General features: G+C 45.9%; 1 protein-coding gene across 7 annotated transcripts; it reads right to left on the reverse strand.

Annotated features, from left to right (window-relative positions):
* Positions 1-378: 378 nt before the first annotated feature.
* On the reverse strand, positions 379-123,139 carry PCNX1 (pecanex 1). Of its 7 annotated transcripts, none has more exons than XM_069731501.1 (36): positions 122,772-123,112; positions 96,171-96,379; positions 95,129-95,234; positions 75,795-75,834; positions 73,791-73,877; positions 63,593-65,260; positions 56,403-56,532; positions 52,828-53,069; positions 48,431-48,524; positions 47,339-47,396; positions 46,526-46,728; positions 45,539-45,692; positions 44,426-44,458; positions 43,768-43,939; positions 43,439-43,549; positions 36,159-36,250; positions 34,008-34,117; positions 32,184-32,289; positions 30,043-30,135; positions 29,805-29,955; positions 29,580-29,721; positions 27,767-27,944; positions 26,193-26,301; positions 25,674-25,803; positions 25,297-25,355; positions 24,570-24,785; positions 22,627-22,880; positions 22,283-22,513; positions 15,205-15,305; positions 14,601-14,751; positions 13,483-13,713; positions 12,707-12,981; positions 10,955-11,166; positions 9,721-10,148; positions 6,597-6,737; positions 546-1,069 (listed from the first exon to the last, which is right to left on the reverse strand). In XM_069731501.1, exons 1-36 carry the CDS (start codon positions 122,922-122,924, stop codon positions 929-931), a joined length of 7,011 nt encoding a protein of 2,336 aa, XP_069587602.1. In that variant the 5' UTR covers positions 122,925-123,112; the 3' UTR covers positions 546-928. The 7 variants fall into 7 exon arrangements, with proteins under 7 accessions (XP_069587642.1, XP_069587602.1, XP_069587611.1 ...); XM_069731510.1 differs by having other exon boundaries at positions 547-1,069; positions 46,526-46,743; positions 52,885-53,069; positions 122,772-123,061; XM_069731494.1 differs by having other exon boundaries at positions 547-1,069; positions 46,526-46,743; positions 122,772-123,061.
* Positions 123,140-288,358: the final 165,219 nt, after the last annotated feature.

A 288,358-nucleotide genomic window follows, 5' to 3' on the forward strand; every position in this document is an offset into this window, starting at 1 on the left:
ACCCTGGATTTCAGTGAATATAAATTTAGACAGGATGTACATGTCTAGTGCTGAAGAAGTCCAATGTTTGCCCACTTTCATGAACGTAAGATATACACATACAAATGTGAGGCAGCCCATTGCAAGCAGGTATTAAACTTTCTGGAAATACTGCATTTTATTATTTTTAGGAAAACTGAATGAATGGCTACGATAAGCCACTGCTGTATAGACCAATGGCAAAAGCCGTGTTTAGGATGGATACTTAGAGCAGGGAAGAGGGGTGGTGGGGCTCTTCGGCAGGGGCTTCGACTCAATAAAAATCAATTTCATTAAAAATTTTAAATTATGTAATTTCTGTATATTTCTATATATTTCTATATTTATAAATAAACACTCTGACCAATAGCAGATTTATTCTCTTAGTGCACTGTCGTAGGAAAATGGTTTAGTGCAGTTTTGGTAAAATTAAAAAAAATAATAATTTGAGAAGAAGAAGAAAAAAAAAAAAAAGAAGAACTATGCAGTGTTTTGCAGTTTACAAAATAAGTGGACAAAAAAATTCTGCACATTTTAAAGAAATGTAATATGAAAAAAAAAAACCACAACATGCTACAGTATGAGAGGCAATTGTTTTTGGCAAATAAATTAGAAAAATATGAAGATCATATTCTGCATGGAGAAATTCAATAGGTTTCTGACTTAAAGCATATGAAATGCATAGCATTATTCCATTGTACATATAAGATAACGGTCTTATAGTTTTTTTCTCTGTTTATACTATTTATGCAGGTGAACATCTGCAGATAATTAAAACAAACGCAGAAAAAAAAATAATTTTACAGGTTTTGGGCTATGTCAGAGCTCTTCACCATCTTGAACTCTGTCCCCAAACAGTTAAAAGTTCATTCCTGTCTGAAAGCTTGAAAAGATGACTGAACCCGCAGAGTCACACTTCGGCCCCAAGCTCAAGCACCCCAGTCTCAATCACAGCAACATATTTGTCCTCAATCTTAATCAGCAGGATAGTTTTGTCAATGTGGGACCTATTACAAGGGTCTCTGCTGCAAGGCACCCAGCGGTGAATTACCTGTGGAAAGCGACACAAAAGAACAGAGCGAGACAGAAAGAGGGAAGGGAAGAGATCAAAAGAGAGACGAGCGTTAGATGTCTGTCTGGTCAAGTCACTTGCATTTCATTTGGCCATTTTTTTTGTTGGCAAAAAGAATAAAATTAAAATACATTTGTTTTTCTATACACGGTTTGTTATTCCCAGCCGTTAATGCATTGAAAACAAGAATAATTTTAATATTTTCACGCTCCTGGGCAGTCATTTTCTTATTTTTTTGACGATACAAGACAAAAATAAGCGTTAAAAATCTGCCTTCATCAGAGCCAGAGTCACAATGCCTGATCCACAAAGTTTACATTGCCTTTACTTTCCCTTTCCTGAGCTGCAATTTAAAACTGAGATTTTAGATTTGACGAAAAATCTAAAGGTACCGTCACATTTAGCGACGCTGTAGCGATCCAGGCAACGATGCCGGTCCCCTGGTAACCAGGGTAAACATCGGGTTACTAAGCGCAATGCCGCGCTTAGTAACCCGATGTTTACCCTGGTTACCAGCGTAAAAGTAAAAAAAAAAAAAAAAAAAACACTACATACTTACCTTCCGCTGTCTGTCCCCCGGCGCTGTGCTTTCCTGCACTGACTGAGCGCCGGCCGGAAAGCACAGTGGTGACGTCATTGCTGTGCTCTGCTTTCCGGCTGGCCGGCGCTCACAGTGCAGAGAAGCACAGCGCCGGAGGACAGACAGCGGAAGGTATGTAGTGTTTTTTTTTTTTTTACTTTTACGCTGGTAACCAGGGTAAACATCGGGTTACTAAGCGTGGCCCTGCGCTTAGTAACCCGATGTTTACCCTGGTTACCAGTGAAGACATCGCTGAATCGGCGTCACACACGCCGATTCAGCGATGTCTGCAGGGAGTCCAGCGACGAAATAAAGTTCTAGACTTTCTGCACCGACCAACGATGGCACAGCAGGATCCAGATCGCTGCTGCCTGTCAAACTGAACAATATCGCTAGCCAGGACGCTGGAACGTCACGGATCGCTAGCGATATCGTTCAGTGTGACGGTACCTTAAGTTTAAAGGGTTCGTCTCTTTCCTACACATCACCAAGATAATCGTCTAAGTAATCTGATCCTGCAGTTGTATTCCTTTCCATTATGCAGCTAGTTCTGTAATGAAAATATAAATATAAATATATATATATATATTCTATATATACACACACAGATTCACACGTGGTCAAAATTAATGGTCACAGAAATAACTTGAATCAGACAAAAGTAATGATAAATAAAAAAATCAACAAAAATGAACAAATGAAAGTCCAATAAGTGGCGCTATAGAGTTCAAGTCCTCTTTTTCTCTGAAGAGGCAATATGCATACCAAGTGAAAGTCAGACATTGCTTTTCCACCATGCTTCCACAGAATAAGAAAAAATAAATAAAACTCATGAAATAGTCCTGGACAGAAATGATGGTACCCCTGAAAATAATGTGACAAAAAGGACACATTAAATTGCGGTGTGTCCACTAACTGGCATCACAGGTGTCTACAATCTTGGAATCAGTGAGTGGCCTGTATATAGGGCTACAGATACTCACTGTGCTGTTTGGTCTCATGGTGTGTATCACACTCAACATGGACCAGGCGAAGGAAAGTGTTGTCTCAGGAGATTAGAAAGAAAATTATTGAAAACATGTTAAAGGTAAAAGTTATAAGACCATCTCCAAGCAGCTTTATGTTCCTATGACTACAGTTGCACATATTCAGAAATTTAAGATCCATGAGACTGTAGCCAATCTCCCTGGATGTGGCCGCAGGGGGAAAATTGATGACAAATCAAAGAGACGGATAACACGAATGGTAACAAAAGAGCCCAGAAAAACTTCTAAAAAGATTAAAGGTGAACTTCAAGCTCAAGGATCATCAAGTGTCAGATCCCACCATCCGTTGTTGTATGAGCCAAAGTGGACTTCATAGAAGACGACCAAGGAGGGCACCATTGTTGGAAAAAAAAAAAATCATAAAGCCAGACGGGAATTTGCCAAACTACATGTTGACAAGACACAAAGCTTCTGGGAGAATGTCTTATGGACAGATGAGACAAAAATTTAACTTTTTCGCAAGGTACATCAGCTCTATGTTCACAGAGAGAAAAATGAAGCACATCAAGAGAACACTGTCCCTACTGTGAAACATGGAGGAAGCTCTGTTATGTTCTGGGGCTGCTTTGTTGCATCTGGCACAGGGTGTCTAGAATATGTGCAGGGTACAATGAAATCTCAAGACTATCAAGGGATTCTAGAGAGAAATTGAAGACAAACAAAAAGTCGCAGGTCATGGGTCTTGCAACAGGATAATGACCTAAAAATCACAGCTAAGAACACCCAAGAATGGCTAAGAGGAAAACATTGGACTATTCTCTGAAACATGCCGTCTGGAAAAGGCAACCTTCAAACACGAGATAACTGGAGCAGTTTGCTCTTGAGGAGTGGGCCAAAATACCTGTCGGGAGGTGCAGAAGTCTCATTGACAGTTACAGGAATCATTTGATTGCAGTGATTGCCTCAAAAGGTTGTGCAACAAAATATTAAGTTAAGGGTACCATCATTTCTGTCCATGCCTTTATAATGAGTTATTTTTTTTTAATTTTGTGGAAGCATGGTTGAAAAGCAATGTCTGACTTTCATTTGTTCATTTTCATAGATCTTTTATTTATTATTACTTTTGTCAGATTCAAGTTAGTTAAACGAGGGGTACCAACAATTTTGACCATGTGTTTACCTACAGAGGCTGAATTAAGTATTGAACATGTCACAGGCAAAGAAATCAAACCATAGATGTCCATAAATTATGTGTAGTAATTGAAAAGAATACAGGGAGAAACTATTGAACACGCTTACTGAAATGTAGTGAATACTTCCTACAAAAGCCTTTGTTGGTGACGACCACTTCAGGACGCCTCCTGTATGGAGAAACTAGTCGCAGACATTGCTCAGGTGTGATTTTGGGTCATTCTTCCATACAAACACTTTTCACATCCTGAAGGTCCCATGGGCTCCTATGAACTCTGAGCTTTAGGTCCATCCATAAATTTTCTATTGGATTTAGGTCTGGAGTTTGGCCTAGCCATTCTATTAGCTTTATTTTCTCTCTCGGAAACCAGTTGAGAGATTCCTTGGCTGTGTGCTTGGGATCATTGTTTTGCTTAAATGTCCAGCCTCGTTTCATCTTCATCCTTCTAGTAGATGGCAGCCGATTTTTATCAAGAATGTTTTGGTACATTTGACCATTCATTCACCCTTCAATTACATGAATTTTGCCAATGCCGTATGCCCCAAACAATGATGTTCCCACCTCCAAACTTCATTGTTGGCATGGTGTTTTTGGGGGCGATATACAGTGCCTTTTGGCATCCAAATATGGTGTACATTAGGGCATCTAAAGAGTTCAATTTTGGTCTCATCTGACCCAGACTATACTCTCCTAGTATTTCACAGGCTTGTATAAGTGTTGCTGAGCAAACTTGAAACATGCTTGAACATGCTTTTTGTTCAGGAATGGAGTCCATCTTCAGCATGGAATGGTGAGCATGCATACAGGCAGTGGAAGTTGTGTGGTGAGCATACATGCAGGCCATAGAGGTTTAATGCATTATAGTTTTCTTTGAAATAATTGTACCTGTTGATTCCAGGTCTTTCTGTAGCTCTCCACAGGGGGTCCTTGGCTCCTGGACAAATCTTCTGATAATGCTTTTCACTCCGCCATCTGAAATTTTGCAGGGAGCATCCGGTCCTGGCTAGTTTATGGTGAAATAATGTTTTTTCGACTTTCCATATTATGGCCCTAACTATGCTCACTGGAACCTTCAGTAGTTTAGAATTTTTTTTTTTGTAACCAATGCCATCAGTATGTTTTGCAACAATAAGGATGTGAAGGTCTTTAGACAGCTCATTGGTTTTATCCATCATGAGCTATTTTTTGTGTGATACCTTGGTAATGAGACCCTTTTTTATAGGGCATCAGTTGAACCAGCTGATATTTTTCACCAAGTGGCAGGTTTGCTGTCTAATTACCAATATATTTCAGTGGGTATCATGACTTTCCACAGCTTTTAGCATCTCTCTTAATGTGTTCAATACATTTTCTCTATCTTTTTTCAATATTACACATATCTTAATTTTTAGACATCAAGGTTTTGACTTCTCTACTTGTGTTGTTTGGATAGGTTGTTACTGACATCTGGTGAGAATTTCATGTCAATCGCACCTTTCAAAACACATTTACTTAGAAAAATGATGACGTGTTCAAAATTTATTTCACCAATGTACATATAAATACACACACACGCAGCAATATATTTATTTAGTAGGATGGATGAGACAAATGGAAGGAGGCAACTGCAGGATAAGACTACCAAAAGTTTGTCCAAGTTGCTTCATTTTTTAGGGTATGTGACATCTTCAGGATATATTTACACAGGGTAGGATTGAGAGGTAGACCGTCACATGAAAGCAAATGATTTACTGTGGTAATGCTTTTAGTAAACTGCAATAGTGATAACAGTCCCCATTCACATTAGATAAAAGTTGGACAAACCTTCCAATTTCACATGACTATTATGTGGGGTCTCCTGACATTATATTCGGGAACAAAACGATTGGACATTTGAAATTCAATTGCTCTTTTATGTCAGGCAGGGAAATAAGCCGTTGTTAAATGGTTAGGGCAGTGGCTCTCTCGTAGCGAGCACAGAAGAAACTGGCCGAACAGAACATTCCTGTGTATGACGGAGTCCGGTGGGATAGACTGCCGAATCACTGTTTGACCAGCAGCTATCTAATGTGCATGGTCATTTTAAGATGGCAGCAATAGAAATGTTGGTATTAATGTAGCTTGTCAGAGAAAATGCACCTAAAGATATGTGACCATGGAGGTTTTGCACCATTTTTGGTGCAGAACTGGGAGCAATCTCTACAAATCTCAAAACCATTTAATTTGTGCTCAGTTTCGATCCACAAAAAAAAAAAAAAAAAAAAAAAGACTGTGCTCATTGCCTAAAAGTAGCATAGGTGTATGACTTTCAGGCATGTTTATTCTGTGTACTAAGACCTAAACCTAGGTGTATGTAAGGTGCGAGGTAGCCTGTAAATATGAATAGTTTACAAACCCTAAAAGGCGACTCTTCTTCAATTGTGAATCCAGACCACAACATGTGGCAAAATAACGAAGGCCTGAAAACCTAGATTTACCAGAAAGCCCGGTTTATTAAAAAGCATCAGTGCAACAATCTGTCCCACCCGAGACAAAGCTGAGCGATATCCAAGATATGTGCAACAGGAATTAGATTCTGATTAAAAAGGGAAAAAAATAACACTTGGGTCCTTCGCAATTACCATTAACAAACAAAATAAACATACTTTATTAATTTAAGGTATCCTGACAGATGGAACAATATCAATTTGTCATCAAGGATAAAAAAAAAAAAAAAAAGTTTCTCCCTTGGAGATATTAATAGTAATCATCATAACTGTAGCAACCTACATGGCCTTCCATGCCTTCCTGAGGGATCCAGTCTTTCCAGCTATTTTTCCCAGCTTTTAGCCGCACTAGCTCATCTGGCCATTGCAGCTCTTTTCTTTTGGATATATTAACTCCTTCAAGCACCTGGCTTGGATCCACAATCTAAAACAAATTACAAAAATTTTTTATAAAGATTAAGCTTAATTAATTCACATTTACAAGTATGGAGTAAGAAGGGTTAATAGAGTTTTGCCACAATAGGTGATATACGTCTGACTGCAGGGTGGGGGTCTTCAAGTGGTTTCCGAGAGCTCTGCGGTCTCTGTTGTCAGATGCCCCTGCTTGATCGACAGTTCTGCTAGTACACATTAATGGTCTGTCAGAGCTGTTCTGAGTGTACATTTGACACTATATTTACATAAAGTTATTAAAAAAAGAGCATTTCCACGAGCACACCACTCAGGAAAGTTAGAGCTGTGATTAGAACTGCTCTGGAAGCTGCCAATGGTAGGGATCAGGAGGCTGGTGATTTTACAAGACTGGTAGTTGCTTGCCTCCCTCCCAGTCAACTCCTCAGATGTTATCTACAGCATAGAAATCAATGGGCTGAAGAGAACTGACTGGGATATCAGGAGTTAACTCTACTCCTGGAATGTAGCTACTGTGCATACTAGTTCCTTGAAAACAAGCTGTATGTAAGATAAAACCTGTTCCAGCAGGAGAATGACAGATAGAAAAAGAGAAAAAGCAAGTCAATTGTAAACAGTCTTAAGGTACCATCACATTAAGCGACGCTGCAGCGATCTAGACAACGAGCCGATCGCTGCAGCATTGCTGTTTGGTCGCTGGAGAGCTGTCACACAGACAGCTCTCCAGCGACCAACGATGCCGAAGTCCCCAGGTAACCAGGGTAAACATCGGGTAACTAAGTGCAGGGCCGCGCTTAGTAACTCGATGTTTACCCTGGTTACCATTGTAAATGTAAAAAAAAACAAACACTACATACTTACATTCCTGTCACGTCCCCGACGTCCGCTTCCCTGCACTGTGAAAGCGCTGGCCAGAAAGCAGAGCGGTGACGTCACCGCTGTGCTCTGCTTTACGGCCGGCGCCGACACTGGGGGACGCAGGGAAGCTGACGCTGAGGAACGTGACAGGAATGTAAGTATGTAGTGTTTTTTTTTCACTTTTACAATGGTAACCAGGGTAAACATCGGGTTACTAAGCGCGACCCTGCGATGTTTACCCTGGTTACCAGTGACGACATCGCTGAATCGGCGTCACACACGCCGATTCAGCGATGTCAGCGGGTGATCCAGCGACAAAATAAAGTTCTGGACTTTCCCCAGCGACCAACGATCTCCCAGCAGGGGCCTGATCGTTGGTCACTGTCACGCATAACGATTTCGTTAATGATATCGTTGCTACGTCACAAAAAGCAACAATATCGTTAACGATATCATTATGTGTGACGGTACCTTTAATTTCATGCTGTCTAACTGAAGCAATAAAATGAGAATACACCTTAAAGTGACCACTCTATTATACAACAGGAAGGTTAAGGCTATGTGCACACGTCCGGAATTGCCACGGAAATTTCCGCGGCAATTCCGGAACTCCCTGCCGTGGGAAAAACGCATGCGGAATTGGCATGCGTTTTCCCGCTAAACAATAGCGTTTTACAAGCGTAATTAGCTTACAGAATGCTAAAGTTTTCCAACCGATCTGTAGCATCGCTTGGAAACTGGTTTGACTGGTGTTTGACAAGTGTGACCAAGATCTAATGTTAAAAATAATTAAAAAATAAAAAATCGTGATATTCTCACCTTCCAGAGGCCCCCGCAGCCTTCCCGCTCCTCGCGATGCTCCCGGCAACTCCCGTTCCCAATAATGCCTAGCGGCAATGACCCCAGATGACGTAGCGGTCTCACGAGACTGCTACGTCATCACAGGTAATTCTCGCAATGCATTATTGGGAACGGCAGCGTCGCGAGGAGCAGGAAGACTGTGGAGGCCTCTGGAAGGTGAGAATATCATGATTTTTTTTATTTTAATTCTTTTTTTTTTTTTTACAATTATATGGTTCCCAGGGCCTAGAGGAGAGTCTCCTCTCCTCCACCCTGGGTACCACCGCACATGATCTGCTTATTTCCCTCATGGTGGGCATAGCCCCATGCGGAAAGTAAGCGGATCAATGCATTCCTATGTGTGCGGAATCCCAGCGATTCCGCACAAAGAATGAACATGCTGTGTTTTTTTCCGGAAAGCGATTCCGCCGCAGAAAAAACGCAGGATGTGCACAAAACATGCGGATTGCATTCTAATAAATCGGATGCTTAATCTATGCTTTTTTTCGCTGTTTTATTGCGTTTTTATAGCGAAAAAACGTGAAAAAAAACGCAAAAATTCCTGAATGTGTGCACATAGCCTTAAGGGTAAGTTCCCATTAAAAAAACAAAAAAAAACAAAACAAAAACAAAACAAAAAAAAAGCAAATCATTTATGGTTTACACTGCTACAGATTTTCCTGTGGAGAGACTGCAGGCTTTCTGCACATTTCACCCTTTACATTGCAATAAGCAATTACATCAGCAGAATAAATGGATTTGCTGTAGATTTAAAACCTGCACTGTGGATGGAGTTTTTTTTTTATGCCAAGTAGTAACAAGATTTCGCTAACGCTCGTTAACAATGCTGGTAATTTAATAGGCAGCAACAAACAAGTCAGCAGCGGAAAACCGGCAGCATTTATGGCATATGGAAACTTATATATTACTTGCATAAAGAAAACCATACCATAAAGGATTATTCCACTGTATCAGCTATGGTCTTTGCCAATGGCTGTCCTTATTGATACACTACTTTGTCTGCCTAGTAAAAATCCGTTTTCTATCATTTCTGGGAGTTACAAAAAAAAAAAAAAAAGGAGAACAGAAGTTTTATCCTTCCACTGCCAGTAAGGCCCCAATTCATGAGCACGGATCACAGCTAGTGCTGCTCATTATTTTACATTGCCTGCACCATACTAGTGTTTCTCATTAAGCAGAGGTACATTACAGTACTTAACCAACATAAGAGACATACATTCTATACCAAGGCACGTGCCATACAAGACAGGACAGTACTACACAAGATGCGTCCTAACCTGCACTCTGTACATGACGTCTTCCTTTTTGGCTCTTGAATGTGTTGCTGGACTTGAATTGCCACATGACTGTGTTTCAATAAGATTATTTCCCCCTTCAGTTCCCAAAAACCCCACTAAAGTGTGCCGCTTGCATGCAGGTATACTCTGGCTGGAGCTGCTAGAGGAAGGAAGGCCGATCACAACTGACTGGCTTGTGGGGTCTGCTTGGTTTGCCATAGACAAACGTGACTGGATGGATGTCGGGAGGTTACGGAGAGAGATCTGGCTGGTAGAGGATCGCCTGCAAGGCACAAATCCTGTGTTGGACGTCCGGAGGGATGAGTGTCGGCTATTGTAGCAGTAGGATGATTGACTGGCCACGGAGCCACGAGCAGGGGAATGTCGGACAAGGCTTGATTGCATGGAGTGAGAACTGTGGCTGGTTCCTACAAACAAGACAACAAGAAGACGGTCAATAGCTCATTTGCAGTCATTTTCAGTATTTTTAACATATAAACATACCCTTATTTCTTCTATGTATTCCCCTCGGTGCTGCTAACAAATACCGCTAGGAATAGGCTTGTAACTAGGAATAAGCAAAATGGTGGAAGTTCGGGTTCTGGTACCCCAACCAAACTTTATTACAAAGTTTGATTCACGCGCCAGAACTTTACCCGAACTTAAACTAGAACCCATTTAAAACAGTAATCTCACGATATCCACTCAGTTTCTGTCTTTTTGTTACTTTGTGTCGGGGTCGTCAATCTGTGCTGGGTCTGTGCTGAAATCACCGGTGTTCATTTTCCTTAATCAGGCTCAGTCTCGTAGCACAGGGGTCCCCAACTCCAGTCCTCAAGGCCCACCAACATGTCATGTTTTCAGGATTTCCTTAGTCTTGCCCAGGTAATAATTGCATCACCTGTGCAATGCAAAGGAAATCCTGAAAACATGACCTGTTGGTGGGCCTTGAGGACTGGAGTTGGGGACCTCTGTCGTAGCAGACACCGGAAAATCCTGACACCGTGCACTGAGTGACTACAGACTTAAGCCCCAAACCAGAACAACCCCTTTAACGGCATTTAAAGGTCAGATATTGTTAATTTGATAACGCCGGTATAATTATTCAGATTTTAAACAGGAAAAGCCCTTAAGAAAATTCAAAAATGAATATATCAAGAAACTCTTGCGGCCTCTTTCCCAAATGCATGAAAATATCTAGAGTGTAACAAACGGAATTTCTGTCCCTCCTTACCTAGTGTTGATAGATGAGGGACTCCTGGAGGTTGGAGGCGTGAAGTCGCCTGTACATGTCCTGTACCCCCAGGAACGCCCCCTTGTGATACACTTATTTGAGCATCATTTGCATTAGAAGGGATGTTACTGTTTATGGAGGTCCCGCCTCCAGCGTCAGAGTCCTCTATGTTTCCACCACTATTACATCCTGCTCCGCAGCCCTTCCTTAACCTAGGAGGCAAGAAAAATAAAAGTAGATTAACTGTAGATTATATACTCAGGATAGGTTCACATGCAGTGGTTTTGTTGTGTTGTTTTTCTGCAGGAATATAGAGGCTGGAAAACGACAGTGATAATTCTGTGTTTTTTTCCTTGGTAATGAGCCTTGTATCTAAATTGGGAAAATTGAATTAAATTGAAAATAAATCCCTGCATCACATGACAAATCGCATTGTGCGAATAAGAATTGACAAATCTCAGTCATCTTGCTGCCATAGTTCATATACCAGTCTTGAGGGGCATAGAGGAATAAGGTGCATCAAATTCATTAAGAGGGGTTATCCAGGCTTGGAGCTCAAGTCTGCTGTCGCTCTGTGACTGCAGACATGCGAATCCTCACAGTGATCCAGGACTTTCTGCTATTGGGAGAAAGGTCATCTGACTGCAAATATATGATTTGCTTACTTCCAGCCACATTCTGACTAGATGTGTTTGGCCTTGTCAATTCACTTGTATTGAACAACGCTGCGCAAGTCTAGTTCGAATGCGATATGTATGCAAATTGTAAACTTGTGGTCACCGGAGAATCCTGACAGCATTCACACTGTGCACCGTAAGGATTCACAAGCCTGCACTTATAGAGTGACTGCAGAACTGAACTCCAAGCCTGGAATACCCCTGTAATGAAATCAGTGCATCTTCTCAGTGGCGTGTAGCTCCATGGACTGGAGTAACATTTCTGGAGTTAGAAGCGCCAATCTATATGAAGGGTGGGTATAGCCGTACGATGCCCCACCTACTCCAGTTTTGGCTAAAGCTGCTCAAAACTGTTGTGATAATGTCAAAAGTTGCAAGATTTTTGAGCAACTTCCTGTTGAGCATAAGTTTGTCTGACTTTTCAAAGTGTTTTAATCCAGTTTTCTGGCATAAACGCTTTGATAAATCGGGGTTTATGTTTTCTCCGCCGCCAAGAACTAAATGGGAAAAACGGCAATACAAAATAATCATCTTTTCTGACATGTTTGTGCTACCCTATATTTGTATTACCTATTAATGAGCTTTTGGGAAGTGTTTAAGAACTGCAGTTCTTCTGTTATTCCTCCTGGAAATCTATAATTAGACAATAGATTTATCATGCATGCCAACACGGTCAGCACGGATTAGTCCGCATCAGTGTGAAGGAAAATGGTAAGACTTCACTTTCTTCATAATTTCCAAGGAGGAATAATAGAGGAACAGTGTAATTAATCTCACCTACTGTATTGTCACCCATCCCTTGTAGATTGTGAGCCCTCACGGGCAGGGTCCCCTCTCCTCCTGTACCACTCAGTGACTTGTATTGTTCAAGATTATGGTACCTGTTTTTATTATGTATACCCCTCCTCACATGTAAAGCGCCATGGAATAAATGGCGCTATAATAATAAATAATAATAATAATAATGAATAGTCCTAAACTGGAGCACTGTTATCTTCTGAGGAATGTTAAGTATTTACAGACATGTCGGGAGAGCGGATAGGGTCTCTAGAATAATCGACGCGTTCCCCTTTACCTGTGCCAGGTAGACACAATAAAATTCCTGATATTTGCCACACTTATAGGTCCTCCAACAATTTCCTTGAGCTGATCGTGGCTGTCAGAGTAGGAAGTTGTTAGTGGGGACACGTAGATGGGATATCCAATAGGCTGGTCGCATGAAGAGTTGATCATGTTCCTGAGAGCCTGTTTAGCATTTTGGATGCTTCCTCTCTCTGGGTTGCGATTCCGAAGAAAAACTAGCTCCTGCTGTTGGCCGGCCCATAGTCCGCGAACGCATTCCTTGTTTACCTGGTAGAATGGGAAAATTGGATTTTGTTAAGGACATAATAAAAGGTGTGCGAGACTAATAAAAGCAAAAAATATATGATTTAAAAAAAAAAAAAACGTTTCTTACATAGGAGAAGCATGCAAGCTAATAAAATAAGCAAATAAATAATTTTCTTATTGCATAGAGGATTCTGCAATTAAAGATCAGCAGAGCGCGGCTTGTAGACGTCCTGCTCGGTCTTATATACTCCAGCATTCAGTAGGCACCCAGTGCTATAGGATTTCATTACATCCTACAATTCCGTGGCTCGTACTGGACCGAGGATGCTCGGTCTTCTCGTGCATAGATATGTAGATCCCACAGCAGGGAACACAATAGCCTTGCACAGCTGTTAAGACACAGAGTCTGCTATGCACGTTAGTCAGAAAGACAACTGCCCTTTATATCCAAGTTATTCATAACATATCCTCTCTGACAGCAGAACGTCAAACGATTTAAATAAAAAAAAAAAAATGAGTCACCTTGATAACTCGGAAGCTGAGATAGCGTTTATTTAACATGATAATCTTGTACTCGTTGGTTCCGTCGTCCATGACATGGCGCAGGGCTAGTAGTGAAGGAGAGTTGGAGAGAACAGCGCTTCTCCATGCTGGATCTCCCTCATGGGCAATTACTAAATTTTGCTCATGAGACATGATGGCTTCATACAACACTGCAGGGTCATCGTACTCGTCTGGAGAGGTAAAGTGATCCTAAAGTGGAGAATTATAAAGCAGATAATGTGTATCACTGATTGTCAGTTTGAGAAAAGCAAGATGCGTCTCTACCTTATATCTGCACACCATCATTACTAATCGTAGACATACAAGTAGAGTGTTGTCCTCTTAACCATCTAAAAGGAACAACCTGATGTTGCCCAAAAATGTGATCTTGAGACAGCTAACCCTCATGAGCTCTCCACCATAACATGCAAGTTCCGTTGAGCATGCAGGTGAAATAAAGCGGGGATAGAAAGCCGCTGCCAGAAATCTACCTGTCTGGGCCACACCCTGAGGATGGTTTTGCGGCCGCACCGAGGTCCCGTTGCTTACTGACCATGAGGTCACATCAGACAAGCCCTCTGCTTGGGCTGCAATCTAGCAGCAGAGCTTCTAGCAGGAGCATGTCTCCATTTAAACATCTCTGACAGCAAGAGGGGAATCTACGGGAGGACATACCCGCAACAGACCTTTTGCTCAAACAGGACCTTCCCGCCAGCACAGTGCTAAGATGGGAGAAGCATGATTATTACCAGTAAGTACCCCAACTCACAGCAGTCACCCACCACAACTAATCTTATGGTGTATATTGTAAATAACATTTGCAGCAAGTCCCCAAGCGACAGGTCAGGGGATACCTTTGTTTTTTTTTACTGATACACTGCAATCATTAAAAACCAGAAGCCAAAAGGATGTCAGACAGATGTAACAAAACAGAAGACTTTTTTTTTAACTTCAGGAAAAATTGATGATTTTTCCTTCTCTACTCTAAGCATGGCCTATGAGAAAATCGTCATAGTCCTATACTTTATATTAGATGTTTGGTGGATTTTGGTGAACTAATGTGTACAGACAAAAACAAAAAAAAAATTTACACAAACCTGGTGAAGTTTTAATGACATGCGGATTCCAGGGACTACTACTTTTCTGAGTAATTCCATATCTGCAAAAATCCACTCATCACGAATAGAGGAGATGCGGAAATCTCCCTTGAACAAGGCATGTAGACCATAGAGAAAAGACTCCAGGTTACTAAAAGGGAAAAAATAAATATATCAAACTCATCTAGCGCATTTGCAGCAAAACATACCACCTCTGTAGGCATACGGGACCTCGTCCTTTCCACTTATATTTTCCGAGCGCTCGGTGACTGTCTACAGTGGTGATGTTAACTGTTGACATGACATCACCATTGCAGCTAAAACACAGACCGGAGTGCTGGAAGAGAGTCAGGGAGTGCCAGTACTATCAGATTTTGGCATTTTACAATAAAAGAAACCATTTGGGGTGTACTTTTATAAAATGAAATAAAAAAAAATATTTAATTTTACAGTGTGCTTCAGTATTAGCATTTTTATGTAGCACCATGGAGGTATGGATTATACAATAATTTTTAACAGTAACAACACAAACATTTTTAATTAAGAATTTAACTGCAGCTCGGTAAAAAATGTCAAAATATGATTCAGGAAAAAGAAGGTCTACCTGGACATATGATGAGAAGCTGTTCCAAGTGCTCTTCTCCCCAAAATACAAAGCCCATAACAAAGGGTAACCAGAGGGGAATCTTTTTCGGCTTCAATAGGCTGAAAAAAAAAAAAAAAAAAAAACATGAATGCAAAAATATAAATAAAAGAGGTATTTTGGATACTCATTGTAAAATCTCTTTCTTGGAGTCTTCATTGAGGGACACAAGTAACCATGGGTGTATGCTGCTGTCGCTAGGAGGTTGACAATAGTCAAAAAAGGAAAATCGTTCCTCCTCAGCAGTATACACCCGCACAAAGTACCTCAGTTAGTGTTACAGCAGTAGGAGAAGCAACCAAAACTCAACATATGTACCAACCCAATAACAAACGCACGTAGGCCCAATAGAGCCAACAGTTAGGGAGGGTGCTGTGTCCCCCAATGAAGACTCCAAGAAAGATTTTACGGTGAGTACCAAAAATCCCACTTTACCGCTTCATGGGAGGACACAGGTAACCATGGGATGTCGCAAAGCAGTCACTAAGGTGAGACCCAGAAAAAAGCAAAGAAAACAGACTTAGGCTTGCCAGTACGTAGCCGCTGCCTGCAGCACCTTCCTTCCCAGGCCTGCATCAGACGAGGCATGGGTATGAACCCTGTAAAACCTCGCAAAGGTGTGCAAAGATGACCAGGTTGCAGCCTTACAAATCTGTAAAGCCGAGGCCTGGTAATCAACTGCCCAGGAAGCCCCCACTGCCTGAGTGGAGTGAGCCTTCACCCCCGGAGGAGGCTGTGTGTCCTGAACACGGTATGCCCCTAATATTGCCGAACGAATCCAACAGGCAATAGTGGACTTAGAAGCAGGGAGCCCCTTACTACGAACTTCAGAGATGACAAATAAGAGTGGTGAAAGGAAACAGTCCTTGAAAGGTAGACTCGCATAGCTCTTACCAGATCCAACTTGTGGAGGAACTTCTCCAGGGGAAGGACCGGAGAGGGACACAGAGAAGGAAGGACAATGTCTTCAATAATGTGAAATGAAGAGACCACCTTAGGTAGGAAGGAAGGAACAGGTCTGAGAACTACCTTGTCCTGATGTAGAATCAGGAACGGGGAACGGCAGGGTAATGCCGCTAACTCAAACTCTCCTGATGGCAACTAAGAAGGCAACTTTCCATGACATGGATCTATTGGAGGACTATAAGGAGTTACCAGGTGAGCGACCCCTTGAAGATTTCCTTGGAAAAGAAATGACAGAGCGGAAACTTGCCCCTTAAGAGTACTGAGTGATAAACGCGAGTCAAGATCCGCTAAGAGAAAAGGACATAGGGACCAAATTGTTGTCTTCACACCACCAGAAAATGGCCCTCCAGTATCTGTGGTAGATACGTGATGATGCTGGGTTTCTTGCCCTAATCATGGTCTGAATGACATGATGGGAAAAACCAGCCTCCCTCAGGACTGCGGCCTCAACGGACCTGCCATTAAACCCAGAGACTGTTAACTCTGGTGGTAGAGGAGGGCTTGCGAAAGAAGATCTGGACGGTCTGGAAGCCTCCAGGGAGTGTCCATGAGCATGTTCACCAGCTCCGTGTACCAGTCCCGTCTTGGCCAGTCTGGAGCTATCAGGATTACGGGAATCCCTTTTGCCCTTATCTTTTTCACGACCCTCAGAATCAAGGGGAGAGGCTGAAAAAATAAGGCAGTTGGAATTGTGACTAGAGCATCGCAACCGATGGCTAGCGGATCCTGGGACCTGGCTTCGTACTGAGGAGCCTTGTGGTCCATTCGAGACGCCATCAGGTCGACATCTGGTGTGCCCCATTTCTGGCGTATCTGGTTGAAAATGGCAGGGCTGAGAGACCACTCGCCCGATGCGAGACCCTGACAGCTCAGAAAATTGGCTGCCCAATTTTCTACCCCGGAATGTGTATGGTTGATCTGGCGGGAACGTGACATTCTGCCCATCGCATAATCCTTGTCACCTCTACCATAACCGGTTTGCTGGGAGTCCCGCCTTGATTGTTTATGTAAGCCACAGCCGCTGCATTGTCCGACTGCATGCGGCCGGCTGGCCTGTGAGGAGGATCTGCCAGCGGAAAAGGGCAAAGAAAATTACCCTGATCTTCAAGAGACTGATGGTAAGAGCGGCTTCTTGTGTGTTCAAGCGACCCTGCACTGTGTAATGAAGAAAGACAACTCCCCAACTGAAGAACTGGCTGTGGTGATGACCTGCCATCGGAGAGGAAGGAAGGACTTCCCTTGTAGGACTGATGTTGATAGCGTCCATCAGATCAGGTAGTGCCTCACCTTGAGATGCAGAAGCTTGGGCCGGTCCAGGGAGACGGTTCTCTTGTCCGAAGCCAACAAGAGAGCCAGCTGAAGAGGGCGGGTATGGAACTGGGCAAAAGCTACGGCTTCCATGGCGGCAATCCTCTTCCCCAGAACTCAAGTAAGACAGCAGGGAGAGAGGGGCTGGTCGCTTGAGAGTACGGATCTCCTGGCAGAGGGATGAGAACTTCGCCTTTGGAAGGAAGACACGGGCTTGGGCCATGTCGAACCTCATACCCAGAAACACCAAGTGCTGAGCTGGACTTCTTTCTGTTGATAATCCTGCCGAGACAGACCAGAGTGATCTGAAGACTCTGGTCGCAGTATCGGTGGGACGGCCCCTTGATATGAAGATATAATCCAAGTAAGGAATTATGAGAATCCCCTTGGAGCGAAGGATGGCCATGACCGCTCCCATGACCTTCGTGAATATTCTGGGGGCAAAAGCCAGGCCGAATGGAAGGTCTGTGAACGGATAATGATCCTTCTGGATCGCAAACTGTAGGAATCTGATGCTAAACACAAACAGGAATGTGACCATCTCACTGACCCAGGCATCGTCGACCACCGACAACCATACTTCCCCGTAAGAGAAGCCGGCCTCCCACCCTGGAGCGATTCCCGGGTCGGGGTGACCAGTCATACCGAGGAGAACCTGTTGGCGTGGAACCCTGAAGACTTGGAAGAGCGACCCTTGGGTCGCCAGTGAGGGGCCGCTTTGAAAGACGGCTTCTTCCTTTCCCCTTGGGCGGAAGAGCGGTCCTGCTGGGCGGAAGTCCCTAAAGCAAAGAAGGGCCGAAAGGAACGAAATTGAAGTGACCCCTTCTTAAACGTTTAGACTTTGACTGGGGAAGCGAGGTGCTTTTTCCGCCGGTAACATCAGAAATTTGATCCAGTTTGGATCCAAAAGGTCTAGAGCCTTGGAAGGCTAGGTCAGTGAGGAACTTTTTTTGAAGGTGGATCTATTTAACACTTTCAACCTGAGAATGAGGCCTATAGCAACAATGTTGCTGGTAGCCCTGGTGGAACAACCGGCCGCATCTAAGGAAGCGGTCAAAAGATAATTGCCGGCATGGGCAATCTGATCTGCCATCTCATCTGGAGGAGCTGCTAGAATACCCTGATAAAGCAATTCTTGTCCAGGCAGACATGGACTTTGCCACCCAGGTGGAGGCAAAAATGGGACAAAGGGAGGCGCCAGCTGCTTCAAAGGCTGACTTAGCCAAGGATTCAATCTGTCTATCCGAAGAATCCTTAAGAGGTGCACCGTCCAGTAGAGACAAGACTGTCTTGGAAGACGTGCGAGAAATAGGCAGATCCACATTAAGGCTGCCGTCACACTAGCAGTATTTGGTCATTATTTTACATCAGTATTTGTAAGCCAAAATCAGGAGTGGGTGATAAATACAGAAGTGGTGCATATGTTTCTGTTATACTTTTCCTCTAATTGTTCCACTCCTGGTTTTGGCTTACAAATACTGATGTAAAATACTGACCAAATACTTCTAGTGTGACGGCAGCCTTAGGGTATGTTCACACGTTCAGGATTTCCATCCTTTTTTTTTCAGGACAGTTTTTTTAAAAAACTGCAGCTCTTGGCAGAAAACGCAGGTCCTTTTTTTGTCCTTTTTTGATGCGTTTTTTGATGCTTTTTTTATCCTTTTTTTACTGTGTGTTTCCTAGGAAGCTTTTTAGGGCTAAAATGGCTGAAAATACCCTAACCCTACCCCTACCCCTAACCCTACCCCTAACCCTACCCCTAACCTTAGTGAAAAAAAAAAAAAAAAAATTCTTAATTTTTTTATTGTCCCTACCAATGGGGGTGACAAAGTGGGGGGGGTGTCATTTACTATTTTTTTATTTTGATCACTGAGATAGGTTATATCTCAGTGATCAAAATGCACTTTGGAGCGAATCTGCCGGCCGGCAGATTCGGCGGGCGCACTGCGCATGCGCCCGCCATTTTGCAAGATGGCGGCGCCCAGGGAGAAGACGGCCGGACGGACACCGGGACGCCGGGTAAGTATAAGGGGGGGAGATTAGGGCACGGGGGGGGCATCGGAGCACTGGGGGGGGGGGCATCGGAGCACGGGGGGGGGGGCATCGGAGCACGGGGGGGCGGGATCGGAGCACGGGGGGGCAGCCACACTCCGCCCACGCACTTCCGCCCGCTCCCCCGCACTTCCTGCTGCAGCGGTTCTGCACATCAAATCGCAGTAAAACCCGCAGATATATTTTTGATCTGCGGGTTTTACTGCGATTTTGACCTCACAATGGAGGTCTATGGGTGCAGAACCGCTGCGGTTCAGGAAGAAGAATTGACATGCTCCTTCTTTTTTCCGGGAGCTATTCAGCGCGGCTTTTTTTTTACAATTTCCGGACCATGTGCACAGTGTGTCCTGTTTTCCATAGGGTACAGTGTACTGTACCCTGCATGGAAAACAGCTGCGGAACCGCAGCGGCAAAACCGCCGCGGTTCCGCGGTAAAAAACGCACTGTGTGAACATGGCCTAAGGGTTTCTGCACATTTACTAACAAGGTCTGGGCTAAAGGGATAGAGAATATCTAGCCGCTTCCTTCCTTGGAAGTGCTTTTCAGGGTGTTCCAAGGGTTTAGACATAAATCGCTTCAAATTCCCTGTGACTAGGGAAATTCCGGGAAAGAAGTTTTACCCATTTGAAGGAAACGCAGTGCTCCTGAGCAGGTGCCTCATCCTCCTTTAGGTTCAGTTTGGGTAATTGATAAGAAAAGGCTATTAACCATATTCTGCATCTTTGAGGTCTGGTCCGTATTGGACTCAGACTGGGAATCCACAGCCGACCCAAAAGCTGCCTCGGAGGAAGGGGCATGGGGTGAGGAATGCATCCAGGAGGATGCAGAGAGACAAGGAAAACTAGAGGAAGAACTAGAAAGAGCCCGCTTCCTTTGCTTTGCACCAGATTGTCCCTGTGAAGGTCGCGGTCAGGTGCGTGCGAATCACCAAGAGAGGCGGTCGGAGCACTGGTGGCAGTGTACATACGTGGAAGTCGCTCCAGGACCTGGACCAGGGATTGTGATACTTTTGTCAGGTCGGAGACCGACTGACATGGCAACAGCCCACTCCGAAGGGAGGGGAGTGCTCTCATCCTGGGTGTTTGAGGGCTTCTGTGTGGCAGACATGGTGGAGGGGCTGCAGGACAGGCAAAAATGGGAGGGTTGGCCCGAAGACCACTTCATTTTGCAGAGGGCACAGGCGTAGTAAATTACAGTGGGCTTAGAGGGGCAAGAAGAAGCCTGTCCTCTAGGGTTGGACGTAAGTTAAGCCTTTGGGATACGGCTGTGGAGGAGCCAAGACAAAAAGAATAGAGCCTACCCGATGCCAGTGACAACCAGCAGAAAGAACTGTGGAAGCTGTATCCCCCTGTGTGCAGAGCATCTGCAGATCTGCAGAGAGTGCAGGATATAGCTGTCTTCCCTGTGTGCAGAGTGTCCACAGGTCTGCAAGCTCATGGAGTCTCGGCTGTGTCACCTCACCCTGAAGTCTGCCGGCCGGTGAAAGAGAAAGCTAGCATCCTATTGGCTGACACGCCAGGGACGTGAATAGCCAGGAAGATCTGACACCCAGCGAAAACCGAAGTCCCCCTCCAATTGGCTGACACGCCGGGAAGTGAACAGCCAGGAAGGTGAAGCTCCGTGATAGGAGCAGAAAAACGAGCTGAAAAAGTGCGCGCTGCAGGGGGCGTGGCTAGACAGAAGAGGAGGAAGAAGCCTCCTATTGGATAAAAAGAGCGCGCTATTTGGGGAGTGGCTAAAGAGTACAGGGAAAGGATGCGGCCAGCAATGGGAGAAATGGCCGTGGCTGTGTAGAATGTTCCCTTCCACTAATGCCGTCCTGTCCAGTTGCAATGTAGGGACACTGTTCCCAGGGATGACGCCTGCGGCTGTGGAAGGAAAGGAGGGAGACATACCTACGGTGAGTCCTGTTCCCTTTGCAGCGATGAGGATAGCATCAGAAGCCCTTGGGTGGATGAGGGTCACTGGAATAGGGATCCTCCTTCCCGAACAGTCTCCAGACGGTGCAGAAGTCAGCGTCAACCCCTTACAAGAAAGGCAAAGGACACCGCTGGTGACCACTGTCTTCCAACCACACCTCTCCGAGGAGAAGTGTGGGGTGGGGAAAAGGCAAAGGACCTGCCACTGGGAAATGGGAAACACCAGTAAAGGTGACAGGGGATTAGGTCCTGCCTTGCGGGCCAGAGAGTGGGCGATGTGGGTGACACCACACTGCTCTCTCAGTCGCATAAGTACGGGAAAACAGGGTGAGAAATTACACCCCGTTACCCTAAGAAAAAGGAACCTGAAAGAAAAAGAGAAAAAAGTTAGCACAAGAAGGGAACCGGAAAAGGAAAATGTGGATCTGATAGCAGATCCAGGTCCACCTCCTACAGACACTAAGCTTAAGCTGAGGTACTTTGTGCCTGTCGGTGGGTGTATATTGCTGAGGAGGAGCTATTTTCCTTTTTTGCCTAGTGTCAGCCTCCTAGCGACAGCAGCATATACCCCTAGGGTTACCTGTGTCCCCCAATGAAGCGATAAAGAAATGCAGTTGCTCATAATAGTGGATCAGAAATAGAAATACACAAGAGGATCATTCAGCTTTAGAAATATAGGCTTGTGTTATCCCCCAAAGATTTGCGATTATGGTAAAAGGGCTTCAAAGGCAAAAAGAATATTAAAACAAGTGATATCCAAGCTGATCATAACACAGATTTTTCCCCACATTCACCTTCTCTCTGCGAGAGGAACAGTACTTTATCCAGTTTAGATAGCTGGCACAGAAGCTCTCTCTTGAAATGCCAGCCAAGCGAAGGTCATAGTCTTCATCAATGTTTGGGTTAAATGTTGGGTCCACGTCCACGTAGCAGTGATCAGCACATGGTCGGAGTCCTTCCTGCATAGTTTCATTGGCCAACCACTCCTCCAGTTTTGCAGAAGCAGTCACATAGTAGATAATGCCCTTGAAGAATATACAGACAGCCGTTAGCATGTCACTGTGGGCATTAGTAAAGCCAATATCCACTTTCGAGCAATAAACTCATCTCTGGAATTTCTACTGTTCTCTTTTCGTACCTTAACATAGTAGGTAGTCAGAATCCGACGAAGGTCAAAAACCTGAAGCATAGAGGCTGCACTGTTATCTGTAATGCTGTAACCCTCTAAAACGTATTTTGTCACCAAGACTTCCCATGCAAGCCACCGCTGTCCAAAGGCCGCATTGAACGAGAGCATGTGGGGAACATGTCCAGGCTCGCAACAGCAAAATCCCTCATCTTCTTCTACCCCTTCTGTGATGGCCTCCACCTCACGTTGCTGGCAATAAGTCCCTAAAAATATTGAAAAGGAAGGAAAAAATGTAAATGTTTGCACAAGATGTAGAACAGCCCCACTGATCAATGTCAACCCTGATGTGCCACCATAATGCAATGCTCAGAAAACCATCAAAGACATTACAATGATGACTTGGTCTTCTGTTATATGTGATGTCTATGAGTTCAATTCCAAGACATCCGCCCATTACCAAAATGAACACGACAGTACCTTTAGACACAACGCCGTCCAAATTTATTACTGGAACGGAAATCCATTCAAGTGAATTTGGTTTAATTTGCAGTACCACAGTTAGCCACGCTGATATATCAGGCACAGTCCCTTCTTTATGCTAGTGGTAGTCCATTAATCCCCCCAATCACACATCTGTACACTTTTTAAAGGCTTATTTCACAAATGTAACCCTCTTAAAAATTCTTAAGACAAACCCTTTAAAAGATGGTCATCACCTTGGTGAATAAAATAATGTGGTAAAGCGCAGGCCTGACCACAGCTCCATTCATTACCTATGGGACTGTCGATACACTGCTTTTTCCAGAAGCCCCCAGAGAATGAATGGAGGGACAGGCATGCGCACTTCAGCTCCAACCTAAATGGGGATTAAAAAGTCTGATCGCCACGGGTCCAAGCAATAAGACCCCCACATATTTTGACGTCATCTTAGGCTAGTTTCACACATCAGTTTTTTTGTTTTCAGGCTACATCCGGCTTATTTTTTAAAAAACAGATCCAGCGTAAATTGTGAAAAAATGATGCGCCGGATCCTGTCTTTAATGCGCATGGATTTTTTTTTTACCTCTCGGTTCCGGGGCAAAAAAAAGAGAAAGAGAGAATGAGAAAGAGGTTGTCTTCTTTTTTGACCTCTCGGTCCCGGGGAAAAAAAATAAAAAAAGAGAGAGAGAAAATCTGCATGAAAAATGCTTTGAAAACCGGATCCGGATCATTGTTTCATGTGTTTTTGGCCGATTCCGTCACTGTGCGTTTTTTTCCGCCGGACAAAAAAAAAGTTGCAGTGGATGTTTTCTCTGTCTGCCGGAAACCACTATTTGGACGGATCCGGAAATAAAACGGATGAAACATCCGGCCATCAGGCACAATCCGGCGCAAATACAACTCTATGGGGAAAAACATGGATCTGGCGTAAAAAAAACAAAAAAAAACCGGATCCGTTTTTTCCAAATGCCAGAATGTGCCTGAAACAAAAAGCCTGATGTGTGAAAGTAGCCTTAGGGTAGGTGAGGAGATGGGATAACTTCTCTTCACTGGATAACCCCTTTAAAGCTATGTCAACAATGTTATATTAAACAATACCCCTTTAACACAACTGATCCGTATAACAGTTCACAATAACTCATCTACTAGCTGTTTTGGAGGTTGCAATTAGCTAGTACAACTGGTGAAAAGTGGGTGCCATCGTAACCAGGCAAGAATAAGTACTGACAATGGAGGAAAAGAATACTGCCCAGTTTTTATTATGGCATGATATGTGATCTAGTTGAAAAAGGGGTTAAAAAAATAAATCTATGAGGTCTCTGGGGTTGGGCGGGGTGGGGGGCTCTGGATCGGGGGGAAAAAGTTATCTGTAAATGTTTAATGAAACATTGTCATGAGAAATATTCTGATTGTTTATTCTTTGCGGATAATAAAAATTTATCTGATAAAAATAAATAAATAAATCTACGCACCTCTGAACTCTAAACCTCGAAGCTGAAAGGTAACAAGTCCATTACCAATCTCTATGAGGTGAACAAGAGCATTGAGATAATCAGAGGCGAGGATGAAACAGTCTCCGGTGTTGTAATTGCCCCAGCGGCCGAGCAGAAGGTCCCCGCAGAGGCTGTGCTGCAAGGAGCGGGTCAGGTGCTCGTAAAATATAGAATTCAGATTGTTGTCATCTGACCCTATAAAAGGGCGAGAGAAAATGACATTTACATATAGTTTCAACAGAAGATGTAGGGCGTTCCAAGTTATTTGATGAATTCCCAAGAAATCGCCTTTCAAGGCAGAAACAAAGGAAATCCACGCTACATCTGCCACCTGGCATTAGAGGACTTTATTCTGCCTCCTTTTAAACTTTTCTTTACAGACTGCATATTTTGTGTGGATATCTCCACACTGTATCTACTGCGAAAAATGATATTTTCAGCATTTCTACTGCAGAAGAAGTGAAACCCGCACAAAGAACTGACGTACTACAGATGCAAACACTAGCACCACAGCTTAATTTCCATACTGACAATGCCCACAATGAGTAGAGAAGACTTGCTGACATCTTGTCAACTTAGCTGGTTTACGTTTTACACTGCACATTTTCTACATGAAAAATCCACACCAAATTATTGCACTGTGGGAACTTTGCTTTACTGGATTATATTCGCTTGTTTGGTACGCAGTCAAGAAGTCTTTGCTCACCTGGATTACGGTCGAGTTGTGAGGCCAGCCTTGTATTCGAGTGATCGACGCGTTTTGTGCTGCAAAACAATACACCATTTTCAAGCCATAAAACATTTAACAATCTCTGAAGAACAATGGATTATAGTTCTCTTAACCTTTTACCGACACGTGTTGTACTGATGCTCGCTGCGGTTATCCTATTAAATGCTGTTGTCAATCTGTTTGAATCAGCATTTACAGAGCGTGGCCCCGGGGTCAAAGCCCATCAATGCAATAGTTTTGCGCCGATAAGTTGTCATCACAGTCGGAAACGTAAGCAACACTGGACGGACATAAAGTGAAATAACGGCACAAACCTGTAACGGAGCAAAATACCTTGTTTTCCAATTACTTACTTGTAGTCTCTTTCCCAGAACTTTACGGGCCGCACATATGAAGTGATGAATATTGCACTCCCAAGGAAAGGGTTCAAAGGGGTAGAGAATAAAGCAGACACAAGTGCCTGGACAAATAGCATAGCAGAATCTGAAAAAGTGAGCTAAGGAATCAAAACCTTAAATCAATACGGAGCCCCATAGAAGACACAGATGTGTGGAGGCGCCCACCGCCCGGGTAGAGTGAGCCCAGGAAGAGGCACTCTGTTCTTGACCCAGTAAGCCTCCAAGATTGCTGTTCTGCACACTGAGGTAGATATGGGTCTAGTGAAAGACTGCATCCACCTCCTACTGACACTAAGCTAAACTGAAGAGTATAATGCCAGTCGGTGGGGTGTACACTGCAGAGGAGGAGCTATTTTTTTGTGCACAGTGTCAGCCTCCTAGTGGCAGCAGCATACACCCATGGTTCATGTGTCCCCCAATGAAGCGATGGAGAAAAAGGAATGTTTTAAGAACTGTTAAATTCATAAAGGATACGAGGTACGGCAAACGGTTGGGCGAAGGCATGGAACGCTGATCCCCACGTAATCTGCCATGGAGCAATGTATGTGTAGACAAAGCGCAACTTGTAAAACAGCTCCCAAAGCTGAAACACAAGGAAGAGCCATTATATTTTTTCATCATTACCATCTATGCTGCTTTTGTACCAAATTGTAAGTTACCCCTCCCTAACCATTGTTAGCTTACTGATCAATTGGGGCCCAACCAAATTATCCCAAGAATGGGGAACTGCAAAGCACAGCGTGAACAAAGTAGATGTAGGGCATGTGCACCTCATATCTGGTCATTCATTACATTACAGACCAGCGTTTTGTTTGCCAGTACTAATGTACAGTATGCACTAAATTCATTAACAGGCACATGCCACTTAATGAATTCGGTACAGGTTACCAGTGTTGTGCTCCCAAAAATATTATACCAATCAGGGACTAGAGTAACAATTATGGAGTAATGTATTCCACCCCTTTCGATGAATTAGACGGGCAAGTGAGGCTGCAACCTACACCCTTCCCCAGCTCTGCCCATTTAGCAGAGGCTGCTCGAAACCGATGCAAAAATGCAAAAAGTCACACAATTTTGGTGCTACTCCCAATTGCACACTTGACTTTTAAAGAGTTTAAGTTAGTTTTTGTCAAAAACACTTGAGGACTCACTCCCATGAGACTGTGCTCACTCCCATGTGCTTTACTTGGGTATCTCAGTTACTTGTTCAATAAATGTAGCCGAGGCGCACGTCATCAGCACCATCAGGTAAGGTGGTAATTGTAAGGTATCCCTGATTTTCTTTATATGGGGAGAATTGATAATTTGGTACAACATGTTTTACAGAATAATACAGTAAAACATTAAAGAGTTATTCTAATCTTAGCAAGTTGTCATTTGCTGGGGTCCTAGCATTGGGAATGTTAGGACCACCACGGATCCGAGAATAGGGATTGCCTACACTGCCTCTTTGGTATAAAGGGCGAACACCACCACTTCATTCATTGTCTATGAGGCAGCCGTGAAGCGGAGGTTTGCACACACAAGTTCTCAAAATCTGGGTGAGGTCCAAAAGCTAGGACATAAAAGTCAGCAAGTTATCACCTTCCCATAGTTATCAACTCCTAAGGCTAGGGTCACATTGCGTTATGTGACTGCGTTTAACGGACTACGTTACACCGCGGCATAACGCGGTGTAACGTAGTCCATTAACGTCACCATTGCCTGTAATGGCAAACACATCGCTAGTGCACGCCCACATTGGGCGTGCGCTAGCCGTATGCCGACATTTGAGTGATGGACCGCGAACGCTGCTTGCAGTGTTAGCAGTCCGTTCCTCGCTAGCGCAGATCGGGGATCTGCGCTAGCGGGATCGGCTAACGCGATCCCTTTTGTGACATTGCGTTATCGCAGTCCGTAGCGCTATGCGCTAAACGGACTGCCCTAACGCAATGTGACCCTAGCCTTAGATGGGGAAAGCTCTTAAAATGGTATGATCATCCTCCGCTAATGTAACTATGGCTTGGTGAAGTGACTAAGATCAGCTATTGTAAAGGTGGCGTACGTACCTTGCTGAAGAGGATGGACATGAAGAACAAGTCTAGTAGTAGTTTCTCTGAGCAATCCTTATAATCGAATGTGAAGAAGAGTACAGTGAAGATGAATGTGGCGTACTGACAGGTAGGGCTACTGTAAGACGACCTTAGCAGCTTCATTCCAGCAATGGTGATCAACAATGCACCAACCCTGTGGGAAGAAACGCCGACATGACAAAAGCTACAGAAAATAATAGAAGTATTAGGAAGTAATAGAAGAGGTAACATAATACAGATTCACTGCCAGTCAAATCTAGCCTAAAAGAAAAAGAGAACATTTAGCTGGTAACAGTGCGTGGCCCATGAGGGTTAGAGGCTTTATAGGGCAGCTTGGTTAATGCTTTGACCATCTTCTTATGGTCTCATTTTTCAGGTTTATATGAAACCTTTTTATACTATAGTTGAAGCCTTAAAACTTCCCATCTGCAAGATCCTATCCCAATATGTAGTAGGTGTAACAATAATAATCGCAAATTGGAAATACCTTCAATTAGAAATGTAGTATAAGTTCTTCTGATTTGCTGTGTCACTTACCTTATGTGCAGGTCATTGTAGTAGCTTCATGGTTACGACCACTAATAACTGTCACTATATGACTGGTCGTAACTAGGGTTGAGCGACCTTCACTTTTATAGGATCGGGTCGGGTTTCACGAAACCCGACTTTTGGAAAAGTCGGGTCGAGTGAAATCGGCCGATCCTATAAAAAAGTCGGGGTCGGGGTCGGCCGAAACTCGAAACCCAATGCAGTGCATTGGGTTTCCATGGTTCCCAGGGTCTGAAGGAGCGGAAACTCTCCTTCAGGCCCTGGGATCCATATTTAAGTGTAAAATATAGAATTAAAATAAAAAATATCCTTATACTTACCCTCTGACGCGCCCTGGTACTAACCGGGAACCTTCCTTCCTTAGAATCAGCCTTCCAGGACCTTCGGTGACGTCGCGGGTGACGTCGCGGCTTGTGATTGGCCGCGCGGCCGCCCATGTGACCGCTCGCGCGGCCAATCACAAGCCGCGACGTCACCCGCGACGTCACCGAAGGTCCTGGAAGGGCTGATTCTTAGGAAGGAAGGCTGTCGGAAGGAAGCAGGGCGCTTCCGAGGGTGAGTATATTCCTATTAGGTATATACTCACCCTCGGAAGCGCCCTGCTTCCTTCCGACAGCCTTCCTTCCTAAGAATCAGCCCTTCCAGGACCTTCGGTGACGTCGCGGGTGACGTCGCGGCTTGTGATTGGCCGCGCGAGCGGTCACATGGGCGGCCGCGCGGCCAATCACAAGCCGCGACGTCACCGCGACGTCACGGCAAGGTCCTAGAAGCGCGGATTCAAAGGAGGAAGGCTGCCGGTTAGTACCAGGGCGCGTCAGAGGGTAAGTATTGCAATATTTTTTATTTTAATTCTATATTTTACACTTTAATCTGAATTCCGAAACTAATTCCCGATATCTTAAACATATCGGGAATCGGGATCGGAATTCCGATTCCAGATTCAAAAGATCGCCGACTTCATGGCCGACCCACCACTGGGGTCGGGTCGGGTTTCATGAAACCCGACCTTGCCAAAAGTCGGCGACTTTTGAACAATTTCGACCCGTTTCGCTCAACCCTAGTCGTAACCATGGATATCTAAGCTACTGCAATGCCCTGCACATGGAGTAAGCAACATATCTAAACAGAAGAACTACACTACATAATTGGAAGTATTTGCTAATATTATTATTACACCTACTACATATTGGGATAGGATCTTGGAGATGGGAATACGCCTTCAATGATGAGAGATACTCACTCTGCACCAAGTTTCTTAGGGCTACCGATCTCCTTGGCACCATTGCTGAGTTCATTGAGAACTATAAGTGGGTAAATAACATTCTTTTCCACAAAGAGCAGCCAGACGTGAGCCTTTTCAAACCACATCATGTGAGCAGCATCTTGGGGGAAAAAAAAGGAAGATAAATGTCACAGAAACCTTCAGGGCGACGGTACGCTATGTAATAACCCCTGAATCACTTACTTCGAACTTCAAACTGATAATATTCCTTTGTTTTTAGCAGCGGGTGTGAGAAGCAGTGCCAGGGGAGCTGTTTGCGGACTTGTGGTAAAACGTAGTGAGTAAGGAAACCGACTGAACCGACTACTGCATAGAGAACGTAACTCAAAACGGGCTGCAAAACAGCAAGACGAAGGCATCAGCAGAGACCCAAGCTATAGTGCTTATCACATTTACACAAAAAGCGGCAAAACACAAGTACCTGTAATGCTGTAAACACAGTGCTGACGTGAATGGCAAAATAGAGAACCGCGATGACCACACAGACGACCAAGTCAGACTGAAGACGTTCATTCTATGTAGTAGTAAAACAAAACCTTTAGAATTAGCAAGCACATACAAAATTAAAGGAGAGAATATGTTAATTACAGCCACAGGTGTGTGATGAAAGGGAATCAGTCAGCAGTTTTTGTTATGTAATCTGACAGCAGGATGATACAGGGACTGAATGATTTCAGTGATGTGTCACTTATTGAGCTGCCCGCTGTCATTTTGATACAATCACAGTTCTCTCTTCTGCAGATCCAGCAGAGCTCAGAATGCAGAGCTGTATATAACCACACCCAAAGCACTGATTGGTTACTTTCATAGAGCCTAGTCCTGTATTTATTTATTTTACTCCTTTATATAGCACCATTAATTCCACAGCGTTTTACAGACATTATTGGCACTGTCCCCGATGGAGCTCACAATCTAAACACCCTATCTGTAGGTCTTTGGAATGTGAGAGGACACCGGGGAACCCGGAGGCAACCCACACAAACACGGAGAGAACATACAAACTCCTTGCAGATGTTGTCCTTGCAGATGTTGTCCTTGGTGGGATTTGAACCCAGGACTCCAGTGCTGCAAGGCTGATCCATCGTGCCACCCCTGTAGTGATAATCTTCTGCTCATAAAACAATGATTTTAATAAATCAGCAACACACAGCCCAACCTGTTATCAGGCTCCGTGACCCTACATCATGTTGCTCTCAGATTACATAGCAAAAACTGCTGACATCCGTGTGCAGGATTGCTTTAAACAATAGTGACAGCCCAGTGCAGATGCAATTTCAGCTGTCAGATTGCCACACATCACTGAAATGTGTAGAGGACGCCGAAGCCAAAAAAGGTCCCATCTGAATCGATTTCCTTTTCAATAAGCGGTCACTAGTCACCTTTTTTTTTTTTAACCCCTTTCTGACCTCGGACGGGATAGTACGTTTGAGGTCAGATCCCCCGCTTTGATGCAGGGCTCCGGCAGTGAGCCCGCATCAAAGCTAGGACATGTCAGCTGTTCACCCGCCGCTATTAACTAGTTAAATGCCGCTGTCAAACACTGACAGCAGCATTTAACCGGCACTTCCGGCCGGAAATGAGTGCATCGCCGACCCCAGTCACATGATCAGGGGTCAGCGATGCATCAGAATGGTAACCATAGAGGTCCTTGAGACCTCTATGGTTACTGATGCTGGCCTGCTGTGAGCGCCACCATGTGGTCAGCGCGCATAGCAAGCCTGCAATTCAGCTACATAGCAGCGATCATCAGATCGCTGCTATGTACCTGAGCTGATCGAGTTGTGCCAGCTTCTAGCCTCCCATGGAGACTATTGAAGCATGGCAAAAGTTAAAAAAAAGTTAAAAAAAATGTGAAAAAAAAATATATATAAAAGTTTAAATCACCTCCCTTTCGCCCCATTCAAAATAAATCAATAATAAAAAAATTAAAAAATCAAACCTACACATATTTGGTATCGCTGCGTTCAGAATCGCCCGATCAATAAAAAAAAAAAAAAAAAAAAAGGATTAACTCGATCGCTAAACGGCGTAGCGAGAAAAAAAAATTGAAATGCCAGAATTACGGTTTTTTAAAAAAATGCAATAACGGGTGATCAAAAGAACATATCTGCACCAAAGTGGCATAGTTAAAAACGCCAGCTCTGCACGCAAAAAATAAGCCCTCACCTGACCCCAGATCATGAAAAATGGAGACGCTACGGGTATTGGAAAACAGCGCGATTTTTTTTTCTATGAACTCGTAATGACCTGGAGAATCATAATGGCAGGTCAGTTTTAGCATTTAGTGAACCTAGCAAAAAAGCCAAACAAAAAACAAGTGTGGGATTGCACTTTTTTTGCAATTTCACCGCACTTGGAATATTTCCCCCGTTTTCTATGACATGCTAAAACCAATGATGTCGTTCAAAAGTACAACTTGGCCATATTGACGGAAAAATAATAAAAGTTATGGCTCTGGGAAGGAGGGGAGCGAGAAACGAACACGGAAAAACGAAAAATCCCAAGGTCATGAAGGGGTTAATCATGAAGAGCGAGATTTTGTCAAACATAAAGTCTACTTACAACAGAATTTCTCAGCTTCTCGGGAAGAGGGTCTTTCACCTCAGACAGAGGGTCCTCTGGATTTTTATCCTCATTGTTTGGAAAGAGTTTTGATTGCACCAAAGAGCTAAAAAACAAAACAAGAGGAATACAACATTGACATAAGAGAGAATGCAGTAGAGACTTAAGGTACCTTCTCACACAACGATTTTGTTAACGATATCGTTGCAACGTCACGCTTTTTGTGACGTAACAACGATCCCGCTAACGATCTCGTTATGTGTGACAGCGACCAACAATCAGGCCCCTGCTGGGAGATCGTTGGTCGCTGGGGAATGATCAGAACCTTTTTTTGGTCGCTGATCACTCGCGGTCATCGCTGGATCGGCGTGTGTGACGCCGATCCAGCGATGTGTTCACTGTTAGCCAGGGTAAATATCGGGTTACTAAGCGCAGGGCCACGCTTAGTAACCCGATGTTTACCCTGGTTACCATTGTAAAAGTGAAAAAAAAAAACAAAAAAAACACTACATACTTACATTCCGATGTCTGTCACATCCCTCGCCGTCAGCTTCCCGCACTGACTGAGTCACCGCTGTGCTCTGCTTTACGGCCGGCGCTGACACAGTCAGTGCGGGAAGCTGACGGCGGGGACGTGACAGACATCGGAATGTAAGTATGTAGTGTTTTTTTTTTTTTACTTTTACAATGGTAACCAGGGTAAATATCGGGTTACTAAGCGCGGCCCTGCACTTAGTAACCCGATGTTTACCCTGGTTACCCGGGTGCTGCAGGGGGACTTCGGCATCGTTGAAGACAGTTTCAATGATGCCGAAGTGGTTCCCCTGATCGTTGGTCGCTGGAGAGAGCGGTCTGTGTGACAGCTCCCCAGCGACCACACAACGACTTACCAACAATCACGGCCAGGTCGTATCGCTGGTCGTGATCGTTGGCAAGTCGTTTAGTGTAACGGTACCTTAACAAACGTAGCAAATAATCATTATCAAGTAGACGAGCCAGTGTTAAGTACACTGGAACTAGTGATGAGTCGTTCGCTAACAATCCGAGTCAAAGAAGCGGCTCCCTGGTGTGAATGATGGGAGCCGGCACCTCAGTGAGAGCCACTAAAATCCCTGAATGGCTCTCACTAAGTGTAAAATCCTTGTGTTCGGCAGATTTAACTCCGCCCACCCGAACAAAACTCTGACATAGGTGGGTGGGGTTTCGGACGCCTTACATCAGCATAAATGTGTGTTCACATATTGTCAACACATATTTACTAGGGATCCATTTAGGATCTAAAAGGAGCCGGCTCTTTTTGGTGAGCGGAGCCATGAGAGCCAGATAACCAAAAAGAGCCGGACTGCCCATCACCAGTCTGGAACCAATTATTAAAAGGGGAGTCTAATTTATTATTTTTTTTCAAAGCTTACTCAATGGACTTGGGGTGCTTTAAAAAACAGAAAAAAATATATATATAAAAAAATTATATCCCATTTATATATTAAACACAACTGCTACTTGACTGTACCCGCAACTCTGTCCCATTGCTGGCATTTCCTGCAGGGAGTCGTCATGCGACGATCAGCAGCTGCCACTGGTAGAAGAATAATTAACTACTCGTTTAACTGTGATCACTATATCTATACATCATTCCCCCCACATAAGTCATCTTTGGGTTTACTTTGCTTTCCATATAGCTTTTTATCATCTTCAACACTACCCCAGATACTTGTTCTCTTGCATTTCATATTAATAGTATGGTATAGTTTTCTGAGTACACACAGAGTGGGAAATAGGTCTTCTCATCAGTAACCCTTGCAAATGTCATGTTAATTAACTTACATGAGGACGGAAGGATCGCTGCTCTGTCTGCTGAGATGGTAAGAAACGGCCACTAGCACTCCACAGAAGATGGAGAACAGCACAGGAACATGCGGGGCGTCCCAGGGATCCTGAAGAAGAAGAAAACAGTAGTCACAGTCCTCTCTGTGCTAGTGATGTCACAGCCTAAATATGTGTAATGTGGCTGCCTGTACTTGACACTTATGACCCACACTGGTAACCAGAAAAATATGTGCAAGTACCAGCATGTTTTAGAGGCAGAGTAAAAAGATACCCAATACGACGTGATAAACGAAGGCCAAAAAGTAAGAGTTACCGTTAGTAAAATGTTACAATAACCGGCAAGGCACAGAAATCTGAAGCACAACAGCTGCATTATATTTAATAAAGGGGTAGTCCACTGCTACAACAAACCATTCTGAATCCCTGTTTTACCCCAGCAAAACAATTGCAGCTATACTAGGAGTGAAAGTCGCAGCCACTCTCTCACCATCTCCGGATGTTTTAATTTGTCCGAAATAACGAGGAGGGAAAAGGTCAAAGGAAGGACGGGGGGGGGAGAAAAGGGGGAGAGAAGGGCAAAGGGGGGTGGTGAGAATGGCAAAGGGGGGGGAGAGAAGCGCAAAGGGGGGGGAGAGAAGGGCAAGGGGGGGGAGAGAGGGGCAAAGGGGGGGAGAGAAGGGCAAAGGGGGGGAGAGAAGGGCAAAGGGGGGGAGAGAAGGGCAAAGGGGGGGAGAGAAGGGCAAAGGGGGGAGAGAAGGGCAAAGGGGGGGAGAGAAGGGCAAAGGGGGGAGAGAAGGGCAAAGGGGGGGGGGGGAGAGGGGGAGAAGGGCACACTGGCTTTATTTCTTGCTATTATCATGTGAACTGACAGCAAATCTATGACTATCATTATTCCAGAAACCATTTTGCACTGATACACTAGAAGCCAGCATGGGTTAAACCGGATTTAATTTTAAGGGTGTGCCTCCCACAGAACATAACTTATCTGGAAATCTAAATCTACACGTCATTTTTACCAATCCGCAGTGTGTATATTGCTATACACAATTCAGCAGGTGCTGAACTTCCTGTCACTGACTGAATACCATCTTCACCAGGGGTGTCAAACTACATTCCTCGAGGGCCGCAAACAGGTCATGTTTTCAGGATTTCCTTGCATTGCACAGGTGATAATTTAATCACCTGCAGAGAATGATTCCAGCACGTTGTGCAATGCTAAGGAAATCTTGAAAACACGCATGGTTTGAGGCCCTCGAGGAATGCAGTTTGACACCCCTGGTCTTCATCGTAACGGTGGCCTTCACCGGCTGAATGCATTACAGCCTGTAAGGCTAGGTTCTCATTGCGTTAGGGCGATCCGTTTAACGGATCCATTACTAAGCGGCACTAACACAATGTGACGGATCTGTTAATGCGCCCATAGACTTACATTATCATAACGCATCCTAATGCATGTCAAAATCGGCATGCGTTAGCAATGATGGGTTACTTTGTGATGCACCTTCGAATGCAGTTTACCATGTTTTCGAGTACGTTAGGTCTAACGTACAGCAAACGGATGCGTTCGTTGTGCATAGACCTCTATTGCTAAAGCATGCCAACACAATGGTACCATGCGTTAGTGCATGCATTAGCGCGATTGTAGCAAGAAAGCGATTTTGGGCACCAGCGATCGCGCATCCGTTAAACGGATGGCACTAACGCAATGTGAACCTAGCCTAAGAGTGGCACTGATAACACCTCCCACAGTCAGCTACAGTGCCTCTCCTAGTTATATACAGGCCATGCGCACACAAGTTTCTATTCTTTTGCCGACTCCCTCTGGTAAGAGAATGAGAAAGTGCCATTATACACAAGCACACCCACATCCAAAGAAGTGTGCCCTTTATGTGTATTAGGGCTCATGCACAAGTCATAGATTTTCGTTTGGAGTTTTGTCACTTATTTACTTTGATCACAGTGTCACCAGAGATTGGTTTGGGTTTTAGCAGATTTTTCTCTGATAAAAAGAAACAAAAATATGTCTTCACTTTCTTTTATCAGATGTGTGTGATCACAGGAGCCCCATATCCCATTGCATGTGATAAGACAATATGAGCACTCTGTCTAGGAGATGCATCAATATAAATCCGCTTTATAATGACTTACCTTAAGAGCACCATAACACAGTCCATAAAGTAAAGCTACTGCCACAATGCTACGAATAAAGCTGTAAAGTGCTGCAAGCAGGCTGGTGGTAGCTGAGGATTACAAAACAAAAAACTGATAAAAACGAAAACAAAAAATTACCTGTATATGTAAAGTAATAAACCTTTTCTGTATTACTTTATCATAGCTTTCACATTCTCTGTAGTTATTCAGTAGGAACCATTAAGATTCAGGTCCAGTGGATATAAACCTGTCATTTGGCTTATGATGACCTGTGTACATGTGTCCATGTGACAGGACAGATTTTCGTTGCCACAGATTGTCAATGAGATTTAGGTCTGGACTGTGACTGGGTCAGTCACACATGAACATGCTTTGATCTAAACCATTACACTGCAGCTATGGCAGGAGGTTTATTAGGGCCGTTGTCCTGCTGGAAGATGAACTTACGCCCCAGTCTCAAGTCTTGACCTGTATTTAGCTCCATCTGCCAATCAACTCTGACCATCTTCCCTGTCCCTGCTCAAGAAAAGCCTCCCCACAGCATGAAGCTGCCACCACCACATGTGACAATGGGGATGGTTTTTCAGGGTGATGTGAAGTGTTCATTTACTGCCACAAAACAGGATTTTTGGTTGCTTACCATAAAATCTGTTTTTCGGAGCCTTCATAGGGGGACACAGAAACCATGGGTGTATGCTGCTGCCACTAGGGGGCTGACACTATGCAAATAAATTAGCTCCTCCTCTGCAGTATACACCCCACCGACAGGAAGTAGGATATTCAGTTAGTGAGAAAGCAGTAGGAGAAGCAACATGTAAAGGAGATAGAAAACTCAAACTTTAATATAACACAATAAACAGAGCTGTTCAACTTGGGAGGGCGCTGTGTCCCCCATAAAGGCTCCGAGAAACAGATTTTAGGGTAAATAACGAAAAATCCTGTTTTGTCTATTGCTTTACAGGGGGACACAGGAACCATGGGACGTCCCAAAGCAGTCCTTGGGGTGGGAAAAATAGCAGAAAACTCCATGCAGGTCGGGGAACTCACACTGCCACCTTCAAGATCCTTCTGCCTAGGCTTGCATTCGTCGAAGCGTAAGTATGGACCTTATAAAATTTGGCAAATTTGTGAATGGAAGATCAGGTTGCCGCTTTGCCAAGTTGTCGGGCGGGAGCCCCATGGTGTACCGCCCAGAAGGTGCCCACTGCCCGGGTAGAGTGCGCCTTAATCCCAGGAGGAGGCACTCTGTTCTTGACCCGGTTTGCCTCCAGCATAGCAGTTCTGATCCAGCGAGCAATCATAGCCTTGGAGGCCGGCAGGCCTCTTCACGCACCATCTGGAATGACAAATCGACGATCCGTCTTCCTAAGGAGGTGGTGCTAGACAAATAGATCCTCACCGCCCTGACCAGGTCTAGCCTGTTCAGCAAACGCTCCAGAGGATGAGCTGGAGCAGGACAAAAGGAGGGAAGGACTCTCTCTTTCAAGTGAAAGGAGGACGCCACCTTGGAAAGAAAAGAAGGCGGAGGCCGCAAAATCACCTTATCCTGGTGAAGAACCAAGAAATGGGGGCGACAGGAAAGCGCCGCCAACTCCGAGACGCGCCTAATGGAGGTGATGGCCACCAGAAACGCCACCTTCCAAGACAGAACAGACAGCGAGACCTCATGGAGAGGTTCAAAGAGAGAACCACTCTGAGCCTCCAGAACAAGATTGAGGTCCCAGGGATCCACGGGTGTCCGGTACGGGGGTGACACATGCGCCACTTCTTGAAGAAAAGTTCTGACCTGAGAACGGGAAGCTAACGACTTCTGAAAGAGAATGGAAAGGGCTGATACCTGACCCTTTAGAGAACTAAGGGTAATGCCAGCATCAAGTCCCACCTGGAGAAAGGTCAAAATGGAAGGAAGAGACAAGGTCATCAATGGAAATGTTATTGGACTCACACCAGCCAAAATAGGCTTTCCAGCCGGTAATAGATCCTGGAAGACGACGGCTTCCTAGCCTGGATCATGGTGCGTATCACCCGATCAGAGAAACCGGACGCTCTCAGAACCGTGGTTTCAACAGCAACGCTGTTAAATTGAGCGACCGAGAACTCTGGTGGCAGATTGGTCCTTGGGACAGAAGATCTGGCCTGTCTGGGAGCCTCCAGGGGGCGTCCGTGAAAAGATTAACGATCTCTGCGAACCAGAACTTTCTGGGCCAATTCCGATGCGATCAGAATGACTGGCACCCCCTCCGCATTGATGTTCTTCAACAGTCTGGGAAGGGGAAGGGGAGGAAACAGATCGGGAAGAACAAATTGCGACCAGGGAATGGCCAGAGCATCGGTGTCGACCGCGGTAGGATTGTGGGACCTGGAGACAAACAGTGGAACCATCCTGATCAGTCCGGATGCCATGAGGTCCACATCCGGAGTTCCCCATCAATGGAAAATTTGAAGGAAGACCTCCTGATTCAGGGACCCTCTGCTGCCGCGAGACACTCGCGGCTGACAAAATCGGCGGCCCAGTTGTCCACACTGGGAATATGCACTGCGGATATGGCCGGAACCGTCGCCTCTGCTCGGAGGAGGATCTTTGCTACCTCCGCCATTGCCAAGACTCAGAGCCCTCCCTGGTGATTGACATATGCCACTGCAGTGGTATTGTACGTTTGGATTCTGACTGGCAGACCTCGGAGAAGCCTTTCCCAGTGATGGAGAAACAGAAGGATGGCCCTTATCTCAAGGATGTTGATCGGCAGAGAGGACTCTTGCTCCGACCAACGCCCTTGGACAGTCAGATGGCGAAAAACCGCGACCCAGCCGGGAAGGCTGGTGTTCGTCGTCACCACCTGCCAATGGGCGGGAAGGAAGGACCTGCCCTGGAGTATGAGAGGGGATGACAGCCACCAGCTGAGAGACCATTTGACTCGGGCGGAGAGCCGAAATGGACGAACCAGAGACCGCACAATCCTGTCCCACCAAGAAAGGATGGCCTGCTGAAGTGGTCTCGAGTGGAACTGCGCAAAAGGGATAGCTTACGACACTGCCACCATTTGCCCCAGGACCTTCTTTGCTGAACAGAAGGAAGCCGAGGGCGTTGCAGAGAGCGAACTCCGTCCGGGGAGAATTGCTCGCTTCTCCTCGGGAAGAAAAAAAACCCTTGACTGACAAGTGTCGAACAGCATGCCTAAGAAGACAAGGCGCCGAGTTGGGACAATGCAAGACTTTGTTCTGTTGACCAGCCACCCGAAATGGGACAGGAAGCCGAGGACGATGGTCAGACTCTCCAGGGCCCGAGAGGGACGGACCCTTGATGAGGATGTCTTCGAGGTACGGAATGAGCACTAGGCCCCTGATCCTCAGAAAGGCCATCAATGTCACCATGATCTTTGTGAAGACCCTGGGAGCTGTCGCGAGACTGAACGGCAGGGCGACAAACTGGAAATGATTCTTCTGCGAAACGCATGAACCTCTGGTGTGCTGGGAAAAACAAAACATGGAGATAGGCATCTTGGATATCTATGAAGCACAGGAATTCCTGCGCTTACATGGAAGCGATTACTGAATGGAGGGGACTACATCCTGAAATGCCGCAGGTGGAATCTTCTGTTCACTAAATTCACAGCCAGGATGGGTCAAACTTCGCCGCCCTTCTCCGGCACTACAAGCAGGTTTGAATAGAAACCTGTGAAGCGTTCCCGCTCTGGGACGGAAACGTTAACCCCCAAACTGAGAAGAGAGGTGATGGACACAAAGAAACCTAGGATCCGAGCAGGATCTTTTGGAGGGCGGGATTCGAAGAAGCGATCCCGATCCCGGGGTCGCAATGCAAACCTTAACTTGCATCCTGAGGATACCACCTCCCTGACCCATGCGTCCTCCACCGAGGCAAGCCAAACGTCCTTGAAAAACAGGAGACGCCCGCTCAACCTGGGAGAAACGCTGGGCCCTTGACACGAGTCATGCCAAGGAAGATCTGCCAGGTCTGGCTCTGGTGGACCTACCATGGGAGTTTGGGAACACCAGGAAGGGGTGGGCTTGAAGGAAGACTTTTTTCCTAACCTGGCCAGAAGAATCTTCCGTCGCTGCGAAACGGCAAACGGACCAAAAGGAGCAGAAAAGCCTTTTCAGGGGAGGCCAGCGAGGCTTGGACTGAGGAAGGAGGGAACTTAATAATTTGATCCAGCATGAAACAGACACGTCCTCTGGAAGTGGAGGCTGGTAAGGGGACTTCTTTGAAGACAAATCCACCTGCCATGTCTTGAGCCACATATTTCGCCAGATGGCCACCATATTACTGGACGCCTGAACTGCACAAGACACGGCATCTAGGGAGGCAGATACCAAATATTTCCCTGCGCAGGAAATCTGGTCCACGAGGTCGGCTAGCTCCCTTGGAGGAGTTCTGGCCAGGATGCCCATATGTACCTGTTTGGCCCATCTAGCTCTGGCCCTTGAGACCCAGGTAGAGGCAAAGGCCGGGCACAATGCAGAAGCAGCCGCTTCAAAGGCTGACTTTGCCAGCGATTCTATAATTCTATCATTGGAATCCTTGAGGGATGCTGCATTAGAAAGCGGAAGGACCGTGTTGGTGGACAGTTTGGAGACTGGAGGGTCCACCGCCGAGAGAGCAGTCCAGTTAGCGGTGAGCTCAGGGGAGGAGGGATATAGGATGCAGAGACGCTTCCCTCTCTGAAAGGGTCTGGTAGGGTTCTCCCTTTTCCTGGCAAGTACCTCCACAAATTCACTGTGTGGGGCAAAGACCCTGGAAGTTGGTTTTGACCGTCTAAACGAAACCGCCTAATCTGTGGATTCCGTAGAGGTATCGGTGATGCATAAGGTCTGGTTGACCGCAAGAATAAGGCTCTGTACCATATCTCTCATGCTAGAGGCCTGTACTGAATCCAAGTCTAAATCATCCTCTGAAAACTCGTCTGAGGACGCCTCGCCTGAGTCAGGAGAGGGGGATCTGGAAGTGGGATCTCGCCGTGCCAGACCGGAGGGCGAGATGGAGCGGGAAGAGGACCTAGAATGGCGCTCCTGTCTGGATCTCTTGTGGCCTGTGTTGAAGGGGCCGGACAGAGAATCGTGTGACCCACTGGCAACTGCGAGAGCTGGAAGGGGCAATCTGTCAAGCACGGACACCAGGGCTGGCGACACCCTGGTGAGTTCCGCCACAGACTGCGACAGAAAGGAAAGCCCACCCAGGGATAGAGTTCTCAGTCTCACCCAGGGTAGGAAGGGACTCGTGGGCGATGGGTACAGTGGAGTTGCTGTAGCCCTGACAGAGGAAAGAGGACTGACTTAAAGGGAGTCTGCAATAGAGGAAGCAGGAGGACATGAACGCTCTCCTTTAGGGGTTGGCATGGTGAGCAGACAAACTAACTTATGCCAGAAGGTTAGGGGAACAGGAGAAATGCAGAGGAGAGTGTTAGACTGCTAAGCAGAGCTACTCACAGTAGGTGTAGTTTCCTGTAGTCTGCTCCCAAACTGTAGCTGCGACAAGTATCAGGGCACAGGTCCAGGGCACCAGCAGGAAGAAGGCGACCGTAAGGAAAATGCAGGGGACCCAGCCGGTGAAAGCGCGCGCTGCTGGAAAGGTTCCGCTCTTAGAGGTCGGAAGGGGGGGGGGGGTGGGATTAGCCACCGGATCTGGAGGAGCACGATGGCGGCAATCCCAAGCCAACTGGGGAGGACGGGAGTAGTGGGCGGAGCTAGCCGCCCTGCGCAGGAAGAGGCAGAGAGTGTGACGGTCGGGAGAAAGGCCCGCCCGGACGTTGAGAGGATGGGGGCGGAGCCAGCGCCGTAACTAGGCCCGAGAAAAGCCGCGACCTAGATTTACAGCAAGTGACTGCTGAAACATGGGGCGGAGGCCTCAAAACGCCGCGCTGGAATGCCCAGTGCCCCCACTTCCATTGGGATTGACAGGAAAAGCTCCCGCAGCTAAAAACCTCTATAAAAATTACAGCGCGGAGGGGTGAAGGGCGCCGCAATGGTATGAAAGGAATTTTTTTTTTAAATCTTCCTGAACTTTTCTTATTTTCTCATCTTCTTTTCTTCTTCGCCAGAACCTGGAGGGAAAAGAGAGAAAGGTACCTCTCTGCCCAGGATAGATCGGACATCTGAAAACCTGCGATGTGGGACGTCCGCGTCTCCCCAGACCTACAGGCTCTGGTGGGCAAGTGGGTAGGGAGACACAGGCAGGACCGGGTCCGGATCTCCTGAACACGCTTGTGTTAGGGTACTGCCAAACTGACGTATGAGGATACGGGGTGGCAGTACACGCCGTACTCACAGTCTGTGCGTGGGAGTACAGTAGTGACCGTTCACACTGTATCCTTCCGGAAACCAGAAAAGGAAAGACACATATTAGGTAGATATGGGTCTAGTAAAAGATCTGTGTCCACCTCCTACTGACACTAAGCTAAACTGAATATCCTAATTCCTGTCGGTGGGGTGTACACTGTGGAGGAAGAGCTAACTTCTTTTATTTGCATAGTGTCAGCAGCATACACCCATGGTTCCCGTCATCCCCAATGAAGTGACAGAGAAATAACGTTTTTCCATTTTCACCAAAATGTTCTACTTAGGTCTCATCTGACCAGTGCATATTCTTCCACATGCTCACGGTGCCCCTATGTGTGTTTGCAAACTGCAAATGGACCTCTTACAGCTTGCTTTCAAAAATGGCTTTCTTCTTACCACTTTAACATAAAGGCCAGATTTGTGGAGCAGGAGACTCAAACTTGCCCTAATGACTGATTGTCCCAATTGTGCTGTGGATCTGTGCAGCTCATTTTAGAGCGACCATATCTTGGGCTTTTATTTTATTTTTTTTATAACCTAACCCCCACTTTACTCTTCTCCACAACTTTATCCCTGACCTGTCTGGTGTGTTCCTTGGTTTTCCTGATGCTGTTTGATCCTTAATGTTCTCAATTAAACCTTCGAGGCCTTGTGGAGGTAATTTGTGACTCTGGACTTTATTTAAAGATGGCAGAATACAAATGCCCGTCACAATTTTCCAATACTTTACAAATACTTGCTACTTTGTGTTAGTATATCACATTCAGACATAATTAAGCACATAAACCATGTTTATGATGAAGTATAATTTAATACTAACCTTTACATACCCACACATGCATACACTTAGGTGACTTCAAAATCGCATCCCAATTTAAAAGGCGAGTTACAGGAATTACTAACATACATCGCACCGCTGCCTATGTAGCTTTTAATACTATAAAGAACACATGATGGTAACTTTCACAAGAAGAAACACTTACCATTTCCACCAAATACATGTATATCCACTTGTTCACATAGGTACATAACGAATGTGTTCACCTGAGGCAGAAGACCAATAAAAAACACAACTGGGAAACAGAGAGTGAACACTGGAGATAGAAAAAAAGAAAAAAAAGAAAACATGAGTAAAATCACATATGTATGCTTGTTATGAGGGAGAGAATATAATATGAAAGGAAACCTATATTGGGAGGCTGCACGTGGGTGATAAATAATGCATGCAAAACCTGAACCATACCCGCAATATGTGAACAGTGTTAAAGCTCTGATCATCCACTGACCGGAGTAGAGCAGAAGACACACTTACCAATGACTAAGTCCCTTGCTGAGATGAGGAGCACAGGATTGGTGAAGGCCATTCCATACAATTTGTATTTGGTGGTAGACAGGTTTTTGCTTCCATAGTCCAGTAACCAAATAAGGCCACAACAGGCACAGAAGTAAACAGGCCTACTATAGGCTATGATACGGTTATGGCCCTGGAATGAAAGTTTAGATACTGAGTGAGCACAAAATGCTTTTATTTCCATTATTCTATGAGAATTAGAACCATATTGGCCTGAAACAGTGATGTGTAGGTTTACAATTAGGTTTGTAAAATGGATTGAACAGTGCTCTGTGAGATGTTCAGAGAGCTTGGGCTATTCTTTATAATCTAACCCTGCTTTACTCTTCTCTAAAACTTTATCCCTGACCTGTCTGGTGTGTTCCTTGGTTTTCCTGATGCTGTTTGATCCCTACTGTTCTCAAACAAACCTCTGAGGCCTTCACAGAACAGTTGTAGTGATACAGAGACTAAATTACACATAGGTGGACTCAATTTACTAATATGACTTGTGGAGGTTATTGGTCACTCTGGATTTTATTTAGGGATATGAGACTACAGGGGGCTGAATAGAAATGCACGTGTCAATTTTCAGATTTATATTATTATATTTATGATGTTTTGAGAACTGAACACTTACATGTCTAGGGGAAGAAGAATCAGGTTGAACACTCTGAAATAAAAAAAAAAAAAAAAATCAAGATTTTTTTTACCAAACAGAGTAATAATTATTGCCCGGTACAGATTTCACAGTTTTGTGTACTAATTGTAGACCAGAAGACAAAGAATCACTTCCGGCTCCAAGGTCGTAGCATAATATTTGCAGACTATACTGTAGTAAGAGCCATCACTAAATCATATCTTAAAGGATTTTCCTATTTAAATATTCAGTGTAACTCAATATAGCTGGCAAAGTTGGAAAGTGTCTGGCGTCCTACAAAAGGATTGTGTGCCCTTTGATTAGAATGAGCACTTTGGGGGAAAGTACGTTATGTCTGGAGCAAAGCCTGAAAGGCAATGCTCGACAGTTTGCTTTTTTTGGAGGTTTAAAATGCGTCAAGCTCCTCTCAATCCAAGAGGGAGGCATACCACTGTGCAAACGAAGTGATCCTTAAAGGGCTTATATGGGACTAGATGTATATATATATATATTTTTTTTTAATACAGGCCTAAGAACAGGTAGGTAGTTGATACCTACTTGCCTGTTGTTCCCGGCACCATTTTTTGCTGGCAGAGAGCATTCACAGATCGCTTGTGCTGGCGATCCAGCAATTTCCGCAGAAGTCATATCCACACAGTAGCTGCTGCTCTTACACTCTGTGGGTTGTGACTGCTGATGTTATGCTCATTGACAACCAGCCCCCCACTGCTAATCAGCATGACACTTGCAGTCACGCCCCATTGATAGAGCAGCCCAGAAGAGGTAGAGCTGCAATGCTGAGCAGCTGAATCACTGGCAGGAGCAGTCAATGACCGCTCTGTCCTGGAGCTGGGTAGAAAAGGCAAGTAGTTAGCAACTAGGTACATGGAAAAAAAAAAATTAGAAATCTGGCATCAAAAAAGGAAAAAAAAATCTATTTAAATCCATTAAAATAAAAACAGCACTAAAAAAATAAATAAATAAATAAATAAAGAGGGGAATAAAAAAACAACCTTGCGCATTTCAGACATCTATGTCCTTAGTCATAGGTACCTAAAATATTACATTCATCCTTCAATGATACAGAAACCAAAATGTAGGAATGTGGCTCACCTTAAGGAGAGAGTACTGACAGCTGGCAATAACAAGACAAAACTGGAAGACCCAGATATCTTTGAAGAAGCCTCCCGTTAGAAGAATGGAGCCCAAAAAGGCAACTAGAATGGCAAGGATGATAGACAGGACGTTTTCTAGGATCTCTCGATTCCTGAAAGAAAAATTGTGGAGCATAAATGCCTGCAGAAATACCTGAACAGAAGTATTCGATAACGAGCTGTAAGCGGTCATCAGCAGGAAGAAAACATGACCTGGACAGAGATTTACAAGAGCAGTCCTTGTGCAGGACAACCTTGTAGATATTGGTTAGGTGTGCACGCTGTTAGCATGAGGTGTAAAGAGCGACTCCCGTTCTGGAGAAATAGGGATCACCAAGTATTTCACAGCCATCTGTCCACTTCAATAAGGGCCAGATAACATTTACTATAAAAAGGGTGGCAGTAGCTTTCCATTGGAAAAGCATTTTAAGCGAAACGGGTTATTCTTGTAACTTATAAACCTTTGGGGCAAACAGGACAAAATGTGCAAATATTTTTAGCGCTAAAGCAAATCCATCAATGCACCCTGTCCAATCTTAGTCAATGTTGGCTATTCTTTAGGATAAGTCAGTGAGTTGTAGTACTTTGATGAGGTCTGACTGTGAGAATGAAGGGACCACAGCACCGATAGTGCTATACCCCTGCAAGTAGCCAGGGATAAATACAGCACGTCTGTTTTTCTCCGTGTCCTCTACTGTGCAGTCCCATTCACATGAGTACGAGCACAAAGGGAACACTTAAAAAAAGGGATGTAGCTCTACAAATGACCTATTGAGCCTTCATTCTCAGGATCGGAGGGCATATCAGAGGTCAAACCTTTTTGTTGTTTGATATAAACACTGGTTATAGCTGTAGAAATAGAATAGAAGTACTGCTCACTTCAGAGTTATCGTCTTATAAAAGGAAAGATACAGACACGTCCACAAGCACCACTTGTCTCACTCACCTGTCAAACAAGGCCAAGAGTGTCAACCTGTCAAAGTTGATGCCAACCCAGAGTTTGGGTAGAATCCAGAAGCGGTAGTAGTGTTTCACTTTGTGGGATGCCTGCTCCTGTGGCTGCATCTGGTCCTGAAGGTCAGGGCTTAGGTCAATATCTGGCTGCTCCAGCAGGTCTGTGTCTATGGTCAGCAGCCGATTTAATCGAATCTGAGGAAGAGAGAGCTACCAGAGCGTTAGAGGGAAGACACCTTAAAGGGGTTGTCCGGCCTGAGGATTCACAAGTCTGCAGTCACAGAGTGATTGCAGACTTGTAGCCCAAGTCAGGACAACCCCTTAAAGTTTCAACACAAATATCTAGACAGAAAGGCAAAATATTGTTTTGTGACCAAGTAGCTAGAGAGGCCAGAAGAAATTCCTTTTGAGTTGATAATCTTTTGCTTAGTGAGGAAAGTGCATGTTACCAACTAGTACTAAAACAATCACAAATAATTCATGCACTTCTTGTTTGCTCCAGTTTACACTCAGAGCAAACCATGTTTGCAATCATAAATCATGTTTTTTGGCTCCTGAAAGAGTCACTCACCCCAGGAGAAGCAGACGTTATAAACATATAGGGTCGGAGAACAAAGGTCACTGCTGCCTTGTACCGTGCATGGCCGCCGGACAACACGACACGGTGACAACATATTGCGCCACAACTACTGTAAAACCGGGAACCTTTTTTCTTTTTTTTTTTTTTTTACAGCCGGTATAATAATATATAAAAGGAAGGAAAGTAATATATATAAAAATAAAAAAAAACTGAGAATAATCTTACTAGATCATGTGGGTAAAATCGAACTGAGGTAGAACTTGATACATGGGAATCTGTGTCGCTGTAAGAAAATTAAATAAAAAAATGCCGTTAATTTACACAATTTATTGCAAGTTAGGACAAATCGTCCTAATTAAGCGCACCAAAACAAATCAAATGCTACATAAAGTATTGGTCATTGGGGACATGGCAAATAACTGTCGGCTGCAGCCTATCATGTGCATAAAATCATAATTATAACATAGTTGTTGCATTATTTATCCTCATGTGCAGGAAGAAAGCCGCAGCACTAATTGGGTCCGAAACAGCTTCTATTTCTTCCAGTGCACAGGAAGCGACAGGGGGGAAATTTAGTCAGTTTCTGGCCTACGAGCGATTTCACGCTGCTGCTAACGCTTCCTCAGGAGCCCGATTTTTATTATGCGTCTTATGTATCAGTTTGGTAACTCTATAGTGGTCAAAGCTCCGGTTTTCTGAAACAAACATAATTCTGTGACAAGCATTGGGAACCGTTAGCGATCCCAATCTGTCATGGTGGGCTCCAACCTCTTAGTGATATGCCATCAGTTTATAAAATAGGAATATCTCTTTAAAATATCTGCAGGTGCATTACACATTAATGGGGACATGGAGAACTTTGCCCTCCTGCAATCAACCATACTGCGATAAAGCCAATAAACTGCGAGAAACGACAGATCTGGTTACTGACAAGTGTGGGCATTCTCGCAGCATTTCCAGCGGCCGTACAGTCAGTAAGGCTTGATCTGTCGCCTTTACACCATATGCCGTACAGTATTGTTTCTCGTTTCTTTAAGTGGTTGTTTTGTTGACATTTTTAGCCACCAACACATCGATAGGGGTCCAAATAACATGACCCGCACTGATCTCTACAGCAAAAAAAAAAAAATGCTTTGTCTGCTGTTTCTACAGGTGGCAGACTGTAGTTTTTATAGTCAATGGCGACCATGTAGGGGGACAAACATGGTGATATGTCACCAATATCTGACATAAACCTGACAAATGTATGATAAAATATTTTACAAATTGCATTTCACCCACCCAGGAAACAATCTATCCAGTAATGATAATACGCACCATAGGTTATTGGACGTTCTTCGTGCAGCTGGCTCAAAGTTCACCAATGACATGTCACAGCCACCAGTTTCATAGAGGGATGGGGTGAATTTACCTGGAAGTAATGGGAGAAAACGAGAGTGCACAGAACTGGTTAAATAACGTCACACAAGTAATCGGAGGATTTATGATGCTAATGATGACCACTATTCACATGCTTTTCCCACCATATATGAACAGAGAAAGGTGCCCAGACGTCCAGAAGCTTAAATCCCACAGGCTTCTTAAATGCGCTCATTTAGGCTCAGTCACAAAGACATATGTGGCCGATTGTCCTACAAAGGATGCAATCAGTGACTGGTAATAAGGTCTGTTCCGGCCACTTTTGATAGATTTTACATGCCATGTAATTTTTATCTTGGTGTCAAAAAGACAAATTGCCACCTAATCTGACAGCAGCATAATGGTGAGACAGACTCAAATTCCAGCGATGTGTCACTTACTGTGCTGCTTGCTGTAGCTTTGATAAAATCACTGTTTTATCCGCAGGAGAATTAGTAAACCCGCTGCCATGTAGTATGTCCCCGCAATCCACCAGAGATTTGACGTTTTCTGACAGGGCACACAAAAAGCTGCCAATCAGTGATGTGGGCAGGTTTATACAGAGCGCATTGGTCAGAGAACTGATGGATCTCCAGCAGATAAAACAGGGATTTTATAGAAATTGCAGCAAGCAACACATTGCTTGAATTAGGGTCTTTATCCCTACATCAGATGGGGTAGCAAAAACCCAGCGACAGGATCCCTTTAATTAAATCAAGGTAGACCTTTGCAGGCGTCAGTCACTGCTTGGATTAGTCCTATGTAGGACAAGCTGTGGAGACATAGCGCCATTATAAATTATTCCATAGGAAATCCTTAAGAGTTTGTAATTTCTATTGGGAGTGTGGGCACCTTTACATATATTTCATCAATAAGGAATACTAGCAATACTAAGCAATGAACACCAAAGTGAGGAAAGGAACAGAGTCATTCTTAAGCTTTCCAGGGCATACATCAAAAACACAGCAAACGTCACACACAACGCAACAAAGCACAAGATACAGGAAGAAACAGAAAAGCTGCTAGGACCGTGACAACACCCTGTAGACTGGTCTGGATCACACGGTACGGCCGGGGTCGCACTTGCGAGAAACTCGCGAGAGTCTCTGGCATCAATACCCGGCACTGCCGCCGGCACTAGGACCGGAGTGTTCAGCTGCATGCATTTCTCGCATCACACTCGAAAGTGTGACCCGGCCTAAAGAAGGGGATCATTCGGAGGACAGTTCAGATCACTAGGAAATTGCTACAAACTAGTAGCAATGATAGGCTTTTTTCAATGCAGGCGAACAGACCTGCGGTGCATTTTTTTCTGCATAATGTCAATTTGGTCTTCCAGTAAAAATGCATTTTATTTGTTGATATTCACTACTAACTAACATGATGAAGAAAATCCACCGGTAAAACATGTTTTTAGTGCGTTTCCGCAGCAGGAAATTTGTAAAAACGCAAGTAATCCGAACATGATAGTCTTAAAGGAAAGTAAGGGCTTGCATATTTGCCAATAAAAAAAATTCTCATGTATACGCTGCTTATTTTTTCCTTGCAGATTTGAAGCAGTTTCATATCTGCTGAATGTCCATTTTTCATCTAATGAAAGGCAAAATAAAATAAATAAAAAAATCACGCAAAAACGTACACATGCATTTTTCCTGCCAAAACTACAGTATTTGCATTGTGTCTTTCTGAATAGGTGTACATCCCGTTCCTAAAATACAACATACAAAAAAAAAATATATAAATCAGAGCTGAAAAAACGCAATGAAAACACTTGTTAAAATAAAAAATACGAAATTAAAAACCACAAGAAATCCGCATTTAGCCAGTCGGTGCCAAAATGCTGTCGAAAACCTACAACATCAAAAACTCACCAATTACTCATCCCGGAACCTTGGCCTAAAAACCTCGAGGAATTTAAGGGCTTGTCAAAATGTGAACAAAGACAGGGAATGTTGGAAGCTAATAAAAAGTGCTGCTCGAACGTCCCCCGCTGCAGCAGTCTTGTGCCATGTTCTTCTCGGGCCAGTGACTGTAACGTGTGGCATACGGCACATCACTCCCATTTTCGCTCAGGCTACATAGCGCCATGATCTGCACAAAGTCCTGTGTGATACTTGCATTGCCCATCTTCATAAATGGTATTATTGGAGTTATTGTGCTTTGCAATTTACGGCTCATTCACATTTTCAGCTGTTAATGAGATATATTAACGATTGTCTTTTTATTTGTTTACAGCGCATTGCCTTGGAGACTGACCACCGCTGATAGACAGCAAAACATGCGCAGGGGTTACAAACCTTTTCTTGTAAGCATTGTTTTGAAGCTGCTCAGGATCTCTGTTACCTCTTAATCATGGCTAGGTGCAGCACTTACAAGCTAGACAGCGGTGGTGGTCGCTCTCCTAGGCAACGAAATGCCCACAAAAGAAAAGTGCCAATATTTCAAAAACGGCAGCAAATTTTAAGAAAGCAGTAAAAATGGCAAAAGTGCTTGTTTTTACAAGTACCAAAAATATCGATCTATGAAGGAGGGAATAAACCTACAGAAGGTTATTCACAGCAGCTACCATCTTCATCCAATAGAGAATGAATGGAGCGGTGGCCACTGCTCATTACCCAATGGGGCATTTTAGCGCACCGTTCTCAGGACCAGTGGGAATCCCGCCAGTTATCATCTACCCTGTGGACATATGTGTTCCCTCCCTACCGTAACCTCATCTTTCCTAACTGCTGTAATGTGCTGTGCTTGCAATGAAAGGTGAAAGGCATACAGAGTTAGTAGAAGTGATTTTGCAGCAGAAAGAGCATGGATTATAGAAATATAGGATTAGAGGAATTATCAGATTACAAGCCATTTGCATTAATTTCCTCCACCAAGGAGATTTGTCCATTCATGAAAGTGACACAGATTATAGTACACACATTCAGCAAACATGTTTATATGGCACCAACATAGTTAGGAAGACATGAAATGAGCCAAAAAGAGACAGTCATGTATTGTTCACATGTACATTCATTATATTATCATACACTTTAGAGATTAGGAGAACCAACAAATTACAAACAATAGAAAACATAAAAAGTACTAAAAACGGTTAGAAGATGTAACACGGTGAGATGAACCTGTAAAAAAAAAGTCTAAGAATAAGGTTTGTGATATAGAGCTGTTAGCAAAACAACAAAACATCAATTATAATTCTATTAAAGCACGCGGGGGAGGCCAACCAGTCAGCAAACTAAACGCTGTAAGGAGAGAAATATAAGTCAGCAATTGATTTAATAACTCAGCTGTAAGGACTAAGTTTACATGACACAGCAATAAAGACTGGAAAAGACTATTAGTATAGCACGTTAAAGTGTGAAACTAAAACAGGGGTCAAGTACACATATATATATATATATATGACCCAGCGCAGAGAGCAGAAGCATCCATTACGGTGTTGGACCTGGTCCACCCAGTCCTTGCAGAAATGACCGTTAATGGCATGTCCAGGACATGCATATAATTGCATGGCAACTTCACTTAAAATGATGCGCGTTTCGCGTCTCTCGCTTCCTCAGTGGGCGTCAATCCTTAAACCATAAACATATCATGCCGATCATGGTTTCTAATCAATTTAAATACAATTTGATAAAACACCTATGACTCCAATTTCTCTTGTTTGCAACATAAATTATGCTCTAGGCAGTTCCAGCGGTGGTTGGAATAAATCAGTGTACAGAGCTGGAACAGCAGAGTGCCATGCATGGTGTAGTGGCCATTTTGGGTATTGTAGCGCAGTTTGTTTTTAAATGAATGGGAGATGAGCTTGAGTACCAGAGAATGGCAATGACATTGTACAACCCCGGAGAATGGCCACTACACAATGTGCGGAGCTGTGCTGTTCCAGCTCCATACGTGGTTTACTTCCAGTCTACATTTCAAGGTTGAGTGTCCATATACTAATGACTTATCCAAGATCATCTATATCAAAGTCAGGGACAACCGTTGAAATTGAAAGTTCACATGAAATAGTACATTCCCAGAAACGCATTTTTTAGCTGGGGGTCTTCAAGGCAATCACAGTTCTCAGATTACAGGGGCTGTTAATGATGAAGGAACCCTTTTTTATATTTATATATAGCATGCAAGTATCATATTACTCTTGATACACGAGCCCCATGAGGTGTGTTTTTATAGGTACTTATGTTCACTGCGCTGTCAGAAGAGAGATCATCGGTACACGTAAAAATAAAATAAAAAGTCATCAGCCAGAAAATCTCCACATTCACACAGGGTTCTGGAATGGAAAAAGTAGAAGTGAACGGCATCATTACCCAAAATGTGCTGCATTAAAACTTCCATGTCCCCAAGGTTACATAAGGCCTGCATACCAAGTTCATCGTGCAAACCGCTATTGCCTAGGGCAGATGCATTGTCATGTGATGCCTCTAAGTGGACACTCCCATTTCTCACCAGCAAGGAGGCGCTAGCGCTGAGCACTGCAGCCTGGGAAGGGGGGCGGGACTGGATTTTGACCTGGGTTGATGGCTGCTGGCCTTGATGACCATCTTGAAGGCTACAAGAAAACAGTTATTGGGTAGATGTTAACAGGGGGTAGTGAAACAAAAACCTATGTGAACAATTACCTAAGTAGATCCTAAAAATATCAAGAAAACATATGTACTATGTCATATCAGAATGGATTTGGGTACTAAAAGATAAGATTTTTAAATCAGGTTTTTGTGATCATTTCTTGTCATTTTTATTATTACAATCTGTATTAAGGAATAAAAAAAGAAAAAAGTGCAATTTTCACATTGGCCACTGGGGCTTTTTGAGATTCTAACTTCCTGTTTCAGGAAACAACACATGTACATAGCTACAAATAACAGGATATTGAAGCCATATTTGAACTAAAGCATCTAATGAGCATGTGCAAAGGTCGTTGTGAAAGGAAAGGGAGCAGGGTAGCTGTGATATCATTTATGGTGATTGGTGGATCCTGTTTAATGTGTATAGAGGTGTTACCTGTCACTGTAATCCTGTCTGTGATAAAAAGGATGTAAACGCTTCCTGAAATGACAGGGGTTGGAGTCTTTAAAATAAAAAGACCCAGTGGCTAGTGTGAAAATTGCAGAATTATTAATTTTGCTTGAAATGGTGATTTAAAAAAAAACAAAAAAAAAAAACTCAATTTTTTGTTAAATACTAGTAATGAGCGAGTATACTCGTTGGTTGCTCGGGTTTTCCTGAGCAAGCTCGGGTGATCTCCGAGTATTTGTTAGTGTTCGGAGATTAAGTTTTCATCGCAGCAGCTGAATGATTTACAGCTATTAGCCAGGCTAGTACATGTGGGGGTTGCCTGGTTGCTAGGGAATCCCCACACGTCATCAAGCTGGCTAGTAGCTGTAAATCATGCAGCTGTGGCAATGAAAACTTAATCTCCGAGCACTAAAATACTCGGAGGACCCCCGAGTGTGCTCTGGAAAACCCGAGCAATGAGTACACTCGCTCATCACTATTAAATACATGTAACTAAAAGCTGATTTAACCAGTAAGTTATTTTCTCATGAAATTCCTTTTAACAGATGTTGAAAATGTAATACTTCTAAGACACTAGGGGCTGTCAAGGTGTAGTGTTCAGGTATAGGAAAGGTTTCTTGGATTTTATCACATCCACTTACTTATCAGAAAATAAAAGCACGTTACCTGACTGACCCAATGGCTCACCATTTTCAAAATCCCCGCTTGGTGTTAGTGGATGGAATCTCTGGTTACATCTAGATGTGAAAACCCTGTCACTGCATATAACGGTACCCACTTAATCTAGTGGGTTTGCTACAATGTACCAGTGAATATACAATCAGTGTTTTATCAGCAGGAGATTATCACTGCAGGACTAGGTGTCTTGCGTCATGCAGTCCAGCTACTCTGTGTGACCCTGCCCCCACCTCTGATTGGCAGTATTCTGACAGTGTACACAGGAAGCTGCCAATCAGTGGTGTGGGCGGGGTTACACAGAGCTCTTCATTCTGAGCACTGCTACATCTAAAGCAGGGAAAACTAGGATTCTATCAAAACTGCACTAAGCAGCCCAGCAAGTGACACATTGCTGGAATCAGTGTTTATGCCTCTATACCATGCTGCTCTAAAGTTTCCATAGCAAAAATCTGCTGACCGATTCATTTTAACAATGTATTGGTTTAAGTAGTAGCAGTCGATATAAATCTGCCAGAAGGGGATGCTGCAAGTAAAGTCTATGTCTAGATACATGAGCTGCAGGTGAAACGGGCTGCAATTAATTTCTTGTTCTGAGAGCTCACTGCAGATACGGTGTAAAATCTAGGCATAAACGTTATTTCTAAATGCAAGATGTTAGCACATGTAACTGGAGACCCATCTACTGTGACCGCCACCTATGGAAAGGAGGGACGTGTACCTGCTGGATAGGCCGGCCATTGACTAGAATGGGCCTCTGGAAAAATCCATGTGAGTAGAGCAGACAGTGTTGTGACACTACCCCTGTTAGCACAGTTAAAATAGGTTCTTGTTATTGGCGGGGGTCTCAGCAGTCAGACAAGTTACTGGGGTTTTTCGGGCTTCAGCTAAACCTCTGCAGCCACCCAGATTGGCGAATCCTGTATGCATTATGTACACTGTCAGGATTCCACATTATTGCAATATGAAGAGGTCGTCATGTGACTATCAGCATGAGACTTGCATGTGCCAACTAGATTCTCATCTGCGTCCCTCAATAGAAGAGAAAAGCGGAGGAGATATAGTCAGTATGTGACCACCTTGATAGAGGGGAATCTGGACTCCTGACAGTGTACATAACACACAGTCAAGATTCACTAATACGCATTTACATAGGGAGTACAATAATGTAGTGAAAGCCCAGAAAACCCCTTTAATGGCATATTCTAGAAATACGTCTCAACGTCTGTAGTAAGATAGCAATTTAAAGTAGATCTGTCACCAGGTCACACAATACAAACTGCATACATTGTTAAATAGCCCTCTTAGACCTGGTGAGTCTGATGCATTTACTTTGATAGAACAACTCAGAAAGCCTGTATGGATCCTGATATTAAAGATGGGCATTTTAGAAGTCTGGATAAAGAATGGGAGAGCCAAATCTATTCGGTTTCCACTCATCCAGCCTGACTTGCAGCTTGAAGTGAGCAGCATGAGATATCCGCAGCAGCAGAGGGCCAGGATTCAGTGTAAAGTTTCAAAAAGGATTCTGCAGCCATTCTGACTGGTTTTTTTTTTCTTTTAAAGTAAGCATACGAGCCTCATCAGGTCCAGGATCTACTTAAAATCTGGGGACTGATTCGCTTTAGCAAAAAAAAAAAAAAAAAAACCCACAATAATGAAAAAATAAAACTTATACAAGATTTATTTCTTTACTTGTCATATGTGACCAGTTCTTACAACATTTTACTCAATTTAAGCAGATTCTATGAAAAATAATCTCCTTAATCCCTGTACCATCCACTCTTAACTTGCTCCACTACTGGGCCGAGAGGTTTGATCTACTAGTAAAGCCGCCATAAGTGGAATTAGGAAAGTGCTGAACAGGATCAGCTTGACAGAGAGAGGATAGCGGAAAGATTGACAGTGATTGGCGGTTTAATTCTGACATTTTCAGAAGGCTGCCTTAATAGTGTACTATACAGGTTACTGGTAGTCAATGACAGCATTGCAACAGAGGCATGCAGATCACATGCTAATGGTGTCATGCAGAGAAAGCCGATAGATAAAAGGGGAAAAAGATCAAAGCAAGAAGTATGTATTTTAGGGTATTAGCGTGACAGGTGCAGGGGGTGGGGGGGAGTGGAGCAAGCTCAGGGTCATGGCAAGAAGCCTGTAGCATGCCGTATCATGGAAGGTGGAAATACCATACCTGAGGGGTGATCCAATGAGCGATGCGGGAGGAGTGGGATTACTCCCTGCATTGTGCCTGCGCCGTACGGCCTGGCGTCTAAATGTGCTGCGTTCACGGCGAAATGTTACTGTCTCCTCACTGGTGTGTGCTGCAGCAGCAAGACAGAGACTTCAGGTGAAAAACAAAAACAACTACCGGTAACTCTGATATTAAAAACTATCCATTATAATTTGCTGATACCGGAGACCATACAGCCCCCTTTTGTGTGTCAATCCCCCTTGTTTTCAGATGTTACATAAACATAATAATACACAAGAAATAAAAATGGACATGAGGCAAAAAAAAAAAAAAAAGCTAACAAAACATGAATGTCGCCAAACCCCCGGACATCATCTGTGGTCAGACATGCAGCGATATAATAAGACACGTTACCATTGGCACTGGTATGCGCTGAGCGAGCAGGAGGTGGAAATGGAGCGACTCATTGTAAGGCTCGCTCATGATCGGCAAATGTATGGCAAATACATAGTTTGTTCTGCAAATTACTGCCACAAAAATGCCTAATGCTGGGATGTAGGGAGGCAAGCTCAAAACATTACCGGATGCTCACCAACACCAGCTGCAGATCAAACCTATATAGACCCGCCAGAAATGGGATATAGTGCCGACACGGGCCAGGAATAAATGGGAAAGTATACATTTATTTCAGATGCACCAGCCTGATTTAAATTATTTTGGACAATCCCTTTAATGTTGGGTAAATCAGCCAATGGGAAAGATCATGCATGCTGGCATTGGCTCCTCTCACTCGCCCCACTCTTGGATGACCTAACAAAGAACCTTTTAACACAGTTTCAAATTTCTGTGCTAACACCTTCAGCTCCCACTAGAGGGAGCTTGGGAGATACAACCCGTGGCAAAAATTATGGAATCACCGGCCTTGGAGGATGTTCTTTCAGTTGTTTAATTTTGTAGAAAAAAAAGCAGATCACAGACATGGCACAAAACTAAAGTCATTTCAAATGGCAACTTTCTGGCTTTAAGAAACACTAAAAGAAATCAAGAACAAAATATGTGGTAGTCAGTAATGGTTACTTTTTTAACCAAGCATAGGGAAAAATTATGGCATCACCCTGTAAATTTTTATGCCCAAAACTAACACCTGCATCAGATTAGATCTGCTTGTTAGTCTGCATCTAAAAAGGAATGATCACACCTTGGAGAGCTGTTGCACCAAGTGGACTCACATGAATCATGGCTACAACACAAGAGATGTCAATTGAAACAAAGGAGAGTATTATCAAACTCTTAAAAGAGGGTAAATCATCACGCAATGTTGCATAAGATGTTGGTTGTTCACAGTCAGCTGGGTCTAAAATCTGCACCAAATACAAACAACATGGGAAGGTTGTTAAAGGCAAACATACTGGAGACCAAGGAAGACATCAAAGCGTCAAGACCAGAAACTTAAAGCAATATGTCTCCAAAACAAGTAATGTACAACAAAACAAATGAGGAACGAATGGGTGGAAACTGGAGTCAACGTCTGTGACCGAACTGTAAGAAACCGCCTAAAGGAAATGGGATTTACATACAGAAAAGCTAAACGAAAGCCATCATTAACACCTAAACAGAAAAAACAAGGTTACAATGGGCTAAGGAAAAGCAATCGTGGACTGTGGATGACTGGATGAAAGTCATATTCAGTGATTAATCGCAAATCTGCATTGGGCAAGGTGATGATGCTGGAATTTCTGTTTGATGCCGTTCCAATGAGATTTATAAAGATGACTGCCTGAAGAGAACATGCAAATTTCCACAGTCATTGATGATATGGGGCTGCATGTCAGGTAAAGGCACTGGGGAGATGGCTGTCATTACATCTTCAATAAATGCACAAGTTTATGTTGATATTTTGGGCACTTTTCTTATCCCATCAATTGAAAGGATGTTTGGGGATGATGAAATCATTTTTCAAGATGATAATGGATCCTGCCATAGAGCAAAAACTGTGAAAACGTTCCTTGAAAAAAGACACATAATGTCAATGTCATGGCCTGCAAATAGTCCGCATCTCAATCCAATTGAAAATCTTTGGTGGAAGTTGAAGAAAATGGTCCATGACAAGGCTCCAACCTGCAAAGCTGATCTGGGAAAAGCAATCAGAGAAAGTTGGAGCCAGAATGATGAAGAGTACTGTTTGACACTCAATAAGTCCATGCCTCAAAATACTAGTGATGTTTTGGAGGGGTTTTTTTTTGTCTGTTTTTCATGATTCCATAATTTTTTTCCTCAGAATTGAGTGATTCCATAATTTTTCCCCTATGCTTGGTTAAAAAAGTAACCATTACTGACTACCACATTTTTTGTTCTTGATTTCTTTTAGTGTTTCTTATAGCCAGAAAGTTGCCATTTGAAATGACTTCAGTTTTGTGCCATGTCTGATCTGCTTTTTTTTTACAAAATTAAACAACTGAATGAACATTCTTCAAGGCCGGTGATTCCATAATTTTTGCCACCGGTTCTAAGTGTAGTCCTCAGAGCTCCCTCTAGTGGTGGCTGAAGGTTCAAGGAAGTTTTGATCCCTGCTTTCTGATGGTAGGATCCAATTGTGACGATGGCACAAAGCATATACAACTAACATGGGAGTCAAAAAAGTACAGACACAAAACGAGGAGACAATAAATAGAGAACACCGTTATGGGTCGCATTACATCTCCCTACAATGAATATACCGCTCTGCAGAAGAACTTGCCTAGTCCATTTACAGTAAGTGGCTGCCTGTGACAAAGCCGGCCCTGACTACAAGAACTTCAGAGACAAAGCAGTATCTGCTCTGATGACGCAAATTCCACAAAACAAGGGCTAATTAACAAGAAAGCAGCAAATCCGTCACATGGGGACATAAATAAATGACAAAGCCACAGCTGTTAGTTGCCTGCACTTCATTCACTAACAGAAGGAAAATAAAAATTAAGACTTGAAAAAAATAACGATTTTCTGAAACCAGAGTAAAGAAGGAAAATATAAACCGCATATTACCTGAAAAGTGACAATGTTTTCCTTGATTATTATGAACAGGGTCACAACGTAATGTTATTTTGTGGCACAAGTTATTCTACGTCAAATCAAAGAAAGCGTAAAATCAAAAGGGAAAATAATGTGTTGGATATTAATGGGATGTTCCCGCTAAACACATTTATAATCTATTACAGGAGACCGATTAAAAGTGTAAATGCTGGGACCCGCACAGATTCTGCTAGCAAGTCTGCGTAAAAAAATAAATAGTGATAGATGCTTGTGGCTCATTTTTCAATGGTGACTAAGTGTTACCCTCAGTCCCCAACACTAGTCACGTTGGCTCAAAAAGTGATCAGGATAGGACAAATACATTGCCATATTATTGCGGAAGTAGGACTATATATACATACAGAATCAGCAGTTTCCATAGCCCAAACTTTAAAAAAAAATACTCTTTTTTAAGTTTGGCATGGGGAAACTGTGCCGATTGATAAAAACACAAATATATATCTCTAAAGATAGAGACTAAAGAGACTAAAGCGAGACAACAAGAGACTAAACAACAATAAGAGACTAAAGCGAGCAGAATTTCTGAGACATCCGATGGAGGACTGGACAAAGCTGTACAGATATGCACCTATATGTGCTACATTGTCTGACTAAGGCTACTTTCACACTAGCGTCGGAATCTCCCCGTCGCAATGCGTCGGGCAGAGATTCCGACGCTAGCGTTTAACGCACTGCACAACGGAGGCAGCGGATGCATTTCTCCGGCGCATCCGCTGCCCCATTGGGAGGTGGGGGCGGAGTTCCGGCCACGCATGCGCGGTTGGAAAAAGCGGTCCGTCGGGAGCAAAAACGTTACATGTAGCGTTTTTTGCTCCCGACGGTCCGCCAAAGCACGACGCATCCGTCGCACGACGCATGTGACGTGTGGCAATCCGTCGCAATGCGTCGTCAATACAAGTCTATGGGGAAAAAACGCATCCTGCAAGCACTTTTGCAGGATGCGTTTTTTCTACAAAACGACGCATTGTGACGGATTGCAGTTAACGCTAGTGTGAAAGTACCCTTAGGGTTCCTAATGGAGATTGAGGTCTGTACAACGACTTAATACCCAATTTTAAAAAAAAACAAAACCTTACATGTTCCTGCTGTAGTCTAACAGCTAAGGAAAGAACACAATGTACAGATTTGCAGCAGAAAATTTCAGTTGAAAAATGGCAAAGATCAGCAGGGAAATCAGTAGCAGAAATTCTGTACCAAATGTTGCAGATTTTAGTGCAGATTCTGATAAATTGATGAAGAAGAAAAAGTCAGAATACTGCAATCCACAACACTACATATCAGTGCAATTTATTACTAATTTTTAGTTACAGAATGAAATCTAAGTGGAGAATCTGCAGCACACCAGAATCTAAACTGACATTTCTGCAGAAGATCCAAGTTTTCTGGCAGTCATAACATAAGAGTATTTAGAAGAACACTTCCCGCAAAAAATGTTATCCCCTTATGGCTTCTAAATATGGCTGCAATGTACAGCAGGTGGGTTAAATCACTTTGCAATCAGAGTCTTCCCCTCCGGCCACTTGACCTCACAGTAGCCAGGTCAGACAGTAGTTTACAGCATACGTGGACCGGAGGGGATGTCGTTGTCCCAACCTTAGTCTATGGACTCTTGTTCTGAGGACACACAAGATTATGTGGAAGTAGCATCGCCCCACGCCACGGTCTGTGTGGGGAAAGCAAAGATGAGGAGCACTCACATGATCCAGTAGAGGACCAGAGCTGCGCTGGAAACCAGGGAAGACAGCGATCTGTGAGTATTTCCATGCACCTACACTATAGACAGATTTAGAAGGGATTAATGGGATACAAATTTTGCAGAGAGTGCTTTTTTAATTGTCCAAATAATGTCTCATCGCCCTGACCTTACACAGTGATAAAAAACAGGACTACGGATCTATTCACACCAGACAGGTGTGCATGCAGGTCTATACACCATGCATGCATAGGCTATAAGTTTACACTCGGTGCACACATCAGGGAATGTTTTCGGAGAATACACCAAATGCAAACATCTAACATGGCGGTAATACACCCTCAGCTCAGCAGTAGAACCAAAGGGAGATCCAATTTTTGATTAAGAGGTTGTCCATCCCCTTAAGATACTTCACAAAAAAAAGCTTAGCAGGGTATAAAATACCAAAAGGAGCCATTCTCATCTTGCCAAACTCATGTTCCTGGGTGGTCTTTGTATCCTGGCATTTAGTGTTCAAGTTTCAAACAGAGACAGGTGGTAGCTGCAGCTAATCACCGGCTGCAGTGGTCACATTCCAGGGATAAAATGGGTCATCGCCAGAGGTTGGGATACAGAGAACGACGGGGTATCAGTAAGGTGAATATTACCCAGTTTGCTATTTTATACCATTTTAAAAAGGCAGGGACAAGCTCTGCAAGCAAAATCTAAGGCAATCCTGGTAAAAAGCTAAAAAAAATATGAACATTAAAATTAACTTATATCAAGATTGTCAGAAAGCTGCCTAAATAATCTATAAAAAAAATGTGCAAAAATACATAGAAAATCTAACAAACTGACAGAAAAACGCTGATTTATAGAATCAATTGGCTAACCACATAGAAAGCATATGAAGGTTAAAAGAGGACTGAGGAGGGACACCCATCTACGTAGGCCAAGCATGCGACCATCAGCGACACAGGGAAAGAAAAGTCACATGTAGTAAGTCTATGCTGGTGCCATATAAACAGATTACACAAATAGAACATATGATTGACCTCAGACATGTGTCACTTCCCCGTCCCAATGTGATGCAGGTTTGTCAGAAGAGCACAGTGCGGTTAACACATTGTACGGGACAGACTACGTTCACACTTGATCACTTACACAGGACTAGGGCAGAGGAATGAAAAGATTTTCAGAATTTTAGTAAGGACAAACCTGCAGCACATCATTGCATTACGATTAAAGGTACAGGCCAGAACTAAGCGGATACCAGCCTTTAGCAAGTTAACACATCACATCAGGTGAACCACACTTAAACCTTAAAGGGATTGTTGTACAATGGACATTTATTACCTATCCAAAGTGGTGGCGATAACTGTCCACTGGGGCCCCCACCAATCACTAGAACGGGGGTCTCCAGCACCCCATTTTACTGCGTGTTGAACTGCACAATGGTCAAGCGAGCACAGTACCATTCCACTTATTCTACGGGACTGACGGAAACTGTGCTGGACTCTTTCCATCCACCTCAGACACTGGAACGACCACTGCTCCATACAAGCTTCTGCCCACTGTGCTGGGGAAGGGCCAAGGTGAGGAGGGCTGGGGGGGCTTGGGACCCTAGTAACTGTGAGAGTCCTGGCAATCACAGATTTATGCCATGTCTTATGGATGGATGATAAATGCCCAATGTGTGACAATCCATTAGCAACTTTGCTTTTTGTTTCACAGCAACAATAGAACAGTGAAGTGCACCTTGTACTTTATTGCACCAGGCCATAGATTAGGTCAGTCCTGAAAGGGAGCCTGTTCGCTGTTATACTGCCTGAATTAAGACCCTGACTGTTATTGCAGACATGTACATTTACTCTGAAACGCTGCAATGTTTAATAATAATCATACTTTACAACGGCGTTCGGGAACCACTAGCCATATCCCTGACTATTGCTTCCTGCATCCAGGACTGATTCTCTCTTACCACACACACAGGGTGAATCTAGCTGAGTGGGGCAGGGAGAAGTCTGCATGGACACCTCATCAGCTATCTTACTAACCTCGCTCCCGTCACCATTTTAAAATATGTGCTCTATTAAAAGCCAAAGTGCTTCAGCATAAAACATACATGTCTGTAATAATGGAATGTGTTGGGTTCATGCCAATCATATAATATTATGGACTACACTGGACTGTTCCCCGTCAGTCTGCAGATCCGAAGATACATGACCAACATCTATAACTAGCAATCAAGTTTGTTGATCATGTTCTGAGGACCTCACTCTCCCCGCAGTTGGAGTTCGGACCATGCATAAACTACTAAATATAATCAGCTTTGCATTCATCCACATGCGCAATTTATACAATTTCTATGTTATTCCATATCCACATGCAATTCATAGATTCCAGGCCTAGAATATGAATCCACTGTACATTCAGTAACACATACCTGCAACTGCAGATTCTCGCTCTTCCACATCCTGAAACGTAACCTGACTGGGCAAACTATTTCTTGACCGAGTTACAGACTCTAACTGTGACGCGCGACCTAGCAACGACAGCTGATCTAGAACTTCCCCCTCTTTGGCCTCTAGATCGGATTTTGAAGTGGTTAATGGTTTGATGCTTTCTGGGGCTGCCAGTCTGTTTGGGTCACCCAAGCTAACTACAGTGCCACTGTCCAAGCTCAATACCCTGGCACGACTTTTTGTACCACTTGCGCTTGAAGTCCTGCGGTTGGAGCGCTTTTTGCCGCTTCCTTCGCAACTTAAGTGAGTTCGATGGGAGTCTACGCCTTTCTCTTTGATGTGATACTTTGTCCTTAGAGCAGTGTATCTGGCCTCAGGAGACTGGCATGAGTGCGAAGTGGTGCTGGAAGAGCTATCACTGCTAAAACGATGGGCCGACTGCACGCTTGAGGTCCTGCTCAAGTCGCTTTGGTCGCTAGAGTCCTCATCGTGACAAAAACCGGTGCTGTGAGGTTTGGTATCAGCTATGCCTTGAAATGAGACGTATTCTTTGTGTCTACTGGCATCAAAACTGCTGGCTCTTTTTTTCCCTGTCCGCCTCCTGCACGATTTATGAGAGGAGGACGTCCTGTGTATTAAGCTGGATGATTTGGGTCGCACATCGCTATCCCGATGTTTAATACCCGTTTCCTTAAAGGATCTTAAGTCTACTAAAATGACTGGTTTCTCGCCCAGGTCATCGTGATTACCAGAAAGCTTCCCAGGGAGCCAGTCAACTTGTGCCGTCAGTTCATTTGCATGGGGGTTCTTGTTTGCTTCTTCAGATGCTGACGAGCTGAGACCCCTTGGACTTTGCACATCGTCAGACGTGTTGGCATCCTTGGCTTCCTGAGCGGAGTTTCTTTCTACTGCCGTCCTTACGCTACTAGTCCTTCTATCGGTAGCTGAGCTATGCTCCTCCTCAGGATCACTACAAAGGCCTCTCTTTACAGCACTTGCCTCCTCATGTTCGGATAAAATGCTCTCGACATGAGTGGAGCTCGTCTGTTCACTTTTATAGCTGCTAATGGTGCTATTCGTGTCCCTGTCTGTCCCGCTACAGTAACTTTCCGTAGATCCACTACTCCTGGTGCTAAGACTCCTTAAACTATCCATGCTTTTGTCAGACTTCATGTGTTTCACACTACCATTCCTGGAAAGCTGTTGGGCTCCTTTGCTTTTGAGACAGTCTAATTGAAAAATCCCTGAAGCACAAGCATTTTCTACGAGAGAATCTTTGGACCCAGAATGTGGTTTCGAAGCTTCAAGTTCACTAACAGGATCCAGCCCGCGCCTTTGTTGGTAGAGAGGAAAGTCTGTGAGGGAAGTGTCTGGAAAAGCAACGGCGGAGCTCGAAGTCCTCGGGACACCTCTTGGTCTGTGTTCTTTTCTGTATGAATGTGAATGCAATGGAACAAGTGAAGCCATCTCTGTGTCACACGCGTTAGACAAGGACAGATCCACATGGTGATGGTGACTGTGTGCTGCGATTGACCCTTTGTCGCTGAACTCCCTAGTTAGGTCTTTGCCTCCCGATGATATTGAAGGTTGGATGGAGACAAAGGAGTCATTGGAGACCAGACGAAAAAGTTTCTGATCCACAGTTAAATCTGCAAGAGAATAGAGGAACATTTAGCAAAACCTAGGAGATTTTTATATATCTGTCTGTATAAGATACTGTTGTGGTATAAATAATATCCTCCAATGGCAGATAAATGGGATAGGAATCAGGCCCATTAGGTTACAGACAACAGGCTCAATCATGTGTTCCCATAGGAAACATGCAAGTCTTTTATTTCCTCTCGGGTTATTACACCACGATTGTGGGTAGAAGTCTCTCTGTTATATGTGAACCACGTCCTTCCCAAATAATTCATTCATTTCTGTATTTCTTACACAAGCAGGGTGCTGGCTGTATGGCCAAACTCATAAGCTAAACCAGCCCTCTTCATAACAGCTAACAGACAAGAGGCTATAACACTTGTGTTATATAGACCGTTGATATATATCTTCTGTGTTGGAGGGGGCATCTGTTCATGCGGCACATATAAGATTCTACATATAGATCCATTGTTGCCGGCCTCTCTCTCCCTTTACCACTTGGAAGTCCCTATTTTGTGTCTTTTTTATTCTCTTTTTTTTTTGGTCCTCTTCCCCTTCCCCCTTGCCTTTTTAATATGTATTAATAAACAGTTATTTTAACTTTACCCATTGTTCATTTCACTTCTTATCCTCTGCGTGGTATACCCCTTAGAGGATTATTGCTATGTAGACAAGAGGCTGGCCTAGCAAATAAACTACAGTAAGCCAAACCCCTTTCTCCATCACAGCTAATAGACAAGAGGATGGCCTAGTAAATAAACTGAGCCAGACAGCTCCCTTCTCCATCACAGCTAATACACAGGAGGCTGGCCTAGCAAATAAACTACAGTAAGCCAAACCCCTTTCTCCATCACAGCTAATACACAGGAGGCTGGCCTAGCAAATAAACTACAGTAAGCCAAACCCCTTTCTCCATCACAGCTAATACACAAGAGGATGGCCTAGTAAATAAACTGAGCCAGACAGCTCCCTTCTCCATCACAGCTAATACACAGGAGGCTGGCCTAGCAAATAAACTACAGTAAGCCAAACCCCTTTCTCCATCACAGCTAATACACAGGAGGCTGGCCTAGCAAATAAACTACAGTAAGCCAAACCCCTTTCTCCATCACAGCTAATACACAAGAGGATGGCCTAGCAAATAAACTACAGTAAGCCAAACCCCTTTCTCCATCACACCTAATAGACAAGAGGCTGGCCTAGTAAATAAACTGAGCCAGACAGCTCCCTTCTCCATCACAGCTAATACACAGGAGGCTGGCCTAGCAAATAAACTACAGTAAGCCAAACCCCTTTCTCCATCACAGCTAATACACAAGAGGATGGCCTAGTAAATAAACTACAGTAAGCCAAACCCCTTTCTCCATCACAGCTAATACACAAGAGGATGGCCTAGTAAATTGCCAGACAGCTCCCTTCTCCATCACAGCTAATACACAGGAGGCTGGCCTAGTAAATTGCCAGACAGACAGCTCCCTTGTCCATCACAGCTAATACACAGGAGGCTGGCCTAGTAAATTGCCAGACAGACAGCTCCCTTCTCCATCACAGCTAATACACAGGAGGCTGGCCTAGTAAATAACCTGAGCCAGGGAGGCAGCCCCCTTTTTCCGAGCCAGACAGCCAGTCCCCCTCATCACAGCTAGTGATGAGTGAGGGTACTCGTTGCTCGGGTTTTCCCTAGCACGCTCGGGTGGTCTCCGAGTATTTGTAAGTGCTCGGAGATAAAGTTTTCATTGCCTCAGCTGCATGATTTACAGCTGCTAGACAGCTTTAATACATATGAGGATTCCCTAGCAACCAGGCAACCCCCTAATCAGCCTGGCTAGTAGCTGTAAATCATTCAGCTGCCGCAATGAAAACTAAATAACCGAGCACTAAAAAATACTCGGAGGTCACCCGAGCGTGCTCAGGAAAACCCGAGCAACAAGTACACTCACTCATCACTAATCACAGCTAATACAAAGGAGGCTGGCCTAGTAAACAACCTGAGCCAGCCCCCATCTCCATCATAGCTAATACACAAGAGCCTGGCCGAGTAAATAACCTGAGCCAGACAGCCAGCCCGCCCCTTCTCCATCACCGTTAATACACAGGAGGCTGACCTAGAAAATTGCCAGACAGCCAGCCCCCTTCTCCGTCACACTCAATACACCGGACTAGTAAATAAACTAAGCCAGACATCCAGCCCACTTTGAGCAGGTCGCTGGCACAGAGGGTCTCCCTTTGCTGTGGGACCTAATACAGAAGTAAAGCTTCCTCACTTCTGTACTGAAATAAGTACAATGTTGCAGTTTACACTATTAAAGTATATTAGTAAGATTTATATTCAATTATATAACAGACAAAAGATACTTTCTGCTCCTGGATACCAGTTACTGTGCTTGTGTGTGATAGAGCATGATGCGTCTGTGCTTTTCTGCTTTCTGTGAAAAGCGGATTGGAGTAACTCAGTGGGAAAATGCAGCGTGACATTTACAGTTTTATGAAGAACTAGCTGAAGAGCCAGTCTTTGCCTGGGCATAGTAGCTAACTGTTGTCCCGCTCTCTCCCTCTGCAGCCCTGCTCTCCACTGGCCGTCCCGCTCTCTCCCTCTGAAGCCCAGCTCGCCGTCCGTTCCGCATTCTCCCTCAGCAGCCCCTCTCTCCATCCACCGTCCCGCTGTCTCCCTCCGCAGTCCCCCCATCTCCACTGGCCGTCCCGCTCTCTCCCTCCGAAGCCCAGCTCGCCGTCTGTTCCGCATTCTCCCTCAGCAGCCCCTCTCTCCATCCACCGTCCCGCTGTCTCCCTCCGCAGCCCCCCCATCTCCACTGGCCGTCCCGCTCTCTCCCTCCGAAGCCCAGCTCGCCATCCGTTCCGCATTCTCCCTCAGCAGCCCCTCTCTCCATCCACCGTCCCGCTGTCTCCCTCCACAGCCCCCCCCCCAATCTCCACTGGACGTCCCGCTCTCTCCCTCCGAAGCCCAGCTCGCCGTCCGTTCCGCATTCTCCCTCAGCAGCCCCTCTCTCCATCCACCGTCCCACTGTCTCCCTCCACAGACCCCCCCACCCCCATCTCCACTGGCCGTCCCGCTCTCTCCCTCCCAAGCCCAGCTCGCCGTCCGTTATGCATTCTCCCTCAGCAGCCCCTTTCTCCATCCACCGGCCCGCTGTCTCCCTCCCCAGCCCCCCCAAACCCTCCACCCATCTCCACTGGCCGTCCCGCTCTCTCCCTCCGAAGCCCAGCTCGCCGTCCGTTCCGCATTCTCCCTCAGCAGCCCCTTTCTCCATCCACCGGCCCGCTGTCTCCCTCCCCAGCCCCCCCAAACCCTCCACCCATCTCCACTGGCCGTCCCGCTCTCTCCCTCCGAAGCCCAGCTCGCCGTCCGTTCCGCATTCTCCCTCAGCAGCCTCTTTCTCCATCCACCATCCCGCTGTCTCCCTCCACAGCCCCCCCCCCCCCCCCCCCATCTCCACTGGCCGTCCCGTTGTCTCCCTCCGAAACCCAGCTCGCCGTCCGTTCCGCATTCTCCCTCAGCAGCCCCTCTCTCCATCCATCACCAAGCGCCATATCGCGATACAGGGTGGGGAGTGCCAGCCGAGTGTTAGGTTAAGGATCCAAGGTCTGTCTGTGTCACAATAAGGATGCGAGCTGTGATATCGGAGAGAATGGTTTTGTATCGTGCTAGAGGCAGGGCCGCCATCAGGGCATTACAGCCCTTACTGCTGTATGGGGCCCGGTCAGCAGCAGTACACAGAGGGGCCCGCAGATCCGGGGCCCCACTGTTGTGCTTCTACTGATCGGGCCCCATCGTGCACTAAAATACTGTGCACTGCACACGTCGGGGCTGGGGCCCAGGAGCCTTCTTGGAGCTGTGCACGGCCGTCTCACCAAGTTGGCTGCGCAGCTCCTGCTCGGCTGTAGCTAGAATGTATGGGCTCCCTGCAGGTCCTGACTACAGCCCATACATTCTAGCAATCTCAGTAGTGAATGTGCTAGAATGTATGGGCTCCCTGCAGGTCCTGACTACAGCCCATATGTGCTAGAATGTAGGGGCTCCTGTCAGGTCCTCTCAGCAGCCCATACATTCTAGCTGCTTCACTGCTGACAACACTAGCCAGCCAGGGAACGACTGAGGTAAGTATAAAAAACATTTTTGTTTTTTTAAATGGGTGAGGTGGGGGGGAGGGAGACTGCAGATCATGGAGTGTGTTTGAGGGGGTACTGCACATGGTGAAATGATAGGGGGCTGCAGATGATGAAATGATAGGGGGCTGCAGATGATGAAGTAAGGGGGACTGCAGATAAAGTGAAGGGGGGATAGGGGACTAGATGATGAAGTAAGGTGGACTGCAAATGATGAAGTGGGGGTGATGGGGACTGTACATCAAGTGAGTGTGAGGGACGGTGGACCAGAGAACAGCAATTGAATTGAAGGTGGGGAGAGCAAATGGTGTATTGAAGGTGGGAGAGCAAATAATGAATTTTGAGGGTGGGGAAGAGCAGTCGATAATGAATAGAGGGTGGGAGAGAGAGAAGACATGACAATAAATTGAGGCAGAAGGGGCATGTAACTATAATGAATCGGGGTAAGGGTTAGAGCGGGAGGTACATAGTGGGGTCGTTGAGGATAAAGTGACTGGTAATAAATTGGGGGAAAGAATACAGGTGCTAATTAATTTATATATTAAATAGGGAAAGTGGTTATATACAGATAGTGGGCGCACAGTGAAGGATTATAATTTATATTTGGAATGGTGGGTTGCATAATAACCAATCATATTAATGGTGGGTGAACGTCTGTGTTGAGATGTGTAGTGTAGAAGAAAGGTAAAAAGTGGGGAATGTGCTCTGGAAGTGGTGCTCTAGATAACTGTGTTATTTTATGCAGAGACGAGTCCTGGCTGAAAGAAGTGATAGTGGTCTGCGCTGGCTTAAAAAGAAACGCAAAGATGAAGGACTTCAGCTAGAGACATCACGGGTGAGTCAGTATGTTACCTGTACACTGACACCATACACTGTATACTGTATACAGAGCTCCTGTGTATAATGTCACTGGTGATCACTATATTATCTGTACACTATACACTATATACAGAGCTCCTGTGTATAATGTCACTAGTGATCACTGTATTACATGTACACTGTACCCTATGTACAGCGCTCCTGTGTATAATGTCACTGGTGATTCCTGTATTACCTGAACACTGACACTATATATAGAGCTCCTGTGTATAATGGCACCTGTGACCACTATTACCTGTACACAGGCACTGCATACTAAGTACAGATCTCCTATGTATAATGGCACTTATGGTGATAGTATTTTTTTTTTTTATTAATGATCAGTATTGTACTATTCAGTCACAATGTGGTGGTAATATGTTGTCTAGTCATGGTGTGACTGTATTTGTTCCTTGTATGTGCTATTATTTGGTCACTATGTGGTGGTAATATGTGGTCTGGTCATGGTGTGGTGGTATTTGTTCTTTGTATATGCTATTATTCGATCACTGTTTGTGGTAATATGTGGTTTGTACATGCTGCGGTGATATTTGTCCCTTGTATGTGATATTGTTCGGTCACTGTGGTGGTAATATGTGGTCTGTACATGGTGTGGCTATAATTGTTCCTTGTAGATAGTATTATAGGCAGGGCCGTATTTAGAGTTTCTGCTGCCCTAAGCACTTTTAGTGCTGCCTCCCCCATTGGTGACTATGACACTATCCGCAGTGACTTTGGCAAGAATCGCTGATGTGAAAGTCGCCTTTTGCAGCAGATCGGGCAGTTTTTCTGCATCTGCCGCGTAATGGATCACTTACGGCAACACTGCGTTTGGTTTCATTCATTCCCTATGGGATTTGCGGTACTTGCTGTGATCTGGGAAATGCGGTACCACACCTCCCAACTTTTGAAGAAGGGAAAAAGGTGTAAAGGTTGTGGCGCACTACGTGCGCCGCGGCAAATTTTGGGCCACGCCTCTGGCCACACCCATTTCACAACTAATCACACCCATATCCAAGTCCCAACCACACCCATTCAGCACTGCTGATCACACTGTTTCATATACAATAATTAAAACCAAAAAAATATGGCCACGCAGTGCTCCATACTGTATAATGGCTACGCAGTGCTCCACATACTGTATAATGGCCGCACATGATGCTCAATACTGTATAATGGCCCTACATGATGCTCAATACTGTATAATGGCCGCACATGATGATCCATACTGTATAATGACCGCACATGATGCTCCATACTGTATAATGGCCATACATGATGCTCCATACTGTATAATGACCTCACATGATGCTCCATACTGTATAATGGCCACACATGATGCTCCATACTGTATAATGGCCACACATGATGCTCCATACTGTATAATAGCCGCACATGATGCTCCATACTGTATAATGGGCACACATGATGCTCCATACTGTATAATAGCCAGCCACACATGATGCTCAATACTGTATAATGGCCACATATGATGCTCCATACTGTATAATGGCCACACATGATGCTCCATACTGTATAATAACCGCACATGATGCTCCATACTGTATAATGGCCACACATGATGCTCAATACTGTATGATGGCCACACAGTGCTCCATACTGTATAAAGGCCACACATGATGCTTCATACTGTATAATGGCCACATATGATGCTCAATACTGTATAATGGCCACATATGATGCTCCATGCATACTGTATAATGGCCACACATGATGCTCCATACTGTATGATGGCCACACATGATGCTCCATACTGTATGATGGCCACATATGATGCTCAATACTGTATAATGACCACATATGATGCTCCATGCATACTGTATAATGGCCAACCCCCCTCCCATCATGTATGCATGGCTCATCTCCCCCTCCCTGTATGCATAGGTGGCTCATCTTCCCCTCCCCTGTATGCGTGGCTCATCTCCCCCTCCCTGTATGCATGGGTGGCTCAGGCACTGGCTCATCTCCCATCCCCCCCCCCCTTGTATGCGTGGCCCATCTCCCCCTCCCTGTATGCATGGGTGGCTCAGCACTGGCTCATCCCCCCCCTATGCGTGGCTCATCTCCCCCCTTCCCTATGCGTGGCTCATCTCCCCCTCCCTGCTGTATGTATGCAGCATGGGTGGCGCATGAGTGGCTCAGCACTGGCTCATCCCCCCCCCCCCTATGCGTGCACTGGCTCATCTCCCATCCCATCCCCCCCGGGCCCCGCCGTATGCTTGGCTGGCTCGTCATCACCCCCCCTGGCCCCTGCCCTGGGCCTGGCCGCGTGGGGGTGGCTCCATCATCGGCTCCCCGACGCGACGCTCCCATCTTGTATAGCTCGTCGGCTCCCCGTCCACCACGGTCCTCCTTCATCCTCCCTGGCTCCCCCCGTCCTCCCTGGCGCTGTCATCATTAAGTTACCTCACTGTACACCGCGGACCGCGGCCGCGCAGAAGAACGGAATCCAGGCTCCACCACCTCTGTGCTCTGTCCCACTCCCTGCGCAGCAATGTCCCTATTTTGCCCCGCCCCCTTATCCCCCCCGGCGCCACCGCTGATGCCTCCTTGCTGGCCCAGCCCCCCCCATGAAGACATGCGGGTATAAGGGGGCGGGGCCAAACCGGACTTTATAATAATAATAATAATAATAATAATAATAAATGAAAAAAAAACCTGCTCAGGTGCCGCCCCCCCTGCATTGCCCCGCCCTAGGCACGTGCCCTCGAGTGCCTAGTGGCAAATACGGCCCTGATTATAGGTCACTATGTGGTGATAATATGGTGTCTGGTCATGGTGTTGTGGTATTTGTCCCTTGTATGTGGTATTATTGGTCATTTGAAAAATTGAAAATGAAATAAAAATATACCTAAATTGTATTGCATATTTTAACAAATGTTAAATAAGTTAGAGTAGAGTAGGGCCCAGCCAAAAGAGTCTACCTTGTCGTCGTGGCAGATTAAAAAAATCTTTTGGCCAAAACAAAATCTGCTGTCTGTGTGTGTGATCTGGTGATGAGAACTGTTAATGTGTGATTGGTGAGACAGCTGTGGGGCTGTGGACAGTTCGAGGGGTGGACGCGGCGCTGGGGTGGAGCCTGGGCGGAGTCTTAAGGGGGCCCCGAAAATTTTGCCAGTATGGGGCCCCAAAATTCCTAGTGGCAGCCCTGGCTAGAGGCGCAGGTAATGTGAGGTAAGTGTGTGCGCCTGGGGGCTGGAAGTGTTAATGAAGGGCTAGGCGTGGCTTGATATACACAGCTATATATATATCCCGTGACAGGGTTTTTTTTAATGCAATAAGCAAGCACGGCCAGGTAAAGAACATTTCTTTCTGCTCTACAAAGGCTTGATAACTACTGCAAGTAAGGGGTGATTACTGCGCAAGCCTGGTGACAAAAACACACAAACCCCCTACAGAAAACCCAAACAGTGGCATTTGTCTAGCCATGACACATCCAGATTGCCACAAGTGTATTAAGTACGAGGATGCATGCTACAGACAACTGGCGGAGGAAGAAACCGGAGCCTATCGCATCCACGGATCTGAATTTACCTTGGTCTTCACTTCCGTCTTTGCACAAACTATAGCTCTGTCCGAGGCTCAGACTGATGTCATCTGAAGTCTTTGCATCTGTATCCCCTGCAGAGGCAAGAAGCGTCTTACTGATGTATCCGGAGTGAGTGCTCACCAGATACACTACACATCAATGACAGTTATGCTCTGCGGTTGCTGCGCAGATCTAGCCTAGTCACCTGAATGGGCTTTGAAAAACACTGTGTTCACAAGTTCAAAGCAATGGGATTATTCAGGTCTAAAGATTTCTACAAAAAAATTTGCATGTGTGAAGAAATCATAATAGACAACTAATTTCTATGAATAGAATACACAAATAAATGGTTAGCAAATTAATAAAAGTGAAGGTGCAGTACCCGACACCCGGCTGTGTACGGGGCTGCTGTGCTCCACTCCGTCCATTGCTTGTAACCAGCAATGGCCTGAGCAGGTAGGCGCTGATCATGGGGGGGGGGGGAAAGGAGGGCATGGGTGCTGGCTATCGAACTTCATCAGATGGGATACTGATGACCTATCCAATGGTTACACCATCAATATCCAAACCCTGGAAAACCTCTTTAAACATTTCTCTATGAGGAGGTAACAATTGATTGCTGCAAGTTGATGGCAATCCCCATCTTTCACTGTCTGAATTGCCCCCTTTATTTCCCCACACGGCGATATTTTGCCTACTTTACACCTTACTCCAAACCCAGCTATCTTCTCACCTTCCCTAACCTTAATTACTAACTGAGCTATTCCCCAGGAGCAAGGGGAAAAGGACAATCTTTGTCTACTCCCACACACTCCAGGTAAAATAAAAGCAACCCTCCCTGATGGACACATATTAGGGCCATTTTTGCACTCTCCAATCCACAATAGTGAATATTGTGACTGCATCTATACACTATAAACTTACTCATATACCAACAGACATATTAACCAACATGCAGGCTGCATTTGCTGTATATTTCCTTTGTAACAAATCCGCATTGATCTCCATCAGTGACTAAGCGGGGATCACCCCACTTTACTGAATAGATCCCCTCTAAGATATTGGGGCATCTGTCGACTTGTGAAAACATTTTAGAGGTCCAACATGGGCACCGGAGGAGTTCCTCTTTAATAGATCATATTAAGCACACTTCCTCAACATGTTCTCTTATAAACTTCGTTAGGTGGACCATATGGTCTGGAGTTTCCTCCTTTCTAGGGTCTTTAATAACTTAATTTCCGCTACTGTTCTAGTAGCACTTTCTTAAGTCTATCATGAAGATTTCAATTTTTGCTGCGTATTTGTCAAGATCTCTCTCTTCCTAACTTGCTTGACCCACGTGCTTTACAGGAGAGTATTCCAGCAAGTCCTTGGTTGCACTAAGGGTAAGTTGTTCACACTAGGCGTTTTTTAATGCAAATTTTCAGCTGCATTTTACAGTACCAGCTATATCTTATAGCTGAAATATTTCTTATGTCAGAAATATCATGCACACACTGTTTTTTGTCACCAAGATTTTGTGCTCAGCATGTTTTTTTGCACAATAGAGCATGTCGCTCATGTTTTTTTTCCAGAGTTTTTAACCCATTCACTTGAATGGGTGGTGAAAAAGACACTGAACATCCGCAGCAAAAATGCAAGCACCAGGTTTTGCAGCGTTTTTTGTGCCAAAAACGGATTCTGTAGAATAGGACTTTTTTTTTTTTTTGCACTAAACGTAATCAGCATGCACAAGAGAGACCTAGCATGCCAAAAATGCAAGAAAAGCATATTTTTTTCTACAGCTTCTTTGTTGCCAAGAGATCAGGTTTTGCTGCAGAAAAAAAAACCGCAAAAAATGCCTAGTATGAACATACCCTAACACTACTTATTTGTGGTCTTCTGATGGTGTCACTGAATGTCATGTTCAAAACTGGAATGTTTTTCCTCAAGTGTAGAGAGTTAAACAAGTTATTAATCAAACTGGAAAATATTATGAGCCAATCCAAACTAAAGTTAATAACTCTTACCTTTACTTGTAGACGCAGCTCCATATCTAGACATCCCAACCTGTGGAGTGGGGAAACAAAGAAATAATGTAATCAATGTGGTAAAGCTTGGTTGTAAAAACCTACATTTATTAAAAGAGTTGTCCACAACTTTTATATTGATCACCTATCCTTATTAATGGGGTGGAATAAGCACCGATCAGCAGTTTCCAGTGCCGACAGCAGCCCATTGTGATTAGCTGCAGCACAGAACAGCTCCGCCAACTATATAGTGGCCACAGCAGGGTACTGCAGACCAGACCCATTCATTCGAATAGAGATCAGTCTGCGGTAGCAGGCTGCAGCCACTCGACAGCTGATGGGAACTATGCAGCTGCACAAGTGATAGCAACATCTGGCTGTTATCGGGAACTGCACCCCCACCAATCTGGTATTGATGACCTAGCCTAAGGATAGGTCATCAATATATAAAAGTATTTGACAACCCCTTTGTCACTCACAGCAATCAGCAGATATTACATTTGTGGCTGGGACTTTGGTAAAGGGGTTTGGCCTTACATTTATGGTCTTTATAGCAGACAGTAATTGCGAAGATCTGTGGGCCTTGTTGTGCTTTTCCATATATTTTATGTCCCTGCAGGAAGGCAATTCAGTAGCTAACGATGTACGAGTTGCATCTGGCAGCTAATAGCCATGGCTCAGCTTGGATTTCTGCTACAGAGATTCTCAGCTTCAAAGTAAGGTCAAAGTAGCCGTTCTAGTCACGACCTAGCACAATCTAACAGAGGTTATAGTGAGGGCTGCATATGTGTCTCACAGTAACCTGTGATATTTAGGAATCTTTGGTGACTACAGTGGCAGTTCTGGTCCCAATTTCAAGCTGAGGCTGGAGTCACACTTGCCAGATGAAAAACCGGTCCGATTCTATCGGCCGAGAATCGCACCAATGTCCTCCATATGGTGATCCGTATGTAATCTGTTGGCAATGCGATCATGTAATTTCCTTGCGTCTATGTATCCGTATGATATCCGTATGGCTTTACATTTATCACTGCTTTTCCTCATTGAATTTAATGGCTCAATGGGTTGAAATGAGGAAAACGTGTGCGTATTTCTCACAAGTCACACGGAAGGTCCGTGTGGTGTTTGTTTTTTTACTCGCAACCATAGACTTGTATTGGCGAGACTCGGCCTATATACACTGCAAATCGCAGCAAGCATATATCGTCCGAGTCTCGCCAATATAGCCGAGAAAAAAAAAAATGGTGAAGTGAGCTGCCCCATAGGTTAACAGTGGTCCGAGTGCTGTGCGATGTTTTCTCGCATAGCACTTGTCCGTATTCCTCTAGTGTGACTCCGGCCTTAGAATCATGGCTGGATGACTCTTGTAGCCACAATCCATGTTGAGATACAGGTTAATTAAATAACCCTCACTGAAGTCAAAGGTGTGGGAGAGCCGACCCGGCTGCAGGGACAGGACAGAGAGGATTGGGTGATCTCCTGCAGTCCTTGTTAAAAGAGTCAAAGTAAATCACACTACCAAACAAAAAAAACAAAAAAAGGTTTAGAAAAATAAAACAAAACCCTACACGTTTATTATGGTCGAGACTATAAAACTAGCCTGTCACTTAGTATTCTTTCGCACGTCAGTTTCTCTTGTACAAGTAATATCCGCATTTTCCTAGATAGCAGTTGTACATATGATAAGTCTATAGGATATTTAATGTGTCAGATTTTTTCTTTAGACCAAGGGGTGTGTACAAAAGCACAGAGTTGTCAGACATTGACAATGCAATTCTATGCATCCTAGGGAAATATTGTAAAAAAAAAAATAAAATTGGTCAGCATTACGATGCCATCCGTGAGTTATCCAGTTTTCACGGACTGTGATAGGCGGAGTGAGAAACCTCCATCAGTTTATTTTTTTTCAACCAAGAAAAAAAATGGATGAAAATGACCAAACTGATAGCAAAAACTGAAGCACTGATTAATCTCTGATGGTACTGCTAAAAAAAAAAAAAACTGATGAATCGCGGTCTAATTACTAAATCAAGTGAATGCCATAAAAAAGGAAAAAAAGCCAGAATTGCTCATTTTTGGTCACTTTGCCTAAAAACATAGAATAAGAAACAAGTCAAAAAGTTATGAGCCCCAAAATTAAATAAACTAAAATTAGTAGGTCCTGGAAAACAGCAAGCTCTGATGCACTCGGTCACTGAAAAAAATATATAAAAAAGTAAATAGTTGTGGTTTGAGAATAGATCAACAAAAAAAACAAACAAAAAAAAATTATATAATTTTTTTTTGAAGACACATTCTAAATAGTTACTACACTGCTTGATAAATGCATTGAGGAGTATTTTTTTTTTTATTAACTGAGGTGACTTTTGGGGAGAAAGGTTGTTTCCTCCAAGCCATTACCTCAGGGGCTCTGCAAGTGAGGTAAGGTGCTAGGAAACCGTTCCAGCACAATTAACACACATTCCTTTTAACCCCTTAAAGGGAGCCTGTCACCCCCAAAATGGAAGTTGAGCTAAAGGTACCGTCACACTAGACGATATCGCTAGCGATCCGTGACGTTGCAGCGTCCTCGCTAGCGATATCGTCCAGTGTGACAGGCAGCAGCGATCAGGCCCCTGCTGTGCTGTCGCTGGTCGGGGAAGAAAGTCCAGAACTTTATTTGGTCGCTGGACTCCCCGCAGACATCGCTGAATCGGCGTGTGTGACACCGATTCAGCGATGTCTTCACTGGTAACCAGGGTAAACATCGGGTAACTAAGCGCAGGGCCGCGCTTAGTAACCCGATGTTTACCCTGGTTACCATCCTAAAAGTAAAAAAAAACAAACACTACATACTTACCTACAGCCGTCTGTCCCCGGCGCTGTGCTCTGCACTCCTCCTGTACTGGCTGTGAGTGTCGGTCAGCCGGAAAGCAGAGCGGTGACGTCACCGCTCTGCTTTCCGGCCGCTGTGCTCACACAGACAGTACAGGAGGAGTGCAGAGCACAGCGCTGGAGGACAGACGGCTGTAGGTAAGTATGTAATGTTTGGTTTTTTTTACTTTTAGGATGGTAACCAGGGTAAACATCGGGTTACTAAGCGCGGCCCTGCGCTTAGTTACCCGATGTTTACCCTGGTTACCGGGATCGTTGGTCGCTGGAGAGCTGTCTGTGTGACAGCTCTCCAGCGACCAAACAGCGGCGCTGCAGCGATCCGGATCGTCGTCGGTATCGCTGCAGCGTCGCTAAGTGTGACGGTACCTTAAGGCCACCGGCATCAGGGGCTTATCTACAGCATTCTGTAATGGTGTAGATAAGCCCCCGATGTATCCTAAAAGATGAGAAAAAGAGGTTAGATTATACTCGCCCAGGGGTGGTCCCGCTGCGGTCCGGGGCCTCCCATCTTCTTACGATGACGTCCTCTTCTTGTCTTCACGCTGCGGCTCCGGCGCAGGCGTACTTTGTCTGCCCTGGTGAGGGCAAAGTACTGCAGTGCGGAGGCGGTGGGCCTCTCTGACCTTTCCCGGCGCCTGCACACTGCAGTACTTTGCAGACAAAGTACGCCTACGCCGGAGCCGCAGCGTGAAGACAAGAAGAGGACGTCATCGTAAGAAGATAGGAGGCACCGGACCGCAATGCCCATCGGATCGGAGCGCCCCTGGGTGAGTATAATCTAACCTCTTTCTCATCTTTCAGGTTACATCGGGGGCTTATCTACAGCATTACAGAATGCTGTAGATATGCCCCTGATGGTGGTGGGCTTAGCTCAACTTACATTTTGGGGGTGACCGGTTCCCTTTAACGTCCAATGACTAACCGAGTCCGTCATTAGACGCCTCCACCTGTCTGGTGCGGGCTCCTTGCCGGAGCCCGCACCTTTTCCGGCACATGACAGCTGATCTGATCAGCTTACATGTGCCCCTAACAGCCACGGGTAGAAGCGCGATCTACCTGCAGCTGTTAACATGTTAAATGCCACTGTCAAACTGACAGTGGCATTTCACATGCATTCGCAGGAAGCACGTCATTACCTCCTCCCATCAGCGCCTATGTCACATGACCGCTGGTCGATGATGGGTTGGCATGACAACCCAGGGTCAGGAGACCCTTATGGTTGTCATTGCAGCTGTCGGCGCTCATAGCAAGTGAGCATATCTGCTACATAGAGCAGGGCACAAGCAATCGGACAACTGCAACTGTAAAAACAGGATTTTTGGTAGCTTACCGTAAAATCTGTTTCTCGGAGCCTTCATTGGGGGACACAGGAACCATGGGTGTATGCTGCTGCCACTAGGAGGCTGACACTATGCAAATAAAAAAAGTTAGCTCCTCCTCTGCAGTGTACACCCTACCGACAGGAAGTAGGATATTCAGTTAGTGAGAAAGCAGTAGGAGAAGCAACATGTAAAAGAGAAAGAATAATAATATACTTTATCTACATAGCGCCAACAAATTCCACGGCGCTCCATAGATTAACAGTTTCAAACACTCAAAGAGTGTTCAAAGAACTCAAACGTATACAGTAAACAGAGCTGTTCAACTTGGGAGGGTGCTGTGTCCCCCAATGAAGGCTCCGAGAAACAGATTTTACGGTAAGCAACCAAAAATCCTGTTTTCTCTATCGCCTTTCATTGGGGAACACAGGAACCATGGGACGTCCCAAAGCAGTCCCTGGGGTGGGAAACACCAAGGTTACTTACTGGTAGACGGTTTTTCCGGAACCCATGACGGCACACCTGAGAGAGGGGATCCGCCCAGCCAGGACAGGAAACCCTACTGAAAATAAAAGGGCAGTACCTGTCGGTCGCTTCAGTTGGTTTTCAGAGCATGAGAGGCCCCCCTGGTTAGTACACATGGCAATCCAACACCACATCATATTAACTAAAAAAGCACCCAAAACAATAGTGCACACCGAAAGGGTGATAAAGGGGGGGAATATACGGGTGCCGTCATGGGTTCCGGAAAAACCGGCTACCAGTAAGTAACCTTGGTGTTTTCCCTTCCCCCATGACGGCACACCTGAGAGACTTTTGTAGAATGAAACCTTAGGGAGGGACCACCGCTTGTAGTACCCTTCTACCAAAGGTTAGGTCAGCAGAGGAGGAAAGGTCTAGCCGGTAGTGCTTGAAAAAAGTTGAGGGTGAGGACCAGGTAGCAGCCTTGCAAATTTGATCAATTGATACCTCAGCCTTTTCCGCCCAGGAGGTAGCCACGGCTCTGGTAGAGTGAGCCTTGATGCCTTCAGGAACCGGAGTGCCACCCGCAGAGTAGGATAAACTAATGGCCTCCCTAATCCATCTAGCAATAGTACTTTTAGCTACCCCACACCCTCTTTTGCTACCCTGAAAGGCTATGAATAGGGTTTGGTCTTTCCTCCACTGACTAGTCATAGATATGTATTGTAACATAGATCTTCTCACATCTAGCATGTGGAACTTTTGTTCCCCTGGATTTCTAGGATTACTACAGAAAGATGGTAAGGTAATCTCTTGACTCCTATGGAACTTTTGAACCACCTTGGGGAGATAAGCCGAGTCTGGTCTTAGAACGATCCTGTCATCAAAAACCTGAGTATAAGGAGGGGATATTGACAGGGCTTGTAAATCACTTACCCTACGTGCCGATGTTAAGGCTACTAGAAGAACTGTTTTAAGGGTAAGTAACTTAGGTGATAACTCCTGTAAGGGCTCAAAAGGGTGTTTAGTTAGAGCTTCTAACACCAAAGTTAGATCCCAAGGAGGGATTTTTGGGATAACGACCGGCCGAGATCTACTACAAGATTTTATAAATCGTGAAACCCATCTATTCAAGGCAAGATTACAGTTATATAGTGCCCCCAAGGCTGAAACCTGAACTTTAAGGGTGCTGGTTGCTAACCCAAGATGTAATCCTGCTTGCAGAAATTCCAGGATAGGACCCACTGGAGCCACCTCCCCCAGTGGTTCACCCAGGAAGTCAAGAAATTTTTTCCATGTCCTACCATAGATTCTAGAAGTTATGGGTTTTCTGCTTTTCAACAGGGTGGAGATTAAACCTGGTGAGAATCCTTGGCGACTTAGTAACGCCCTCTCAAATTCCAGGCTGCCAGATGGAAGCCCTTCACCTGAGAGTGGGTTACTGGGCCCTGGGTTAGTAGGTCCGGAATTTCTGGCAAAATCCATGGATCTGTTACCGACATCTGCCTTAGAAGGGAGAACCATGGTCTCCTTGGCCAAAATGGAGCTATGAGGATAATTTTTGCTTGATCCTCTCTGATCTTCCGGATCACAGCTGGGATCATCACTATCGGGGGGAATGCGTAGGCCAGAGAAAACTTCCAAGGTATTAGTAGGGCATCTACTGTGAAGGGATGTTCTCTTGGATTCAAGGAGCAGAATTTTCTGACTTTTTTGTTGTGTGAGTTGGCAAACAAGTCTATTTCTGGTGAGCCCCAGGCTTGGACTATTTGTTGAAATATCTGGGGGTTTAAGGACCATTCCCCCTGTCTTAAGCCTCTGCGACTCAGGAAGTCTGCTTGAGTGTTTTCTATGCCCCTGATGTGTAGTGCCGACAGAGATAACAGGTGTTGTTCTGCTAATTGGAAGAGTAGTTTTGACGCATTCATGAGGCCTTTGGACCTCGTCCCCCCCTGATGATTGACATACGCCACCACTGCTCGATTGTCTGTCAGGATTCGAGTATGGCGACCCTGGAGTAAAGGAAGAAAATGTCTTAGGGCTTTCTCCACTGCCCATAGCTCTTTTTCGTTTGACCCATAGTTTTTTTCTCGTATGGACCAGGTACCTTGTACAGAGTGAGACCTCAGATGAGCTCCCCAACCTGTACCGCTTGCGTCGGTCGTGATGATGTCTTTGACCGGATTTTTCCACCGGACCCCCATTGTCAGGTGGTGTTCTACAGTCCACCAAACTAGGGAATCCCTTACGCCCAGGGAGAGACATAGATTTCCTTCTAAATGGCCTCTTAATAGTCTTTGAGCTGAGAGAACTTCCCACTGTAGTTGTCTTAGGTGGAATTGTGCCCATTCTACTGCCGGAATACACGATGTTAACGAGCCTAGAAGGGACATCGCCTTTCTGAGAGTCATTGCGGGTTGACGTATTGCTGTACTGGCCAGGTTTATTATCTTGTCCACTTTGTTTTCTGGAAGGAGGCAGAGCTGACGCTCGGAGTCCAGTACTAACCCCAGGAAGGACTGTATTTTTACTGGCAGTAGTCTGGACTTGGGGATGTTTATTATCCAACCCAGCTCCATTAGAGTTGATGTTACCACAAACTTGATGAGTGCAGTGGGACTCTGACCTCCCTATTATCTGGAAATCGTCCAGATATGGGACAACTACTACATCCCGGGACCGGAGGTATGACATTACTTCCACCATCACTTTGGTGAAAACTCTGGGGGCTGTAGACAGGCCGAATGGAAGGGCTGTATATTGATAATGCTTTACCTGATTCTGAATATAGAGAGCTACTCTCAAGTATTTCCGATATTCCTGATGTATTGGTATATGGTAGTATGCATCCTTTAAGTCTATTACTGCCATGAAGCAGTGTTGGAAAAGAAGTTTTATGGTCGTGTTTATAGACTCCATCTTGAAAGTGTAGTTCTCTATAGATTGGTTGAGCTTCCTTAGATTTATAATAGTTCTCCAAGAACCATCCGGTTTTTGGATCAAGAAGAGGGGGGAGTAAAACCCGTCTCCCTCCTCCTGAACCGGGACTTCTTGAAGAACCTTTTTGTGGCTAAGTCCCAAGATCTCGGTTTCTAGGGCAGATTGTTCCTGCTGGGACTTCCGTCGGGGAGTTATTATAAAGTTTCGTCTGGGTGGACAGGCGAATTTTATTTTTAGGCCGTCTTTGATGATGTTCATGACCCAGATACTGGGGGAGATATTTACCCAGGCCGGAAAGAAGAGGGAGAGTCTTCCTCCCACTTCTGGCATAATGTCATTGGGGGGATTTTTTTGCCGATGTGGAGGGCCCTTTAAACATATAGCCCGATCCTCTCTTATCTCTAAAGTCCCAATTTTTTCTCTCCCCTGGGGGGCGACCTCTATTATATCTTCTCCTCTGAAAAAAAGTTTTTTTAGGATCTTTAGGGATGTTGGGAAAAACCTTTTTATCTCCTGCATGTTCCAGGATGTCTTCAAGTTTTTTCCCGAAGAGAAGTTGGCCGTCACATGGAATAGAACACAGCTTGTGTTTAGATGGCAAATCCCCCGGGCAACCTTTGAGCCAAAGGGCTCTTCTTGCCGCGTTGGACAAGCCCGCTGCTCTTGCCGTTAGTCTTGCGGAATCCGCAGAAGAGTCTGCCAAAAAAGCTGCTGCTCCTTGCACTAAAGATATATTTGCAAGGATGTCAGTTCTGGGTACTTTGTTTCTTAGCTGATCCTCTATCTGTTGTAGCCAGACTATTAGAACACGGGCCGTACATGTTCCAGCAATTGCCGGCTTTAGGCCCCCCGCTGAGGCTTCCCAGATGTGTCTCAGAAAACTATCTGCTTTTTTGTCAAGCGGGTCTTTGAGAACACCAGAGTCTTCTAACGGAAGGGATGATCTTTTTAAACATTTGGCTACTGCCCCGTCAATCTTAGGGATCTTCTCCCAGGACTCAGAGTCTTTATCCTCAAAAGGATATCTCCTTTTGGATGAAGAGGGCAAAGAACCCATTTTTTCAGGCTTTTTCCACTCTTTCTCAATTAACGCTTTTATTTTTGCATTAACCGGAAACGTGCGTTTCCTTTTCTCTTCTAGGCCACCAAACATGACATCTTTTAGTGACCTAGGTGTCTTCTCCTCTTTAAGCCCCATTGCAGATCTAACCGCTTTAACCAATTTATCTACGTCCTCAGTTGGGAAACATGGACGACCTCCTGAATCACTGTCCGAGGAGGAATCTGAAGACTGGACAGAGGCCGAGGAGGTAGAGGGAGACCGGGATGTTTTATGACTTCCCTGTCTCTGAGTGGCATCTGACTCTGTGGACGCCTTACGGCTTCTTCTTGGTTCGCTAAGGGCCAATTTCAAGGAGTCTTTTATTTCAGCCTGTATTATGGCTTTTAGGCTAGTGGCAAAATTAGGGGTCTCTTCTTGTATAGTTTTACTAATGCAGTCAGCACAGAGATCCTTCTGCCACTGAACTGCAAGCGGGTTTTTACAAAGGGCACACTCTCGGTTCTTTGTTTTAACACCAGCTTTCCTGGACCCCTAGTGATCAAAACAGACAAAAATGGACCCTGTTACCATAAGTGTGACATTCACGTAGATCACTCACCACCACCGACAATCAAGGGTACCGATTTTGGAGGCTGGACAGATGCACGTGAAGCGTCCCTCCTGGACGCCGACGAATCTTGCCGGACAGGACGACTGCTGTTCCTACCACTTGAGCGGCTGCTCCTGGTATGCTGGTGGCTCGGCAAGGCATCTGGTGAGAGCTCCATTTGCTGCTGCTGCTGTGAAGGCGGCTGCTGCTGCTGCTCCTGTTGTCCTACTTCCATGGTGAAGTTTTTGGACATGAGCGCGTCTTCTGTGATCCAACCCCCTTTTATGGGGGAACCACTGCACTCCCCGCCTTCTTCGGTGCCCAGTAATGACCCCTCCCACTCTCTGCCGTGCCGCCGGAGTTCCCTCTAACCGGCCGGCGTTTTCTTCATGGGCGCCGCCATCTTGGATCCGGCGCCCGCCCCCGACGTCACGCGGGCACGCCCATTCCCAGCGTGCCTTGCGCGTGACGTCAGACGAGCGACCCGGAAGCGGCCACCGCACCTGGACGCCGGCAGAGAGGGGAGGGCGGCGTGGCAGCCATGGAAGGGAACCCGGCCCTCTGACCATGCTGCCCAATGCCCGCTCGGACGCAGAGACCCGGGGGACCCGCGGACGGCGCATCCAGGACCCGAACTCAGACGCACAGGCGCTGCCTGTTCTTACACGCCGGGACGGGACCTGGGTAAGTGAAACCGCCGTGTTCAGCACAAGGGTCCCTGTCAGGACAGGAAACCCAACTGAAGCGACCGAGAGGTACCGCCCTTTTATTTTCAGTAGGGTTTCCTGTCCTGGCTGGGCGGATCCCCTCTCTCAGGTGTGCCGTCATGGGGGAAGGGAAAAAAAAAGACTTCCATCAGGTCCGAGGACTCACCACTGCTGCCTGCAGGATCCTTCTGCCCAGGCTGGAGTCCGCCGTAGTTCGGCGAAACGTGTGGATGGAAGACCAGGTTGCCACTTTGCAAAGCCGTCGGCAAAAGCCCCGTGACGTACCACACTGGAAGCGCCGACTGCCCGGGTAGAGTGAGCCTTATCTCAGGAGGGGCACTCTTGTTCTTGACCCGGTAAGCTTCCAAAGTTGCCGTTCTGATAGAGCGAGCAATAGTCGCCTTGGAAACCGGCAGGCCTCTACGCACGCCATCAGGGATGGCGAAAAGAGAATCCATCTTTCGGAAAGCGGCTGTGCTAGCCAGGGAGATCCTCACTGCCCTGACGAGGTCCAGCCTGTTCAACGATCACTCCAGAGGATGAGTCGGAGCTGGACAAAGGAAAGGTAGAACGATGTCCTCGTTGAGGTGGAAAGATGAAAACCACCTCAAGAAAGGAAGGAAGGAAGGAAGGCGGAGGCCTGGGACCACCTTGTCCTGGTGGAAAATCAAGAAAGGAGGTTGGCAAGAAATGGCCGCCAACTCGAAAAAACTCCCTGAGAGGCTCAAAGGGGGAACCCCTAAGAACAACCAACACAACCTTTAAATCCCATGAATCCACAGAGGCCCTGTACGGAGGGACAGTGTGGGCTACTTCTTGAAGGAAGGTCGTAACCTGTGGCTGAGAAGATAACGCCTTCTTAAAGGGAAGAAGAGCGCAGGAACCTGGCCCTTTAGGGAACTGAGAGCGAAGCCCGAATCCAGTCCTGCCTGAAGGAAAACCAAATGGAAGGCAGGGAAAAAAGACATAGGAGAAAAGCGGTTGGACTCGCATCAACGAAAGTATGCCCTCCAGGTAGGATAGTAAATCCTACAAGAAGACGAAGGCTTCCCAGCCTGGATTATAGAGTGGCTCATCTGGTCCGAAAGGCCGGACGCTCTTAGAACTGTGGAGTCCACAGCCACACCGTTAAACTGAGCGACCGATAATTCGGGTGGCAGATCGGACCCTGAGACAGCAGATCGGGTCCGTTTGGAAGGCACCAGGGGTGTCCGCGAGAAGATTGACGATGTCTGCAGACCAAGACCTCCTGGGCCAATCCAGGACGATAAGAATGACCGGCACCCATCCCGCCTTGATCTTTTTCGACAGCTTGGAAAGCAAGGGAAGGCGTGGGAACCGATAGGGGAGCACGAACTGTGACCAAGGAATGGCCAGAGTGACAACACCACTGTGAGAGGATCACGGGACCCTGGGCCGACCCGAGGGACCTTCCTGTTTAATCGGGACGCCATGAGGTCCACCTCTGGAGTCCCCCATCGAAGGGCAATCCGATAGGAAACCTCCTGAAGTACCATTCCCCAGCCGCGAGGCCCTCGCGGCCGAGGAAGTCGGCGGCCTAAAAGTCCATGCCGGGGAAATGCACTGCGGAGCTCACCAGGACCGTTGCCTCTGTCCAAAGGAGGATCCTGGAATCTCGGCCGAGGCCAGGGAACGCCGAGTCCACCCCTGGTGGTAGACATATGCCACTGCTGTGTCATTGTCTGTCTGGATTCGAATTGGCAGGCTGCTGAGAATCCTTACCCAGTGAAGGAAAAACAAAGATGATCCGGAACTCGAGGACATTGATCGGCCAAGGACTCCTGCGCCGACCAACAACCCTGAAAGAACAGGAAACAAAGCCCCGCGCCTCCGCCGAGCGGGCTGGCGTCCGTCGTCACCACCTGCCAGGGAACTGGAAGGAAGGATATGCTGTGAAGGATCTACTCTGGGATAAGAGAAGAGACCTCGGCCTCCAGTCGAGGAACCGTTTGACCCGGGAGAAAGCCGGATCGTACGATGCAGGGAAAAGACAGACCTGTCCCCTGTGATAGAATAGCCTGCCGAAGAAGTCTTGAATGAAACGGGCGAAGGGAAAATTGCTTCCGATGTTGCAACCAACCTCCTTAGGGCCTTCAAGGCCCGTCGGAAAGGAGGGGAGCCGAAAACCCTGGAGCAAGCGAACTTCCTGACAAAGGAGGGATATCCTGTCTTCGGGAAGGAAGACTCTGGTCCGACAAGTATCGAAGAACATGCCCGGAGATACGAGGTGCTGAACAAGATGGAACTTCTTCCTGTTGACAAGCCACCCGCAACGGCTAGAATGTCGGGAAAGATGGATAGACTTTCGGGAGCCTGAAACCGAAATTCCTGAGCCTCCATGATAGCGATTACTGAACGAGGGAATATCATCCTGAAGTGTCTCCGACAAAACTTCCTGTTCAGCAGATTGAGATCCGGACTGGGACGAACCTTGTCGTCCTCTGTCAGCACAAAAAGATTCGAAGAGAAGCCTGTGAACCGTTGAACCGTTCCAGTTCTGGGACGGGAACGATTACCCCGGATTAAGGAGGGAAAAAAATGGCTGTAAAGAAACCCGGGACTAGAGTGGGGTCTCTTGGAGGTTGGGATTCGAAGAAAACGATCCCAGGACCGTGAAATGAAGATTTTGTATCTAGAGGATACAAGTGCCCTTGCCCATGCGTCCTCTACTGAGGAGACCCAGACGTCCCTGAGGAACAGGAGATGGTTGCCCAGCCTGAGAAACGGGCTGGGGTCTAGTCGTGGGTCATGCCTAGGTGGAACTTCCAGTCCTGGACCTGGATAATCCGCCTTAGGAGTAGCGGGCACGCCAGGAAAGAGTGAGACGAAGAATACCTTCTTCTCTTAACGTGCCTGTGTGTGAAGAGGAATCTGATGCCGCGAAACTACGAAAAAGGTCGAAAAGACCGAAGTAGCCGCCTAAGGGGAAGTGGGCGAGGTCTGGAGAATGGGACTGGTGCCGCCAGTGGCGTCCTTAATAATTTGGTCCAGCTTGGAACCGAAAGGACGTGAACCTTGAAAAGGCAGGCTCGTAAGGGACTTCTTTGATGACTCTTGAGCCAAAGAGTGCGACGGCTGGCAACAACATCACTGGGCGCCTGTGCGGCAGAAGACGCGACGTCCAGGGAACAAATTATTCCCCTGCGTGAGTAATCTGGGTGGCAAGTTCCACCAGCCGGCCTGATGGAGCTCCAGCTTGAATGCCCCAACGGAGTTGTTTAGCCCCTCAGATACAGACTTTGAAGCCCAAGTGGAAGCCAAAGTCGGGCATTGGGATGATGCGGCAGTTTCGAAAGCCGACTTCACGAAGGATTCCATGATCCAATCAATGGAATCTTTCAGAGCCGCCCCACCGGACAACATAAGGACTGTGTTAGTGGCAAGTCTAGCAGCCGACGGATCCACAGGGGGAGAGGTCGTTCTCCAACGCCTCTCAATCCGGTTGGCAAAGAGATCCGGAGGAAAGAGATTATGAGACTCCAAGACGCTTGGTCTCTTTGAGAACGTCTGGTCGAATTCGCTCTTTCTCTGGCCAGAAGCTCCTCGAATTCAGGATGAGGAGCAAATACCTTGGGAGGTAGTTTAGACCGTCTAAACGAAACCGCCTGATCTGCGGGTTTCGTAGAGGAATCTTTGATGCCACAGGTCTGATTGGTCGCTCCAATGAGGCTTTGAACCATATCCCTCATGTTAGCGATTTGGTTCGAATCCGGCCCCAAATTATCCTCCGAAGGCGCATCAGAGAAAGCCTTGCCTGACTCCGGGGGGAAAGGCCAGGGGGAAGTCGACCACAGAGAAGGACCGTGGGGCGAAGTGGACCGAGAAGAGAACTCAGACCAGCGTTCCTGTCTGGATCTTTTGCGGCCTGTATTAGAAGTCTCGGACGGAGCTTCTTGCGACCCGCTGGCTACTACGGAAGTCTGCAGGGGCAACCGATCTAGCACGGACACAAGGGTCTGGGACACCCGTGTGAGATCCGCTACTGATAGAGACAGAGAGGCATAATGTGGGTTGCTGCAGGCCTGCCTGAGAAAAGGTAGGAGGCCGGAAGCGACCTCCCGTAAAAATAGACCGAACGGGTCCGAGGAAAAATTCAGAAGGGAAGAGTATCAGTCACGCAAAGTGTTAGACTAAGGCAGAAGAGGGAGGACAAAAGCGATGAAGCCAGAAGGTTAGTACTCACGACAGGTGATGGATGGAAAGCTGCACCTCATGATGTGGATGGTCTTTAGGTGCAGGCAGACAGAGCAGACTTCTGGGACACTCTTCTGTCCGGGACCGGCTGCAATGCTGAGCCGCAAGGGATGAGGACGCCAGGCTATGCGCTTTGAGGAGCCAGCGCAAAGCGGTCCTGGTGCCGAAACACCACTTCAGGGGCGCAGGAGAAAGTGGGCAGGGCTAACCGCCAGGATGGCGCTGGTGGGCAGAGCTCACCGACTTGAACCAGTCGGGCGGGAGAAAAGCCCGCCTGATGTAAGGAGGAAGTGGCGGAGTCGCGGCCGGAAGTAGGCCCCGGGATAAGCCGGGGCCTAAATTAGAGGCCGGCGTCCACTGGTGCAAGACCGCGGCGCCGGAGCTGTGCGCCACGGGTAGGAAGCGGCGCGGCAGCCTGGGACAAAGGCATCGCGGCCGCAGAGAGCGGCCGGAGAAGCGCGGCTGCAGGGGCCCGAAGCGGCGCGGCGGCCTGCAAACGCCGCCGCGCTGGCACAGATGGCAGGGGAGCCACCGCGCTGGCACAGATGGCGCTAAGGGCGGCCGGAATCGTACGGTCGCAGGGGTCAGAACAGGAGGCAGAACGGCCGCAGCTATGGAAGCGGCGCGGCAGACAGAAAAGCACGGCTGCCGCGCGGTAAAGGGATCTCGGCCCGTGCGCGCAGATAAAAAGGCCCCTGCAACTGCGTGCGACGACCAGTGGGATCCCCCCCCTTAGAAGATCTGTATGGGGTGGGATGGAATGGGGAAAATACTCACCTTAAATATCCCACGTCGTTACTAACCTGAAGAGGAATGAGACGTCCAGGGAGCTGATGGACGTCCTCGTCTCCGCAACCGACAGGCTCTGGTGGGCGAGTGGGTGGGGGACGGAGCCAGGACCGGACTTCTGAGCACGCTTGTGTGCTAGGCTCTTGGTCCTGGAGAGGGATCTATGAGGATACGGGGTGGCAGTACATGCCGTACTCATAGTCCGCACTGTGGGACTACAGGTGTGACTGTTCACCCTGTATCCCTCCGGAAAAACCTGAAAGAAAACGACGCACATTGAGGTAGATAAGGGTCTAATGAAAGACCCGTCTCCACCTCCTACTGACACTAAGCTAAATTGAATATCCTACTTCCTGTCGGTAGGGTGTACACTGCAGAGGAGGAGCTAACTTTTTTATTTGCATAGTGTCAGCCTCCTAGTGGCAGCAGCATACACCCATGGTTCCTGTGTCCCCCAATGAAAGGCGATAGAGAAATCAATGGTGCCATTCAAAATTACAACTCATCCCGCAAAAAACAAGCTCTCACATGGCCATATTGACGGAAAAATAAAACAAAAGCTATGGCCTTGGGAAGAAGGGGAGCAAAAAATGAAAACGCAAAAACGAGACTTGTGGGGTGTTTTTTTTCATCTATTTCTCCTTTTGATAATGAAAACTTGGGAGCTAAAATTATATATTTTTAAGAAAAAAGAAAAAAATTATTTATTCCACTTTTCAATTGATTATGTGAAGCAGCTGTAGGGTCAGGGCCGTATTTGCCACTAGGCACTTGAGGGCACGTGCCTAGGGCGGCAGGATGCGGGGGGCGGCACCCGAACAAGGTATGTTTGTTTTTTGTTTTGTTTTTGTTTGTTTTTTTAAAGTCCTTTTTGCAATGGAAAGAGCGGTCCCGGAAGCAGGACGCTCCGCCCTCATCTCAGATTGCTGGAGGATTGGGCGCCTCTCGCTGGTGGCTGCAGGGATAGTGCAGCTGTGCCAGGGGGGGCGCTCTCTGCTGCTTGGAGGACTGCCATAACGAGAGGAGCGGGCAGAGGAGGAAGAGAAAATGGTGGTGTGCCAGCATCTGCCGCCTCTCCCACTGCTAGTAAGTACCTTGGATCAGTACTTGCTCCTTCCATCCCTCCGGGTTGCTAGAGAAACGCCCCCTCCATGGCCGCCACTTACTTGTTGCAACTTGCTATGGCAACATCATAGTTTCTCCTTCTCCCGAATGGCTCAAGTACAGAAATGTGCAGCTCTTCTGGTATCTCCCTGTCAGCTCTGGTCACCGGCCGTACAAAGGAACCAGACACTGAGGAGGGGGAGGCGGCACCTTTAGTATCGAGTGTCCTGCTCTGATCTGTGTAGTAACCAGGGGGCAAGTGCTACTGTACCTTGTGCTGCTGTGCCCCTACATAACTGTACTCTGCTAATATGCCCCATGTGCTGCTGTGCCCCGTTACACTACTGTACTCTGTGCCCCCTACTGTACTGTACTCTGCTAATATGCCCCATGTGCTGCTGTGCCCTGCTACACTACTGTACTCTGTGCCCCTACTGTACTGTACTCTGCTAATATGCCCCATGTGCTGCTGTGCCCTGCTACACTACTGTACTCTGTGCCCCTACTGTACTGTACTCTGCTAATATGCCCCATGTGCTGCTGTGCCCTGCTACACTACTGTACCTTGTGCCCCCTACATAACTGTACTCTGCTAATATGCCCCATGTGCTGCTGTGCCCTGCTACACTACTGTACCCTGTGCCCCTACTGTACTCTGCTAATATGCCCCATGTGCTGCTGTGCCCCCTACACTACTGTACCCTGTGCCCCTACATAACTGTACTCTGCTAATATGCCCCATGTGCTGCTGTGCCCTGCTACACTACTGTACCCTGTGCCCCTACATAACTGTACTCTGCTAATATGCCCCATGTGCTACTGTGCCCCCTACACTACTGTACCCTGTGCCCCATGTTCTGCTGTGCCCCCTACACTACTGTACCCTGTGCCCCATGTGCTGCTGTGCCACCTACACTACTGTACCCTGTGCCCCCTACACTACTGTACCCCATGTTCTGCTGTGCCCTCTGCAATACTGTACTTTGTGCCCCATGTGCTGCTGTGCCCCCTACACTACTGTACCCTGTGCCCCTACATAACTGTACTCTGCTAATATGCCCCATGTGCTGCTGTGCCCTGCTACACTACTGTACCCTGTGCCCCTACATAACTGTACTCTGCTAATATGCCCCATGTGCTACTGTGCCCCCTACACTACTGTACCCTGTGCCCCATGTTCTGCTGTGCCCCCTACACTACTGTACCCTGTGCCCCATGTGCTGCTGTGCCACCTACACTACTGTACCCTGTGCCCCCTACACTACTGTACCCCATGTTCTGCTGTGCCCTCTGCAATACTGTACTTTGTGCCCCATGTGCTGCTGGGCCCCCTACACTACTGTACCCTATGCCCCCTACACTACTCTACTCTTTGCTGCTGTGCCCCTATAGTACTGAGCTCCATGTGCTGCTGTATCCTCTCCCCCATGCACCTTTTTGCCTTCTGCTTCATGCACTACTGTGTCCCATTATTGTTGTGCCCTGTGTATTATGGTGCCTTGTGCCTCCTGTACTGCTATGCCCCACGTGTTGTGGTGCGCTATGCCTCCTGTACTCCATGTGTTGTGGTGCCCTGTGCCTCCTGTACTGCTGTGCACCATGTATTTTGGTGCCCTGTGCCTCCTGCACTGGTGTGCCCCGTGTGTTGTGCCCTGTGCAACCTGCACTGCTGTGCCCAGTGTGTTGTGGGGCCCAGTGCCTCCTGCACTGCTGTGTCCAGTGTATTGTGGCTGGAGGGTCCAATGTTACTTGTCCCTGCCCCAATGGTCAAGCAACCCATTGCTCCCAGGGGTCTGTGGCCCTCTAAGCGCCACATACTTGCTGAGTGTAACCTGGCAGCAGTGCCGTATTTGTCTCTAGTCTGTTGAGGGCACCAGGATGCGGGGGGGGGGGGCACCTGAGCAAGGTTTTTTTTTCTTTTTATGTGGATGTGGAAAAGATGCCGGATCTGCCGCGAATAGCAAAAATCGCTGATGTGAAAGTAGCCTAAGGCTAGGGTCACAATGCGTTAGCGCAATCCGCTAGCGCTAAACGGATTGCACTAACGCAATTTTTTTTAAGGGGCCGCGTCTTGGGGTCGCGGTAACGTCCCCGCTCTCGCAGATCCCCGACGCTGCAAACAGCGTCCGCAGCGTGCCACAAAACACCGGCGCGTCGCTAGCGCGTGCCGAAAATGGCACACGCTAGTGATGCGCGTTCCCATTGCCGTGAATGGGTGCGCTAACGGACGCGTTGCACGGCGTTAATTTCGCTGTGCAACGCTGTCCGTTAGCGTGGTCCCATTAACGCAATGGGAACCTAGCCTTAGTCACTGCCGATAGTGTCATACTCACCAATGGGGGAGGCAGCACGAAAAGTGCCTAGGGCAGCAGAAACTCTAAATACGGCCCTGTGTAGGGTTAAAACTTACTGAACACCATATGAAATATAATAAAGGTGTTCAAGTATTTTTTTTTTTTTTTTTTTTAATGACCGAATTTGTAGAGGGTGGTTGAGAGATTCATTTATAGGCCCCTCAAACTGTGTGCTGGAAGGATGCTCCGGTGTCGGGCTCGTGAACCTAAGTATGTTTTTGATTTGCATTCACGAGGTCACATGATGGCTAGTCATGCCTTGCTTGGCGCAATGCGAGCATATTGAGACCAAGTCTAGTCGGAATGTGGCTGGAAGTGTTCAAATAGCAAACTTGAAGTCACAAGACCGCCCGCTGCCGGCACCGGAGAATCATTTTGAAGTAAAATTCTATGAAGGTGCCTGCGTTTATTAAGTGCAGTGAAGCATTTTGACCATGGGGCAAGTATCTACTTTAAGAAAGTATCTAGGTATTATCGCTTAGTAATTTTAGTTTTATTTGTACACGTCAAAAGTGCAAAAATTGTCCTGGTTACTCAGGAGAAGTCCATCAGCAGAGCCCTTACTGGGGCATGCAACATCAGCTGCTGTGCTAATGGAAATCCACACCTTATTTTAGCATGACATAAAATAACATAATAAAATGAATGTATAATTGCATTTATAAAGCTTTATCGTTTATTTGCACAGCATATGTTTGGGTTTTAAGCTTGCATATCAAAACTTTATTTGATAGATCCACTTTAGGCTACATTCACACAATTAGCTTTTACGTTGCAGATTTTCTGCACCGATTAAGTAAAATTGATTACTTGAATTTTTTCTAAAATATGCAGCGTAAAATACTCACCAAAAATCCATAGTGGGAACCTAACCTAAAATTTATTAGTACTAAGTTTTTTGGTGAGTGTGGTTTATACCTGGTTACTTGGGTCCAACCCGGAATAGGAATTACGTGAGCTGCATCCAACAGGAGGGGTGGCTTCTCTTACAAACTCTGACATCTCAATCCCTCCACCGGGGTCGCTGACAGAGGAAACAAAAGAGGTTTATTATAAGAATGTTGTTAACAGTGATGAAAACTGATTTACAAGGTAAAAAGATATTAAAGGAGAGCTAGCATAAATGCTAAATAAAATGTAAAACACAGCTAAATATCTAAACCCTTGTCATTAAGGGGAGTTCATAAGTTACCCATGGGCCCCTATAATAACACTTCTTGCCTGTGCACTCGTCTCATTTTTTCCTAGTTGCAAAAAAAAAAAAAAAAAAAAAATCACATTACAACACAAAATATCCACTCATATCAACCAACGACACACTGGTGTACCCCAAGTTCCCACTAAGATTGATTTCTTGCTTTTCAGCAGTTCTGTAAATTTCAGTATGATCTGAAACCCTGGGACTAAATTTAGGCTCTTTTACGGTATGTGCACACGTATTCCTGATGTCTGCGGATTTTTCCGCAACGGATTTGTGAAAACACTGCTTTTTATCTGCGATTTCCTGTGGAATTACCGTGGTTTTTGTGCGGATTCCACTGCGATTTTCTATTATGGAGCAGGTGTAAAACCGCTGCGGAATCCGCACAAAGAATTGACATGCTGCAGAATGTAAACCGCTGCGTTTGCATTTTTTTCCGCAGCATGTGCCCTGCGGATTGCGTTTCCCATAGGTTTACATTGTACTGTAAACTCATGGAAAACCGCTGCGGACCCACAGCTGCGGATCCACCGCAAAATCTGCAGCGTGTGAACATAGCCTTACACAGCATTTCAGCACCACTTTTGCAGTACATATTAGTGTAGGAAAACACCTGATTAATAGAGGTGCTGTGTGTCAGACCCCTCACCCCAATAATCTTATAATGTTGACATATCCTAAGGGTATGACCAGAAAACTCCATTAAATGCGCCTTTGCAATATACAGAGCATGCAGCATCAGAACAGATGCCCCTTTACCCAGGTCCATTGCTGTCTTCTCTTCTGGCTGAGCTGTCACTACGTTCTGCCTTTGCGACCCTCTCCGTCAACTCGCTGGCGCTCCTCTCCACAATTTCTCCTTCATCCAGGGCCCTGTGTAGTCGGTAGTTCACAAGCTTTAACACTATGAAAACAGCTGCAACCACGGGGCAGTACACAGCTACAATCACCAGAGAAGATGTAAGTGCCTGTAGGGGAACAAAAAAAAGCGTAAGATATAAATTAACAATTGCAAAAAGAAAAAAAAGCTGCAAATCAAATTTGTAGAAAGTAGTTGGAAATCTGTAGACTTTAAAGGGACCCATAGAAGTATTATTTTAGGCTTCGGTGCACACCCAAAAAGAATATCTGTCAATTTAATTTCCACTGGAAACTAAATCCTAAACGTCAAAAGGTAAAATTTTCTTTTCTTTTTTTTTTTTTTCTTCACAGTCTGATCCAGGCCAGGCTAAAGGTAACGTCACATTTAGCGACGCTGCAGCGATCCAGACAACGATCCCGATCGCTGCAGCGTCACTGTTTGGTCGCTGGAGAGCTGTCACACAGACAGCTCTCCAGCGACCAACGATGCCGGTCCCCTGGTAACCACGGTAAACATCGGGTTACTAAGCGCAGGGCCGCGCTTAGTAACCCGATGTTTACCCTGGTTACCAGCGTAAACGTAAAAAAAAAAAAACACTACATACTTATCTTCCGGTGTCTGTCCTCCAGCGCTGTGCTTCCTGCACTGACTGTGAGCGCCAGCCGGAAAGCGCAGCTTTCCGGCTGGCCGGCGTTCACAGTGCAGAGAAGCACAGCGCCGGGGGACAGACACAGGAAGGTAAGTATGTAGTGTTTGCTTTTTTTACGTTTACGCTGGTAACCAGGGTAAAAATCGGGTTACTAAGCGCGGCCCTGCGCTTAGTAACCCAATGTTTACCCTGGTTACCAGTGAAGACATCGCTGAATCGGCGTCACACACGCCAATTCAGAGATGTCTGCGGGAGTCCAGCGACAAAATAAAGTTCTGGACTTTCTGCTCCGACCAACGATGTCACAGCAGGATCCAGATCGCTGCTGCCTGTCAAACTCAACGATATCACTATCCAGAACGCTGCAACGTCACGGATCGCTAGCGATATCGTTGAATGTGAAGGTACCTTAAGTCTTCTATGCCACTGCATATGAGGGGTGACAGACTCCCTTTTAAGAGAACCTGTCACCCCCCTACCCCCACCCTGGCGTTTTTATATCAAAAAGAGCCAACTTGTGAAGCACTAATGCTGCATTCTGTCAAGGTTTTAGTTCTGGTCCCTGCCAACGCTGCAATAATCACTTTTATAATGTGCCCCCTCATACCTTGAATTAGACCTGGGGGCAGGTCTTTCCCCCCTAACAGACACACCATAGCCGTCACCAGGGTCTCTGCGCGCTGACTCCTCTTCCTTCATTAGCGTCTCCGGCGCCTGCGCTGTAAGTTTGAAGGGCAGCGCAACTGCGCATGCCCAAAAAAAAAAAAAAAAAAAAAAACAGCACAAGCGCCGGGAACGCTAATGAAGGAAGAGTAGGCGGCGCCCGGCGCAGGCGTACTTTGTCAGCCTTGTTGAGGGCAGAGCAAAGTACTGCAGTGCGCAGGTGCCGGGCCTCTATGACCTTTCCCGGTGCCTGCACACTGCAGTACTTTGCTCTGCCCTCAACAGGGCAGACAAAGTACGCCTGCGCCTCAGCATGAATACAAAAAGAGGACGTCATCGTAAGAAGATGGGAGGCCCCGGACCGGACCGCGATGCCCATCGGACCAGGACCGCCCCTGGGTGAGTATAATCTAACCTCTTTTTCTCATCTTTCAGGATATATCGGGGGCTTATCTACAGCATTCCAGAATGCTGTAGATAAGCCCCTGATGCTGGTGGGCTTAGCTCACCTTCGATTTTGGGGGTGACAGGTTCCCTTTATTTTCTTCTTGCTTTGTTAGCACACACGCAGTGCTCACTACTGAACATTGAAGGGCATGCAATAGTACGTCCTGACACCAGTGCCAGAGTCAGGATGCACTTTGTGGGCAAAGTTTGTACGGCCCCCGAAGGATGGTATAAATATCCAACTGGCCCTTGGCAGAAAAAAAAAAAAACCCATCCCTTGCTTTAAAGGATATTAGATGGAAGTCACGGAATTCACATAAACCAAGGTTATCTCCCAGTTATTTATTGGGGGAAGGCTGGTAACATACATAGTAACATAGTAACATAGTTAGTAAGGCCGAAAAAAGACATTTGTCCATCCAGTTCAGCCTATATTCCATCATAATAAATCCCCAGATCTACGTCCTTCTACAGAACCTAATAATTGTATGATACAATATTGTTCTGCTCCAGGAAGACATCCAGGTCTCTCTTGAACCCCTCGACTGAGTTCGCCATCACCACCTCCTCAGGCAAGCAATTCCAGATTCTCACTGCCCTAACAGTAAAGAATCCTCTTCTATGTTGGTGGAAAAACCTTCTCTCCTCCAGACGCAAAGAATGCCCCCTTGTGCCCGTCACCTTCCTTGGTATAAACAGATCCTCAGCGAGATATTTGTATTGTCCCCTTATATACTTATACATGGTTATTAGATCGCCCCTCAGTCGTCTTTTTTCTAGACTAAATAATCCTAATTTCGCTAATCTATCTGGGTATTGTAGTTCTCCCATCCCCTTTATTAATTTTGTTGCCCTCCTTTGTACTCTCTCTAGTTCCATTATATCCTTCCTGAGCACCGGTGCCCAAAACTGGACACAGTACTCCATGTGCGGTCTAACTAGGGATTTGTACAGAGGCAGTATAATGCTCTCATCATGTGTATCCAGACCTCTTTTAATGCACCCCATGATCCTGTTTGCCTTGGCAGCTGCTGCCTGGCACTGGCTGCTCCAGGTAAGTTTATCATTAACTAGGATCCCCAAGTCCTTCTCCCTGTCAGATTTACCCAGTGGTTTCCCATTCAGTGTGTAATGGTGACATTGATTCCTTCTTCCCATGTGTATAACCTTACATTTATCATTGTTAAACCTCATCTGCCACCTTTCAGCCCAAGTTTCCAATTTATCCAGATCCATCTGTAGCAGAATACTATCTTCTATTGTATTAACTGCTTTACATAGTTTTGTATCATCTGCAAATATCGATATTTTACTGTGTAAACCTTCTACCAGATCATTAATGAATATGTTGAAGAGAACAGGTCCCAATACTGACCCCTGCGGTACCCCACTGGTCACAGCGACCCAGTTAGAGACTATACCATTTATAACCACCCTCTGCTTTCTATCACTAAGCCAGTTACTAACCCATTTACACACATTTTCCCCCAGACCAAGCATTCTCATTTTGTGTACCAACCTCTTGTGCGGCACGGTATCAAACGCTTTGGAAAAATCGAGATATACCACGTCCAATGACTCACCGTGGTCCAGTCTATAGCTTACCTCTTCATAAAAACTGATTAGATTGGTTTGACAGGAGCGATTTCTCATAAACCCATGCTGATATGGAGTTAAACAGTTATTCTCATTGAGATAATCCAGAATAACATCCCTCAGAAACCCTTCAAATATTTTACCAACAATAGAGGTTAGACTTACTGGCCTATAATTTCCAGGTTCACTTTTAGAGCCCTTTTTGAATATTGGCACCACATTTGCTATGCGCCAGTCCTGCGGAACAGACCCTGTCGCTATAGAGTCACTAAAAATAAGAAATAATGGTTTATCTATTACATTACTTAGTTCTCTTAGTACTCGTGGGTGTATGCCATCCGGACCCGGAGATTTATCTATTTTAATCTTATTTAGCCGGTTTCGCACCTCTTCTTGGGTTAGATTGGTGACCCTTAATATAGGGTTTTCATTGTTTCTTGGGATTTCACCTAGCATTTCATTTTCCACCGTGAATACCGTGGAGAAGAAGGTGTTTAATATGTTAGCTTTTTCCTCGTCATCTACAACCATTCTTTCCTCACTATTTTTTAAGGGGCCTACATTTTCAGTTTTTATTCTTTTACTATTGATATAGTTGAAGAACAGTTTGGGATTAGTTTTACTCTCCTTAGCAATGTGCTTCTCTGTTTCCTTTTTGCCAGCTTTAATTAGTTTTTTAGATAAAGTATTTTTCTCCCTATAGTTTTTTAGAGCTTCAATGGTGCCATCCTGCTTTAGTAGTGCAAATGCTTTCTTTTTACTGTTAATTGCCTGTCTTACTTCTTTGTTTAGCCACATTGGGTTTTTCCTATTTCTAGTCCTTTTATTCCCACAAGGTATAAACCGCTTACACTGCCTATTTAGGATGTTCTTAAACATTTCCCATTTATTATCTGTATTCTCATTTCTGAGGATATTGTCCCAGTCTACCAGATTAAGGGCATCTCTAAGCTGTTCAAACTTTGCCTTCCTAAAGTTCAATGTTTTTGTGACTCCCTGACAAGTCCCCCTAGTGAAAGACAGGTGAAACTGCACAATATTGTGGTCGCTATTTCCTAAATGCCCAACCACCTGCAGATTTGTTATTCTGTCAGGTCTATTAGATAGTATTAGGTCTAAAAGTGCTGCTCCTCTGGTTGGATTCTGCACCAATTGTGAAAGATAATTTTTCTTGGTTATTAGCAGAAACCTGTTGCCTTTATGGGTTTCACAGGTTTCTGTTTCCCAGTTAATATCCGGGTAGTTAAAGTCCCGGATTTTGTTGTCTTTCAGATGACCATAACATGTTCTGTGAACCATATTTAAAGCTACAAATTCTGAATACCCCCCTCCCCCAACCCCATGAGCAAATACACTCAGAAAATCTTATTCTATCCCTTAAAAGGAATTGCCCCATCCTCTGAAGCAGGAGCAACCACATATAAAATTTATACTTGCTATATAGGTTGGAGCTTTGCCTCTGCAGCGTCAGAAAAGCACTGAAGCAGGCCGGGATTGGAAATAAGCATTGCGCCCCAGCCAATTCATTTGGAAAAAGCTTGTAAACACTTCTCATGTTCGGCAGCTAGATCGCGGGAGTGGTATGTAACCTAGGCAACGAGAAGTAAATCTGAAAATTAAAAACGACTCAGTTCTTGAAGTGGTTGTCCGGACTTAAGGTACCGTCACACTAGACGATATCGCTAGCGATCCGTGACGTTGCAGCGTCCTCGCTAGCGATATCGTCCAGTGTGACAGGCAGCAGCGATCAGGCCCCTGCTGTGCTGTCGCTGGTCGGGGAAGAAAGTCCAGAACTTTATTTGGTCGCTGGACTCCCCGCAGACATCGCTGAATCGGCGTGTGTGACACCGATTCAGCGATGTCTTCACTGGTAACCAGGGTAAACATCGGGTAACTAAGCGCAGGGCCGCGCTTAGTAACCCGATGTTTACCCTGGTTACCATCCTAAAAGTAAAAAAAAACAAACACTACATACTTACCTACAGCCGTCTGTCCCCGGCGCTGTGCTCTGCACTCCTCCTGTACTGGCTGTGAGCGTCGGTCAGCCGGAAAGCAGAGCGGTGACGTCACCGCTCTGCTTTCCGGCCGCTGTGCTCACACAGACAGTACAGGAGGAGTGCAGAGCACAGCGCTGGAGGACAGACGGCTGTAGGTAAGTATGTAGTGTTTGTTTTTTTTTACTTTTAGGATGGTAACCAGGGTAAACATCGGGTTACTAAGCGCGGCCCTGCTTCTTATTGATGCAATCTAACTTTGCTACTCGGGGCTTCTCTAAGCATACTCGTATATTAGCACACTGATGAAGGTCCAGTAACGACCGAAACGTTTGTGAATACTGTATGTAAATAAAACCCCCACTTTGCATCACAACACTTTTGGAGTGTGCTAGTCACTTGTATTTTACATAAAGGCTTGGGAACCTATGACCGTGCACCTCCTCCTTTTGGCTGTGCTGAACATTTTCTATATAACTACTGTCCTCGCTTAATACACTTGAATTGAGCGTGGTTATGCTTATCTAGTCGATACGCATCTGCATGTCTGCAAAAAGTAAGATGCACTGAAAAACCACAAAAAAGGAATTTTAACCCATCCCCTGGCCTGCAGACACTTACCCATTAATTGTTCACTGTCACACATCGACCGTCTCTCGACATTATGGGATATGTGGACAGATGAAGATTTTCTATACTTCTATTTGTTCCTTTCTCTGTAAACTCCCCACTGCAATCTATGAAGTATAGGTGTTATGGGAAGTTTGCCAACTGTGTTTGCGGAATGTAACGCAGGCCGAGCTGCGAGAACGGCCGGGCGCGTGTGTACTGCAGCGTCACTGCCTCCAGTACAAGGAAGAGACTGAAAATTACTCTTATGCTTTCACAAGACAAAAGTTGTGCAAAACCACACATTCATTTCTAAGAATGACCGCTGCTAACTACATCGTTCTGTTATGACTGACTCATTTCCTTCCCAGGCAAAGAAGAACAGTGTGTCACATACTCCAGGAGTAAATCATAACTCCCCACCTAAAAAACAATCTGATTTCACCATTTGAATCACATGATTATCACAATGTAGCCTGCAAAAACACACTGCAAGTAGAAGAGGCATAGAAAATGACAGCTTTAGGCCACTACTAAGTGTAGGGCCAGACAAACTCCACCCGCCACCACGGCCCAATCAGTAATAACACAGACTCCCCTCTCGCGCTGGTGGCGGCACTCATGTCAAATTGCTAGGTCACGCAAGCCCTGCAGCCAATCACTAGTCTTGCTTTCACACTAATCAAACGTTAAGTAGTGAGCGGCTAGCCACTGCTCTGACTTCCTGTTGATTTTGGTGGTGAGAGTGGAGTAACTGGCTGCAGGGCTCATGCTAGCTCAAGGAGAGAGTGCAGACAGTGCTGGGGCGGCGATGGAACTGAGAACTACTTGGATAACCCCATTTAAGGCACGGAAATACAGTGGCTTGCAAAAGTATTCACCTCCTTGGCAATTGCCAATTCACAACCTGGAATGTCATTTTTTAGCGTTTGCATCAGTTCATGTAAAGAACATGCCTACAACTGTGAACCTTTGGTTTTTACTTTTTATTGTGAAGCAAACAAATAGGACAAAATGACTGATAACTTCAGTGCATAACTATTCACCACCCCCGTAAAGTCAGGACTTTTTAAAGCCTCCTTTAGCAGCAATTACAGCTGCAAGCTGCTTTGGATAAGTCCTTATGAGCTTTCTTGCTGCTGGGATTTTTGCCCACTCATCAAGGCTACAGCTCTTTCAGGTTAGAAGGTTTCCTCCGATAAAGAGCAATCTTCAAGTCTGACCCCAGATTCTCAATCGGACTGAGGTCTGGGCTGTGACTAGGCCACTCCAAAACATTTACACGTTTCACCTTAGACCACTCGAGTGTTGCTTCAGCAGTATGCTTTGGGTCATTGTCTTGTTCGCAGGTGAACCTTCGTCTCAGTCTCAAATCACTGATAGACGGAAACAGGTTTTGCTCTAGGATATCCCTGTATGTAGCACCATCCATCTTCCCCTCGGGACAATTTTTTCTGTACTAGAAAAAAACCAAACACAGCATGATGCTGACACCACCATGTTTTTACTGGGAGTATGGTGTTCTTGAGGTGATGAGCCGTGTTGGTTTTGGCGCCAGATGACAGCGTTTACCTTGGTGGCCAAAAAGTTTATATTTGGTCTCACCTGACCACAGTACCTTTCCTCCATACATTTGGGGAGTATCCCACATGTCTTGGCAAACTTAAAATAAGCCTTACACTTTTTGTGTGTAAGTAAAGGCTTTTTTCTTCTCACTGCTCCATAAAGGCCATCTCTATGGAATGTATGGCTTTTTATGGTCAAATGGACATATACTCCAGTCTCTGCTTGGGAACTCTGTAGCTCCTTCCGGGTTATCTTTCGTCTCTGTGCTGCCTCTCTGATTAATGTCATCCTTGGCCGAACTGACAGCTTTGGTGGGCAGCCCTCTCTTGGCAGGTTTGTTGTGGAGGGACTGCCCGTTAGGCAATCCCTGCACTGTTGTGGCTATCGAGACAGCCGCGAGTCATGCAGCCACGGAGACTCGAACATACTTTTCGAGTACGCCGAAGACACTGTTAGTACACGAGCATGCTCAGATAACACCTTATCCCAGCACGTTCACTCATCATTATTCCCAGTCAGTGTGCCTTGGGAGTATGGCAGGAAACCCACACAAAAAAAGGAGAACAAACTCCTTGCAGAGGTCTGTCTCTGTTATACAAGATGTGCATCTTTCTTTAGATCAGATTTCCCCTTTTTTTCTGAAAATCAAAGTAATACAGTATCCAAATTTGCATCACAGGGAAGCATGATAGAAAATAATTTTTCTACTGCATGGAACTTAGAGAATAATCTATTCCTTTCAAGAAACAAGATGCAGCTCACAAGCAGAGACTGGTTTCTGAAAGGCTTCCTGGCGACTACATGTAACAATGGCTTGTTATGAATGGAGCCCAGACACAATGGCTGCAGCTGTTCAGACTGCAAGGAAACCTACCACTATTATCACCTGAGTTGTGTTCCAGAAAAGGGAGGAAAAACATGCCACTTGGCTTGTTTCAAAGATGCCCTAAGGAAGCTGTAAGACCACAAATGCCAGACAACACAACCCCCATCATTCCATGCTACGTCACAGAAGGTGGCAGTGAATCATATATACTTGCATGTGTTACACAAATAGGCTGCAAACTTGCCTTCCAGATACAAATGAGAAAACTAAAAAGCCCAGAACTGAATAAGTTACATTTTTGCACATTGTTCACCACTTCCCTACATATGACACAGTGTGAAGGAATAGTCGCCTGGTGGGGCAGATCCAGATGCAGGAGTGTGGTTCTATTTCCACACTCCCCTTAAGGGATGATGCTAGCAGTTTCCTACAGAGGACTCAAGGGTGAAGACAGAAGTGGTTGGCAGACCAGATTGTATATGCCACCATACAGCACCCTACAGGAAAGACTTCCTATACATGTTCACACAATGGGGTTTTTTCAGGGGGGCAAAAATGTCTGGTTTTTCAAGCAGACACTCCAGAAAACTTTTTTTGTTTCCTGAGTTCACTAGCTTTCCCCAGATTTTTCAGCATTTTTTTAGTATCTTGTACGTTTTTTTTTGTTGATTTTTTTTAACTCCATTCAACAGTGAAGAATCTGCTAGCGGTTCATGAAGCAGAAAACACTTACCAAATAAATCAAAATCACAACCAGCCATGTTCCGGGACACTATTGAGCCTTCATATTGACATGTATTGTTAAGTATTGGGAAAACACCTTTATTGTCAGGTCACTTCTTTTAACTGCAGTAAAAAATACAAGTGATATGTTTTCTTTGAGACTTGAGACAGATGCCAGTGTGGTGTCCATCTACAACTTTTGCAGCAAGAGATGTTCATCCAGTCGAGCAGCCTATTTCAAATAGTTTTTTATTCTTTGGGTGAATTTTACCTGGGGGGGGGGGGGGGGGGGGGAATCTCCTCCGCCTCCAAGGCAGCAGTAGTTGGATTTGAGGACGAGGATCTTCCATGCAACGCCTTAGGTGAGTGATACCAACTTATTTTTCTTTTCCTCCTCTTTCATGGGTTACCCTATTTTGTGCACCATTTCCCTCCAAAGCTTTTTTCGCAAAATGGAAAGCTTGTCTTATATATGCTGTACCTTTCAATGCAAACGATGATTTCTAGACGGAAAGGATTGCATGCGGAAAAGTCTGTTACCTGTGGTTCCATGTATATACAGACAGCAAAAATGATCCTCGAACATACAATAAACCGAGTGTGACCACAGAAGGTTGTAGGATGCTGATCAACATGCGGAGAGCCTTCAAACTGCAAGTTTGGACCAGACTCTCGACGCTGCTTAGGAAAAAAGTTTGCTATTTTTTTTTTAATTAATCATAGTCCATCAAAGATTTAGAATGTGACTGCCTATTTTCTTTAAAAAAAAAAAAAAAAAGGTCTGGCACAAGCAGGTGATGGGTACACTATACCCGAACACAACACACCACACAATTGCCAACTCTTTTACAGATTAAAGCATTTAAACAGCTTAAAATTCCTCTGGTCATGAATGACCCCAGCTTGTAATTCTCACCTTTATGTCTTTACATACGCCAAAAAAAAAAAAAAAAAAATGTATGCAAAAGCACGCAAAAAAGGCAGCTAAGTAAGGCACTGCTTACACTGGCCAAAAATATCATGATGGATCCACAGAGAATATATTTTTGTTATCGATTTCTTTCAGTTATAACAGATATTAGGTTTCTTACGTCACTGTACAATAGGGCAGCAAGTCAGCTCTACCTCCTGATCCATCCCCTACCTCTTTCTCCACTTCACCCCAGTGGTTCCTTCAGAATGGACAACCTGATCTGCAAGCCTAACTGCACCGCGGTATCATTTCTCCACTTTGATGGTAACTATCCAACATTGATTGGTGCTTAAAGGGGTTTTATCATAATGGACATTGTTCAGCTAAACACGATAGGTGATATGGAAAATGAATAAGAGCCTCAACTAGTCCCTCCTGGATTGATTGGTCCCCAATTGCTGGGTGCCTCATCACAAGTTGCCTACAGCGATTCACATCCTGAGCACCCACTGATCCTGACAGCAGGAGGACCACAGCACCAGCTTTGCAGGACCACTGGCCTGTGCAGGGAACTTTAGTTGGCCTTGTTCACTTACTTGTTACACCATAGAGAACATGATATATTATTGACAGAGGGTGCAGGAATACTCAACTAGATGGAATTTTCAATATCTAAGGAGCCCAGCCCATTGATTATTGGCTCAATGAGCTCAGATCCTCTAAAGATGGAATTCATTACCATCAGAGAGGACTAGCAGTGTATAAAGAAATAAAAGCTCTAGCAGCAGAATCTATATTGTAACTATAGCTGGAAATGTATACAGAATATATTTATAGCAAGTAATAAGTACAGATCATGAGGCACATCACCCCAACTCACAAAATCTGGGTTAGGTTACTAAACATACCAGAGAGGTGACATGCTCAAGAAAGTGCATTCCTGGAGTTATCAGGCCTTCAGATATCTAGTCAGTATGATTATATAGAGCTTATCTACTTTTATTTTTAAAGGGGTCTCGGTCCAACGATCTCCGCAGCAGTCCAGGGTTCAAAAGATCCCCTTCCGGTCCAGTGCTCGACAATGGGGAGTTTACATTATCAGTGCTTTGAGTGGAAGAGACTTGCGAGATGGCTCGCTTCAATATCTAAAGGTACCTTCACACTGAGCAACTTTAGAACAATAACGATCCGTGACGTTGCAGCGTCCTGGATAGCGGTCTCGTTGTGTTTGACACGCAGCAGCGATCAGGGTCCTGCTGTGACATCGCTGGTCGGAGCTAGAAGGCCAGAACTTTATTTTGTCGCTGGAACACCCGCTGTCATCGTTGGATCGGCGTGTGTGACGCAGATCCAGCGATGAGTCCCCGGGTAACCAGGGTAAACATCGGGTTACTAAGCGCAGGGCCGCGCTTAGTAACCCGATGTTTACCCTGGTTACCTTTTGTAAAAGTAAAAAAAAAAAAACACTACATACTTACATTCCGGTGTCTGTCACGTCCCTCGTCGTCAGCTTCCCGCACTGACTGTCAGCGCCGGCCATAAAGCACAGCAGTGACGTCACCGCTGTGCTCTGCTTTACGGCCGGCGCTCACAGTCAGTGCGGGAAGCTGACGACGAGGGACGTGACAGACACCGGAATGTAAGTATGTAGTGTTTTTTTTTTTTTTTTTTTTTACTTTTACAAAAGGTAACCAGGGTAAACATCGGGTTACTAAGCGCGGCCCTGCGCTTAGTAACCCGATGTTTACCCTGGTTACCCGGGGACTTCGGCATCGTTGGTCGCTGGAGAGCTGTCTGTGTGACAGCTCCCCAGCAACCAGACAAGGACTTTCCAACGATCACGGGCAGGTCGTATCGCTGGTCGTGATCGTTGGAAAGTTGCTCAGTGTGACGGTACCTTAAGCCAGCCCCCTCATCTCATAGCAGATGGACAGACAAAGGGACTGGTTGAGTCACAAATGATCTGTCAACAGGTAGCCCATACAGACTTGCACCATAAAGCACTCTTGCTTCAAGCCCAAGATAGAAGTGGAGCTGCCAAACTAAGACTGCTGCCGGAAACTTATGAATCGGTGATACTTGGAAGAATAGTAAGCTCTAACAATCAGATTAGAAAAATAGCTAGATTTATTTTTAAGCTGACAAAAGGTTAGGAGCCTCAACATAACGTGGAGAAGAACACCACCTACTGCACACGGTTACAACACTTACAAGCTGACACATGCTCCTTTTGTATAAATACCAAGAATTGGATCCAGCTTTCTCACACAAATGAATGACCTTTTCTTCCAATATTCACAATGGCTTCTAATAGCGTCATAACATATCTCAAATGGTGCAATATATATTACAGGCCTATGTTGCCATCTGATGGATTCAGGACAAAGCCGGAAAACATTCCTTTATCACCCGTGTCCTGAACTATCCCATGATGATCTTTGCAATTTGCTCTTTGGCTTGGCTCTCCAATTAGCAGTATGCTGCAGGCAATGTTGGCAGACAATAACTGTATGTGACAGCGATAGCACATAGGTCAAGCAGAGGTGAGATTGTTATCAGGAACATGAGCAAGTTATGGGACGTGGCCGGCCAATGTGTATGGTGCTGCCTTACTATTCGTCTTCTCCCCTAACCTCCAGATAAACATGCACACATCACTGCAAGACCATTTTGGCAGCAGCTTATATCTCCCCACAGATGAGACAGGCATGTTAAAATTCAACATACCGCAATCTCATCCGCCTTCCCAAACATCTACCACTGTAAAAGCCCCAAATCTGCTAACTTATCCAATGTATGGGAGCTTAGCAGGTTATTTGCCACGTAATCCATCAGAAGCATGATGAAGAGGCAGAGACCACGATTATAGCGATGTGTCACTTACTGGGTGCTGTAGTTGAGATAGAACCCCTGTTTTCACTGCTGCAGATCTAGCAGAGCTCTGAATGATGAGCTGTGTATTACCATCCTCAGGACAGATAAATGGGTTCTGACCACTGGTGATGACAAGAACGATGACCCCTCAGTGGTAACATGCATCAACATTAGCTGTCAATTGGAGTGCTGGTCGAATATTTATACCCTTCCCTCTGGATGTTTATGGGAGAGCCCCGCTTTTAGTTACTATATTACACTTCCAACCCATTGGAATTGTGAGGCAGCATAACACAGATGACTGCTGGGGAAAAAAAACAAAAACAGTCGCCATCACGGTCTTGCTACACGACAACCAGCAAACCGCCTCAAACAACTCAACAAAAATTCTTCGGACAGTTAAGAAGGATATTCGCTTCTAAACAAGTAAAAAATAAATAAAATAATTTAAAAAAAATCGTTAGGATATGCCATAGCTAGGGTTGCAATCTCCAATCCTAAGAATAAAGGGGCCACAGTGCTACTTCAGCAATGCATACCCTCGGCAGTCCGTCCTACATCATGACTGCCAGCCCTCCATTCAAGCGACTAGGGCCAGCTGTAATCTAGTCAGGTGGCCAAGGAAACACCGACTGGAACAAAGTGCTGCAGCCCCGTCAATTTCAGGATCAGTGGGTGTTCTAGAAGCAAGAACACCAATGATCATTTTGAGATGGCATAGCCTAGTGCCATATGCCATCATCTGCTAAGATGGGAAAAACCCCTTACAACTGGAGTTTGGCCCTACAAAAAGTTTCTAAGTAGCCCCAAGTGAAAAAGTCCACAATCTCCTTTAATTCTCACCACTCTAGAACCATCAGTCCATGATCACTAGCTCGCCTTCATTTGTACTGGTTGCGGCAATCATGTGCCTACTTAGATGGGCACAGCAGAATGACCATGTACTTATTAATTTTGCTTGTGCAACCAAGCAGATGCAGGCTGTGTTGGCATGCTGAGAGTTGCAGTTGCACAACACCTGGAGAGAAGATCAATGATGTGGAGAGCAGAGGCTGAACGTCACTGCCCTGCAGCTCACAGCCATATTCACACTAGCAGGTAGCATATGTCTCTATGTGATGAGTTAGGAGGAAAACTGCCGCTTAGAACGGACCACTAACCAGCAGTGCTGACCTGACAAATTATCCTGGCTGGATAGATCCTCACAGCCATGATCCAACATCTAGTAAGATGTGACTAGTACAACACTACACAAGAGTGCAGAACAGACATTACACCAGCTCTGCATGCAGCACAAACTATGGTAATAAGCTTCACGCTTGTTCCTTTACTGGAAAAAGAACAAAGTTGTATAACATCATCTTCTTGTAGATGTTAACACCCTGCATTAGCCCTAGCTTGAACAGGCTAGTCTTCAAAGCGGTCATCCTGTGAAAAAGATGAAAATCTGCCGATTGTTGGGGGTCCGATCGATGGGACCCAAAGATCAGCAGAATGGGGATTTTCTTTTTTATCTCATTTACAAAATGGAGCAGCAAGTTGGACGCCTGACCACTGCTCCATTCATCCTCTATGTGGCTGCCAGAAAAAGCTGAGCACGGCCCCACAGAGTGAATGGGGCTGCTCCAGGCTGAAGGGCAGAACGGCTTACAACACCAGAGGAACCATTTCATCTGTGGCTGCCTGCAGTATCAGATTTCTTTGCTGCTGTAGATGTTACCACAGATTTATTTATATATTAGTGTTCCATACATCCAGTCATGCATTATAGGACTATGCTGTATTGTCAGTGTCCTACATTTACTTTATGTCTTTGCTGTGTACCACTGTGTTATAAATTCACCTTCCCGTATCATATCTATGGTATCAAACATCACAGGACCGAGGATTAAGAAATGATCGTTCCTATTTGCGGTCTAATAGGATAGAAATATTTTTTTTCCTTGTAAATAACATGGTATATATTTACCCTCCTGTATCCCATCCCCACACTGTATGTCCCAGTCCTACATTTACCACCAAGTGGTGTATTCCATGCCTGTTACACCAACTGTGCACATTACATAAGGTCTAGATTTACCTTCCTGAGTTACACTGTCATATATAGCTCTTCTCCCGTATTACACTACATGCCCTTGTTATAGCTATACAGTATGTTACAAAATGTCATTAAGGCTATGTGCACACTTTGCAGATTCCACTGCGGATTTTTCCGCAGCGGAATTGCAAAATCCGCAGTGAAAATCCATCGCGGTTTTTACTGCGGATTTATTGCAGTTTTTACTGCGTTTTCTTCTGCGGATTTTCAACTGCAGTTTTCTATTGGAGCAGGTGAAAATCCGCAGAAAAGAAGTGACATGCTGCGGAATGTAATCCGCAGCATTTCCGCACGGATTTTTCTGCAGCATGTGCACAGCGTTTTTTGTTTCCCATAGGTTTACATTGTAATGTAAACTCATGGGAAACTGCTGCGGATCCGCAGCGGTCAAATCCGCTGCGGATCCGCAGCAAAATCCGCAAAGTGTGAATATAGCCTTACTCTCCTGTATTTGATCCCTCCTATTCAGATACAGTATCATTGTCATTTACCTTCTTGCATCATGATATGCCTAGGCTATTCATATATTACATAATGTTCTATATTTACACTTGTGCAATATATATACAATATTGCCCTCTTGTACTACTATATATATATATATATATTACACAGACACGAAAAGTGATCCAGTGAGGGAAGAAGCTTGTAGTCTGGAAGGTAAAACATTTAAAATCAGTATTTTTGGGGCACCACGGTGGCGCGGTGGTTAGCACAGCAGCCTTGCAGCACTGGAGTCCTGGGTTCTAATCCCACCTTGGACAACATCTGTAAGGAGTTTGTATGTTCTCTCCGTGTTTGCGTGGGTTTCCTCCCACATTCCAAAGACATACTGATAGGGAATTTAGATTGTGAGCCCCATCGGGGACAGTGATGATAATGTGTGCAAAATGTAAAGCGCTGCGTAATATGTTAGCGCTATATAAAAATAAAGATTATTATATAAACTTAATCCATAGACATGGTGACCATGAGTAAGACATGGAGTCGAAATGTGTAGGTCTTATTAACCCTGAGATGCACTCATTGTCGCACGACGGTTGCGATATGTGGCAATGCGTCGCTAATGTTACTCTATGGGGAAAAAAAACGCATCCTGCAGCCAACTTTGCAGGATGCGTTTTTTCACCAAAACGACGCATTGCGTCATGCGTCGTACAACGCTAGTGTGAAAGAAGCCTTACCTTCAAGACTAGAAGCCTCATCCCTCGCTGGATCACTTAGCTCTTCAAGTGTTCATGCTGCAGCTGCTCTGGCTTAGATCCGAGCGGGGTGGTGGAAGCCTAAAACACTCATTACGCCGATCGAGGTGAGCAGACTTTGTCCCATATATATTACAGTGGTATACATTTTACTCTCCTGTATTACGGTATATTCCTATGTCATACCCATGTTGTACCATACAGTTATACATTGTGCCCTCATGCATTATACCCATATAGTGGAGAACATCGTGCCCTCCTGTTATACCCATGTTGTATTTTACACATGTCCAGCTCCTTATACACTGCTCAAAAAAATAAAGGGAACACTAATATACCACATCCTAGATATCACTGAATGAAATATTCCAGTTGTGAATCTTTATTCATGACATAGTGTAATGTGTTGAGAACAACAAAAACCTAAAAATTATCAACGTAAATCACAACTAATATCCCACGGAGGTCTGGAGTTGGAATGATGCTCAAAATCAAAGAGGAAAATGAAGTTACAGGTTGATCCAACTTCAGTGGAAATGCCTCAAGACAAGGAGATGATGCTCAGTAGTATGTGTGGCCTCCACGTGCCTGTATGACCTCCCTACAATGCCTGGGCATGCTCCTGATGAGGCGGCGGATGGCTCCTGAGAGATCTCCTCCCAGACCTGGACTAAAGCATCCACCAACTACTGGACAGTCTGTGGTGCAATGTGATGTTGGTGGATGGTGCGAGACATGATGTCCCAGATATGTTCAATCAAACGGGTGGGCCAGTCCATAGCTTCAATGCCTTCATCTTGCAGGAACTGCTGACACACAAGCCACATGAGGTCTGGCATTGTCCTGCATTGGGAGGAACCCAGGGCCAACCGCACTAGCATATGGTCTCACAAGGGGTCTGAGGATCTCATCTCGGTACCTAATGGCAGTCTCCCCTAGCGAGCACATGGAGGGCTGTGTGGCCCTGCAAAATAATGCCACCCCACACCATTACTGACCCACTGCCAAACCGGTCATGCTGAAGGATGTTCCAGGCAGCAGATCGCTCTCCACGGCATCTCCAGACTGTCATGTCTGTCACATGTAATCAGTGTGAACCTGCTTTCATCTGAAGAGCACAGGGCGCCAGTGGCGAATTTGCCAATCCTGGTGTTCTGTGGCAAATGCCAAGCATCCGGCACGGTGTTGGGCTGTGAGCCCAACCCCCATCTGTGGACATTGGGCACTCAGACCAGCCTCATGGAGTCGGTTTCAAACCGTTTGTGCAGACACATGCACATTTGTGGCTTGGTGGAAGTCATTTTGCAGGGCTCATTTTGCAGGGCTCCTCCTGTTCCTCCTTGCACAAAGGCTGAGATAGCGGTCCTGCTGGTGGGTTGTTGCCCTTCTAAGGCCCCCTCCACATCTCTCGGTGTACTGGCCTGTCTCCTGTTAGCGCCTCCAGACACAGCAAACCTTCTTGCCACAGCTCACATTGATGTGCCATCCTGGATGAGCTGCACTACCTGAGCCACTTGTGTGGGTTGTAGAGTCCATCTCATGCTACAAGGAGTGTGAAAGCACAACCAACATTCAAAAGTGACCAAAACATCAGCCAGAAAGCATTGATACCGAGATCTGGTCTGTGGCCCCAACCTGCAGAACCACTCCTTTATTGAGTGTGTCTTGATAATTGCCAATAATTTCCATCTGTTGTCTATTCCATTTGCACAACAGCATGTGAAATTGATTGTCAGTGTTGCTTCCTAAGTGGACAGTTTGATTTCACAGAAGTTTGATTTACTTGGAGTTATATTCTGTTGTTTAAGTTTTCCTTTTATTTTTTTTTTGATTAGTGTATATATTGAACTCCTGTATTATATCCCTATGCTATACATTAGTGTTGTACATCTTGAAATCCTGTATACCAGTTATATCTGTTATAACCATGCTTTATCTTACAAATCTTGTCCTCCTGTAATATGTATATTGCCCTCTGTATTATACCCTTATGTTAAACATTAGTGTTGTACATCTTGCCCTCATGTAACATTCATATTTACAGTCCTATATTATACACTAGATGGTGGCCCGATTCTAACGTATCAGGTATTCAAGAATATGTAGGTAGTATACAGCACAGGCTACGTACTATATTGCACAGTGACGTAGTATCTAACAGAACTGATGTACTATCTAACATAGCTACGTCGTATATAACCGCTACGTAGTATGTAACACAGCGTATGTAGTATATAGCAGAGCTTAACACAGCCACGTAGTATATAACATAGCCGCGTAGTGTATTGCTACGTAGTATATAGCAGAGCCACGTGGTATATAGCAGAGCCACGTAGTAATATAGCAGAGCCACGTAGTATATTGCACAGTCAACGTAGTATATTGCACAGTCAACGTAGTATATTGCACAGTCAACGTAGTATATAACAGAACAGACAGCCACAAAGTATATTGCACAGCTACGTAGTATATAACAGAGCACATAGTATATTGCAAAGTCACGTTGTATATAGCAGAGATGTAGTATATAACAGAGCCCACGCAGTATGTAACAGCCCACATAGTATATAGCAATGTGGGCACTATATGCATGTTTAAAAAAGATTTAAAATAAAAAATAAACATTTACTCACCTTCCAAGGGCCCCTTGTAGCCCTGTCGCCTGTGTGCTGTGCACGCGGCAGCTTCCGGTCCCAGGGTTGGTATGAGCGCAGGACCTGTGATGACGTCGCGGTCACATGACCGTAATGTCATGGCAGGTCCTTCTCGCATAGCATCCTTGGCACCGGAACCTGCTGCTTGCACTGCCGAGGACAGGGCGCCACATCGGAGGGTGAGAATAACCTTTTTTTTATTATTATTAGTAACATTAGATCTGTTTACTATTGATGCTGCATACGCAGCATCAATAGTAAAAAGTTGGTCACACAGGGTAAATAGCTGTGTTAACGGAGTGCGTTACACCGCCGTCCGTTAACACTAGCATTAACCCTGTGTGAGCGCTCAGCGCTGACTGCAGGGCAGTAGAGCAGCGGCCATTTTGCTGCCAGACTATGGCTGTCAATGATTGGTCGTGGGCGTTTTGCCACGACCAATCAGCGACTTGGATTTCCATGACAGACAGAGGCCTAGACCAATGAATATCCGTGACAGACAGACAGAAAGATGGAAGTGACCCTTAGACATTTATATAGTAGACTAGCTGAAGAGCCCGGCGTTGCCTGGGCATAGTAAATACCTGTGGTTAGTTATAGCACGTCACTTCTCTTATTTTCCCATCACGCCTCTCATTTTCCCAATCACATCTCTCATTTTCTCCCTCACACCTCTCATTCCTGCCTAACACTTGTCATTTCGACCTCACATCTGTCATTTTCCGATCACTACACTATTTTCCCTCACTCCTCATTTTGCACTCACACCTTTTCATTTTCACCTCACACCTCTCATTTTCACCTCAGTATATACATGTTTGTCATCTCCGTTATATATAGTATACACCTGTATGTCATCTCCTGTATATAGTATATACCTGTATGTCATCTCCCCTGTATATAGTATATACCTGCCGTGTGTCATCTCCCCTGTATATAGTATATACCTGTATGTCATCTCCTATATATAGTATATACCTGTATGTCATCTCCTCCTATATATAGTATATACCTGTATGTCATCTCCTTCTATATATAGTATATACCTGTATGTCATCTCCTCCTGTATATAGTATATACCTGTGTGTCATCTCCCCTGTATATAGTATATATCTGTGTGTCATCTCCTCCTGTATAAGTATATACCTGTATGTCATCTTCTATATATAGCATATACCTGTATGTCATCTCCTCCTGTATATAGTATATGCCTGTAGGTAATCTGCTCCTGTATCTATATATATAATTGTCTAAGGGTTTTTCCGTCTGTCTGTCCTGGAAATCCCACGTCTCTGATTGGTTGAGGCCGTCAGGCCTCGACCAATCAGCGACGAGCACAGTATCGACGTAGAAATCCCGCGTCTCTGATTGGTCGAGGCCGCCAGGCCTCGACCAATCAGCAACGGGCACAGCGACGATGATGTCATAAAGGACGTAGAAATCCCACGTTTCTGATTCAGCGACGGGCACAGCGACGATGATGTCATAATGGTTGCCATGGCGACGATGATGTCATAAAGGTTGCCTCGACCAATCAGCGACGGGCACAGTCTGCCGCGAATTCTGGAATCGTCATTGTCCATATACTACGGGGACATGCATATTCTAGAATACCCGATGCGTTAGAATCGGGCCACAATCTAGTATAGTATATACCTGTGTGTCATCTCCTCCTGTATATAGTATATACCTGTATGTCATCTCCTCCTGTATATAGTATGTACCTGTATGTCATCTCCTCCTTTATATAGTATATACCTGTGTGTCATCTCTCCTGTATATAGTATATATCTGTGTGTCATCTCCCCTGTATATAGTATATACCTGTGTGATCTCCTGTATTAGACCTCGTTAACACGTTATTTGCTCAGTATTTTTACCTCAGTATTTGTAAGCTAAATTGGCAGCCTGATAAATCCCCAGCCAACAGGAAGCCCTCCCCCTGGCAGTATATATTAGCTCACACATACACATAATAGACAGGTCATGTGACTGACAGCTGCCGTATTTCCTATATGGTACATTTGTTGCTCTTGTAGTTTGTCTGCTTATTAATCAGATTTTTATTTTTGAAGGCTAATACCAGACTTGTGTGTGTTTTAGGGCGAGTTTCGTTTGTCAAGTTGTGTGTGTTGAGTTGTGTGTGGCGACATGCATGTAGCGAGTTTTGTGAGATGAGTTTTGTGTGGCAACATGCGTGTAGCAACTTTTTGTGTGTCGAGTTGCATGTGACAGGTTAGTGTAGCAAGTTGTGTGCAGCAAGTTTTGCGCATGGCGAGTTTTGCGCGTGGTGAGTTTTATGTCTGGTGCCTTTTGAGTATGTGCAAGTTTTGTGTGAGGCAACTTTTGCATGTGTTGCAAATTTTGTGCATGTGGCAATTTTTCCGCATGTGCAAGTTTTGCGTGTGGCGAGTTTTCCATGAGGTGAGTTTTGCACTTGTGGCGAGTTTTGCGTGAGCCTATTTTTTGCATGTGGCAAGTTTTGCGCGTGGTGAGTTTTGAGCGGCGACTTTTGTGTTTCGACTTTTATGTGGCGAGGTTGGTGTATGTATGGTGAAATGTGTGCAGAGGGTGGTATATGTGTTCAAGCACGTGGTAGTGTGTGGCGCATTTTGTGTGTGTGTGTTCATATCCCCGTGTGTGGTGAGTATCCCATGTCGGGGTCCCACCTTAGCAACTGTACGGTATATACCCTTTGACGCCATCGCTCTCACTCTTTAAGTCCCCCTTGTTCACATCTGGCAGCTGTCAATTTGCCTCCAACACTTTTCCTTTCACTTTTCCCCATTATGTAGATAGGGGAAAAATAGTTTGGTGAATTGGAAAGCGCGGAGTTAAAATTTCACCTCACAACATAGCCTATGACGCTCTCAAGGTCCAGACGTGTGACTGTGCAAAATTTTGTGGCTGTAGCTGCGATGCCTCCAACACTTTTCCTTTCACTTTTTCCCCATTATGTAGATAGGGGCAAAATTGTTTGGTGAATTGGAACGCGCGGGGTTAAAATTTCGCCTCACAATATAGCCTATGATGCTCTCGGGGGTCCAGACGTGTGACTGTGCAAAATTTTGTGGCTGTAGCTGCGACGGTGCAGATGCCAATCCCGGACACACACACACACATACAGCTTTATATAGTAGACTAGCTGAAGAGCCCGGCGTTGCCTGGGCATAGTAAATATCTGTGGTTAGTTATAGCACCTCACTTGTCTTATTTTCCCATCACGCCTCTCATTTTCCCAATCACATCTTTCATTTTCCCCCTCACACTTGTCATTTCAACCTCACATCTGTCATTTTCTGATCACTCCACTATTTTTCCTCACTCCTCATTTTGCACTCACCTTTTCATTTTCACCTCACACCTCTCATTTTCACCTCATCACCTCAGAATATACATGTTTTTCATCTCCCTTATATATAGTATACATCTGTATGTCATCTCCTGTATATAGTATATACCTGTATGTCATCTCCCCTGTATATAGTATATACCTGCTTTGTGTCATCTCCCCTATATATAGTATATACCTGAATGTCATCTCCTTCTATATATAGTATATACCTGTATGTCATCTCTTCCTGTATATAGTATATACCTGTGTGTCATCTCCCCTGTATATAGTATATATCTGTGTGTCATCTCCTCCTATATATAGTATATACCTGCATGTCATCTTCTATATATAGCATATACCTGTATGTCATCTCCTCCTGTATATAGTATATACCTGTAGGTCATCTGCTCCTGTATATAGTATATACCTGTGTGTCATCTCCTCCTGTATATAGTATATACCTGTATGTCATCTCCTCCTGTATATATATATGTACCTGTATGTCATCTCCTCCTCTATATATATATGTACCTGTATGTCATCTCCTCCTCTATATAGTATATACCTGTGTGTCATCTCTCCTGTATATAGTATATATCTGTGTGTCATCTCCCCTGTATATAGTATATACCTGTGTGTCATCTCCTCCTGTATTAGACCTCGTTCACACGTTATTTGCTCAGTATTTTTACCTCAGTATTTGTAAGCTAAATTGGCAGCCTGATAAATCCCCAGCCAACAGGAAGCCCTCCCCCTGGCAGTATATATTAGCTCACACATACACATAATAGACAGGTCATGTGACTGACAGCTGCCGTATTTTCTATATGGTACATTTGTTGTAGTTTGTCTGCTTATTAATTAGATTTTTATTTTTGAAGGATAATACCAGACTTGTGTGTGTTTTAGGGCGAGTTTCGTTTGTCAAGTTGTGTGTGTTGAGTTGCGTGTGGCGACATGCATGTAGCGACTTTTGTGAGATGAGTTTTGTGTGGCAACATGCGTGTAGCAACTTTTTGTGTGTCGAGTTGCATGTGACAGGTTAGTGTAGCAAGTTGTGTGCAGCAAGTTTTGCGCATGGCGAGTTTTGCGCGTGGCGAGTTTTATGTGTGGTGCCTTTTGAGTATGTGAAAGTTTTGTGTGAGGCAACTTTTGCATGTGTTGCAACTTTTGTGCATGTGACAATTTTTCCGCGTGTGCAAGTTTTGCGTGTGGCGAGTTTTCCATGAGGTGAGTTTTGCACTTGTGGCGAGTTTTGCAAGAGCCAATTTTTTGCATGTGGCGAGTTCTGCGCGTGGCGAGTTTTGAGTGGCGACTTTTGTGTTTCGACTTATGTGGCGAGGTTGGTGTATTTGTGGTGAAATGTGTGCTAAGGGTAATATGTGTTCAAGCATGTGGTAGTGTGTGGCGCATTTTGTGTGTGTGTTCATATCCCCGTGTGTGGTGAGTATCCCATGTCGGGGCCCCACCTTAGCAACTGTACGGTATATACTCTTTGGCGCCATCGCTCTCATTCTTTAAGTCCCCCTTGTTCACATCTGGCAGCTGTCAATTTGCCTCCTACACTTTTCCTTTCACTTTTTTCCCCATTATGTAGATAGGGGCAAAATTGTTTGGTGAATTGGAACGCGCGGGGTTAAAATTTCGCCTCACAACATAGCCTATGACGCTCTCGGGGTCCAGACGTGTGACTGTGCAAAATTTTGTGGCTATAGCTGCGATGGTGCAGATGCCAGTCCAGTAAGATGCCTTACTACTGAGCATGTACATGAAGAGCAGCACAGATTCATCTCATCTACAACTCCCCAGCACTGGTCACTACTGAGCATGTACATGAAGAGCAGCACAGATTCATCTCATCTACAACTCCACAGCACTGGTCACTACTGAGCATGTACATAAAGTGCAGCACAGATTCATCTCATCTATGACTCCACAGCACAGGTCACTACTGAGCATGTATATAAAGTGCAGCACAGATTCATCTCATCTACAACTCCCCAGCACTGGTCACTACTGAGCATGTACATGAAGAGCAGCACAGATTCATCTCATCTACGACTCCCCAGCACTGGTCACTACTGAGCATGTACATAAAGTGCAGCACAGATTCATCTCATCTACGACTCCACAGCACTGGTCACTACTGAGCATGTACATAAAGTGCAGTACAGATTCAGCTCATCTATGACTCCCCAGCACTGGTCACTACTGAGCATGTACATAAAGTGCAGCACAGATTCATCTCATCTACGACTCCCCAGCACTGGTCACTACTGAGCATGTACATAAAGTGCAGCACAGATTCATCTCATCTACGACTCCCCAGCACTGGTCACTACTGAGCATGTACATGAAGAGCAGCACAGATTCATCTCATCTACGACTCCAAAGTACTGGTCACTACTGATCATGTACATAAAGTGCAGTACAGATTCAGCTCATCTATGACTCCAGAGCACTGGTCACTACTGAGCATGTACATAAAGTGCAGCACAGATTCATCTCATCTACAACCCTACGGCACTGGTCACTACTGAGAATGTACATAAAGTGCAGCACAGATTCATCTCATCTATGACTCCACAGCACTGGTCACTACTGAGCATGTACATAAAGTACAGCACAGATTCATCTCATCTATGACTCCACAGCACTGGTCACTACTGAGCATGTACATAAAGTGCAGCACAGATTCATCTCATCTACAACCCTACGGCACTGGTCACTACTGAGAATGTACATAAAGTGCAGCACAGATTCATCTCATCTATGACTCCACAGCACTGGTCACTACTGAGCATGTACATAAAGTGCAGCACAGATTCATCTCATATACGACTCCACAGCACTGGTCACTACTGAGCATGTACATAAAGTGCAGCACAGATTCATCTCATCTACGACTCCACAGCACTGGTCACTACTGAGCATATACATAAAGTACAGCACAGATTCATCTCATCTACGACTCCACAGCACTGGTCACTACTGAGCATGTACAAAGTGCAGCAAAGATTCATCTCATCTACGACTCCACAGCACTGGTCACTACTGAGCATGTACATAAAGTGCAGCACAGATTCATTTTATCTAAAAGCCGAGCTCCTTACATCAGGAACAGAACAGACATTTATAGGACATTTCATAACTTTCCCAAATTATTATGAAAACATTTACAGCACATCCTACATGCTACTACTGTAACCAATGTATTATATATTTTAGGAGTCGGTCCATTTTATATCAACTCCACAGTCTTGGCTATACTCCTATGTTATACATCTTGTCCTTCTGTATTATATATATCACACTGCTCACTTGGCAGCACAGGATCATAGCAATGTCCACCACCACCCACACCAACAAACCGTGCCCATCCCAGCAGTGCCCTCCACCTCCCCCCCATCAGTGTCCTCCACCACAACTTAGCAGTGCTCACCGCTGCCACCAGTTCCTAGCAGTGCCCGTCCCTAGCAGTGCCCGTCCCCCAGTGCCCACTCCTCCACCTGTGCCCTCCATAACCCCCAGCAGCGCCCTCCACCGCCACAACTCAGCAGTTCTCGCCGCCATCACCACTCCCTAGCAGTGCCCACCCCCAGCAGTGTCCACCCCCCCCACCACCACCCTCCATAATCCCCCAGCAGCGCCCTCCACCGCCACAACTCAGCGGTTCTCACCGCCATCACGACTCCCTAGCAGTGCCCACCCCCAGCAGTGTCCCCGCCACCACCTAGTGCCCACTCCCACACCTGTGCCCTCTATAAACCCCCAGTAGCGCCCTCCACTGCCACAACTCAGCAGTTCTCACCGCCACCACTCCCTAGCAGTGCCCACCACCAGCAGTGTCCACCACCCCCCCTTCCCAGCAATGCCTCCACCACCACCCAACAGTGCCCACTTCCGCACCTGTGCCCTCCATAACCCACCAGCATCGCCCTCCACCGCCACTCCCTAGCAGTGCCCACCACCCCCCTTCCCAGCAATGCCACCCACCATCACCCAGTGCCCACTCCCCCACCTGTGCCCTCCATAACCCACCAGCATCGCCCTCCAACGCCACCACCATTCCCTAGCAGTGCCCACCCCAGCAGTGTCCATCACCCCCCTTCCCAGCAATGCCACCCACCATCACCCAGTGCCCACTCCCCCACCTATGACCCACCAGCAGTGCCCTCCACCGCCACTCCCTAGAAGTGCCCACCCCCAGCAGCGTCCACCTAACCCCCCCCTCACCCCCCCTTCCCAGCAGTGCCCTCCACCACCACCCCCCAGTGCCCGGATCAGGGCTGACAGCTCCAGTATGAGGCCTGTACACACAAGATGGAGGGGGCAGGACACACTCACCATGTACAGGGTGAAGGGGAAGCAGAGCAGGAAGAGCCATATGTAGAGGTGCAGGGTGTTGACAAAGGTGCTCTGGTGTGGGTCGTAGTACCAGCCCCCGGTGATGGAAGCCCACACTCCCTGCCGGAGGATTTGCAGCGTCTGAGACCCCATGTTCCTCCGTCACCCCGTCCTCCGGGCCGACGCCTTCACCTTCCCGTCCGTAAAAGGAGAGGGACACAACGACGGGAGACGGGCCCGGGTGGCCTCACGGCGGCCATTTTATCTCCTCTCACCCCCGGAGGAAGCTGGGGTCCTCCAGCGACGAGCGGCCTTAGCCTTCAGCGCTCGTTCTCCCCTCTGTACAACCATCGAGTGGGGTGTAGAACGTCTCCTACGGCCAGTGGCGCATCTAAGCTCGCCACCTAGCGTCTGCTCCTAGCAGTGCACACGGCACATCTGGATCATACGGTCACTGCAGTGTTCACCTGAGGTCCTAGCCTGCGTCTCTGCTGTCCCCACACCTGACAGTCTGCAGCATCACAAACGCACCAAACACGCATGGTGGGAACGTGGCCTTAGACAGATTTTTTTTTTATGACCCCACTCCCCCCATTTACTCTACCATATAATGCTCTGAAAAAATCCAACTGCAGTGAAATTGTGAAAAAATGCAATTCTGTCGTAGTTTTTCCAGGATTAAAATGACCTGGAAACACGATTCTCCAGCTCAGTGCGATTAATGTGATGCAGATAACACCGAACTACAGCTGCAATCCGGACAATGCCAAAAAAGGAGCGATGGTGTCCGGATGAGTCAATCCTCAAAACCCTCAACAAAGTGCAATAATTCCCCCCCAAAAAATACTGTTTCCACCCTTTTATTAACAGAGGAAAATCAAGTGCAAAAGATCCTCTTGTTATCATCAGTAATGGAGGCCGGTTCTCAGTTTCATCCTCCAGTCCGATGTTGAACCCCTGCAAAATAAGAAAATAGCTCAGGTCGGCCAGACTTTAGGGAATTAAAGGGAACCTGTCACCCCCAAAATTGAAGATGGGCTAAGCCCACCGGCATCAGGGGCTTATCTACAGCATTCTGTAATGCTGTAGATAAGTCCCCGATGTTACCTGAAAGATGAGAAAAAGAGGTTAGATTATACTCACCCAGGGGTGGTCTGGTCCGATGGGCGTCGCGGTCCGGTCCTGGGCCTCCCATCTTCTTACGATGACGTCCTCTTCTTGTATTCACGCTGCGGCTGTTGAGGGCAGAGCAAAGTACTGCAGTGCGCAAGCGCCGGGCCTCTCTGACCTTTCCCTGCGCACTGCAGTACTTTGCTCTGCCCTCAACAGTCGCAGCGTGAATACAAGAAGAGGACGTCATCGTAAGAAGATGGGAGGCACCGGACCGCAGCGGGACCGCCCCTGGGTGAGTATAATCTAACCTCTTTTCTCATATTTCAGGATATATCAGGGGGCTTATCTACAGCATTACAGAATGCTGTAGATAAGCCCCTGATGCTGGTGGGCTGAGCTCACCTTCGATTTTAGGGGTGACAGGTTCCCTTTAAGAATACTCTTAGACATGAATTAAAAGCGCTTGTCCCATAAAAATCCTGTGCAAACAAAAGCCATCACATACCATGACGATCGACAAGCCCGACCTTGGGTTTCACCTCTTCCTCAGGCTTCTTCTGGGGACATGATCAGTTTTATGCAACACATATATTATAATGTTATCATCACAGTCTTCTTTTGGATATATCACCCACTCATAGTTTGGTTTACAAATATAGCCCCTGGCAAAAATTATGGAATCACCGGCCTTGGAGAATGTTCATTCAGTTGTTTAAGTTTGTAGAAAAAAAGCAGATCACAGACATGGCACAAAACTGAAGTCATTTCAAATGGCAACTTTCTGGCTTTAAGAAACACTAAAAGAAATCGAGAACAAAAAATGTGGTAGTCAGTAATGGTTACTTTTTTAACCAAGCATAGGGAAAAATTATGGAGTCACTCAGTTCTGAGGAAAAAATTATGGAATCATGAAAAACAAACAAGAAAACACTCCAACACATCACTAGTATTTTGTTGCACCACCTCTGGCTTTTATTATAGCTTGCAGTCTCTGAGGCATGGACTTATTGAGTGCCAAACAGTATTCTTCATCATTCTGGCTCCAACTTTCTCTGATTGCTGTTGCCACATCAGCTTTGCAGGTTGGAGCAGAGGCAGAAATTGCTGAAAAGGTATGCTGTAAAGGTCAGAGAGTATAGCAAGCAGTAGGAGGGGGCAGTTCATTTTCTCATAAGTCTGAGAAAAGCTCATAGAAAAAAATTCTAGGGCTTCTATTCCCTGATTAGATTGCTGCACCTTAAAAAGGAGTTTGGGCCAAAGCCTGAATTGGAAAGAAAATGTTTGTGTTTATTTTTTTTACACCTTGCTTTGCTGGAGCAGGCCAAGTGAAGCCAGCCAGGGTCTATGGGTTCTCCTTCTGAAAACATTCTTTAAAGGAGTGTTCCAGGAGAAAATGTACCTAAGGCCTGTCCCACACGTCCAGATAATTCCGGTACCGGAAAAATCGGTACGAGAGTTATCCGTGTCCGTGTGTCCGTGTGCTCACGTGGGACATCAGTGTGGCACACGTGCGGCAGCCGTGTGCTGTCCGTGTGCCGACTGGGTACCACACGCACCATGCAGGAGACAGCGCTACAGTAAGCGCTGTCCCCTGCTTTGGGTGCTGAATCCAGAATTCATTCCTTCTTCCCAGCAGCGTTCGCTGGAGCGAAGGAATGAAAAATCTTTTTTTTGTTGTTGTTAAAATAAAGTTCCCGGTATTTTCCCCCTCCCTCCCCCTGTGCGCCCACCCGCTGGCATTAAAATACTTACCCAGCTCCGTCGATGCTTCCTCTCAGCGTCGCAGCTCTTCCTGTATGAGCGGTCACGTGGTGCCGCTTATTACAGTGATGAATATGTGGCTCCACCCCTATGGGAGGTGGAGCCGCATATTCATCACTGTAATGTGCGGCACCACGTGACCGCTCATACAGGAAGAGCGAGGACGCTGGAGGAAGCATCGAGGGAGCCGGGTAAGTATTTTAATGCCAGCGGGTGGGCGCACAGGGGGTGGGAGGGGGGAGATTACCGGGAACTTTATTTTAACAACAAAAAAATAAAAGATTTTTCATTCCTTCGCTCCAGCGAACGCTGCTGGAGAGAAGAAATGAATGGGGTTTCTGCACCACACGTGGGGGGACAGAGCTTACTGTAGCGCTGTCTCCTGCACGGCACACGGACTGCACACGGACAACATCCGTGTGCGGTACGTGTTTTACATGGACCCATTGACTTTAATGGGTCCGTGTAATCCGTGCGTTCCCACAAACACTGACATGTCTCTGTGTTTTTCAAACGGACACAAGGTCCGTGAAAACACGCTGACATGTGCAGAGACACATTGATTTTAATGTGTCTACGTGAGTCAGTGTCTCCGGTACGTGAGGAAACTGTCACCTGACGTACCGGAGCCACTGACGTGTGAAACCGGCCTAAATCAGCGTAAATAGTAAGTTCCAGGCTCGGACTGGCCCACAGGGGAACAGGGGAACCCCTGGTGGACCACAGTTTAGATCTGGGCCTCCAACCCCACTGTATGGGCAATACTTGTCATAACTCACTTGATTCACTCTGTACAGAAAAAAACAGCATCTCATTCATTAACCAAACTACCCAGTGTATTATTATATAGAGACATAGGTACATTTGTGAACTAGGGTAATGTTATATTTGTGTGCAGGTGAAAAAGTGGGCCCCCTAATGTTACTGGTGGGACCTTATCTCCCCAGTCCGACACTGGTAAGTTCTATAACTTATTGATTTAATTTTATTTTCCAAGGTGCTCCAATCCTCCAGTAGTGGCCCATACCGGCGACTCGACCATGCAGCCCATTTTTCTTCAAGTGCCTCCTTATTGTGCATCTTGAAACAGCCACACCACTAGTTTTCAGAGAGTCCAGTATTTCAGCTGATGTTATTTGTGGGTTTTTCTTTGCTTCCTGAACAATTTTCCTGACATTTGTCACAGCTGAGGAAGTTACCATTAGTAGCCATTCAAACCCATTTGTGTGAATTTCTGTGCATGTTACCAGGCCAAAATCACCAGGGTATGTAAACTTTTGATCAGGGTTATTTGTACTTTTTGGGCTGTCGTTATAATTTAAAAAGAGAAAACACAGTAGTTTGACAATAAATGGCTTCACCCAACCACTAACCATGAGTGGAGAAAAAGGCCAAGAAAGCAAAAATTCTGCTGGGGTATGTAAACTTTTGAGCACAACTATATGTAGCAAAAACTATCTGCTTTTTGAATGAATAATGTATATCTGCAAAAAATGTATAGAAACATGTCAATATGCTAAGCGACTAAGCTAAAAAATTCTAAAACTGTATACCTTACACAGAGAGCATTTATGAAAGTAAGTGATGGAACTGTAATTAGAATTACGTCATTGGAGTTGAGTTGGCGATTTTTGATTGGTCACCCGAAGATGATGAATATCGAAGGTTCAATAGTCTAAATAGATGATGTAATAGACTAGCTACCAGCAATGCAGTAATGATAATAAAATCATAAAGATGCAATTTTTTTTAACCCCTTCCCGACCTTTGACGCATACGCTGCGTCATGAAAGTCGGTGCCATTCCGACCCATGACGCAGCATATGCGTCATGGAAAGATCGCGTCCCTGCAGGCCGGGTGAAAGGGTTAACTCCCATTTCACCCGATCTGCAGGGACAGGGGGAGTGGTAGTTTAGCCCAGGGGGGGTGGCTTCACCCCCTCGTGGCTACGATCGCTCTGATTGGCTGTTGAAAGTGAAACTGCCAATCAGAGCGATTTGTAATATTTCACCTAAAAAACTGGTGAAATATTACAATCCAGCCATGGCCGATGCTGAAATATCATCGGCCATGGCTGGAAACACTTATGTGCACCCACCCCACCCCTCCGATCGCCCCCCCAGCCCCCCGATCTGTGGTCCGCTCCCCTCCGTCCTGTGCTCCGCTCCCCCGTCCTCCTGTCCGCTTCCCCGTGCACCAATCACACCCCCTGTGCTGCAATCAAACCCCCCCGCACTCCGATCCCCCCCCCGCACACAGCGACCCCCCCCCCCCGTGCTCCGATCCACCCCCCCCGCACAGCGATCCCTCACCCCGTGCTCCAATCCTTCCCCGTGCTCCAATCCTCCCTCCCGTGTTCCGATCCACCACCCCCCATGATCCGATCCACCCCCCCGTGCTCCGACGCCCCCCCCGTGCCCTGATCTCCCCCCCCTTATACTTACCTGGCCGCCCGAGGTCCGTCCGTCTTCTTTCCTGGGCGCCGCCATCTTCCAAAATGGCGGGCGCATGTGCAGTGCGCCCGCCGAATCTGCCGGCCGGCAGATTCGTTCCAGAGTGAATTTTGATCACTGAGATATATCCTATCTCAGTGATCAAAATAAAAAAAATAGTAAATGACCCCCCCCCTTTGTCACCCCCATAGATAGGGACAATAAAAAAAATAAAGAATTTTTTTTTTTTTCACTAAGGTTGGGGTAAGAACTAGGGTTAGGGTTAGGGGTAGGGTTAGGGGTAGGGTTAGGGTTAGGGGTAGGGTTAGGGGTAGGGTTAGGGCTAGGGCTAGGGCTAGGGTTAGGGTTAGGGTTAGGGCTAGGGTTAGGGTTTCGGTATGTGCACACGTATTCTGGTCCTATGCGGATTTTTCCGCAGCGGATTTGAAAAATCCACAGTGCTAAACCGCTGCCGATTTATCGTGGATTTACCGCGGTTTTTCTGCGCATTTCACTGCGGTTTTACAACTGCGATTTTCTATTGGAGCAGTTGTAAAACCGCTGCGGAATCCGCAGAAAGAAGTGACATGCTGCGGAATGTAAACCGCTGCGTTTCCGTGCAGTTTTTCCGCAGCATGTGTACAGCGATTTTTGGTTCCCATAGGTTCACATTGAACTGTAAACTCATGGGAAACTGCTGCGGATCCGCAGCGTTTTCCGCAGCGTGTGCACATACCTTTAGAATTAGGCTATGTGCACACGGTGCGGATTGGCCGCTGCGGATCCGCAGCAGTGTTCCATCGGGTTTACAGTACCATGTAAACATATGGAAAACCAAATCCGCTGTGCCCATGGTGCAGAAAATACCGCGCGGGAACGCTGCGTTGTATTTTCCGCAGCATGCCAATTCTTTGTGCGGATTCCGCAGCGTTTTACACCTGTTCCTCAATAGGAATCCACAGGTGAAATCCGCACAAAAAACACTGGAAATCCACGGTAAATCCACAGGTAAAACGCAGTGCCTTTTACCCGCGGATTTTTCAAAAATGATGCTGAAAAATCTCATACGAATCCGCAACGTTGGCACATAGCCTTAGAGTTGGGTTGGAATTAGGGTTGTGGTTAGGGTTAGGGGTGTGTTGGGGTTAGGGTTGTGGTTAGGGGTGTGTTGGGGTTAGGGTTGTGATTAGGGTTACGGCTACAGTTGGGATAAGGGTTAGGGGTGTGTTGGAGGTAGAATTGAGGGGTTTCCACTGTTTAGGCACTTCAGGGGGTCTCCAAACGCAACATGGCGCCACCATTGATTCCAGCCAATCTTGTATTCAAAAATTCAAATGGTGCTCCCTCACTTCCGAACCCCGACGTGTGCCCAAACAGTGGTTTACCCCCACATATGGGGTACCAGCATACTCAGGACAAACTGCGCAACAATTACTGGGGTCCAATTTCTCCTGTTACCCTTGAGAAAATAAAAAATTGCTTGCTAAAACATCATTTTTGAGGAAAGAAAAATGATTTTTTATTTTCACGGCTCTGCGTTGTAAACGTCTGTGAAGCACTTGGGGGTTCAAAGTGCTCACCACATATCTAGATAAGTTCTTTGGGGGGTCTAGTTTCCAAAATGGGGTCACTTGTGGGGGGTTTCTACTGTTTAGGCACACCAGGGGCTCTGCAAACGCAACGTGACGCCCGCAGACCATTCCATCAAAGTCTGCATTTCAAAAGTCACTACTTCCCTTCTGAGCCCCCACGTGTGCCCAAACAGTGGTTTACCCCCACACATGGGGCATCAGCGTACTCAGGAGAAACTGGACAACAACTTTTGTGGTCCAATTTCTCCTGTAACCCTTGGGAAAATAAAAAATTCTGGGCTAAAAAATTATTTTTGAGGAAAGAAAACGTATTTATTATTTTCACGGCTCTGCGTTATAAACTTCTGTAAAGCACTTGGGGGTTGAAAGTGCTCACCACACATCTAGATAAGTTCCTTTGGGGGTCTAGTTTCCAAAATGAGGTCACTTGTGGGGGGTTTCTACTGTTTAGGCACACCAGGGGCTCTGCAAACGCAATGTGACGCCCGCAGACCATTCCATCAAAGTCTGCATTTCAAAAGTCACTACTTCCCTTCTGAGCCCCCACGTGTGCCCAAACAGTGGTTTACCCCCACACATGGGGTATCAGCGTACTCAGGAGAAACTGGACAACAACTTTTGTGGTCCAATTTCTCCTGTAACCCTTGGGAAAATAAAAAATTCTGGGCTAAAAAATTATTTTTGAGGAAAGAAAACGTATTTATTATTTTCACTGCTCTGTGTTATGAACTTCTGTGAAGCACTTGGGGGTTCAAAGTGCTCACCTCACATCTAGATAAGTTCCTTTCGGGGTCTAGTTTCCAAAATGGGGTCACTTGTGGGGGGTTTCTACTGTTTAGCCACATCAGGGGCTCTGCAAACGCAACGTGACGCCCGCAGAGCATTCCATCAAAGTCTGCATTTCAAAACGTCACTACTTCACTTCCGAGCCCCAGCATGTGCCTAAACAGTGGTTTACCCCCACATATGGGGTATCAGCGTACTCAGGAGAAACTGGACAACAACTTTTGGGGTCAAATTTCTCCTGTTACCCTTGGGAAAATAAAAAATTGCGGGCTAAAATTCATTTTTGAGAAAATAATTTTTTTTTTTTATTTTCATGGCTCTGCGTTATAAACTTCTGTGAAGCACTTGAGGGTTCAAAGTGCTCACTACACATCTAGATTAGTTCCTTTGGGGGTCTAGTTTCCAAAATGGGGTAATTTGTGGGGGATCTCCAATGTTTAGGCACACAGGGGCTCTCCAAACGCGACATGGTGTCCGCTAATGATTGGAGATAATTTTCCATTTAAAAAGCCAAATGGCGTGCCTTCCCTTCTGAGCCCTGCCGTGCGCCCAAACAGTGGTTTACCCCCACATATGGGGTATCTGCATACTCAGGACAAACTGGACAACAACATTTGTGGTCCAATTTCTCCTATTACCATTGGCAAAATAGGAAATTCCAGGCTAAAAAATCATTTTTGAGAAAAGAAAAATTATTTTTTATTTTCATGGCTCTGCATTATAAACTTCTGTGAAGCACCTGGGGGTTTAAAGTGCTCAGTATGCATCTAGATAAGTTCCTTGGGGGGTCTAGTTTCCAAAATGGGGTCACTTGTGGGGGAGCTCCATTGCATAGGCACACAGGGGCTCTCCAAATGCGACATGGTGTCCGCTAACAATTGGAGCTAATTTTCCATTCAAAAAGTTAAAAGGCGCGCCTTCCCTTCCGAGCCCTGCCGTGTGCCCAAACAGTGGTTTACCCCCACATATGAGGTATCGGCGTACTCGGGAGAAATTGCTCAACAAATTTTAGGATCCATTTTATCCTATTGCCCATGTGAAAATGAAAAAATTGAGGCGAAAATAAATTTTTTGTGAAAAAAAAGTACTTTTTCATTTTTACGGATCAATTTGTGAAGCACCTGAGGGTTTAAAGTGCTCACTAGGCATCTAGATAAGTTCCTTGGGGGGTCCAGTTTCCAAAATGGGGTCACTTGTGGGGGAGCTCCAATGTTTAAGCACACAGGGTCTCTCCAAATGCGACATGGTGTCCGCTATCGATGGAGATAATTTTTCATTCAAAAAGTCAAATGGCGCTCCTTCCCTTCCGAGCCTTACCATGTGCCCAAACAGTGGTTTACCCCCACATGTGAAGTATCGGTGTACTCAGGAGAAATTGCCAAACAAATTTTAGGATCCATTTTATCCTGTTGCCCATGTGAAAATGAAAAAATTGAGGCTAAAAGAATTTTTTTGTGAAAAAAAAGTACTTTTTCATTTTTACGGATCAATTTGTGAAGCACCTGGGGGTTTAAAGGGCTCACTATGCATCTAGATAAGTTCCTTGGGGTGTCTAGTTTCCAAAATGGGGTCACTTGTGGGGGAGCTCCAATTTTTAGGCACACGGGGGCTCTCCAAATGTGACATGGTGTCCGCTAAAGAGTGCAGCCAATTTTTCATTCAAAAAGTCAAATGGCGCTCCTTCCCTTCCAAGCCCTGCCGTGCGCCCAAACAGTGGTTTACCCCCACATATGAGGTATCAGCGTACTCAGGACAAATTGGACAACAACGTACGTGGTTCAGTTTCTCCTTTTACCATTGGGAAAATAAAAAAATTGTTGCTGAAAAATCATTTTTGTGACTAAAAAGTTAAATGTTCATTTTTTCCTTCCATGTTGCTTCTGCTGCTGTGAAGCACCTGAAGGGTTAATAAACTTCTTGAATGTGGTTTTGTGCACCTTGAGGGGTGCAGTTTTTAGAATGGTGTCACTTTTGGGTATTTTCAGCCATATAGACCCCTCAAACTGACTTCAAATGTGAGGTGGTCCCTAAAAAAAATGGTTTTGTAAATTTCGTTGTAAAAATGAGAAATCGCTGGTCAAATTTTAACCCTTATAACTTCCTAGCAAAAAAAAATTTTGTTTCCAAAATTGTGCTGATGTAAAGTAGACGTGTGGGAAATGTTATTTATTAACTATTTTGTGTCACATAACTCTCTGGTTTAACAGAATAAAAATTCAAAATGTGAAAATTGCGAAATTTTCAAAATTTTCGCCAAATTTCCGTTTTTATCACAAATAAACACAGAATTTATTGACCTAAATTTACCACTAACATGAAGCCCAATATGTCACGAAAAAACAATCTCAGAACCGCTAGGATCCATTGAAGCGTTCCTGAGTTATTACCTCATGAAGGGACACTGGTCAGAATTGCAAAAAACGGCAAGGTCTTTAAGGTCAAAATAGGCTGGGTCATGAAGGGGTTAAAGCCTGCATGAAAGGTGTCATAAGTAGTGATGAGTGAGTGTATTCGTTGCTCTGGCTTTCCAGAGCATGCTCGGGGGTCCTCCGAGTATTTTTTAGTGCACGGAGATTAAGTTTTCATCACCGCATCTGAATGATTTACAGCTACTAGCCAGCTTGATTACATGTGGGGGTTCCCTATCAACCAGGCAACCCCCACATGTACTTATGCTGGCTAACAGATGTAAATCATTCAGCTGCGGCAATGAAGACTAAATCTCCGAACACTAAAAAATACTTGGAGGACACCCGAGTGTGCTCAGGAAGACCCGAGCAATGAGTATACTCGCTCATCACTAGTACTAAGTAATAACACTAGAGATGAGTGAATTTGTTGGTAAAATGATCACCAAACATAAATTCTGCACGAATATGGCACATTCGGATTCGTGATCGTAAATCCAAGCAAAATTCCATAAAATCGGTAACATTCGGTAAAGTGCGGGAAATCATTTGCGTTGCCACAAAAATATTTTCCGCACTTTAGCAATGATAATGGTGGTGTATCTTGAGCGTTTGGCACGTGTTTGATGAGGAAAGGGGGTTTGTAGAGCTCAGAGGCTCCATGTTCTTGTAAGCACAGCACAGCACAGCATAGCAGTCATTTTTTTTCTAACTTTATGTGTGCACATTGTGGCTAGCCAATCAGGGTGCAGGAAACACCCACAATGTCCTGACACAACAGCTTGTGTCATTGGCTGCTGAAATCACATGTCCCTCTCCATATAAATAGCCGACATTTTGTCCCAGCACCATTTTGACACTGTAACGGCACAGAGAGGCTGCGCCTGACGCTGCCACTGTTTGCATCAAAATATTTGGCCATCGGTGCAGATGATTTCCTAAACTTGACTCTGTGAATGTTTAGAGCAGACCACTGATACCCATGGAATAGAATGTGTGAACAGCTCTGCAGAATGGCCCATCTGTAGTTCCCCACAGTCAGTTGGGCGCTCGGAGAGTTGTGATGTGGGGGGGAGGATAATTGGGGTGCCACCACTGAGGACTGTACTGTGTGTGATGTTAAGGTGGTGGAAGAGGAACAGAGTCCACTTGGTGCAGCACTTGCCATCTACTGGAGCACATGTTCTTTCCGGCCCTCATCTACAAAGCATACCGTTGTACGGCTGCTAAAGAAAGGGAGCAGAGTGCCCATCCAGTAACAGCTATTCACGCTTTCAATTATTTCCTGCGTCCACCAGTTCCCCCTCCCTCTCCTCTCATCTGAATACTTTGCCTCCCCACAATAACGTCTCACCTCATTCCAGACTTTACCACAGTCTTCATCACAAGCATAACCCTCCTCTTCAACCTGTCACTAACAACTGGTGTCTTCCATCCTGATTGAGACATACCTCAATCATACCCATCCTCAAAAAGCCCACCCTTGACCCATCCTCTGTCTCTACCTATTGCCCCATCTGCGGATGATGGGAGCTGCCCCATAGATTAACATTAGTGCGAATGCTGTACGATTTTTTTTTTCTCGCATAGCACTTGTCCGTATTCCTCTCTAGTGTGACTCCAGCCTTACTCCAAAAATGAACCGATTTTCATTCGTGTGGTGGATGAGATTTTTAGCAGTGTTAGGCCCACATGTCCGTTTCTACCATCAGAGTTTCATCAGTTTTGTTTTTTTATTTGCATTGAAGTCGACATGATGGCTACAGTGGTACCTGAATTTTCAATGACCCATAGGCTTACATTGGTGTTTGATCATAGACCCGGAGCAAAAATGGCCAAACAATTCAGCATTGTTGAGGAATGTCCCCTCAGATCTTATACTGGTGACAACAATGATTTCTACACTGGAAATGACAATGTTATTGCATACATAGAACACCTCCATATCCGACTCTGATTTCTGTTCCTTTGTTATTTTCAGTCACTGTTTATTGTTTGTTATTTATTCTTATATGATGTTAAAATATATGTTCATATGATTAAAGTAAAAAAATGGACAAGTCCTGATTTTTTTTTTGTGTGTGTGTGTGGACCGCAAAAATGTGAAAATCCCCTTATACTAATGAGTGCAAATTCTATCTATGGAGCTCGCACGAGAATAACGACGGTCTAAGGCTGCCATCACACTAGCAGTATTTGGTCAGTATTTTACATCAGTATTTGTAAGCCAAAACCAGGAATGGAACTGCAGCGCCCCAGAGTCCTGGTCGTTGCAGTAATGTTATTCTTCCACCAGGAGGAGTGATGTTACATCTGAAGAAGATCTTCTGTCCAGGTATCACAACCACAAAACACACTTCACACTCCAGTCCGCCAGGGGGAGCTAAGCTTCTATCTATTTGGGCACTCCTCACACTTAGGTAAAACTGGTGGGTTGGTTAGGAAGTGAGACAGAAGCTGACTGGAGGGAGTAGGAGATAGTCAGTGAGTCCCGACCGAGTTTGGCAGAGGCTGGTTGGAGTGGGTTCCAGCCAGCTCCAGACTGCGGTCTGCGGAAGACGAAGGTACACGGAGCTGCACCTGCATCCCATGCGGCAGCATCCTAAGAAAGGACACAAAAGGAATTGTGTTGCAGTGAGTGAGCAACGATCTCATAGCAACAGGAGAGGAACATCAGAGGGAGACCAGCTAGAAGCAGGCTGCCTCCTTCTGAAGCACACTACCGGTAGCAAGAACACCGAGGGAGTAAGGATCTCTATGCCGTTACTTCAGAGACTGGCAGGACGGTTGATTCCACGTTGACTGCCCGACCATATACCCAGGAGGCAGGGTGGCAACTTGTGGGAGCCGGGGCATCTCTAGGGACCCTATAAAAAGCCTCAGGCCACCAGTCACACGGGTTTGTCCTATCCGTCAGGGGGACAGAGAGAAAGAGACTTAACATCTACAATAGTTGTGAGGACCTCACCGAGTTGCTCAGCAGGGAGGTACTACAACGCCCAGGCGCTAGAGGAAGGCTATTGAATTCCACCTGGATAATGGGACTCTGGATTTGCCTTCAGACCGGCCGGACTCTGCCTACCCTGTGGTCCCTACCCTGGACTGTGGATGCTCAAGCCTTCAGTAAAGGTAAAGAGACTGCAACCTTGTGTCCTCGTTCTTCTCTGCGCCTTACATCATCCACCATCTACACTCTGGGAAGCCCTGGGGACATACTTCACCTGTGGGAAGGTATACCATCTAGCTGCTATAACATCACCCCAGTGGACCCCTAAGCGGCGTCGGTCACCCTTACCGAATACCACAGGTGGCGTCACGAACATTATCCCTTTAAAGACCTTTCCCCCCTCATTTTCAACGGACATCCCCTAGGGCCACAGACCAAGTCAGCCACCGTGACATCCCCACTGAGAACAGAAGGGCCCGGCTCTGAGTGCCCCACAGCCCTTGGGGGCGCTGCAGAACAACTAGAGGAAAAGTATAATAGAAACATATGCACCACTTCTGTATTTATCACCCACTCCTGGTGTTGATTACAAATACTGATGTAAAACACTGACCAAATACTGCTAGTGTGACAGCAGCCTTAGGCCATGTTCACACAGTGCGTTTTTTACTGCGGAACCGCAGCGGTATTGCCGCTGCGGTTCCGCAGCTGTTTTCCATGCAGGGTACATAACAATGTAACCCTATGGAAAACAGTCACTGCTGTGCACATGATCCGGAATTTAGTGTAAAAAGCCGCGCTGAATAGCCGCGGTAAAAAAGAAGGAGCATGTCAATTCTTTTTCCTGAACCGCAGCGGTTCTGCACCCATAGACCTCCATTGTGAGGTCAAAATCGCAGTAAAACCCGCAGATCAAAAATATATCTGCGGGTTTTACTGCGATTTGATGTGCAGAACCGCTGCAGCAGGAAGTGCGGGGGAGCGGGCGGAAGTGCGTGGGCGGAGTGTGGCTGCCCCCCCGTGCTCCGATCCCGCCCCCCCGTGCTCCGATGCCCCCCCCCCCGTGCTCCGATGCCCCCCCCCAGTGCTCCGATGCCCCCCCCCGTGCCCTAATCTCCCCCCCTTATACTTACCCGGCGTCCCGGTGTCCGTCCGGCCGTCTTCTCCCTGGGCGCCGCCATCTTGCAAAATGGCGGGCGCATGCGCAGTGCGCCCGCCGAATCTGCCGGCCGGCAGATTCGCTCCAAAGTGCATTTTGATCACTGAGATATAACCTATCTCAGTGATCAAAATAAAAAAATAGTAAATGACACCCCCCCCCCACTTTGTCACCCCCATTGGTAGGGACAATAAAAAAATTAAGAATTTTTTTTTTTTTTTCACTAAGGTTAGAATAGGGTTAGGGTTAGGGGTAGGGTTAGGGGTAGGGTTAGGGGTAGGGTTAGGGGTAGGGTTAGGGTTAGGGGTAGGGTTAGGGGTAGGGGTAGGGGTAGGGGTAGGGTTAGGGGTAGGGGTAGGGTTAGGGGTAGGGTTAGGGGTAGGGTTAGGGGTAGGGGTAGGGGTAGGGGTAGGGTTAGGGTTAGGGGTAGGGTTAGGGTATTTTCAGCCATTTTAGCCCTAAAAAGCTTCCTAGGAAACACACAGTAAAAAAAGGATAAAAAAACGCATCAAAAAACGCATCAAAAACGCATCAAAAAAGGACAAAAAAAGGACCTGCGTTTTCTGCCAAGAGCTGCAGTTTTTTAAAAAAACTGTCCTGAAAAAAAAAGGATGGAAATCCTGAACGTGTGAACATACCCTTAGTGTGATGGCAGCCTAATACTAATTGTAAAAAAGACAAAATAATGCATTTCTTCCCACTCCCTATGGATGTATTACATATTTTCCTAAGTTCACATAAGCACATGAAAAAAAAAACATCCATTTTTCATCCATAAAAAAATGTGGATGATGTTTGTTCCAGATCATCACTTATGAGCAATCCATATTCCTATGTTAATAATTGTAATGGATCCATTAAAAATGGATGCCATGTGCATGGTATATGTATTGCATTCATTTTTTTTTATTTTTTTTAGCGCACCCATTGAAATATATCAGTAAGTTTCATCCAATATATGCATGAGACTAGCTCACTGCGATTTTTCATGTGTTCTAACACATTGATTGATATTTGTCTGCGTGTGATCCATTTTATATACGGACAATACGTGGACCAAAAATTTGGTTGCCCTTTGATTTAAGGTGCAACCAGGCAAAAAGTTAAAATTCAGCTTTTCCGAGAGTTCTACACATCCAAACGGTTAAAGGGAACCTGTCACTTTAATTTGGCGGGACCGGTTTTTGGTCATATGGGCGGAGTTTTTGGGTGTTTGTTTCACCCTTTCCTTACCCACTGGCTGCATGCTGGCCGCAATATTGGATTGAAGTTCATTCTGTCTGAAAACTCCGCCCATATGACCAAAAACTGGTCCCGCCAAATTCAGGTGACAGGTTCCCTTTAATGGCCTGGCCACTGCCTCGGTTACAGGCAGACTTCCTCTGAGCCTCAGATAAAGCTTTCACATGGCAAGGCTACAGACTATTGTCATGGAACAGCGTCAGTTTAGTAAAAATGAGCTGTCATCCTGATATTCCAGGTCAGTAAGATTATAACGATACAAAACTTGTTGGATGTTTTCCTTTATTGGATGCTGCCCTTCCCTTGGTTGTTCCTTCCCGGGGAAAGGCCTGGCTATTCACTGCCTGCGTTGAGAAACACGTGATGGTGTCTCCACGGCGTTGGATGTTTTGGTCTCCACGAGGTCAATCATCCATGCCTTTATATATTGTCATGGGACCGGCACTGGCATCAGTAGTATCTCTGGACTCCAAAAAAGGCAAATGTTCAAAGCACACTGGACTTCTTAACCCCATCTGGGTTTACTTTAGGAGCATACTGTGTGTTTGCTAGATGGAGACATAGAAAAATAATTGGGGCTGTGCAAATTTATGTACATGAAATAAATTGGCTCCATTTTTGCAAATAGATTGAACAGATCAGATATCTCTTACTTGCAACTTAAGTATAATTTTATCAGGTAATGGTGGGCACTCTATTGGGCTCATTTGCATCGATGCTTTAGAACATTATCTTTCTGCATGAGACTGTATAGCAAAGGGTCTATTGCAATAATCTATATAACATATTATCACAACCCCTTTTAACCCCTTCCCGACCTTTGACGCACCGTATGCGTCATGAAAGTCGGTGCCATTCCGACCCATGACGCAGCGTATGCGTCATGGCGGAATCGCGTTCCTGCAGGCCGGGTGAAAGGGTTAACTGTAATTTCACCCGGCGTGCAGGGACAGGAGGAGTTGTACTTTAGCCCAGGGGGGGTGGCTTCACCCCCCCGGTGGCTACGATCGCTCTGATTGGCTGTTGAAAGTGAAACTGCCAATCAGAGCGATTTGTAATATTTCACCTAAAAAACTGGTGAAATATTACAATCCAGCCATGGCCGATGCTGCAATATCATCGGCCATGGCTGGAAACACTAATGTGCCCCCACCTCACCGATCGCCCCCCCCCAGCCCCCCGATCCGTGGTCCGCTCCCCTCCGTCCTGTGCTCCGCTCCCCCGTCCTCCTGTCCGCTCCCCCCGTGCTCCAATCCCACCCCCCGTGCTCCAATCCCACCCCCCTGCACTCCGATCCACCCCCCCGCACTGCGATCCACCCCCCTGCACTCCGATCCACCCCCCCCGTTCTCCGATCCACCCCCCGTGTTACGATCCCCCCCCATGCTCCGATCCACCCCCCTGTGCTCCGACGCCCCCCCGTGCCCTGATCTCCCCCCCCCCTTATACTTACCGAGCCTCCCGGGGTCCGTCCGTCTTCTTTCCTGGGCGCCGCCATCTTCCAAAATGGCGGGCGCATGCGGAGTGCGCCCGCCGAATCTGCCGACCGGCAGATTCGTTCCAGAGTGAATTTTGATCACTGTGATAAAACCTCACAGTGATCAAAATAAAAAAAAAAACAGTAAATGACCCCCCCCCCTTTGTCACCCCCATAGGTAGGGACAATAATAAAATAAAGATTTTTTTTTTTTCCCCCACTAAGGTTGGAGTTAGAACTAGGGTTAGGGTTAGGGGTAGGGTTAGGGGTAGGGTTAGGGTTAGGGGTAGGGTTAGGGGTAGGGTTAGGGGTAGGGTTAGGGGTAGGGTTAGGGGTAGGGTTAGGGGTAGGGTTAGGGGTAGGGGTAGGGTTAGGGGTAGGGTTAGGAATGTGCACACGTATTCTGGTCCTCTGCGGATTTTTCCGCAGCGGATTTCATAAATCCGCAGTGCTAAACCGCTGTGGATTTATTGCGGATTTACAGCGGTTTTTCTGCGCATTTCACTGCGGTTTTACAACTGCGATTTTCTATTGGAGCAGTTGTAAAACCGCTGCGGAATCCGCAGAAAGAAGTGACATGCTGCGGAATGTAAACCGCTGCGTTTCCGTGCAGTTTTTCTGCAGCATGTGTACAGCGATTTTTGTTTCCCATAGGTTTACATTGAACTGTAAATTCATGGGAAACTGCTGCGGATCCGCAGCGTTTTCCGCAGCGTGTGCACATACCTTTAGAATTAGGCTATGTGCACACGGTGCGGATTTGGCTGCGGATCCGCAGCGGATTGGCCACTGCAGATTCGCAGCAGTGTTCCATCAAGTTTACAGTACCATGTAAACATATGGAAAACCAAATCCGCTGTGCCCATGGTGCGGAAAATACCACGCGGAAACGCTGCGTTGTATTTTCCGCAGCATGTCAATTCTTTGTGCGGATTCCGCAGCGTTTTACACCTGTTCCTCAATAGGAATCCGCAGGTGAAATCCGCACAAAAAACACTGGCAATCCGCGGTAAATCCGCAGGTAAAACGCAGGGCCTTTTACCCGCGGATTTTTGAAAAATGATGCTGAAAAATCTCACACAAATCCGCAACGTGGGCACATAGCCTTAGGGTTAGGGTTGGGTTGGAATTAGGGTTGTGGTTAGGGTTAGGGGTGTGTTGGGGTTAGGGTTGTGGTTAGGGGTGTGTTGGGGTTAGGGTTGTGATTAGGGTTATGGCTACAGTTGGGATAAGGGTTAGGGGTGTGTTGGGGTTAGTGTTGGAGGTAGAATTGAGGGGTTTCCACTGTTTAGGCACATCAGGGGGTCTCCAAACGCAACATGGCGCCACCATTGATTCCAGCCAATCTTGTATTCAAAAAGTCAAATGGTGCTCCCTCACTTCCGAGCCCCGACGTGTGCCCAAACAGTGGTTTACCCCCACATATGCGGTACCAGCATAGTCAGGACAAACTGCGCAACAATTACTGGGGTCCAATTTCTCCTGTTACCCTTGAGAAAATAAAAAATTGCTTGCTAAAATATCATTTTTGAGGAAAGAAAAATTATTTTTTATTTTCACGGCTCTGCGTTATAAACGTCTGTGAAGCATTTGGGGGTTCAAAGTGCTCAACACATATCTAGATAAGTTCCTTGGGGGGTCTAGTTTACAAAATGGGGTCACTTGTGGGGGGTTTCTACTGTTTAGGCACACCAGGGGCCCTGCAAACGCAACGTGATGTCCGCAGACCATTCCATCAAAGTCTGCATTTCAAAAGTCACTACTTCCCTTCTGAGCCCCAACGTGTGCTCAAACAGTGGTTTACCCCCACACATGGGGTATCAGCGTACTCAGGAGAAACTGGACAACAACTTTTGGGGTCAAATTTCTCCTGTTACCCTTGGGAAAATAAAAAAAAAATTGCGGGCTAAAAAATCATTTTTGAGAAAAGAAAATTTTTTTTTTATTTTCTTGGCTCTGCGTTATAAACTTCTGTGAAGCACTTGAGGGTTCAAAGTGCTCACCACACATCTAGATTAGTTCCTTTGGGGGTCTAGTTTCCAAAATGGGGTCATTTGTGGGGGATCTCCAATGTTTAGGCACACAGGGGCTCTCCAAACGCGACATGGTGGCCGCTAATGATTGGAACTAATTATCTATTTAAAAAGCCAAATGGCGTGCCTTCCCTTCTGAGCCCTGCCGTGTGCCCAAACAGTGGTTTACCCCCACATATGGGGTATCTGCGTACTCAGAACAAACTAGACAACAAAATTTGTGGTCCAATTTCTCCTATTACCGTTGGCAAAATAGGAAATTCCAGGCTAAAAATCATTTTTGAGGAAAGAAAAATTATTTTTTATTTTCATGGCTCTGCGTTATAAACTTCTGTGAAGCACCTGGGGGTTTAAAGTGCTCAGTATGTATCTAGATAAGTTCCTTGGGGGGTCTAGTTTCCAAAATGGGGTCACTTGTGGGGGAGCTCCAATGTTTAGGCACACAGGGGCTCTCCAAACGCGACCTGGTGTCCGCTAACAATTGGAGCTAATTTTCCATTCAAAAAGTCAAAAGGCGCGCCTTCCCTTCCGAGCCCTGCCGTGTGCCCAAACAGTGGTTTACCCCCACATATGAGGTATCGGCATACTCGGGAGAAATTGCCCAACAAATTTTAGGATCTATTTAATCCTATTGCCCATGTGAAAATGAAAAAATTGAGGCGAAAAGAAATTTTTTGTGAAATGAAGTACTTTTTCATTTTTACGGATCAATTTGTGAAGCACCTGAGGGTTTAAAGTGCTCACTAGGCATCTAGATAAGTTCCTTGGGGGGTCCAGTTTCCAAAATGGGGTCACTTGTGGGGGAGCTCCAATGTTTAGGCACACAGGGTCTCTCCAAACGCGACATGGTGTCCGCTAACGATGGAGATAATTTTTCATTCAAAAAGTCAAATGGCGCTCCTTCCCTCCCGAGCCTTACCATGTGCCCAAACAGTGGTTTACCCCCACATGTGAGGTATCGGTGTACTCAGGAGAAATTGCCCAATACATTTTAGGATCCATTTTATCCTGTTGCCCATGTGAAAATGAAAAAATTGAGGCTAAAAGAATTTTTTTGTGAAAAAAAAGTACTTTTTCATTTTTACGGATCAATTTGTGAAGCACCAGGGGGTTCAAAGTGCTCACTATGCATCTAGATAAGTTCCTTGGGGCGTCTAGTTTCCAAAATGGGGTCACTTGTGGGGGAGCTCCAATTTTTAGGCACACGGGGGCTCTCTAAATGTGACATGGTGTCCGCTAAAGAGTGCAGCCAATTTTTCATTCAAAAAGTCAAATGGCGCTCCTTCCCTTCCAAGCCCTGCCGTGTGCCCAAACAGTGGTTTACCCCCACATATGAGGTATCAGCGTACTCAGGACAAATTGAACAACAACTTTTGTGGTTCAGTTTCTCCTTTTACCATTGGGAAAATAAAAAAATTGTTGCTGAAAGATCATTTTTGTGACTAAAAAGTTAAATGTTCATTTTTTCCTTCCATGTTGCTTCTGCTGCTGTGAAGCACCTGAAGGGTTAATAAACTTCTGGAATGTGGTTTTGTGCACCTTGAGGGGTGCAGTTTTTAGAATGGTGTCACTTTTGGGTATTTTCAGCCATATAGACCCCACAAACTGACTTCAAATGTGAGGTGGTCCCTTAAAAAAATGGTTTTGTAAATTTCGTTGTAAAAATGAGAAATCGCTGGTCAAATTTTAACCCTTATAACTTCCTAGCAAAAAAAAATTTTGTTTACAAAATTGTGCTGATGTAAATTAGACGTGTGGGAAATGTTATTTATTAACTATTTTGTGTCACATAACTCTCTGGTTTAACAGAATAAAAATTCAAAATGTGAAAATTGCAAAATTTTCGCCAAATTTCCGTTTTTATCACAAATAAACACAGAATTTATTGACCTAAATTTACCACTAACATGAAGCCCAATATGTCACGAGAAAACAATCTCAGAATCGCTAGAATCCATTGAAGCGTTCCCGAGTTATTACCTCATAAAGGGACACTGGTCAGAATTGCAAAAAATGGCAAGGTCTTTAAGGTCAAAATAGGCTGGGTCATGAAGGGGTTAAGGCCTTTTTTTGGTGCTCCATCTAAGAGCAGCATGGTGTAGGGGCATAGACCCTGATTCCAGCGGTGTATCACTTACTGGGCTACTTAGAGCAGTTTGGTAACATCAGATGCAGATCTACCAGTTCTCTGCTGAGCTGTGTATAACCCTGCCCACACCACTGATGCAGCCAATCAGTGGTGGTGGCGGGGTTATATAAAGCTCATAAATATAGTCCTCTAATGATGATCTACTGCTAATAAAACTGTGATTTTATCAAATCTACAGCAAGCAGCCAAGTAAGTGACACATCACTGGAATCAAGGTCTTTATCTCTACATCATGCTGCTCTCAGATTAGACAAACGCAGAGAAACCCATGCCAGACACACATATGAATAAAAGTTTATACTTTATTAGTGGTAGTAATAGAAATCAAAATAGTTAAAAACAGTGGGGGAAGAAATACAAACATAACTGACATAGGAAAATACACAGACTATATGTATGCATGGAGAGTGGCCTGTTGTGAATTCTGTAGTCGAGCTCCCTCCTGTGGTCACAAGTGGTACTTCGGCTGATTCTGTCTATGGGCTTCCGTTGGTGGATGTGAGTGGTACTGCGGCTTCTGAGTTTCCTTCCTCAGGTGATGAGGTTAAGTCGTTAGGTGCTGCTCTATTTAACTCCACCTAGTGCTTTGATCCTGGCCTCCAGTCAATGTTCTAGTATTGGTCTTGCTTCCTCCTGGATCGTTCCTGTGGCCTGTCTTCCTGCATAAGCTAAGTTTTGCTTGTGTTTTTTTTGTTTGCTATTTTTTCTGTCCAGCTTGCTATATTGGTTTTTCTTGCTTGCTGGAAGCTCTGGGACGCAGAGGGAGCACCTCCGTACCGTTAGTCGGTGCGGAGGGTCTTTTTGCCCCCTCTGCGTGGTTGTTTGTAGGGTTTTGTGTTGACCGCAAAGCTATCTTTCCTATCCTCGGTCTGTTCAGTAAGTCGGGCCTCACTTTGCTAAAATCTATTTAATCTCTGTGTTTGTATTTTCATCTTAACTCACAGTCATTATATGTGGGGGGCTGCCTTTTCCTTTGGGGAATTTCTCTGAGGCAAGGTAGGCTTATTTTTCTATCTTCAGGGCTAGCTAGTTTCTCAGGCTGTGCCGAGTTGCATAGGGAGCGTTAGGCGCAATCCACGGCTACCTCTAGTGTGGTATGATAAGATTAGGGATTGCGGTCAGCAGAGTTCCCACGTCTCAGAGCTCGCTCTATGTTAGTAACTATCAGGTCACTTTGTGTGCTCTTACCACTAGGTCCATTGTGGTTCTGAATTACCTATTCATAACAGTGGCCATTACATTACAAGGGTGATGCCTTGACTGTGTAGTCACAATCAGACCATAAATAGGCTGAAATAGCTAAGTAGATAAAGGTAAGCGTATACAGACAGTATAAAAAGCAAAGCCATTCTACAATAAATATGTGTGTTTCGCGAAGGCTTCATCTGGGGCATCTCAGATAAGATGGCAATGATCTGGTGACAGATTCCCTTTGAGCTGCAATCACTTAGGACTTGAGTTCCTCGCTCTACCTGTACTAGGGAAGTGGACATATTGCAATTCCCTAATACATATGGTTATATGGCCCTTGATGTGGAACGTATATGTATCAGTGACCCTGCGTAAGGTTCACTGATCCAGAAAGAGAAGGTAAATCTGATTTCATACCATGGTGATCTCTGCTGATTGTCAGAGAGAAACATTTTCCAATACTTGTAAATTACACAGAGCAGTGTCCGTAGATTTTCTTCCTTAGAAGCAGAGGTTACAGCGGTCAGTGATTTATGACGTTCATTTTGTCTGTTATGTACAGTTATGTGCAGCTATAATTCTCCCAGACACCGAAAGATAATAAACCCAGTGATTTGTGCTTCACCAGGAACATTAAAGAACAAGAACTGCAATGAAAACTGCACATGAAAACTTGTTTTGGGATATAAAATACCAAGACCATGAATAAAATGTTAATATAAACTTAACCCCTTTAGAACAGAGCAATTTTTCATTTTTTTTTTTTCCTGTTTATGTCTTTTTTTTTTTTCCCAGCGACACAGCTGCATAAGGGCTCGCCTTTTTGCCAGCCAGTTTTTAACTTTTAATGGCACCATTCTTTTTTGGTTTTGTTTTTATAGCGTCATAGTTTGGTAAAAATTAGCTGTCATCCTGATATTCCAGGTCAGTAAAAGATTATAACGATACAAAACTTGCTTAGTGTTTTTTTTTTTGTAAACTGATGAAAAAAAAATCAGAGGTTTGTAAAAAAAAAAACAAATAAATTTGAATTGTGTCGCTATTTTTCTAGACTTTACATTTTTATTTTTCTGGAGCTACAGTACAGACCAAAAGTTTGGACACACCTTCTCATTTAAAGATTTTTCTGTATTTTCATGACTATGAAAATTGTAAATTCACACTGAAGGCATCAAAACTATGAATTAACACATGTGGAATTATATACTTAACAAAAAAGTGTGAAACAACTGAAAATATGTCTTATATTCTAGGTTCTTCAAAGTAGCCACCTTTTGCTTTGATGACTGCTTTGCACACTCTTGGCATTCTCTTGATGAGCTTCAAGAGGTCGTCACCGAGAATGGTTTTCATTTCACAGGTGTGCCCTGTCAAGTTTAATAAGTGGGATTTCTTGCCTTATAAATGGGGTTGAGACCATCAGTTGTGTTGAGCAGAAGTCTGGTGGATACACAGCTGATAGTCCTACTGAATAGACTGTTAGAATTTGTATTATGGCAAGAAAAAAGCAGCTAAGTAAAGAAAAACGAGTGGCCATCATTACTTTAAGAAATGAAGGTCAGTCAGTCCGAAAAATTGGGAAAACTTTGAAAGTGTCCCCAAGTGCATTTGCAAAAACCATCAAGCGCTACAAAGACACTGGCTCACATGAGGACCGCCCCAGGAAAGGAAAACCAAGAGTCACCTCTGCTTCCGAGGATAAGTTTATCCGAGTCACCAGCCTCAGAAATCGCAGGTTAACAGCAGCTCAGATCAGAGACCAGGTCAATGCCACACAGAGTTCTAGCAGCAGACACATCTCTACAACAACTGTTAAGAGGAGACTTTGTGCAGCAGGCCTTCATGCTAAAATAGCTGTTAGGAAACCACTGCTAAGGACAGGCAACAAGCAGAAGAGACTTGTTTGGGCTAAAGAACACAAGGAATGGACATTAGACCAGTGGAAATCTGTGCTTTGGTCTGATGAGTCCAAATTTGAGATCTTTGTTTCTAACCACTGTATCTTTATGCAATGCAGAAAATGTGAACGGATGGACTCTACATGCCTGGTTCCCACCAAGAAGCATGGAGGAGGAGGCGTGATGGTGTGGGGGTGCTTTCCTGGTGACACTGTTGGGGATTTATTCAAAATTGAAGGCATACTGTACCAGCATGGCTACCACAGCATCTTGCAGCGGCATGCTATTACATCCGGTTTGCGTTTAGTTGGACCATCATTTATTTTTCAACAGGAAAATGACCCCAAACACACCTCCAGGCTGTGTAAGGGCTATTTGACCAAGAAGGAGAGTGATGGCGTGCTACGCCAGGTGACCTGGCCTCCACAGTCACCAGACCTGAACCCAATCGAGATGGTTTGGGGTGAGCTGGACAGCAGAGTGAAGGCAAAAGGGCCAACAAGTGCTAAGCATCTCTGGGAACTCCTTCAAGATTGTTGGAAGACCATTCCCAGTGACTACCTCTTGAAGTTCATCAAGAGAATGTAAGTATATAATTGCACATGTGTTAATTCATAGTTTTGATGCATTCAGTGTGAATTTAAAATTTTCATAGTCATGAAAATACAGAAAAATCTTTAAATGAGGTGTGTCCAAACTTTTGGCCTGTACTGTATATGAAGGCTCTTTTTTTGCATGTGAAGCTGAAATTTTCATTGATACCATTTTGTCGTCTGTATGATGTTGTTATTGCTTTCATTCTAATTTTTAGGAAGGTGTTGCAACTGCAAAAAAACTAATGGTAGATTTTGATAGACCAGACGTTAAGAACATTTCAATACCAGATATTTTTTTTTTTTATTTGCGTACATGTGGTCACGTGCCTACTAGACGTGCGTGAATTGAGCGAAACTAGACACGTCTAGTCGGAATGTGACAGCATGCACTCTGAGGATTTATAAGTCTGCAGACTTGAGCCCCAAACATGGACAACCCCTTTAATCCATATCTGCAGGTTAATAATGTTATCCGACCTGACAGGTTATCGTTAATGATCCAGACTGTAACGTTGTTTTCTTATACAGGACAATGTGCTGCCCAGAACATTGATTTTTAAACTTGACAAACGAGCATTTTGCTCATTTGTGAGGTGATTGGCAACCTGTTTAGACTTCATGATAATTGGGAAACAAACGAAAGCTCAGGATAATCGTGCAGTGTAAATTCAGCATTTACTGTAACTATTCTTTGGCTCGGTGGCTCTCTTAATTTATGGCATGAAAAATTTTATATTTCACAAATGTCTGTGGTAGTAAATCCCAGGTGTTACTGTTCTAATCAAACCCATATACCATTTACAGCAGCATGTGATCATGCATTAAAAGTGCTAAATATACAGACTGACAAGAAGAAAAATACATTTGTCAACACTTTTTCCATGAAGCAACATATTACAGACGCGACATACTGGAAAAACAAATTGGAAAAATATGTTAAATAATAAAAACAGCTAAAAAGAAATGAAGATATGTCATACAGGTGGTAGATCTGCTCATAATTATAGTGAAAATCTATCAAAAATTGAGCATTACAGTAATTTTTTACTGTCTAAATCAGGCAGGTTACAATCCCATTTGTCATGAGTGAGTCACGTCCTCCTGGGAGATCTGGAGTTAGAAGATCGCTACGTATTGAGAATCACAGATCTTCCATTTAGCCTCTGTGTTTGCGTCTCATATCAAATGGATTTGGTTTCCTTTGGTGCTGAAGAAGTTAATGACCCTTTCTATGCTGGTTAGAAACTTGCAGCTACATTTTCAGCTGCTTCTGATCTGGTTATTACCTCTTCCTATAAAACCTGGCCAGACCTTCTGTGTATTGCTAGTGAAAGCTTTGCTTTCTTGCTCATTGGAGACATGCTAAATTTGAGATTATTGTTACTATTGGAGTTTGTTGAATGCTGTTTTTGGGTGTATGCTTTCCTTATTGTCCTATTTCCATTTGGTTGGTACATTCCTATCCTTCCCTATATACCACTCTACCTTTGGTAAGTGTTTGTATGTTTATTGCTTTCTGTTATCCCTGTTTTGTGTATGTGTGTGTGTGTGTGTGTGTGTGTGTGTGTGTGTGTGTGTGTGTGTGTGTGTGTGTGTCTTGTTTACCTTACATTTCTGTCCCAGGCCTCATAAGGTGGGGGAGAGGAGCAATCAGGGTTTAACAGGAGCATAATAAGGTCAGAGACTTGGGCCTCTCTACTTTCAAGAGAACCTCCGGGACAGGGATAGCTAGGGTCTCTGTTCCAGGGACAGTTTGAGGTCCCCCTTCTTGAAGACCGTCACAAAATAACATAGAGTTTGTTTATTTTATCCATTAGAAAAGTGAAGAACTAAGACCTATTGTATTAAACCAAAAGGAAAACCTCACCCAAAGAATAAGCAGTTTGAATAGAAGCATAAAGGACAAATATGTACTTTTTCCATGGATTGAGTTTAGTCTGTATTAGGTGAGGCAATGCTTTGATACAGGCACAAAATAGGGTCAAATACACATTTAACAACAATTATGGCATATTTGGAAATGACAAGTGGAAGACTTTAGGGCAATGATGAGTTTGGTTCTCTGCTATATTAATTCTGCGAGTATTAGACAGGACAGGGACAAGCTTTTTTGGTGCCACAGACATTCCCAAACTTTGGTCCTAAGGCAGACAAAGATTCGGGAGGCAGCTAGTAAGTAGGTTTGAAGATATATTACCCCACACTTATAAGCGGCTGCCTACTCTGCCTCCTACTTGTCCCATCTTGGATACCAAATTACTAGTATAATAGTAAGTAGGGTTGAGCGACTTTTACTTTTTCAGGATCGAGTCGGGTTTTGCGAAACCCGACTTTGTCAAAAGTCGGGTCGTGTGAAATCGGCCGATCATTGCGAAAAGTCGGGGGGCCGACTGAAACACGAAACCCAATGCAAGTCAATGGGGAATAAAAGTCGGCAGTGAGTGGAGGACAGAAAAACACCTACAGAGCCCATTTTAATGTCAAAATCATCAATTCTTGTTACTTAAGCTTGTCAATCTTACTTAACCTTATAATAATAGTTAGGTATTGAAAATTGGGGGTCATTTGGTTAAAGTTGTGGGGGGGGGGGGCTGGCTCAATTTTTTCTTGGGCCCAGGAAATGTGGAATACGTCACGGCGGTGGAGCAGGGAGAGGTAAGTATTTCAGCTTTGCAAGTGCTGTGATCCTGAGCAAGCAGGGGAGGCACACTCGTTCGCATTGCCACTGGCACAGGGCCCCTCAAAGTACGGCGATGTGATTGACGGCGGGGGCGCCTCCCACCGGCAGAGACACTTTTGCGTACTATGAGGGGCCCTGTGCCAGTGACGTCGCCAACGAGTATGCCCCCCATCTGTTGAAGGAACCTGCACTTTCATCTGCACCTTCCTCTTTGTCCCCATGTAAGGTGGTATAGTATGCGGGAAGGGGAACCTGAGTTTCAGCAGGGTCAGATTTAGGCTGTGTAGAGTGCAAGGGGAATGTAGTGGTCTGTGTCAATGTACCAGCAGACTCATCTAGCAGTGGCTGGGCAATGGGCAGGAACGAGGAGGAAACACAGATATAGGCCCAAAATAAAAAAAAGTAGGCTAAAAGCTGTTAAAAATTGGTAACAGGAGTAAACAGGCAGCATTGGTTTGTTCAGTGGAGGAGAACAACAATCAGCGGCAGACACCGTTAGAAGGCCCAACCAAACAAGTAGGCCAAATGCAGTTTCATATTCTAAATATAGGCCGAAAGCCTGTAGATTGAAGCTCAGCTTTGTGTAGTAGAGGAAAACAAGAGGCAGCAGCAGACAATGTTACTAGGCCCAAACCAAGAACTAGGCCAAATGTAGTTTCATATTGTTGTTACAGGCCGAAAGCCTGAAGCTTCAAGCTCAGCTTTGTTTAGTAGAGGAAAACAAGAGGCGGCAGCAGACAATGTTAATAGGCCCAACCCAACAAGTAGGCCAAATGCAGTTTAATATAAAAAATATTTAAACGAAAGCCTGAAGATTGAAGCGCAAGAAAAATAAACCAGGAGAACACCAAGGAGCGGCAGACACCGTTAGTAGGCCCCAACCCAACAAGTAGGGCAAATGCAGTTTAATATTTGAAACGGGACAACAGTTGAAGTTCAGCTTTGTTCAGTGAAGGAAAAAAAAGATGCAGCGGCAGACACCGTTATTACGCCCAAATAATAAAGACAGTGGTAGTAGGCGCAAAGTATTAAATGGAGTCCAGGGCCCCTGTATATTTTAACTATCATCTATCATTTCAAATAATTCGTATTGGCAGTGCCATTTCAGGTTTTACCCGCACAGACTACACAGTGGTGGAGCTAGGAGAGGTAGTATTGCAAGTGGTAGAGCACAGTTCAATCTGGGGGGGGAAACACTCTCTCGTGGGCGGCGGTACTGGCACAGGGCCCCTCATATTACGACGGTGTAATATGAGTTTTGGTTCAGTGTCTCCCCCCCCAAAAATGAGGAAGTCTGGTGGAAGAGGCCGTGGGCGGGAGTTGCCAGCTGGTACTGATGGTGCTGGTGGTGTTTCATCTCGTGGTAGTGGCAAAAGCACAGTAGCACCTAAGGCTGGAGGTGTTCAGCCTGCGTCATCGTCTGGCTACATAAGGCCTCGAAGGCTCCCTTACCTGGGAGTAGGAAAACAGCTTTTAAAGCCGGAGAAGCAGGAAAAAGTGTTGTCTTTCCTTGCTGACTCACCCTCTAGCTCTTTCGCCTCCTCTTCCCAAAGTTCTAAATGTAAGAGCAGCCAGTCGTCAGTGGATGCTCCCGGTCAGGAAAAAGACGTTTCCTTGTGTCCTTCTCCCAAACCAAAAAAGTGAAGGATGCAGCAGACGACACTACAGGTTACTCCATGAAGCTCTTTACACATACCGTGCCTGGGTTCGAAAGGGAAATTGTACGCTGCCAATTACAAGAAGAATAGGACATGGAGTGCACTGATGCACAGCCACAGCTAGATTGTGATGCTGTTCCAATGCACTACATTGCCCTCGCAGTTTACTGAGCCAGAATGTGACCCTGATGAGACTATGGTGCCCTGTCCCGAACGCTATAGCACCTTACACGGTGACACTGAGGAAGGTGCACATGACATTGAGGAGGAGGTGATAGATGACCCAGTTGTTGACCCAGATTGGCAGCCATTGGGGGAAGAGGGTGCCGCTGCCACTAGCTCAGAAGTGGAGGAGGATAATCCACATCAGCCATCTACATTGCAACAGCTGTCATCTGGCAGGCCCGTATCAGGCCAAAAATGTTTCTGAAAAACAAAAACAGTGTTAGGAGAGCGTGGTCATTCGGTGAAAGTAGCACAGCGCACAATGCCTGAAAAGGTTTTCGATAGTAGGAAGAGTGTAGTGTAACAATTTTTTCACCAAGATCAGAATGATCAGTCAAAAGTTATCTGTAAGAAATGCTCCAAGACCTTTAGCAGAGAGAAGAATCTTCAAAATTTAAATACAACGTGCATGCTTAGACATTTAACCACCATGCACTTGCAAGCCTGGACTAACTACGAAACGTTCCGTACCGTTGGTTCACCTGCTCGGAGTGAAGGTAGTCAGCAATGCTACATTGCTTCCCTCACTGTAAGCCCACCGGTTAGGACACCACCAGCAACAAATGTGGAGGTATCATCGTAAGGCCAAAGCAGTCAGGGAATCACAAGGTTATTGGTAGGAAAGACTCTATGTTGGGCAACAAAAAGAATACCATAACAAACTCTCAATCCACCATGTCCACCACCACCACCACCGCTAGTTCCGCCATATGCAGCTCTCCAGTCCAGCTCACCCTACAAGAGACTCTCGTTAGGAAAAGAAAGTACTCATCCTCTCATCCGCGTATACAGGATTTGAATGCCCACATTGCTATACTAATCTCATTACAGATAATGCCCTACCGTTTGGTTGAAAGCAAAGCTTTCAAAGACCTGATGGCCCACGCAGTACCACGCTATGACCTACCCAGTCGACATTTCTTTGCGAGAAAAGCCATCCCGGCCCTCCACCAGCATGTCAAAGACCGCATTGTCCATGCCTTGAGGCAATCAGTCAGTGGAAAGGTGCACCTCACAACAGATGCATGGACCAGTAGGCATGGCCGGGGACGTTACGTGTCCATCACGGCGCACTGGGTTAATGTGTAGGATGCAGGGTCCACAGGGGGCAGCCATAATGCGACAGTTCAGCCTATCCCACAGTCTCAGGAAAAAGTTGGCATACGGCCAGGGCCGCCATCAGGGCATTACAGCCGTGACTGGCGTAAGGGGCCCGGTGAGCAGAGGGGGCCCGCATCGGGCCCCCTCTTACCTGCTCACCGGGCCCCTACCGGCAGCCGCAGGCTGAACCGGGCCCTTAGCGGCGGCCGGCGCTGCAGCTGTACGCTATTGACATGCGGGCCCGCGCCCGCACGTCAATAGTTAACAGCCGCCAGCCGCAGCGTGCAGGTCGCCGGCGTCTGACGTCATTGTCAGTCGCCGGCGAGTGCACAGTGCAGCTGCGTGGAGAGATCAGGAGCGCGGCAGGTAAGTAGAACTTTTTTTTTTTCTATTAAGAGCGGAGAGCGGAGAGCGGAGAGCGGCGATCGGGGGGGGGGGTAGGTTTGGGCAGAAGGCTGGACACAGAGGGGGCAGAAGGCAGCTGGACACAGAGGGGGCAGAAGGCAGCTGGACACAGGGGGGCAGAAGGCAGCTGGACACAGGGGGGCAGAAGGCAGCTGGACACAGAGGGGGCAGAAGGCAGCTGGACACAGGGGGGCAGAAGGCAGCTGGACACAGAGGGGGCAGAAGGCAGCTGGACACAGGGGGGCAGTAAAGCTGGACACAGAGGGGGCAGAAGGCAGCTGGACACAGGGGGGCAGTAAAGCTGGACACAGAGGGGGCAGAAGGCAGCTGGACACAGGGGGGCAGAAGGCAGCTGGACACAGAGGGGGCAGAAGGCAGCTGGACACAGGGGGGCAGTAAAGCTGGACACGGGGGCAGAAGGCAGCTGGACACAGAGGGGGCAGAAGGCAGCTGGACACAGAGGGGGCAGAAGGCAGCTGGACACAGAGGGGGCAGAAGGCAGCTGGACACAGAGGGGGCAGAAGGCAGCTGGACACAGGGGGGCAGAAGGCAGCTGGACACAGGGGGGCAGAAGGCAGCTGGACACAGAGGGGGCAGAAGGCAGCTGGACACAGGGGGGCAGAAGGCAGCTGGACACAGAGGGGGCAGAAGGCAGCTGGACACAGGGGGGCAGAAGGCAGCTGGACACAGAGGGGGCAGAAGGCAGCTGGACACGGGGGGCAGAAGGCTGGACACAGGGGGGCAGTAAAGCTGGACACAGGGGGGGCAGAAGGCTGGACACAGAGGGGGCAGTAAAGCTGGACACAGGGGGCAGTAAAGCTGGACACGGGGCAGTAAATCTGGACACAGAGGGGGCAGTAAATCTGGACACAGAGGGGGCAGTAAATCTGGACACAGAGGGGGCAGTAAATCTGGACACAGAGGGGGCAGTAAATCTGGACACAGAGGGGGCAGTAAATCTGGACACAGAGGGGGCAGTAAAGCTGGACACAGAGGCGGCAGTAAAGCTGGACACGGGGGGGGGGGCAGAAAGCTGGACACGGGGGGGGCAGAAAGCTGGACACGGGGGGGGCAGAAAGCTGGACACGGGGGGGGGGGCAGAAAGCTGGACAGGGGGGGCGGGGCAGAAAGCTGGACACGGGGGGGGGCAGAAAGCTGGACACGGGGGGGGCAGAAAGCTGGACACATGGGGGGCAGAAAGCTGGACACGGGGCAGAGTGCTGGACAGAGATGGGGCAGAGTGCTGGACAGAGATGGGGCAGAGTGCTGGACAGAGATGGGGCAGAGTGCTGGACAGAGATGGGGCAGAGTGCTGGGCAGAGTGCTGGACAGAGATGGGGCAGAGTGCTGGACAGAGATGGGGCAGAGTGCTGGACAGAGATGGGGCAGAGTGCTGGACAGAGATGGGGCAGAGTGCTGGACAGAGATAGGGCAGAGTGCTGGACAGAGATGGGGCAGAGTGCTGGACAGAGATGGGGCAGAGTGCTGGACAGAGATGGGGCAGAGTGCTGGACAGAGATGGGGCAGAGTGCTGGACAGAGATGGGGCAGAGTGCTGGACAGAGATGGTGCAGGATTGGAAACAGATGGGGCAGGATGGATACGATGGAGACAGATGGGGCAGGATGGGGAGATCATATGGGGTAGAATGGATACTCATGAGGGCAGGATGAGAGAACATATGGCTGGAGCCTGAAATGAGACACACGGTGGCCAGGATGGCGAATATTACCATAGGGGCTAATTAAGGGATATTATTATTGCAGTGATGTATTTATTTTATTTTTTGAGTATACTGTTTTAAATGGGGGGGCGGTCCTGTTACTGTGTAGAGTGATACTATGTTGCCTTCTTCATGTGGTGTAATGTAGAAGTTGGGAAAATTAAGTAATGTGTTCTACAAGCGGAACTCGAGATAACTGTTTTATTTCCTGCAGAGACGAGTCCTGGCTGGATAAAGTGATGGCGGTCTGTGCTGGATGAAAGATGAAGGACTTCACCTAGAGACGTCACTGGTGAGTCAGTGTTACCTATACACTTACACTATACACTGTATACTATATACAGAGGTCCTGTGTACAATGTCACCAGTGATCACTGTATTATCTATACATTATATACAGAGCTCCTGTGTGTAATGTCACCAGTGATCACTGTATTACCTGTACACAGACACTGCTTACTAATTACAGATCTCCTGTGCATAATGGCACTGATGGTGATAGTATTGTGGGTTTTTTTTGTATTACTGATCAGTATTGTAGTATTCAGTCATTGTTGGTAATATGTGGTCTGGTCATGATGTGGTGGTAATATGTGGTCTGGTCATGGTGTAGCGGTATTTGTTCCTTGTATTTTATATTATTCGATCACTGTGGTGGTAATATGTCATCTGGTCATAGTGCTGTGGTATTTGTTCCTTGTATGTAGTATTATAGGTCATTTTAAAAATTGAAAAATAAATAAAAATATACCTAAATTGTATTGCATATTTTAACAAATATTTAGTAGGTTACAGTAGAGTAGGGCCCGGCCAAAAGTGTCTACCTTGTTGTGGTGGCGGCTTAAAAAATCTTTTGGCCAAAACAAAAGCTGCCGGCTATATGTGTGATCTGGTGATGGGAACTGTTAATGTGTGATAGGTGAGAAGTGGAGATTTTCCAAGAGAGAGTGGTGGGACTGTGGACAGTTCGTGGGGTGGAGCCTGGAGGCGGGGCTGGGGTGGAGCCTGGGCGGAGTTTCAAGGGGGCCCCGAAAATTTTGCCAGTATGGGGCCCCGAAATTTCTAGTGGCAGCCTTGCATACGGCGTTCGCAACTCCTCCTCCTCCAGAAGCGAAAGCTCGTGCACAGAGCGCAGTCGCCCTACCACTCCATCCGCAGCTGCCAGTGTTGCACACGGGGTGTCCCATTATCGAACAGCTAGTGGTAAGCGTCAGCAGGCTGTGTTGCAAATGAAGTGTTTGGGCGACAACAGACACACCGCGGAAGTACTGGTGGAGTACTTGCAGCAACAAACTCAGTCATGGCTGGGCAGTGTACATCTTGAGGCAGGCAAGGTATTCAGTGATAACGGAAGGAATTTTATGGCTGCCATAGCCCTTTCAGAACTGAAACACATACCTTGCCTGGCTCACACCTTTAACCTGGTGGTGCAGGGCTTCCTCAAAAATTATCCAAAGTTACCAGCCCTGCTCCTGAAGGTGCGAAGACTTTGCTCGCACATCCGCTGGGTGCCCATACACTCCAGCCGTATGCTGAACCATCAGCGATTGCTGAATCTTCCCCAGCACCGCCTAATAATCGACATTGCAACAAGGTGGAACTCCACACTGCACATGATTCAGAGGCTGTGCGAACAGAGGCATGCTGTTATAAATTTGTGGGAGGATACACGGGCAGGCACTTGGATGGCAGACATGGAGTTGCCTGGTGTGCAGTGGTCGACGCCATCATAAGCATTAACATCCCACTTATGCGTCTGCTGATGCAAAGTTTGACGCACATTAAGGAGCAGGCGTCTGCAGCCGAGGAGGGAAGCCTTGATGACAGTCAGCCATTGTCTGCTCAGTGAACTGTACAGGACGAATTGGCGGACGAAGAGGATGAGGAGGAGGATGATCGGGATGAATATGTATGGGAGGAGGATGATTCTCTGGTGGCAATAGAAACTGGTGGCATTGCAAGGTCTGGTACAGGTTTATTGCGGGACACTTGTGATGTTGATTTGCAAGAAAGTGGGCCTCAACCCAGCAGAAACAGTTAATTCACACCTGGAACATTGGCCCACATGGCTGAGTATGCCTTACGTATCCTAAAAAGGGACCCCCGCATTTTTAAAATGATGACCGATGACGACAACCGGTTGGCCTGCCTCCTGGATACAAGATATAAAGGAAAACTGCAAAATATCATGCCACATGAGAACCTAGGTCAAATATTGGCTACCAAACAAGCAACTCTTGTAGACCGTTTGGCTCAGGCATTCACAGCACACCGCGCCGGTGATGGTTCTCACACGAGCTGCAGGGGGCAACATGGCAGAGGTGCTAGAGGTGCAGAAATCCGAAGTGGCGTTGGACAGAGGGGTTTTACGACAAGGTTGTGGAATGATTTCGCAATGACCGCTGACACGACAGGGACAGCTGCATCGATTCAAAGTGACAGGAGACAGCATTTGTGCAGTATGGTTACAAACTACTTTTCCGCCCTTATCGATGTTCTCCCTCTCAGGTCATTCCCCTTTGATTACTGGGCATCTAAACTAGACACCTGGCCTGAATTGCCAGAATATGGATTACAGAACCTCGATTGCCCTGCTGTTAGTGTGCTTTCAGAAAGAGTGTTCAGTGCTGCTGGTTCAATACTGACCGAAAAAAGGACACTTCTGGCTACCAAAAATGTTGATGATCTAACCTTCATTTAAATTACCCAATCATGGATTTCACATTCTTTTGCCCCACCTTCCCCTGCTCACACGTAGCTTGCCTGAAACATGACTTGCTTTTGGGGGGAGACACAGAACCCCAACTCTGGCCCAGTGGTATAACACAACACTATGAACGTGGAAGAAAGTGTCTGCCTGATATACGACGCACTAGCAGTACAGATGAATATACACTGTGTGAGAATTTGAATCTCCATTTTTGGGGGGGAGACACAGAAGCACAACTCTGGCCCAGTGGTATAACAGTAAACTATGAACGTGCCAGAAAGTGGCTGCCTGATATATACGACACACTAGCAGTACAGCAGAATGTACACTGTGTGCGAATTTTAATCTCCCTTTTTTTTGGGGGGGAGACACAGAAGCACAACTCTGGCCCAGTGGTATAACAGTAAACTATGAACGTGGCAGAAAGTGGCTGCCTGATATATACGACACACTAGCAGTACAGCAGAATGTACACTGTGTGCGAATTTTAATCTCCCTTTTTTTGGGGGGGAGACACAGAAGCACAACTCTGGCTCAGTGGTATAACAGTAAACTATGAACGTGGCAGAAAGTGGCTGCCTGATATATACAACACACTAGCAGTACAGCAGAATATACACTGTGTGCAAATTTTAATCTCCCTTTTTTTGGGGGGGAGACACAGAAGCACAACTATGGCCCAGTGGTATAACAGTAAACTATGAAGGTGGCAGAAAGTGGCTGCCTGATATATATGACACACTAGCAGTACAGCAGAATATACACTGTGTGCGAATTTTAATCTCCCTTTTTTTGGGGGGGAGACACAGAAGCACAACTCTGGCCCAGTGGTATAAGACAACACTATGAACGTGCCAGAAAGTGGCTGCAATTATTATTTAAAAAAAATAAATAAATTTAAAAAAAAACAAGCTCCCTACAATGAGCTCAGGACAAGTATGGCAGCAATAAAAAGGACTGCTTAACACAAAAATGTGGACAAATAAACAAGATAGGTAACTGTGCAGAAAGGAGCAACAGGAATTTTGCTTTAAAAAAAGCAGTTGGTTTGCACAGCACCGTGCACACAGCTATGCAGCTGCTGCACTAAAATACGACCTCCACTGTCCCTGCACAAAAAGGTGGTGTGGGACAGTGAAAATCGCTCCAGCACAAGCGGTTTGGGGGTTTATATTTCCTCCCTAACTCTGTCCCTGCTTCTGACTAACTGCAGCAACACCTATCCCTATGCTCAGATCGGCAGAAGTAAGATGGCGGTCGGCGTGCACGCCCTTTATACCCCCTGTGACGCCACAGACAGCAAGCCAATCACTCCCATGCCCTTCTCAAAGATGGTGGGGACCGAGACCTATGTCATCACTCTGCCCACACTCTGCGTCCTCCTTCATTGGATGAAAAACGGCGGTGACAGCGTCATATGAAACGCGACTTTGGCGCTCTGATCGTGTACCGCATGGCCGATCCCACTGTAGGATCGGTTCGGGTTTCATGAAACCCGACTTTGCCTAAAAGTCGCCGATTTATGAAAATGACCGATCCGTTTCGCTCAACCCTAATAGTAAGAGTTGAGTCGCTTTGCTTTGTTTCCATGTTGAAAGTATGGCTTTTGGTGCAATTCTTCTGTGAAGACCACTTCTGCCTTGTCTTCTCAGTAGATAGTAGAGAACAGTAGATGGGTGTAGCTGGGTCCCACTAGTTGCTGCCAGTTCTGAGCTAATGTCACTGCTGGACACCTTCCGTTTTTGACAAGAAGTAAGCATGATGTGATGTTTTCTTGGCCAATCACTGAGTCAACCATTCTTAACATAGCCTTTTCTGTGGTGTCCTCAATGCTGAAAAGTAAAGGCAGATACTTATCCATCATGCAATACCATCAGAAGGTATCTTCTGATTGGCTCCAAATTTATTCTGCAGCAGGACAATGACCCTGAAACTACAGCCAATATCAATAAGAATATCTTCAGTGTAAAGAAGAACACGGAGTCCTGGAAGTGATGATCTGGCCCCACAGAGCCCTGATCTCATCACAGAGTCTGACTGAGATTACATGAAGAGACAGAAGGATCTACATCCACAGAAGATCTGACATTAGTTCTCCAAGATGTTTGGAACATCTTACCTGCCAGGAGAAGTGATACTGTTGTGAAGGCGAAGGGCGATCACACCAAATATTGATTTGATTTAGTTTTCTCCTTTGCTCATTCATTTTGTATTTTGCTCATTAATAAAATATGCTTTAACAAGCCGGCGTAAGGAGACAGTGATAAGCCGTGAAATGCTCCTTTTGGAAATTAAATATGCAAATTGCCTCTTCAGAGAAGAAAAGCAATTGAACTCTAGTCACACCTATTGGAAGTAGCAATCCTGTTTTCTGCCTCCAATTAACCTCTTCCCACCACAGCTATTTTTTTCCCACTTTTTGCTTTTATTCCCATTCAATATACCATTTAAAGTACTGGCAAATGGGGTAAAAAAAATCAAACTACAGTGAAATTGCCAAAAATACCCTCAATTCCGGCATTGTATTTTTGGTTTGCTTTTTTACAATGGATACTGATTCATTGTCAAGTCAGTACAATTAGGCCGGCGTCACACTTGCGAGATTTACGGACGTAAGAGCGCAGAAACTACGTCCGTAAAACTCGCCAAACATACGGCACAATGATTCTCAATGGGTCTCGTCCTATCAGGCGTATATTACAGATCCGTAATATACGTCGTTCTACGGCCGTACAAAATCGCAGCATGCAGCGTTTGTCAGCGTATTGCGCAAAAAATGCGCCAATGCAAGTCTATGGGAGAGCGTATAATACGGAATGCATACGGACCATGCGTGTGTCTTGCGAGAAATACGCTACTCACTGGCAGATGTCCTGAACTGTCCAAAGCCCTCAATCAGGCCGGTGAGACATGCAAATTAGCTGAAAAAGCCAGACAGTGAACCCGGAAGTCTGCTGCACGCCTCCACGGAGTGAGAGATTCAGCATGGCCCGCATAATTAATGTAGACATGCTGATCATTTTGATACAGGAGAGGCCAGAATTATGGGACCAAAGAGACCCCAACTACACCAACAGGGCAGTCAAACAAGCAGCATGGAGGAGCGTGTGTGGGTCCCTCTTCCCACAGTATGACCAGCAGCCACGTGCGGCCCAGCGACAAATAAGCAAGTACACCCATGTTTGCAATGTAATTTTCTTTGTAAACAGCAGGCCCTTACTACTTTGAATTGCTAAACCTTAATTTATTAATTTATCCTGAAAGTATTAGAAATCCCAGCAGTAAATACATGGTGCTGGACATGATAAATGTATTTCATGAAGTTTTTGACCAGGTGTGCCCTTACTAACATTGTTTTCCAGTAATTGTGTTTTCTGGGATAGAGGGTAGCTGTCCTTGTGGCCTTGCTTCATAAATTTTTTTTTTAGTTAAATTTCTTGCTTAATGTGAGCCACAAATGCCTCTTTCTATGCTACCCGTAAATCTGTGTCCTCCATTACACCTTGTGTGAGCACTCTGCATATAATGGTCTAAGCAATGTGTGTATTTTTGTTGTTTCAGTGGATGATGTTACAACAAGGTGGCGGAGTATACGTGACCAATACAGGAGGGAGAGGCAGCAGCGGGAGAAAAGTGGAGCAGGGGCACCTCCAAAAAAGAAGAAATATATTTATTTTGACCGCCTAACGTTTCTCAACCCCAGCATGGACCTCAGGCCGTAAGTTAAAAAATCTCAAACTGGGTTAATTTTTTAATGGGGAGAGATGATTCCAAAAAACATATTAAATGTAAAAATTTATCTTTTGCAGAACTCAGTCTAACCTCACTGACAGGGAGACAGGGTCTGACTCAGAACAGGTCATTGACCCAGTTGGAGACGGTGAAGAGGTGGCTGGTCCATCTGCTGCTCCCTCAATACCTCCAGGATGTTTCTCATCGGGCCACCCAGCTCCAGCTGCAGCAGAAGAAAACACAGAGGCCCCACAGTTCTCATCTTCAGCAGCAGCACCAGCACCTAGCCAGGATGACCCTGGAAATAGCAGCAGCCCAACTGTTGCCCTTGACCGATCCCCACAGGCTGCAGTCAGACCACAGCGTGCACGACGCAGGAGAGAGCTTCTCCAAAGCAGGAGAAACGTGGATGCTGGGGTCATGAACTATTTGGCCCGGGTTCGAGAGGATGATGGGGAGGAGGGATTTACACGTAGCCTTGCACAGTATTTACGCTCCATAGAGCGGGAGTTGAGGCTGCGTTTGAGAGGGTGTTTTCAGATCCTTATTGACGCATGCACCCCCCCAAATAACCCATACAATCTGTTGCAGATGATTGAACAGTGGCAGATGTCACCTGAAAATATTCTGCGGCCTCAGAGATTACAAGGCCTGCATGCGCAACAAGGATCTGAAGCACCCCCTCCACGTCAGCCAACACCTCCACCCCAACCCACAAATAACCAACAATGGCAACCTCAGCACCATATTGCAGGATATCAGCACCCATCCCAATATGGCCACTTGTCCACACCCAGTGCTGGAGGCTGGACCCAACCTGGGTTTGGACAATATGGTCATTTTGGTTTGGGGTATGATTCCCGCACATATGGGCAGCAACATCTGGGTTATCTCCCAAATCCTGGCCCCACTCATCAAAGTGGCCAGCATCAGAGCCGGCAGAATTTCCCTCAGGCCACTATAACATCCACACAGGCTGCTGGACAATTGGGCCTACAAAGGCCACCTGATGCAGACCCAGACCAATCCACTTCTCCACTTCCTACCTACCAGGACTTGTAATTTGTTTGGCTACATTTGGTTTTATTTTGGTTTTCCAAAATTAGGTTTTGATTGTGCTGAAAAAGCAAGCTGTAATGTTTATTTTTGTGTTTGTTTGATTTCCAAAAAAAAAAGGGGCACTTAATTTGTCCAGATTTGTTATGCTAAAAAATAACTAAATCTACAAACAAGTTTCAAAAGTAAATTTGCCGTTAGTAAGAAACAAACTCTGGATGCACTCTGTTCATTCTTATTAACTCACACACACATGATATGATCATAAACATATGTGAACAAGTTAAAATCAGCAGACATATTGTCACATTTGGTAATGCAAAAATTTATATAAAAAAAAAAAAACATTACACATGCAAAATTGCATAGTCTTGCCAGGGAGTGGCACCCTGAGGACTCAAAAAATAATTGGTGAACACATCACGAACTTTGAGGCCAGAAAGGGGACGTCGCGGAGGAGGGACATATGGGGTAGGCCTACTATGATTGGTCATGACGTGATCTTCCAAATTTGTAGACGAACAATGATGTATTCTGGTAAAATTATGTAGAATTACACAGGCTTTGATAACTTCATTGATTGAAGCCTCACTCAGCTGAATGGCAGACTGAAGAACCCGCCATTTGGCTACAAGAATACCAAAGGCGCACTCAACCAGTCTCCGTGCCCTGGAAAGTCTCAAATTAAAGACCCTCCGCCGGTGGTCAAGGTTGCGCCTGGGGTAAGGCCTCATGACGTGCCTCGTCAGTTGGAAGGCCTCATCTCCAACCAAAACAAAAGGCACTGCTTCCGCATTGGAGCCTGGGAGTTGTTGTGGTGGTGGGAGGTTCAACTGGTTGTCACGTAGTCGCCGACCCATTATGGACGAATTGAAGACCCTAGAGTCTCCAGTTCGCCCATAGGCCCCAATGTCTACAATTATAAACCTGTAGTTGCTGTCAGCAACTGCTAACAGAACTACAGAGAAAAACTGCTTATAATTGTAGAATTGGGAACCAGAGTTCGGCGGCTTACGCACCCTGATATGTTTCCCATCAACAGCTCCAATGCAGTTAGGGAAGTCACAATTATTTTTGAAACCAGTGGCGATTTTGAGCCAATCCTCCATTTTTGGCTCAGGCATCACAACTTCATTAAGTTGCAGCCATATTTGGGAACAGGTTGTCCTAACAATGCATGAAATTGTCGAACGCCTAATGAGAAACTCCAGGTGTAGACCCGCATAGGACAAGCCTGTGGACAGGAAGCTGCAAAACAAGAACAAAAAGCACAAACAAAACATGAGGAATATGAAAACAGGAATAAGCACAAGTGTCTATTTAATTTTCTCAGTCATTATTGACTAAGCAAAAAGGGTCATTTCACATTATTACGATACTCTAATATGACCCCCATTTTTAGAACGGTGCTTGTGGCTTCATGCCTAAGTAAAGTACCTGAAACATATTAGGACAAAACACATTTGCAAACCAAAAAAAATATAAAAGGTAAAAAGACATACCGTAAGGTTAGGAGCAGACGCTCCTCAGCAGAGATGGATTTTCTCATCCAGGTGTCCTGATAGGTGAGCCCAGGACGTAACATCTCCATCAACATGTCAAAAGTCCTGATGGACATGCGAGTATACAGGTAAAATTTGTCTGGATGGGCCCTCAAAGCTGAATATAGTCTCTGGAAATGTCCTTTACTCTGGCGTTGGGTCAATAGAGGATGCACCCACAATCTTCGTCTCCTCCTTCGCGGATCTACATTGACCGGATATGGCTGGCCAAAGCGACGAGACAACACCCAGTGAAGCAACACCCGCTGAGTTGTGCTTAAATACACATGGTTAGACATGTTTGTAAGGTCAAAGTAACACAGCCAAAATATGCTAGAGAACATATAGGGCAGATGGGAGGGGTACACCTGTTGTCGAGGGCTTAAATAGGGTTGTTAATGATGGTTTAAATGATTTGCAGGCCTGAAAACCGTTAAATGTCCATTTTGTGATGGTGCGTGTCAAAAACGCAATACGGATCACATACGGATTACACACGGACCAGTACATGCGCAAAATACGCGACCACACCTAGGCTACGCAAGAACTACGGAAAGAGATTACGGAGACATTTTGGCGTATTACGCGCGTATTACGGACGTATAATACGTTCCGTAATGTCTTACGCCGAGTGTGACGCCGGCCTTATAGAGATAGGAAATATTTTTTTTTTTTATTTAGTCATGAAAAAAAATTCAGATTTGTTCTATGTTTTCATTGACTGAGCTGTGTGATTATTCCTTCACATGTTGAGCTGAAATTTTCATTGAAAAACAATTGGGGTAAATTTGATCACATTTTATTGCATTTTTTTTTTAGGGAAAGCGCAAGGAAATAAAAACATCAATTCTGGCATTTCTACTTATTTTTAGCTTATGACTTCTACTGTATGGTTTAAATAATTTTATATTTTAATATATTAACAGATGAGCATTCAACACAGATCATAATTGTTTAATATTTCTGGGATCCAAGGGGCAACGTTTCTTCTTATGGAGAGTGACATACCACCTGTGGCTTGTCAAGGTAAGGAGGCTTATTTGCCATGCAATGCTCATCTGGGAAATTTAATATGCAAATTGCCTCTTCAGAGAAAAAGAGGACTTAAACTATGTGGCGCCACCTGTTGGAATTGATTGTGACTTGTAGGATCGCTACTTCCAACAGGTGGCGCTATAGAGTTTAAGTCCTCTTTTTCTCTGAAGAGGCAATTTGCATATTAATATTTCTGAGAATTTTAAATGTTTTCTGCTAATCCATCTCTTGCAACTAGTCTGTCCTCTAGTGGCCTAAATGCATAGCCAGGAAATTTAAAGGGAACCTGTCACCTTGGAAAACGTTATTTACCTACAGATATGTGCCTAAACTTCAAGTAAATAGAAATGAGTGAATCGATTGTCAGAGCATCAAGTGAAAGTTGAAATTGATGAAAGTAACCATTCCACACGAATTCAAACATTTTGAGATTTGATTTGCAGGTGTAAACAAAAAAGAAATGCACCGGCATCAAATCCCACACTGCTAAAGCACCACAGAGCTGGCTAACATCATTCTCGCAATATCATTTGCTCTTATGGTCAGTGGTGTCCTCTCCTGTAGAGTGTAAGCTCTTATCGTCAGTGGGGTCCTCTCTCCCCTGCAGTGGCGTAGGAAGGGGGGTGCGGGGGGGGCGGGCCGCCCCGGGCGGCACAATGCGGGGGGCGGGCATCTAGCCCTGCTGGCACAAGCATCTCTTCAGTCAGTGCAGGGCCAGGCAGTGCAGGCACATCGGGGTTAACAAGGCAGCCAGCGTGACATTGTTTTGTGGGCGGAGAGTTCTCCTGCTCTGCTCCTCCGCCCGCCCCTCGCTGACTGCTGAACTTACATCAGGACAGGCAGATTCTGGAGGAACTCCTTGGCAAGCCTTGCCGCCCTGAGTGAGTGCGATGTATCCCTGTATTCTGACAGTCTGGGTGACCTGGGGCGGCCACAGCTGATATACTGTATATTATATACTTCAGCAGCCGCCCAGGTCCCCAGCACCTGTCCTGTATATGTATATACTGTATCTATACAGCCTGCATGACAGTATATATAATATATATACAGGACAAGTGCTGGGGGCCTGGGCTGGGCGGCTGCTGAAATATATACACTGCACAGTACCATCACTCCCCTGTATATATACACTGCACAGTACCACTGCCCTGTATATATACAATGCACAGTACCACTGCCCTGTATATATACAATGCACAGTACCACTGCCCTGTATATATACACTGCACAGTACCACTGCCCTGTATATATACAATGCACAGTACCACTCCTCCTGTATATATACACTGCACCGTACCACTGCCCTGTATATATACACTGCACAGTACCACTGCCCTGTATATATACAATGCACAGTACCACTGCCCTGTATATATACAATGCACAGTACCACTGCCCTGTATATATACAATGCACAGTACCACTGCCCTGTATATATACAATGCACAGTACCACTGCCCTGTATATATACAATGCACAGTACCACTGCCCTGTATATATACAATGCACAGTACCACTGCCCTGTATATATACACTGCACAGTACCACTGCCCTGTATATATACAATGCACAGTACCACTGCCCTGTATATATACAATGCACAGTACCACTGCCCCTGTATATATACACTGCACCGTACCACTGCCCTGTATATATACACTGCACCGTACCACTGCCCTGTATATATACAATGCACAGTACCACTGCCCCTGTATATATACACTGCACCGTACCACTGCCCTGTATATATACACTGCACCGTACCACTGCCCTGTATATATACAATGCACAGTACCACTGCCCCTGTATATATACACTGCACCGTACCACTGCCCTGTATATATACACTGCACCGTACCACTGCCCTGTATATATACAATGCACAGTACCACTGCCCCTGTATATATACAATGCACAGTACCACTGCCCTGTATATATACAATGCACAGTACCACTGCCCCTGTATATATACACCGCACAGTACCACTCCTCCTGTATATATACACCGCACAGTACCACTCCTCCTGTATATATACACCGCACAGTACCACTCCTCCTGTATATATACACCGCACAGTACCACTCCTCCTGTATATATACACCGCACAGTACCACTGTCCTGTATATATACACCACACAGTACCACTCCTCCTGTATATATACACTGCACAGTACCACTCCTCCTGTATATATACACTGCACAGTACCACTCCTCCTGTATATATACACTGCACAGTACCACTCCTCCTGTATATATACACTGCACAGTACCACTCCTCCTGTATATATACACTGCACAGTACCACTCCTCCTGTATATATACACTGCACAGTACCACTCCTCCTGTATATATACACTGCACAGTACCACTCCTCCTGTATATATACACTGCACAGTACCACTCCTCCTGTATATATACACTGCACAGTACCACTCCTCCTGTATATATACACTGCACAGTACCACTCCTCCTGTCCTGTATATATACACTGCACAGTACCACTCCTCCTGTATATATACACTGCACAGTACCACTCCTCCTGTATATATACACTGCACAGTACCACTCCTCCTGTCCTGTATATATACACTGTAGAATTTACAATAGCTGTCACTCATATAAGAAGTGAAATCTGGCATTGGACTATACCTAGATTTCTCTGCCGTATCTGGGCATCATGAATCGTGGTATGTGTTAAAGGGGGGGGGGGGGACCCACTGAGACTCTTTTGCCCGGGGCCCTCAAAAACCTGGAGCCGGCCCTGGGGGTGGGTCACCGGACTGCGGCCGGCGCTGCAGCTGTTTAACGCTATTGACGTGTGGGCCCGCGCCCGCACGTCAATAGTTAACAGCCGCCAGCCAATCTGAGGCTGGCAGCTGACGTCAGTCCCAGTGTGCATGTCGCCGGCGTCTGACATCATTGTCAGTCGCCGGCGAGTGCACGTTTCAGCTGCGTGGAGAGAGCAGGAGCGCGGTCAGGTAAGCAGAACTTGGTTATTTTTGCAGTCCCGATCATGTGATGGTAACATTCACCGGCGAAACAATTAAAGTTCTACATCTGAGGTCTTATTCCTGCTGGGGGGGGGGGGGGGGGGCGCCAAGCTCGGGACCAGCCCCGGGCGGCAAAAGCTCTAGCTACGCCTCTGCTCCCCTGTAAAGTGCAAGCAATAGTGGTAAGAAGGCTCCCCTCTCTCTATCCTGTAGAGTGTAAGCTCTTATGGTCAGTGGTGTCCTCTCTCTTCTGTAGAGTGTAAGCTCTTATGGCCAGTGGGGTCCTCTCTCTTCTGTAGAGTGTAAGCTCTTATGGTCAGTGGGGTCCTCTCTCTTCTGTAGAGTGTAAGCTCTTATGGTCAGTGGGGTCCTCTCTCCCCTGTAGAGTGTAAGCTCTTATGGTCAGTGGTGTCCCCTCTCTCTTCTGTAGAGTGTAAGCTCTTATGGTCAGTGGTGTCCCCTCTCTCTTCTGTAGAGTGTAAGCTCTTATGGTCAGTGGGGTCCTCTCTCTATCCTGTAGAGTGTAAGCTCTTATGGTCAGTGGGGTCCTCTCTCTTCTGTAGAGTGTAAGCTCTTATGGTCAGCGGGGTCCTCTCTCTATCCTGTAGAGTGTAAGCTCTTATGGTCAGTGGGGTCCTCTCTCTTCTGTAGAGTGTAAGCTCTTATGGTCAGCGGGGTTCTCTCTATCCTGTAGAGTGTAAGCTCTTATGGTCAGTGGTGTCCCCTCTCTCTTCTGTAGAGTGTAAGCTCTTATGGTCAGTTGTGTCCCCTCTCTCTTCTGTAGAGTGTAAGCTCTTATGGTCAGCGGGGTTCTCTCTATCCTGTAGAGTGTAAGCTCTTATGGTCAGTGGGGTCCTCTCTCTCCTGTAGAGTGTAAGCTCTTATGGTCAGTGGGGTCCTCTCTCTCCTGTAGAGCGTAAGCTCTTATGGTCAGTGGGGTCCTCTCTCTCTCCTGTAGAGTGTAAGCTCCTATGGTCAGTGGGGTCCTCTCTCTCCTATAGAGTATAAGTTCTTATGGTCAGTGGGGTCCTCTCTCTCCTGTAGAGTATAAGCTCTTATGGTCAGTGGGGTCCTCTCTCTTCTGTAGAGTGTAAGCTCTTATGGTCAGTGGGGTCCTCTCTCTCTCCTGTAGAGTGTAAGCTCCTATGGTCAGTGGGGTCCTCTCTCTCCTGTAGAGTATAAGCTCTTATGGTCAGTGGGGCCCTCTGTCTTCTGTAGAGTGTAAGCTTTTATGGTCAGTGGTGTCCTCTCTCTCTCCTGTAGAGTGTAAGCTCTTATGGTCAGCGGGGTCCTCTCTCTCTCCTGTAGAGTGTAAGTTCTTATGGTCAGTGGGGTCCTCTCTCTCCTGTAGAGTATAAGCTCTTATGGTCAGTGGGGTCCTCTCTCTTCTGTAGAGTATAAGCTCTTATGGTCAGTGGGGTCCTCTCTCTTCTGTAGAGTGTAAGCTCTTATGGTCAGTGGGGTCCCCTCTATCTTCTGTAGAGTGTAAGCTCTTATGGTCAGTGGGGTCCTCTCTCTCCTGTAGAGTATAAGCTCTTATGGTCAGCGGGGTTCTCTCTCTCCTTTACAGTGTAAGCTCTTATGGTCAGGGGCATTCTAGCTGTCTCTCACCAGCAGAGTGTAAGCTCATATTGTCAGCAAATTCCTCTCTCTCTCCTGTAGAGTGTAAGCTCTTATGGTCAGTGGGGTCCTCTCTCTCCTGTAGAGCGTAAGCTCTTATGGTCAGTGGGGTCCTCTCTCTCTCCTGTAGAGTGTAAGCTCCTATGGTCAGTGGGGTCCTCTCTCTCCTATAGAGTATAAGTTATTATGGTCAGTGGGGTCCTCTCTCTCCTGTAGAGTATAAGCTCTTATGGTCAGTGGGGTCCTCTCTCTTCTGTAGAGTGTAAGCTTTTATGGTCAATGGGGTCCTCTCTCTCTCCTGTAGAGTGTAAGCTCCTATGGTCAGTGGGGTCCTCTCTCTCCTGTAGAGTATAAGCTCTTATGGTCAGTGGGGCCCTCTGTCTTCTGTAGTGTGTAAGCTTTTATGGTCAGTGGTGTCCTCTCTCTCTCCTGTAGAGTGTAAGCTCTTATGGTCAGCGGGGTCCTCTCTCTCTCCTGTAGAGTGTAAGTTCTTATGGTCAGTGGGGTCCTCTCTCTCCTCTAGAGTATAAGCTCTTATGGTCAGTGGGGTCCTCTCTCTTCTGTAGAGTATAAGCTCTTATGGTCAGTGGGGTCCTCTCTCTTCTGTAGAGTGTAAGCTCTTATGGTCAGTGGGGTCCCCTCTCTCTTCTGTAGAGTATAAGCTCTTATGGTCAGTGGGGTCCTCTCTCTTCTGTAGAGTGTAAGCTCTTATGGTCAGTGGGGTCCCCTCTATCTTCTGTAGAGTGTAAGCTCTTATGGTCAGTGAGGTCCTCTCTCTCCTGTAGAGTATAAGCTCTTATGGTCAGCGGGGTTCTCTCTCTCCTTTACAGTGTAAGCTCTTATGGTCAGGGGCATTCTAGCTGTCTCTCACCAGCAGAGTGTAAGCTCATATTGTCAGCAAATTCCTCTCTCTCTCCTGTAGAGTGTAAGCTCTTATGGTCAGTGGGGTCCTCTCTCTCCTGTAGAGCATAAGCTCTTATGGTCAGTGGGGTCCTCTCTCTCTCCTGTAGAGTGTAAGCTCCTATGGTCAGTGGGGTCCTCTCTCTCCTATAGAGTATAAGTTATTATGGTCAGTGGGGTCCTCTCTCTCCTGTAGAGTATAAGCTCTTATGGTCAGTGGGGTCCTCTCTCTTCTGTAGAGTGTAAGCTTTTATGGTCAATGGGGTCCTCTCTCTCTCCTGTAGAGTGTAAGCTCCTATGGTCAGTGGGGTCCTCTCTCTCCTGTAGAGTATAAGCTCTTATGGTCAGTGGGGCCCTCTGTCTTCTGTAGTGTGTAAGCTTTTATGGTCAGTGGTGTCCTCTCTCTCTCCTGTAGAGTGTAAGCTCTTATGGTCAGCGGGGTCCTCTCTCTCTCCTGTAGAGTGTAAGTTCTTATGGTCAGTGGGGTCCTCTCTCTCCTCTAGAGTATAAGCTCTTATGGTCAGTGGGGTCCTCTCTCTTCTGTAGAGTATAAGCTCTTATGGTCAGTGGGGTCCTCTCTCTTCTGTAGAGTGTAAGCTCTTATGGTCAGTGGGGTCCCCTCTCTCTTCTGTAGAGTATAAGCTCTTATGGTCAGTGGGGTCCTCTCTCTTCTGTAGAGTGTAAGCTCTTATGGTCAGTGGGGTCCCCTCTATCTTCTGTAGAGTGTAAGCTCTTATGGTCAGTGAGGTCCTCTCTCTCCTGTAGAGTATAAGCTCTTATGGTCAGCGGGGTTCTCTCTCTCCTTTACAGTGTAAGCTCTTATGGTCAGGGGCATTCTAGCTGTCTCTCACCAGCAGAGTGTAAGCTCATATTGTCAGCAAATTCCTCTCTCTCTCCTGTAGAGTGTAAGCTCTTACAGTCAGTGAGGTCTTCTCTTCTGTAGTGTGCAAGCTCTTATGTTCAACAGGGTCTTCTCTCTCTTCTGTACTGTATAATGTAAACTTATGATCAGCACATCTATATTATCAGCAATTACAAAGTATCCAGTATTGATATTCACGTGAATTAATTCATCACAAATTAAATTTTGGTTTAAAATATGTCAAAGTGGATGAATTTGTATTTCAAATGATCCGCTCATCTCTAGTAAATAGAGTTACAATATTGCCTCCCCACCTTAACGAAAGTGTGGCTAACAGGTGAAAATGAACTTTATTTCCACCCGGGAGCTGCTGGCTTTCAATCATAGAGACATGCACGGCGCAGCTACAGCCATTGCTCAGAGCACTGCTGTAAACACGCCCAACACTGACAGTTCACTCTACACATACAGTACATGGTGCAATCAAAGTGCCGAAGAGTGCTTATAGCAGCAGCTGACAGTATGATGAGTAGTACTGTGAGTGATGACTGCAGCTTCTCTGGGCACACCTCCATGACTGAAAGCTTTCAGTAAAGAAGCCAGGAAGCATTGAAACATTGTTTACCTGCAGACTGACAGCATATCTGCAGGTAAATAGCATTTCACAAGGTGACAAATTCCCTTTAACTTTGTTAAATCTTTTTCAAAAGCTCACCCTCCTACAGGTTCCAATAGAGCCTGTGTGGAGGATACATTTTAATGCACTTATGTTTACAGCAACTACAATCTGTGTTTGATCACAAAAAAGATTATTAGAGCTGGCCCTTTTGAAAATTTTAGATAAGAAACGTGTTACTTGAGTTCTCCTACTGCTTCCTTTGTGATGATGCTTTGTTTGAGAATCCCCAGTGTATGTTTGGATATTAACATGAAGCATCTGCCCCCTCACTGAAATGAAGAGTCATCAGTGACCTCTGTTTCAGGGGCTGTGCTAGTCCCTGCTCGGTCACTTTGTGATATATAAAATGACAGTGCGCTCTCTTGCTGGCTCAGACCAGCAGTAAAGAGCCGACAACAGAGCGCACTGTCAGAGTGAAATGTAAAAAGAATAACTGTCATGCAGAGACCAATGCCAGTCCCGCAACTGATGTCAGAGCTATTTTAGCTGTATAAGTAGGATCAATACAATTTTGGTAAAAGCACTTCTTTATCCCACATTGTAATAAATTTGTATTGATTTCAGTGAGTAGTACATTTTTTGACTTTGGGAGCACTGGTCAACTGGATTCTCTCCTCATAAAAAAGAAAAGAACAGTTAAATATACATTTTTTATTGCTGGAACAAGCAAGTCAGAGCACTCTTACAAGAGAGATATCAGGCCTCGGTCCAAGTCACATGTTGTTCTGCAGAGACAGTGAGGGACTGTTGTGATTTCTATGATTTCTGTGATATATGTTAGTTTCCCTTTAAGTAAGCAGTATTTCTTCAAATACTTACTAAGCAGTTGCTTTCACTTTAAATGATGGCAATACTAGGTGGACATTATTTCTTTAACTGATGTTAATGTTATACTAGGTAGGCGCCATCCCTTTAAATGATTATAAAGTGGGCATTATCCCTTTAACCCCTTTACACCCAAGGGTGGTTTGCACGTTAATGACCGGGCCAATTTTTACAATTCTGACCACTGTCCCTTTATGAGGTTATAACTCTGGAACGCTTCAACGGATCCCAGTGATTCTGACACTGTTTTCTCGGGACATATTGTACTTCATGATAGTGGTAAAAATTCTTTTGATAGTACCTGCGTTTATTTGTGAAAAAAACGGAAATTTGGCAAAAATTATGAAAATTTCGCAATTTTCCAACTTTGAATTTTTATGCAATTAAATCACAGAGATATGTCACACAAAATACTTAATAAGTAACATTTCCCACATGTCTACTTTACATCAGCACAATTTTGGAAACCAAATTTTTTTTGTTAGGGAGTTATAAGGGTTAAAAGTTGACCAGCAATTTCTCGTTTTTACAACACCATTTTTTTTTAGGGACCACATCTCATTTCAAGTCATTTTGAGGGGTCTATATGATAGAAAATACCCAAGTGTGACACCATTCTAAAAACTGCACCCCTCAAGGTGCTCAAAACCATATTCAAGAAGTTTATTAACCCTTCTGGTGCTTCACAGGAATTTTTGGAATGTTTAAAGAAAAATGAACATTTAACTTTTTTTCACAAAAAATTTACTTCAGCTCCAATTTGTTTTATTTTACCAAGGGTAACAGGAGAAAATGGACCCCAAAAGTTGTTGTACAATTTGTCCTGAGTACACCGATACCCCATATGTGGGGGTAAACCACTGTTTGGGCACATGACAGAGCTCGGAAGCGAAGGAGCGCCATTTGACTTTTCAATGCAAAATTGACTGGAATCGAGATGGGACACCATGTTGCGTTTGGAGAGCCCCTGATGTGCCTAAACATTGAAACCCCCCACAAGTGACACCATTTTGGAAAGTAGACCCCCTAAGGAACTTATCTAGAGGTGTGGTGAGCACTTTGACCCACCAAGTGCTTCACAGAAGTTTATAATGCAGAACCGTAAAAATAAAAAATCATTTTTTCACAAAAATTATCTTTTCGCCCCCAATTTTTTATTTTCCCAAGGGTAAGAGTAGAAATTGGACCCCAAAAGTTGTTGTACAATTTCTCCTGAGTACGCTGATACCCCATATGTGGGGGTAAACCACTGTTTGGGCGCGTGGGAGAGCTCGGAAGCGAAGGAGCGCCGTTTGACTTTTCAATGCAAAATTGACTGGAATTGAGATGGGACGCCATGTTGCGTTTAGAGAGCCACTGATGTGCCTAAACATTGAAACCCCCCACAAGTGACACCATTTTGGAAAGTAGACCCCCTAAGGAACTTATCTAGATGTGTGGTGAGCGCTTTGACCCACCAAGGGCTTCACAGAAGTTTATAATGCAGAGACGTAAAAATTATTTTTTAGCCCCCAGTTTTGTATTTTCCCGAGGGTAACAGGAGAAATTGGACCCCAAAATTTGTTGTTCAATTTGTCCTGAGTGCGCTGATACCCCATATGTGGGGGGGAACCACCGTTTGGGCGCATGGGAGGGCTCGGAAGGGAAGGAGCTCCATTTGGAATGCAGACTTAGATGGAATGGTCTGCAGGTGTCACATTGCGTTTGCAGAGCCCCTAATGTACCTAAACAGTAGAAACCCCCGCAAGTGACACCATTTTGAAAACTAGACCCCCTAAGGAACTTATCTAGATGTGTTGTGAGAGCTTTGAACCCTCAAGTGTTTCACTACAGTTTGTAACGCAGAGCCGTGAAAATAAAAATAAAAAAACTTTCCCCCCAAAATTATTTTTTAGCCCCTAGTTTTGTATTTTCCCGGGGGTAAGAGGAGAAATTCGACCCCAAAAGTTGTCCATTTGTCCTGAGTACGCTGATACTGCATATGTTGGGGTAAACCCCTGTTTGGGCGCACGGGAGAGCTCGGAAGGGAAGAAGCACTGTTTTACTTTTTCAACGCAGAAATGGCTGGAATTGAGATCGGACGCCATGTCGCGTTTGGAGAGCCCCTGATGTGCCTAAACAGTGGAAACCCCCCAATTATAACTGAAACCCTAATCCAAGCACACCCCTAACCCTAATCCCAACAGTAACCCTAACCACACCCCTAACCCTAATCCCAACCCTATTCCCAACTGTAAATGTAATCTAAACCCTAACCATAACTTTAGCCCCAACCCTAACCCTAACTTTAGCCCCAACCCTAACTGTAGCCCTAACCCTAACCCTAACCCAAGCCCTAACCCTAGCCCTAACCCTAGCCCTAACCCTAGCCCTAACCCTAACCCTAGCCCTAACCCTAGCCCTAGCCCTAACCCTAGCCCTAGCCCTAACCCTAGCCCTAACCCTAGCCCTAATGGGAAAATGGAAATAAATACATTTTTTTAATTTTTCCCTAACTAAGGGGGTGATGAAGGGGGGTTTGATTTACTTTTATAGCGGGTTTTTTAGCGGATTTTTATGATTGGCAGCCGTCACACACTGAAAGACGCTTTTTATTGCAAAAAATATTTTTTGCGTTACTACATTTTGAGAGCTATAATTTTTCCACATTTTGGTCCACAGAGTCATGTGAGGTCTTGTTTTTTGCGGGATGAGTTGACGTTTTTATTGGTAACATTTTCGGGCATGTGACATTTTTTGATCGCTTTTTATTCCGATTTTTGTGAGGCAGAATGACCAAAAACCAGCTATTCATGAATTTCTTTTGGGGGAGGCGTTTATACCATTCCGTGTTTAGTAAAATTGATAAAGCAGTTTTATTCTTCGGGTAAGTATGATTACAGCGATACCTCATTTATATCATTTTTTTATGTTTTGGCGCTTTTATACGATAAAAACTATTTTATAGAAAAAATAATTATTTTTGCATCGCTTTATTCTCAGGACTATAACTTTTTTATTTTTTTGCTGATGATGCTGTATTGCAGCTCGATTTTTGCGGGACAAGATGACGCTTTCAGCGGTACTATGGTTATTTATATCTGTCTTTTTGATCGTGTGTTATTCCACTTTTTGTTCGGCGGTATGATAATAAAGCGTTGTTTTTTGCCTTGTTTTTTTTTTTTCTTACGGTGTTTACTGAAGGAGTTAACTAGTGGGCCAGTTTTATGGGTCGGGCCGTTACGGATGCGGCGATACTAAATATGTGTACTTTTATTGTTTTGTTTTTTTTATTTAGATAAAGAAATATATTTATGGGAATAATAATTTTTTTTTTTTTCATTATTTAGGAATATTTTTTTTTATTTTTTTTTTACACATTTGGAAAAATTTTTTTTTACTTTTTTACATTGTCCCAGGTGGGGACATCACAGATCGGTGATCTGACAGTTTGCATAGCACTCTGTCAGATCACCGATCTGACTTGCAGCACTGCAGGCTTCACAGTGCCTGCTCTGAGCAGGCTCTGTGAAGCCACCTCCCTCCCTGCAGGACCTGGATGCCGCGGCCATCTTGGATCCAGGCCTGGAGCAGGGAGGGAGGTGAGCAGACCCTCACAGCAACGCGATCACATCGCGTTGCTGCGGGGGGCTCAGGGAAGCCCGCAGGGAACCCCCTCCCTGCGCGATGCTTCCCTGTACCGCCGGCACATCACGATCATGTTTGATCGCGGTGTGCCAGGGGTTAATGTGCCGGGAGCAGTCCGTGACCGCTCCTGGCACATAGTGCCGGATGTCAGCTGCGATAGGCAGCTGACAACCGGCCGCGATCGGCCGCGCTCCCCCCATGAGCGCGGCCGATCGCGTATGACGTACTATCCCGTCGGTGGTCATAGGGGCCCACCCCACCTCGACGGGATAGTACGTCTGATGTCAGAAAGGGGTTAAATGAGGGTTATAGTGAGTGCTATTCACTTAAATTATGGCTCTAGTAAATGGGTGTTATCCCTTTAATTATGATTATACTAAATGTGCAATATCCAATTAAATTACTTAAATTTTTGACTTTACGCCAAAATCATGAATCGTGTGTGCCATTGTGATGAATTTGTTGTTGGAAAAACTTGTAAAATCCTCTTAATAAATATCTGGCATTAGTGTGCAGCGCCTCAGAGTCCTGGTTCATTGCAGTAATGTTATTCTTCCACCAGGGGGAGTGATGTTACGTCTGAAGGCAATGAAGGAGATCTTCTGTCCAGGTATCACAGCCACACACACATTTCACACTCCAGTCCACCAGGGGGAGCAAAGGGTTCTATCTATTAGGCCACTCCTCACATTAGGGTAAAACTGGTGGGTTGGTTAGGAAGTTAGGGAGTTCCTGGCTGGGGACCGACGAGGAAAGGTCTCCAGGTCAAGCTGGCTGGAGTGATCTCAGACTACGGTCTGAGGAGGACGAGGGTACACGGAGCTGCGCCTGCAACCCATGCGGCAGCATCCCAGGAAAGGACACGAAGAGAATTGTGCTGTAGTGAGTGAGAAAATAAGTCATAGCAACAGGAGTGAAACATCAGTGGGAGACCAGCTAGAAGCAGGCTGCCTCCATCTGAAGCGCAGATCCGGTGGCCAGAACACCGAGAGAGTAAAGAGCTCTATGCCGTTACTTCATAGACTGGCAGGACAGTTAATTCCACGTTAGCTGCCCGACCTTAATACCTAAGAAGACACGGTGGCAACTTGTGGGGGCTGGGGCGTCTCTAGGGTCCCTGTAAAAGGCCTCAGGCCATCAGTCATACTGGTTTGTTCTATCCGACCACGGGGAACAGTGAGAGTAGTAATAACAGTGAGGACCATATTGGAGCTTATGCAAGTAGGGACCTACTGTGTTACTGTGCGCTAGGGGAAGGCTATTGAATTCCTCCTGGATAAGGGGACTCTGGAATTGCCTTCAGACCGGCCGGACTCTGCCTACCCTGTGGTCCCTACCCTGGACTGTGGATGCTGAAGCCTTCAGTAAAGGTAAAGAGACTGCACCCTTGTGTCCTCATTATTCACTGCGCCTTGCACCATCCACCATTCACCATCTACACTCTGGGAAGCCCTGGGGACATACTTCACCTGTGCGAAGGTATACCATCTAGCTGCCATAACATCCCCCCAGCGGACCCCTAAGCAGCGTCGGTCGCCCTGACCGAATACCACATGTGGCGTCACGAACACTATCCCTTTAAAGACCTTTCCCACCATTTCATCAACGGATCTTCTGAGGGCCACGGACCGGGCCAGCCACCGTGACATCCCCACTGAGTACAGAAGAGGGCCCGGTACCGAGTTCCCCATAGCCCTTGGGGGCGCTCCAAGTACAGGTGCTTCTCCCAAAATTAGAATATCATCAAAAAGTTAATTTATGTCAGTTCTTCAATACAAAACGTGAAACTCATGATGTGCCTGAACAGTGGAAACCTCCCACAAGTGACCCCATTTTGGAAATTAGAGCTGTATTATTAAAATATCATATTTTTTTCCACAAAAATTATCTTTTCACTCCCAATTTTAATTTTTCCAAGGGTAACAGGACCCCAAAAGTTATTGTGCAATTTGTCCTGAGTACGCTGATACCCCATATGTGGGGGTAAACCACTGTTTGGGCGTATGGCAGAGCTCGGAAGTGACCCCATTTTGGAAACTAGACCCCACAAGGAACCTATCTAGATGTGTGCTGAGAACTTTATGCCCAGGTTTTTCACTAAAGGTTATAGCGCCTGGGCGTGAAGATAAAAAAATCATATTTTTTCCACAAACATGATCTTTTAGTCCCCAATATTTTTTTATTTTCCCAAGGGTAACAAGAGAATTTGGACCCCAAAAGATGGTTTACCCCACATGGCAGAGGTCGGAAGGGAAGGAGCACCGTTTGACTTTTTCAATACAGAATTGGCTGGAATTGAGATCGGACGCCATGTCACGTTTGGAGAGCCCCTGATGTGCCTAAACAGTGGAAACCCCCCAATTCTAACTCCAACCCTAACCTCAGCACACCCCTAATCCCAACCCTAATCATAACCCTAACCACAAACCTAATCCTAACACACCCCTAACCCTAATCCTAATTTTAGCCCCAACACTAACCCTAACCCTAATGGGAAAATGGAAATAAATGTTTTTTATTTAATTATTTTTCCCTAACTATGGGGGTGATGAAGGGGGGTTTGATTTACTATTTATAGCGGGTTTTATAGCAGGTTTTATGTTTGGCAGCTGTAACACACTAAAAGACGCTTTTTATTGGAAAAAATAGTTTTTGCATCACCACATTTTCACATTTTGAGAGCTATAATTTTTCCATATTTTGGTCCACAGAGTCATGTGAGGTATTGTTTTTTGCGGGACGAGTTGACGTTTTTATTGGTACCATTTTCGGGCATATGACATTTTTGATCGCTTTTTATTATGATTTTTGTGGAGCAGAATGAACAAAAAACAGCTATTCATGAATTTCTTTTGGGGGGGCGTTTATACCGTTCCGCGTTTGGTAAAATTCATAAAGTAGTTTTATTATTCGGGTCAGCACGATGACAGCAAAACCTCATTTATATCATTTTTTTATGTTTTGGCACTTTCATACAATTAAAACTATTTTATATAAAAAAATAATTATTTTTGCATCACTTTATTCTGAGAGCTATAACTTTTTTATTTTTCTGGTGATGGAGCTATTTGATGGCTTGTTTTTTGTGGGACAAGATGACGTTTTCAGCGGTACCAAGTTTATTTATACCTGTCTTTTTGATCACGTGTTATTCCACTTTTTGTTCAGCAGTGTAATGATAAAGCGCTGTTCTTTTGCCTTATTTTTTTTTAATGGTGTTCACTAAAGGGGTTAAATAGTGGCATAGTTTTATAGGTCGGGTCATTACGGACACGGCTATACTAAATATGTATACTTTTATTGTTTAAAATTTTTTTTAATTCAATATTTATTTTTTGATGGAATAAATATAGATTTTATTATTATTATTATTATTTTTTAAAATATTTGTACAATTATTATTATTAATAAAAAAAATTTAAATTAATTCTTTTACACTGTGTCCCACTATGGGACAATCATTTTGTGCAGGCTGATCGCCTCTATAGCATGCAGATCTGCATGCTATAGAAGCTGTCAGCGCTGCATGTAATTTACACTAACCTGAGGGACTTCCTGACATGCACTGTGCATGACAGGAAGTTTCTCAGCTCTGGAGACCCAGATGTCGTCATGACGACAACGGATCTCTATGGCAGCGATCGGGACCTTGCGTCATGCCGCGGGGTCTCCGATCCAAAGGAAGAGGGGCTGTCAGCCCCTCTACCAGCTACGGAATGCTGCAATCATGTTTGATCACAGTGTTCCAGGGGTTAAAGTGCCGGGTGTCAACTGTGAGAATCAGCTGATACCTGACCCCAATCGGCTGCACACCACCCATGTGTGTGGCAACCCAGGAGTCCGGTTGCCAGAATGGCATAGCCTTCCTCCAAAGGGGTTGATGTCATGCCTGGAAGTAAGGAGGGATTCCCTTGGCAGGTAACACAAACATGGAACACCTTCCTGACTCCAGACCAGAAGGGGGCGCTCTAAACCCGGTTTCAGGGGAACTTCCCTATAAGTTCTGTTCTGGAGGCAGAGTTAGTCAGTTGGTGTGTAGGGACAGTGAGTGAGGGTCAAGGAGGCAAGTGAGGAAAGCCTGGGGTGTGGAGCTGTGACTGAGCTTACCCCAGGATTAAGCGCCAAAGAGACTGGACACCGGAGTCCGTGGTTGCAACAGTACTAAAGGCCCAGCAACTAAAGCCGGAGGGCAGGAGATTGCAGGTCTTCTAGCAGCATCTGACACATGGAGGCACCACAGCAGGTTAGGAGCCTGGGGCTCCCAGTGAGAAGACTGTGCCCATGAAAGGCTCATGCTGTCACCCATATGGGTTAGGAGAAGCATACACTGAGAAGAACTGGTGCAGAGCTTCAGGCAGCAAGGGACAGAAAATACAGCGCAGAAGGGAGGCCTTCGAACCCACCTGGCTAGGTGGATCCCAAGTTACTTTCAGGCTGCCCAGACCCCATCAACACCTGTTACCTGTGCCCAGGACTGCACCTGCAATTCAACAGTAAAAGGTAAAGGAATGTGAATGTGGCTTATGTTACCAAAGCCCAGTGCAAAGGCAGGCTGCACAGGTTAACTCGTCATAATGAATTCATTTGGAATTCTTTTTAAATAAAAACATATATATGTTTTAAACTTGATTTATTGAACAAAACATCATACACATCAAACAAATATTGAATAGAACAATGAACCATCTAGAATGGTAACAGACAGCGAATACAATACATAAAGGTAACATACTATATACTGTGACAAATGTGTCAAGGCAAGAATCAGATTATAAAGGTTTGACTCGATGTACATAGGGATGGATCCAACATGCCACATCTATATCACTTAGAATACAGTTACGATATTTATTCAGTTCAGCTCAAACTACATAAAGACACCATTTGTTGTTGGCGAAAGTGATCATCCCATCAATTCGTTAATGGAATCCACCAATTCACAAGATGATGGCATAGTAACATTAGAGCCATTAGAGCCACACCACTGACCCTATACATGTTGACATTTCCTATGGATATAAACCAATCTTTCATAAGAGTTATGTAAGGACTGAATAAGTTTACTGGTGTTAACCTCAAACGCCGGTACCCACATCCTCTCCTCACGACCATACCCCTTCGAGTGCACCAAGAGCAGCGAGCCATACGAGAATCCACAATTGTTGCCACCAGAAAGTTCAAATTACCTTCAACTACAATCGGTGGCGGCAGAAAGGGTGAGGGTTCCACAGGTGCTATATATTTTTTGAGCAATGATCTGTGGAAAACGTGGATTTTAGAGTTAGAGGAAGTTGAAGTCAAAAGGCCACATGGTTAATTACGGCAACCATGTTGTAAGGACCAATGAACCTAGGACCTACCGTAATTAACAGGAAGGAATTTTCAGTGTAATACTTCTGCTATACAGCCATACAATATCATTCACACCTAGGTCCGGACCTGACAATCTTTTCTTATCAGCCTTGCATTTGTATGTGTCCCCATGATCTTTAAGTTGTTCTGAACCAATTGCCATACAGATGAGTGGAACCCCTGAAGACTACTCCTTACTGAAGGAACAGAGCTGAGGATGGAAGCCATATGCACCAAAAAATGGCAACTTACCAGTGGACTCACTGCGATGTTTATTTAAGGCAAATTCAGCTAATAGTAGAAAAATTGACCAATCTCCCTGTTTGTGTGACGCAAAACACCTGAGCTATGTCTCCAGACTTTGGTTTAGATGTTCAGTGTGACCATTAGTTTGAGGATGAAACGCCAAAGAAAAAGATAGATGCTTCCCTAGGTGAGATCAAAATGCCCTCCAGAATTTAGATACAAAATGAGTCCCCCGATCTGACACCACATCGGAGAGAACCCTTTAAATGTTCACGATGTCATTAACAAACACCTGGGCCAAGGTCTTAACGTTAGGGAGAAGAGGTAGAGCAATGTAGTGTGCCATTTTACTGAACCTATCCACCACAAATAAGAGGAAGAAGGAACCAAAGGAGGAAGGAAGAGCTGTAAGAAAATCCATGGAAAAATGTATCTATGGCCAGTCAGATATGGTTAATGGGCGAAGAGACCCAGACGGACGAGTATGTGGGGTCTTAGAATGCGCACAGACATTACAGGAAGACACAAAGTTGACTACATTTTGATGCAACCTTGGCCACCAAAAACAATGAGAAAGGAGGTCCAAGTTTGCTTTACTTACTATATGACTAGTGAGAGCCGAGCTATGATGTGCCCCTAAAACTTTGAGACGCAGATGCAATGGTACAAATAATTTCCCTGAAGGACAAACAGGGGCGACCCCCTGAGTCTTCAATACCTTTTCTTCCAGCTCAAAGCACATGGCAGAGACGATCACCCCCTTCCTTTAAAGGGAACCTGTCACCCCCAAAATCAAAGGTGAGGTAAGCCCACCAGCATCAGGGGCTTATCTGTATTCTGTAATGCTGTAGATAAGCCCCTGATGTATCCTGAAAGATGAGAAAAAGAGGTTAGATTATACTCACCCAGGGGCGGTCCCGCTGCTGTCCGGTCCGATGGGTGTTGTGGGCCGGTCCGGCGCCTCCTATCTTCATCAGATGATGTCCTCTTCTTGTCTTCACACTGCGGCTCCAGCGCAGGCGTACTTCGTCTACCCTGTTGAGGGCAGAGCAAAGTATTGCAGTGCGCAGGTGCTGGGCCTCTCGGACCTTTCCCGGCGCCTGCGCACTGCAGTACTTTGCTCTGCCCTCAACAGGGCAGACAAAGTACGCCTGCACTGAAGCTGCAGCGTGAAGACATGAAGAGGACATCATCGTAAGAAGATGGGAGGCCCCGGACCGGACAGCGACGCCCATCGTACCGGGATCGCCCATGGGTGAGTATAATCTAACCTCTTTTTCTCATCTTTTAGTATACATCGGGGGCTTATCTACAGCATTCCAGAATGCTGTAGATAAGCCCCTGATTCTGGTGAGCTTAGCTCACCTTTGATTTTGGGGTGACAGGTTCCCTTTAAAATAGGGACAGGGTCATCCGAACAACACCCACAGGGAAACTTCGAAACAATGCTGTTGTGAATTCTGTGGCAGAGCTCCCTCCTGTGGTCACAAGTGGTACTTCGGCTGATTCTCTCTGTGAGCTTCCATTGGTGGAGGAAAGTGGTACTGCGGCTTCTGAGTTTCCTTCCTCAGGTGATGTGGTGAAGTCGTTAGGTGCTGCTCTATTTAACTCCACCTGGTGCTTTGATCCTGGCCTCCAGTCAATGTTCTAGTATTGGACCTGTTTCCTCCTGGATCATTCCTGTGGCCTGCTGCTCTGCATAGCTAAGTTTCGCTTTGCTATTTTGTTTGCTGTTTTTTTTCTGTCCAGCTTGTCTATTTGTTTTTTCCTGCTTGCTGGAAGCTCTGGGACGCAGAGGGTGTACCTCCGTGCCGTTAGTTCGGTACGGAGGGTCTTTTTGCCCTCTTTGCGTGGTTTTTGTAGGGTTTTGTGTTGACCGCAAAGTTACCTTTCCTATCCTCGCTCTGTTCAGAAAGTCGGGCCTCACTTTGCTAAATCTATTTCATCTCTACGTTTGTCTTTTCATCTTAACTCACAGTCATTATATGTGGGGGCTGCCTTTTCCTTTGGGGTATTTCTCTGAGGCAAGGTAGGCTTATTTTCTATCTTCAGGCTAGCTAGTTTCTCAGGCTGTGCCAAGTTGCATAGGGAGCGTTAGGCGCAATCCACGGCTGCCTCTAGTGTGGTTGGAGAGGATTAGGGATTGCGGTCAGCAGAGTTTCCACGTCTCAGAGCTCGTTCTATGTTTTTGGGTTATCGTCAGGTCACTGTATGTGCTCTGACCTCTATGTCCATTGTGGTACTGAATTACCTTATCATAACACAACGCATCACCTTTGATGTTCTTAATCCCAGGATGGTAAGTGACAATAAAATAAACCTAGTAAAAAACAAAGACCATCCAGCTTGTCTAGGATTAAGACATTTAGCGGATTCAAGGTACCACAGAGTTTTATAATCAATAATGACAGTGACAGGGTGGACTTCCCCCTTCAAAAAGTGACACCACTCCTCAAAAAACAACTACATGGCAACAAGTTCTCTATTGCCTGCATCATAGTTCCTTACTGCCAAGGTTATTATTTTTAGGAAAAAGGGCCCATGGTTGCCATTTACCAAGGGATGGACCCATGAGATAACAAAGCCCCAACCCCCACCTCGGATGCATCAACCTCAACAATCAATGGTTAGGAAACATTGACTTGAAGGAGTTCAGGAGCAGGGGAAAAGCATTTCTTCAAAGAAGAAAATGCCTGGAGAGCGCAGTCCGACTACCTCAAGAAGTCCGTACCTTTTATTTGTCATGTCAGTGAGGGGTTTGACAATCGATGAGAAGTTTTTGATAAACTTACGATAGTAGTTAGCAAACCCCAAAAAGCATTGCAACACTTTCAGATTTTCTGGCAGATCCCAGTCCAGAATTGAACAGACCTCATCGGGGTCCATCCAGAAACCTGCTGCAGACAGTACAGGTTATTATCTCGCAAAACCTGTAACACCTGCCTGACGTGTACCTGATGTGACTTTAAATCAGGTGAAGATATTAAAATATCGGCAAGATACACCACTAGAAATTTACCCCCAATGTGACAAAGTTTTCAGAATGCCCTTCAGGAATGTTAAAAACCATCTTCCACTCATTCCTCTCTGTTGTGAATTCTGTTGTCGGGCTCCCTCCTGTGGTCATGAATGGTACTTCGGCTGGTTCTGTCCATGGACTTTCTCTGGTGGCTGTGGGTGTTTCTGAGTTTCCTCCCACAGGTGACGAGGTTAATTCGTTAGCTGGCTGCTCTATTTAACTCCACTTAGATCTTTGCTCCATGCCACCTGTCAATGTTCCAGTATTGGTCTAGTTCACTCCTGGATCGTTCTTGTGACCTGTCTTCCCAGCAGAAGCTAAGTGACTGCTTGTTTTTCTCTGGTTTGCTATTTTTCTGTCCAGCTTGCTATTTTGATTTTTGTCTTGCTTGCTGGAAGCTCTGGGACGCAGAGGGAGCGCCTCCGCACCGTGAGTCGGTGCGGAGGGTCTTCTTGCGCCCTCTGCGTGGTCTTTTTGTAGGTTTTTGTGCTGACCGCAAAGCTACCTTTCCTATCCTCAGTCTGTTCAGTAAGTCGGGCCTCACTTTGCTTAATCTATTTCATCTCTGTGTTTGTATTTTCATCTTTACTCACAGTCATTATATGTGGGGGGCTGCCTTTTCCTTTGGGGAATTTTATCTGAGGCAAGGTAGGCTTTATTTTTCTATCTTCAGGGCTAGCTAGTTCCTTAGGCTGTGCCGAGTTGCATAGGGAGCGTTAGGCGCAATCCACGGCTATTTCTAGTGTGGTTGATAGGATTAGGGATTGCGGTCAGCAGAGTTCCCACATCCCAGAGCTCGTCCTATATTATCAGTAACTATCTGGTCATTCCGTGTGCTCTTAACCACCAGGTCCATTATTGTCCTGACCACCAGGTCATAACAGTACAGGTGGCCCAAAGTACTAATGCATCTCAATAGAGGGATAAGAGAAGTTCTGAGACCATTTTTTTTTCTTTGCAGTGTGTTCTGTCTCTCTTTTCCCCTTTACATCTGGGTGGTTCAGAACACAGGTGTAGACATGGACATTCAAGGTCTGTCCTCTTTGATGGATAATCTCACTATAAGTGTACAAAACATTCAAGATTTTGTGATTCAGAATCCGATGTCAGAGCCTAGGATTCCAATTCCTGATTTGTTTTTTGGTGATAGATCGAAGTTCTTGAATTTCAAAAATAATTGTAAATTGTTTCTTGCCTTGAAACCTCGCTCCTCAGGTGACCCTGTTCAACAAGTAAAGATCATTATTTCTTTGTTACGTGGTGACCCTCAAGACTGGGCATTTTCCCTTGTGCCAGGAGATCCGGCATTGCGTGATGTTGATGAGTTTTTCCTGGCGCTTGGATTGCTTTATGACGAACCTAATTCAGTGGATCAGGCAGAGAAAATCTTGCTGGCTCTGTGTCAGGGTCAGGATGAAGCGGAGATATATTGTCAGAAGTTTAGAAGGTGGTCTGTGCTCACTCAGTGGAATGAATGTGCCCTGGCAGCAATCTTCAGAAAGGGTCTCTCTGAAGCCCTTAAGGATGTCATGGTGGGATTTCCCATGCCTGCTGGTCTGAGTGAGTCTATGTCTTTGGCCATTCAGATCGATCAACGCTTGCGTGAACGTAAAGCTGTGCACTATTTGGCGGTACTATCTGAGCATGGGCCTGAGCCTATGCAATGTGATAGGACTTTGACCAGAGCTGATCGGCAAGAACACAGACGTCGGAATGGGCTATGTTTTTACTGTGGTGATTCCACTCATGCTATCTCCGATTGTCCTAGGCGCACTAAGCGGTTCGCTAGGTCTGACACCATTGGTACGATACAGTCTAAATTTCTATTGTCCGTTACTCTGATTTGCTCTTTGTCATCCTATTCTGTTATGGCATTTGTGGATTCAGGCGCTGCCCTGAATTTGATGGACTTGGAGTATGCTAGGCGCTGTGGTTTTTTCTTGGAGCCCTTGCAGTATCCTATTCCATTGAGAGGAATTGATGCTACGCCTTTGGCCAAGAATAAGCCTCAGTACTGGACCCAATTGACCATGTGCATGGCTCCTGCACATCAGGAGGATATCCGCTTCCTGTTGTTGCATAATCTGCATGATGTGGTCGTTTTGGGGTTGCCATGGCTACAGGTTCATAATCCAGTATTGGACTGGAAATCTATGTCTGTGTCCAGCTGGGGTTGCCAGGGGGTACATGGTGATGTTCCATTTTTGTCTATTTCGTCTTCCACTCCTTCTGAAGTTCCAGAGTTTTTGTCGGATTATCGGGATGTATTTGATGAGCCCAAAGCCAGTGCCCTACCTCCTCAAAGGGATTGCGATTGTGCAATTAATTTGATTCCTTGTAGTAAGTTTCCCAAGAGCCGATTTTTCAATTTATCTGTGCCAGAACACGCCGCTATGCGGAGTTATATAAAGGAATCCTTGGAGAAAGGCCATATTCGCCCGTCGTCATCACCGTTAGGAGCAGGGTTCTTTTTTGTGGCCAAGAAGGATGGTTCTTTGAGACCTTGTATTGATTACCGCCTTCTCAGTAAAATTACAGTCAAATTTCAGTATCCTTTGCCGTTGCTGTCTGATTTGTTTGCTCGTATTAAAGGGGCTAGTTGGTTCACCAAGATAGATCTTCGAGGGGCGTATAATCTTGTGCGTATTAAACAAGGCGATGAATGGAAAACAGCATTTAATACGCCCGAGGGCCATTTTGAGTACCTGGTTATGCCATTCGGGCTTTCCAATGCTCCATCAGTATTTCAGTCCTTTATGCATGACATCTTCCGAGAGTACCTGGATAAATTCCTGATTGTGTATTTGGATGATATTTTGGTCTTTTCGGATGATTGGGAGTCTCATGTGAAGCAGGTCAGAATGGTGTTCCAGGTCCTTCGTGCAAATTCCTTGTTTGTGAAGGGGTCAAAGTGTCTCTTTGGAGTTCAGAAGGTTTCATTTTTGGGGTTCATTTTTTCCCCTTCTACTATCGAGATGGACCCTGTTAAAGTCCAAGCCATTTACGATTGGACCCAGCCTACATCTGTGAAGAGCCTGCAAAAGTTCCTGGGCTTTGCTAATTTTTATCGGTGCTTCATCGCTAATTTTTCTAGTGTTGCTAAACCATTGACTGATTTGACCAAGAAGGGTGCTGATGTGGTCAATTGGTCTTCTGCAGCTGTAGAGGCTTTTCAGGAGTTGAAGCGTCGTTTTTCTTCTGCCCCTGTGTTGTGCCAGCCAGATGTTTCGCTCCCGTTTCAGGTTGAGGTTGATGCTTCTGAGATTGGAGCTGGGGCTGTTTTGTCGCAAAGAAGTTCTGATGGCTCGGTGATGAAGCCATGTGCTTTCTTTTCTAGAAAGTTTTCGCCTGCTGAGCGCAATTATGATGTTGGCAATCGAGAGTTGTTGGCCATGAAGTGGGCATTCGAGGAGTGGCGTCATTGGCTTGAAGGAGCCAAGCATCGCGTGGTGGTCTTGACAGATCACAAGAATTTGACTTATCTTGAGTCTGCCAAATGGTTGAATCCAAGACAGGCTCGATGGTCGTTATTTTTCTCCCGTTTTGATTTTGTGGTTTCGTACCTTCCGGGCTCTAAGAATGTGAAGGCTGATGCCCTGTCAAGGAGTTTTGTGCCTGACTCTCCGGGTGTTCCTGAGCCGGCGGGTATTCTCAAAGACGGGGTAATTTTGTCTGCCATCTCCCCTGATTTGCGGCGGGTGCTGCAAAAATTTCAGGCTGATAGACCTGACCGTTGCCCAGCGGAGAAACTGTTTGTCCCTGATAGATGGACTAGTAGAGTTATCTCTGAGATTCATTGTTCAGTGTTGGCTGGGCATCCTGGAATCTTTGGTACCAGAGATTTGGTGGCAAGATCCTTTTGGTGGCCGTCTTTGTCACGGGATGTGCGTTCTTTTGTGCAGTCCTGTGGGACTTGTGCTCGGGCTAAGCCCTGCTGTTCTCGTGCCAGTGGGTTGCTTTTGCCCTTGCCGGTCCCAAAGAGGCCCTGGACGCATATTTCTATGGATTTTATTTCGGATCTCCCCGTCTCTCAAAAGATGTCGGTCATTTGGGTGGTTTGTGATCGCTTTTCTAAGATGGTCCATTTGGTACCTTTGTCTAAATTGCCTTCCTCCTCTGATTTGGTGCCATTATTTTTCCAGCATGTGGTTCGTTTACATGGGATCCCGGAGAACATCGTTTCTGACAGAGGTTCCCAGTTTGTTTCGAGGTTTTGGCGATCTTTTTGTGCTAAGATTTGTCTTTTTCCTCGGCTTTCCATCCTCAGACAAATGGCCAAACCGAACGAACTAATCAGACTTTGGAAACATATCTGAGATGCTTTGTTTCTGCTGATCAGGATGATTGGGTGTCCTTTTTGCCGTTGGCTGAGTTCGCCCTTAATAATCGGGCTAGCTCGGCTACTTTGGTTTCGCCGTTTTTCTGCAATTCTGGTTTCCATCCGCGTTTCTCTTCAGGGCAGGTTGAGTCTTCAGACTGTCCTGGTGTAGATACTGTGGTGGATAGGTTACAGCAGATTTGGACTCATGTGGTGGACAATTTGACATTGTCCCAGGAGAAGGCTCAACGTTTCGCTAGCCACCGGCGTTGTGTGGGTCCCCGACTTCGTGTTGGGGATTTGGTTTGGTTGTCGTCTCGTTATGTTCCTATGAAGGTTTCCTCTCCTAAGTTTAAGCCTCGTTTCATTGGTCCGTATAAGATTTCTGAGGTTATCAATCCTGTGTCATTTCGTTTGGCCCTTCCTGCTTCTTTTGCCATCCATAATGTGTTCCATAGGTCATTATTGCGGAGATACCTGGCGCCTGTGGTTCCATCTGTTGATCCTCCTGCCCCGGTGTTGGTTGAGGGGGAGTTGGAGTATGTGGTGGAGAAGATTTTGGATTCTCGTATTTCAAGACGGAAACTCCAGTACCTGGTCAAGTGGAAGGGTTATGGTCAGAAAGATAATTCCTGGGTTTTTGCCTCTGATGTTCATGCTGCCGATCTGGTTCGTGCCTTTCATTTGGCTCATCCTGGTCGGCCTGGGGGCTCTGGTGAGGGTTCGGTGACCCCTCCTCAAGGGGGGGGTACTGTTGTGAATTCTGTTGTTGGGCTCCCTCCTGTGGTCATGAATGGTACTTCGGCTGGTTCTGTCCATGGACTTTCTCTGGTGGCTGTGGGTGTTTCTGAGTTTCCTCCCACAGGTGACGAGGTTAATTCGTTAGCTGGCTGCTCTATTTAACTCCACTTAGATCTTTGCTCCATGCCACCTGTCAATGTTCCAGTATTGGTCTAGTTCACTCCTGGATCGTTCTTGTGACCTGTCTTCCCAGCAGAAGCTAAGTGACTGCTTGTTTTTCTCTGGTTTGCTATTTTTCTGTCCAGCTTGCTATTTTGATTTTTGTCTTGCTTGCTGGAAGCTCTGGGACGCAGAGGGAGCGCCTCCGCACCGTGAGTCGGTGCGGAGGGTCTTTTTGCGCCCTCTGCGTGGTCTTTTTGTAGGTTTTTGTGCTGACCGCAAAGCTACCTTTCCTATCCTCAGTCTGTTCAGTAAGTCGGGCCTCACTTTGCTTAATCTATTTAATCTCTGTGTTTGTATTTTCATCTTTACTCACAGTCATTATATGTGGGGGGCTGCCTTTTCCTTTGGGGAATTTCTCTGAGGCAAGGTAGGCTTTATTTTTCTATCTTCAGGGCTAGCTAGTTCCTTAGGCTGTGCCGAGTTGCATAGGGAGCGTTAGGCGCAATCCACGGCTATTTCTAGTGTGGTTGATAGGATTAGGGATTGCGGTCAGCAGAGTTCCCATGTCCCAGAGCTCGTCCTATATTATCAGTAACTATCTGGTCATTCCGTGTGCTCTTAACCACCAGGTCCATTATTGTCCTGACCACCAGGTCATAACACCTCTCCTTGATCCTAATCAGACTATAGGCTCCCCTGAGGTCCAGCTTAGAGAACCATTTTGCCCCCAAAATCTGATTAAATAAATCGGGAATGAGTGGGAGGGGATAAGGGTCCCGGATAGTAATCTGATTTAACGCTCAAAACTAGGTCTAGAGCAGGGGTCAGGAACCTTTTTGGCTAAGAGAGCCGTAAACGCCACATATTTTGAAATATAATTCCGCGAGAGCCGTACAATATGTTTAAAGGGCCATTGACAGATCAATCGCTCCAATGTTCACTTAGTACAGCAAGGAATGCTCCTCCCTGCTGTATAAAGCCACAACTGGACTGAAACAATGGTAATTAGCAGTAAAAAATTAAATAAATAACTTACATTGTGAGCTTGCGATGCATGACATCAGTCCAGCAGTCTGGCTTCTTCTTTTTCCTGCGCATGACTGGAAGCTGGCATTCTTCCCACCTGATGTTGAGAGAATGCCAGCTTTGAGGCATTCGCAGAAGAAAGAAGCTGGAATGTTGGACATGTCACACAACGCATTGTCAGTTATGTCAATTGTCTATTTTATTATTGTATCCATCCTGCCCCATGTCTCCAATCATGCCCCGTGTCTACATTCTGCCCATGCCTCCAGTCCTGCCCCCAGTGTGTCCAGCATATTACCCCCAGTGTGTCCAGCATATTACCCCCAGTGTGTCCAGCAATCTGCCCCAGTATGTCCAGCATATTGCCCCCAGACAGTGTGTCCAGCAATCTGCCCCAGTGTGTCCAGCATATTACCACCAGTGTGTCCAGCAATCTGGCCCAGTGTCTCCAGCATTGCCCCAGTGTATCCAGCATTGCCCCAGTGTGTCCAGCAATCATCTGCCCCAGTGTCTCCAGCAATCTGCCCCAGTGTCTCCAGCAATCTGCCCCAGTGTCTCCAGCAATCTGCCCCAGTGTCTCCAGCATTGCCCCCCCCAGTGTGTCCTCCAATCTGCCTCACTGTCTCCAGCAATCTGCCCCACTGTCTCCAGCAATCTGCCCCACTGTCTCCAGCAATCTGCCCCACTGTCTCCTCCAGCATTGCCCCCCCAGTGTGTCCTCCAATCTGCCTCACTGTCTCCATCATTGCCCCCAGTGTGTCCTCCAATCTGCCCCAGTGTTTCCAGCTTTGCCCCCCAGTGTGTCCTCCAGTCTGCCCCACTGTCTCCAGCACTGCCCCCAGTGTGTCCTCCAATCTGCCCCAGTGTTTCCAGCATTGCCCCCCCCCCCAGTGTGTCCTCCAATCTGCCTCACTGTCTCCAGCAATCTGCCCCACTGTCTCCAGCAATCTGCCCCACTGTCTCCAGCAATCTGCCCCACTGTGTCCTCCAGCATTGCCCCCCCAGTGTGTCCTCCAATCTGCCTCAATGTCTCCATCATTGCCCCCAGTGTGTCCTCCAATCTGCCCCAGTGTCTCCAGCATTGCCCCCCAGTGTGTCCTCCAGCATTGCCCCCCACTCCCCCAGTGTGTCCACCGATAACTGATCCAAAAAAAAAAAAAAAAAAACAAGCAGTCTCCTCACCTGTCCGCGCTCCAGGCGGCGAGCTCCCTGCAGCAGCGCACACTCGCCGGCGACTGACAATGACGTCAGACGCCGGCGACGTGTGCGCTGCGGCCGACATCAGCCGCCAGCCTCCAATTGGCTGGCGGCTGTTGTTGTTAACTATTGATGTGCGGGCGCGCGCCCGCACATCAATAGGAAACCGCCGCAGCGCTGCAAGGGGCCCGGTGAGCAGATGAGAAGGGGCCCGATGCGGCCCCCTCTCTCCGCCCACCGGGTCCGGGGGGCACATAAACGCCGGCGGCGGCGGCCGGCACGGGCCGGCATTCACAAATGATTATCAGAGGGTTAATCTGCGGTAGCCCAGGGCCCCCCCAGACCACTGGGCCCTGGGCTACCGCCCATATTGACCCTCTGATAATCCGTCCCTGGAAGTAAGTGACGGAAGTGTGCGGGAGCAGGAGGCGGACATAGTGCGGTGACCAGGGTCGTCTGACTTGCCGGCCCCGGGCCCCCTGTCTGCGAGCCAGATACGGCCATCAAAAGAGCCATATCTGGCTCGCGAGCCATAGGTTCCCGACCCCTGGTCTAGAGCCTCAAAAAAAAAACATCAACCGACGGGAGAGACAATGAGTCTGACGAAAGTGAAAAGGCCTCAGTTTGAGGATCTCCTTGACGGAGAGAAATTACAATCCCAACCTGTTGCTCCTCACTCCCAGATGAATAAGGATGAAGCCTGAAACAAGGCTTGCAGGCTTCACTGAACACAACAAATTTTTTCCATCCCCCAAAAAACCTACTCAGGAGGGCGACCTTAGGTTCCGACTGCCCGCCAGACCAATTGCTGCTGTGAGATCCAAGATTGCAGATCTGACAGTTCAAGTAACAGGCCCCGCAACTGTTTGGCAAGGACTGCAACAAATTCCATACCAAGATACAAAATGTGGGGCTGGTGAAAAATGCTGTGATGGTCTTCGGTAAGGAAGAGGGGCCTCAAACTGTCCCGAGAACTGGGACCCTAACTATCCCTTGAAGGTAGAGAGGTCCAAGTCTCCGACCTTACTATGCTTCTGTTAACCCTGATTTGTCTGCTCCACCAACCCATGAGGCATAGAACAGAAATGTAAGGTAAACAAGCCACAAAGACAAAATAGGGATGACACAAAACCTCTATCATACAAAAGCACTAACCAACAATAGGAAGGATAGAGACAGGGAGGAATAAACCAAAAGGGAACAGGGACCAGGAGATAAACACACACATACTACAGCAAACCACAGAACGCGACTACAACAACTCTACACCAACCACTTAGCTTTAGCACACAGCACAGGAAGAAGAATCTTTCACCGGCAAGAATAAGATCTGACTCGTTTTTATAGGAGGAGGCAATGACCAGATCAGAAGCAGGTGAAGTGGAGCTGCAGGTTTCTGACCAGCATAGAAAGGGTCGTTAACCTCTTCAGTACCAGAGGAAACTAAATCCATTTATTATGGTATACAAATCACACCATCTCTAAAGAAGACCTGAGATTCATTACCCAACGTGACCGTCTAACTCCAGGTCTTCCAGGGGGACGTGACACAAGGTCCCAGCAGGAGGCAGTGACCGTTTAGGAGTTGTGGTTGGACCCAGGTTGCAGACTCTGATGTATAGAGGCTGCCATATTTGAGATGTATAAGTATCATTGCACACCAACAAATGCAAATGGCAGCGCATAGTGGCTGCATAGAAAATAAAATCTGTTAGAACAGAGAATTTAATTTTGTATGGAAAAAAATTGATTATGTAATCAATAATTATTTATAGAAAAATAAAAATCACGGCACCTTGCTTTTAAGCTCATTGATGAACAGATACAATAAGGGCTATAAGCAACCAAGTGATGTCTCAAACCATGATAAAGATAGAGTAACAATAAAAGAAAAAGCCGAGAGTCTCTGTATTGCAACATTCCTCATGAGGATGGGATTGCAGCATGGAAATATTTCCTTCAAAAAAACTATCTAGCCACAGAACTTTATCAGGTTTGTACTCCATCACAACTATTTTTCCTATTAGAACAATTTATATCAACAGTGTATGGGGCAGCGCCATGGGAAGCAAAATGTCCCCACAATATGCTAACCTATTTATGGCTAAACTAGAGGAGGAGTTTTTGTCATCTTGCTCTGTTAAACCTCTTGCATACTTCCACTACATTGATGATCTGTAGTGATTATCGAACAGTGAAATATTCGGATTCGGGAAAATCGGCACAAATAATTTCTAATATCCGTGCATTCATACCGAATAACGAATCCAATGCAAGTCAATGGGAAAGCCGAATATTTTTTCTGCTGGACCCAACAAACAGGTCTAGGGGCATGGGAAAACAGCTGAAATAGATGAGAAAGAGCTAAAACTATATGAGAACAGGATGGAGAAGATGCCTGCATGCCTGTCTGACTCACATATGGTATCTAGGAATAATGTTATCAGATTACTGCGCCGGTTTTACGGCTTTTTGAAAAGACTAACCAAACCAAAAAATTTTTTTAAAGGGAAAAATGCTAAGAAACATTATTTCCTTCATAATTATATGTACTGTATAGAGAGCAAAATAAAATAAAAAAAATTATACCTACCCTTTAGCATATGTTCACATGGAGAGTTTTGGCTTTAACTTCTCTTTTAACATCTGTGTTGTGAATTCTGTGGCAGATTTCACTCCTGTGGTCACAAGTGGTACTTCGGCTGATTCTCTCTGGGATCTTCCGTTTGTGGAGGAAAGTGGTACTGCAGCTTCTGAGTTTCCTCCCTCAGGTGATCTGGTGAGCTCGTTAGCTTCTTCTCTACTTAACTCCACCTGATGCTTTGATCTATGCTTCCTGTCAATGTTTCAGTGTGGGACTTGTTTTTTCCCTGGATCATTCCTGTGGCCTGCTGCTCTGCAAAGCTAAGTCTTGCTTATGTTATTTTGTTGCTATTTTTCTGTCCAGCTTGCTTTATTGGTTTTTCTCGCCTGCTGGAAGCTCTGAGACGCAGAGGGACCACCTCCGTACCGTTAGTCGGTGCGGAGGGTCTTTTTGTCCCCTCTGCGTGGTTTTTTATAGGTTTTTGTGCTGACCGCAAAGTTATCTTCCCTATCCTCGTTCTGTTCAGCTAGTCGGGCCTCACTTTGCTAAATCTGTTTCATCTCTATGTTTGTGTTTTCATCTTACTCACAGTCATTATATGTGGGGGGCTGCCTTTTCCTTTGGGGAATTTCTCTGAGGCAAGGTAGGCTTATTTTTCTATCTTCAGGATTAGCTAGTTTCTCAGGCTGTGACGAGGCGCCTAGGTTCTGGTCAGGAGCGCTCCACGGCTACCTTTAGTGTGGTTTGATAGGCTTAGGGATTGCGGTCTGCAGAGTTCCCACGTCTCAGAGCTCGTTCTATTATTTTGGGTTATTGTCAGTTCACTGTATGTGCTCTGACCTCCATGTCCATTGTGATTCTGAATTGCCTTTCATAACAGTATAGGAAGCCAAAAGTGCTAATGATTCTCAATAGAGGGAAAAAAGAAGTTCTGAGACCATTTTTTTTTCTTTGCACTTTGTTTTGTCTTTTTTTTCCCCTAGACATTTGGGTGGTTCAGGACACAGGTGTAGCAATGGACATTAAAGGTCTGTCTTCATGTGTGGATCAGCTCACGGCAAGAGTTCAAAATATTCAAGATTTTGTGGTCCAGAATTCTTTGCTTGAACCGAGAATTCCTATTCCAGGTTTGTTTTTTGGAGATAGAACTAAATTTCTGAGTTTCAAAAATAATTGTAAACTATTTCTGGCTTTGAAACCTTGCTCTTCTGGTGACCCAATTCAACAGGTTAGGATCGTCATTTCTTTTTTGCGCGGCGACCCTCAGGACTGGGCGTTTTCTCTTGCGTCAGGAGATCCTGCATTGAGTAATATCGATGCGTTTTTCCTGGCGTTTGGGTTGCTGTACGATGAGCCTAATTCAGTGGATCAGGCAGAAAAAATTTGCTGGCTCTTTGTCAGGCTCAGGATGAGATAGAGGTATATTGTCAGAAATTTAGAAAGTGGTCAGTGCTCACTCAATGGAATGAATCTGCGCTGGCAGCAATATTCAGAAAGGGTCTCTCTGAAGCCCTTAAGGATGTCATGGTGGGATTTCCTATGCCTGCTGGTTTGAATGAGTCTGTCTTTGGCCATTCAGATCGGTCGACGCTTGCGTGAGCGTAAACCTGTGCACCATTTGGCGGTATTACCTGAGCTTAAACCTGAGCCTATGCAGTGTGATAGGACCTTGACCAGAGTTGAACGGCAAGAACATAGACGTCTGAATGGTCTGTGTTTCTACTGTGGTGATTCCACTCATGCTATCTCTGATTGTCCTAAGCGCACTAAGCGGTTCGCTAGGTCTGCCACCATTGGTACTGTACAGTCAAAATTTCTTCTGTCCGTTACCTTGATCTGCTCTTTGTCATCATATTCTGTCATGGCATTTGTGGATTCAGGCGCTGCCCTGAATTTGATGGACTTGGAATATGCTAAGCGTTGTGGGTTTTTCTTGGAGCCCTTGCAGTGTCCTATTCCATTGAGAGGAATTGATGCTACGCCTTTGGCCAAGAATAAGCCTCAATACTGGACCCAGCTGACCATGTGCATGGCTCCTGCACATCAGGAGGTTATTCGCTTTCTGGTGTTGCATAATCTGCATGATGTGGTCGTGTTGGGGTTGCCATGGCTACAAGCCCATAATCCAGTATTAGATTGGAAATCCATGTCGGTGTCCAGCTGGGGTTGTCAGGGGGTACATGGTGATGTTCCATTTCTGTCAATTTCGTCATCCACTCCTTTTGAGGTCCCAGAGTTCTTGTCTGATTACCGGGATGTATTTGATGAGCCCAAGTCCAATACCCTACCTCTGCATAGGGATTGTGATTGTGCTATCAATTTGATTCCTGGTAGTAAATTCCCAAAAGGTCGATTGTTTAATTTGTCCGTGCCTGAGCACACCGCTATGCGCAGTTATGTGAAGGAATCCCTGGAGAAGGGGCATATTCGCCCGTCATCGTCGCCATTCGGAGCAGGGTTCTTTTTTGTAGCCAAGAAGGACGGTTCGCTGAGACCTTGTACAGATTACCGCCTTCTTAATAAGATCACGGTTAAATTTCAGTACCCCTTGCCATTGTTATCTGATCTGTTTGCTCGGACTAAGGGGGCTAGTTGGTTCACAAAGATAGATCTTCGTGGTGCGTATAATCTGGTGCGAATTAAGCAAGGTGATGAATGGAAAACTGCATTTAATACGCCCGAGGGTCATTTTGAGTATCTCGTGATGACGTTCGGACTTGCCAATGCTCCATCAGTGTTTCAGTCCTTTATGCATGACATCTTCCGAGAGTACCTGGATAAATTCCTGATTGTGTACTTGGATGACATTTTGATCTTCTCGGATGATTGGGAGTCTCATGTGAAGCAGGTCAGAACGGTTTTTCAGGTCCTGCGTGCTAATTCTTTGTTTGTGAAGGGATCAAAGTGTCTCTTTGGTGTGCAGAAGGTTTCATTTTTGGGGTTCATCTTTTCCCCTTCTACTATTGAGATGGATCCTGTTAAGGTCCAAGCCATCCATGATTGGACTCAGCCGACATCTCTGAAAAGTCTGCAAAAGTTCCTGGGCTTTGCTAATTTTTATCGTCGCTTCATCTGCAATTTTTCTAGTATTGCTAAACCATTGACCGATTTGACCACGAAGGGTGCTGATGTGGTCAATTGGTCTTCTGCTGCTGTGGAAGCTTTTCAAGAGTTGAAGCGTCGTTTTTCTTCTGCCCCTGTGTTGTGTCAACCAGATGTTTCTCTTCCGTTCCAGGTCGAGGTTGATGCTTCTGAGATTGGAGCAGGGGCTGTTTTGTCGCAGAGAGGTTCTGGTTGCTCAGTGATGAAACCATGCGCTTTCTTTTCCAGGAAGTTTTCGCCTGCTGAGCGTAATTATGATGTGGGCAACCGAGAGTTGCTGGCCATGAAGTGGGCATTCGAGGAGTGGCGTCATTGGCTTGAAGGAGCTAAGCATCGCGTGGTGGTATTGACTGATCATAAGAACTTGACTTATCTCGAGTCTGCCAAGCGCTTGAATCCTAGACAAGCTCGTTGGTCGTTGTTTTTTGCCCGTTTTGACTTTGTGATTTCGTACCTTCCGGGCTCTAAAAATGTGAAGGCGGATGCTCTGTCTAGGAGTTTTGTACCCGATTCTCCGGGTTTATCTGAGCCGGCGGGTATCCTCAAGGAAGGAGTAATTGTGTCTGCCATCTCCCCTGATTTGCGGCAGGTGCTGCAAAAATTTCAGGCTAATAAACCTGATCGTTGCCCAGCGGAGAAACTGTTTGTCCCTGATAGGTGGACGAATAGAGTTATCTCTGAACTTCATTGTTCGGTGTTGGCTGGTCATCCTGGAATCTTTGGTACCAGAGAGTTAGTGGCTAGATCCTTTTGGTGGCCCTCTCTGTCGCGGGATGTGCGTGCTTTTGTGCAGTCCTGTGGGATTTGTGCTCGGGCTAAGCCCTGCTGTTCTCGTGCCAGTGGGTTGCTTTTGCCCTTGCCGGTCCCGAAGAGGCCTTGGACACATATCTCTATGGATTTTATTTCTGACCTTCCCGTTTCTCAAAAGATGTCAGTCATTTGGGTGGTCTGTGATCGCTTTTCTAAGATGGTCCATCTGGTACCTGTTGTGAATTCTGTGGCTGAATTCACTCCTGTGGTCACAAGTGGTACTGCAGCCTCTGGGCTTCCTCCCTCAGGTGTTCTGGTGAGCTCGTTGGCTGCCTTGTTATTTAACTCCACCTGATTCTGTCTTCCTTGCTCCTTGTCAATGTTCCAGTGTTGGATCTGAGCTCCTGGATCTTTCCTGTGGCCTGCTGCTCTGCTTAGATAAGTGCTTCTTTGCTTTTGTTGCTGTTTTTTCTGTCCAGCTTGTCTATTCGTTTTTGCTGGAAGCTCTGGGACGCAAAGGGTGTACCGCCGTGCCGTTAGTTCGGCACGGTGGGTCTTTTTGCCCCCTTTGCGTGGTTTTTGCTTTAGGGTTTTTTGTAGACTGCATAGTTCTCTTTGCTATCCTCGCTCTGTCTAGAATATCGGGCCTCACTTTGCTGAATCTATTTCATCCCTATGTTTTGTCTTTTCATCTTGCTAACAGTCATTATATGTGGGGGGCTGCCTTTTCCTTTGGGGTATTTCTCTGAGGCAAGTCAGGCTTGTATTTCTATCTTCAGGCTAGTCAGCTCCTCAGGCTGTGCCGAGTTGCATAGGTAGTGACACGCGCAATCCACAGCCGCCTTTAGTTGTGTTAGGATAGGTTCAGGTATTGCGGTCTACAGAGATTCCACGTCTCAGAGCTCGTTCTATTGTTTTTGGGTTATTGTCAGATCACTGTGTGTGCCCTGATTACTGCACACTGTGTTACTGGATTGCCTACACAACAGTACAAGGAGCCAAACCAATGATTCTCAATAGAGGGAAAAAAGAAGTTCTGACATCATTTTTTTTTCTCAGCTCTGTGTTCAGTCTATTTTTTCCCCTAGACATTAGGGTGCTTCAGGACACAGCTGTGGACATGGATATTCAGGCTCTGTGCTCTTCAATGGATAATCTCGTTATAAATGTACAAAAGATTCAAGATACAATTGATCAGAAATCTATGCTAGAACCAAGAATTCCTATTCCTGATTTGTTTTTTGGTGATAGAACTAAGTTTCTGAGCTTCAAAAATAATTGTAAGCTATTTCTGGCCTTGAAACCTCATTCTTCTGGTAATTCAGTTCAACAGGTTTTGATTATTATTTCTTTTTTGCGCGGCGACCCTCAGGACTGGGCATTTTCTCTTGCGCCAGGAGACCCTGCATTGAGTGGTGTCGATGCGTTTTTCCTGGCGCTCGGATTGCTGTACGATGAGCCTAATTCAGTGGATCAGGCTGAGAAAAATTTGCTGGCTTTGTGCCAGGGTCAGGATGATATAGAAGTATATTGTCAGAAATTTAGGAAGTGGTCAGTACTCACTCTGTGGAATGAATCTGCGCTGGCAGCTTTGTTCAGAAAGGGTCTCTCTGAGGCTCTTAAGGATGTCATGGTGGGTTTTCCTATGACTGCTGGTTTGAATGAGTCTATGTCTTTGGCCATTCAGATCGGTCGTCGCTTGCGCGAGCGTAAATCTGTGCACCATCTGGCGGTATTGTCTGAGATTAAACCTGAGCCTATGCAGTGCGATAGGACTATGACCAGAGTTGAACGGCAAGAACACAGATGTTTGAATGGGCTGTGTTTCTACTGTGGTGATTCCACTCATGCTATTTCTGATTGTCCTAAGCGCACTAAGCGGTTCGATAGGTCTGCCGTCATTGGTACTGTACAGTCCAAATTCCTTCTGTCCATTACCTTGATATGCTCTTTGTCATCGTATTCTGTCATGGCGTTTGTGGATTCAGGCGCTGCCCTGAATCTGATGGATTTGGATTATGCTAAGCGTTGTGGCTTTTTCTTGGAGCCTTTGCGGTGTCCTATTCCGTTGAGAGGAATTGATGCTACGCCTTTGGCCAAGAATAAACCTCAGTACTGGGCCCAGCTGACCATGTGCATGGCTCCTGCACATCAGGAAGTTATTCGCTTTCTGGTGCTGCATAATCTGCATGATGTGGTCGTGTTGGGGTTGCCATGGCTACAAACCCATAATCCAGTATTGGATTGGAACTCTATGTCGGTATCCAGCTGGGGTTGTCAGGGGGTACATGGTGATGTTCCATTTTTGTCTATTTCGTCATCCACTCCTTCTGAGGTCCCAGAGTTCTTGTCTGATTATCAGGATGTATTTGAAGAGCCCAAGTCCGATGCCCTACCTCCGCATAGGGATTGTGATTGTGCTATCAATTTGATTCCTGGTAGTAAATTCCCTAAAGGTCGTTTATTTAATTTATCCGTGCCTGAACACACCGCTTTGCGCAGTTATGTGAAGGAATCCCTGGAGAAGGGACATATTCGCCCATCGTCATCACCACTGGGAGCAGGGTTCTTTTTTGTAGCCAAGAAGGATGGTTCGCTGAGACCGTGTATTGATTACCGCCTTCTTAATAAGATCACTGTTAAGTTTCAGTATCCCTTGCCATTGTTATCTGACTTGTTTGCTCGGATTAAGGGGGCTAGTTGGTTCACTAAGATAGATCTTCGTGGTGCGTATAATCTGGTGAGAATCAGGCAAGGAGATGAATGGAAAACGGCATTTAATACGCCCGAGGGTCATTTTGAGTATCTAGTGATGCCGTTCGGACTTGCCAATGCTCCATCTGTTTTTCAGTCTTTTATGCATGACATCTTCCGTGAGTATCTGGATAAATTCCTGATTGTTTACTTGGATGACATTTTGATCTTCTCAGATGATTGGGAGTCTCATGTGAAGCAGGTCAGAATGGTTTTCCAGGTACTGCGTGCTAATTCTTTGTTCGTGAAGGGATCAAAGTGTCTCTTCGGTGTGCAGAAAGTTTCATTTTTGGGGTTCATCTTTTCCCCTTCTACTATCGAGATGGATCCGGTTAAGGTCCAAGCCATCCAGGATTGGACTCAGCCTACATCTCTGAAAAGTCTGCAAAAGTTCCTGGGCTTTGCTAATTTTTATCGTCGCTTCATCTGTAATTTTTCTAGCATTGCCAGACCATTGACCGATTTGACCAAGAAGGGTGCTGATTTGGTTAATTGGTCTTCTGCTGCCGTGGAAGCTTTTCAGGAGTTGAAGCGTCGTTTTTGTTCTGCCCCTGTGTTGTGTCAACCAGATGTTTCTCTTCCGTTCCAGGTCGAGGTTGATGCTTCTGAGATTGGAGCAGGGGCGGTTTTGTCACAGAGAGGTTCTGGTTGCTCAGTGTTGAAACCATGTGCTTTCTTTTCCAGGAAGTTTTCTGCTGCTGAGCGTAATTATGATGTGGGCAACCGAGAGTTGCTGGCCATGAAGTGGGCATTCGAGGAGTGGCGTCATTGGCTTGAAGGAGCTAAGCATCGCGTGGTGGTATTGACTGATCATAAGAACCTTACTTATCTCGAGTCTGCCAAGCGCTTGAATCCTAGACAGGCCCGTTGGTCGTTATTTTTTGCTCGCTTCGATTTTGTGTTTTCGTACCTTCCGGGCTCTAAAAATGTGAAGGCGGATGCTCTGTCTAGGAGTTTTGTGCCCGACTCTCCGGGTTTATCTGAGCCGGCGAGTATCCTCAAGGAAGGAGTCATTGTGTCTGCCATCTCCCCTGATTTGCGGCGAGTGTTGCAAAAATTTCAGGCTAATAAACCTGATCGTTGTCCGGCCGAGAAACTGTTCGTCCCTGATAGGTGGACTAGTAAAGTTATCTCTGAACTTCATTGTTCGGTGTTGGCTGGTCATCCAGGAATCTTTGGTACTAGAGAGTTAGTGGCTAGATCCTTCTGGTGGCCATCTCTGTCACGGGATGTACGTGCTTTTGTGCAGTCCTGTGGGATTTGTGCTAGGGCTAAGCCCTGCTGTTCACGTGCCAGTGGGTTGCTTTTGCCCTTGCCGGTCCCGAAGAGGCCTTGGACACATATTTCGATGGATTTCATTTCTGACCTTCCCGTTTCTCAAAAGATGTCAGTCATTTGGGTGGTCTGTGATCGCTTTTCTAAAATGGTCCATCTGGTGCCCTTGGTTAAATTGCCTTCCTCCTCTGATTTGGTGCCTTTGTTCTTCCAGCATGTGGTTCGTTTGCATGGCATTCCTGAGAATATTGTTTCTGACAGAGGTTCCCAGTTTGTTTCAAGGTTCTGGCGAGCCTTTTGTGGTAGGATGGGCATTGACCTATCTTTTTCCTCGGCTTTCCATCCTCAGACTAATGGCCAGACCGAACGAACCAATCAGACCTTGGAAACATATCTGAGATGTTTTGTTTCTGCAGACCAGGATGATTGGGTGTCCTTTTCGCCGTTGGCTGAGTTCGCCCTTAATAATCGGGCCAGCTCGGCTACCTTGGTCTCTCCATTTTTCTGCAATTCTGGGTTCCATCCTCGTTTCTCTTCAGGACAGGTTGAGTCTTCGGACTGTCCTGGTGTGGATTCTGTGGTGGACAGGTTGCAGCAGATCTGGACTCAGGTAGTGGACAATTTGACCTTGTCCCAGGAGAAGGCTCAACTTTTCGCTAATCGCAGACGCCGTGTGGGTCCCCGACTTCGTGTTGGGGATCTGGTTTGGTTATCTTCTCGTCATATTCCTATGAAGGTTTCCTCTCCTAAATTTAAACCTCGTTTTATTGGTCCGTATAGGATTTCTGAGATTCTCAATCCTGTGTCCTTTCGTCTGACTCTCCCGGACTCCTTTTCCATACATAATGTATTCCATAGGTCGTTGTTGCGGAGATACGTGGCACCTATGGTTCCATCTGTTGAGCCTCCTGCCCCTGTTTTGGTGGAGGGGGAATTGGAGTATATTGTGGAGAAAATTTTGGATTCTCGTGTCTCTAGACGGAAACTCCAGTATCTGGTTAAATGGAAGGGTTATGCTCAGGAGGATAATTCCTGGGTTTTTGCCTCTGATGTCCATGCTCCAGATCTTGTTCGTGCCTTTCATGTGGCTCATCCTGGTCGGCCTGGGGGCTCTGGTGAGGGTTCGGTGACCCCTCCTCAAGGGGGGGGTACTGTTGTGAATTCTGTGGCTGAATTCACTCCTGTGGTCACAAGTGGTACTGCAGCCTCTGGGCTTCCTCCCTCAGGTGTTTTGGTGAGCTCGTTGGCTGCCTTGTTATTTAACTCCACCTGATTCTGTCTTCCTTGCTCCTTGTCAATGTTCCAGTGTTGGATCTGAGCTCCTGGATCTTTCCTGTGGCCTGCTGCTCTGCTTAGATAAGTGCTTCTTTGCTTTTGTTGCTGTTTTTTCTGTCCAGCTTGTCTATTCGTTTTTGCTGGAAGCTCTGGGACGCAAAGGGTGTACCGCCGTGCCGTTAGTTCGGCACGGTGGGTCTTTTTGCCCCCTTTGCGTGGTTTTTGCTTTAGGGTTTTTTGTAGACTGCATAGTTCTCTTTGCTATCCTCGCTCTGTCTAGAATATCGGGCCTCACTTTGCTGAATCTATTTCATCCCTATGTTTTGTCTTTTCATCTTGCTAACAGTCATTATATGTGGGGGGCTGCCTTTTCCTTTGGGGTATTTCTCTGAGGCAAGTCAGGCTTGTATTTCTATCTTCAGGCTAGTCAGCTCCTCAGGCTGTGCCGAGTTGCATAGGTAGTGACACGCGCAATCCACAGCCGCCTTTAGTTGTGTTAGGATAGGTTCAGGTATTGCGGTCTACAGAGATTCCACGTCTCAGAGCTCGTTCTATTGTTTTTGGGTTATTGTCAGATCACTGTATGTGCCCTGATTACTGCACACTGTGTTACTGGATTGCCTACACAACAGGTACCCTTGTCTAAATTGCCTTCCTCCTCTGATTTGGTGCCTTTGTTCTTCCAGCATGTGGTTCGTTTGCATGGCATTCCAGAGAATATTGTTTCTGACAGAGGTTCCCAGTTTGTTTCGAGTTTTGGCGAGCCTTTTGTGGTAGGATGGGCATTGACTTGTCTTTTTCCTCGGCTTTCCATCCTCAGACTAATGGCCAGACCGAGCGAACCAATTAGACCTTGGAAACATATCTGAGGTGCTTTGTTTCTGCTGATCAGGATGACTGGGTGTCCTTTTTGCCTTTGGCTGAGTTCGCCCTTAATAATCGGGCCAGCTCGGCTACCTTGGTTTCACCGTTTTTCTGCAATTCTGGGTTCCATCCTCGTTTCTCTTCTGGACAGGTTGAGTCTTCGGACTGTCCTGGTGTGGATACTGTGGTGGACAGGTTGCAGCAGATTTGGACTCAGGTAGTGGACAATTTGACCTTGTCCCAGGAGAAGGCTCAACTTTTCGCTAATCGCAGACGCCGTGTGGGTCCCCGACTTCGTGTTGGGGATCTGGTTTGGTTATCTTCTCGTCATATTCCTATGAAGGTTTCCTCTCCTAAGTTTAAACCTCGTTTTATTGGTCCGTATAGGATTTCTGAGGTTCTTAATCCTGTGTCTTTTCGTCTGACCCTTCCAGATTCTTTTTCCATACATAACGTATTCCATAGGTCATTGTTGCGGAGATACGTGGCACCTATGGTTCCATCTGTTGAGCCTCCTGCCCCGGTTTTGGTGGAGGGGGAATTGGAGTATATTGTGGAGAAGATTTTGGATTCTCGTGTTTCAAGACGGAAACTCCAGTATCTGGTTAAATGGAAGGGTTATGCTCAGGAGGATAATTCCTGGGTTTTTGCCTCTGATGTCCATGCTCCCGATCTTGTTCGTGCCTTTCATGTGGCTCATCCTGGTCGGCCTGGGGGCTCTGGTGAGGGTTCGGTGACCCCTCCTCAAGGGGGGGGTACTGTTGTGAATTCTGTGGCAGAGTTCACTCCTGTGGTCACAAGTGGTACTTCGGCTGATTCTCTCTGGGATCTTCCGTTTGTGGAGGAAAGTGGTACTGCAGCTTCTGAGTTTCCTCCCTCAGGTGATCTGGTGAGCTCGTTAGCTTCTTCTCTACTTAACTCCACCTGATGCTTTGATCTATGCTTCCTGTCAATGTTTCAGTGTGGGACTTGTTTTTTCCCTGGATCATTCCTGTGGCCTGCTGCTCTGCAAAGCCAAGTCTTGCTTATGTTATTTTGTTGCTATTTTTCTGTCCAGCTTGCTTTATTGGTTTTTCTCGCCTGCTGGAAGCTCTGAGACGCAGAGGGACCACCTCCGTACCATTAGTCGGTGCGGAGGGTCTTTTTGTCCCCCCTGCGTGGTTTTTTATAGGTTTTTGTGCTGACCGCAAAGTTATCTTCCCTATCCTCGTTCTGTTCAGCTAGTCGGGCCTCACTTTGCTAAATCTGTTTCATCTCTATGTTTGTGTTTTCATCTAACTCACAGTCATTATATGTGGGGGGCTGCCTTTTCCTTTGGGGAATTTCTCTGAGGCAAGGTAGGCTTATTTTTCTATCTTCAGGATTAGCTAGTTTCTCAGGCTGTGACGAGGCGCCTAGGTTCTGGTCAGGAGCGCTCCACGGCTACCTTTAGTGTGGTTTGATAGGCTTAGGGATTGCGGTCTGCAGAGTTCCCATGTCTCAGAGCTCGTTCTATTATTTTGGGTTATTGTCAGTTCACTGTATGTGCTCTGACCTCCATGTCCATTGTGATTCTGAATTGCCTTTCATAACACATCTGTGAGGGCTCTCACTCCTACATTTGGGAGGTCCCTCCCTCATGCCAAATAGTTAGCAAGATAGTGGAACACATATTCCCCATCCCTTTACAATGCCATTTCAAACCTGCAAATTTGAATTTTGGGCATCGCCCGCCACCATAACAATGTCCACCGCCATGCCATTATGCGGCCCTCGCTGACAATTAGCAGAATGCCACTATGTGCTGTGAAACCTGCATTTTATAAGGTCCAAAGTTCATTTTGACCACCAGAACCCAAAGGAGCCACTGTCATAGCGGGTGAAGCCGCTATAAGGTGAATATAATAAAGGAGTTGAGGGAACTGTATGAACATTATCAGTAAATTGGATTCTACCAGACACCAAAAGCATTAGAATTAAATTCTGAATACAGTGTATGCAAGCGAGGGCCTGTATTGTGGTAAGTCTTTCAGGCCTGAAACCCATGTCAGGAACAAAGCTGTTACGCGAAACGTGCGTCAAAGGGTCCAGCAGGGAGACGCATGGTCACTGCATCTGATGATGGGTAAGCAGGATTAATCTTTTGGGAACTCGATGTGTATTATGCACTGATATTTTCTTGAGTATTCACTAGCCCCTATGCATTACGTATACTATGATTAGTATCTTTACTGATCAACACTTCTGATCCTGCTCACCCTTGGGAATATGTGACCCAGTCTCTTTTCCTGTATCAGCATGTCTCCTTGATCACCTTCTTTTCTGTGAAATTATATTGATTTTCGTTTTATCTGTATTAATATTGGTAATAACATTTTCTATTTTTTATTCTTTGGTGGTTTTATACTCTGCTTTCTCTCTTGTTTATACTTCTTGGAGTAGTCCACTGATTGACTATCCCTGACTATGGTGGATTTATTTAGGGAGTAAGGTGCCTTCCTCTATTGGCCATAGTGTTACATATTGCTTATTGTTGACTACTGTTCTAAACAGGTTAAAGGTGAACTTCAAGCTCAAGGAACATCAGTGTCAGATCGCACCATCCGTCATTGTATGAGCCAAAGTGGACTTCATGGGAGACGACCAAGGAGGACACCATTGTTGAAAAAAAAATCAAGCCACAAAGCTTCTGGGAGAATGTCCTATGGACAGACGAGATAAAAATTGAGCTTTTTGGCAAGGCACATCAGCTCTATGTTCACAGGCGGAAAAATGAAGCATGTCAAGAAAAGAACACTGTCCCTACTGTGAAACATGGAGGAGGTTCTGTTATGTTCTGGGGCTGCTTTGCTGCATCTGGCACAGGGTGTCTAGACTGTATGTAGGGTACAATACAATCTCAAGACTATCAATGGATTCTAGAGAGAAATGTGCTGCCCAGTGTAACGAATGGAAACGGAGGCACAGGTGGTGAAGTTCACATTCGTTTTTATTAAAGTTTAACGTGGAACCTCTAGACCACGGTCCAGGGGGCTCCGAAGGGGGCATGACTACGTGAGCCCCAGACACCCGTGGTAAGACCCCTCGAACAGGGTCAGAAGGGAATGCCTGAGGGACACGGGTGCTACCTCCAGTTAGACCCCGAACTCGTGGCAGCAGCCCCAGCAGGACAGGCGGACTAGCCGGGTTAACAGGTGTCGTAGAGCTAACCAGATGGTACCAGGTGTTCGGGTAGAAGCAGGTACTGGCGGTACTGGCATCATCTGGAGTAGAGGATGGCAGATTGGTGTGATGAGACAGAACTGACGTAGACAGAACGCACGTCGTCCAGGATAGCTGGGTAGCTGATGATCTGTGAAGACAGAAAATGTAAGCGGAGCACTGGCAGAGAACTTAAGAGACAAAAGCACATGCTAGCAGGAACAGGAAATGAGCAACAATAGATACTTGTTGCTCCGGCGCCCTCCCTATGGTGGAGGCGCTAGAAATAGAGATCCAAAACACTCCATTAGTCAGAAGTACCTTTTCTTTAAGAGATCGGGAGCGAGTGAGCGTGCGACCTAAGCACTCTGCCCAAGAACCTGCTGGCCGCGCACCAGGAAGCAGAGGAGGATGGGGACGCAGAGACCACACCAGGACAGCGTGGAGCCGGCACAGAATAGGAGTCCCGACGGGGACCCCGCAGAGGAACAGGGACCAGACCGGGTGTAACACCCAGTGTCAGAAAGCTTGGTCTCAGTCACAGGTCATAGGTCTTGCAACAGGATAATGACCCAAAACACACATCTAAAAACATCCAGGAATGGCTAAGAGGAAAATATTGGACTATTCTGAAGCGGCCTTCTATGAGCCCTAACTTAAATCCTATTGAGCATCTTTGGAAAGAGCTAAAACATGCCGTCTGGAAAAGGCGACCTTCAAACACGAGACAACTGGAGCAGTTTGCTCTTGGGGAATGGGCCAAAATACCTGTCGAGAGGTGCAGAAGTCTCATTGACAGTTACAGGAATCGTTTGATTGCAGTGATTGCCTCAAAAGGTTGTGCAACAAAATATTAAGTTAAGGGTACCATCATTTCTGTCCAGGCCTATTTTATGAGTTGTTGTTTTTTTATTCTGTGGAAACATGCTTGAAAAGCAATGTCTGACTTTCATTTATTCTTTTTCATAGATTTTTTATTTATGATTCAAGTTATTTCTGTGACCATTGTGGGTTTTTCTGTCATTAAACAAGGGGTACCAACAATTTTGACCACGTGTGTAAATATAAAAATTACATCTTCAGAGACGAAGAAGACTTGAATTATAGTTTCATATATTTGAAATAACAATTCTAAAAGTCAATATCAACCCTTTAACAAGCCTTGACACATGACGTAGGATAAAAGCCAAACCAGAGGCTCAATTTGAAGACGTGTTTCACGGTGTTTGCTCTTCATCAGTAGAATTGATACTTTTAATAGGTGACACTAGAGTTCATGTCCTCTTCCTCTCTGAAGAAGCACCATTTTTGCCTCCATCAGGTTAATGAGCCCTTTGGATATGCTCTTGTTGTACACTGGGAGCGTTTCCCAGCATACATGCAAAGCAAAGACCTATAACCTTATGTAATCCAGGTCTAAAAGACATGATAAACCCAGAGTTTGTGTTAATTGTTACTTTTTCAAAGAGTCAGAAGTACTATAACCTGTATAGCCGCATTGTATACTTGTCAGAAAGGCAGCATAAGCATCAGATAAATGCTGAGTGGAAATATAAATATAGATTTGGGTTTGCCTGGAAAGCATTATAGCACAACAGGGGAGTGACTGTATTTCTTAGACGACCAATAACAGAGCTTTTACTACACCCTGACAATTACTGATCATGTGAAACAGTAGGAAAGTGCAAAGTGACGAGTCACCTGTTCTTACAATTATTTTTAGTAGTTGAAGAGTCTCCTAGATACTATTATCAGGATGTGTAAGAATGAACAATAGAACAAACTATGAGTGTACTAATACCAAGAACTACTAAGAACTATCTAATCTCAATGGCATATTTAAAGGGGTGATCCAGACCCAAAAAGTGTCCTTTCTAAATATCTATCTTTACACCCTCACCCTTTGTTGTAATTAGCTTTATTATATAATACCCTACACTTCTCCCTATCCAGGTTATCCCTAAATGTGTTATTTTTGCTTCACTTCCTGTGACATTTCGTTTGACAAGAGTCTGAAGCGTGATGTCACAGGAGGCTGAGGCTGTGCTCTCTTCCCTGCTGCGTCTATCACCCTTCCTGGAATAGGATGTCACAGGGGGCAGCACTGCTGTTACTTACTACAGTTTCTTGTATTATCACCCAATGAAGGTGTCCTGGATCTATGGTGATAGAAGCAGCAGGAGAGGTGAGTGCAGCGCCAGCTCTCTGCTTCTGTCTCCACCAACGCATCTTCTAACTGTGAAGCAAGACATCATTAGGGGGCAGAGACAGAGGCAGCGAGTGACTAGAGCAGTGCCCCACAGCTTCTACCACTGCCTTCAAATGAATCATCATCAGTGGGCGGCACTGGTGTCACTAAGGCTGCCGTCACACTAGCAGTATTTGGTCAGTATTTTACATCAGTATTTGTAAGCCAAAACCAGGAGTGGAACAATTAGAGGAAAAGTATAATAGAAACATATGCACCACTTCTGCATTTATCACCCACTCCTGGTTTTGGCTTACAAATACTGATGTAAAATACTGACCAAATACTGCTAGTGTGACGGCAGCCTTACACTGCTTCAATCACCGGCCTCTGATGATGATTCTTTTGAGGGTGGTGTTAGAAGCTGTGGGGGCAGCAATAGTGTCAATCACTGCTTCTACCTCCACATCCTGATGACATCTTGTTTCTTTCACCATGGATCCAGGACGTCTAAGAAAAAGGCGATTCAAGAAACTTTATTAAGTAACTGTAGCATTGCCCTTGATGGGAATTTGTAGAGAAGTGAGTGCAGCCCCAACCTCCTTTGACATCCTATTTGATAACTAACTTATATAGTCCTATTACCTCCAACGCCTTGATCAGTGAGGATCCCAATGGTGGGTTTTTTGTTACCATACATTTATCACCTATCTTGCAAATAGATAATGAATGGGAATTTCGTGTTTTTGTGATTAAAATATTGTACTTCATGATAATGGTAAAATTTATTTGATATGACTTGCGTTTATTTGTGAAAGAAATGGAAATTTGGAAAAAATTTAAACATTTTGCAATTTTCCAAGTTTGAATTTTTATGCCATTAAATCACAGAAATATGTCACAAAAAAACTTAATAAGTAACATTTCCCACATGTCTTCTTTACATCAGCACAATTTTGGAACCAAAATGTTTTTTTGTTAGAAAGTTATAAGGGTTAAAAGATAAACAGCGATTTTTACAACACCATTTTTTTTAGGGACCACATGACATTTGAAGTCACTTTGAGTGGTCTGTCTGATAGAAAATACCCAAAAGTGACCCCATTCTAAAAACTGCACCCCTCAAGGTGCTCAAAACCATATTCAAGATGTTTATTAACCCTTTAAGTGCTTCACAGGAATTTTTGGAATGTTTAAAAAAACATTTAACGTCTCTTCACCAAAAATTTACTTCCGATCCCAATTTTTTTATGTTCCTAAGGGTAGCAGGAGAAATTGGACCCCAAATGTTGTTGTGCAATTTGTCCTGAGTACGCTGATACCCCATATGTGCAGGTAAACCACTGTTTGGGCGCATGGCAGAGCTCGGAAGTGAAGGAGCGCCGCTTGACTTTTCAATGAAAAATTGGCTGGAATTGAGATGGGACGCCATGTTGCGTTTGGAGAGCCCCTGATGTGCCTAAACATTGAAACCCCCCACAAGTGACACCATTTTGGAAACTAGACCCCCCAAGGAACTTATCTAGATGTGTAGTCAGCACTTTGAACCCCCATGTGCTTCCCAGAAGTTTATAACGTAGCCGTAAAAATAACAAATCATATTTTTTCCACAAAAATTAACTTTTCACCCCAATTTTTCATTTTCCCAAGGGTAACAGGAGAAATTGGACCACAAAAGTTGTTGTGCAATTTGTCCTGAGTACGCCGATACCCCATATGGAGGGGGATACTACTTTTGAGGCACAGTGCAAAGCTCAGAAGGGAAGAGGCGCCATATTGGAGTTCAGATTTTGCTGGAATGGTTTGAGGGTGCTATGTCACATTGGCAGAGCTCCTGAGGTGCCAGAACAACAGAAACTCCCAATATGTGAACTCATTTTACAAACTACACTCCCCAATGAATTCATTTAGGGGTGCAGTGATCATATTAACACCACGTGTCTCACATAGTTTTATACCACTGGGCTGAAGAAAGAATAAGTTACTTTCATACCACAAAAATATTGTTTTAGCCTCAGGTTTTTAATTTTTCTAAGAGCTAATAGGACATTTTTTTTACAACAAACTGAGATTCATTTTATCCTGAGTGTGCCAATACCCTACATGTAATCGGGAAATATTTTTCAGGCACAGTGCAAAGCTCAGAAGGCAAGGAGCACCAGATTTTACTGCTATGGTTTGCAGATGCCATAACCCACTGGGAGAGCCCATGAGGTGCCAGAACAGCAGAAACCCCCATAAGTGACCCCATTTTACAAACTACACCTCTCAATGAATTAATCTAGGGTTGGAGTGATCATATTAATACCATAGGTGTGTCACTGAATTTTATACCATTGCGAAGTGAAGACAAAATAACTACATTTTTACCACCAAAATTTAGTTTTAGCCCCAGATTTTACATTTTCACACAAAAAGTGGGTAAAAATTGCACCAAACTTTGTCTCACAATTTCTACTGAACGTGGCAATACCCCATATGTGGCTGTATAGTACTACTTAGCCATACGGAGAGACTCGGAAGGAACGAAGTGCTATTTGCCTATTCAAGTGAATGGGTCTGTGCACATGTCGGTGTGTTTCCAAGGGCCCCGTGTCCGTAGGCAAAACACGCTGACATGTCCATTTTTTAATGTCCGCACGGGCCACAAAATGTCCCGCATATGTGCATACGTATAACACACATGGATGTCATCTGTGTGACATGCATCGGCGCCGGGGAAGAAGCGTTACAGTAAGCGCTGTTCCCCGTCGCTGGGTGCTGAACACGGCTCTCATCATTCTCCCCTGCTCCGCCGGTGATCAGCGCAAACAGGGGAGAATGATGAGAGTCACATTTAAGTGATAAAAGAGACAGCAGGTGGCAGCTAATAGGACAATTACTCCCATCAGCCTACCCCTGCTGCTGCTAATAACAGTCGCAGCAAGAGCGGCTGATGGGGGTATGACAATATTAGACAAGTCCTTTATTATACGTTTCTATTCCTTTGGAGATATACTAAGTTTTCTTTTACTTAATTGGTCACGATGAGTATTTTATGCAGCCCAACCTATGAGTCGGGAACCACATGTGGCTTGAGGGACCACGATGGTAAGCTGGAGATAGCATGACACTAGCAATTAGAAAGGTGAGTGGGCTTGATGTGAAAATATTAAATGTGGGTAAAGTGGGCCCTCTTGGGTTGTAAGTATCCTGCCAATAAGGGAAGGTGCACAAGGTCATGATATGCTTTTTGTGGGGAAGTTTTGGCTGTCTTCATACCAGGTTCTTGGGGTCACTACTGTGAGGGGAAGGGTCGATGAATATGGCTCTCACGGTAAAGCCATGGTTACACCAGCAGATTTTCTCCCATCCGAGTGAATTGGGACAATTATGCTAATCACACTCTGATCAGAGTTTAATCAGAGTGTGATCCGATTTTCTCGGGTATGGAGAAGATGGAAAATATTTTTCTCCATCTTCTCCATTGTGTCAGTCCTTAATATTTGGAATGCACTCAGATGTCATCTAAGTGCAGGATTATGTTTTCTCATTGACTAGCATGTGTGACCGCGATCCGAATATGACATGCAAATGTGCACTGTCCCACAGAATAACACTGGACAGAGTGCGAACCAATGTTTTGTCAGATCGCACTAGGACCAATAATAATGTCATCTGCATGAGCACTTACAAAGGTTGGGGACAGCTGATTTAATGGATGCGCAGTGATAACACTAGTTCATTTTTTTTTTAAAAAGTCAGTAAAAATTTTATACAGCCTTGTGCACTTCATGTGGCAATCCCACGTCCTCTATATACTGATAATATCAGGAATAAATATTGTCATTTCCTTATCTTATACATTCCTGTTTATCACGAAACCAACCAACCAACGTGGCACTATTTAAGAGGTACAGTTCTGCTTTATCCAATTAAGAATTTTTTATTTTGAGCTTTCGTTATGTTCTCCCCTTCTTCCAAGAATCGCAACTTTTATATTTTTCCATCGACACAACCGTACGAGGGCTTTTTTTTTCCAAGATGAGTTTTCTTTTTGAACAACATTATTCATTTTACCATCTAATGTGGGGAGAATAATAGATTGCTACTTTTTCCAAAAGACCCTAATCTGAGGATATGACCAAAACAAGCGTGGCAAAGAGCCATCAAGTGCTCTATATCTCCAGCAAAAACTTGTAATAATTGGGTAGCTTGTCGTGTTGTTGTTTTTTTTCTAAAGATCTTGACACAGGAGAAGGGGGGAAAAAACTGTAATTCACCCATCCATGGTCCTGTGTCAAGCTCTTTCTACCATCGGAGGCTGCTCCTTCCTGTGCTTTCCTCCACCAATAATGTCCAGAACTTATGCTATGGATTCTTCTGATCCATGCTTGGTACTTTACTTTATATTTCCCAAAAAATAAGCTTGAATCTTTTCTGGTGAAAAATAATAAAGAAGTGAAATAATGTGGTCGCATACAGATGCACACCATTCAAAGGGTTGACTACTACTTGGACAACCTCTTCTCATTCAGCATGTTTTCTCTCAGTAAAATAGTAACATTTAGGGTATGTGCACACGTTGCACATTTGACTGCAGATCCGGAGCGGATTTGGCCCTGTGGATCTGCAGCAGTTTTCCATGCGGGGTACAGTACCATGTAAACCTATGGAAAACCAAATCCGCTGTGCACATGCTGCAGTTGTAACTTCTCTCTCCAGCTCTTCAGTTCGCCTTTGCTCCTTCCTCCTTTCAGTCTCTTTACAAGTTGCTCTGCTCTTTTTCCTTCCCAGGAGCTGCAGAATCACTCGTCTGCACGGCCCCAGCTTTCCTTCCTCACTCCTCTCACCAACTGTCTAACTCTCCCCAACTGCCCAGCAACTGCCCAGCAACTGACTCCTCCTCCCGACCAGAGAGAGCAGCTCCCCTGAAGTCGGGTGTAGAGCTCCCCCTTTTGGCCTGGAGTCAGAACGGTGTTGAATGTGCTGAATACCTGTTAAACGGAACCTGTCACCTGAATTTGGCGGGACCGTTTTTCGGTCATATGGGCGGAGTTTTCAGGTGTTTGATTCACACTTACCTTACCCGCTGGCTGCATGCTGGCCGCAATATTGGATTGAAGTTCATTCTATGTCCTCCGTAGTACATGCCTGAGCAAGGTAATCTTGCCTTGCGCAGGCGTGTACTACGGAGGACAGAGAATGAACTTCAATCCAATATTGCGGCCAGCATGCAGCAAAGTACTGCAGTGTGCAGGAGCCGAGAAAGGTCAGAGAGGCCCGGCGCCTGCACACTGCAGTACTTTGCTCTGCCCTCAACAGGGCAGACAAAGTACGCCTGCGCAGGAGCCGCAGCATGAAGACAAGAAGGGGACGTCTTCGTAAGAAGATGGGACCGGACCGCGATGCCCACCGCAGCGGGACCGCCCCTGGGTAAGTATAATCTAACCTCTTTTTCTCATCTTTCAGGATACATCAGGGGCTTATCTACAGCATAGATAAGCCCCTGATGCCGGTGGCCTTAGCTCATCTTCGATTTTGGGGGTGACAGGTTCCCTTTAATCAAGTTCCCCCTAGAGCTATTTGGTAGTTTGGGATTAAACAAAAAGGAAGTTAGGGGAGAGCCTCTCGACATCAGTGGGAATTTTTTCATACAGGCATTCCAAATCCCCTTAGTGAAAGCTATTGGTCCCAACGTGTGCAAGTCGAGTTTATTTGAGGTAGTTGCCCATAGATACGAGTTGGGATGGACCAGAGCCATGCCTGGTGGTTATTCTAATGATTGTTTTACGAGATTAGAACAAGCACAATCCTTATAGATTAGAATTTAAATGACCTTTAATAATTAAAAAAAAAAGGTTTTCACATTCCAGAATTTTGCTTTACTGATTTATGATGCCTGAACTACAGGAATCAGAGTCCTGCTCCATCATTTGGACAGGTGTTTTACTATGAAACATTGCAGCATTTCAAAGAATACATACATTTAGAAGATTGCGGGGATCATGCGGCTTGCATCCAAGAGGCCAGTGGAGCGCCCGCTAGGACAGCGGGGTACTTGGTACCGGGTCCGGCGGTGCTTAACCCTCTTCGTGGCCCTGGGCATCCAATTAAAGGGGATGAAGTGTGGTGGACAAAAAAGTCTATGGGGAAATGTTCGTGATGCCACCTGTGGTACTTGGCCAGGGATGGCCGACACTGCTTAAAGGGGTCCACTGGGGATGATAATATTGCAGCAGAGTTGGTATAGCTCTCCACAGGTAGAGCTTAGTCTCCAGGGCTCCCGATGCAGTTGGTAAAGGATGATAGATGGTGAAGTTCAGGAAATAATTGGAGGACACAGGATTTGCAGTCTCTTTACCTTTTACTGGTGAAATTGCAGTCCAGGGCACAGATTACAGGTGATCTTGGAAATCTGGGCAGCCTGAAAGTGGTTCGGAATCCCCCTAGCCAGGTGGGATTGGAAGCCTTCCTTTCTGCGCTGAATTGTGGAAGCTTGATGCTTTTTGCTCTATTCAAGTCCCTCTCTCCATCTGTCCCTCAGGTGGAACACTACCCACATGGCAGGTAGCTCGAGCCTTTTTACAGGTGTCCTTTCTCGTGGTGACTCCGGGCTCTGATCTGCTTCTGTGCCTTCAGGTGTCTGTTGTAGCTTGAAGACCTGCAATCTCCTGCCCTCCGGTTTCTGCTGTGGGGCATACACAAACTCGGACCCCGGCGTCCGGTTTCTTGCTCTCTATCCTGGGAGTGAGCTCAATTGCAGCTCCAATCCCAGTTTCCCTCTCCTCTTGCTTCCTCTCCCTCACTGTCTCACACAGACTGACTGTAACTCTTCCTCCAGACCAGAACTTCTAGGGAAGCTACCCTGAAACTGGGTCTAGAGCTCCCCCTTCTGGCCTGGAGTCAGGAAAGTGTTGTATGCTAGTGTTAACTGCTAAGGGAATTCCCTCTCGCTTCCAGGCATGGCATCACCATCCCCGAGAGGCAGGCAATACCACTGTGACAACCGGATTCCAGGGGTGTCACACCAGTCCATAGCGGTTTTCCCCATTCTGCTCGCCTACACTCTACATGTGTGTATAAGGAGAGACCTGTCACTCAAGGGGCAGAGATAAGCCTCTTTAGACTGGCCTCCTTGGCTAGTCACCCCGTGGCATGGCAGAAGAGAGGTAGAGAAGAATTACAGATGTGAGAGAAGGCCCTTGCCTCTGCATACAGATATAGCAAAAGATGGCCTTTCATTTCAGGACAGGCAAGCCATATGACCGATGCATGCTAGCAAGTGAAGAAATGAAGTTCCAGCAGGTATAGTGCTACAACAAACAAGATGGCTACCGCACTTCACAAGCAGGAGCGCACGTCTAGGTCCCGGGAACCACCTAGGGCCATACGAAGTCCAAAATATAGAAGTGACAGCGCTCCATCCGGGTGTATTCCAAAATTCAAAACTTTATTGAAGCCATAAAAACAGCAGACAGCAACGTTTCGACCTTATAGGTCTTTATCAAGCATGTCTAACAGTGCAAAGGGCCGGCTATAAATAGTATAGGTGCCACACAGGGCACCAATCACCAATGAGCCCCACCCCCCCACGTAATTTAACAATATATACAATAATAAAAACAAAAATCAAACATGTACCTAATAAAAATCTCCCCACCCAGGTATAGATCGCATGCACAAAATATAAATGTACCCCACTAGTATACAGAACTGCGATACAGTCTAGAGGAGTTTCATCTGTCAGAGTCCGGAGGCGTGATCTTCATACGAAAGTCCACCAATCAGCACATCGCCACATGGAGTAATAAACAATCCACTGCCAATCGGTTTCAAGCTCTTTTAGGTGTCATATAGCCTAGCGACGCCCTCAGACGAATCACATGTCCGGAAACCACCAATTGGGGAGCCTGTAATAGAATCAACAAAACACTACAGGCCGCTCAAAACATCTCGAGTCGCCACCCACTCAAACCAGGGAGCGCCGGCGCCTACCCCTCTAGACACGCCCCCAATCGGGGACCCATCCCGAGCCGAGAGCGTCACGTACACCCCCCCCGGGGGGGCGGGGCCAGACCGGAACGTTGCCACAGTAACCGCACCACAATCATGTCCTTAGCCGCAGTGCTCAACAACTGGCTCAGCCCAGCGACGCGATAGCGCGGATGCGCCTACGGAACCCCCCGGAGTTAGCGTCCCACCAACCAGTGGGAAAACCACCCCAGGGACAACCCCGCAGTATACATACCTCGCCCACCACATCGCATAAGCCACCATGTCGCTAGAACAACCGCAGCCAAGGCACAATGTGTGCAGAACCAGAAGCGATAGGATGGAAAATACAGCGACCTCCCAATTCAAAGTTTATAAAACACCAAGAGGGGAACTAACCCTGTAGGGAAAAGAACACAACCATTTAATAGAAATTAACAAAAAAACACAGACATTAATGCAAGGCCAGGAGAACTTATCACCATTCAATGAGTATCTCACCACCCCTAAATGGCCAATGGAAAACATAGATAAACAGACCCAATAAGGTCTCATATCAAAACTGGACCTGTCAATCATCATCTACCGTCGATTCTGACAGCATACACCCAAATTCATCTGAAATAAAGGGATACAACACATATTAACAACGCCTAATAAACCTGAGCAGCAAAGACATTAAAAACAAATACCAACAGTAATGGGACCGACCTCCTACCGAATACACCCATGTAGGTTGAAATCAATATTGAGGCCCTTAGGTTGTAGTGACCCCAACATATAGATCCATCGAAGTTCCTTAGCCTTGAGAATTTGTAATCTATTACCTCCCCTCCTGAGCAGTGGTACACTGTCAATCACCCTAAACCTAAGTTGATTCACAGAATGTTTATTATCACCGAAGTGTTTGGGCACTGGCAATTCCGTGATTCCTGTTCTTACTGTACTCTTATGTTTGGTAATACGGGCTCTTACCTCCATGGTCGTTTCGCCAACATAAGTGAGCCCACATGGGCATACAATCATGTACACAACAAAGCTGGAGGTACATGTATATCTCTCCTTGAGAAAAATCTTTTTACCAGTATGCGGGTGATGGAAAAAATCCCCCTTTAGCATATTATTGCAACAGGAGCAGCTCAAACAAGGGAAATTGCCATTTTTCATGGTACTCAGGGTACTTTGAATAGATCTTTTAGAAGTCCCAATGTCCGACTTCACAAGTTCATCTCTGAGGTTACGTCCCCTTCTGAATGACATCATTGGGGGCGCCTCAAAGTGAGGAACAGAAGGCAAACCCCGCTGTAATAGGGGCCAATGTCGTCTCAATATATTACCCACCCGACTACTCGCCGAGTTATATGTCGATACAAAGGGAATTCTATCCACAGTTGACTCAACACGAGTCTTGTTTCGAATACTTACGCGGGAGCAATTATAAGCCTTATTCTTATATTTAATAACCTCCCTAGGTGGATATCCCCTAGCAATAAATTTATTGCACATCTCACTGAGTCTCGAGTCAATCCGTTCCTCATCTGACACAATACGTCTTACCCTCAAAAGTTGGCTCCATGGAAGGGAGCCAACCATCTTCCTCGGGTGATTACTATCGAATGCTAATAATCCATTCCTGTCCGTTGTTTTAATAAAGATGTCAGTCTCCAATCTATTTCCAGCCTTATACACCAAAGTGTCCAAAAATTGTATCTGGATAGTGGACTGAGTCAAAGTAAACTGTAATTCAGGATAGATCTGATTCAAAAACCCATGGAAGGTCTCCAACTCAAGGGAGGTCCCCTCCCATATCACAAAGATGTCATCAATGTATCGCCACCAGGCTCTGACGTGGCGCCAGAGGTTGGAACTGTACACGAACACATCCTCAAGTACCGCCATATAGATATTGGCGTACGTGGGGGCCACATTGGACCCCATGGCGGTACCTCTTAATTGCAAGAAAAACTCATCCCCAAACAGAAAAAAATTCCGCCTGAGGATGAATTCAAGCAATGTGAGGATGAGTCGTGCACACTCGGGGGCCACGTCAGAGCCCGATAGCATACCTGAGACAGCTTCAAGACCTTTCTCATGTTCAATAGAGGTATATAAAGATACCACATCGAATGAAGCCAAAATGGTAGAATCAGAAATAATGATGTTTTCAATCTTGTTTAGAAAGTCCCCCGTATCACGGATGTATGACTTTGCTGATGTGGCATATGTCCTTAGTACACGGTCTAAAAAAATAGCAACATGATTGAAGAGGGAGCCCCTACCCGAGACGATAGGTCGTCCCGGGGGATTATACAGATCTTTATGTATTTTGGGTAGTACATATAGTACTGGGATTACCGGAGACTCAATAATCAAAAATTCAGCCAGCTTGTGGTCAATGAGTCCCATGGCCAGGGAGTCACTGATCACAAGCTGTAGTTCCTTCTGGAAACGGAATGTCGGGTTGCATGATAATTTCTCATAGACCGCTCCGTCGTCCAACTGCCTCAATATTTCTGCCTTATATTTCGTACTGTCCATCACCACCACCGCTCCACCCTTATCGGCTGGTTTAATCGTTATTAAAGGGTTATCGGCTAAAGTCCTCAACGTATCCCTCTCGGTTGTAGTTAAATTATTAACTCTGTCAGATTTAAAGTTCTTCTTCAGCCTCTCAATATCACCACATACTAACTCCACATAAGATTATACAAAATGATTTCTGTTAGGAGGTTGAAAATTACTTTTACAGTGTAGACCCACCCCTTTCAGAGTGAAGCCATTCCCATTATTTAACGTACTAGTATTAGGGATATCAGGGCTCTCCATTTTATCAGAAAAAAAGGTAGATAATCTGAGTCTTCTAAAAAAAGCCTGTAAATCTACCTCTAATGTAAACCAGTCAGGGTTGTGTGAGGGGCAAAATGATAACCCCTTAGACAGTACCTTAATCTCCATATCCGACAAGGCAGTAGATGAAATATTCACCACCAATTCATCACCGTTGTTTAATTGTCCTTCCTGTTCCTTGTTCTCATTGTTGTGTTCCGTCCAGGTCGTTGCTCCCAAGATGTCCCTCCATTTCTTATGTTTGCGGCCCCCTCTCCGACCACGTCTCCGACGGTGGTTTTGTCCACCTTCTCTTGACCTAAAAAAAGTTGGCGCTGTTGTGTCTGTCTGGGCCCTCCGGCATTAGAGTCATCAGTCGACTCCGAATCCGCTGTAGTGAAACCAAAGTTAGAGTTTTTTCTCACTTGTGGTCTTCTACGCCTCCTGGTTCCATTAGCTCTCTTATTGCCGACATTAGAATACTGTCCCGGACCCATCTGCCAAGAAAAGACACGGCCCACCTTATAGTCATCCGCATCACGGAACCACTTGGTCCTCTTAGTAGTTTCAATCTCTTTCCTGAACTTCATCAGATTTTCCTCCATCTTCGTTTTAAGCGGACTCCAATCCTGGGTTGTCAGCTGTGCCTTCACCTGATCCTCCAATTCCATGATGTTCCTCTTTACGATGATCATTTCAGCCTTCAGAAATTCAATATTCAACAACATAACATCAAAGGCATATTTGTTAGTAATTGATTCGAATTTCATACAAAATTGGGCATTTTCTGGTAACAGTGTCGGTCTCAGGTGTGGCCGTAATCCCCTGGGAATCCTCCGTGCCTTAAAATACTCAGTCAAAGTGATAACGTGCAATTCATAGGATATCAGTCTCTTACTCTCATTTTCCAATTTCCTCCTCAGCATATCGATAGTGGGTTTGCTGAGAAATCCAATGTCCATGTTAGCATCGGCCAAAATACGGGCCGCATCATCGTCGGTATATGAAAAGGTAATGGCAATCTCCGATTCACCCACCTCCGGAATCATAGATCCTTCCGCCATTGCGGTGCGGTGCAGGTCAGCCAGGTTCCAACAGTCCAACAACAAACAAGATGGCTACCGCACTTCACAAGCAGGAGCGCACGTCTAGGTCCCGGGAACCACCTAGGGCCATACGAAGTCCAAAATATAGAAGTGACAGCGCTCCATCCGGGTGTATTCCAAAATTCAAAACTTTATTGAAGCCATAAAAACAGCAGACAGCAACGTTTCGACCTTATAGGTCTTTATCAAGCATGTCTAACAGTGCAAAGGGCCGGCTATAAATAGTATAGGTGCCACACAGGGCACCAATCACCAATGAGCCCCACCCCCCCACGTAATTTAACAATATATACAATAATAAAAACAAAAATCAAACATGTACCTAATAAAAATCTCCCCACCCAGGTATAGATCGCATGCACAAAATATAAATGTACCCCACTAGTATACAGAACTGCGATACAGTCTAGAGGAGTTTCATCTGTCAGAGTCCGGAGGCGTGATCTTCATACGAAAGTCCACCAATCAGCACATCGCCACATGGAGTAATAAACAATCCACTGCCAATCGGTTTCAAGCTCTTTTAGGTGTCATATAGCCTAGCGACGCCCTCAGACGAATCACATGTCCGGAAACCACCAATTGGGGAGCCTGTAATAGAATCAACAAAACACTACAGGCCGCTCAAAACATCTCGAGTCGCCACCCACTCAAACCAGGGAGCGCCGGCGCCTACCCCTCTAGACACGCCCCCAATCGGGGACCCATCCCGAGCCGAGAGCGTCACGTACACCCCCCCCGGGGGGGCGGGGCCAGACCGGAACGTTGCCACAGTAACCGCACCACAATCATGTCCTTAGCCGCAGTGCTCAACAACTGGCTCAGCCCAGCGACGCGATAGCGCGGATGCGCCTACGGAACCCCCCGGAGTTAGCGTCCCACCAACCAGTGGGAAAACCACCCCAGGGACAACCCCGCAGTATACATACCTCGCCCACCACATCGCATAAGCCACCATGTCGCTAGAACAACCGCAGCCAAGGCACAATGTGTGCAGAACCAGAAGCGATAGGATGGAAAATACAGCGACCTCCCAATTCAAAGTTTATAAAACACCAAGAGGGGAACTAACCCTGTAGGGAAAAGAACACAACCATTTAATAGAAATTAACAAAAAAACACAGACATTAATGCAAGGCCAGGAGAACTTATCACCATTCAATGAGTATCTCACCACCCCTAAATGGCCAATGGAAAACATAGATAAACAGACCCAATAAGGTCTCATATCAAAACTGGACCTGTCAATCATCATCTACCGTCGATTCTGACAGCATACACCCAAATTCGTCTGAAATAAAGGGATACAACACATATTAACAACGCCTAATAAACCTGAGCAGCAAAGACATTAAAAACAAATACCAACAGTAATGGGACCGACCTCCTACCGAATACACCCATGTAGGTTGAAATCAATATTGAGGCCCTTAGGTTGTAGTGACCCCAACATATAGATCCATCGAAGTTCCTTAGCCTTGAGAATTTGTAATCTATTACCTCCCCTCCTGAGCAGTGGTACACTGTCAATCACCCTAAACCTAAGTTGATTCACAGAATGTTTATTATCAACGAAGTGTTTGGGCACTGGCAATTCCGTGATTCCTGTTCTTACTGTACTCTTATGTTTGGTAATACGGGCTCTTACCTCCATGGTCGTTTCGCCAACATAAGTGAGCCCACATGGGCATACAATCATGTACACAACAAAGCTGGAGGTACATGTATATCTCTCCTTGAGAAAAATCTTTTTACCAGTATGCGGGTGATGGAAAAAATCCCCCTTTAGCATATTATTGCAACAGGAGCAGCTCAAACAAGGGAAATTGCCATTTTTCACGGTACTCAGGGTACTTTGAATAGATCTTTTAGAAGTCCCAATGTCCGACTTCACAAGTTCATCTCTGAGGTTACGTCCCCTTCTGAATGACATCATTGGGGGCGCCTCAAAGTGAGGAACAGAAGGCAAACCCCGCTGTAATAGGGGCCAATGTCGTCTCAATATATTACCCACCCGACTACTCGCCGAGTTATATGCCGATACAAAGGGAATTCTATCCACAGTTGACTCAACACGAGTCTTGTTTCGAATACTTACGCGGGAGCAATTATAAGCCTTATTCTTATATTTAATAACCTCCCTAGGTGGATATCCCCTAGCAATAAATTTATTGCACATCTCACTGAGTCTCGAGTCAATCCGTTCCTCATCTGACACAATACGTCTTACCCTCAAAAGTTGGCTCCATGGAAGGGAGCCAACCATCTTCCTCGGGTGATTACTATCGAATGCTAATAATCCATTCCTGTCCGTTGTTTTAATAAAGATGTCAGTCTCCAATCTATTTCCAGCCTTATACACCAAAGTGTCCAAAAATTGTATCTGGATAGTGGACTGAGTCAAAGTAAACTGTAATTCAGGATAGATCTGATTCAAAAACCCATGGAAGGTCTCCAACTCAAGGGAGGTCCCCTCCCATATCACAAAGATGTCATCAATGTATCGCCACCAGGCTCTGACGTGGCGCCAGAGGTTGGAACTGTACACGAACACATCCTCAAGTACCGCCATATAGATATTGGCGTACGTGGGGGCCACATTGGACCCCATGGCGGTACCTCTTAATTGCAAGAAAAACTCATCCCCAAACAGAAAAAAATTCCGCCTGAGGATGAATTCAAGCAATGTGAGGATGAGTTGTGCACACTCGGGGGCCACGTCAGAGCCCGATAGCATACCTGAGACAGCTTCAAGACCTTTCTCATGTTCAATAGAGGTATATAAAGATACCACATCGAATGAAGCCAAAATGGTAGAATCAGAAATAATGATGTTTTCAATCTTGTTTAGAAAGTCCCCCGTATCACGGATGTATGACTTTGCTGATGTGGCATATGTCCTTAGTACACGGTCTAAAAAAATAGCAACATGATTGAAGAGGGAGCCCCTACCCGAGACGATAGGTCGTCCCGGGGGATTATACAGATCTTTATGTATTTTGGGTAGTACATATAGTACTGGGATTACCGGAGACTCAATAATCAAAAATTCAGCCAGCTTGTGGTCAATGAGTCCCATGGCCAGGGAGTCACTGATCACAAGCTGTAGTTCCTTCTGGAAACGGAATGTCGGGTTGCATGATAATTTCTCATAGACCGCTCCGTCGTCCAACTGCCTCAATATTTCTGCCTTATATTTCGTACTGTCCATCACCACCACCGCTCCACCCTTATCGGCTGGTTTAATCGTTATTAAAGGGTTATCGGCTAAAGTCCTCAACGTATCCCTCTCGGTTGTAGTTAAATTATTAACTCTGTCAGATTTAAAGTTCTTCTTCAGCCTCTCAATATCACCACATACTAACTCCACATAAGATTATACAAAATGATTTCTGTTAGGAGGTTGAAAATTACTTTTACAGTGTAGACCCACCCCTTTCAGAGTGAAGCCATTCCCATTATTTAACGTACTAGTATTAGGGATATCAGGGCTCTCCATTTTATCAGAAAAAAAGGTAGATAATCTGAGTCTTCTAAAAAAAGCCTGTAAATCTACCTCTAATGTAAACCAGTCAGGGTTGTGTGAGGGGCAAAATGATAACCCCTTAGACAGTACCTTAATCTCCATATCCGACAAGGCAGTAGATGAAATATTCACCACCAATTCATCACCGTTGTTTAATTGTCCTTCCTGTTCCTTGTTCTCATTGTTGTGTTCCGTCCAGGTCGTTGCTCCCGAGATGTCCCTCCATTTCTTATGTTTGCGGCCCCCTCTCCGACCACGTCTCCGACGGTGGTTTTGTCCACCTTCTCTTGACCTAAAAAAAGTTGGCGCTGTTGTGTCTGTCTGGGCCCTCCGGCATTAGAGTCATCAGTCGACTCCGAATCCGCTGTAGTGAAACCAAAGTTAGAGTTTTTTCTCACTTGTGGTCTTCTACGCCTCCTGGTTCCATTAGCTCTCTTATTGCCGACATTAGAATACTGTCCCGGACCCATCTGCCAAGAAAAGACACGGCCCACCTTATAGTCATCCGCATCACGGAACCACTTGGTCCTCTTAGTAGTTTCAATCTCTTTCCTGAACTTCATCAGATTTTCCTCCATCTTCGTTTTAAGCGGACTCCAATCCTGGGTTGTCAGCTGTGCCTTCACCTGATCCTCCAATTCCATGATGTTCCTCTTTACGATGATCATTTCAGCCTTCAGAAATTCAATATTCAACAACATAACATCAAAGGCATATTTGTTAGTAATTGATTCGAATTTCATACAAAATTGGGCATTTTCTGGTAACAGTGTCGGTCTCAGGTGTGGCCGTAATCCCCTGGGAATCCTCCGTGCCTTAAAATACTCAGTCAAAGTGATAACGTGCAATTCATAGGATATCAGTCTCTTACTCTCATTTTCCAATTTCCTCCTCAGCATATCGATAGTGGGTTTGCTGAGAAATCCAATGTCCATGTTAGCATCGGCCAAAATACGGGCCGCATCATCGTCGGTATATGAAAAGGTAATGGCAATCTCCGATTCACCCACCTCCGGAATCATAGATCCTTCCGCCATTGCGGTGCGGTGCAGGTCAGCCAGGTTCCAACAGTCCAACAACAAACAAGATGGCTACCGCACTTCACAAGCAGGAGCGCACGTCTAGGTCCCGGGAACCACCTAGGGCCATACGAAGTCCAAAATATAGAAGTGACAGCGCTCCATCCGGGTGTATTCCAAAATTCAAAACTTTATTGAAGCCATAAAAACAGCAGACAGCAACGTTTCGACCTTATAGGTCTTTATCAAGCATGTCTAACAGTGCAAAGGGCCGGCTATAAATAGTATAGGTGCCACACAGGGCACCAATCACCAATGAGCCCCACCCCCCCACGTAATTTAACAATATATACAATAATAAAAACAAAAATCAAACATGTACCTAATAAAAATCTCCCCACTCAGGTATAGATCGCATGCACAAAATATAAATGTACCCCACTAGTATACAGAACTGCGATACAGTCTAGAGGAGTTTCATCTGTCAGAGTCCGGAGGCGTGATCTTCATACGAAAGTCCACCAATCAGCACATCGCCACATGGAGTAATAAACAATCCACTGCCAATCGGTTTCAAGCTCTTTTAGGTGTCATATAGCCTAGCGACGCCCTCAGACGAATCACATGTCCGGAAACCACCAATTGGGGAGCCTGTAATAGAATCAACAAAACACTACAGGCTGCTCAAAACATCTCGAGTCGCCACCCACTCAAACCAGGGAGCGCCGGCGCCTACCCCTCTAGACACGCCCCCAATCGGGGACCCATCCCGAGCCGAGAGCGTCACGTACACCCCCCCCGGGGGGGCGGGGCCAGACCGGAACGTTGCCACAGTAACCGCACCACAATCATGTCCTTAGCCGCAGTGCTCAACAACTGGCTCAGCCCAGCGACGCGATAGCGCGGATGCGCCTACGGAACCCCCCGGAGTTAGCGTCCCACCAACCAGTGGGAAAACCACCCCAGGGACAACCCCGCAGTATACATACCTCGCCCACCACATCGCATAAGCCACCATGTCGCTAGAACAACCGCAGCCAAGGCACAATGTGTGCAGAACCAGAAGCGATAGGATGGAAAATACAGCGACCTCCCAATTCAAAGTTTATAAAACACCAAGAGGGGAACTAACCCTGTAGGGAAAAGAACAAAACCATTTAATAGAAATTAACAAAAAAACACAGACATTAATGCAAGGCCAGGAGAACTTATCACCATTCAATGAGTATCTCACCACCCCTAAATGGCCAATGGAAAACATAGATAAACAGACCCAATAAGGTCTCATATCAAAACTGGACCTGTCAATCATCATCTACCGTCGATTCTGACAGCATACACCCAAATTCGTCTGAAATAAAGGGATACAACACATATTAACAACGCCTAATAAACCTGAGCAGCAAAGACATTAAAAACAAATACCAACAGTAATGGGACCGACCTCCTACCGAATACACCCATGTAGGTTGAAATCAATATTGAGGCCCTTAGGTTGTAGTGACCCCAACATATAGATCCATCGAAGTTCCTTAGCCTTGAGAATTTGTAATCTATTACCTCCCCTCCTGAGCAGTGGTACACTGTCAATCACCCTAAACCTAAGTTGATTCACAGAATGTTTATTATCAACGAAGTGTTTGGGCACTGGCAATTCCGTGATTCCTGTTCTTACTGTACTCTTATGTTTGGTAATACGGGCTCTTACCTCCATGGTCGTTTCGCCAACATAAGTGAGCCCACATGGGCATACAATCATGTACACAACAAAGCTGGAGGTACATGTATATCTCTCCTTGAGAAAAATATTTTTACCAGTATGCGGGTGATGGAAAAAATCCCCCTTTAGCATATTATTGCAACAGGAGCAGCTCAAACAAGGGAAATTGCCATTTTTCACGGTACTCAGGGTACTTTGAATAGATCTTTTAGAAGTCCCAATGTCCGACTTCACAAGTTCATCTCTGAGGTTACGTCCCCTTCTGAATGACATCATTGGGGGCGCCTCAAAGTGAGGAACAGAAGGCAAACCCCGCTGTAATAGGGGCCAATGTCATCTCAATATATTACCCACCCGACTACTCGCCGAGTTATATGTCGATACAAAGGGAATTCTATCCACAGTTGACTCAACACGAGTCTTGTTTCGAATACTTACGCGGGAGCAATTATAAGCCTTATTCTTATATTTAATAACCTCCCTAGGTGGATATCCCCTAGCAATAAATTTATTACACATCTCACTGAGTCTCGAGTCAATCCGTTCCTCATCTGATACAATACGTCTTACCCTCAAAAGTTGGCTCCATGGAAGGGAGCCAACCATCTTCCTCGGGTGATTACTATCGAATGCTAATAATCCATTCCTGTCCGCTGTTTTAATAAAGATGTCAGTCTCCAATCTATTTCCAGCCTTATACACCAAAGTGTCCAAAAATTGTATCTGGATAGTGGACTGAGTCAAAGTAAACTGTAATTCAGGATAGATCTGATTCAAAAACCCATGGAAGGTCTCCAACTCAAGGGAGGTCCCCTCCCATATCACAAAGATGTCATCAATGTATCGCCACCAGGCTCTGACGTGGCGCCAGAGGTTGGAACTGTACACAAACACATCCTCAAGTACCGCCATATAGATATTGGCGTACGTGGGGGCCACATTGGACCCCATGGCGGTACCTCTTAATTGCAAGAAAAACTCATCCCCAAACAGAAAAAAATTCCGCCTGAGGATGAATTCAAGCAATGTGAGGATGAGTCGTGCACACTCGGGGGCCACGTCAGAGCCCGATAGCATACCTGAGACAGCTTCAAGACCTTTCTCATGTTCAATAGAGGTATATAAAGATACCACATCGAATGAAGCCAAAATGGTAGAATCAGAAATAATGATGTTTTCAATCTTGTTTAGAAAGTCCCCCGTATCACGGATGTATGACTTTGCTGATGTGGCATATGTCCTTAGTACACGGTCTAAAAAAATAGCAACATGATTGAAGAGGGAGCCCCTACCCGAGACGATAGGTCGTCCCGGGGGATTATACAGATCTTTATGTATTTTGGGTAGTACATATAGTACTGGGATTACCGGAGACTCAATAATCAAAAATTCAGCCAGCTTGTGGTCAATGAGTCCCATGGCCAGGGAGTCACTGATCACAAGCTGTAGTTCCTTCTGGAAACGGAATGTCGGGTTGCATGATAATTTCTCATAGACCGCTCCGTCGTCCAACTGCCTCAATATTTCTGCCTTATATTTCGTACTGTCCATCACCACCACCGCTCCACCCTTATCGGCTGGTTTAATCGTTATTAAAGGGTTATCGGCTAAAGTCCTCAACGTATCCCTCTCGGTTGTAGTTAAATTATTAACTCTGTCAGATTTAAAGTTCTTCTTCAGCCTCTCAATATCACCACATACTAACTCCACATAAGATTATACAAAATGATTTCTGTTAGGAGGTTGAAAATTACTTTTACAGTGTAGACCCACCCCTTTCAGAGTGAAGCCATTCCCATTATTTAACATACTAGTATTAGGGATATCAGGGCTCTCCATTTTATCAGAAAAAAAGGTAGATAATCTGAGTCTTCTAAAAAAAGCCTGTAAATCTACCTCTAATGTAAACCAGTCAGGGTTGTGTGAGGGGCAAAATGATAACCCCTTAGACAGTACCTTAATCTCCATATCCGACAAGGCAGTAGATGAAATATTCACCACCAATTCATCACCGTTGTTTAATTGTCCTTCCTGTTCCTTGTTCTCATTGTTGTGTTCCGTCCAGGTCGTTGCTCCCAAGATGTCCCTCCATTTCTTATGTTTGCGGCCCCCTCTCCGACCACGTCTCCGACGGTGGTTTTGTCCACCTTCTCTTGACCTAAAAAAAGTTGGCGCTGTTGTGTCTGTCTGGGCCCTCCGGCATTAGAGTCATCAGTCGACTCCGAATCCGCTGTAGTGAAACCAAAGTTAGAGTTTTTTCTCACTTGTGGTCTTCTACGCCTCCTGGTTCCATTAGCTCTCTTATTGCCGACATTAGAATACTGTCCCGGACCCATCTGCCAAGAAAAGACACGGCCCACCTTATAGTCATCCGCATCACGGAACCACTTGGTCCTCTTAGTAGTTTCAATCTCTTTCCTGAACTTCATCAGATTTGCCTCCATCTTCGTTTTAAGCGGACTCCAATCCTGGGTTGTCAGCTGTGCCTTCACCTGATCCTCCAATTCCATGATGTTCCTCTTTACGATGATCATTTCAGCCTTCAGAAATTCAATATTCAACAACATAACATCAAAGGCATATTTGTTAGTAATTGATTCGAATTTCATACAAAATTGGGCATTTTCTGGTAACAGTGTCGGTCTTAGGTGTGGCCGTAATCCCCTGGGAATCCTCCGTGCCTTAAAATACTCAGTCAAAGTGATAACGTGCAATTCATAGGATATCAGTCTCTTACTCTCATTTTCCAATTTCCTCCTCAGCATATCGATAGTGGGTTTGCTGAGAAATCCAATGTCCATGTTAGCATCGGCCAAAATACGGGCCGCATCATCGTCGGTATATGAAAAGGTAATGGCAATCTCCGATTCACCCACCTCCGGAATCATAGATCCTTCCGCCATTGCGGTGCGGTGCAGGTCAGCCAGGTTCCAACAGTCCAACAACAAACAAGATGGCTACCGCACTTCACAAGCAGGAGCGCACGTCTAGGTCCCGGGAACCACCTAGGGCCATACGAAGTCCAAAATATAGAAGTGACAGCGCTCCATCCGGGTGTATTCCAAAATTCAAAACTTTATTGAAGCCATAAAAACAGCAGACAGCAACGTTTCGACCTTATAGGTCTTTATCAAGCATGTCTAACAGTGCAAAGGGCCGGCTATAAATAGTATAGGTGCCACACAGGGCACCAATCACCAATGAGCCCCACCCCCCCACGTAATTTAACAATATATACAATAATAAAAACAAAAATCAAACATGTACCTAATAAAAATCTCCCCACCCAGGTATAGATCGCATGCACAAAATATAAATGTACCCCACTAGTATACAGAACTGCGATACAGTCTAGAGGAGTTTCATCTGTCAGAGTCCGGAGGCGTGATCTTCATACGAAAGTCCACCAATCAGCACATCGCCACATGGAGTAATAAACAATCCACTGCCAATCGGTTTCAAGCTCTTTTAGGTGTCATATAGCTTAGCGACGCCCTCAGACGAATCACATGTCCGGAAACCACCAATTGGGGAGCCTGTAATAGAATCAACAAAACACTACAGGCCGCTCAAAACATCTCGAGTCGCCACCCACTCAAACCAGGGAGCGCCGGCGCCTACCCCTCTAGACACGCCCCCAATCGGGGACCCATCACGAGCCGAGAGCGTCACGTACACCCCCCCGGGGGGGCGGGGCCAGACCGGAACGTTGCCACAGTAACCGCACCACAATCATGTCCTTAGCCGCAGTGCTCAACAACTGGCTCAGCCCAGCGACGCGATAGCGCGGATGCGCCTACGGAACCCCCCGGAGTTAGCGTCCCACCAACCAGTGGGAAAACCACCCCAGGGACAACCCCGCAGTATACATACCTCGCCCACCACATCGCATAAGCCACCATGTCGCTAGAACAACCGCAGCCAAGGCACAATGTGTGCAGAACCAGAAGCGATAGGATGGAAAATACAGCGACCTCCCAATTCAAAGTTTATAAAACACCAAGAGGGGAACTAACCCTGTAGGGAAAAGAACACAACCATTTAATAGAAATTAACAAAAAAACACAGACATTAATGCAAGGCCAGGAGAACTTATCACCATTCAATGAGTATCTCACCACCCCTAAATGGCCAATGGAAAACATAGATAAACAGACCCAATAAGGTCTCATATCAAAACTGGACCTGTCAAACATCATCTACCGTCGATTCTGACAGCATACACCCAAATTCGTCTGAAATAAAGGGATACAACACATATTAACAACGCCTAATAAACCTGAGCAGCAAAGACATTAAAAACAAATACCAACAGTAATGGGACCGACCTCCTACCGAATACACCCATGTAGGTTGAAATCAATATTGAGGCCCTTAGGTTGTAGTGACCCCAACATATAGATCCATCGAAGTTCCTTAGCCTTGAGAATTTGTAATCTATTACCTCCCCTCCTGAGCAGTGGTACACTGTCAATCACCCTAAACCTAAGTTGATTCACAGAATGTTTATTATCAACGAAGTGTTTGGGCACTGGCAATTCCGTGATTCCTGTTCTTACTGTACTCTTATGTTTGGTAATACGGGCTCTTACCTCCATGGTCGTTTCGCCAACATAAGTGAGCCCACATGGGCATACAATCATGTACACAACAAAGCTGGAGGTACATGTATATCTCTCCTTGAGAAAAATCTTTTTACCAGTATGCGGGTGATGGAAAAAATCCCCCTTTAGCATATTATTGCAACAGGAGCAGCTCAAACAAGGGAAATTGCCATTTTTCACGGTACTCAGGGTACTTTGAATAGATCTTTTAGAAGTCCCAATGTCCGACTTCACAAGTTCATCTTTGAGGTTACGTCCCCTTCTGAATGACATCATTGGGGGCGCCTCAAAGTGAGGAACAGAAGGCAAACCCCGCTGTAATAGGGGCCAATGTTGTCTCAATATATTACCCACCCGACTACTCGCCGAGTTATATGTCGATACAAAGGGAATTCTATCCACAGTTGACTCAACACGAGTCTTGTTTCGAATACTTACGCGGGAGCAATTATAAGCCTTATTCTTATATTTAATAACCTCCCTAGGTGGATATCCCCTAGCAATAAATTTATTGCACATCTCACTGAGTCTCGAGTCAATCCGTTCCTCATCTGACACAATACGTCTTACCCTCAAAAGTTGGCTCCATGGAAGGGATAATAATGATGTTTTCAATCTTGTTTAGAAAGTCCCCCGTATCACGGATGTATGACTTTGCTGATGTGGCATATGTCCTTAGTACACGGTCTAAAAAAATAGCAACATGATTGAAGAGGGAGCCCCTACCCGAGACGATAGGTCGTCCCGGGGGATTATACAGATCTTTATGTATTTTGGGTAGTACATATAGTACTGGGATTACCGGAGACTCAATAATCAAAAATTCAGCCAGCTTGTGGTCAATGAGTCCCATGGCCAGGGAGTCACTGATCACAAGCTGTAGTTCCTTCTGGAAACGGAATGTCGGGTTGCATGATAATTTCTCATAGACCGCTCCGTCGTCCAACTGCCTCAATATTTCTGCCTTATATTTCTTACTGTCCATCACCACCACCGCTCCACCCTTATCGGCTGGGGACCTCCCTTGAGTTGGAGACCTTCCATGGGTTTTTGAATCAGATCTATCCTGAATTACAGTTTACTTTGACTCAGTCCACTATCCAGATACAATTTTTGGACACTTTGGTGTATAAGGCTGGAAATAGATTGGAGACTGACATCTTTATTAAAACAACGGACAGGAATGGATTATTAGCATTCGATAGTAATCACCCGAGGAAGATGGTTGGCTCCCTTCCATGGAGCCAACTTTTGAGGGTAAGACGTATTGTGTCAGATGAGGAACGGATTGACTCGAGACTCAGTGAGATGTGCAATAAATTTATTGCTAGGGGATATCCACCTAGGGAGGTTATTAAATATAAGAATAAGGCTTATAATTGCTCCCGCGTAAGTATTCGAAACAAGACTCGTGTTGAGTCAACTGTGGATAGAATTCCCTTTGTATCGGCATATAACTCGGCGAGTAGTCGGGTGGGTAATATATTGAGACGACATTGGCCCCTATTACAGCGGGGTTTGCCTTCTGTTCCTCACTTTGAGGCGCCCCCAATGATGTCATTCAGAAGGGGACGTAACCTCAGAGATGAACTTGTGAAGTCGGACATTGGGACTTCTAAAAGATCTATTCAAAGTACCCTGAGTACCGTGAAAAATGGCAATTTCCCTTGTTTGAGCTGCTCCTGTTGCAGTAATATGCTAAAGGGGGATTTTTTCCATCACCCGCATACTGGTAAAAAGATTTTTCTCAAGGAGAGATATACATGTACCTCCAGCTTTGTTGTGTACATGATTGTATGCCCATGTGGGCTCACTTATGTTGGCGAAACGACCATGGAGGTAAGAGCCCGTATTACCAAACATAAGAGTACAGTAAGAACAGGAATCACGGAATTGCCAGTGCCCAAACACTTCGTTGATAATAAACATTCTGTGAATCAACTTAGGTTTAGGGTGATTGACAGTGTACCACTGCTCGGGAGGGGAGGTAATAGATTACAAATTCTCAAGGCTAAGGAACTTCGATGGATCTATATGTTGGGGTCACTACAACCTAAGGGCCTCAATATTGATTTCAACCTACATGGGTGTATTCGGTAGGAGGTCGGTCCCATTACTGTTGGTATTTGTTTTTAATGTCTTTGCTGCTCAGGTTTATTAGGCGTTGTTAATATGTGTTGTATCCCTTTATTTCAGACGAATTTGGGTGTATGCTGTCAGAATCGACGGTAGATGATGATTGACAGGTCCAGTTTTGATATGAGACCTTATTGGGTCTGTTTATCTATGTTTTCCATTGGCCATTTAGGGGTGGTGAGATACTCATTGAATGGTGATAAGTTCTCCTGGCCTTGCATTAATGTCTGTGTTTTTTTGTTAATTTCTATTAAATGGTTGTGTTCTTTTCCCTACAGGGTTAGTTCCCATCTTGGTGTTTTATAAACTTTGAATTGGGAGGTCGCTGTATTTTCCATCCTATCGCTTCTGGTTCTGCACACATTGTGCCTTGGCTGCGGTTGTTCTAGCGACATGGTGGCTTATGCGATGTGGTGGGCGAGGTATGTATACTGCGGGGTTGTCCCTGGGGTGGTTTTCCCACTGGTTGGTGGGACGCTAACTCCGGGGGGTTCCGTAGGCGCATCCGCGCTATCGCGTCGCTGGGCTGAGCCAGTTGTTGAGCACTGCGGCTAAGGACATGATTGTGGTGCGGTTACTGTGGCAACGTTCCGGTCTGGCCCCGCCCCCCCGGGGGGGGTGTACGTGACGCTCTCGGCTCGAGATGGGTCCCCGATTGGGGGCGTGTCTAGAGGGGTAGGCGCCGGCGCTCCCTGGTTTGAGTGGGTGGCGACTCGAGATGTTTTGAGCGGCCTGTAGTGTTTTGTTGATTCTATTACAGGCTCCCCAATTGGTGGTTTCCGGACATGTGATTCGTCTGAGGGCGTCGCTAGGCTATATGACACCTAAAAGAGCTTGAAACCGATTGGCAGTGGATTGTTTATTACTCCATGTGGCGATGTGCTGATTGGTGGACTTTCGTATGAAGATCACGCCTCCGGACTCTGACAGATGAAACTCCTCTAGACTGTATCGCAGTTCTGTATACTAGTGGGGTACATTTATATTTTGTGCATGCGATCTATACCTGAGTGGGGAGATTTTTATTAGGTACATGTTTGATTTTTGTTTTTATTATTGTATATATTGTTAAATTACGTGGGGGGGTGGGGCTCATTGGTGATTGGTGCCCTGTGTGGCACCTATACTATTTATAGCCGGCCCTTTGCACTGTTAGACATGCTTGATAAAGACCTATAAGGTCGAAACGTTGCTGTCTGCTGTTTTTATGGCAGGTATAGTGCTGGCAGAATGCTAATGAAGAAGAATCACCTACTTAAAAGAGTTGAAGGAAAGTTACAGAGCAGAAAAATAGATGCACTTCATAGATATATTAGGCCACGTTCCCACATCCAAAAGCGCATTTTTTCCATGTGTTTTTTCTGCAGGTGTCTACACCAAAATATGTGATAGCAATCTACTCTAAACATTGCATTTTTATTTCATTATTTCATTTTTTAAATGCGTTTCCACGCATCCATTTTCATTGCAGATTTGACTCAGTGTTTTTTTTTTTAAATGAATGTGTTTGTAAGTACAGGAATGCTAAGATTCAGCACTTAAAAATGCAATTGCATTTTTTTCTGTGCATTTTTTTTCATTCTTCACATGGAAACCTACAGCAACAAAAATGCATAAAAAACCTTACAGTTCAGCACAGTCTCTAAATCAGTGGTTGGGAACCTTCGGACCACAGGCAGATTCCTGAGGCTGGCAGGTCAGTTTTTCTGGCCACCAGCCTTTTAACCCCTTCATGACCCAGCCTATTTTTGCAATTCTGACCAGTGTCCCTTTATGAGGTAATAACTCAGGAACACTTCAACGGATCCTAGCGGTTCTGAGATTGTTTTTTCGTGACATATTGGGCTTCATGTTAGTGGTAAATTTAGGTCAATAAATTATGCGTTTATTTGTGATAAAAACGGAAATTTGGCGAAAATTTTGAAAATTTCACAATTTTCACATTTTGAATTTTTATTCTGTTAAACCAGAGAGTTATGTGACACAAAATAGTTAATAAATAACATTTCCCACACGTCTAATTTACATCCGCACAATTTTGGAAACAAAATTTTTTTTGCTAGGAAGTTATAAGGGTTAAAATTTGACCAGCGATTTCTCATTTTTACAACGAAATTTACAAAACCATTTTTTTAGGGACCACCTCACATTTGAAGTCAGTTTGAGGGGTGTATATGGCTGAAAATACCCAAAAGTGACACCATTCTAAAAACTGCACCCCTCAAGGTACTCAAAACCACATTCAAGAAGTTTATTAACCCTTCAGGTGCTTCACAGCAGCAGAAGCAACATGGAAGGAAAAAATTAACATTTAACTTTTTAGTCACAAAAATTATCTTTTAGCAACAATTTTTTTATTTTCCCAATGGTAAAAGGAGAAACTGAACCACGTAAGTTGTTGTCCAATTTGTCCTGAGTACGCTGATACCTCATATGTGGGGGTAAACCACTGTTTGGGCGCACGGCAGGGCTTGGAAGGGAAGGAGCGCCATTTGACTTTTTGAATCAAAAATTGGCTCCACTCTTTAGCGGACACCATGTCACGTTTGGAGAGCCCCCGTGTGCCTAAAAATTGGAGCTCCCCCACAAGTGACCCCATTTTGGAAACTAGACGCCCCAGGGAACTTATCTAGATGCATAGTGAGCACTTTGAACCCCCAGGTGCTTCACAAATTGATCCGTAAAAATGAAAAAGTACTTTTTTTTCACAAAAAAATTCTTTTAGCCTCAATTTTTTCATTTTCACATGGGCAACAGGATAAAATGGATCCTAAAATGTGTTGGGAAATTTCTCCTGAGTACACTGATACCTCATATATGGGGGTAAACCACTGTTTGGGCACATGGTAAGGCTCGGAAGGGAAGGAGCGCCATTTGACTTTTTGAATGAAAAATTATCTCCATTGCTAGCGGACACCATGTCGCATTTGGAAAGCTCCTGTGTGCCTAAACATTGGCGCTCCCCCACAAGTGACCCCATTTTGGAAACTAGACCCCCCAAGGAACTTATTTAGATGCCTAGTGAGCACTTTAAACCCTCAGGTGCTTCACAAATTGATCTGTAAAAATGAAAAAGTACTTTTTTTTCACAAAAATTTTTTTTTCGCCTCAATTTTTTCATTATCACATGGGCAATAGGATAAAATGGATCATAAAATTTGTTGGGCAATTTCTCCCGAGTACGCCGATACATCATATGTGGGGGTAAACCACTGTTTGGGCGCACGGCAGGGCTCGGAAGGGATGGCACGCCATTTGGCTTTTTAAATGGAAAATTAGCTCCAATCATTAGCGGACACCATGTCACGTTTGGAGAGCCCCTGTGTGCCTAAACATTGGAGATCCCCCAGAAATGACCCCATTTTGGAAACTAGTCCACCAAAGGAACTAATCTAGATGTGTTGTGAGGACTTTGAACCCTCAAGTGCTTCACAGAAGTTTATAACGCAGAGCCATGAAAATAAAAAAAAAAAATTATTTTCTCAAAAATGATGTTTTAGCCTGCAATTTTTTATTTTCCCAAGAGTATCAGGAGAAATTTGACCCCAAACGTTGTTGTCCAGTTTCTCCTGAGTACGCTGATACCCCATATGTGGGGGTAAACCACTGTTTGGGCACATGCCGGGGCTCGGAAGTGAAGTAGTGACGTTTTGAAATGCAGACTTTGATGGAATGCTCTGTGGGCGTCACGTTGCGTTTGCAGAGCCCCTGATGTGGCTTAACAGTAGAAATCCCCCACAAGTGACCCCATTTTGGAAACTAGACCCCGAAAGGAACTTATCTAGATGTGTGGTGAGCACTTTGAACCCCCAAGTGCATCACAGAAGTTTATAATGCAGAGCCGTGAAAATAATAAATACGTTTTCTTTCCTCAAAAATAATTATTTAGCCCAGAATTTTTTAATTTTCCCAAGGGTAACAGGAGAAATTTGACCCCAATATTTGTTGTCCAGTTTCTGCTGAGTACGGTGATACACCATATGTGGGGTAAACTACTGTTTGGGCACATGCCGGGGCTTGGAATTGAAGTAGTGACGTTTTGAAATGCAGACTTTGATGGAATGCTCTGCGGGCGTCACGTTGCGTTTGCAGAGCCCCTGATGTGGCTAAACAGTAGAAACCCCCCACAAGTGACCCCATTTTGGAAACTAGACCCCGAAAGAAACTTATCTAGATGTGTTGTGAGCACTTTGAACCCCCAAGTGCTTCATAGAAGTATATAATGCAGAGCCGTAAAAATAATAAATACGTTTTCTTTCCTCAAAAATAATTATTTAGCCCAGAATTTTTTAATTTTCCCAAGGGTAACAGGAGAAATTTGACCCCAATATTTGTTGTCCAGTTTCTCCTGAGTACGCTCATACCCCATGTGTGGGGGTAAACCACTGTTTGGGCACACGTCGGGGCTCAGAAGGGAAGTAGTGACTTTTGAAATGCAGACTTTGATGGAATGGTCTGCGGACGTCACGTTGCGTTTGCAGAGCCCCTGGTGTGCCTAAACAGTAGAAACCCCCCACAAGTGACCCCATTTTAGAAACTAGACCCCCCAAGGAACTTATCTAGATATGTGGTGAGCACTTTGAACCCCCAAGTGCTTCACAGACGTTTACAACGTAGAGCCATGAAAATAATAAATCATTTTTCTTTCCTCAAAAATAATGTTTTAGCAAGCATTTTTTTATTTTCACAAGGGTAACAGGAGAAATTGGACCCCAGTAATTGTTGCGCATTTTATCCTGAGTATGCTGGTACCCCATATGTGGGGGTAAACCACTGTTTGGGCACACGTCAGGGCTCGGAATTGAGGGAGCACCATTTGACTTTTTGAATACGAGATTGGCTGGAATCAATGGTGGCGCCATGTTGTGTTTGGAGACCCCTGATGTGCCTAAACAGTGGTAACCCCTCAATTCTACCTCCAACACTAACCCCAACACACCCCTAACCCTAATCCCAACTGTAGCCATAACCCTAATCACAACCCTAACCCCAACACACCCCTAACCACAACCCTAACCCCAACACACCCCTAACCCTAACCACAACCCTAATTCCAACTGTAGCCATAACCCTAATCACAGCCCTAACCCTAACCCTAACCTCAACACACCCCTAACCCTAATCCCAACTGTAGCCATAACCCTAATCACAACCCTAACCACAACACACCCCTAACCACAACCCTAATTCCAACCCTAACCCTAAGGTTATGTGCTCTCGTTGCGGATTCGTGTGAGATTTTTCAGCATCAGTTTTGAAAAATCCGCGGGTAAAAGGCACTGCATTTTACCTGCGGATTTTCCGCTGATTTCCAGTGTTTTTTTGTGCGGATTTCACCTGCGGATTCCTATTGAGGAACAGGTGTAAAACGCTGCGGAATCCGCACAAAGAATTGACATGCTGCGGAAAATACAACGCAGCGTTTCCGCGCGGTATTTTCCGCACCATGGGCACAGCGGATTTGGTTTCCATATGTTTACATGGTACTGTACACCTGATGGAACACTGCTGCGAATCCGCAGCGGCCAATCCACTGCGGATCCGCAGCCAAATCCGCACCGTGTGCACATGGCCTAATTCTAAAGGTATGTGCACACTCTGCGGAAAACGCTGCGGATCCGCAGCAGTTTCCCATGAGTTTACAGTTCAATGTAAACCTATGGGAAACAAAAATCGCTGTACACACGCTGCGGAAAAACTGCACGGAAACGCAGCGGTTTACATTCCGCAGCATGTCACTTCTTTGTGCGGATTCCGCAGCGGTTTTACAACTGCTCAAATAGAAAATCGCAGTTGTAAAACCGCAGTGAAATGCGCAGAAAAAAACGCGGTAAATCCGCCATAAATCCGCAGCGGTTTAGCACTGCGGATTTATCAAATCCGCAGCGGAAAAATCCGCAGAGGACCAGAATACGTGTGCACATACCGAAACCCTAACCCTACCCCTAACCCTAACCCTACCCCTAACCCTAGCCCTAACCCTAGCCCTACCCCTACCCCTAACCCTACCCCTAACCCTAGCCCTAGCCCTAACCCTACCCCTAACCCTAGCCCTTACCCTACCCCTAACCCTACCCCTAACCCTAACCCTACCCCTAACCCTACCCCTAACCCTACCCTAACCCTAACCCTACCCCTACCCCTAACCCTACCCCTAACCCTACCCCTACCCCTATTCTAACATTAGTGGGAAAAAAAAATTCTTTATTTTTTTTATTGTCCCTACCTATGGGGGTGACAAAGGGGGGGGGGTCATTTATTATTTTTTTTATTTTGATCACTGAGATAGATTATATCTCAGTGATCAAAATGCACTTTGGAACGAATCTGCCGGCCGGCAGATTCGGCGGGCGCACTGTGCATGCGCCCGCCATTTTGGAAGATGGCGGCGCCCGGGGAGAAGACGGACGGACACCGGCAGGATCGGTAAGTATGATAGGGTGGGGGGAGAACGGGGGGGGGGGATCGGAGCATGGGGGGGTGAATTGGAGCGCGGGAGGGGTGGAACGGAGCACGGGGGGGTAGAACGGAGCACAGGGGGTGGAACGGAGCACGGGGGGGGTGGAACGGAGCACGGAGGGGGGTGGATCGGAGTGCAGGGGGGTGATTGAAGCACGGGGGGAGCGGACAAGAGCACGGGTGGGGCGGAGCACAGGACAGAGGGGAGCCGGAGCAGTGTACCGGACAGATCGGGGGGCTGGGGGGGCGATCGGTGGGGTGGGGTGGGGGCACATTAGTATTTCCAGCCATGGCCGATGATATTGCAGCATCGGCCATGGCTGGATTGTAATATTTCACCCGTTATAATAGGTGAAATATTACAAATCGCTCTGATTGGCAGTTTCACTTTCAACAGCCAATCAGAACGATCGTAGCCACGAGGGGGTGAAGCCACCCCCCCCCTGGGCTAAACTACCACTCCCCCTGTCCCTGCAGATCGGGTGAAATGGGAGTTAACCCTTTCACCCGGCCTGCAGGGACGCGATCTTTCCATGACGCCACATAGGCGTCATGGGTCAGATTGGCACCGACTTTCATGACGCCTACGTGGCGTCAAAGGTCGGGAAGGGGTTAAAGGGAACCTGTCACCCCCAAAATTGATGGTGAGGTAAGCTCACCTTCATCAGGGGCTTATCTACAGCATTCTGTAATGCTGTAGATAAGCCCCCGATGTAACCTGAAAGAGGAGAAAAAGAGGTTAGATTATACTCACCCAGGGGCGGTCCCGCTGCGGTCAGGTCAAATCGGTGTCTCAGGTCCGCTCCGGCGCCTCCTATCTTCATCAGATGACGTCCTCTTCTGGTCTTCACGCCGCGGCTCTGGCGCAGGCGTACTTTGTCTGCCCTGTTGAGAGCAGAGCAAAGTACTGCAGTGCGCAGGCGCCGGGCCACTCTGACTTTTCCCGGCACCTGCGCACTGCAGTACTTTGCTCTGCCCTCAACAGGGCAGACAAATTATGCCTGTGCCGGAGCCGCGGCGTGAAGACCAGAAGAGGACGTCATGGAATGAAGATGGGAGACGCTGTATCGGACCTGAGACACCCATCGGAGCAGGACCGCCCCTGGGTGAGTATAATCTAACCTCTTTTTCTCCTCTTTCAGGTAACATCGGTGGCTTATCTACAGCATTACAGAATGCTGTAGATAAGCCCCTGATGATGGTGAGCTTACCTCACCATCGATTTGGGGGGTGACAGGTTCCCTTTAAATTCCTTCTTGGACTGTGAGCATGCACACACAGTGTTCACTACTGAACGCTGTGGAACATGCATTAAAGGATTACGTCCTGATGCTAGCCAATGCCAACGTTTTTATGTGTTTTGTGGGAAGCGTTAACTCTTTTCACATAGATGAAAGCAGCAGCCACCCCACTGTCTCCTGTGATGTACAGCTCAGGAAAAAATTAAAGAGCCCACCACATCAAAACCCTGTCATGGGCAGCCCAATCTCCAGACCTGAACCCCATTGAAAACCTCTGGAATGTAATCAAGAGGATGATAGATAGTCACAACCCATCAAACAAAGAAGAACTGCTTACATTTTTGTGCCAGAAGCAGCGTGAAAGACTGGTGGAAAGCATGCCAAGACGCATGAAAGCTGTGATTAAAAATCATGGTTATTTCACAAAATATTGATTTTTGAACTCTTCCTGAGTTAAAACATTAGTATTGCTCTTTCTAAATGATTATGAACTTGTTCACTTTGCATTAATTGAGGTCTGAAAGCACTGTTTTTGTTGTTGTTTTTTTACCGTTTTTCTTTGTCAGAAAAAAAATACAAAATGTATTGCTTGGAGATTCGGAGACATGTTGTCAGAAGTTTATAGAATAAAAGAACAATTTACCTTTTACTCAAAAATATACCTATAAAGAGAAAAATCAGACAAACTGAACATTTTGCAGTGGTCTTTTAATTTTTTTCCAGAGCTGTATATGTACCAATCCCATGGTCTCCTGTGATGTACATACTCCAGTCCCAATGTATCCTATTGTAAATACTGTGAATACTTCAGCCCCAGCATCTCCTATGTGCTGTATATGCGGCAGTCTCAGTGTCTCCTATGCAGGGCCGCCATCAGGGCATGACAGCCGTGACTGGCGTATGGGGCCCGGTGAGCAGAGGGGGCCCGCATCGGGCCCCGTCTCATCTGGTCACCGGGCCCCCCCTGCAGGCGCTGCGGCAGCGGCACACTATTGACGTGCGGGCCCGCGCCCGCACGTCAATAGTTAACAGCCGCCAGCCAGTCTGAGGCTGGCAGCTGAATAGGGCCGCAGTGCGCACTCGCCGGCATCGCCGGCGTCTGACGTCATTGTCAGCCGCCGGGCCCGGCGAGTGCGTCTGTGTGGAGCCTGGGGGGATCTTCGCCCGGCGCAGGAGCATGGCCAGGTAAGAAGTCGTGGTTTTTTTTTTTCTTTGAGAGCTGCGATCCAGGGGGGCCCGGGGGGCAGGATGATGGACACACAGGGGCAGAAATGCTGGACACAGTGGGGCAGAAATGCTGGACACAGTGGGGCAGAATGGTGGACACACAGGGGCAGAAATGCTGGACACAGTGGGACAGAATGGTGGACACACAGTGGGGCAGAATGCTGGACACACAGGGGCAGAAAGGTGGACACAGTGGGGCAGAATGCTGGACACACAGGGGCAGAAATGCTGGACACAGTGGGACAGAATGGTGGACACACAGTGGGGCAGAATGCTGGACACACAGGGGCAGAATGGTGGACACAGTGGGGCAGAATGCTGGACACACAGGGGCAGAAATGCTGGACACAGTGGGGCAGAATGGTGGACACAGTGGGGCAGAATGCTGGACACACAGGGGCAGAAATGCTGGACACAGTGGGACAGAATGGTGGACACACAGTGGGGCAGAATGTTGGACACACAGGGGCAGAATGGTGGACACAGTGGGGCAGAATGCTGGACACACAGGGGCAGAAATGCTGGACACAGTGGGACAGAATGGTGGACACACAGTGGGGCAGAATGCTGGACACACAGGGGCAGAATGGTGGACACAGTGGGGCAGAATGCTGGACACACAGTGGGGCAGAATGCTGGACACAGTGGGGCAGAAATGCTGGACACAGTGGGGCAGAATGGTGGACACACAGGGGCAGAAATGCTGGACACAGTGGGACAGAATGGTGGACACACAGTGGGGCAGAATGCTGGACACACAGGGGCAGAATGGTGGACACAGTGGGGCAGAATGCTGGACACACAGGGGCAGAAATGCTGGACACAGTGGGGCAGAATGGTGGACACAGTGGGGCAGAATGCTGGACACAGTGGGGCAGAAATGCTGGACAAAGTGGGGCAGAATGCTGGACACAGTGGGGCAGAATGCTGGACACAGTGGGACAGAATGGTGGACACAGTGGGGCAGAAATGCTGGACACAGTGGGGCAGAATGCTGGACACACAGTGGGGCAGAATGCTGGACACACAGGGGCAGAATGGTGGACACAGTGGGGCAGAATGCTGGACACACAGGGGCAGAAATGCTGGACACAGTGGGACAGAATGGTGGACACACAGTGGGGCAGAATGCTGGACACACAGGGGCAGAATGGTGGACACAGTGGGGCAGAATGCTGGACACACAGTGGGGCAGAAATGCTGGACACAGTGGGGCAGAATGCTGGACACAGTGGGGCAGAAATGCTGGATACAGTGGGGCAGAATGGTGGACACACAGGGGCAGAAATGCTGGACACAGTGGGACAGATTGGTGGACACAGTGGGGCAGAATGCTGGACACACAGGGGCAGAATGGTGGACACAGTGGGGCAGAATGCTGGACACACAGGGGCAGAAATGCTGGACACAGTGGGGCAGAATGGTGGACACAGTGGGGCAGAATGCTGGACACAGTGGGGTAGAAATGCTGGACACAGTGGGGCAGAATGCTGGACACAGTGGGGCAGAATGCTGGACACAGTGGGACAGAATGGTGGACACACAGGGGCAGAAATGCTGGACACAGTGGGGCAGAAATGCTGGACACAGTGGGGCAGAAATGCTGGACACAGTGGGGCAGAATGCTGGACACAGTGGGGCAGAATGCTGGACACAGTGGGGCAGAATGCTGGATACACAGTGGGGCAGAATGCTGGACACACAGTGGGGCAGAATGCTGGACACACAGTGGGGCAGAATGCTGGACACACAGTGGGGCAGAATGCTGGACACACAGTGGGGCAGAATGCTGGACACACAGTGGGGCAGAATGCTGGACACACAGTGGGGCAGAATGCTGGACACACAGTGGGGCAGAATGTTGGAGACAGTGGGGCAGAATGCTGGAGACAGTGGGGCAGAATGCTGGACACAGTGACAGGGGCAGAAATGCTGGACACAGTGGGGCAGAATGCTGGACACAGTGACAGGGGCAGAATGCTGGACACTGGGGCAGAATGCGAGACACAGTGGGGCAGAATGCTGGACACAGTGGGACAGAATGCTGGACACAGTGGGGCAGAATGCTGGACACACAGTGGGGCAGAATGTTGGAGACAGTGGGGCAGAATGCTGGACACAGTGGGGCAGAAATGCTGGACACAGTGACAGGGGCAGAATGCTGGACACAGTGACAGGGGAAGAATGCTGGACACAGGGGCAGACTGTGAGACCCAGGGGCAGAATGCTGGACATTGGGGCAGAATGCGAGACACGGGGCAGAATGGAGATACGGGGCATGATTGGAGACACGGGGCAGGATGAAAGACATGGGGGCATGACTGGAGACAGATGGGGCAGGATTGGAGACAGATGGGGCAGAATGGAGACACAGGGGGCATGATTGGAGACAAGTGTCAGGATTGCAGACATGGGGGCATGGTTGGAGACATAGGGGGCAGAATGGAGACATGGGGCATGATTGGAGACACTGGGGGCAGAATTGGAGACAGATCGTGCAGGATCATGGGGCAGGATGGATATGATGGAGACAGATGGGGCAGGATGGAGAGATCACATGGGGCGATCATATGGGGCAGGATGGGGAGATCATATGGGGCAGAATGGATACTCATGAGGGCAGGATGGGAGAACATCTGGCTGACGCCAGGAATGAGACACACGGGGCCAGGCTGGGGGATATTATTAATACCATAGGGGCTAATTTAGGGATATTATTACTGCAGTGATGTATTTATTTTATTTTTTGAGTATACTGTTTTAAATGGGGGGCGGTCCTGTTACTGTATAGAGTGATACTATGTCGCCTTCTTCATGTGGTGTAATGTAGAAGTTGTGAAAAATTAAGTAATGTGTTCTGCAAGCGGAGCTCGAGATAACTGTGTTATTTCCTGCAGAGAGAAGTCCTGGCTGGATGAAATGATGGCGGTCTGTGCTGGATGAAAGATGAAGGACTTCACCTAGAGACGTCACAGGTGAGTCAGTGTGTTACCTATACACTGACACTATACACTGTATACAGAGCTCCTGTGTATAATTTCACTAGTGATCACTATATTATCTGTACACAGACACTGCATACTAAGTACAGATCTCCTGTGTATAATGGCACTTATGGTGATAGTATGGTGCTTTTTTTTAAATTACTGATCAGAATTGTAGTATTCAGTCACTATGTGGTGGTAATATGTGGTCTGGACATGGTGTTGTGGTATTTGTTCCTTGTATGTGATATTATTCGATCACTGTGGTGGTAATATGTGGTCTGGTCATGGTGTTGTGGTATTTGTTCCTTGTATGTGATATTATTCGATCACTGTGGTGGTAATATGTCATCTGGTCATGGTGTTGTGGTATTTGTTCCTTCTATGTGATGTTATTGGTCATTTTAAAAATTGAAAAATAAATAAAAATATACCTAAATTGGATTGCATATTTTAACAAATATTTAATAGGTTACAGTAGAGTAGGGCCCGGCCAAAAGTGTCTACCGTGTTATGGTGGCGGCTTAAAAAATCTTTTGGCCAAAACAAAAGCTGCCTGCTATGTATGTGATCTGGTGATGGGAACTGTTAATGTGTGATTGGTGAGAAGTGGAGTTTTTCCAAGAGAGAGCGGTGGGACTGTGGACAGTTCGAGGGGTGGAGCCTGGAGGCGGGGCTGGGGTGGAGCCTGGGCGGAGTCTCAAGGGGGGCCCCGAAAATATTGCCAGTATGGGGCCCCAAAATTTCTAGTGGCAGCCCTGCTCCTATGTCATGTATATACAGCAACTCCACTGTCTCCTATGTGATGCATATGCTCCTGAACCAGTGTCTCTTATGTGATCTACACACGTGGTCAAAATTGTTGGTACCCCTCATTTAATGCATAAAGCCAGGAGAAACCTCATGAAATCTAAAACATAAGCTTTAATGGTAACCTTCTAAAAACGATTTTTATGGACAATAAGGTGATAAAGTACATATAGTGCTCAAATAACCAGTGCTCAATAAAAAAATGGTTTTATCTCACCAAATCAGTCGTTTTTCTCGCGGGAGCGTCCTCATGTATTTTTAGGGGGAGGGGAAAAAACAGTAACTATGCTACCCAATCGTGCCCCTGTATTGCTCCCGCCCTGACAAGGGCAGTCCCCAAGTCAGGCTAGATTGTTGTACCCACCAAGACCAAGTAAACTTCCCTACGCGTTTCCTCTCCCATCGGGGAGATTCATCAGGGGAAAGAAAAAAAGGGGTATAGATATTATGGGGTATCCTATTTAAGAAGATAGAGCCCCTGCATTGGCAGGTAGCTCCTATGTGTCCAGTGCACCTGGTTTTGGGTGTGGACTATGGTAAGCCCTTATGGTAAGACCTTACAGCAGAGCTATGTAGTATATAACACAGCCACGTAGTATATAACATAGCCATGTAGTGTATTGCACAGGCACGTAGTATATTGCACAGCCACGTAGTATATAACGTAGCCACGTAGTGTATTGCACAGCTACGTAGTGTATTGCACAGGCATGTAGTATATTGGTCAGCCACATAGTATATAGCACGGCCACGTAGTATATAACATAGCCACGTCGTATGTCGTATATTGCACTGCCACATAGTATATAACAGAGCCACGAAGTATATTGCACAGTCGATGTAGTATATAACAGAACCAACACAGCCACATAGTATATTGTTGTGAATTCTGCTTTTGGGCTCCCTCCGGTGGTTGTAGGTGGTAATGCAGTTGTCCCAGGGCTGCAGTCATAGTCAGGTGTTTCTGCTGATTGCAATTCTGACTGGGGTATTTAGGTTTGCAGGATTCATTAGTCCTTTCCAGTTGTCAATGGTTCTTCAATGGTTCTTGGGAGGTGTTGGACCTCTGTCTGGTTTCTCCTGCTTAGCTGCCAATTCAGCAAAGATAAGTGTCTGGTTTTTTTTCTATGGCACACATGCTGTGTGCTGGATTTTTTATTGTATTTTTGCTTTGTATGTAGGTTTCTCTGTAGTTGCAGATATACGTTCCACGTCTTTAGTTAGATGGAGGAATTTTTTGTAAAATCTGCTGTGGATATTTTTGGAAGGGTTTTAATACTGACCGCACAGTACGCTGTCCTATCCTTTTCTATTCTAGCTAGAGTGGCCTCTTTTGCTAAATCCTGTTTTCTGCCTACGTGTGTCTTTCCTCTCCTACTCACAGTCAATATTCGTGGGGGGCTGCCTATCCTTTGGGGTTCTGCTCTGAGGCAAGATAGTATTCCTATTTCCATCTGTAGGGGTATTTAGTTCTCCGGCTGTGACGAGGTGTCTAGGGTTTGTTAGGCACACCCCACGGCTACTTCTAGTTGCGGTGTCAGATCAGGATTTGCGGTCAGTACAGTTACCACCTACTCCAGTGAAAGTTATTCATGCAGCTCCAAGGTCACCGGATCATAACAGTACAACTGGCCATAATGAGTTAAACGCATCTCAGAAGAAGGGAAGAAAGGTGTTGAGCAATTTTTTTTTCAGCAGTCTGCTTTGTCTTCTCTTCCCTCTTTATCTCTGGGTGGCTGAGGAGCCTTGTGCAAGCATGAATGTTCAGGAATTAGCTTCTCGTGTAGACCAGCTTGCTGCTAGGATACAGGGTATTTCTGATTATATTGTTCAAACTCCTGTTTTAGAGCCGAAGATTCCTACTTCTGATTTGTTTTTTGGTGACAGGTCCAAATTTTTGAGTTTTAAAAACAACTGTAAACTGTTTTTTGCTCTGAGACCTCGATCCTCTGATGATTAATATCGTCATCTCCCTGCTGCGTGGCGATCCACAGGATTGGGCATTTTCCCTGGAATCTGGGAATCCGGCTTTGTTTAATGTAGACTCCTTTTTTCAGGCTTTAGGATTATTATATGATGAACCTAATTCTGTGGATCAAGCGGAGAAGACCTTGTTGGCCCTGTCTCAGGGTCAAGAGGCGGCAGAATTGTATTGTCAGAAATTTAGAAAATGGTCTGTGTTGACTAAATGGAATGATGATGCTTTGGCGGCAATTTTCAGAAAGGGTCTTTCTGAATCCGTTAAAAATGTCACGCCTTTCGGTCTGAGTGATTCTATGTCTCTGGCCATTCAGATTGATCGGCGCTTGCGGGAGAGCAGAACTGTGCGCGTTGTGGCGTTGTCCTCAGAGCAGATTCCTGAGCCAATGCAGTTTTATAGGATTCTGTCTAGAACAGAACGACAAGGATTCAGACGTCTGTATAGGTTGTGTTATTATTGTGGCGACGCTTCTCATGTCATTTCAGTCTGCCCTAAGCGGACAAAGAGGATCGCTAGTTCATTCAGCACTGTACAACCTAAATTTCTGTTATCTGTGTCCTTGATCTGCTCATTGTCATCATTTTCTGTCATGGCGTTTGTGGATTCAGGTGCCGCCTTGAACTTAATGGACTTTGAGTTTGCCAGGAGTTGTGGTTTTCCCTTGCAGCCTTTGCAGAACCCTATTCCTTTAGGGGCATTGATGCTACACCCTTGGCTAAAAATAAGCCCCAGTTTTGGACACAGGTGACCATGCGCATGGCGCCAGCCCATCAGGAGGATTGTCGATTTCTGGTGTTGCATAATTTGCATGATGCTATCGTGCTGGGTTTTCCGTGGTTGCAGGTACATAATCCTGTGTTGGATTGGAAGTCTATGTCTGTGACTAGTTGGGGTTGTCAGGGGGTTCATAATGATGTTCCTTTGATGTCAATCTCCTCTTCTTCCTCTTCTGAAATTCCAGAGTTTTTGTCTGATTTTCAGGATGTATTCGATGAGCCAAAGTCCAGTTTCCTTCCACCGCACAGGGACTGCGATTGTGCAATTGACTTGATTCCAGGCTATAAGTTTCCTAAGGGTCGACTTTTCAACCTGTCTGTGCCTGAACATACCACCATGCGGAGCTATATTAAGGAGTCTTTGGAGAAAGGGCATATTCGGCCATCTTCTTCACCGTTGGGAGCGGGATTCTTTTTTGTTGCTAAAAAAGATGGCTCCTTGAGACCCTGTATTGATTATCGCCTCTTGAATAAGATCACGGTCAAGTTTCAATACCCTTTACCTTTGCTTACCGATTTATTTGCTAGGATTAAGGGAGCTAGTTGGTTTACGAAGATTGACCTTCGGGGGCATATAATCTTGTTCGTATTAAGCAGGGTGATGAATGGAAAACTGCGTTTAACACGCCCGAAGGCCATTTTGAATACCTTGTGATGCCATTCGGGCTCACTAATGCTCCATCTGTTTTTCAGTCCTTCATGCATGATATCTTCCGGACTTCCGGACTTATTGATAAGTTCTTGATTGTATATTTGGACGATATTTTGATTTTTTCCGATGATTGGGAGTCTCATGTGGAACAGGTCAGGAATCTCAGGATGGTATTTCAGATCCTTCGTGACAATGCCCTGTTTCTGAAAGGGTCTAAGTGTCTCTTTGGGGTGCAGAAAGTTTCTTTTTTGGGCTTCATTTTTTCTCCCTCGTCTATAGAGATGGATCCGGTTAAGGTTCAGGCCATTCATTATTGGATTCAGCCCACATCCGTGAAGAGCCTTCAGAAATTTTTGCGTTTTGCAAACTTTTATCGCTGTTTCATTGCTAATTTTTCCAGCGTGGTTAAACCCTTGACCGATTTGACGAAGAAAGGCGCTGATGTGGCGAATTGGTCCTCTGCGGCTGTCTCTGCCTTTCAGGAGCTTAAACGTTGTTTTACTTCTGCTCCGGTGTTGCGCCAACCGGATGTTTCTCTTCCGTTTCAGGTTGAAGTTGACGCTTCTGAGATTGGGGCAGGGGCCGTTTTGTCCCAGAGGGATCCTGTTGGTTCCTTAATGAAACCGTGTGCCTTCTTTTCCCGTAAGTTTTTGCCTGCTGAAAGCAATTATGATGTCGGCAATCGGGAGTTGTTGGCTATGAAGTGGGCGTTTGAGGAGTGGCGACATTGGCTTGAGAAAGCTAAGCATCGTATTGTGGTCTTGACCGATCATAAGAATTTGATTTACCTCGAGTCTGCCAAACGGCTGAATCCTAGACAGGCTCGATGGTCCTTGTTTTTTTCCCGTTTTGATTTCGTGGTCTCGTACCTTCCGGGTTCTAAGAACATTAAGGCTGATGCCCTCTCTAGGAGTTTTTTGCCTGATTCTCCTGAGGTCTTGGATCCGGTCGGTATTCTGAAAGAAGGGGTGGTCCTTTCTGCCATTTCCCCTGATTTATGACGGGTTCTTCAGGAATTTCAGGCTGACAGACCTGACCGCTGTCCTGTGGGGAAACTGTTTGTTCCCGACAGATGGACTAGTAGAGTGATTTCTGAGGTTCACTGTTCCGTGTTGGCTGGTCATCCTGGCATTTTTGGTACCAAAGACTTGGTTGGTAGGTCCTTTTGGTGGCCTTCTTTGTCGCGTGATGTGCGTTCTTTTGTGCAGTCCTGTTGTTCCCGTGCTAGTGGGCTGCTGTTGCCATTGCCGGTCCCTGAGAGGCCCTGGACGCATATTTCTATGGATTTTATTTCGGATCTTCCGGTTTCCCACAGGATGTCAGTTATCTGGGTTGTTTGTGACCGGTTCTCTAAGATGGTTCATTTGGTGCCTTTTAGGGTTGAGCGAAACGGATCGTTCATTTTCATAAGTCGCCGACTTTTGGCAAAGTCGGGTTTCATGAAACCCAACCCGATCCCTGTGTGGGGTCGACCATGCGGTACGCGACTTTCGCGCCAAAGTCGCGTTTCAATGACGCGAAAAGCGCCATTTCTCAGCCAATAAAGGTGGACGCAGAGTGTGGGCAGCGTGATGACATAGGTCTCAGTCCCCACCATCTTAGAGAAGGACATTGCAGTGATTGGCTTGCTTTCTGCGGCGTCACAGGGGCTATAAAGGGGCGTTCCCGCCGACCGCCATCTTACTGCTGCTGATCTGAGGGAGAGGTTGCTGCCGCTTCGTCAGAAGCAGGGATAGCGTTAGGCAGGGTACATTAACCCCGAAACCGCTTGTGCTGTAGCGATTTCCACTGTCCAACAACACCACCTTTTGTTTGCAGGGACAGTGGAAGCAACATTTTTTTTTCCACAGCGCTGTAGCTCATTGGGCTGCCCTAGAAGGCTCCCTGATAGCTGCATTGCTGTGTGTACGTCGCTGTGCAAACCAACTGCTTTTTTCAAAGCACAAATCCTGAGGTTCCTTCCTGCACAGCTATCTTGTTTGTTTGTCCACACTTTTGATTTAATTTGTGCAGCAGTCCACTCCTTGTTATTGCTGCCTGCCATACCTTGCTGAGATTACTGCAGGGAGAGAGTAATTGTAGGACAGTCCCTTTTTTTTTTTTTCGTTACATCTCTTCAAGCCACTTTCTGCCACAGAAAATATACTCTAATACAGTGGCCCACATTTATTCACTAGTCTCCCTGAAGAAGAAAACAAAAAAAAAAAAAAGGGTGCAGATTAAAATTGGCAAATCTGCATCAGTGGCAGTCCTGTGTGTGGCATCTGTGTCTCATTTTCTGGCACAGAAAACATACAGTCTAACAGTGGGCCTGATTTCTTGCGAATTCTCCCAGAAATAAAAAAAAAAAATAGTGGGAGATTAATATTGGCATTTGTGCTTGAGTGCCAGTCGTGTGTGCCATCTCTCTCAAATTGTGGGGCACAGAAAGCCTAGTGTCTATAATACTGTTTTTTTTGTTTTTTTAATTCTCCCTGAAAAAAATATATAGTGGGAGATTAATATTGGCATTTGTGCTTGAGTGCCAGTCGTGTGTGCCATCTCTCTCAAACTGTGGGGCACAGAAAGCCTAGTGTCTATAATACTGTTTGTTTGTTTTTGTTTTTTAATTCTCCCTTAAAAAAAAAAATAATGGGAGATTAATATTGGCATTTGTGCTTGAGTGCCAGTCGTGTGTGCCATCTCTCTCAAACTGTGGGGCACAGAAAGCCTAGTGTCTATAATACTGTTTTTGTTTTTTTGTTTTTTTTAATTCTCCCTGAAAAAAAAAATAAATAGTGGGAGATTAATATTGGCATTTGTGCTTGAGTGCCAGTCGTGTGTGCCATCTCTCTCAAATTGTGGGGCACAGAAAGCCTAGTGTCTATAATACTGTTTTTTTTTGTTTTTTTAATTCTCCCTTAAAAAAAAAATAGTGGGAGATTAATATTGGCATTTGTGCTTGAGTGCCAGTCGTGTGTGCCATCTCTCTCAAATTGTGGGGCACAGAAATCCTAGTGTCTATAATACTGTTTGTTTGATGTTGTTTTTTTAATTCTCCCTTGAAAAAAAAAAAATAGTGGGAGATTAATATTGGCATTTGTGCTTGAGTGCCAGTCGTGTGTGCCATCTCTCTCAAATTGTGGGGCACAGAAAGCCTAGTGTCTATAATACTGTTTTTTGTTTTTTTAATTCTCCCTGAAAAAAAAAAATAGTGGGAGATTAATATTGGCATTTGTGCTTGAGTGCCAGTCGTGTGTGCCATCTCTCTCAAATTGTGGGGCACAGAAAGCCTGGTGTCTATAATACTGTTTTTTTTTTGTTTTTTTTTAATTCTCCCTGAAAATAAATAAATAGTGGGAGATTAATATTGGCATTTGTGCTTGAGTGACAGTCCTGCGTGTGTGGCATCTCTCTCATTTTGTGCCACAGAAAACCTAGTGTGTAACATTGTGCCTGATTTTCCTTGCAGTCTCACCCACCTATAAAGGGATATCTAAATCCTACAGAAGTTAGAGTTCACCTTGTAAGTTGTTTTACAGTAACAAATACCGTTACTTTGGTTACGTTTTGCAAACAATGAGGAAGTCTGGTGGAAGAGGTCGTGGCCGTGGGCGGTCATTGCCAGCTGGTAATGATGGTAGTGGTGGTGGAGCATCAGGTGGTCGTGGGAAAAGCAATATAGCACCTAAGTCTCGAGTTGTGGAGCCAGGTTCGTCGTCTGGCTACACAAGGCCTCGAACGCTCCCTTTTCTGGGAGTAGGAAAACCGCTTTTAAAGCCGGAGCAGCAAGAGCAAGTTTTGGCTTTCCTTGCTGACTCAGCCTCTAGCTCTTTTGCCTCCTCTTCTGAAACTGGTAAATGTAAAAGCAGCGCGTCGTTAGTGGATGTTCACGGTCAGGGACAAGTCGCTTCCTTGTCCTCTTCAGCAAAAACAACAACAGAGAAGGATGCGTCAGGCGACACAACGGGTTACTCCATGGAGCTCTTTACACATACCGTTCCTGGGTTAGAAAGTGAAACAGTTAACAGGCCATGCCCATTACAAGTTGAATCGGACATGGAGTGCACAGATGCACAGCCACAGCCAGATTACTATGCTGTTCCTTTGACTCAGACCACAACATTGCCCTTGCAGTGTACTAATCCAGAATCAGACCCTGATGAGACTATGGTGCCCCGTCACGAACGCTATACCACCGGCTTACACGGTGACACAGACGAAGTTGCACACGAGATAGAAGAGGAGGTCATAGATGACCCAGTTGTTGACCCCGATTGGCAGCCATTGGGGGAACAGGGTGCAGGCGGCAGTAGTTCTGAAGCGGAGGAGGAGGGGCCGCAGCAGGCATCAACATCGCAACAGGTTCCATCTGCCGGGCCCGTATCTGGCCCAAAACGCGTGGCAAAGCCAAAACCAGTTGGAGGACAGCGTGGCCATCCGGTTAAAGAAGCTCAGTCTGCAATGCCTGAAAAGGTATCCGATGGTAGAAAGAGTGCAGTCTGGCATATTTTTAAACAACATCCAAATGATCAGCGCAAAGTCATCTGTCAAAAATGTTCAACTACCTTAAGCAGAGGTCAGAATCTGAAAAGTCTAAATACAAGTTGCATGCATAGACATTTAACCACCATGCATTTGCAAGCCTGGACTAACTACCAAACGTCCCTTAAGGTTGTAGCACCCTCGGCCAATGAAGCTAGTCAGCAACACTACATCCCTTCCGTCACCGTAAGCCCACCATTTCCCGCACCACCTGCAGTATCTGTGCAGGTTTCGTTGCCAGGCCAAAGCAGTCAGGGTCAGGAAATCACCAGTTTCGTAGTAGGAAACACTGCATGTAGGGCACCGGCAAGAATACCGTCTCCAACCGTCTCTCAGTCTGCCATGTCCACCGGCACCCCCGCTAGTTCCACGATCTCCAGCTCTCCAGTCCAGCTCACCCTACATGAGACTCTCATTAGAAAAAGGAAGTACTCATCCTCGCATCCGCGTACACAGGGTTTGAACGCCCACATTGCTAGACTAATCTCGTTAGAGATGATGCCCTACCGGTTAGTTGAAAGCAAAGCTTTCAAAACCCTGATGGACTACGTTGTACCACGCTACGAGCTACCCAGTTGACACTTCTTTTCGAGAAAAGCCATCCCAGCCCTCCACCAGCATGTTAAAGAGCGCATCGTCCATGCACTCAGGCAATCTGTGAGTACAAAGGTGCACCTGACAACAGATGCATGGACCAGTAGGCATGGCCAGGGACGTTACGTGTCCATCACGGCACACTGGGTGAATGTGGTGGATGCAGGTTCCACAGGGGACAGCAATATTGGGACAGTTCTGCCTAGCCCACGGTCTAGGAAACAGTTGGCTGTAGCTGTTCGCCCCCCCTCCTCCTCCTCGTCCTCCTGCAGAAGCGAGAGCTCGTCCACAGACTGCAGTCACACAACCACTCCATCCGCAGCTGCCACTGTTGCACACCAGGTGTCCCATTATAGGGCAGCTACTGGCAAGCGTCAGCAGGCTGTATTGGCAATGAAGTGTTTGGGTGACAACAGACACACCGCGGAAGTTCTGTCCGAGTTCTTGCAGAAAGAAACGCAGTCATGGCTGGGCACTGTACATCTTGAGGCAGGCAAGGTAGTGAGTGATAACGGAAGGAATTTCATGGCTGCCATAGCCCTTTCCCAATTGAAACACATTCCTTGCCTGGCTCACACCTTAAACCTGGTGGTGCAGTGCTTCCTGAAAAGTTATCCGGGGTTATCCGACCTGCTCCTCAAAGTGCGCAGACTTTGCTCGCATATCCGCCGTTCGCCCGTACACTCCAGCCGTTTGCAGAACTATCAGTGGTCTTTGAACCTTCCCCAGCATCACCTAATCATCGACGGACGTTGCAACAAGGTGGAACTCAACACTGCACATGCTTCAGAGACTGTGCGAACAGAGGCGTGCTGTTATGTATTTGTGGAGGATACACATACACAGGCAGGCAGTTGGATGGCAGACATGGAGTTGTCAGGTGTGCAGTGGTCGAAGGTACAAGACATGTGTCAAGTCCTTCAGTGTTTTGAGGAATGCTTTGCTAATGCAAAGTTTGACGCACATAAAGGAGCAGGCGTCTGCAGCAGAGGAAGAGGAAAGCCTTGATGACAGTCAGCCATTGTCTGGTCAGGGCAGTGTACAGGACGAGGTAGCGGGCGAACAGGAGAAGGAGGACGAGGAGGATGATGGGGATGAGTATTTCTTTAATGAGGAAGCTTCTCCGGGGCCAATGGAAATTGGTGGCGTGGCAAGGCCGGGTTCTGCTTTTTTGAGGGACACAAGTGACGTAGATTTGCCTGTAACTGCCCCTCAACCCAGCACAACCGCAGATTTGACAACTGGAACTTTGGCCCACATGGCAGATTATGCCTTACGTATTCTCAAAAGGGACCCACGCATTATTAAAATGATGACCGATGACGATTACTTGTTGGCCTGCCTCCTTGATCCTCGCTATAAAGGCAAATTGCAAAATATTATGCCACATGAGAACCTGGAACAAATATTAGCAACCAAACAATCAACTCTTGTTGACCGTTTGATTCAGGCATTCCCAGCACACAGCGCCGGTGATGGTTCTCACACGAGCTGCAGGGGGCAGCAGACCAGAGGTGTTAGAGGTGCACAAATCAGAAGTGGCGTTGGACAGAGGGGTTTTCTGACCAGGTTGTGGAGTGATTTTGCTATGACCGCAGACAGGACAGGTACTGCAGCATCAATTTAAAGTGACAGGAGACAACATTTGTCCAGTATGGTTACTATTTTTCATCCCTTATCGATGATCTCCCTCAACCGTCATTCCCATTTGATTACTGGGCATCCAAATTAGACACCTTGCCAGAATTGGCAGAATATGCATTGCAGGAGCTTGTTTTCCCAGCAGCTAGTGTGCTATCAGAAAGAGTATTCAGTGCTGCTGGTTCAATATTAACCGAAAAAAGGACTCGTCTGGCTACCCAAAATGTTGATGATCTAACCTTCATTAAAATGAACCACTTCTGGATTTCGAATTATTTTGCCCCACCTTTCCCGGCTGACACCTAGCTTTCCTATGAAAAGGTCTTGCTTGTGGACTGGTCTGACTGAGTTTTCCAATCTCGTAATTTGCAACAGCTGTTTGTCCAGCATACGACATGTTTACACCTCCCTAAATGGGCAAACTCCCTCCACGGGGCCATGGTCTCGCCACTTGGTGCAAGCACCCGTGAGAGTGCCGTTTGTCTGAAGAGGTGGGTGTGCACGCTTTTGGTCGACGGCACTGCCACTGGGTCCCTCATAGTACAATAAAGTGTCTCTGGCGGTGGTGGCGCGCAACCAACGTCAGACACACCATTGTAACATGAGGGGCCCTGGGCCTGTACCGCCGGCCACAAGACAGTTCCCCCCCCCCAGCTCAAACAGTGCTCTACCACTTGCAAAATTATCTCTCACAGCTCCACCAATGTTTAGTCTATGCGCTGACATCCTTCAATGCCTGGCACTGACAATACCAATGTGTTGACATGTATGATGCTACTTAAAATAGTCAGGGGCAGTGTCCTATATTTACACCAGTAAATACTTAGCGCCAAATTACTAGGTCTGAAACTCAGCAGAGGAGCCCACCCCTGTACCTAAGTATGCCTCCCTTTTGTTTTTTGGTTTTGTTGTATTGCGAGACATTAACATTTATTTATTTTTTGGGAGTACTAACTGTCAGACACTCCTTACAATCGGCCTCCGCTGACAACACCAATGCTGCCTGTGTACCCCTGCAAGATAATTACAAGTGCATAGAGCCTACTTTTGTTATGTTAGGCCTACTAAGTCTGTCTGCGGTCCATAATAGAAATTGTCCTTCACTGACCACACCACTGCTGCCCGTGTACCCCTGGAACCTATTTTAAAGTGCCTACAGCCTACTTTTCTTATGTTAGGCCTACTAAGCCTGTCTGCGGTCCCTCCTTCCAATAGTCCTCCACTGACCAGACCAATGTTGGCCGTGTACCCCTGGAACCCATTTTAAATTGCATAGAGCATCCTTTTTTTAATTGTAGGCGTACTAAGTCTGTCTGTGGTCCATAATAGAAATTGTCCTTCACTGACCACACCACTGCTGCCCGTGTACCCCTGGAACTTAGTTGAAAGTGAGCCTACTTTTTTTCTTTATTTTATATTTATAAAGCCCAGATGAACTACGCTGTACCACGGTACGAGCTACCCAGTCGACACTTCTTTTGCGAGAAAAGCCATCCCAGCCCTCCACCAGCATGTAAAAGTCCGCATTGTCCATGCACTCAGGCAATCTAAGAGTAGAAAGGTGCACCTGACAACAGACGCATGGACCAGTAGGCATGTCCACGGAAGGTTACGTGTCCATTACGGCGCACTGGGTTAATGTGGTGGATGCATGGTCCACAGGGGACAGCCTACTAAGTCTGTCTGCAGTCCCTAATTCAAATTGTCCTCCGCTGACCACACCAATGCTGCCTGTGTACTGCTGTAACCTTTTTTAAACTGCATTGAGCCAAATTTTTTGTTTAAGGCCTACTACCTGTGTCTGTCTGCGCCACTCAATACAGCTGTCCTCCTCTGAAAAAAGCTGATCGTCAATTGTCTGGTTTTCAGCCTATAGGAATTTGAAAACTGCATTGGGGCTACTACTTCGGTAGGGCCTACTAACGGTGTCTGCCACTCCAAGGTGTTCTCCTGGTAGCATTTCCTGAGCTTCAATTTTCAGGCTCTCGTTGAAGAGTTTTTTAATTTAAAAACTGCAGTGGGCCTACTTGTTTGGTTGGGTTCTAGAAACGGTGTCTGCCGCTCCAAGGTGTTCTCCAGGTTGCCTTTCCTTAGCTTCAATGTTGAGGCTCTCGTTAAATTTTGTAATATAACAATGCATTTGGCCTACTTGTATTGTTGGCCCTACTAATGGTGTCTGCCGCTCCTTGCTGTTCTCCATTGAACAAACCAGTGCCGCCCGTTTACTTCTGTTTCCAATTTTGAACTGCATTTAGCCTACTTACTGATTTGGGCCTACTCACTTTGTCAGCCTCTCATTACAGTTGTCCTCCACTGAACAAAGCAATGCCCCCTGGTTAGTCCTGTTACCAATTTTGAACTGCATTTAGCCCACTTTATTCTTTGGGCCTATATCTGTGTTTCCTCCTCATCCTGCCCATTGCCCAGCCAGTGATAGATGAGTCTGCTGGTACATTGCCCCAGACCACTACATTCCCCTTGCACGCTACACAGCCAGAATCTGACCCTGCTGAAATTCAGGTTCCCCTTCCCACATACTATACCACCTTACAAGGGGACAAAGAGGAAGGTGAAGATGAAAGTGCAAGTTCCATCATCGGGGGGGGTGGGGGTGCATACTCGTTGGCGACGTCACTGGCACAGGGCCCCTCATAGTACGCAAAAGTGTCACTGCCGGTGGGAGGCGCCCCCGCCGTGCAAACACACCGCCGTACTTTGAGGGGCCCAGTGCCAGTGCCAATGCCAATGGGTGGGCCCCCCCTGCTTTCTCAGGATCACAGCACTTGCAAAGTTTAAATACTTACCTCGCCCTGCTCCACTGCCGTGACGTGGTCCAGATTTCCAGGGCCCACAAAATACTTGAACCAGCCCTACCCCCAACAACTTTAGCCAAATGACCCCAATTTCCAATGCCTAACTATTATTGTAAGGAAAATTAAGATTGACAAGCTTCATTAAGAAGAATGGATGTTTTTGCCATTAAAATGGGCACTCTAGGTGTTTTCCTGGCCCCCACTCACTGCCGACTATGCTGCCCCATTGACTTGCATTGGGTTTCGTGTTTCGGTCGATCCCGACTTTACAACATAATCGGCCGATTTCACTCGACCCGACTTTTGAGATAGTCGGGTTTTGCGAAACCCGACTCGACTCTAAAAAAGTCAAGGTCGCTCAACCCTAGTGCCTTTGCCTAAATTGCCTTCCTCTTTGGATTTAGTTCCATTGTTTTTTCAGCATGTGGTTCGTTTGCATGGTATTCCGGAGAATATTGTGTCCGACAGAGGTTCCCAGTTTGTTTCTAGGTTTTGGCGGGCCTTTTGTGCTAGGCTGGGCATTGATTTGTCTTTTTCTTCTGCGTTTCATCCTCAGACAAATGGTCAGACCGAGCGAACTAATCAGACTTTGGAGACTTATTTGAGATGCTTTGTGTCTGCTGATCAGGATGATTGGGTGGCTTTCTTGCCATTGGCCGAGTTTGCCCTTAATAATCGGGCTAGTTCGGCTACTTTGGTTTTGCCTTTCTTTTGTAATTTTGGTTTTCATCCTCGTTTTTCTTCTGGGCAGGTTGAGCCTTCTGACTGTCCTGGTGTGGATTCTGTGGTTGACAGGTTGCAGCAGATTTGGGCTCATGTGTTAGACAATTTGGTGTTGTCTCAGGAGGAGGCTCAACGTTTTGCTAACCATCGTCGGTGTGTTGGTTCCCGGCTTCGGGTTGGGGATCTGGTCTGGTTGTCTTCCTGTCATGTTACTATGAAGGTTTCTTCTCCTAAGTTTAAGCCTCGGTTTATTGGTCCTTACAGGATTTCTGAGATTATTAATCCGATGTCTTTTCGACTGGCGCTTCCGGCCTCTTTTGCGATCAATAATGTCTGCCATAGATCTTTATTGCGGAAATATGTGGAGCCCGTTGTTCCCTCTGTTGATCCTCCGGCCCCTGTATTGGTTGATGGGGAGTTGGAATATGTTGTTGAGAAGATTTTGGATTCCCGTTTTTTGAGGCGGCGGCTTCAGTACCTTGTCAAATGGAAGGGTTATGGCCAGTAGGATAATTCTTGGGTTTTTGCCTCTGATGTCCATGCCGCTGATTTGGTTTGTGCCTTTCATCTGGCTCATCCTAATCAGCCTGGGGGCTCTGGTGAGGGTTCGGTGACCCCTCCTCAAGGGGGGTACTGTTGTGAATTCTGCTTTTGGGCTCCCTCCGGTGGTTGTAGGTGGTAATGCAGTTGTCCCAGGGCTGCAGTCATGGTCAGGTGTTTCTGCTGATTGCAATTCTGACTGGGGTATTTAGGTTTGCAGGATTCATTAGTCCTTTCCAGTTGTCAATGGTTCTTCAATGGTTCTTGGGAGGTGTTGGACCTCTGTCTGGTTTCTCCTGCTTAGCTGCCAATTCAGCAAAGATAAGTGTCTGTTTTTTTTCCTATGGCACACATGCTGTGTGCTGGATTTTTGATTGTATTTCTGCTCTGTGTGTAGGTTTCTCTGGAGTTGCAGATATACGTTCCACGTCTTTAGTTAGATGGAGGAATTTTTTGTATAATCGGCTGTGGATATTTTTGGAAGGGTTTTAATACTGACCGCACAGAACTCGGTCCTATCCTTTTCTATTTTAGCTAGAGTGGCCTCTTTTGCTAAATCCTGTTTTCTGCCTACGTGTGTCTTTCCTCTCCTACTCACAGTCAATATTTGTGGGGGGCTGCCTATCCTTTGGGGTTCTGCTCTGAGGCAAGATAGTATTCCTATTTCCATCTATAGGGGTATTTAGTTCTCCGGCTATGACGAGGTGTCTGGGGTTTATTAGGCACACCCCACGGCTACTTCTAGTTGCGGTGTCAGATCAGGATTTGCGGTCAGTACAGTTACCACCTACTCCAGTGAAAGTTATTCATGCAGCTCCAAGGTCACCGGATCATAACAGTATATTGCACAGCTATGTAGTATATAGCACAGAGCACGAAGTATATTGCACAGCCACGTAGTATATTGGACAGTCACGTTGTATATTGCACAGTCACATTGTATATTGCCCAGCTACATCGTATATAGCACAGAGATATAGTATATAACAGAGCCCACGCAGTATGTAACACAGCCCACGTCTTTTATAGCAATGTGGGCACTATATGCGTGGTTAAAAAACTTAAAATAAAAAATAAACATATACTCACCTTCTGAAGGCCTGTTGAAGTCCTGGCGCCTGTGTATGGTGCACGCGGCAGCTTCCGGTCCCAGGGTTGGTATGAGCGCAGGACCTGTGATGACGTCGTGGTCACATGACCGTGACGTCATGGCAGGTCCTTCTCGCATAGCATCCTTGGCACCGGAACCTGCCGCTTGCACTGCTGAGGACAGAGGGCGACGTCGGAGGGTGAGAATAACCTTTTTTTTTATTAGTATTATTTGTAACATTAGATCTTTTTACTATTGATGCTGCAAACGCAGCAGCAATAGTAAAAAGTTGGTCACGCAGGGTTAATAGCTGCGTTACCGGAGTGCGTTACACCGTGCTCCGGTAACGCTGGCATTAACCCTGTGTGAGGGCTGGCTGGAGGGGAGTATGGAGCGGGCACTGACTACGGGGAGGAAAGAGCGGCCATTTTGCCGCCGGACTGTGCCCATCGCTGATTGGTCATGGGCATTTTGCCACGACCAATCAGCGACTTGGATTTCCATGACAGACAGAGGCCACGACCAATGAATATCCGTGACAGACAGACAGAAAGACAGACAGAAAGACCGACAGACAGATGGAAGTGACCCTTAGACAATTATATAGTAGAATATCTATGAAAATGAACAAATTATAGTCAGACATTGCTTTTCAACCATGCTTCCACAGAATTAAAAAAAAATAAAACTCATGAAATAGGCCTGGACAGAAATGATGGTATCCCTGAAAATAATTTGACAAAAGGGACAAGTTAAATCAAGGTGTGTCCACTAACTAGCATCATAGGTGTCTACAATCTTGGAATCAGTGAGTGGGCCTGTATATAGGGCTACAGATACTGTGTTGTTGGGGACATGGTGTGTATCACACTCAACATGGACCAGAGGAAGCGCAGGAAAGAGTTGTCTCAGGAGATTAGAAAGAAAATTATAGACAAACATGTTAAAAGTAAAAGTTATAAAACCATCTCCAAGCAGCTTGATGTTTCTGTGACTACAGTTGCATATATTATTCAGAAATTTAAGAGCCATGGGACTGTAGCCAACCTCCTGGACGTGGCCGCAGGAGGAAAATTGATGACAAATCAAAGAGACGGGTAATACGAATGGTAACAAAAGAGCCCAGAAAAACTTCTAAACAGATTAAAGGTGAACTTCAAGCTCAAGGAACATCAGTGTCAGATCGCACCATCCGTCATTGTATGAGCCAAAGTGGACTTCATGGGAGACGACCAAGGAGGACACCATTGGTAAAAAGAAATCATAAAAAAGCCAGACTGGATTTCGCCAAACTACATGTTGACAAGCCACAAAGCTTCTGTGAGAATGTCCTATGGACAGATGAGACATAAACGCTCTCTGTTCACAGACTGAAAAATGAACAATATCAAGAAAAGAACACTGTCCCTACTGTGAAACATGGAGGAGGCTCTGCTATGTTCTGGGGCTGCTTTACTGCATCTGACACAGGGTGTCTAGAATCTGTCCAGGGTACAATGAAATCTTAAGACTATCAAGGGATTCTAGAGAGAAATGTGCGGCCCAGTGTCAGAAAGCTTGGTTTCAGTTGCAGGTCATGGGTCTTGCAACAGGATAATGACCCAAAAAACACACAGCTACAAACACCCAAGAATGGCTAAGAGGAAAACATTGGACTATTCTGAAGTGGCCTTCTGTGAGTCCTAACCTAAATCCTACTGAAAATTTTTCGAAAGAGCTGAAAAATGCCGTCTGGAAAAGGCAACCTTCAAACATGAGACAACTGGAGCAGTTTGCTCTTAAGGAGTGGGCCAAAATACCTGTTGAGAGGTGCAGAATTCTCATTGACAGTTACAGGAATCAAAAGGTTGTGCAACAAAATATATTAAATTAAGGGTACCATCATTTCTGTCCAGGCCTATTTCGTGAGTTTTATTTATTTTTTTTTATTCCGTGGAAGCATGGTTGAAAAGCAATGTCTAACTTTTATTTGTTTTTTTTTCATAATTTTTTTTATATATTTTTACTATTGTCAGATTCCAGTTATTTTTGTGACCATTGTGCATTTTTCTGTCATTAAATGAGGGGTACCAACAATTTTGACCACGTGTGTACATGCTCTAGCCCCATCGTCAATGCTGCAACCCAGTGTCTACTATGTAATGTATATGCTTCAGCGCCAGTGTCTCCTACATGATGTATATCCTGCAGCCTCAGTGTCTCCTATGTGATGTATGTGCTTCATCCCCAGTGTCTGCTATGTGATGTATGTGCTCCTGCCCTTGCATCTCCTACATGATGTATATACAACAGACTCTGTGTCTCCTATTTGATGTATATGCAGCAGTCTCATGTCTCCTATGTGATGTACAAAGCAGACCTTTCACTACTTGTGTTCTATAAAAGTAACGTGAGCAGTGACGAATTTCTTACTGTCAGGAGACATGTAGTGTAATGTACATCTGTGTTCAGAACAACTTAGGCTGCCATCACACTAGCAGTATTTGGTCAGTATTTTACTCAGTATTTGTAAGCCAAAACCAGGAGTGGATGATAAATGCAGAAGTGGTGCATATGTTTCTATTATACTTTTCCTCTAATTATTCCACTCCTGGTTTTGGCTTACAAATACTGATGTAAAATACTGACCAAATACTGCTAGTGTGATGGCAGCCTTAGGCTAAGTTCACACTTTGCGGATTCCACTGCGGATTTTTCCCCAGCAGAATTCCAAAATCCGCAGTGAAAACCCGTTGCGGTTTTTACTGCGGATTTATCGCGGTTTTTACTGCGGTTTCTTCTGCGGATTTTCATCTGCAGTTTCCCATTGGAGCAGGTGAAAATCCGCAGAAAAGAAGTGACATGCTGCGGAATGTAATCCGCTGCGTTTCCGCGCGTTTTTTTCCGCAGCATGTGCACAGCGTTTTTTGTTTCCCAGAGGTTTACATTGTACTGTAAACTCATGGGAAACTGCTGCAGATCCGCAGCGGTCAAATCCGCTGCGGATCCGCAGCAAAATCCGCAAAGTGTGAACATAGCCTTAGTGCTGCGATCAGTTCTTTACAAAACATATCACAAAGCGTCAAGTGCGTTCCAGACCGTCACAAATCTGGAAAAGCCTTAAGTAGCATCAATATCACCTAACATCACACGTCTCACCAAATGAAAGCAGTGTCAGCCATCACACTAGTGGCAAGTTAATTAGTTGTTTGACCAAATATAGCAGGGTAGTTTTTAAGTTAATAATTTTGTGCAGCCCCGAAAGATGGTATAAAATATCCAAATGGCCCTTGGCAGAAAAAAGTTTCCCACTACTTTAAATGCACAGTGGCAAAGAGCTTTCCTGAAATAACATCTGTTTACTTGAACTGTTAATGCAGCAGATTTTCTGCACAAAAAAAGCGCAGCGCAGACAGGAATATGTAAATAAAGCATTTTTTTTTCCTTTCATTGGGAAAAAAAAGGATGAGCTCACCTAAATAATGAACCCACCTAAACACTATGAGCAGAGATGAACATCGTGGATGTATAGTACTGACATCTGCTTATTAAAATGACCTCAATGTCTTGCCCAGATCCATAAATTATATATTTCATCAATATTCAATGCATTTGCTCTCATGTATAAGATATTCTGATTTGCTCCTTTATAATATTCTAATTCATAAACCATTTGATATATTCTATATTCTCTGCACAATTAACATGCCTGCCAACTGCAATTAAATCTCTGCCTAAATTTCTAGCTTAAAAAAGACAACAAAAACACATTATCAAGAAACTTTTCTTAAAGGAAACCCATCATGTTGAAAATAGTATTTGATCTGCAGGCAGGATGGTATAGAACAGGAGTAGCTGATCAGCTTGCATACATTTTTTGTGGGAAAAGTTTCAGGAAGGCTAAGTTCACATTAGTGTATCTGTGCGCAGCGTATCATCTGCATGCGCAAACGCATGCCAAAACGCATTCAAACGCATGCTTACGCTGCGATTTTTATCCACATCACACATGATACCAAAAAAACACAGTGTGCATGCCTTTGTATGCGGTTTTGCATGTTTTCCGCGCATGCATTCGAATTTTCAATGAATTTTGTATGCGGCAAATGCTGTTCCTAGAGAATTTCCTTGATAAAAGCCATACCCAATTGGTGTGTCTCATGGGGATTCTGTATATATAGACCCTACACAAATTAAATCCTCATATTTTGCTGCTGTATCCAGCTGCAAGATGGATCTTGGCATGGAGAGCTTCTATCGGAATCTGGATTTGGAATTGAAATTGGCTTTTGCCTTTGCTGTGGCTTGTGAAGAAGAAAGAAGAAGAACAAGACAGAGAAGATGTCGTCGTCGATACGGGCAACACCCCATCGTTGAAGTCCGAGAGAGCTGTGGAGCCTACCACTCATTGTACACTGAGCTAAGTGAAAGCCCGGAGAAATTTTCGAATACATGAGGATGTTGGAACAGAGCTTGAATTGAATTGCTGCAATGTGTCCGAGGATCTATCACCAGGCAGGACACACAACTACGTCTAGCAATTTCTGCTGAGGAACGTCTGTTGGTGACTCTGAATTTTGAAAAACAAACACGTCGTTTGTATTATTGTTAGAACACCCACGTACTGATTTTTTTTCCATTTTCTGATTGGAAGATTCCTGGCTACTCGAGAAACCAGGGGTGGGCTGGAGCCGACATTCTTCCTCTGCTATATCGCCGGTATGTTCCCTATATCGGTGGTATTTTGTTCACACTTAGTGCATGTATATTTATGGAAGCACTGTTGTACCTGTATGTCTTAGTAGATACTGATATCATACATATACTTAGCATGCAGGGTAAATATACAGTTGGTTTACACTCCATAATTATTGACGACATGCATGAGGAGGTTTGTTAGGTCTCCATGTGCTCCATGTAAGTTGTAGGTTGTTTCACCCACCATTGTCCATTTTCCTTGTCATTTATGTTCTATATTTAATAAAATTTACGTTTTTCATTATTTGGATTTTGTGCACCATTTTTTAGTGGTTTTTTTTACTGGAGAAACCTTAAGATCTCTACATTTTCAATTCTGGATTGGAGCGTCCACCCTTTCTGGGATTGTTGGAGACACCTGCTGTGCTTTATGTGACATTCTGCGTGTAGAATTTTTCCCCCAACCAACGACTGAACTCTGGCTGAAAAATGCAGCAAAGTTCAATGAAATTTGTAATTTTCCTAACTGTATGGGGGCTGTGGACGGCAAGCACATTCAGATTCTGAAACCTGCTGGAAGTGGATCTGAGTATATTAATTACAAAAAATACTTTTTGATAGTTCTCATGGTGATTGCAGATGCTGAGTGTCGATTTGTCGCTGTTGACGTTTGCTCATTTGGACGAGGAAATGACTCACAGACTTTCAAAAACCGTGACATGGGCCAACGTTTGTATGGTAATAATTTAAATTTTCCACCGCCACAACTTCTTCCGAACACTGACGGACCGCCAATGCCATTTGTTGTGGTTGGGGATGAGGCGCTTCAAATGTGTGCCAACCTCATAAAACCATACTCGAGTCGGGACTTAAATCACACCAAAAAGGATTTTCAACTACAGACTGACAAGGGAAGAACTAAGGAGTGTGCCTTTGGTTTGCTGGCATCTAAATGGCACATTTTGGGAACACCAATTAATCTAAAAACAGACACTTGATGATGTGGTCAAAGCATGTATTGTTATGCACAATTACATCCTGGCAAAAGAGTGACTACAATTAGAACTTGACAAACCTGTTGATACTACTCTGCAGGATTATCATGATCACCCTCTGAGGACTACAGTGGAAGTTGCCTAGATGAGGGATAAGTTTGCTGATTACTTTTTTCGGATATTGGGCGTCTTCCATGGCAAGATGATATGGTTTAACACACTTTAGGTTGCTACTTCCAATAGGTGGCACTAGAGTTCTAGTCCTCTTCCTCTCTGAAGAGACAATTTGCATATTTCCCAGAGGAGCATTGCGGCTTTAAGTCTCTTCACCTCGACATGCTTATCATGTCACTCTCAAACGATACTTCTTGGATCCCGGTCAGACGCCTCTCAATCAGCCAAACCAGATCTCCACTTTGCACTGATGAGGGGCAGCTGTTATGAACTGGTGGTATAGAAACACAATAGACCTGGTGGTTAAGAGCACACAAAGTGACCTGATAGTTACTAATAACATAGGACGAGCTCTGAGACGTGGGAACTCTGCTGACCGCAATCCCTAATCCTATCACACCACACTAGAGGTAGCCGTGGAGCGCTCCTGACCAGACCTAGGCGCCTCGGGCACAGCCTGAGAAACTAGCTAGCCCTGAAGATAGAAAAATAAGCCTACCTTGCCTCAGAGAAATTCCCCAAAGGAAAAGGCAGCCCCCCACATATAATGACTGTGAGTAAAGATGAAAATACAAACACAGAGATGAAATAGATTTTAGCAAAGTGAGGCCCGACTTACTGAATAGACCAAGGATAGGAAAGATAGCTTTGCGGTCAGCACAAAATCCTACAAACAACCACGCAGAGGGCGCAAAAAGACCCTCCGCACCGACTAACGGTACGGAGGTGCTTCCTCTGCGTCCCAGAGCTTCCAGCAAGCAAGACAAACCAAAATAGCAAGCTGGACAGAAAAAATAGCAAACCAAGAAACACAAGCAGAACTTAGCTTATGCAGAGAAGACAGGCCACAAGGACGATCCAGGAGAGAGCAAGACCAATACTGGAACATTGACTGGAGGCAAGGAACAAAGAACTAGGTGGAGTTAAATAGAGCAGCACCTAACGACTTAACCTCGTCACCTGAGGAAGGAAACTCAGAAGCCGCAGCCCCACTCACATCCACCAGAGGAAGCTTATAGACAGAACCAGCCGAAGTACCACTCATGACCACAGGAGGGAGCTTGACCACAGAATTCACAACAGGCAGTACGCCGAAACACAGTGTCTGCAAATTGAGATTCTGGTTTGGCTATTATCCTAAGTCATGTGACAAGGCTCGTTAAAGAGTCGACATTGACTGTTAGGATTGCTGCTTCCAATAGGTGGCACTAGAGTTCTAGTCCTCTTCCTCTCGGAAGAGACAAGTTGCATATTTCCCAGAGGAGCATTGCGGCTTTAAGTCTCCTCACCTCCACATGCTTATCATGTCACTCTCCGCAAGGAGAAATTATACTTCTTGGAATACACTTTAGGTAAATGTTATACGTTTGCTGACTTTACTACTAATAAAACACCTCCAGTTAAACACCTGTTACAACTTAACTCAACAATACAATACACACGTGTTTGTTTTTCACATAAAGAGACAAAGAATACACAGGGATTGTGCAAACAAAATAAAAATGTTATCTAACAACAACCATAACCATCTGTTTATTTTGCATTAAACAACAATTGGGTTTATGTTCTGTATGACAGTGAGATATTGTGGACCTTGGGGGTGTGGAACTGTGATGATTGGGTAACATTCGATGATGAAGGGGGTAATAGGGGAAGGGGCAATAAACTGAAGGTTTGGCTCCTGGATGGGACTAGACACATTGGGAGTAGACGACATATTAGGAATTGAACTGTGGGAAGGGATAGAAAAATTGGAAGGGATAGAACCAAGGGGAGGTAGTGACATATTAGACAACAGAGACACATTGGGAGGTGAGGGTGGAGGAGGTTGGACAATTTTTGGGCGAAATTTCTCGCTTCGGATCTTCATTTTATGGGGTGCCGAGTCACTAGTGTGAGTCTTTCTCTGTTTCTTTGTCAGATGAGTGGGAGTTTTGGCCTCGGTAGCAGTGTGCTGGCGTGGTGCTGGACTGTGCAGCATGGTGGATGCTGCTTGCTGCAGGGTTGCTGCACTCTGGAATTTGGTGGATGCTGCTTGCTGCAGGGGTGCTGCACTCTGGAGCATGGTGGATACTGCTGGCTACAGGGGAGCTGCACTCTGGAGCGTGGTGAATGCTGCTTGCTGCAGGGCTGCTGCATTCTGGAGCGTGGTGTAACTGTGAACTGGGGGAACAGGCCAGTGATGCTGTGCTTGTTGATGCTGGTAAAATCCCGCCTGCGGCTGATAGCTTCGGGACTGCTGCTGTAATGCCTGTCTGTAAGCAGCCTGGCAGGCCTGCACATGACGTTCAGCTGAAGTTCAGACGTAAGGTTTTCCGACACGCCCCATTCAATTGCTAAAAAAAAATGTCTCGCGGGTCTCTGAAGGTCAGCTTCCAGGTGGTCAAGGCGTCTGTGGACATCCTGGAAAAGTGTGTTCACCTGAGTGAACCCACTGTCCCGTCTATCTCCAATCACCTTCATCCCATCCTGGAAGACCAAGCTTAAGTGAATAAACTCAAGCATGACTGACCTCTCCCAGGCCCTCTGCAACTGACGAAAAGTCCCAACAAAAGCAGTGGCAGAGGTGTTATGAAAGGCAATTCAGTACCACAATGGACATAGCGGTCAGAGCACATACAGTGATATGACAATAACCCAAAATCATAGAACGAGCTCTGAGACGTGGGAACTCTGCAGACCGCAATCCCTAATCCTCTCCAAACAACACTAGAGGCAGCCGTGGATTGCGCCTAACTCTGCCTATGCAACTCGGCACAGCCTGAGAAACTAACTAGCCTGAAGATAGAAAATAAGCCTACCTTGCCTCAGAGAAATACCCCAAAGGAAAAGGCAGCCCCCCACATATAATGACTGTGAGTTAAGATGAAAAGACAAACGTAGAGATGAAATAGATTCAGCAAAGTGAGGCCCGACTTTCTTAACAGAGCGAGGATAGAAAAGGCAGCTTTGCGGTCTACACAAAACCCTAAAGAAAACCACGCAAAGGGGGCAAAAAGACCCTCCGTACCGAACTAACGGCACGGAGGTACACCCTTTGCGTCCCAGATCTTCCAGCAAAAAATTAGACAAGCTGGACAGAAAATATAGCAAACAAATAGCAAAGAAGAACTTAGCTATGCAGAGCAGCAGGCCACAGGAATGATCCAGGGAAAAGCAAGTCCAACACTGGAACATTGACAGGAAGCCAGGATCAAAGCATTAGGTGGAGTTAAGTAGAGAAGCACCTAACGACCTCACCAGATCACCTGAGGGAGGAAACTCAGAAGCCGCAGTACCACTTCCCTCCACCAACAGAAGCTCACAGAGAGAATCAGCCGAAGTACCAATTGTGACCACAGGAGAGAGCTCTGCCACAGAATTCACAACAGTACCCCCCCCTTGAGGAGGGGTCACCGAACCCTCACCAGAGCCCCCAGGCCGACCAGGATGAGCCACATGAAAGGCACGAACAAGATCGGGAGCATGGACATCAGAGGCAAAAACCCAGGAATTATCTTCCTGAGCATAACCCTTCCATTTAACCAGATACTAGAGTTTCCGTCTAGAAACACGAGAATCCAAAATCTTCTCCACAATATACTCCAATTCCCCCTCCACCAAAACCGGGGCAGGAGGATCAACAGATGGAACCATAGGTGCCACGTATCTCCGCAACAATGACCTATGGAATACGTTATGTATGGAAAAAGAATCTGGAAGGGTCAGACGAAAAGACACAGGATTAAGAACCTCAGAAATCCAATACGGACCAATGAAACGAGGTTTAAACTTAGGAGAGGAAACCTTCATAGGAATATGACGAGAAGATAACCAAACCAGATCCCCAACACGAAGTCGGGGACGCACACGGCGTCTGCGATTAGCGAAACATTGAGCCTTCTCCTGGGACAAGGTCAAATTGTCCACTACATGAGTCCAAATCTGCTGCAACCTGTCCACCACAGCATCCACACCAGGACAGTCTGAAGACTCAACCTGTCCTGAAGAGAAACGAGGATGGAACCCAGAATTGAAGAAAAATGGCGAAACCAAGGTAGCCGAGCTGGCCCGATTATTAAGGGCGAACTCAGCCAAAGGCAAAAAGGACACCCAGTCATCCTGATCGGCAGAAACAAAGCATCTCAGATATGTTTCCAAGGTCTGATTGGTTCGTTCAGTTTGGCCATTAGTCTGAGGATGGAAAGCCGAGGAAAAAGACAAGTCAATGCCCATCCTACCACAAAAGGCTCGCCAAAACCTTGAAACAAACTGGGAACCTCTGTCAGAAACGATATTCTCTGGAATGCCATGTAAACGAACCACATGCTGGAAGAACAATGGCACCAAATCAGAGGAGGAAGGCAATTTAGACAAGGGTACCAAATGGACCATCTTAGAAAAGCGATCACAGACCACCCAAATGACTGACATCTTTTGAGAAACGGGAAGATCAGAAATAAAATCCATAGAGATATGTGTCCAAGGCCTCTTTGGGACCGGCAAGGGCAAAAGCAACCCACTGGCACGAGAACAGCAGGGCTTAGCCCGAGCACAAATCCCACAGGACTGCACAAAAGTACGCACATCCCGCGACAGAGACGGCCACCAAAAGGATCTAGCCACTAACTCTCTGGTACCAAAGATTCCCAGATGACCAGCCAACACCGAACAATGAACCTCAGAGATAACTTTATTGGTCCACTTATCAGGGACAAACAGTCTCTCCGCTGGACAACGATCAGGTTTATTAGCCTGAAATTTTTGCAGCACCCGCCGCAAATCAGGGGAGATGGCAGACACAATTACTCCTTCCTTGAGGATACCCGCCGGCTCAGACAAACCCGGAGAGTCGGGCACAAAACTCCTAGACAGAGCATCCGCCTTCACATTTTTAGAGCCCGGAAGGTACGAAATCACAAAGTCAAAACGGGCAAAAAACAGCGACCAACGAGCCTGTCTAGGATTCAACCGCTTAGCAGACTCAAGATAAGTCAAGTTCTTATGATCAGTCAATACCACCACGCGATGCTTAGCTCCTTCAAGCCAATGACGCCACTCCTCGAATGCCCACTTCATGGCCAGCAACTCTCGGTTGCCCACATCATAATTTCGCTCAGCAGGCGAAAACTTCCTGGAAAAAAAAGCGCATGGTTTCATCACTGAGCAATCAGAACCTCTCTGCGACAAAACAGCCCCTGCTCCAATCTCAGAAGCATCAACCTCGACCTGGAACGGAAGAGAAACATCTGGTTGACACAACACAGGGGCAGAAGAAAAACGACGCTTCAACTCTTGAAAAGCCTCCACAGCAGCAGAAGACCAATTGACCAAATCAGCACCCTTCTTGGTCAAATCGGTCAATGGTTTGGCAATACTAGAAAAATTGCAGATGAAGCGACGATAAAAATTAGCAAAGCCCAGGAACTTTTGCAGACTTTTCAGAGATGTCGGCTGAGTCCAATCATGGATGGCTTGGACCTTAACAGGATCCATCTCGCTAGTAGAAGGGGAAAAGATGAACCCCAAAAATGAAACCTTCTGCACACCAAAGAGACACTTTGATCCCTTCACAAACAAAGAATTAGCACGCAGGACCTGAAAAACTGTTCTGACCTGCTTCACATGAGACTCCCAATCATCCGAGAAGATCAAAATGTCATCCAAGTACACAATCAGGAATTTATCCAGGTACTCTCGGAAGATGTCATGCATAAAGGACTGAAACACTGATGGAGCATTGGCAAGTCCGAATGGCATCACTAGATACTCAAAATGACCCTCGGGCGTATTAAATGCAGTTTTCCATTCATCTCCTCGCCTGATTCGCACCAGATTATACGCACCACGAAGATCTATCTTGGTGAACCAACTAGCCCCCTTAATCCGAGCAAACAAATCAGATAACAATGGCAAGGGGTACTGAAATTTAACCGTGATCTTATTTAGAAGGCGGTAATCTATACAAGGTCTCAGCGAACCATCCTTCTTGGCGAATATGCCCCTTCTCCAGGGATTCCTTCACATAACTGCGCATAGCGGCGTGCTCAGGCACGGATAAATTAAACAGTCGACCTTTTGGGAATTTACTACCAGGAATCAAATTGATAGCACAATCACAATCCCTATGCGGAGGTAGGGCATCGGACTTGGGCTCATCAAATACATCCCGGTAATCAGACAAGAACTCTGGAACCTCAGAAGGGGTGGATGACGAAATTGACAGAAATGGAACATCACCATGTACCCCCTGACAACCCCGGCTGGACACCGACATGGATTTCCAATCTAATACTGGATTATGGGCTTGTAGCCATGGCAACCCCAACACGACCACATCATGCAGATTATGCAACACCAGAAAGCGAATAACCTCCTGATGTGCAGGAGCCATGCACATGGTCAGCTGGGTCCAGTATTGAGGCTTATTCTTGGCCAAAGGCGTGGCATCAATTCCTCTCAATGGAATGGGACACTGCAAGGGCTCTAAGAGAAACCCACAACGCTTAGCATACTCCAAGTCCATCAAATTCAGGGCAGCGCCTGAATCCACAAATGCCATGACAGAATACGATGACAAAGAGCAGATCAAGGTAACAGACAGAAGACATTTTGACTGTACCGTACCAATGGTGGCAGACCTAGCGAACCGCTTAGTGCGCTTAGGACAATCAGAGATAGCATGAGTGGAATCACCACAGTAGAAACACAGCCCATTCAGACGTCTGTGTTCTTGCCGTTCAACTCTGGTCAAAGTCCTATCGCACTGCATAGGCTCAGGTTTAAGCTCAGGTAATACCGCCAAATGGTGCACAGATTTACGCTCACGCAAGCGTCGACCGATCTGAATGGCCAAAGACATAGACTCATTCAAACCAGCAGGCATAGGAAATCCCACCATGACATCCTTAAGGGCTTCAGAGAGACCCTTTCTGAACATAGCTGCCAGTGCAGATTCATTCCATTGAGTGAGCACGGACCACTTTCTAAATTTCTGACAATATACCTCTATCTCATCCTGACCCTGACAAAGAGCCAGCAAATTTTTCTCTGCCTGATCCACTGAATTAGGTTCATCGTACAGCAATCCGAGCCCCAGGAAAAACGCATCGATATTACTCAATGCAGGATCTCCTGGCGCAAGAGAAAATGCCCAGTCCTGAGGGTCGCCGCGCAAAAAAGAAATACCAATCAAAACCTGTTGAACTGGATCACCAGAGGAGCGAGGTTTCAAGGCCAGAAATAATTTACAATTATTTTTGAAACTCAGAAACTTAGTTCTATCTCCAAAAAACAAATCAGGAATAGGAATTCTTGGTTCTAACATAGATTTCTGATCAATAGTGTCTTGAATCTTTTGTACTCTTGCCGAGAGCTGATCCACAGATGAAGACAGACTTCTAATGTCCATCGCTACACCTGTGTACTGAACCACCCAAATGTCTAGGGGAAAAAAAAGGCAAAACACAGTGGAAAGAAAAAAAAATGGTCTCAGAACTTCTTTTTTCCCTCTATTGAGAATCATTAGTACTTTTGGCTTCCTGTACTGTTATGAAAGGCAATTCAGTACCACAATGGACATAGCGGTCAGAGCACATACAGTGATCTGACAATAACCCAAAATCATAGAACGAGCTCTGAGACGTGGGAACTCTGCAGACCGCAATCCCTAATCCTCTCCAAACAACACTAGAGGCAGCCGTGGATTGCGCCTAACTCTGCCTATGCAACTCGGCACAGCCTGAGAAACTAACTAGCCTGAAGATAGAAAATAAGCCTACCTTGCCTCAGAGAAATACCCCAAAGGAAAAGGCAGCCCCCACATATAATGACTGTGAGTTAAGATGAAAAGACAAACGTAGAGATGAAATAGATTCAGCAAAGTGAGGCCCGACTTTCTTAACAGAGCGAGGATAGAAAAGGCAGCTTTGCGGTCTACACAAAACCCTAAAGAAAACCACGCAAAGGGGGCAAAAAGACCCTCCGTACCGAACTAACGGCACGGAGGTACACCCTTTGCGTCCCAGATCTTCCAGCAAAAAATTAGACAAGCTGGACAGAAAATATAGCAAACAAATAGCAAAGAAGAACTTAGCTATGCAGAGCAGCAGGCCACAGGAATGATCCAGGGAAAAGCAAGTCCAACACTGGAACATTGACAGGAAGCCAGGATCAAAGCATTAGGTGGAGTTAAGTAGAGAAGCACCTAACGACCTCACCAGATCACCTGAGGGAGGAAACTCAGAAGCCGCAGTACCACTTCCCTCCACCAACAGAAGCTCACAGAGAGAATCAGTCGAAGTACCAATTGTGACCACAGGAGGGAGCTCTGCCACAGAATTCACAACACAGAGGGCTGGGAGAGGGGAAAACCTGATGGACCGGCTGCCTGTTCCCCAGCCTGTGAAGCCTTCCTGGTTGCTGTAACAACCTTGCCGGCATCACTGCATGGCCTTCCATTCCCCACTTGCCTGTTATATCAACTCACTCACCCATTGCCATGCTGTGAGATCTGTCTGCTGCCAGTTCCATTCCATGTGCTCCATGGTCGCTTACTCTGTGTACACTTCCTGTCTGCGTGCATAGGGGGGCGGCGCCAGCAACTCCGGATTCTTATTGAGACTGTGTGCACCTCCCTAAGGTGCTCCTGGCCAATAGCCTTGAGGCCTCTGATACTTAAGGCATCCTCACCCTTTGGAGGATGCCTTAGCAAACTATTTCCCTCAGTTAGCACTTGCTACTGAGCTGCCAGGTCGTGTCTGTTTCCTGTCTCAGAGGACTGCAATTAGCAGGCCTTAATCTGTGTTCTGTTTGTGTGTCCGTTCGTGTCTGAACTCTGGTCTACGTCCGTTCCTGTCTGTACTCTGGTCTATGTCCGTCCCTGCTCCTCCTTTGTCATTAATCATTTCCCACTCTGATGTGTGTACCTCCGCCTTATCTTTCTGCTCTGTTCGCCACTGTCTGTGGCTCTGCTTCTCTCTGCTCAGTTCTACCACAACCTGTGGTTCTGTGTCTCTCAGCTTTTCTCTCAGCTCTGCTCTCTGCAACTTTGCTCTGCACTCTGACCTTGCTCTGCACTCTGTGGCTTTGCTCTCAGCTCTGCTCTCTGTAACTTTGCTCTGCACTCTGACCTTGCTCTGCAGGGCCTCTGCCGTACCCATCCGTTAGCCAGTGTCACAGCTGTGTCTGCCTGCCTGTGTCTCATCCCAGGTGGGATCAGCATCCACAGTCAGACTCCACTCTGGAGTTGCACCTGGTAGCTTCCTATTGCACAAGTCTGACCTCACCATCAGAGGCTCCAGCGAACACCTAGGAAGCTACTTAGTTACGCCCCTTCCAGGGAAGTTTGGTCTGTGGTCAAGTGGGGCCACACCCCCAGACGCCGGCGCCAACCAGTCCCGGCGCGAGCGTTACAGTTGCTACATCGCTGGTCGATAATTAGGACAGTTCATTGGCTGGTCGATGAGGGGCCACTCCAACAGAAGACGATCCAGGTTCTATAGTGCTGCTCCAGGTTCTGTGAGGAAAATAAAAGAAAAACATTACTAAAAATGTTTTTTTAGTTTATATAAGACAACAGAAAAGATACTCACGTTTGCTGAACAACCGCATTTGGCGCCCCTGAGGGTCCAGTCACCACAGAGGTACTGCACCTCAGCCAGAGGTGTGGTACTCCGCTTTTGGGTAAGGAGGGGGCACTACCCGAGACCCACACTAGCATCCAACACCACACCACTCCAGGCCAGGGGATCTGGGTGGACCCTATTGAGGGAGAGCCCCATCTAAGGCTGGAGGGGGAACTAGGTAGAGGATGTGGGTGGAGAGAGTGACAGTTGTGAGGAGTTGTCATGGAAACTAAAGGGAGGAGATAGTGAGTCAGTTAGGCTACGTTCACATTAGTGTTGTGCGACGCAGCGTCGGGCGCCGCTGCGGCGACGCATGCGTCATGCGCCCCTATATTTAACATGGGGGGCGCATGGACATGCGTTGTGCTGCGTTTTGCGACGCATGCGTTTTTTTTGCCGCAAGCGTAGGGTGCAGAGGACGCAGCAAGTTGCATTTTTTTTGCGCCCATTTTTCGGCAAAAAAGGACGCATGCGTCGCAAAACGCAGCATTTTAGCGTGCGTTTTGTTGCATTTTTGTTTGCGTTGTGCGGTGCGTCGCCGACGCAGCCCCGCACAACGCAAATGTGAACGTAGCCTTAGTGAGTTGGTGGGGAGGAGTGGATGAGAGCAGACGTGAAGGAAGAAGCTCCAGATAAGGGGACCTAGAGGCCAGGGAAGTGAGGAATCCACCCGTGGAGCCTGAATGCACACCGACCATAGTTGGGTGAAAGGACCAGGTTGCAGTGGGGGGACCGGCCCAAAGAGTAGTGGAGGAACTGCAAGACAAAGCTAGCAAACCAGAGGCTGTGGTATCTGTAAGTGCCACATCCACATCCACACACATTTGCTGAAAAGGCAGCCACATAGGGTCAAGGGGACCAAGAGGACGTCGCCTGATAGGACCGGAGGCTGCTGGCTTGGGACACTGTGTTCGAGGCGCATGGCAGGAGGGCAAAGCCAGCGCAGAGAGGCAGCCAGGGAAGGTACACAGTTGCTACATCGCTGGTCGATAATTAGGACAGTTCATTGGCTGGTCGATGAGGGGCCACTCCAACAGAAGACGATCCAGGTTCTATAGTGCTGCTCCAGGTTCTGTGAGGAAAATAAAAGAAAAACATTACTAAAAATTTTTTTTTAGTTTATATAAGACAACAGAAAAGATACTCACGTTTGCTGAGCAACCGCATTTGGCGCCCCTGAGGGTCCAGTCGCCACAGAGGTACTGCACCTCAGCCAGAGGTGTGGTACTCCGCTTTTGGGTAAGGAGGGGGCACTACCCGAGACCCACACTAGCATCCAACACCACACCACTCCAGGCCAGGGGATCTGGGTGGACCCTATTGAGGGAGAGCCCCATCTAAGGCTGGAGGGGGAACTAGGTAGAGGATGTGGGTGGAGAGAGTGACAGTTGTGAGGAGTTGTCATGGAAACTAAAGGGAGGAGATAGTGAGTCAGTTAGGCTACGTTCACATTAGTGTTGTGCGACGCAGCGTCGGGCGCCGCTGCGGCGATGCATGCGTCATGCGCCCCTATATTTAACATGGGGGGCGCATGGACATGCGTTGTGCTGCGTTTTGCGACGCATGCGGTTTTTTTGCCGCAAGCGTAGGGTGCAGAGGACGCAGCAAGTTGCATTTTTTTTGCGCCCATTTTTCGGCAAAAAAGGACGCATGCGTCGCAAAACGCAGCATTTTAGCGTGCGTTTTGTTGCATTTTTGTTTGCGTTGTGCGGTGCGTCGCCGACGCAGCCCCGCACAACGCAAATGTGAACGTAGCCTTAGTGAGTTGGTGGGGAGGAGTGGATGAGAGCAGACGTGAAGGAAGAAGCTCCAGATAAGGGGTCCTAGAGGCCAGGGAAGTGAGGAATCCACCCGTGGAGCCTGAATGCACACCGACCATAGTTGGGTGAAAGGACCAGGTTGCAGTGGGGGGACCGGCCCAAAGAGTAGTGGAGGAACTGCAAGACAAAGCTAGCAAACCAGAGGCTGTGGTATCTGTAAGTGCCACATCCACATCCACACACATTTGCTGAAAAGGCAGCCACATAGGGTCAAGGGGACCAAGAGGACGTCGCCTGACAGGACCGGAGGCTGCTAGCTTGGGACACTGTGTTCGAGGCGCATGGCAGGAGGGCTAAGCCAGCGCAGAGAGGCAGCCAGGGAAGGTACACGAGGAAGGGAGTCTCTGCAAAGTGCACCCAAATTACCTGAGAACTGGCTGGACCACAGACCCAGAGGACACAGCGGCCGGCTGGTAATTGTACCAACAGACTGTGAGTAAAAGTGTGAAAACTTCACCCTGCTGTGTCCTCAGAATTATTACTGCGTCACCTGCCCTGCACTACAACAGTCTATCATTGACTTTAACATTTTAACTGTCCTGGGGCCTAGCTCTATCCGTGGAGATCTGTAACACCTCTGTTGCGTCACCAACTGCCCCAGTGGACCTGAACCGCAGCATCGGCCATTTTCCTTTCAAATTTATTGGATGCCCAGGGACACGGACCGGGTCACTGCTGCCGTGACATCCCCCCCCCAAAGAACCGTACCCCACGGCCCTGGCGGGCGCTTTACGCAAGCCTTAGAAAAGAAAGCATATGGTTGTATTTGTATTTTGAGAGCTTTGGAGCTGCACCACTTTTAACCCGAATCTCCTGTCTGATATCCTTATTGAAGCGATCCTTCATCGAACGCCAACAAACTTTATCACTCTCTTCACTGTGAAGGGGGAAGAAAAAAAATTAATTGTAAAAAAAACACAACAATGTTTACAGCAAAACAGAGACCACATTGCAATACTTACGAAAATCCTTTCTGACTTGTGGCCTTCTATGGTCCCAATTATCCAACAGCGATCTGGCCACTTCTCCTAGAGTCGTCGAATCAATATTGAGTGGGAATGATTCCGATCACAGGGGTCCCACAATGCTACACGATATTGAACCAGTGGAATGAGTAGGTCATTGTCAATGACATGTTGACCTTCCGCACGTTTTTGAACCTATAGATCAAATAAAATAAGAAAAAAATAATAATAATTAATAAGTCATACAGTTTTAAATATACAAAACTGTAAAAAATCCAATTACAAGTCTGATAATGAAAAGAATACTTACACCCAGTCTTTCCTCCTCAGGAATTTGAACCCAACGACCCTGGGAAGATTCATTTCCACTTGAGTGCTCCTGCTCTTCCGCACTGGAATGTTCCTGTAAGAAAAATACATGATTTACCACATGTGTAGTATTGCCTGTCTATACATACCAATCAGTATATTAAATGTTATTACATAATCGGTGTCATGTCCACCCTGGGAAGCAGTCAGGTCTTCACTGGAGGACATGTCTGAAGAGCAGGCAGCAGTCAAGTGAAACACTACAGAAAAGAACAGATAAGAGAAATTGAACTTGTTTAAGAGAGCCAAATACAATGTAGCCAAAGCAAAAAAAATAAAAAAAATTTTTTTGAAGTCCTATACTTACATTACAGGCAGTAGTCTAAAAGCACAGCAGGCAGCACAGCACCGGAACAGCAGCACAACACGGGGACAGCAGCACCGCACCAGAAAAGTAGCACAAAACGGGGACAGCAGCACTGCACAGTCTACAAGGAAAATAAAGGAAAACATAAGACACAAAGTGACGAAGGGTGTGAAACTAAGCAGAGTGTGAGACTGGGCAGAGCAACATAGTAATTGAAAACTATGGAGCGCCCCCAGACACAGGGCCACGGGTTACTCGGTACCGATTCTCTCTGTCTCCGTTCTAGGGTTGTCACGGTGGCTGGACCCGGTCTGTGACCCTGCTAAGGGGCGTCCAATAAAAGGGGTGACGAAAGTCGGCTAAAGTTTCGTGACGCCACCTGTGGTATTCGGTCAGGATGAACAACGCTGCTTGGGGTCCACTGGGGTGATGTGATGGCAGCTAGATGGTATACCTTCCCACAGGTGAAGTATATCCCCAGGGCTTCCCAGTAGTGTAGGTGGCGATGGTGTGAGGCGCAGTTAATAACGAGGACACAGGGTTGCAGTCTCTTTACCTTTTACTGAAGACTTCGGGATCCTCAATCCAGAGCACTGCTAACTGGGCTGTCTGAGCCCGGCCGGTCCGAAGGCACATCCAGAGTTCCCTTTGCAGGTGGAAATCAGTGCCTACCACTAGCGCCTGTGTGTTGTAGTTCTTCCCTGCTGAGCATTCGGGATAGTCCTCACAACTCTCGTGTTCGTTCTTTCTCTCTCTCTCTCTCTCTCCGTCCCCCAAGTTTATCTGGATAGGACGCACCCGTTTGATGGGAAGGCTCGGAGCTATTCTGGAACCCTAGAGATGCCCCTCTCCACGCTTGCCCCCTATGTCTTCTTAGGTGATGTATGGTAGACAGCCAACCTATAATCAACTTTCCTGCAGTATTTGAAGTAATGCTTGAAGTCAGTTACTCCCTCGGTGTTCCGGTCACCGGCTACGCGCCTCAGTTGGATGTTGCCGTTCTCGGGGCACGACTCCTACTGGCTCTCCTTTGTGCTTTGATCTTGTTTCTCACTTTTTCACAATATTCTTCTCTTCGTGTCCTTTCTTGGGATACCGCCGCAAGGTAGTGCAGGCGCGGTTCCGTCACTTTCTACTCTTTCTGCTAGGCCCCTGTCAGGAACCCACCCCTGACAGGTCCTCCCTGTACTCTCCCAGGCTGAGTTCTGTTCTTACTTCCTATCCGACCCCTAGTTTTACCAGCGTGAGGAGTGGCCTAATACATAGTGCCTTTTGCTCCCCCTAGTGGCCAGAGTCTGAAGTGTAATGTGTGCTTGTGATACCTGATCAGGTGAACTCCTTTAGTGCAATCAGACATAACATCACTCCCCTTAGTGGCAGAGCGACATTACTGCAATGACCAGGACTCTGGGGCGCTGCAAGTACACACAATCATACTTACACAGGGCCACAGGAGCAATCCTCGACAGGTAATCCTGGACAGGAAGGAGCAATCCAGGCAAGGAGTCCAGTACAGTAAAACCAGACAGTCTAGTAGGAACAGAAAACGAAACATAAGTACAGAGTACAGAATGCAGTGAGAGACAGACAGACATTTTCAAAGTTTCTATACTTACATCCAGTGTCTTGTGCTCGCATCCAGAGTCTTGAGAGTAAAGGACTTCCTGTCTCCAGACCCCCTTTTATATAGCAGGGATTTTGTAGGTAGTGAAATCAATTCCTGGACATTAGTGTGAAGTACGCATGCATATCGAATGCATGCGTACGCATGTCCTTGCGTTTCAATGTGTTCCCATAGACAGTAATGCATTGTTTTGACGCACTCATCCGGATGCGTATGTCTGCGCTAAATTGACGCATGAAAAAATGCAACATGTTGCATTCGCCGCACATCGCGAAACAACGCATGCGTACGCATCCGCAGGCGAACTGATGCTAACACATGTCCCTGCGTACACCATGTTAAAGATAGGTACACAAGACGCATACGGATCGGTACGCAGGTATACCCTGCTCACAAATACGCAAATGTAAACCCGGTATAAATTTTGCATTTTATTTCTTGAATTCTCTGCTGTTTCTAGGCATAAGTCCAGTTTCATCTGCTGCAGATCTAGCAGTTCTCTGAATTCTGAGCTTTATATCATCCCGCCCACATCACTGGTTGGCAGCTTTCTGTGTACACTGTGCATAGGTCAATCAGTGGTGTGGGTGGCGTTATATAGGGATCATTAATTTGGAGGACTACATGGCATCAAGTCTTCATGTGATAATCCTGATTTTATCAAAGATGCAGCAAGCAGCCCAGTAAGTGACACATCACTGGAATCAGGCTCTCTATCTCTACACTATGCTGTTCCCAGATTAGGTTACAAATACAACCCCTGGCAAAAATTATGGAATCACCGGCCTTGGAGGATGTTCATTCAGTTGTTTAATTTTGTAGAAAAAAAGCAGATCACAGACATGGCACAAAACTAAAGTCATTTCAAATGGCAACTTTCTGGCTTTAACCCCTTAACGACCGCCAATACGCCTTTTAACGGCCGCAGTTAAGGGTACTTAAACCACAGCGCCGTTAATTAGCGGCGCTGTGGAAAAAGTGAATAGCGCCCCCAGAGTCGGATTTTCTCTGGGGTCTCGGTTGCCGGGGGTAGCCGAGACCCCAGAGAACATGATTCGGGTTTTCTTTTACCGACCCCTGGGTTGCGATCGCCGGTAATTAACCGTTTATCGGCCGTCGCAAAAAAAACCAACGCGATTTCCCATTTAATTTCTCTGTCCTCCCATGTGATCGCACATCAGAGGACAGAGAAATGGGGTCCCCGATAGCCCCCCGATACTCACCTGTCTCCCCTGGTGCTCCTCGTGGCTCCCGATGGGCGCCGCCATCTTTTTCCGGCAAAAAAATGGCGGGCGCATGCGCAGTGTGCCCGTCGGCCGGCACCCGGAAGATCTTTGGGGTCTCAAATGCCAGGCGTAGCCGAGACCCCAAAGAACATGTTCGGGGTTGGTTTTTACCGACCCCTGTTTTGCGATCGCCGGTAATTAACTGTTTACCGGTGGTCGCAAAAAAAAAAAAGCGATCTGTCATTCTCTGTCCTCTGATGTGATCGCACATCAGAGGACAGAGAAATAGGGGGATTCGGGGACCCTGTTATACTTCCTGGTGTCCCTGGATCCTCCTGCGTCCCCTCCTGCCCGCCGGCTTCTTCATCGGGAAAGAAAATGGCGGGCGCATGCCCAGTGCGCCCGCCATGATCTGCCGGCTAGGGTTAGGGTTGGGGCTTGTCACGCACGCGCCCAGACTGGTTGGCGCGGGCATACGGGGGTGTGGCCCCACTGGACCACAGACCAAACTTCCCTGGAAGGGGCGTAACTAAGTAGCTTCCTAGGTGTTCGCTGGAGCCTCTGATGGTGAGGTCAGACTTGTGCAATAGGAAGCTACCAGGTGCCACTCCAGGGCAATGTCTGGCTGTGGCTGCTGATCCCACTAAAGAATGGAGCGGGCACGGCTGGCACACTGGCTGACAGGCGGGCACGGCTGGGACACAGGCAGGCAGACGGGTACAACAGACACTGGCGGGCAGGCGGACACGACTGGCTCTCTGGTAGGCAGGCAGGTACGGCTGGAACATAGGAAGAGCTGGTAGGAACCGGTCTGCAGGCAGGTATGAGAAACAGGTAGGAACCTGTTCAGACAGGAGGACTAAGTAACAAGTAGAGAAAGACCGCAAGAGCGGATGCAGAGCGAAAGCACAAGAGCTAGAACCAAGAACAGAAACGCAGGAGGCTGAGTACGAGTAGAAGGTGGAGCAAAGAGAAGAGAAGGAGAAGGCAGAGCCAAGGATGGAGCCGCAAGAGGCGGAGCCAGGAGCAGAGATGCTGGAGGCGGAGCCAAGAGCGGAGACGCTGGAGGCAGAGCCAAGAGCGGAGATGCTGGAGGCGGAGCCAAGAGCGGAGATGCTGGAGGCGGAGCCAAGAGCGGAAACGCTGGAGGCGGAGCCAAGGGCGGAGATGCTGGAGGCGGAGCCAAGAGCGGAGACGCTGGAGGCGGAGCCAAGAGCGGAATCGCTGGAGGCGGAGCCAAGAGTGGAGTCGCTGGAGGCGGAGCCAAGAGCGGAGTCGCTGGAGGCGGAGCCAAGAGCGGAGTCGCTGGAGGCGAAGCCAAGAGCGGAGTCACTGGAGGCGGAGCCAAGAGCGGAGTCGCTGGAGGCGGAGCCAAGAGCAGAGACGCTGGAGGCGGACCCAAGAGCAGAGACGCTGGAGGCGGAGCCAAGAGCAAAGCCACAGAGTGCGAAGCAAGGTCAGAGTGCAGAGCAGAGAGCAAAGCCACAGAGTGTAAAGCAGGGTCAGAGTGCAGAGCAAGGTTACAGGGAGCAGAGCTGAGGGAAAAGCTGAGAGACACAGAAGCACAGGTTGTGGTAGAACTGAGCAAAGAGAAGCAGAGCCACAGACAGTGGCGAACAGAGCAGAAAAGGCAAACCAAGACAGATATAAACAGACAGTGGAATAGGACTAGACTAAGACAGAGTCAGGAACGAGACAAGACACAGAGACATAGACACAAGCCAGGGTATGATGCCCCTCTGGGTGGCAGACAAAGGCCAGGGTACAAAGCCCCGCTGGGTGGCTACACAAGACAGAGACCAGGGTGCTAAGCCCCACTGGGTGGCTACACAGGACTCAGACCAGGGTACAACGCCCCCCTGGGTGGCAGACAAGAGAGAGTAACCGAGACAGGACCTGGCACCTCAGCAGCAAGAACTGACTGAGGGAGTAAGTTGCACAGGCCCAGAGCACAGGGTGGAGCTGCACTATATACAGGAGGCCTCTTGGTAATTGGTCAGGAACTGATTAGACAGATGCACCTGATACGGCGCGCGAATTTTTGCCTGTAGGACATTATTGCAAGAGAGCTTGGCTGAGTAGATTACACAAGAAGGAAAACACACAGCAAGTCAGCAGGATCTAGGAGCAACATGGCAGATGTGACAACCTACATGGTGAGCTGCAGCATGTGCTACATGTTCACAGATCGACCAGAAGAAGAATCCAATTTCACCTGTCAGAAGTGTAGACTAGTGGCCCTTTTAGAAGAAAAGGTGCGGGGTCTGGAAGAAAGAATAGCAACTTTGAAACTCATCAAAGAGAATGAAGACTTTCTAGACAGAACAGAAGCATCTCTACTGGTCACAGAAGGTGCAAAAAGTGTCAGAGAACCTCCAAAAGCAGATGAGTGGAAGCATGTGACCAAAAGAAGCAAGAAGACCATGGAGAAATCACCAACCACACAACTGAAGAACCGATATCAAATCTTTGTAGAGGATGAAGATGGCACACCTAAGAATGAAGCAATACCAGCAAGCAAAAAAGAAAAGGGCACACAGCAACTAGTGACAGCAAAAAGTACAGCCAAGAAGCAACGAAGAGTGGTGGTGGTGGGAGACTCACTACTGAGAGGCACCGAAGCAGCCATCTGCAGACCGGACATAACTGCAAGAGAAGTATGCTGCCTT

The sequence above is a fragment of the Ranitomeya imitator genome, chromosome 1 (assembly GCF_032444005.1).
Source record: "Ranitomeya imitator isolate aRanImi1 chromosome 1, aRanImi1.pri, whole genome shotgun sequence".
Classification (NCBI taxonomy): domain Eukaryota; kingdom Metazoa; phylum Chordata; class Amphibia; order Anura; family Dendrobatidae; genus Ranitomeya; species Ranitomeya imitator.

Excerpts from the sequence above, each read along its gene's own strand:
- PCNX1 (XM_069731494.1), bottom strand. The coding sequence starts at position 122,924 with ATGGGGTCTCAGACGCTGCAAATCCTCCGGCAGGGAGTGTGGGCTTCC. Across the intron at positions 11,167-12,706 it reads ATTGTGTCTACCTGGCACAG|GTTAAGGAAGGGCTGCGGAG; the intron begins GTAAAGGGGAAC and ends CTTGCCTCCTAG. Across the intron at positions 6,738-9,720 it reads ACGTCATGTACAGAGTGCAG|ATTGTGGATCCAAGCCAGGT; the intron begins GTTAGGACGCAT and ends AATTTGTTTTAG.